Source organism: Schistocerca americana, chromosome 7 (assembly GCF_021461395.2).
Source record: "Schistocerca americana isolate TAMUIC-IGC-003095 chromosome 7, iqSchAmer2.1, whole genome shotgun sequence".
Classification (NCBI taxonomy): Eukaryota; Metazoa; Arthropoda; class Insecta; order Orthoptera; family Acrididae; genus Schistocerca; species Schistocerca americana.
In genome coordinates, this window is record NC_060125.1 from 442871673 (window position 1) to 443160030 (window position 288358).

General features: G+C 40.5%; 2 protein-coding genes across 4 annotated transcripts; both read left to right on the forward strand.

Annotated features, from left to right (window-relative positions):
* The first annotated feature begins 42151 nt into the window (after nt 1-42151).
* Nucleotides 42152-215586, forward strand: LOC124621787 (SURP and G-patch domain-containing protein 1). 3 transcript variants are annotated; one of them, XM_047147222.1, is made up of 14 exons: nt 42152-42266; nt 42372-42522; nt 42609-42882; nt 69824-69963; nt 70040-70135; nt 90063-90725; nt 90801-90933; nt 148492-148733; nt 157147-157254; nt 167465-167598; nt 178069-178317; nt 180812-180972; nt 203918-204047; nt 214701-215586. In XM_047147222.1, exons 3-14 carry the CDS (start codon nt 42614-42616, stop codon nt 214725-214727), a joined length of 2352 nt encoding a protein of 783 aa, XP_047003178.1. In that variant the 5' UTR covers nt 42152-42266; nt 42372-42522; nt 42609-42613; the 3' UTR covers nt 214728-215586. The 3 variants fall into 3 exon arrangements, with proteins under 3 accessions (XP_047003178.1, XP_047003177.1, XP_047003179.1); XM_047147221.1 differs by having other exon boundaries at nt 42154-42266; nt 70037-70135; XM_047147223.1 differs by lacking the exons at nt 42152-42266; nt 42372-42522; nt 42609-42882 and adding an exon at nt 42958-43093 and having other exon boundaries at nt 70037-70135.
* On the forward strand, nt 72794-75302 carry LOC124621788. The gene is made up of 2 exons (XM_047147224.1): nt 72794-72920; nt 74460-75302. The coding sequence occupies exons 1-2, from the start codon at nt 72878-72880 to the stop codon at nt 74942-74944; spliced, it is 528 nt and encodes a 175-aa protein (XP_047003180.1). The 5' UTR covers nt 72794-72877; the 3' UTR covers nt 74945-75302.
* Nucleotides 215587-288358: the final 72772 nt, after the last annotated feature.

A 288358-nucleotide genomic window follows, 5' to 3' on the forward strand; every position in this document is an offset into this window, starting at 1 on the left:
GATGGAGGTGGTCGGCCACGGTGTCGTAAGATGCGGCCAGGACTCAATTTTGGCCGCCTCCATATCCCCGTACCCATACAAGGTTGCTATCGGTGAACCGGCCAAGCGAAGGCACCCGCGGCCGTGAGGTGGAGGGCCGCTGAAGATGAAGTGGCGTGCGGGGCTGTCAGCCATGTAAGAGCTCAGCCGGGCTGTGGTCGCCAATGGGGGTGAAACGGTAAGAAGCCAGAAATTGGAGAAGCGCATCATTAGCAGCAGAAGAAGTCAGGAGTTTCCTCATCTGAGCCTTAAATGTGCGGACCAGTCGTTCAGCCTCACTGTTTGACTATGGATGGAACGGAGGGGCTGTGACATGCATGAGGCCGTGATGGGCACAAAACTCTGCAAAATTGGAAGAGGCAAATTGCGGACCATTATCAGTAACAAGAGTAGAGGGAAGGCCTTCCAAAGAGAAAATACGAGCTAGAGCATTGGTAGTTGCCACGGTGGTAGGCGACATGCAACGGACAATGAAAGGAAAGTTAGAGTAGGCATCAATAACGAGAAGCCAATAAGTACCTAAAAAAGGTCCCGCGAAGTCAGCATGAATATGCTCACAGGGCTCCTCAGGAGGCCACGGTGACAAAGATGACTTCAGGGCGGCGGTCTGTGATGCACAAGGGCCACAGGCAGCGACCATGTGTGCGATTTCAGAGTCGATGCCGGGCCACTACACATTACGGCGCGCCAGAGATTTTGTGCAAGAGACACCCCAGTGCCCTTGGTGAAGGAGGCACAAGACCGAAGCATGCAAAGATGCAGGTACCACAACACACGGCAAAGCATTTTCTGTGGAAAGGAGGATAACACCATCCCTAGCCGTGAGGCGGTAACGCAAAGCATAATAGTTCTGCAACGGATAAGAAGTTTTAGTGGACGGACGATCTGGCCAACCCTTCTGAATACAGCGTAAAACCTGGTAGAGGGTAGGGTCAGAATCCATAGCAGCCGCCAGCCGGTACCCGGTGATAGGGAACCCATCCACAACCCGCTGCTCGGCAACATCCAGGTGGAAACACAAAAGTTCGTCCCTATCGAATGCCAGATCAGGACCCATGGGAAGGCGGGACAGTGCATCGGCATTTGCATGTTGAGCCATCGGCCGGAAATGAATCTTATAATTGAAACGAGACAAGTAAAGAGCCCAATGCTGGAGGCGGCGTGCAGCCTTATCGGGAAGTGACGTTGATGGATGAAACAAGGAAACAAGTGGTTTGTGATCCATAACAAGATGAAATTTGGATCCATAGAGAAAAACACCAAACTTATGAAGAGCATAAATAATGGCCAAAGCTTCTTTTTCAATTTGAGAATACTTTTGTTGAGCATCCGTGAGCGTTTTGGAGGCATAAGCAATGGGTTGTTCAGAACCGTCAGAAAAACGGTGCGCAAGGACTGCACCGACCCCGTATTGAGAGGCATCCGTGGCAAGAACAAGATGTTGGCCAGGTCGATAAGTAGCCAGGCACGGGGCCTGTTTCAGCATAGTCTTCAATTTCTGGAAAGCTGCATCACATGATACGGACCAGTGAAACGGCACGTTTTTATGCAACAGGCGATGCAGCGGCTGAGCCACCGAAGCAGCAGACGGTAAAAACCTGTGATAGTATGCAATTTTCCCCAAGAAGACCTGCAGTTCCTTAACAGATGTAGGGCGAGGAAAGGCATCGATCACAGCGACAGTTTGCTGAAGCGGACGAATACCATCCTGAGAGAGTTGAAACCCCAAGTACATGATAGATGCCTGAAAAAAATTTTGATTTCTTGAGGTTACACTTCCGGCAGTCTGTAAGACATAGAATGTTCTTCAGTGGTGGAGCCAGTGACAACAATGTCATCCATGTAATTTATACACCCAGGGACAGGGAGCAATACTTGTTCCAAGAATCGCTGAAAGAGAGCAGGGGCGCTGGCAACCCTGAATGGCAATCATTGGTATTGATAGATGCCGAAAGGCGTGTTAAGGACCAGAAACTGCCGGGAAGCAGCGTCGAGAGGAAGTTGATGATAAGCTTCTGACAGGTCAAGTTTAGAAAATACTGGCCTCCAGCAAGTTTAGTGAAAAATTCTTCAGCTCAAGGCATAGGGTAAGTGTCGATAAGGCATTGAACATTTACAGTGGCTTTGAAATCGCCACAGAGACGAATATCACCATTTGGCTTAGCAATGACAACGACAGGAGAGGACCACTCACTTGAAGTGACAGGAAGCAAGATCCCTGAAGCAGTGAGATGATCCAGCTCCCATTTGACCTGATCACAAAGGGCCACAGGAATGGGCCGAGCCCGAAAAAAGTTAGGCCGAGCAGTGGGTTTGAGCGTGATATGAGCTTCAAAGTCATTTGCACGGCCTAACCCAGGAGAAAAAAGGGACGAAAATGCCGTCAACAAGGAATCCAATTGAGCATAAGGAATGGCATCAGAGACGATATTGACAGAGTCATCTATGGAGAACCCAAAAACGCGAAAGGCATCGAAACCAAAAAGATTCTCCACGTTACTATGGTCGACCACAAAGATGGGAACAGTGCGAACGATGGATTTGTAAAATATCTCACCATCACATTGACCCAAGAGAGAAATCTTCTGTTTATTGCAAGTCCGTAATTGCCTAGTGACAGGTGATAGGGTTGGAGAACCCAACTGAAGATACGTCTGAGAATTGATGATAGTGGCAGCAGAACCAGTATGCACCTGCATGCGAACATCCTGACCAAGTATTTGGACAGTGAGGAATAACTTCCCTGAAAGGGAAGAGGAACCATTGACAGACAACACAGAAGCAGAATCAGCATCACGGTCATGAACATCAGGTATGTGGTCGGATTTGCAAACGGATGACACATGACCCTTATTTTTGCATTTGTGACACACGGCCAAACATTGGGGACAATCCTTTCGTGAATGTTTCGAAAAACACCGCAGACATGAAGGAAGTTGCCGGGGGTTTTGCTGCAGTTTCTTGGAGGTTTGTTTGCGGTTAGGCCGAGGCTGCGCTTGGGAGAGTACTGCGCGATGGATAGGACTTCATCTAGAGTCGGATTTCCCAACTGAAGGGCACATTGCCTGACTTCTTTGTCCCGTATCATGGAATCGGCGTAGGATTCTTTGTAAACTTCAGTAACAAATTGACAGTTTCTACTGAGGCCATGAAGTTCAGCAGCCCAAGCGCTATAGGATTGATTTGGTTGTTTTTGCCAACGATAAAAGGCAACTTGAGAGGCTACCACATGCGTATGCTTTTGAAAATAGATGGACAGAAGTAAGCACATTTCAGCAAAGGACAAAGGAGCCAATTGTGACAACAACCGATACATTTGAGGTGAAATCCATGAAAGGAACAGAGACTTACATGTTTGGTTGTCCGCGACATGAAATGCCAAGAAGTGCTGTCGAAGACGTTTTTTGTGTTCAGACCAGTCTTCCACCGTCTCATCGTAAGGAGGAAAAGGAGGTACAGACAACGACGAGAGATGTCCCGCATTTGATGCCGCGACGAGATCACGAATCGCATTTGTGAGAAGCGTTTGCTGTTCTATGAGGCCTTGCAATAGTTGCTCTAAAGTAGCCATGGAAACACATGGGTCAATGATGAAAAAGAAAAATTCACTACCTCGTCGCCAATTGTAATAACTTCAAGTTGAACAAATATATTTCAAGGACGACACAATACATGAAAGTCACAGGTCAAGTAAACAGAGTAAGACGTGTGTCACTTTAACAGTCAAATCATAACTGAGTCCGAGTCTAGCGGCCGCTGGCTGGCTGGCCGCTTAGGTGGCGCGGCTGCTGCATGGCTGGCAGACAGCGCCGCATGTAGAGGATGCGGGTAACTGTGCGGTGGCACTTTGAAAGATCGGCTAGTCACAACATTAATAAAATACTGGAGATGGAAGAGAGTTTTTGTACCTAATGTTTTTCTGTAGTACAAAGTAAAAAGGTAAGTGTTAAGAAAAAGTTATTAAAATATATGTTGTGTGCAAAATAATGAGTTTTTGAGCTAAGGGGAGGGATATGTAGTGCCCCCAGAATTTTACGAAAGTCTGGAGACACTTGTGTTCCAGCCGTTTCGGACAAGTGTTATTTTAAAGCAGGGCGTAAGGATGAGCATGGGATACTGCACCCATTTATTGTTTGTGCAGGTGAAACTGGAAGGGAGATAATTCGTTGCCACTGGCAAGTGTTCAGCACGACCTGCCTAGAATAATTAAACACGGCCCGGAAGCTCCGTGGCCGGCTGCAAAGAGTAATGTAGCTTTGTATTGTTGAAAAACAAATGGAGGGACTCGAGATAGTGACTGTTTTATTAGAAGTTGAACTGCTGTTGAGAGTATGTGGGCTGGACGTGGATAGTCAGCCACGATAAAAGCTTATGTATTAATTGTATTCAAAAATGTGCAATTAACTGTTTCTGGGTGCCCAGTAATGTGTGAGCTTACGTCATAAAGTTTAGTTGTTTTTTTGTATAAAGTGGAAATAAATATGTTCTGGTGCATTGACTGATATTCCAAGAGTAGCGTATTTTTTAAATAAGAAGAGAGAGAGCGAGAGAGTGAAAATTTCCCCTTCCTAGCAGTGAAATCTTCGGAGAAGCATCCGGTGCTAGCAGAAGACATTGGCGCTGCAAGAAAGCAGAACCAGCATTCTTCAACTAGTAAGTCCACAAAAACGGTTAAGTTGTATAGAGAGAGCTTAACATTACACCAGGCCACCGTGCTGAATAGAGAGAGCTTAACATTACACCGGACCTCCGCAGTCTGCGTTGCAACTCACAGACTCCTGTCTCTTAATACTTCTTTATCTCATGCTCCAGGATGCTTGTACGTGAAAGACATAGTGTCTTGTCTTTCATTTTTAGTCGACACAGGGGCTGAGGTCAGTGCCATACCTTTGGCTGCAGGTATTAAATTTGAGCTTCAGCCTTGCCCCCCACTTTGAGCTGCCAATAATTCTTTGCTCCAATCTCATGACATAACTAATTTAAATCTTAAACTGCAGGACATTAACACTCCCTTACTGTGGACTTTCATTATCGCCGAAGTGGATGAACCCATGCTCAGGGTAGATTTTCCCTTAGCCAATGCTCTTTCATCTTACCCACAATGAGGTGCACTAATATTTAACTCGCTCTCTCTTAAATCACAAATTGACGAGCTTCAGGACACCAATGAAGCCCTCCACTTATACACCACCACTATGCGAGCATCCCTGTCGGTGTTTGTGATCAACAATGATACCATAGAATCAATACCATGGGAGGACTACCAGTGAGTGCAAAGGCTAGGCGTTTAAACACTAAACATGCCTAAGCAATTATTCAGGAACTTCCAGACAGTAAGACTATTTGCCCTTCCTCTAGTAGTTGGTTGCCACCCATTGATTTAGTGCCTAAGATAGATGACACCTTCCGTCTCTGCAGAGACTATCGAGCACCTAACATCAGAACAATTTTGAATAAGTATCCCATCCCTAATATTCAAGATTTTGCTTCCCAACTGCACAGGGCACAAATTTTCAGTGTAATCAACTGTCACAGGGCATACCACCAACAACAAATGGCATTTGAGGACATTGAAAAAACCACCATCATCACCCCATTTGGACTGTTCAAGTATCTGTTTATGCCATTCGGTCTTAAAAACGTCACACAGACATGGCAATGGTTCATTGATTCATTGGCTGGAAAACTGGACTTTGTATATACATACCTGGATGACTTGTTAATTTTTTCTTCCTCACTCAATGAACATGAACTCCAGTTAAATACAGTGTTACAACTCTTAAAGCAAATGGTGTTGCGGTGAACAAAGCTAAGTCACAGTTCCACCATACTAGTGTCACTTTTCTGGGCCACGTGATTTCTGCTGACAGCATCCACCCCCTACCCAAATGGGGTTGAGGCTATTAGTACGGTACCTTTGCCCAAAGACTTTCAGGGACTCCACCACTTCCTAGGAACTGTAAATTACTACCACAAACACATTCTCCAGCTGACAACATAGATGCCCCACTAACAGACACTCTCGCAGACAAAAACACTTCAGGGTCTTTGGCGGTCACATGGACTCCCGACTTGCAACGTGCATTTGATAACCTCTAGTCAGCCTTACAGATGATCATTACGCTCACTCACCCCATCCCTGATGCTTCAATCTTGCTTACTACAGACACGAGTGATACAGAAGTGTGGGCGGTACTGTTGTACAGCCGCTCAGATTTTTCTCCCACAAACTGTCCGCTTCTCAATGTTCGACCTTCAACTGGGAACTATTTGCTATTTACGCCACTATCAAACATTTCCAAGGTGATATCAAAGGTCACCATCTCGTGGTATTTACCAACTATGAACTTCTCATAAATGTTTTCCACAACCCAGGCAAGGACTCGTCCCCGAGATATTTCCATCATATGGACCTCATATGCCAGTTTATGAATGACATACATTACGTCAGAGGGCAGACAGCATCATTGCCAATTTTTTATCTCATGTGTTGGTATTATCTTACAACTGGACCTCAGCAAACTTCCTAGATTGCAAACAGGTGATACTGAACTTGCTGCATAGCGCTCCAATACTAAAACAGGACTCAAGCTCGAGTTACAGACACTTCCCGGGTTCTTGTCACCCATCTGGTGCAACATTTCAACAGGACGCATATGTCTGGTGATTCTCGCACCCCTCCACTGGGACATTTTTAATAGTACTAATGACTTGGCACACCCTGGCATACACACCACTGCATGTCTGGCATCCAAGTGTTTTGTTTGGCCTGGGGTAATAAAACAACATCACAGTTGGGCGTGAGTGTGTGTGGCTTGTCTGTGTGCAAAAGTAGGATGTCATGCACAGCTCCCCATTGGTACATTCAACATGGCAAGATTTCAACATATACACATTGATATCCTTTGGCCCTTACCCTTCTTGGCTCCCTTTTGTTACATACTGTCTTCCATCAATGGGTTTACCCACTGGGTAGAGGCAATTCCCCTCACTACTATCACAGCTGACACAGTGGCCAGAGCCCTTTTATTAATGTGGGTCTTGCACTTCAGCCGTCCAGCTTCTATCACCACTGACCAGGGCTGCCAGTTTGAGTCGGCCCTCTTCCAGCAGCTTGGTGAATTGTGCAAGGTGAAACAATTTAGGACAACAGCAAACCACCCCCCAGAGCAACAGGCTTGTAGAATGCTGGCACCGAATGCTTAAAGCTTCACTGATGTACCACAGAGACAAGTGGGCTGATGCCCTACCATGTGTTATGTTAGGCATTCGGGTCGTGTATAGAGAGAACCTTGGCGCATCTCTGGCAGAAGTACTGTACGGAGAACCCCTCACACTCCCAGCAGTTAGTCGAGCCTTCCCTCCCTCCAGATCAAATCTGTGAGTTGACTTTCATTGGTCTTGTCAAGCAGATAATCACTAACATTCATGTGTCCCCTCCTCAGCCACACTCACTTGCCCCTGTATTCCTGCACAGGACTTAGCATCATGCACTCATGTCGTTGTGCATGATGACAGGATCTGACAGACGCTCAGCCCTCCATACTCAGGTCCACGCAGAGTCACCCATAACAATGTGTTTGAAGTGCTCATTAATGGCACACCTCAAACCGTATCTGTCTGCCGCCTCAAACAGACATGGTCTCTAGGAGAACTGCTCGATACTCCACCCAGTCAGCCCCCATCTCCGGCTAGACCCACCTTGCATGAGGTATCTATTGATGGTCCACGGGTGAGTGATGACGATTCCTGCATGTTTGATGTTACCTACTCCCAATTTATGACAGTGCTACAGGTTTGTGTGACATCACCTTACAGAGTGATGTGTATGATGACTCCCTCTCCTACAGGAAACCCCCTGCCTCTCCCATGTATTTAGTGATGTATCAGGGGCCAGCCTCAGAATGTGTGACGTTGCCGATGATGATTTGTGTGGAGATTGTGTCACCCCCTCTATGAAAGTGGAAAGTGGTAGTTAATGTCAATACTTTCATTTGTAGCTCTAAAGTGTTTTTTGCTGTGCATCCTGATAATGTGTTTGTATTCTGTGAATGAGCTAGCTCCCACAATGACAACTTTTGACCCAGATTCACCTTCTCCAGTCTGTCCCCTTGCCTGTTTGTTCTAACCTGACAATGGACAAAGTCCTTTGTACTGCAAAAGGCATTCAGGTTCACTACCCAGCTCCTCACAATCCACTGGTGCTCCCCGAATTCCTCCACTGCTGTAGGAGGATTTGCCTGTTTGGGCAGGACCATCCCCTCCGTCCTTTGCCGGCTCAAGGACTTCATTTACTTATGTCATGTATTGTTTCTGTTTAAACACCCCCTCTCCCCCAGGTGCTATCTTTACATGTGTATGTGGTTTGGACCAATAAAATCGTACTTATTACACGGTGTATAGTGTATATCATTGGATCTGGCAATCCTACCCCACTGAACCCATAAGACCATTTTGTATGAAGCTAGATGTGTTTGAGCAACTTCATGTGAATTTTTCCATAATTTTGGAAATTGTCACCATATGTTAATTTTGCCATTTCACGACTCAGGTTTACACTTATTTGGACTGTAGACAAGTTGTAAGCAGGAACTCTGTTTGTTGTGCTGTTTGAGGCTTTCCCGGCGCTGCATCTGCTTGATAGGCTTCCGGGACTTACGCCAGATAATATTGTAGAAACCGCACAATATTTCAGCGAGACCACTGCCCGCCATCTTCAGGTGCTACTGTCGCGTCGCTGAGAAATGCGCCAATTTATATGCTGGCTTTCTAGAACAGCGCAGGTGCCAGCGGGGCATAACGTCATCGAAGACCAATCGTAGACAGCGTCGAATACCAGAGTCCTCTGCTGGAGAAACGGGTCGCGGTCTGCGGAAGCGCGCTGCGGCGCGGGAAAATGCGGCCTGGAGCGACGGACCCCGTTAGCGCGCGAGAGGTGTTGGCGCGCGATTTAAGCATCTACACTAAGGCTTCCCATCTGCGTTGACTCGGTGCGGTTGCTAATCTGTGGCTGACGATTCCTTAGTGCCGCCAAGGCTGGTTCCCAGGCTTTGCTCAGGTGAAACCCCGTGTCTCTGTTTATTAGGTCACTGCTTATACATATTTCGACCGCCTCTTTGATGATGGAGTCCCAGTATGTGGAAGCATGCAAGAGGATCTTGGTTTCTTCATAATTCATGCCGTGTCCCGTGTCAAGGTAATGTTCAGCAACCGCAGATTTCTCTGGCTGACCCAACCTCGTGTGACGTTTATGTTCGTCGCATCTGTCTTTGACCGTACGACACGTCTGGCCAATATAAGATTTCCCACACCGGCACGGGATTTAGTATATTCCTGGTCTCCTCAGGCCGAGGTTGTCTTTAACAGAGCCCAGCATCGATTTCACTTTTGCTGGAGGCCGGAAAACACATATAATCCGGTGTTTCTTGAAAATTCTGCCCACCTTAAAAGACACGCCACCGACATACGGTAGATAAACCAACCCCGTGGTGTTATCTGCTTCTTCAGGTTGTTCTGAGGTTTGGAGCGTGCTGGTCGAAACGCGTTCCGGATCTGCTTCTCGGAGTACCCGTTCTGGGCAAATACAGAGCGGAGATGGTTGAGCTCTGCCGATAAGCTGTCCTGATCTGAGATGGCTCTAACCCTATGCACTAGCGTCCGTAATACACCGCTGCGCTGTGAGGGATGATGACAGCTCGTAGCTTGTAAATACAATTCTGTGTGCGTAGGCTTCCGGAACACACTGTGACCCAAGGAGCCGTCTCCTTTTCTACGCACCAAAACATCCAGAAACGGGAGCTCACCATCTTTTTCTACCTCCATGGTAAAACAGATACTTGGATGGATGGAGTTCAAATGTTCCAGGAAAGAAGGAAGCGTTGCTGTGCCATGCGGCCATACCACAAACGTATCATCTACAAATCTCCAAAAACATTTGGGTTTCAGGACCGCCGTCTGAAGTGCTTTGCCCTCGAAATCTTCGATAAAAAGATTTGCTACTATGGGAGACAAAGGGCTACCCATAGCAACACCATCAGTCTGCTCGAAATACTGGTTGTTAAATAAAAAGTAAGTCGAGGTAAGCACATGTTTGAAAAGGTGTAAGACGTCCACTTCCAGCTTGGCTCCTATAAGTTGTAATGAGTCCATCAGAGGCACCCGTGTGAACAAGGAAACCACATCGAAACTCACTAGTAAGTCTGTAGATTCAAGACGCAGGTTCTTCATTCGCCGTATAAAATCTCTCCTCAAATCCAGCCAACTTCCTGACCATCTGAAGAAGAGTTTAAGAGAATGAGCGCCAGTTCCGCCACGACTTTATGGCCTGCCTAAGATACATAAGGAGAATGTTCCGCTTCGCCCTATCGTTAGTAATATAGATGCCCCAACATACCATCTAGCTAAACATCTGGCTTCTCTTCTGAGTCCCATGGTGGGGAAATGTGAACACCATATTCGAAACTCAGAAGATTTTATACGGCGTCTTGAATCTACAGACTTACTAGTGAGTGGCGTGTCTTTTAAGGTGGGCAGAATTTTCAAGAAACACCGGATTATATGTGTTTTCCGGCCTCCAGCAAAAGTGAAATCGATGCTGGGCTCTGTTAAAGACAACCTCGGCCTGAGGAGACCAGGAATATACTAAATCCCGTGCCGGTGTGGGAAATCTTATATTGGCCAGACGTGTCGTACGGTCAAAGACAGATGCGACGAACATAAACGTCACACGAGGTTGGGTCAGCCAGAGAAATCTGCGGTTGCTGAACATTACCTTGACACGGGACACGGCATGAATTATGAAGAAACCAAGATCCTCTTGCATGCTTCCACATACTGGGACTCCATCATCAAAGAGGCGGTCGAAATATGTATAAGCAGTGACCTAATAAACAGAGACACGGGGTTTCACCTGAGCAAAGCCTGGGAACCAGCCTTGGCGGCACTAAGGAATCGTCAGCCACAGATTAGCAACCGCACCGAGTCAACGCAGATGGGAAGCCTTAGTGTAGATGCTTAAATCGCGCGCCAACACCTCTCGCGCGCTAACGGGGTCCGTCGCTCCAGGCCGCATTTTCCCGCGCCGCAGCGCGCTTCCGCAGACCGCGACCCGTTTCTCCAGCAGAGGACTCTGGTATTCGACGCTGTCTACGATTGGTCTTCGATGACGTTATGCCCCGCTGGCGCCTGCGCTGTTCTAGAAAGCCAGCATATAAATTGGCGCGTTTCTCAGCGACGCGACAGTAGCACCTGAAGATGGCGGGCAGTGGTCTCGCTGAAATATTGTGCGGTTTCTACAATATTATCCGGCGTAAGTCCCGGGAACCTATCAAGCACTCTGTTTGTTGTAATCAGAAATTTGTCAGATGCTATGTATTTCCTTCTATACCTTTTGCAGTTTTCTCTAAGCTAACCTATACTTTTGTTCATAGGGAAGTGATGACCTTGCAACCTAAAATTTTCTTGTAATTTTGGAATTTTACTTTGTCAATCACTATTCTATCTTTTGGTATCTTTTTGTACACTATTTGGCAAACCTTATAGTAGGTCACAGAATATTGTAAGCACATTATTTCCTGTTACGTGAGTGGAATGTTGTAATGGGACTTCCTCCTCTAGCATTACCTTTGCTCAACAGTAGTTGTTGATACCAGTATTATTTTTTGACAGGTCAATATCATCTCAGTTGCTTTTCTGAAAACTGTCACATAATTTTATACGCAGTATGTTATACTTCAAGGTAAAAATTATGAAAAGGAATTACTTTATAACAAATTTTAGTTTCAATGTTATAATCAATAAGTACTAGTTCTGAATATACAGTTAAAATTATTTTTTGTTGTTTTAGAAACATTTGAAACTATAAATTATTTACACACTTAAAGTTTTTATTCTTAATTATGCTATCCTGTACTGTTTGCTATCTGTATTTCTGAATTCATTTATGAAATAATACTCAAAATTAATAATGTAACAAAAACTAGTAGGAATTCATTTTTTAAGAAAAATTGTAAACCCTATGGGATATTGTTATTTTTGCAGAGAGTGAGGGTCAGAAGCTTGCCTCTGATGTGATCGGACATATTTTTGCATAATAGATGTGAAACAATGTAATTTCAGCTTTGTTAATGTGAAAAATCAAAATACTGTATGATATACTAAAATGTGAGAAAGTCGGTGGAAAATATATTTATGTAAAAAATTCTGCAACAACAATCTTCCAATTTATTTAGTTCAAACCAACCATGAGGACCTGATGTTAGATTTTCAGCTTCAAGAATCAGACCGATAAACAAGAAGAACTGGAGTCATCTCAACATGAACAGCTGAGTAAACTTGTAAGTTTATTGTAATCTTCGCTCCACTCAGTTCTTCATAAAAGACTTTGCTTATTATTACTTGGACTGGGCATTGTTTAATGTGGACAATAGATGGATGAAGGAAGGAGAGAGGGGTGAGGGGGGGGGGGGGGGGAGGGGGTGAGGGATTATGCTGGTCATTCATCTCACAAAACTTACCATTATATAAAAAGTAGATGACCTTCACAATATGGCATAATAGTTTGTTAGTTTCAGGAGGAAAGTGGTACCGATAAGCCAATAACTTTAATGTGCCTGCAATAATGTGAATCTTACCATGCCCGTACTGCACTTTGGAATATGTTGCATAACTGTAAAATTATGCTTTGTTACCTTAATGCTATTTGGTGACTGAAAGGAATTGCTGAAAGCTAGATTGTGATTCCTGTCACAAGGTTTAGGAGCATTCTGACACTTTACGAAGTACTTATTTACATAATTGTAGACAAAGATAATTTTTTTGGCATGACACTAACTTTTCACTTACATAACCAAATGACTCGCGACCTATGCTGTGGAACAAATGAATTGAGAATGGAATATTTCTGTCTTATGTCAGTTACTGAACCTTTTGGACTGTGGTGACAGAAGCTGTAAGAAGATGCAAGTTTAACTGCTTTTAACTCTTCAGACTGTCATGCCACCTGACATGGGAGTAAATAAGTAGGGTATTTCCAGAGCCAAGGTCGCTGGTACTGTTGGTGTTGGGGGTATACACAGCAAGTTTTCAGTGCTTGTGGCAACACAGCTTGAAGTCTTGTCCACTCATTATGATTTAGCTGCACATGCAAATACATCTGTTCATCTTGTAGATGCATGCGATAAAGCTTCAGTTTTCTGCTAGCCTAGGTAAAAACTTTTAGTGGTAACTAGCTTCACTCTTGCAAACTATATTTTACTAGTGGCCTGATCCAGCTTCACATTGGTAATATTATGTATCTAATGCCAAAAAAAATTATGTGGTGTAGCGTATTTTGTTTGCTGGCCATCACATAGAGTTATGAATAAATTTCAGAGACAAACATTAAGTAATTGAGTATCATTACTTTCATATAACTTACATGATGTGAGCAGCACACTTCAGACAAGTTGTTTGGAGGTGAGTGTTAGGTGTTCCATATTGAATTAGTATTTGGAGTGACATCTCATGGCAATGTTTGGAGCGCGTCATGATGTAAATAATAAGTCTGCAACAAATGTAAATATTGTTTGCAAATCAGGGGTGTATGTGTGTGTGAGTGAATCAATATGTACTGGAGGCTGGCTGAGATGGTACAAACAAAAGACAAAAAATAAGAAAAGAATATGAATGATGTACATGTTTAACTTGAGTTAAGCAATCCTCTTGTGACTTTTAGTGCAACCTGTGATACATTGTTGAGACTTACTACCACAATTCTTTACCCTGGACTCTTAACCCAGATAACCCTGACGTCCTTCTGGAAGAATGACGTCACTCACTGTTGAAATTATTTATTCTTGCGAATAACGCATTGTAGCAACGGACTGTGATGCATTGTTATATGAAGTAGGCAGAGTCAGTTGCGCGCTGTGACAGTCAGTTTGACACTGTCGTTCATAGTGAGTGAGAAACTGTGTCTTGAAAATAGGGCCAATTTTACCATGGACGAACTGTCTGACCTTGTCGTCGATGGGTTTGTATATTTTCTTTCATAATGCATCAATAATTCTGAAACTCGTCATATAATATCTTAAAGAATTAACCTACATTATTTAGGGGCTCATATTAGGATTGAAAGTTTTCGTCAGTTGTAATTCCATAATGTTTTCAACCATCCTTCCAGAAGGATGTCAGGGTAATATGTTGTCATTTTGTATTCACAGAAAACAATGTACACTGATGGAACTTTTGGACATATTAGAATCAAAAGATGAGGAAATACCTAATACTGGTTTAAATGTAACATTACACCGTCCTCTAAATTCAACTGATGACGTAACAGATCAAGATTCGGCTGTTGAAGAAAATCCAAGTGTAGATAAATTACCAGCAAGTCAGCTGAATGCTACTGCACTTTGTGATTTGGCCATTTCTGCCAATGGTAATGCTGTGAATGCAACAAGGAAACAATCCTTTACCTCTGATGTTGTTCCAGGACCCTCCAGCAGTACAAAAACAGCAACAATAACAACAACAACCACAAACAAACCAGCAAGGCTATCGAAGAATGAAGTTCTAAACCTCAAGAAATAAACTGGAAAAGTGGTGAAATAGTTAATCCAACACCTGTATGGCCTCTAATGTTCAAAGTTGCAATGAAGAAAGAGCGAACACAGCTTGAATATTTCCAACAGTTTTTTGATCACGAAGTGCTTCAAATGATGGTCACTTACACAAATCAGTACGCAGCCTAGAGAAATAGATTAGGTGATTGTTCAGACGATGAGATGTTGGTGTTTACTGCAATACTTCGGCTAAGTGGGTAAGTAACAGTGTCATGCAGAAAGATGTACTGGCAATCAGATAAAGATAGTCACAACTACCTTGTAACAAATGCCATCTCCAGAGATCGATTTGACTTTATCTTTTCCAATTTGCATGTATGCAACAATGACAATTTAGATAAATCAGACCATTTTGGGAAAATCCGCCCATTACTGTGTGTGCTGAATGATAGATTCAAACAATTTGCGCCTCACATGCGGCGTCATTCTATCGATGAATCGATGGCCACATACTTCGAAAGTCACGGGTGCAACCTATTCATAAAAGGGAAACCAATCTGATGCGGATTCAAATTTTGGTGTGGAGGCACAAGTGGCGGATATATTATTTGGTTCGAACCCTACGAAGGAGGTGGCGCGTGTAATAAGGATTATGAAACGAAAGGTATGGGGTACGGTGTGGTAATGACTTATGTTGACAAGTTACTTTCCATGTTCCATACCGAATATACTTTGATAACCTCTTTACCAGTGTTGAACTACTACATGACCTAAAAAAGAGGGGCGTGGATGCAACAGGAACAATAAGAGGTAACAGAGTTAAGAATTGCAGTCTATCATCTGTAGATAAAATGATAAAAGAAAATAAAGGATCATATGAAGTTTGTTCTGACTCAGCATCTGGAATTTCCATTGCATGTTGGAATGACAACATTGTTGTTACTGTAGCCACCAACTTTGACAGAGTGCAACCACTACGCTCTGTAGCAAGATTTTCCAGGGAACAATAGAAAAGGATTAGTGTGCCTCAACCTAACTTATTACGCTCCTACAATACTCATATGGGAGGCATAGATCGAGCTGACCAAATGTATCCCTATATAGATGCTCTATAAGAGGAAAAAAGTGGTATTTCCCTATCATTGCACATTTTATAGACATTGCAGAGCAAAATGTCTGGGATCTTTACAAGCACAACGAAGAACCCATAGATCATCTGACATTTCGTCGTCGAATTGTCACTGCAATTCTAGAAAGAAACAAAAGAGTCATTACCAGCAGAGGACGTTTCTAGTAAGAGGGCAAAACTAGATTCTATATTTGATGGAAGAGAACATTATGTTGCTGAATTACCAATGGATGAGATAACAAAAAAGAAGAAGCCGCTGAAATATTGAAGTTGCCACAAAAAAACTACTACTATGTGCGTAAAATGTGACGAACCACTTCATGTTTGTTGCTTTTGTCTTATCATACTAGTGCATAAAATATATTTATAGCTTATTTTCTTTGTTTTTTGTATTTATTAGCTGTTTTAGCCCATAACTCAAATTTATTTATGTTTATTTGAAAGTATAAAAACCGAAACAAGTTAATTGTGCAATGTCATATACTTTAAGAACATGTTCCCTTATTGTCCTGACGTCCTTCTAGAAGGACGCCCATTTTTGGAAATACTAAATAAAAATAAATACTCAAAATTGTTTTTACTCTCTTCCTTACAACCTTGTGAATGAATGTAGATAAGATATAAATCAATTTTGAAAAAATAAATAATTCAGGACTATCTGGGTTAATGACAAAATTCTTTGCCAAGGCATACAAAGAAGTGTGTCCACATCTAGGTCTGATTGAAGGAAGCCAGAAAGCTGATTGCTATGTCATCTGCTGCACTGCTGAAAGAATGTACTGTATGTAAACAAAGCAAAGTTGCTGAAATTCCTAAAGTAGATTTTCATAAAATGTTTTCCTTGTAGCATAAAAAATAAAACATAACCTATTTGGGATACAAATGTTTTTCACTATGCAATTGTTCTCAAACGATTGCAGGGAAACTATTGGTTAATAATATTTGATTATTTCAAACTGCAAGTCTCACATCGCATTCTGATAATGAGGTGGTTATCTTTTCATTATTAGTCATGTCTGTTACGATAATTCAAAGTTGAGTAATTCACTCCCCATTGTTTGAAAGTTTTTCACTGAATTAAAAATACGAGTTGCGATTGCTAATCTGAGGCAAGCAGAAGTTAACAGTCTGAAACTGTTGTCATATATCTTCTCTTCATTGACAGATGAATGCCAGGTTTGTGGCAGAGCAAAAAAAAAACTTTTTTCCTACTTCAAAGGAACCTTCCTGTTGTCCAAAAGGAGGGGTAGGAGCAAAGGGGGAGGGGTCATAACCCAAGGCCTGGCCACCATGTCCTGTTTGCTCCTCCAGAAACCAAAGAAAACACAGGGTACATGGATTAGAGGCACATAGGACATCAATGTTTTTTTTAAATTTTTGTTTCATTTTATCTTTTTATTTATTTTTGTTGTTGTAATACCACCAAGCATAGCAGGAAAACAACATAGCAAGGAGGAGGGTGTTGCAAATCACCACACTTGATGAGGTTTTCCGATGACCAGAGAATAACTGATATTAAGAGTGGAAAATGCATGGATCAACTCCTAATTGCAATAATTCCCTAACTTTGAGGTGAATTAAGAAAGACACTATAAAGAAAACTGAAGCGAAAACTGTCTGTATTTTGGATTGCGGACAACTGCACAGGGTCAGGACATTTTTCTCGCCATCAACAACAAGTAGTGAACTGCATGTCCACAAACGCATGTCATGGTGTGTGTCTTCATATGTGGGAAGTATCATGAGTCTGGTAAGAGGAGCAGACAAGGAGGTATCTCATGAGGAGTCATACTGGTAATTGAGACCAGCATCTGTTGCACCAAGAACCAGACACCTATCACTGATCCTAACAACAGGCAATGCTCGTCCATGCCCAGAACATAGCAGGCAGGACGATGAAACCTGTAAACTTGCTTCTCATTGACCTTAAGGTTCCACGCAGACTGGACATCAGTGACTAGATAAGGAGTGCACACCAATTCCCAGACAGCATACCAGTCAACATGGAGATGCTTCCCCTCAACCTGCCCTGCTGAAGAAAGCCACAGACTGCCTTTGTCGACATCAAGTGCGCTGGCAAGACCACAGTACAGACATAGCTCAGTTTGAGGAAAAAATGGCGGAAGTAAAAGAAGGACGATGGGACGTCCAAAAGCTAGACAGGGACTGAGAGAAAGCATGGCGCTAGGGGCTCCAGCAACAGCTTGGTAAGGCACATGAGACAACAGTGCAGCAGCACCATTTGGGAGCTGACAAAAAGGGCTATTGCTTTGTCAGAGAGATGATACAGACATAAATCATCCCTACACTGCAAGAGGGTGAGGGTCTCATACCATAACTTGAAAATCAAGCCACGGCAAACATTTGATCCCAATGCCACTAGCATATGGCAGGCCATGGATGGTGGAAAGCGGAGTGTCTGTGTCTACTGATTAATTAATAATTTTAGGAATAATAATTACAATGGTAATTTGCTGGCTCCACACAAGAGGTGCAACAGCAGTGAGCTCTCTTGGGAGTGTGTGTCTCAGCTAATTTACACACAGTGACACTCACTCCAAACAGTCAGGCTTATGATTTTTCATATATGCAAAAAAATCTGTAACATACAATATTCTATTATTTGCTGATAGTTGTTCAAGCCTTGAAATTATTTATCCTTTCAATTTCTTTCCCCTAAGCCTCTGTTTTTGCCCAAGGACTTGTATATGGAGAAAAGCAGAATGTCTCATGTGGGTAAATGTCTATTTTATGCACTTAACCCTTTATTACCGTGGGACACCTTATAAATAGTTGCGCATACCAAAGAATTACTTCTGGTAACTCCTCCTTCCAATCCTCTGATGAACATGCAGATTCACTTACCTTGGTTCGGACAGTCTCCAGGTTCATGTCTTCTTCAGACAGCTGCTCATCCTTTTGTGTATCAAGAAACAGTTTTTCCAATAGCTGGTTTTGTTTAACTATTTTTCGAAATACTTCCTCAGTCCCCCTTGTTTACTATTGAATGGTGACAGGTTGAAAACCTCTCAATGTGGCCTCTCTTGGACTGCTGTGGACCAATATTTGTCCAAGAAAGTCCGTTCAAATTGCTCATAGGTATGGCATCTCTCAGCCATATCTGTTGCCCACAGTGAAACATCGCTCTGTGTGTACCCCACAATGAACTGGATCTTCTGTGCTTCTGTACAGTTGTGGGGTGACTTGTTGTGAAAAGCTCTTATAAGCACTACATGACTCATTCTCTTACCCTCCGTTGAAAAAATCCAAAACTGCCTACGACAAAGCAGACTATCATCCACTAATAATGTAGACAAACATGCAGTATTGGCTGTTGCTGTCATGGCGTTGTTCAGGTGCAGATGATTATACTCTGGATATGTTTGTGCAATTGGTATTGAATTTGGCAGTGCCTGTTGCATTCCTTTCTTCTCCATCTGAAGGGCTGGTAGCAAATGGTTCATAAATATTACCACTATCTGTCCTGCCCAACTGCAATTGATTGCTTGCTACAGGCGTCTCTGTAGTGACATCCGCAACATTGATTAGCTGCTCTGCAACTTTGCTTCCATTGCCTTTAAGCCTAGCTCACTCCTAGCAATCAATTCATTCTTCCTTTCCTTTACTACTTCTTCAGCTGCTTCAACATAAGTCTTCTGCTCTTGTATGACCTTCTGTGCATTCCTGCTTTGGCTCTGTCCTTTTAATTCTTTACCTCCTTTTTGATTTTTTCTTGTGCTTTCTTTATGAGCTTAGTGCCTAAATTTAAATAACTCAGTATTACCGACAGCTCCTATACTACTTCTGGCAAATCTTTACATTGAGATTGCAACTCATTAACAGTACCTGTCATAGTAACTAAATTTTTACAAATTTCCAACTGAGACTCTTGCATCTGAGTTTGCACACCACTCACAATCTTTAGTTTACCCACCATTTCCTCTTGCGCCTTGTCTATGGACACTTTTTGATCTAGGTGGTTTATCTCCTGCGACAAACTGGCCAATAATTCCACCTTTAATTTCTTCCCCATATCTGCCAATTGGCTCTTAAATCATTAGAAAAGTCAATGTGTATATTTTGACTTAAATTATTGGACCTTTGTGATAGGCTATTCTTAAAACCAACAAATTTTTGCTTTTGTTCATTTTTAAAAATCACAAAATTTTTCATCAAGTTTTTTTGGTTTGTTGTGTAAAAAATTGTTAAATAAATTCTTCATTAAGTCAGTAAGGTCTTTGCACTTGTCCTACACTGAATGTATTAATGACAAATTACTGTCTTGTGTAACTACGTCTTTTTTCCATCATATTTGGAACAAATTCTCATGACTTGGAAAATTTGAAATTTACTGATTCCACTCTAGAGCGTCTTTCACTGGCTTCAAGGGACAAAATATTTCTTGATGTGATTTGTGAACTAATTTTGTATACTATGAGCATTGTAGCATCATGAGATAAGACATTATTGCCATTAGTATAAACTGAATTTGTGTAATATTCCCAGCTGCCTCCAATATGATCAATATTTTAGGTGTCACTATCATTTGTCATCACACCCACTGTGGTATCTCTACACTATTTCCACGAGTCAGCACAACCTTTTCACCTTGTTCCATTTTGTAAATCTTTTTTAAAGTTAGAAATATGAAATAAAATTTAATTTTTATCTTAAAATTGATTTTGACAATTTTCCTGGTCAGTACATAATGTACTCTATGCCAGTATTGCAGCATATTGTTGTTATTTACAGTTTTTACATTTGCAACCAAAAAATAAAAATATTGATAACTCAGGTCTCTATTGCTTAAAAAATGCTTCAAATTTATGACTGGATAGGGTAAGGTACTGATAATCCTGTTAACTGAGACATTTCCAAGCACAGTCATACAAGCTGTAAGTTGGAGTTCTTTCCTACTTTACAGATGATCTTCTTAAATGTTGTTGGTACAATTTCTGAGGTTAGCCATTTGTAATTTATGCATACCATGTGGTGTTTTGCCTTGATTTTCTCTTAGCAATACTACAGCCATGAAGCGAAGTAAATAAAAAACCAATTAGTGCAATAGAATGCTACATAACATGTTTTATATTATTTAATAATTGGACCTGTCTGATCTACCTGGCACCATCCTAGGAACAGTGACCAGTTCTCTTGATTAATAATATTTTTAAGAATAATAATTATGATGGAACACCATCCTAGGGACAGTGGCCAGTTCTCTTGATTAATAATATTTTTAAGAATAATAATTATGATGGAAATTTTCTGGCACAGCACACACAGAGACACACTTTCCAGATAGTCAAGTTTATGAGTTTTCATACACCCAAAAAATCTGTAACATATTTATTGTATTATTAATTGATACATGTCCGAGCCTTGAAGTTACACTGAATAGCCACAGAAAGACATGCATATTCAAATACAGAGATATGAAAAAACAGATAGAATATGGTGCTGTGGTTGGCAACGTGCATATAAGACAATAAGTGCCTAGTGCAGTTGTTAGATCAGTTAGTGCTGCTACAATGCGCATTATCAAGATTTAAGTGAGTTTGAACATGGTGTTATAGTCATCACATGAGCAATCTCCAAGGTAGCAATGAAGTGTGGATTTTCCCATACACCCATTTCCCAGGTGTACTGTGAATATCAGGAATTCCGTAAAACATCAAATCTCTGACATCAGTGCGGCCAGAAAAAGATCCTGCACGAATAGGACCAATGACAACTAAAGAGAATCGTTCAATGTGACAGAAGCGCAACCCTTTTGCAAATTGGTGCACATTTCAAAGCTAGGTTGGTTGGTTGGTTTAAAAGAGGGGGGGGGGGGGGGGGGGGGAAGTGTCAACATGTAAATCACTCAATGAAACATCTACATCTACATGGATACTCTGCAAATGACATTTAAGTGCCTGGCAGAGGGTTCATCGAATGACGGTCACATTTCTATATTGTTCCAATCTCATGTAGTGAGGGAAGAACAAACACCTATACCTCTCTGTATGGGCTCTGACTTCCATTATTTTATCATGGTGATCATTTCTCCCAATGTAGGTTGGTGTCAACAAAATATTTATACATTCGGAGGAGAAAGTTGGTGATTGGACTTTCGTAAGAAGATTCTGCCACAACAAAAAATGCCTTTGTTTTAATGATGTATCATTTCAGTGACACTCTTTCCCCTGTTTTATGATAACACCAAACATGCTGCCCTTCTTTGAACTTTTTTGATATACTCCATCAATCCTATCTGGTAATGATTCGACATCGTGCAGCAGTATTCTAAAAGAGGACAGACAAGTATAGTGTAGGCAGTCTCCTTAGTAGATCTGTTAAATTTTCTAAGTGTCCTGCCAATACAATGCAGTCTTTGGTTAGCTTTCCTCACAACATTTTCTACGTGTTCCTTCCAGTTTAAGTTGTTAATAATTGTAATCCCTAGATATTAAGTTGAATTTACAGCCTTTATATTTGACTAATTTATCATGTAACTGATGTTCAATGGATTCCTTTTAGCACTCTTGCGGACGACTTCACGCTTTTAGTTATTTAGGGTCAATTGTCAATTTTCGACCATACAGATATCTGCGAGTTGTTTTGATCTTCTGATGACTTTATTAGTCAATAAACGACAGTGTCATCTGCAAACAACCTAAGACAGCTACTCAGATTGTCTCCCAAATCGTTTATATAGATAAGAAACAGCAAAGGGCCTATAACACTATGTTGGGGAATGGCAGAAATCACTTCTGTTTTACTCGATGACTTTCTGTCACTTACTATGAACTGTGACCTCTCTGACAGGAAATCACAAATCCAGTCAAATAACTGAGATGATATTCCATAAGCATGCAATTTCACTACAAGTCGCCTGTGTGGTACAGTGTCAAAAGCATTGTGGATATGGGCTTTCAAAGCCAAAGGGCCACTCATGTACCCTTGATGACTACACAACACTATGCTTCTTGCCTCCCCTGGGCCCGTCAAGACTGACATTGGGCTGTTGCATGGTCGGACAAGTCTTGTTTCAAATTGGGTATTGAGTGGATTGACATTTACAGTTATGGAGACAAGCTCATGAATCCATGGGCCCTGCATGTCAGCAGGGAACTGTTAAAGCTGTTGGAGGCTCTGTAATGGTATGGGCCTGTGCAGTTGGAGTAATATGGCACCCCTAGATACGTCTCTGACAGGTGACTCATACATAGGCGTCCTGTCTGATCACCTGAATCCATTCATGTCCATTGTGAATTATGATGGACTTGGGCAATTCCAGCAGCACTGCTGCAATGCTAGCACTTGGTGTCTTCTGTGATTTGTCTAAGGCATTTGACTGTGTTGATCACCTGATTCTCTTGCAAAAAAGCAAAATTAGTAGGAATAAGTAGTATTGCAGGCTATTGGCTACTGTCGTATCTCCAAGAGAGAAAACAAAAAGTTGTCTTGAATAGCTCAGGTGGAGTATGTGAGGTTTCCTCACATTCTGAATGGAGTTTCATTACATGTGGAGTGCCTCATGGGTCAATTCTTAGGCCACTATTATTCCTAATTTTTATAAATGATCTACCATCATGCACAAGCCTGCCCTGTAAATTTACATTATTTGCTGATGATACCAATTTTTATGAGCAGTAGAACAGATAGAAATTCTAACGCTTTCTTGGGTTGCATGACTCACATGTCTCTTCCAGTTGACTTACACATTGTGCGTGCAGTCGATCCTCTTCTTTGGGTTATCAGCTACATTGCTCTTGAATATTATTAACCAGCTCTATATTCTTGCAATAAATTATGTACTCATTGGCTCTCATCAGTTAAACAACAATATATTTTCGACTCTCATCCCAAAGTAACAATTATTATGTACAAACTCCAGCAATCCAACTGGTTCCAAGATAAATGTTAGAATCTACTATACATTCATACAGTTACTGCCACATACAGAGCCAAGACATAAAGTAAAAGTCACTACATAACACACACTTCATCTGTCTCTCTAACAATCCTCATGACACCACACACCATGGAACATTATCCAGATACCCTTAACTTTTTGATATAACTTCTAGGGTGCTGCTTGTAACCACTTGTTGGTGCCGCTCGACTGACATGGCTCCTGGTTCCTCGTGACAGCTGTCCTTCCTGCACACACAGACATGTGTGGCACAGTAAAAGGCTCTCTCACCCTTGTCATTAAAATATTGGGTGTTCTAGATGGTGGAGAGCCAATTTACCCTGAAATTTTCGAAGCACTACATACCTCTCCCCTTAGCTCAAACACGTGATATTTTACGCATATTCATCACGTACATCAATATCTATCACAACACTAATTTATATTTCAATCAATATACAATGTACCTCTTTTAGTCCTTGTGTACTTAATACCTAGATTTCCCTTTTTTGTTTTTGTTCGTTTCGCTAATAATTATCTGATATTTTCACCCGATGTTGGAGTGAGTACTTTTACATATAGGGATCACACAGACCACATTTTGGATTCCCAATCACAAACTCCAGGTGTCATAGACCCTTAATTATGTCGCCCTTTACTCTACTCCTTCATACTGTTTTTTCTTTAGTATGTATCAACTTCATTAACCACCATTTCTTGTAGTCTGGAGGAACTCTGGGCAAATGAAAAGGTTCTCTCTGACACTTATGAAGATAAAACTTGACAATGCTAGTGGAATAGACAGTTTAAACTTACCAGAATAATCTCTCCAAAATGTGTGACTTTTGTCATGATACTGCCCTTTTCCTTTTAGGCCCAATACCTATACCTTACATATGGGTTGATGCTCTTCCTTCTTCCATTTTGGTAGGTATGCCCCTTTAAACTTTCAAATCTAGTATGGTACAGGTCAATCCCCTTCTTGGTGCCCCTGCCCGCACAGTATAGGTCAGCCTCTCATGGGTCTGCCTATCTGCCTTTTTCATCCAATAAATGCTTGGTGCGCCCTCCTTCTCCTTACTGAGCATGCTTCATAGTTCCTTGCCCTAATATACCTCTTTATGTATACTATAATTCAAAACTACTTGGAAATATTAAAATCCACCTCACTCTCCACTCGTGCTTCTTAATACATTCTAGAGTCCTCCATTACGTTTCCATTCCTACACTTCCAGTGGACACCACACATATATATGTAGATTTAAATATATAATACTCTTACATATGCTATACTTGTCCCACTATCCTACAATTCATCAGAATAGTTGTTGTACTGACATTCCTTGAGTGATTATCACAATCCATTCTCCTCTGGCTTGCTCTACTTACGTATACAATGTAGCATGTTCATAAAGAACCACAATGTGTACTACCTCCTCCAATATACACATACCCATGTAATCTGTCATAATAAACATTAACCCTCATAGTTCTTACATATATAAGCATATCCCTGTACATGCCTACATGCAATGTGGAACCATCAGTGAAACTAACCATATGACATTAATCCTCATAGTTCTAACATATATAAACATATCCCTGTACATGCCTAACTATGTGCGCATACTTCCTTATGTGCACGTATTTCCCCCTACAACACTTCATGGTTCTCACATCATCTCAAACTGTTCTTTTCTGGTTTGTGTCTTTGTGCATATGCATGTGGGTAGTTATGTAGCCTGATTCTTCGGCCTACTTACGTAAAATAAGTTAAAGGTCATAGAAAACCGTGGAAATTGAGAAGGACTTCAACAATAGAAGTGTATGCATGAGAAAAGAGGGAAAGATACACCGGTACTCAGAAGAGAAGTAAGAAAGGAAAAAATAGAAACGGTTGCTAAGATCAAAGAAGTGAAAGAAAACAGCCACAAAGACAGGAAACCCTCCCCTCCCCCTTCCCCCCCACCCCTTCCCCAGGATCCCTACTTTGCTGGTACTTGAGTGAGAAGCCGGAGGGGGCATGATGTTAAACGTCTCCTGCAGAACAGACATTCTCACTTTCACCTATGAAGCCCCCGAAGAAATATCTTAGCAACTCCTATGGAATGGCAAATGGTGAAGAATCAGTTACACTTGTCTGCAAGGGTTGTCTGAAACGTGGGGTGTGTGATTAGTGTTAGTTATGCATGTACTTACACTTCCCACCCTTTTCAAAATCGATATAAACTAGCCCCGTCTACATCACATCTCATAAAAGGTATAATATTCTATACTAAATAGAAAATTATACACTATAATCAAATAGTTAATTCCTCAGTCTCTTCATATTATATTATTCTTAAATATAGTACTCTATTCTGATCACTCGAAGATCAAGCCTGAGTTTTAAATAGCAAATCCTGACAGTTTCCATCCACATCCAACATTCCTCCACCGCATGCCAACATCTACATTTGGCAGTGACGGCTACACATCTAAAAAGAGTCATCTTTCATAGTTTGCGACTCACATGGAATTCTTGTTGGAAAGTTTATTACCAATATCTGATTATATAAGGTCATCACAATGTAAAAGTCAATTTTATTCTTATTTTCTGTCATGAAGTTTATGTTGAAATCACCTAAAACTGCAATATTGTTTGCTTTTGCATGTAACCCTGCCAGCAGGAGTTCCATTATGTGTAGAAAAGTTTTTATGTCATCTGAAGGCACCCTGTAGACAGCCAGCACTATTATTGTGTACGAATTAGTTATTATTTCAGTTGCATGTGCCTCAAATTGTTGTTCCACACAATATTTCTTAATATCTATAGCTTTGTATGCTACACTATTCTTAACATAAATTGCTACTCCACCTTGTCTTTACTTTCCCGACAGTAGTATGTTACTAAACTATAACTTACTATGGATGGCAAGGCATCAGTTAAGAGCACAAAATCTAAGCATTACTTATACAATCCTTTTCAGTTATGTTAATAAGAAGTTGGTCTGTTTTGCTTAAGATGCCTCTTATATTTTGATGGAAGAAAGAGATGCCTTCCCTTGGTTTTTGTGCTGTCGTCACCTGACTGAGATACCACTGGAGTCTGCCTCGAGACAGGAGGGAGGAGACACTTGGCACTACCTTCTGTTTTTCCTTCTTTTTCTTCAGGCCAACACATTAAAATATCATTGAGATGTGAAGGAGGCTCAGCATTTCTTCTGCCCAACAACTTTTTATTTGGATTGCTTGATGAAGATTTCTTCCCATTTGTTGAATGTGGAATTTCCATTTTTCCTGTAGATGTCACATCTTTTTCTTCTGCAAGTGATGACACAGCTTCTTTTGCTGGTGATGACACTGCTTCTTTCCTGCTGGTGATGACACTGCTTTTCCCCCCTTGCAGGGCAAAGTGATGGTTCCTCTTCTGTTCTTTCATCTTGTGGTTGTTTTGGGTCTGTTAGTGGATACAGTATTGTATCTTCTATTTCTTCCCTCATTGACAGTGGTGTAGGTCTACATACCTGTTCTTGTGTGCTGTTAATTTTTTCTAATATTTCTTTGCACAGAATTTGTTTACCATAGTTGTTCCTGTCATAAGGAAGATATGGATCTGACACGGAAAATTACAATAGCCGTATGGGAGATGAAAGATTTTTTTCACATGGAAAATTGTGTCCAGTCATAAGAATGATACAGATATTTATATTTCCAGAGCTACAGTTGTCAGGAGAGGGTATTTCTAATACTTCGCTCATTGTCAGTTATCAGACTGAGGCTGCAGTTGCAGTATTTAATTGTAAGTACAGTGATAAAATATATGCTGCTGATTTCTTAGGACGATTCTGCCTATGAGGTGTGTACGGCACGTGGCAGCTGTAGCCTGTGGCCAGAATGATTGACATTTCCAGTTTACAGCGGGAGCTGTCTGAACTGGACGGGCTGGAGTACAAGGATGCAGCTGATCTAACCGTGTCACCATCTGGGCAGTTGAGTAGTGAACTGATACTCAGTATGTGTTCCCCCCTGCGGGTCAGGGGATAAGAATAGGCCTGCAGTATTTCTGCCTGTCGTAAAAGGCGACTAAAAGGAGTCTCACACATTTTGACCTTTCTGTGATGGTCCCCTGTAGGGTTTGACCTCCATATTTCCAAATTTTCCTGAGGAGCAGGCCAATTGGGGAAGGGCACTTTACATGGTGCATCGTGTCCATAGTGCACTGAGATCTTCAGCCCCCTTTCTCGTCGTCACATTGCAGTCCTGCTCATTATCCATCTCTTGGGTGAGGATACAATCCTGGGTGCAGTTTCCGCCATGCACTATGCAGCTATGCAGTGTCGCTTTCTGTGCTGATGACGACCATGGACTTCTTTGTGCTTGATATCCAGTACGGTAGCCAGTCCATTGTGGTGGGGCCGCCATGTACCCTGTTAGTTGTAGCCCCCTGACAACACAGGGACCGCTCTGCTGATGCCTGTGCCATTAACTCCCAATCTATGCCAAGGAGTAGATGCTTATCTCCCTGGGGCATCGGGACTCCCGGCAATGGTCATCCTGCCAGGTGGCCCTTGCTACGGCTGGGTGGCACCCGTGGGGAGCACCCATGGTCGGAGTGTGTGGCATCAGGGTAGATGACACGCAGTGAAGTGTGGCATATCTTCTCTTGTTGGTCGCCAACCACCAGCAGTCTCTAAGTGTTCGAGGGATCAGTTCAATGCCCAGAAGTATGACCCCAAATTGTTCCCTTCCCTGGCCACACCATGGGAGGAATGAAAGGCTAAGGTTGGCAGTGAAGCTTACTAGCCCCTGTACATAGTATGTATAAGAGCGGATGGGGAGTCTTTCGTGATGATGAAGCCTCAGTTCTTTGTAGAGCATTTAGAGGACAATTTTGGGGAGGTAGTGGGCTTGTCCCAAACACGCTCTGCGTCAGTTTTGATAAAAACAGCATCACAGGCATTACTTGCTTGTGACAAGTTGGGGAATGTTTCTGTTACCATCACGTCCCCATTATATCCCACAGGGATCTTCTTTTACAGTCTGATGACGAACTGTGTGCCAGTTTGAGCGGAGCAGTGTTCATTTCGTCTGGCACATTCATCAGGGTCTGAGGGATAATCAGGTTGCCACTGGTGCCTTCATCTTAGCCTTCGAGGGTGATACATTGCCTGGGAAGGTCAATGTGATGGTCTATCATTGTGATGTCAAGCTCTATATCCCTCCCCTGATGTGGTGCTTTAAGTGCTGGAAGTTTGGCCATATGTCTTCCCACTGTACTTCCAGCCTCACATTTTGAGATTGCAGACGCCCATCACATCCCAATACTCCATGTGCCCTACCTCCCATCTGTGTCAACTGCAGAGAGCACCATTCATCTTGCTTGCCAGACTGCAGGATTTTACAAAAAGAGAGGAAAATCACGGAATATAAAACCCTGGAATGACTGTCCTACACTGAGGCTAAGCGGAAGTTTGAAATCCACGATCCTGTTCGTATGACCTCTGCCCCCTTGATGATGGGGGGCAATTCCCTCCCTGTTGCTTCTGCACCACCTGCTTTGGGAGGAACACCCTGCCCCCCTCCCCTCCCCCCCCCCAACCGTCGGGGACATCCGTCCCCAGTTCTAAGCCAGAGAAATGTCCACCTTCTTTGGCTCCTCTCGCTCGGAAGGGGTCCCATGGGTCCCTCCCTTCCCAGGTTCCCACCAATGGAAAAGATGACGCCCGCCAGTTTCTGAAGTGCCCAAAAGCAGCTGGTCGTATGGCTTTACCATCCTCCTCTGTTCTGGAGTCTGACTCACTGAAGCCTTCCCAGCCAGGGAAACCCAAGGAGCAGCAAGACAAGTCCAAGAAGAAGGCCGCTGAGACCAAGGACCTTACGGTGGCACCCACGCCACCGTTACATACAAGCTTTGAATCTGAGGATTAGGTGGACATTCTGGCATCTGCTGAGGACCTGGATCTCACCAGACCCTCAGACACAATGGATATCATCTCCTCAGGAAATCAGTCAGTGGCAGCAGGTGACCCTGAGGCATAAACTGTCTCATTGAATGTTCAAAGCCTTCCCAGCCTCACGATCATAGTATCCACCAGTGGCATTGCGGCACTTTTTTCCACCACCTTGCTGAGCTCCAACAACTTATCAGCGTACACCCTTTCTTCTGCACTGCTCTCCAGGAAACTTGGTTTTTGGCGATGCAAACCCCCACCCCCCGTGGCTATTGGGGTTATTATAAGAATTGGGAAGCTTATCTGAGGATATCTGGTGGAGTCTGCATCTACATTCTTAACTCTCTTTACAATGAGTGTGTACCTCTCCAAACACCTTTAGAGGCTGTCGCTGTTTGGGTGTGGATGCCTCAGGCTGTTATTGTCTGCAGTATCTATCTTCCACCAGATGGTGATGTCCCACAGCATGTATTGGCTCTGCTGATAGCCCAACTGCTGCCACCTTTTTTGTTACTGTGCGACTTTAATGCCCATAACCCTTTGTGGGGTGGATTGGTTGCAACAGGCCTAGGCACTATTGTTGAGCAAGTGGTGGCACAGTTAGACCTTTCTATCTTAAATAATTGTGCCTCAACACATTTCAGTGTGGCGCATGGCATGTACTCAGCCATCGACCTTTCGGTCTGCAGCCCTAGCCTTCTACCATCTGTCCAAATGAGTGTACATGACGATTTGTGTGGTAGTGGCCACTTTCTGATGTTTCTGTCACTGCCACACCATCACTCTTCTTGGCACCTCCCAAAATGGAATTTGAATAAGGCTGACTAGGACTCGTTTGCCTCCATTGCCACTATTGAGCCTCTTTCTCATGATTCCATTGATGTGGTGGTTCACACAATAACCAATGGCATCGTTTCCGTAGCAGAATGTGCAATTCACTGTTCTTCTGGGTCCCCTTGGCTGAGGACCATGCCGTGGTGGTTACCGGAGATCGCTGAGGTGATTAGAGATTGCAGGCGGGCCCTCCAACGTCATAAGCGGCATCCATCACTGTAACACCTCATTATCTTTAAGTGACTCTGTGCCCGAGCCTGATGCCTTATTGTCGGACGGAAGCAGGAGTTTTGGGAATGGTATGTCTCCACCATTGTCATCCATACCTCTCCATCGCAGGTTTGGACCAAGATTAGGCGACTCTATGGGTATCAGACCCCCATCAGCGTACCTGGGCTTTCCCTGAATGGAGCAGTCTGTACTGAATCAGACACGATTGCAGAACTCTTAGCAGAGCATTATGCTCAGAGTTCCGCTTCTACAAATTGCCCACTGGCCTTCCGCTCCCTGGAAGAGCGATTGTAATGTTGGAGCCTTTCATTCCATATTCGCCAGCCCGAATCGTACAATGCTCCATTCAGTGAGTGGGAATTCCGAAGTGCCCTAGCTGCTTGCCCTGATACAGCTCCCAGGCCGGATCGCACCACTATCAGATGCTCAATCACCTCTCGGTGGACTGCCAGCGACACCTCCTAGACCTTTTCAACCATATCTGGGTTGAGGGTGAGTTCCCGTCTCAGTGGCAGGAAAGCATTATCATACCAGTGTTGAAGCCTGGCTAGAACCCTCACCAACATTCTGTGCAAGTTGCTCAAACGCATGGTGAGCCAGAAGTTGAGTTGACTACTTGAGTCTCAGGGCCTTCTGGCTCCATCTCAGTGTGGGTTCCATAAGGGCCGCTCTGCCACTGATAATCTGGTCTGCCTGGAGTCTGCCATCCGTACAGCCTTTGCCCGCTGTCAGCATCTGGTTGCCATCTTTTTTGACATGCGGAAGGCATACAATATGGCATGCCAACATCACATCCTCACCTTGCTTCATTGGGGTCTTAGGGGCCCGCTCCCAACTTTTATTCAAAATTTTCTACCGCTTCGTTCCTTCCGCGTGCAAGTTGGTCCCTCCCATTGTTCCTCCCGAGTCCAGGAGAATGGGGTCCCGCAAGGCTCTGTCTTGAGTGTCTGCCTCTTTTTAGTTGCTATCATGGGCTCACTACAGCTGTAGGAATGTCCGTATCAGCTATCTTGTATGCTGATGACTTTTGCCTGTACTACGGCTCCACTGGCATTGCAGTTGCAAGGTGCAGTCTTGGGCCGTACCACGCGGCTTCCAGTTTTCGGCCCTCAAGACTTGCGTCATGCATTTCTGCTGACGCCGCACTGTTCACCCTGAGCCATGGCTTTATCTAGCTGGCGAACCTCTTGCTGTGGTGGAGACGCATCGGTTTTTGGGATTGCTTTTTGATACCCAGTTGACTTGGCTCCCTCATATTCAGCAGCGTAAATAAACATGCTAGCGCATCTTAATGCTCTTCATTCCTTGAGTCACACCAGCTGGGGTGCCGATCGGTGTACGCTCCTCCGACGGTATCAGGTGTTGAATCAGTCTCATCTTGATTATGGGAGCCTGGCTTATGGTTCGGCATCACCCTCCACATTGTGGTTGCTTGACCCCATACTTCACTGCAGGATCCAACTCGCAACTGGAGCTTTCCGCACAAGCCCTGTAAACAGCATACTTGTGGAGGCTGGTGTCCCTCCATTGCAGATCCAGCTCCAATGACTACTGGCCGCTTATGCTGCAGATGTTTGTAGCTTACCCAGGCATCCAAATTACCGTGTTCTGTTCCCCAACTCGGTCGTCCATCTCCTCGAACTGCGGCCCCGGCCAGGGTGTCTGATTGCGGTTCGCGTGCAGTCTCTTCTCTCTGGGCTTGAGTTTTTCCCTCTCCTACCTCTTTTCCGGGCCCATATTCATATACCCCATGGTGTGTGCTCCACCCATGCCTTCAACTGGATATGCCACAAGGCTCAAAAGACTCAGTCCCTCTTGAGGCCCTCTGCTGACACTTTCTTTCCATCCTTGCCTCGTTTCCCGGCTCTGCCGTAGTCTATACCGACAGTTTGACGGTTGCTGGTCGAGTTGGGTATGCTTTTACTCTTGGGGATCAATCTGAACAACGCTCATTGTCGGATGGGTGCAGTGTTTTTACTGCAGAGCTTGTAGCCATCTCTCGTGCCCTAGAGTAGTCCGCTCCTGCTCAGGTGAGTCATTTGTTATCTGTAGTGACTCCCTGAGCGATTTACAAGCTATCGACCAGTGTTTTCCTCACTCTCGTCTGGTGATGGCTATCCAGGAGTCCATCCACACTCTTGCACGTTGCGGCCAGTCCATGGTTTTTGAGTGAGCCTCGGGTCATGTCAGCATCCTGGGTAATGAACATATTGACAGGTTGGTCAAACAGGGTATCAGTTAACTGGCCCTGGAGTCTGGCCTTCCAGAATGTGATCTCCAGTCGGTATTGTGGTAGAAAGTCCTTCGTACCTGGGATGCTGAATCGCGCACCCTATCTTCTCCCAACAAACTTCGGGTCATCAAGGAGACTACAGATGTTTGGCGCTCTACCATGCGAGCTCCTCACAGGGACCCATTTGTTCTCTGCCAGCTATACACTGACCTTACCTGGCTGAGGTACGGTCATATATTGCGCTGCGAGGACCCGCCTTATGTCGCTGTGGATCAGCGTTGACAGTGGTCCACATCTTGTTGGACTGTCCACTTTTAACTGCGCTCAGACAGATGTTTGCGCTGCCTGATACGCTCCCTGCTCTTTTAACGGATGACACTGCCATGGCAGGCTTAGTTTAGAGTTTTATTCGAGCAGGGGGCTTTTATCGCTCAATCTGAGGGTCTGTCTCTTTTGTGTGTTGCGTCTGGCCTTTGGTCTATGGTCTTAGATTGGGGTTCTTAGTGTGTCTCTTGGTGGTTGGCTTTTCCTTTTTTTGTTTCCATGGTCGGCCAACCACTGTGACACTCTGTGTGCTTTTAATTCCTTTTTTCTGGTCTTTGTCTGTGTCTTTCTTGTTCTGTGTCGTCCCTTGTCATCACTGTTGCATGTTTTCATTCCCTGTGGGTGTTTCATGGTTATGGAAAAAGAGACCGATGGCCTTTGTAGTCTGGTCCCTTCAACCCCCACAAACCAACCAATTATCAGTATGTGTTGGACAACCTTCATGATCGTGAGTATTGTCCATGGAAATTTGAGAAGATTCAATATGGGCATGTGTTTGCGCTGGACAATTATTCTTTCCCATATGAATTGTCCAGTTGACTGCTTCTATATATTTCCTGTCTTTATTTGGTTGGGGAAACATCACTTTTCGTCAGTGTTGTATGCGTCTAGATGGTAAAAGACAGGCGGAAGAGACGTTTCCTGGTTCACTAGATATGAGAGACACCATAGTGACTTTATAAAGTAGAAGGATGATTTGAAATCTGTTGTATCATTGATATCAGTATTCGTGAAAAAAATACTAGCGGAACTACCAGTTTCCTTTACTTTCTAGCTTTTGAATAAAAATCTTCACAGACGAGATAAGTGTCGAATTACTCAGTGGTTTGCAGCATGTTCCACCTCGCTAACGTTTTGGGTTTCTAGGGAAATAATCTCCACTCTTTATCTTCAGAATTATATTGTGCAAGCTATCGGTAGCATACTGTTATGTGCTTGATATGGAAAACTATCATGTAAATGATATGATAACCTGGTGAACCATGTGAAAATACTGATGTTGCTGTAATCCCAGAGTCAGTAGATGGCTGTAGAAAGCATGGCAGCAAGCAAGCAAGCAGGTTTTGGGCTGAAAACAGTAATGGCTTTGTACGGGGGGGGGGAGGGGGGGGGGAGGGGGGAGCAGCCCAGCCTTTGTACACCAGTTCGTTGAGCGACTGTGGTCCACTGAGGGCACTCACATCGCGTGTCAGGGCAGCATATGTGGGGGCAGTTGACTTGTGACCACTGGCCGTGGTGGATAACCAACTGATAACACAGGAAATATATAGTGCTGTGAGGACTGTATACAGTGCATCTGCTTAAGTTATTTTGGGATTTGTCTGTCTTCATGGTATATGTACAAGTGTCTGGTGGCTGATAGCTACGAGGGTTGAACTGAAATAGTGTCTACTATTTATTCAGACCCGATACAAAAGAGTTACGTGTTTGCACCTGTTACTGTCACCAGCGTTGTGTAGAACCCATTGAAGTGAGTTGAAGTCGCAGTATACCGTTAGCAGAGCCTGTTCTGTTGATGGTCTGAATGGAACGGTCTACTGCCTGTCGAATCTCTGGAACAGTTCTGAAGCGAACGCCACGAAGTAATTCCTTCATTTTTGGAATCAAATCAAAGTCACAAGGACTGAAGTCTTGGCAGAATAGTGGATGGTACAGTACTTGCCAGGCCCTTCGATCACAGCCACAGCTTGCGCTGTATACGCCAGCGCATTGTTGTGCAAAATGATGGGTGGGTTACGCAGAGCGTCGTCACTTCTTTCACAAAGCTGGTCGCAGGTGATGCTCCAAAAATGAACAGTATTCTTCTGTGTTTGCTTGAATTTCATTTGATTTCGTTTCAAGTGGAGCATAAGCCAAGCTGTGACCAGTATAGTCAAGTACGGTCATAAGGATACATTTTATGCTGTGTTACACGCACATAGACTGAGAGATAATGCGGGACAACAGCATCAGTGGCGCATTAAACTTGGACAGCACTGGCCAGTCAGCAGTCCAACTACGGTACCCTGCAACGATGTGATCAATTGCAAATATGGTTCAAATGGCTCTGAGCACTATGGGACTTAACATCTGAGGTCATCAGTCCCCTAGACTTAGAACTACTTAACCCTCCGTTACACACACCGCGGACTGTGAGTCCGCAGTTTTATCTTTCCATCAACAATCACTTATAAATTCACGATTTCCATTAGCGGCTTTTTCTACCTTCCCCTCCTTCCGTAACGAATTATTGGCAACAATTGAAGTTAGTCATTATTGCCACCTTTCGTGAGGTGCGGAATGTCAGTCCGCGTGTATGCATTCGTGTGGCGCGGTTCTATCATCAGTTCTTTTACGATGTATTGCAGGTAAGGAGGTTTCTTCCTTTATGATATTACAAAACATAGACAGTTACGTTTAGAAACTTTATTTATTTATTATCCAAACTGTCATACAATTATGAGCCTTTTCATTGACCAACAACGATTAGTGAAATAAGTTATACACTTTTTTTTCAGAAGAACGGTGGATGACGATCATGTTTTGCAGTGGTTGGACGCAGAGCTTGGTAATGAAGAATGTAGTGATCTGGAGTCAATATTCGAAAGTGATCACTATTCAGATAGTGAACAGTCGCTGGACTAAAGTGATTCTATCGAAAAATTTGACTTGTATTTTGGGAAAGATGGTATACAATGGAGCCATCGACCTCTAATCCAAAACAGAAGAGTATGAAGACCTCAACATAATATTGTCAAGCGTTTACCGGGAGTCATAGGCGAAGCAAAAAATGCCAAGCCTCCAATTGATTGTTTACAACTTTTCTTCACAGATGACATTTTAGAAGAAATTGTTCGCTGCACTAATATTTACATTGCTACCATCCGTTCTAAATATTCCAGAGAAAGAGATGCTGCAGACAGTAACATTACAGAAATCAAAGCTTGATTAGGACTCCTTTTCTAGACGGGTATGCTACGAACATCACACATAAATTTACTAGATCTCTGGGCTGCAGATGGTACTGGAGTGGAGTACTTCAGACTTTCAATGGGCATAAACTGTTTTGTTTCTTGCTGACATGTCTGAGATTTGATGACGTCAGAAGCAGAGCTCATCGGAAGGAAACAGACAAATTAGCTGCTGTCCGATTCTTGATAGATCAGTTCAATGAAAACTACAAGAAACATTATAGTTTATCAGAAATAGCTACAGTAGATGAAATGCTGGACGCATTCAGGAGAAGATGTGGATTTATACCATACATTCCATCAAAACCAGCAAAATATGGTATAAAAATGTTTGCACTTATAGATGCCAGGATGTTCTATACTAGCAATTTAGAAATATACTGTGGAAAGCAAGTGGATGGCCTTATCTCTGTGACAACACCTCATGCTATTGTCAAAAGAATGGTGAAATGCATATCCAAATCTGGCAGAAATGTAACATGTGATAATTCGAGCACATCAATTCCACTTGCGGCTGACTTGTTGGAAAATGACAAGCTGACAATGGTTGGAACAATTCGAAAAAATAAACGTGAAATTCCTCCATTTATGACAGTAACAAAAGATCGTCCTGTGGAATCCAGCATTTTTGCATGTAGGAAGAATATGACACTGGTTTCATATAAACCTAAGAAAGACAAGGTTGTTCTGGTACTGTCTACTTTCCATGATGACAGTATTGCCAGTGATCCTGACAAGTGCAAGCCGGAAATAATAACATTTTACAACGAGACTAAAACTGGTGTGGATAAAGTTGATGAGATGAAATGTACATGCTCTGTGACAAGAATTACCAGAAGATGGCCATTTATAATTTTTTCCTCTCTTCTAAATATTGCTGGAATCAATGGATACATAATTTACAAGAGCAATTCGGATTCAATAATTCCCAGAGAAGACAATCTAAAAGTTCTTGCTAAAGAGCTGCATGATTATATGACAATGAAGGTCAATCGTCTAAGTACACCGGTGAACATCAAGAATCGTATCAAGGAAATTTTGGGATTACCAACAGCTGAAGCTATTCCTAGACCTCCACAAACAACAGCTTGAGGAAGATGCAACGTCTGTGATAGGAAAAAAAACAGACCGACGAGATTTTCCTGCAATGTATGCAATAAATTTGTATGTCTGGAACATGTCGGTGCATATCTGTGCAGTGAGTGCAGTGAAAATGACAACCACCACGAGTGATTTATTCGAATTGACAGTGAGGCTGTAAACTATAGTTTTCTGAAAAAGTTTCTGAGCTAATTTACTTAAGATAAGTATTGGTTAATATTCATTTGGAAAAACAATGAAAAAAACAGAATGAACGTAAATTTCAGCGAGTACAATAAATGTTCTTATTGGTTTACGGGTAAATTATGAGTTAAAATATTTTATGTACACTACTGACGCTGAAATACATTGTGTTTACGATTTCATTGTTTTAGTTATGTTATCCAGACTCGAATACATTATATTTGCCAACTGTAATGTCAGAATTGTTCATGAAAATGGTATAAAACGCAATGCGGACTCTCAGTCCGCGCGCGTGTAGCGGAGGTAAAAAACCTGCGACCGTAGCAGCAGCACGGTTCGAGACTGAAGCGCCTAGATCCGCTCGGTCACAACGGCCGGCGATCAATTGCAGTTCAGACGTAAAAAGAGACAAGCAAAGAAACAATACAGCTTCGAATGTCATTTAATTTTTAAAGAGAATGAAATTATATTCGGAAAAACTCCAGTACTATCGCATGCTTCTTAGGTGACCAGACGGAAAGCATAAAACGCACTCTTTCTCACCTGACATAGTGTTCTAATTACAAACAAGAGTGATGAAAATTTCAAAACTTAAACCTAGGGTAATTTTTCTTAGCAAGCTGTGTTTAATGCAAAAGCATACCGGTACTGCAAGGATTTCACCGCACCGTTGAACACTGAAGCCACTGTAGGCATTAACAGCCAGCCGTCTCATAATCCCTTAGCTCCTTCCTTATCCGAATCCGAGAAATACATTTCAGTTCTGGAAGTGTCAGCTGCTACGTTGATAACGAGCCTATCAACAGCAGAATCCATGAAGCCAACAAGGCGCCATATTTTCTCTTCTTCTTTTCTGACGAGCGCTCTATATAACGCCAGCGTTCGGCAGTGACATGTGAAAAAGCTGCATGCGTTGGTTCCAGTATGTGTGTCAGGTTAACAGTCTTGTTACTTATCGGGCCAAATCCCGCAACTTGGCTCCAGATCAGTTCTGTTGGGTTCATATTGTAATGGTACAGTAGCAAATGTAAAAATGCAGCATTTGTATGATGTGTTCGATGATGTGAAAATGATTGTTTTTCATATTTCTAGGAGTGGTGGTGGTGGTTAGTGTTTAACGTCCCGTCGACAACGAGGTCATTAGAGACGGAGCTCATGCTCGGGTTAGGGAAGGACTGGGAAGGAAATCGGCCGTGCCCTTTCAAAGGAACCATCCCGGCATTTGCCTGAAGCGATTTAGGGAAATCACGGAAAACCTAAATCAGGATGGCTGGAGACGGGATTGAACCGTCGTCCTCCCGAATGCGTCATATTTCTAGGATATTTGTCTACCTCTGTGGTATAAAACGACGGACATAGTCCAAATAAAGAGAATTTGGTTTTTCATTTTTGCCTTAAAAATTAAATTGTTATGTTAGCTCAATTTAAAGCAACTTTTATGAACAGTCTTTCATAAAACGTCGATAACTAAGAATTTGTATTTGAAATGGAAAAAGGAATTTCGAGTCCAATACGTAATTAGAAACAAGAAGACGTGTATTACTCATAAAAATGAAGATGAGTTTGATAATTACGAGATGTAGGTATTCCAAATTGAGTGAGGAAAAAAAAATGATACTGGGAAGATCTGAACTCATGAACCATTAGCTATGACTTAGAATTATGTTGTAAGTGTAATATATTCAGAGAATGGGGAAACTTCAAAGCTGATTATCTCTGTAAATTTATGAAAAACATTAAGAACAGCGTATTTCTCGGCACTTTTTAACCGTATTCCACACGCCTGTTTCACTACGGAACAGAAAGCAGCTTCGGCCATTTTCATACTGCGCAATAACAGGGCGACAGTCAGAGCACAAAGCTGCATAGGCTGTGACTGTACACGATTTTTTAAAGTAAAAACTGCGTAGCTAAAGGGTATTAAGAAAAACGTTGATGGCTGTTAATACATTTGAATATCTTAAAGTTTCATTTAATGTAACTTAGTAATAACATATCTAATACGTAAGTAGGACCTACTCCCCAGAGCGTAACGAGACCAGTGTGCATGTGCTACGGCTTCTGACCAGTCACTGCGTTTGCGTTTGTCAGGTTTATTCTTATTATGAATGGATTATAGATATTTTTATTGTGTGATGAATGGATAAACTTGTGTGTGAGTAAGCAAGAGTTATTTAATTAACAGAAAGTATATTTGCAGTTTTACAGCAACTCACTTTATCCTAGAAATGATATGTATTAATGTGATATTGGCAGTAGTTACCGGTATATTCAGATAATCAGCTTTCAGTACTAAAAGCTTCATGGCTCTTTGATCATTTGCCCAAGGGATTTGAGAAAGGATGTATTAACAAAAAAAAATTAAGTGTATTACAACGTCTTTTGCGGCACATGCACGAAGCATAGCTCAAAAATTCGATATGGAATAAATTAAAAAATTCGTAGTATTTGTGTTGCAAGAGTGAAAATATTAGCTTTGAAATTAGTGTTTAGGGCGTGGTAAATAACATCCAACACATTACACAAAAATTTCGAAACTTTGCTTTTCAGAGCGCGGTATAGGCCTAATCATTGGAAAGATGTAATTGCCAGACATCAAATTGTCACTTCTACTTTTACTACGGCCAGAATATCATCTTTAACTGAGAATCGGATTTTTTAATAGAGCTCAAATCACACCTCCCGGCAAGCATTAGAAATCTGTTTTGCTGATTTATGTGAAGTTTTGCAGATGTATATCTGTTAACCTTCAGTGACTGTCACTCAGCATATGTGTAAAGACAAACACGAAATCTGGAATAAGATATTCTGAAACGTAAAGCATTGTGAAGTGGAAAAATATACGTGTACCACATTTGCAAACCACTTCATGGTTCAGAATAACCAGCCTACCGCCATAAAATCGCCAGTTAGCAGTAACAGTAATTTGAAGACAGCTTATGACTACCTACCACAACCCAAAAAGACCCACTACAGGAACTTTAATCGTAAAATACCCCATACTTGTCACTTGAACAAATTATTTTTCGAAGTTATAATCTACTCTTAAAATTTCTGATAAAGATTTTGCCTGCTTGTGATTTCCAATAAACCTGCGATTACAAATCCTAGATTCGGAGCTGTATCCTGACTATGATGTTTTTCATCCTGGTCCTCAGGATGCACGAACTACTCCTGTGACTAAACTTATTAGTTTCGTGCCGTGTCGTCCATTATTACCGGAAAAAGCAAACTGATTTGAATTTCACCGATTATCGTCCGAAATCCGTACGTTTGGTCGATGAGGTCAGTTACACTGAGATCGCATATGTGGTGGCGTTCTGATTTGAAAAATCGACTGTCTTGGGACGATGTCGGTCATCAGCGTAAATCACTGATATCGGTGCTACTCAGTGATCTCTATTAGTATGGAGATCACTGGTGCTACTGTGACGGCAGCCTAATTCGCGGACGGACACGACGGGACGGAGCGAACAATCGACATCTCTTCAGATTCACGAAAGGTTACGTGGGAAACGCGTATTGTACTCGACCGACTGGCGCGCCGCCGCCTATGCAATTCTGTGGTACAGCTACCACAAACAAAGTACGTCAGTCTGTTCGAACTGGCGCCGGAGACAGCCAAATACATAAACTAAGCTTGTGGTATTTTGATCTCATGTACTTTCCGATCGACTAGGAAATACCAAGCCCCAGAAGAACACTACTGAGACAGAAATTGGGGAAGCAATGCTCTAGAAAATGGAATACAAGAGTTATAAGCTTTGGTATATATCTGAAAGTCTCCATGTCCATTCACAAATAATTTCGCCGGTCATTGTGTTCGCCCGGTAACTAACCCGAGAGGTAAATTAATATGCGAAAACTATCGTCCCCGTTTTGACCGTTCTTTCTGCCGCTCACATTTTACTAACATTTCATTTATTTTGCAATACTTGTTGTGAGTACAGACGACAGATGAATTTCTATCGAATATATTAGCAGTCGCATTCACCGTAGCGTAATACAGAATAACAAAGGCACTGCAACATCGTATTTATCCGCCGACAACGGTCAAGCGACTTTCAAGTAAAATGTCTCCCCTATTTAGGAATATACATAATGTATGTGCGAATACAAATTGTAGACACGTGGTTGACGACGTATGGAGGCTTGGGTATGAACCTCAGTCGTGCTCGGATAGCCAAATTGAAAGGCGACCACTCGCGATAAGCAGATAATTTGGGTTCGAATCCCAGTGCAGCACAAATTTTCAATGTCGTTGTTCCCTTATACAGCTGATGGTTGTCCACATTCGCAACCGCGAATCTATTTCAGGTATTTCATATCGGCTGTAGTCGCCGCAGTGCGTTTTCCTTCAGACATGCATACATCTTAATTCGGAGTAACACAGGAACTGCAGTATCACACCATGAATTTCCTACATTACGAGTCAACTTGTCGAACTGAAATATCACTTATTACTAAACCCGCGTCGTTTTACCAGTCTTGACAGGACATATTGTGTCAAAGTTAGATCATTTACCATATTGCATATAAGTTATTTACGATTATTCGTGTAACATGTAAGAAAAGTTGTTCACAACCGGGACACACGCATAACAGATGAAAACAATATTATTTTGTCCAAACACTTCAACTACTTTGCGAGGACGTAGCCGCTTGTCGCTGAAATTTTATTCGTAGACCGATAGATAGCGCACCAGAAGTAGGTTGAAACTGTGTTGTTTGTACACTACAGATTTTCGCAGATATCTGCATTAATAAATTGTTGCATGTGGACCGGCCTTAACGAGAATCGTTGACCAGAAAAGCCGGATTTGAGGTGTTTTTCGATCCAAATGCTGCTATTTTTCTGGCCAGATGTAAGCTGTGCACTCACATTTGACTAATTTTCTTCGGAGTTCTCTGCTCAAATTTCCTGTCCATGCGCTATGATTTGTCAGCGCAGATGTTTTTTTTTTTTGCAGAGAAAATTCGTATCATGTTGCCTTGCCTTGGACAGAGTGTCAAACGGTAATGAAAACTTGCGCAAACATTCCCTCACACCAGTGTTCCCAACAAGTGTTGAGGTGGAAACACAATTTGGCTCAATGTCATTCTACCTGTCGTAACAATCAGGTAAGTATTGAATCATAGACAGTATTTTTAATGGCGCTTCAACTCGTTGTCGGTATCATCTCTGATATGTTTGATTTGTGTCGTAGCCGTAATGGCGTATCGTGGGATCAAAGTTCCTGATCCTTTCACCTCTAAAACGACGCGAAATGAAAGGTTTGCCCAAATGTCAAAACAAGAGCAACTCATTGAACAGAAGAAACGTGAAATACAAGCTAAACTGGAAGAGCAAAAGAAGAAGGAAGCAGATGAAGCACTGAAAAAATTGCATGGCGTCTCAGGCAGTGGGAAAGCAGGAGCAAACAATAAAGTGTCTGCTGCCGCATCACTAAACAAAAGCAGTCAGAAGCAGAGTGCAAAGAGGTACGGTGTTTATGCCTTTTTTGTCGTGCTTATGTAAATAACCCGTAGTCTCTGTTTGGTGTGGAGCCAAACATTTTGAGTTCTTATGTTTATTTGTAACTTATATCCAGTTTTAGTCTTCAGATACAGGCGTAGGAACATTAACCTTTGTAATTCAGCATGGATTGGTCATAATGTGTGAAGAATTCATGCGATTCCTCCACATAACGCGGTACACATGTCACATTCTTGTGTTTCTTTGAATGTTACCTATCAACAGAGCTTGTTCTCGTCGTGTTTATGCCACCGGCACCTTTAGCAAGAAATGAGGGTATTTTAAATTATGCTCTACTGTGCTCAAATCATTCTTTATATACACATTTGCCTATAGTCACCACAACCTCAGTGTGAATACAATGTTAATTTTTTCTCCCTATTTTGACTATTAGACATCCTTTATTGGAAATGTTCTAAATCCCATTGAAGGATTTGACTTAGTGACTGGATTTAATTCTGTTAAAGATTTTTGACACCATCTCTTGTAAATATTTCACAAACCATTGCTACTTTGTCAGCCTATGATGTATGGTAGTTATGTAGGGCTATCAGAGTAATGTAAATCAACACATTGGAAGTAAAGTTCAATATATCATGCATAGTTTGTAAATAATGCGCATTGCATATGTATCTCTATTATGTTAGGATATTATGTTACACACTTTCTTATTTTATTCATTTATGTGTCTTTATTCATTGAAGAATCACCTCACAATGGTGTAAGATTTGGCAAGGTAATACAGTGCAAATCAGTAAGCCAAAATATACAATACACTGCATACATAATATGCTTAATGAGGAAAGGGCAGGTAGCCTATGGGAATAAGACTGGTGGTCAATGTGGCATTAATTAAGAAACCTTACTGCGATTTGCCTTAGGGAACCAGAAGAACCAGAATCAGGATGGCCGGATAGAAACTCCATCCTGCAAAATGTGATGTCAGTATCGTAACAGCTGCATTGCTTCATTCAATAATCCTCGTTGTATAATTTTCCTTGACTTATACACAGTTTGCTTCAGATAATTTGCTTCATGGATAACTTTTACTTGATTTTTTTAGATAACATTGACTTGTTTTGTAATCAGTTAATGCAATACATCAACTATCCGAAATTTAACTTGTAATAAATCTCATTATTGTCTTCATTGATGTGCATAACTACATAATAGAATGGGTTGATAATTAGCTAAACAGTAAATCCGCTGTGTCATATAATCAACTGCTCTGTGAGTAGCCTACTTACATTTTACCTCACCTATTCCAAGTCTCCAAAATTATTCCATTACGCATTTCCTTGTCTGCCAGTGTTCAGTGAAGGAGTCTGTGGCAGTGCATTCTAATAGCTTGTGTTTGTGAATTTAGGAAATTTGGTAGTGCAAATTCTTGTGTAAAAGACGACAAATGTCATATTTGCTGTTTTCATTCTTTATAGGATCTAGTTTTTGTAGTGTAGCTTCGCACCAGGAGCACCTCAGTTGTGTAATTTTGAAGAAGGGTCAATGGAAGTGTCAGATTCCAACTGTCTGCTTTGACCCGCGATGCTAGGACATTGTGGTGTGTGACGTCATTATGGCGTCAAGTTTATGAGTTGGTTGTGTTTGTAGATGTCGCCTGTTGTATTTGATGGTGCCCTCTGGAGGTGTGTTTGTATTAGGTTCATTCAAATGGAACCTGGACATTGCGTCTACCTTTGCCTTACACATAAGGTGAGAGACTGATCCATGCACACCGTGTGATGTTGCGTAGTGCCCCATTGTGGTTTCATGTCAGAGAAGGTGGTCACACAAGTTACCATCCACTACTGAACCACAAGGTCTCACTGCTTGTCAAGTTCCTGAAACGGGGAACTACCATTAGTACCCAGCATTATCAAGCCACTTTACAGAACCTTAGACGAGCTATCAAGTCGAAACACTGAGGAGGTTGTCCAGTGGCATTATCCTCCTGCATGATAATGCCCGCCCACACACAGCCAATGTGGTGAAGACGGCATTGCATCAGTTTCGGTGGAAAACACTGGAACATCTGCCATACAGTCCCGACCTTTCACCGTGTGACTTTCATGTGTTTGGACCTCTAAAACAAGCTATTCGCAGACATCGATTCACAATGGCCGACGAAGTGTGTTACTGAGTTCAGGCCTGGATTCAACTGCAGCCTGCTAGCTTCCTCAAGGATGGAATCGAGCAACTACTGTCACAATAGGATAAATGTGCCAACAATTGCTGTGTTGTATGGGGTTCATTTGAGCCTTGGTGTTGGATGTGAATTCTTTGGCAGTGTTAGTAGTTCGACATGTGAGATTTGGAAGTTTATTCAGTGGGTTATGTATTAATATTTTTTATGTATGTGTTTGATGTTTTCGTTAGGTATTACTGGTTTGCTGTTTGTGGTGTGGTAAGACTTAATTTATTGTGTGGCTATACATATGACAATGAAATATAATAGTGCTATGTTGCATTCAGAGATGGGGAGCACATGTCCGTTATTTAATTCTTCCAGTTATTTGGACTGATCGCTGAGATTGTGAAGGGTAGTATTTGTCGTGAGAACATGAGGTTCACCAGAGTTCTGTCGTGGGAGACCAGGGACGTGTACATGTGGCTTAGAGTGAGTGAGTGTGTGTTTGGGTGTGGGGGGGGGGGGGGTTGGTTGGGGTGGCCAACGTAGTTTGCAGCACTCAAATTTGTTGGTGGTAAGATATTGTGGGTTTTTTTTTGTGGTGTATATTTGTAGGGATGTTTGATTATTAGATTTTTCAGGTGGTGGTGTTTTGGTTTCGTTTTTCGTAGTTGTAGGTGTTAGTTTTTTGGCATCAGTAGTTGTGGTTGACCAGTATAGGTTACGGGAAATTACTGATTTCAGTTTTCATAGTTTTAGTTGTAGGTATTCGTGTTTTGGGTCAACAGAAAGATCCGATCTCACGCGTCGGCTTTGACCCGTGAAGTAAGGGTGTTGTGGTGTGTGACGTCACTACGGCGCGGAGTTTGGTTTGTGAGTGTGGCGTGTTTGTAGATGTCGTGTTGTTGTTTGTTGTGCCCTCTGGTGGTATGTTCATGGTTTTCGTTTGTTTGGTGTGTTGGGCTCAGTTTGCTGTTGCTCAGTGGTGAGTGCTGCGTGCGTCATTTTGAAGAGGAATTTGTATCAGTGAGTTAACGGTTTTGTGTGATGGTTAATGTAATGATGATTGCTGTACGTCGGGTGAGTCTGTTATTAAGTGTATTCGGTTGTGGTTTTTTGTTCAGGAATGGATATGAAAGACCGGATTAATAGTGCTCCGTTGCGGGCTATGATGGGGGAGACAGCTATAGAGCTGATTAAATTTCTTCAGCTATTTGGCTTAATTGCCGAAGTCATGAAGTGCGGTGTGTGCCGCAAACCAATGAAATTGGTTAAAGTTCCGCCCTCTCGGACCAGGGACGGTTACACGTGGCGCTGTCGTAAAGATGACATATGGCGTTCCATACGGCGCGGTACCTGGTTCGAGAAGTCTAGATTGGGCATGCGTGAGATTGTGCTTGTTACATATTATTTTTGCTATAGATCCCCACAGAGTTTTTGCGCGCATGAGACTGGTGTGAGTGAGAGGACTGTTTTAGATTGGTATTCCTTTTGTCGTGAAGTGTGTTCGGAATTTATTAAGTACAGGGGTAAGTTGGGGGGGCATGGGGTGGTTGTGGAGGTGGACGAGTCACAGTTTGGGAAAAGGAAGTATGGGAGGGGGAAGTCTGTGGCTGGTCTTTGGGTGTGGGGGGCTGTTGTTCCGGGGGGTCGGGGTTCTGAATGTGTTTTTAGGGTTGTGGAAGGGAGGTCGAAGGCTGAATCAGTGGGGTTAATTGAGGAATATATAGAGCCGGGGTCCACAATAGTTTCTGATGCTTTTTCTTCTTATAGGGGGTTGGGTGAGAGGGGATTTAATCATTTAGTAGTGAACCATAGTTTAGAGTTTAAGAATTATGATACAGGGGCTTGTACTAATACAATAGAGGGGATGTGGGGGGTGGTTAAGTCAGTTCTTGGGAGGGGGAAGAGGCGCTCTTCCAACCTTCAGTCTCATTTAGATGAGTACTGTTGGCGGAAGAGTGTCCCAGAGGGCTATTGTATTGTTCGGGTTTTTTTAAGGGCTGTGGGTAAAATGTATAGGCCGAAAGTGGTTAGTTAGGGGGGGCTGGGTGGGTGGCTGTGGTTCAGGGTGGGGTGGGTGGTTTATTTTGTTGTATAGTGTTTGTTAAGGTGGGGAGGGGGAGTGTGTTTGTTTTTTGTTTTAGTTGTGGATGATCTATTTTGTTGAAGTTTTTGTTGAGTTGTAGTGTGTGATTGAGATGTTTTTTATGTTGTATTTGGTTTTTGTTTGTGGGTTTTTTATTTTGGGGTTGTGGGGGGGAGAGGGGGTTGAGGTGTGGGTGGGTTGGGGTTTTCTTTTGGTTCAGTATTTTTTCGTTGGTTTGTGTGTGTGTGTGTGTGTGTATGTTTGCGTTTGCGCGCGCGCGTGTGTGTGTGTGTGTGTGTGTGTGTGTGTGTGTGTGTGTGTGTGTGTGTGTGTGTGTGAGATTGTGGTGGCCAATGTAGTTTGTGGGGCTGGAACTTTCTTGTGGTAAGATCCCTTTTTTTTTGTTTTTGGGGTATGTGTTGTGTATTGGGGTATAGGGAAGTGTTTCAATGAAATTTGTGGCTGTGAAGGTTGGTATTGGTATTCGTATTGGGAGATGTTTTTGAGTTACATAGGTCAAGGGTAGTGGTCGATCCTAAGTCATGGGATTGGTAGCTGCTGTTGAGCTATATAGTTGGAGGGAAGTGTTCAATCTCAATGTTTGGTGGAGTATGTTGATTTTTGTAATGGGAGATGGGATCGGGGGTTGCTGTTTAGCTATATAGGTCAAGGGAAGTGTTCGATCCCAATTTATGGGATCGGGAGCTGCTGTAGATATATGTAGGTCAAGGGAAGTGTTTGTTCGCAATGTTTTGCGGTGTATTTTGATTTTTGTATTGGGGGATGGGATCGGGAGATGCTGTTGAGCTATATAGGTCAAGGGAAGTGTTCGATCCCAATTTATGGAATCGGGAGCTGATGTAGATATATGTAGGTTAAGGGAAGTGTTTGTTCGCTATGTTTTGTGGTGTATTTTGATTTTTGTATTGGAGGATGGGATCGGGAGATGCTGTTGAGCTATATAGGTCAAGGGAAGTGTTCGATCCCAATTTATGGGATCGGGAGCTGCTGTAGATATTTGTAGGTCAAGGGAAGTGTTTGTTCGCAATGTTTTGCGGTGTATTTTGATTTTTGTATTGGGGGATAGGATCGGGAGATGCTGTTGAGCTATATAGGTCAAGGGAAGTGTTCGATCCCAATTTATGGGATCGGGAGCTACTGTAGATCTATATAGGTCAAGGGAAGTGTCCGATTCCAGATAAGATTGTGTTTTGTGGTAGTTGTTGAGTTTTGTGATGTCGATTTTTTTCGTCGTCTTGCGTGGTTTTGTATGGCGGTGGGTGGCTAAATTTGTTTATATTTTGTTTCTCCTCACCCAAAAACCCCCAATTTCCCACGCTTGTCCCGTTAGAGTCATTAGGCTTTTTGTGAAACCTGTGTGTGTGTTGTTTATCTGTGTATTTTCGTCTTTATGATACGTATGCAATGGTTTTATATCCGCCATATTGGAATTGTCGTTTCCGCCATATTTGTGACGTCATGGGTCAAAGCCGACGGGTAGGATCGGACGTTTCTGTACTTCCGGTGTTTTGGTATCGTCAGCTGTGATTGACCTGTATAAGTCAAGGGAAGTGCCAGACTCCTGTGGATTTTGTTGGTGTAGTGGAATGTTGTAATTTCGTTTTTTCTTCATTTTGTGTGATTTGGGATCGTGGTATTTTTTACTGTTATATTTAGCTTTTCCCCCACCCTAAAACCCCAAATTTCCCATAGTTGTCCCTTTAGTTTGAGTGTATTTTGTCTTATCTATATGTATTTTCATGTTTGCTCCTGTGTGTATGTAATGATGTCATAGGCGCCATATTGGAGATGCTTAGAATAGCCATTTCCGCCGTATTGATGATGTCATGGCTCAAAGCAGACAGGTGGAATTGGACACTTCTGTAATCCTGTTTTGAACATAGTAACGTAACCACCCACACTCAGATTTCCTTGAGAGGTGCCAGTGTCCATCTGTGAACTGCCAGGAGAGTAGATTCTTTCCCTCTGCCAGTGTGCAGTAAACTAGTGTCAGTGACACTCATTTTTTTCTAATGGCACGTGTTTCTTTTTAAAAAGTTTGATAGTGTAAATCCTTGTCTAAAAGACAGCAGAGTTCAGTTCTATCTTTTTTATATCTATTGTTTTCATTTGAATTTTAACAGTAGGTTGTATAGGGAGTGTGCATGCTGTCTGTGGATGCAGGAGGAGCTGGCCTAGTTCATACAAACAGCCAGCAGACTATTGGCTGCAATCAGCAGGCTGAAGTTTCTGGGTGTAGTGGTGATACAGAAACTGCTGTGTCACAAGCGACACTTCAGTTGTTGCTTATTTCACCCATGGGCTGTGCTCCCAATGCACCTTCCACCATAACTGATGCAGGCCAATCGTGCTCATTGCAGAGTGAGTGGCTTATTGTAGCATGTTTGCTTTGTATTGGGTGGAGAGTCAGTGTGGTGTCTGGCCTTGCCCACTTACTCTGTGAATGACAGGGGATCTCTGCTTCAGCAGGGTCTGAGCATACTCATGGGGAGGAGTTTGGTAGTTGTTATGAGCTCCATTGTCAGGTGCTCTACAGATTCCCATCGGAAAATAGCATCCAGGTTTGGAAAGAAGTCAGTTGTGCACTCGGTATGTCTGCATCGGGGCCTTTTGTCTGAGAGATAGAGGATGCTTGCCTGTGGCTATCCAGGTGCAGTCGTATCCAAGTTGTGAACTATCTTGGCACCAATGATGATTGTTGGTCTGGTTCTGAGGAGGAGGAGATTAGTGTTTAACGTTACAATGACAACGAGATTATTAGAGATGAAGCACAAGCTCGGATTAGGGAGGGATGTAGAAGGAAATCAGCCATGCCCTTTTGAAGGAACCATCCTGGCATTTGCCTTATGTGATTTAGGGAAATCGTGGAAAACTTAAATTGGGATGGTCGTTCATGGGTTTCAACTGTCGTCATCCTGAATGTGTGTCTGATGTGCTAAACACTGCGCTGTACCTCTCAGTGATTGGGATCTGAGGCCCACCATAATTTGTACAGGCAGCTGGTAGAAGTGGTAAAGTCTGCTGGACATCAGTCATGGGATGCAAGCAGAGCTTACAGTTTGCAATGTAGTACCTAAAGTTGATTGAGGTTTTTTTGGAACTAACTGGAGGGCCTCGACCAAAGACTCAGTTGATTCTGTTAAAGTCTTGGTTACATATTTCTGGATTTGTGTTGTGGGGTGTTGGATTGTAGAACTACTCTTGATAGTAGGTCACACATACAGTACACAGAGGAAGCAGCTACTCTGGTAGCAGAGTACTTCAGACCATTCACAGAAAACCAGTCAGTGATGCTTTTAAGAACATTGTTTACCATTTCTTCTGTTTCTGTATGCATGATTAGGTAATGCTAGTGTTATCTGCTGAAAGAACTAATTCTGCACCTGAGCACAAGTTGTCAGGTCTTCGAAGTAAACACTCCAAAAAAGATTTATAGAATACAGGTATTGATGGCTCCAGTTATGCAAGTATCAATATATTTGGTTGTCTTTTCATGGAGTGCATAGGGGCCTGAAGATGGCAGTAATGAGATGCTGAAACTGGTTGTCTAAATAAAATAACTTCTTGAAACATACGGCTGTTTGGCAATTTTCCTTGGTAGCTATTTGACCGGCCGCTGTCCCTTATCCACAATGAATGAACAGAGTTTGAATTTGTTTGGTGTGATGAATGGTAGCTTGCTGTAGATGCAGAAAAATGTAGTTTAATATAAATGAGTAGAAAAAAACAAGCCTGTGGTACAGTGCCAGACTACAGGTCCAAAGGGCTTGAGTTTGATTTCCAGTCAGTCCTGGGATTTTTCTTGCTTATCAGTTATTTCACCTTGGCAGTGTTTGTTGTGAGAAATGCTCACATTAACTGTGGATTGGAATCCATGTTAAGCTGTAGGTCCCCATATAACTGGCTGGGTAAGTCGGTTCAAAGGTGAGTGGAAGGCAGTGGCAATATCGTCTAATAGCTCGTATTCATTTTTAACAAGTTTGAAAGTGCAAATCCTTTTCTAAAAGACAACAGGGTTCAGTTTTATCTTTTTTGTACCTATTGTTTTCATTCAAATTTCAACAGTAGGCTGGATAGGCAGTGTGCATGCTATGTGTGAACGCAGGAGGAGTTCGCCTAGTTTACACAAACAGCTGTAGACTGTTGACCGCAATCAGCTGGCTGAAGTCATTGGGTGTAGTGGTGGCATAGAAACTGGCATGTCACATGAGGCACTTCAATTGTCACTTATTTCACCCATGAGCTCCGTTACCAAGGCACCTGTTTGTGGTCCAGCAGGTCCACGCCTAGTACAGCACTGTGGTGTTCAAAACTATCTCCAGATTGCTGACTGCTTTACTAACAGTGTTTGATGCTGTACTGGTGATGTGCTTACAGTCAAGGTAATTAAATACATAGGTGAAACATTGCCATACTATATGTAATGGAACGAACATGTAATGTTGGTAGTAGGCAATGCGAATGGTAAACTTTGGTTTATTAGCAGAGTTTTAGTTTAGTGTAGCTCGTCTATAAAGGAGATTCTGTATAGAAAACTAGTGTGATCTGTTCTTGAGTACTGCACGAGTGTAAAGTGTATCCACCAGATCGGATTAAAGGAAGACACTGAAGCAGTTCAGTGGCATGCTGCTAGATTTATTACTGAGAGGTTTGATTAACATCCGAGTATCACAGAGATGCTTTTTGAGCTCAAATAGAGATTTTTGGAGGGAAGACAACATTCATTTTTCGAAGCAGGATGTTGAGAAGTTTTAGAGAACCAGCATTCCCAGCCAACTGAAAATTATTGTACTGCTGCCAGTTTACATTTAGTGTAAGGACCATGCAGATAACACAAATTAAGGCTCTTACAGAGGCATATAGATAGATGTTTCTCCCTCACTATTTGTGAATGAAACAGGAAGGGGACTGGCGAGTAGTGATACGAGGTACCCTCTGCCATGCACCGTATGGTTGTAGGGTGTAGAAGATGACAAACAGGAGGTATATGATCATTAACCAATGTACACTTCCATCAAAATGTATCCAAAGCAATTGGAAAAAAATTGTGTATGCACGATCTTTTTAAAAGTAACTTCTTACTGACATAACAGCAGTTCTGCTTTCAAAGAAATAAATCCCTCCCTGAAATGCTTTTTATTTGCTGGCCAGATAATAAATACATGTAATGAAAATTAGGTAGAAGTTATGTGTGGACCCCTTTCATTTTTCATAGTTTACCTATGGTATTTGTACATCAAATGCATCAAAATACTTGTCAGTGGACCCCAGGGGCTCATAACTCATTTGTGTGTGTGTGTGTGTGTGTGTGTGTGTGTGTGCGTGCGTGCGTGCGTGCGTGCACGCGCGCATTTGGCACACATGGGTCCCCTCCCCTCGTCGTACTCATCCCTTTTCCATGCTGCATGTCTTATCCTCCTATTCTTTCACCCCCTCCCTGGGCCTGGTATTGGAAATCTTGGTGGCTTTCATTTTTGTCTCTACCCCTCTCCCGGGCTGTCCTGATTTCTCCTGTCCTCCTCCTGCTTCGGTGTTTGACGTCTACCTTTTTGTCTTTCTTCCTCCCTGTACATGCCTGAACACTGGCTCACACATTTGATGCGTAAGGGTGACTGGGTCATGCATAACTCCCAGCATACGGGTCAACAGGTAGGGCTCGCACATACCCCCTGATAAAGGCCAGGCCCAGGGGGAGGGGTGATTGCCTGAGGTGTTACCTTGCCAACTGCCAACTGGTCCCTCTGTCTGGAGTTGGGGAGGTGTGGCCTGAGGTGTGAACAATCACCTAAGGCGTGTTTCCTCTCCTCTTTGGGGACCCCCAGTAGGAAGGAGTGCACCACTGGAGAGACGCTGCCAGTCATGGGGGATTCATCTGCCATGAGTACATCAACTCCATCGATGCAACCTCCACCTAATAAGCAGAAATGGAATGAGGATAAAGACATGATTAATCTTCCAGTTGCACCGTGCTGCCTCATGATGTTGCACACAGATGGAAGTAAAATTTTTTCTACAGTGAACTTGTTTGTAATTCAAAAAGATGAGGACATAGTTGCAGGCCCCCTAAAGTCCTGCACTCGCTTATGCAGTGGAACTTTGCTTCTAGAGACAGACAGCACCTTTGAAGCCCAAAAACTGTTTAAAGCTTCACTCCTCCAAAGGTACCATGTTCGTGCAGAGGCTCATTGAACACTGAATTCTTCATGTGGTGTCATATACATTTTGCTGCATGTTGGTATGACTGAGGTAGATGGACAACATTATCTGTCCGATCAGGGTATAACTGCAACCCATCGGGTCATGAAGATGGTTTATCCAGAATTCGTGCCTACTCGCACACTTTTCTTAGCTCTGAAGTCATCAATGCCGGACCGTACATACCAATCCCAATGCATTGCTACCATCGTAAGTGTTATAACCATACTTGTATGTCCTGTAAAAACACTTCCAAATGTGTAACTTATTGCAAGGATGTTCATGAGGGAGATTGCCTATCTCCTTCTCCCCACTGCATTAACTGCACTGGCAACCATGCCGCAATGCCCTGTGTACCTAGATGAGCGAGCCATTTAGGAGATAAAGGTAAAGGTACCCCTCAATGTTTCTTGCAAAATGTTAGCTAGCCAAAGCCTTGCATACCACTATCTGACAGACACAGTACCTTTGTTGTTATGTCATGGCCCGCGAAAGATATGGCCACACAGACCTGTCTTCCGGTTCAGTGCTACAATTATGAAATCGCCTAGCTCTGAGGTGACATCCTTACCTCCGTCCACTACTGTTGCTCAACCCACCAAAAAACAACTTTGCCCACACGAGTGAAGTCACTTGTGATACAATCAGAAAAACAGAAATGTAAAAAGAAATACTTCTGAGCTGACTTTTTTTGCACTCCTCAAGTCAGAAAACATCTGGCTCCACGTCTGAAAAATGAAAAGGTGCTAAGAAGTCGAACAAAAACATACTCTCTTCCACTTCTCCAACTTGGAGATTCTCTACAACAGTGACACTGTGCGACACCTCTATCCGATTGACCTTCATTTCACCAGTGCGAATCACCAGTGGATTCTCCAGCCTCAGAACCTTGTAGTAGTCTGCTGTTAATATCTTGCACTTGAAAGCCACCGAATTAATTGTCTTGTATAAGGGAAACATCTCCTATTTTCTACTACAGCTGTTCTCGAATGGAACATTTGTGGCATCAGACCATAGAGGACACACTTAACAGCTGCAATTGTAGTCACAGTGCCCAGTTGTTTTATACCTCCAAGAAATGAAATTATGGCCTCAAGACCACTTTGGCTTCTTACACTTCACTCCAATATGTTTCAGCCAACCCTCCAAGGATAGAACTCCAGCTCATAGCGGAGTCGCAATGCTCATTTGGGATGTCATCCATAGCCAAATCATTTCATTGAACACCCAGCTACAAGCTGTTGCTGTCTGTCTTCCTCACCCCAGTTACACCTTTTCTCTTTGTAGTATATCTATATACCCCCATCACCTGATCTGACCAGGGCAGACATACTGCAGCTTACCACTCAGCTCCCTCAACCCTTTTTGCTTCAGTGCCCACCATCCCATTTGGGACTGTCTGAGAACCTGCATGAGAGGCTCTCTCTTCACAGATATCCTCAGCTTGCTTACTCTCATTTCTCTCAACACTGGTGAACCCACATTTCTTTCAGCTTCCACACACACTTTCTCGCACCTGGATCTCTTATTCCGTAATGCACAGCTTGCCCACCATCTAGAGTGGTCCATCCTCTGAGACCCACACTTGAGTGACCATTTCCTGTGTGTAATTCATCTGCCAACTCCTGTCCTATCTGTGTGCAAGACCAATTGGCACCTATCTAAAGCTGACTAGTGGCTCTGCTTCGATGAACAACATATCCACAGCAGTGATGATAAGAAAGAATACCTTATGAATGATATCCTTAGTGCCACAGAATGTACCATCCTCCAAATGTCTTGCTTGCTGCGAAGTATCCCAGTTCCCGAGTGGTCGGAGGAATGCCACAATGCGATTCGTGCATGAAGACATGTTCTCCATTTCTTTGAACACAATCTCACAAAGCAGGGCTATATTCATTATAAACAGTTGCATTCAAAGTGTCATCGCATTATCAGGGATAGCAAAAAAGCTAGTTGGTTCTCTCTTACTAATTCTGTTAACTGTTTCACTCACTCTTCTGTTGTTTGGGGTAACCTGTGTCAGATTTCTGGAAACAAGGTGTATCTCCCAGTTCATGGCCTGACTGTGGCGAACAATGTCAGTGTGAACCCTAGTGATATTTCCAACACCTTGTGTTGGTACTTTGATGAGATCTCGAGCTCTGCCTGTTACCATCCCTCCATCCTATCTCCGAAACAAGCAGAGGAGACTTTGTAGATATCTGTCCCCCCTCAGAATCTTGATTGCTACAATACTGTTTTTACTATGTAGGAGTTTGAACATGCTCTCAGCTCATGATGATCCTCTGTTCCAGGACTGGGCAATTGGTGCCTTGAATCTCAGTATTTGCTAACAAATGCACAATGTGGATTTTGTAAGCACCACTCGCCAGTTGATTATCTCGTCACTCTCTCAACCCACATTATGAACAATTTTCTGCAGAAACGCCAGGTTGTAGCTGTGTTTTTAGATTTGGAGAAGGTTTAGGATATCTGTTGGAGGACAGGCATCCTCCATACAATGCACATATGGGGCTTCCGAGGTCATCTGCATCATACCATTCAGGAGTTTTTAAAAGACTGGGTTTTTAAGGTATTTGTGGGTTCGACTTTGACGAACACTTTTATTCAGGAGAATGTGGTGCCTCAGGGCTCTGTGCTGGGTGTAGCTCTACTCCCCTTAGCAATTAGCCCTATAATAGACAGTCTCACCAGAGGCATCTCAGGGTCTCTCTTCGTCAATGACTTCGCAGTCTGTTGCAGCTCTCAGCTGAACTGTTTACTTGAGCAACAATTTCAGTGATGACTCGGCTGTCTTTACTCATGGAGCATCAACAACAGCTTCCCTTTTGGCACAGTCCACCATCTAGGCATACATTTGGCCACTGGAGTTTTGTACACTATCTCAGTTGTGAGTGTCTGTGAAGATTCTACCAAGCTGTTGTCATACTGACATGGTGTTCTCCTCAGCAGGCAAGCAAGCTGTCTGTCCTCTATGCCTAATCATCCATCCTATGCATACTCTTTTGATGACTCCGTTGACTGCCAATACAAGATAAGCCCAACTTTTTTGTTGCATCCTAGAGTTTGCTTTCATATTCTGCTTTGGAAACTTAACCTTACATTACCTGCCACTTTCCCAAAGGGTGAGAGTCCTTCACAACCTTGGCTTTGTGCAGAGATCTGCATTCACCTTGGACTTAGTTGGCTTCGCAAGTACACTACTATAGATTTGATCAATCACTGTAAGTTTCTCGAAGTTTGCATGCAACTTGGAAACAGCGCATTTGTATACAGTGATGGCTCAAAGACCGATCGTGGTGTCAGTTGTGCTATTGTTGTTAGCAACAAACACTTGATACTGGCTTTGAGACCAGTGCTTGATTTTCACTGCAGGGCTTTCCTCCCTCTATTAGGCCACCCAGTACATCTGACAGCACAGGCTTCTGAAGTGTGTATTATGTTCAGATTCACTTACTGCTCTCCACAGCGTCTGTGTACTGTACACATACTATCCCTTAATACAATGAATCAATGAATGCCTCCACTCACTCGCTGATGTTGGAGCCAGTGCGATGTTTATGTGGGTCCCTGGTCACATCATAGTGTCAGGGAATGAACCTGCCGATGCTGCTGTCAAGGCTGCAGTACGACTACCTAGACCTTCTAGCTATTCTGTCCCTTCATATGATATCTGTGTTGCTGCACTTGAGAACATTGTTCCTTTCTGGCATGAACACTGATCTTTGCTAAATGGGAGCAACCCTCCAGGGTGCTCACTGTTATTTTGTGAGTGTGTTCATGGCGTACATGTGGCCCAAGCTATTGCAGACTGTTCTTCCTTACCGGGTTGAATTTCCTTCCCTGCGCCCCTCCCTCCCGGTCCTTGCTTCTCCCCCTCTGCCCCCTCCTTCCCCTCAATCGGTGTTCTTACTTACATTAACCTGGCTATCTACCTGGTTTCAGTTTTGTACTCATTTCAGTTTTGTTCCCCTTGCATTTTCTCTGTCCCCATTTGGGCTTTGACCTCCACTTCTAAATTTTCTCTTCATAGTGTGAGCCATTTAGGAAGAACTCACTCCTTAGCATCTACAGTGTGGATTCTTCTCCCTCTCTTCCTTCCTTCCCCTGTTCCTTCTCTGATGTAGCCCACTCACGCCTCACTATGTCACCAGCATTTGTAGCAGTCCATTGATGGGACTGTTATCAGCCACCATGCCAGACACCCCTTGTTGTAGCGGGAAGGCACCCGTGGGGAGAGCCCCTGATTGGAGTGGGTGGTATTCGGGTGGATGCTTTGCACATGAAGGATATCAAGCTCCAAAAATCTGGCCATTCTCCTATGGCTGTCACTTTGAGTAATAACAGATCATTGAATGCTGCTTTTTTTTTTTTTTTAACCCTGTGATGTTCTCTTCCCTGGCTACACCCTTGGAGGAGGGCCAGGCTCTTCGGCTTTGGGTTAAACACTTACCACTACCTGGTCTGTACTAGGACAGACAGGGACACATTCACTGCCACAAAACCGTTATTTTTTGTGTAAAATAGCAAAGACAAGTTTGGGGAAGTGGAGTCTCACAGTAAGGTGCAGTGGGTTCCCTGTTGATCAAAATGTATTCTGCCACACAATCTGGAGCTCCTCATGCTTATTATCATCTTGGTGATGTCCCCATGTCCATTACACCTCACCAGTGTTTGAATATGGTCCATGGAGTCATTTATCATAAGGATCTCATCCTTCAAACTAATGAAGGGGAACCCTTTGCCAATCTGGAATAATGGGGTCTTCATTTTGTGCGGCGTATGCGGAAAGGTCGTAAGTACAACCACACCAACACCGGCGCCTGTATTCTCGCTTTCGAAGGAGATACCCTCCTAGAGAAGCCCAAGGTTATGTGTTATCAGTATGATGTGAAGCCGTATGTCCCGTCACCCATTAGATGCTTTAGGTGCTTGTGTTTCTAGCACGTCTTCGCAGTGTATGGGGGACACGCTTTGTGGTGACTGTGGACAACCATTCCATGAAGGGAGTGCCTGTGTTCCACCACCCATGTGTAAATTGTCACAACCCTCACTTTCCAACGCTCATCAGTTTGCTCGGCTTATAAGAAGATGCAAGAGTATAAGTCACTGGATTGTTTATCTTACACTGAGGCTTGTCAGAAATTTGAGCAACTTCATCCGTATCAATGACTTTTACTTTTGCCTCTGTAGCATTGTTTCCCCCCCCTTTCCTCTTCCTTACCCAGGTCTCGTCCCCCTCTTCTCTCCCTCTCCCCTGTGGTTCCCTGCCCTTCCCTGTGCATGCCTCTCCCTTCTCCATCCAAAGAAGTTGCCCCATTCTTTGGCGCCTGCCAGTGGTGGGGCTCCCTTCCAGGACCCCTCCCCTCAGCGTTTCTCAGACTGGAGGCCTGCTACCACAACCCGGCCATGAGACGCATAGTCTTCGCACCCAAAGGTCGTCAGCTTTCTTTTGCTTCATGATCTTGCAGAAGTCTGCTCTCCCTCTGTGCCCTGCCCTCCTCTACCTATGAAAGAGAAGAAAAAGAAACATAAGTCACAGGACAAGGCCCCTGCTGGTGCCCCCCCACCCCCAAACTGCATCTCCGCCCTAGAAATCTGAGTCCGACATCTTATTTATGGGTGTCACTGTGTCATTGGGGATGGATGGTGACCTGGCAGTGTAGTTAGCTCGAGCTCATTCGCCTCCCATTTGGATACCCGCTCCACGCTTATTCAGTGGAACTGTAATGGATACTACTGTCACCTCCCAGAGTTGCAATCCCTTACTGCCTTTTATTCGGCAGCTTTCATTCTCCAGGAATCTCATTTTACTCATGATCACTCACTGACACTTCGTGGGTTCCGTGCTTTCTGTTGGAAACGGGTCGGCCCTTTGAGTGCTTCTGGTGGCATCTGCATGTTGGTCTGTAAGGATATTGTTAGTACATGTGTCCCACCTCGTATCCCATTGGAAGCAGTTGGACTCTGCCATCACGGTTTGCAATCTCTATCTCCCTCCTGACAGACCAACTACATCTGTTGCCCCAACTGCCGTCCTTCAGCAGCTTCCCCCTTCCTCCCTTCCTCCTCCTTGGAGATTTTGGTATGCATCATCCTTTGTGGGGCAATGCTTCGTCATCTAGTCGTGGGCTTGTCATTGATCAATTACTTGCGGACCACGATGGGTGCCTTCTTAATGATGGTTCCCCTACTCATTTTAGTGCTGTATATGGCTCTTTTTCTGCCGTTGATCTTTCACTCTCTTCCCCTCTCCTTGTTCCTTCCTTACACTGGTTGCCACACAATGACATCTGTGATAGTGACCACATCCCATTGATTCTCTTGTTCCCTTCCAGCCTGTGCTGACCAGGTTACCCCACTGGGTTTTCCATCATGCTGATTGGTCTCTATATAGATACCAGGTCGTGTTTCCACCCTCTTTGTCAGATTGTATTGATGAAGTTGTCCGTGATCTGTCCAATAAGATAATCTGTGCTGCCAGTATTGCTGTTCCCCACTTGACAGGCCTCTTTCTCTGTCAGCCAGCTCCGTGGTGGAACATGGCCATTGCGACTGCTACCCATTATCGTCATCGTGCCTTGCAATATCTTAAGTGGCACCAATCCTCCACCGGTCTTATTACCTTTAAATGTCTGTGTGCCACATCAAACAGAGCAAACAGGTGTTATGGGAATGCTTTGTTTCCTCTCTAGTTACTCCTCTTCATTCGTCATGGGTGTGGGTTACACCCCCTACCTTCCAAGGTTCTAAGCAGTAGTCTTCCATTCTAGGCCTTGCCCTTCCAGGTGGCCTTTGTTCAGATCCATCCTTTCTCATGGAACACCTCATGACCCATTTTGCAATGACATTGGCATCAGCCTCCTATCCAGCTGCCTTCCTCCTCTGGAAACAGTAGGCTGAAGCTTCCCACTTATGTTTTACCTCTTGTCAGATGGAATCGTACAATGAACCTTTTACTGAATAGGAGTTTCTTCTGACCCTCTCTTCTTCCCAGAATTCAGCTCCTGCTCCTGACTCCAGTCATAATGAATTGCTTCAACACCTCAATCCTCCACAATGCCAATATCTCCTCCAGGTGTTTAACTGTATGTGGTGCCAAGATATTTTCCCCTCTCGGTGGAGGGGATAGTATTGTGGTTCCTGCCCTTAAGCTTGTCAAGGATCCGTTGTCCCTTGATAGTTACCAGCCCATTAGCATGACCAGTGTTCCCTGCAAGTTACTAGAATGGATGATGGCTCATTGGCTCAGGTCTTTTTATCTCGGGACCTTTTATCTCCTTACGAGTGCGACTTTTGGGAGGGACGGTCTCTGATTGATCATCTGCTTCGATTGGAAACCACAATTTGGTAGGCATATTCTTATTGCCATCTTGTTGCAGTTTTCTTCCATCTTCGTAAGGCCTACGACACGCTTGGTGCCATCACATCCTACTTACACGTTCCATGAGTGGGGTCTTCAGGACCCCATCCTTATTTTTATTTGTCCCTTCCTGTCCCACCAGTTCTTTGGAACTGTTCTCAGCTGTCTGAAGATCCAGGAAAATGGCTTTTCATAGGTCTCCATATTACATGTCCTTTTCTAATCGCTATTAGTAGACTTGCGGTTTCTGCTGGACTGTTGCTCACCCCTGCTCTGTATGTGGATGACTTCTGCATTTGGGCTAGCTCCCACGCAGTGCCCTCTGCAGAATGACAGCTCCAGGGTGCCATCCACTGTGCTTCCATGTGGACACACTCGCACAGTTTTCATTTCTCTCTCCTTCTCTCGAGGGTGGCACATTTCTGTTGCTGTACTATGCTCTGTCCTGATCGAGAGCTCTACCTTGATGCACAACACCGACCGTGATTCCCCAGTTTCATTTCTTGGGTCTTCTTTTTGGCAACAAGCTTACTTGGTTGCCTCATATACATCATTTGAAGCCCTTCCATGCTGCTCCTCTTGGTATTGGTTCACCAATGTGGTATCCGTTTAGCCACCAATGCCTTTCTCACTAGTCCTGTTGATAGTCTTCTGGTTGAACTTGGGATCCCTCCCCTTTAGATTTGGTGGTGCCAGCTCCTGGTTTCCGATGCCATTACTATTCACTCCTCACCTGATTACCCTCCTATTCTATTCTTTTTGCAGCTTTGGGCCATCACACTCCTGCTGCCCACCCTCGGATGGGTTTATCAGTTGGGCTTCACCTCGTTTCTCTCCACTGTGACTTCCATCTCCCCTTCTTGTCCTCTTCCTCGTGCTCTCCCCAACCCCGCCCCCTCACTCACCCCCCTCCCTTTGATTAGTTTCTCAGCCACAGATTCATATGGACCTCTTCTGGGGTCTGAAAGCCTCCATCACTCCAGTGGTGTTCCGTTGTTTGTTCTGAATGCTGTTACAGCGTTTTACTATGGAGTTGTTTTTTACACTGATGGCTCTAAATTCGCTATCAGTTGGGATGTGCCTTCACGTCTTCTGTTGGCACGGAACACTAGCTGTTGCCTGCCACACATGGGGTATTTACTGCAGAATTCATGGCTATCTATAGGGCCCTCTGTTTTATTAAATGGTCCTCCCTGACCCGCACTTTGTTATGTACAGACTCAATGAGCGGCCTTCAGGCTATTGCTTATTGTTTTTTGTGCCGACACTTGATGTGTGCCATCAATGACCTTCTCGCTGATCTTGGTGATGCTGCAAATTTGGTCGACTTCCTTTGGGTTCCTGGCCATGTGAGTGTACCGGGAGTGGGAACCTACCATCCTTTGCCATCTTTCTATTGGACATTGAGCCCCCCCCCCCCCCCCCCCCCCTCTCCCGTGTTGTAGTTGTGGGCCTCAGTTCATGGTGATCCATATTTTGATGGACTGCCCCACCCTTTGGCCCTTCACACTAAGTATGCCATCCCACCTTTCTTGTTTAGGGTGTTAGCTGACAACCCTCACCTGGTTACATCTGTTCTTAATTTTTTTCTTCTTTTTACGTGATTTACAATCACCGATGCAAGTCCTTGAATTTTTTCCTAGAATTTGAGTCTCAGTTAGTATAGGCATTGTTTATGGAGGCCTTGACCTTGCCTCCCCATCGGCCAGGTTCTCGTCTCCTTTTAAATACTTTTCCCAGTCTGTTGTGCTGTTTTGTTTCCTCTTTTATTTTGTCTTCTTCTCCTGGTGTTGTCTCCGTTGTATCATGATAATGGTATGGCACAGTGTGGGTGTCGTGCCACACGTGTGTAGCTTTTATGGGGCATCCCTGCTCTCCCCATTTCCACCCACCCCCTCCTGTTCTTTTCTCTTCTTGCTGCCCTGACATCCCTCTTCCCCCTTTGTTTGCATGTTATCCCTTCCCCATAACTGGACTGTGCTGTTTTCCCTTGATTTCTGCCATCCTAGATCATGGGATTGCCGACCTTGCTATTTGGTCCCCTCCCCTATATGGGAAAAGTCTCCGGGAAATTAAACCCCTTCCAGTGGCTTGGATGACTTCCTCTTGCCCCTCTAGTTGTGAGGAGAAACTTTTAGTTCAGCTGCATATTGGGCACTGTCATTTCAGTCACTGTTATTTGTTAAGTGAGACCCCCACCACTCTGTGCCTACTGCAAACAACCGTTGACAGTGCACCTTTTTCTGAACCAATGCCTATTTTATAACAATTTACGTTTTAATATATATTTGCCATCTGAATTATCAGATATTCTAACAGATACAGCTTGAGCTGTACATTATGTTTTTCTATTTATTCTTCGTGGTAGGATGGCGAAGGAAGTTTAATTTTCTATCATGATTGTCCTGGCACCCTTGAAGAGCCTTGTCTGACAGGGACCACACACATTTTGCCTGTGATTACATAGTCAAAACTTGTACTTTTTACTTTCTTAGCCTGAACATAAATGTCGTAAGATGCCTACACGGTTGTAGAGCCATATTCTGTATATCTTCATCTTTGCATTCATCAAATGATTTGGGTGTAATTATGCATTATAACTTTCAACAACTGACGTAAACATGACAAAGAATTTGATGTGGCAAAGTGTCATGTTTCATATCTTGTCATTCCTGGCACTTGCATCAAACTCTTTTACACAAATTGTTAAACCCAGCATACACAAGTTCTGCTTTCCATACTAGAGGGCACTTAATAGATTTAAAGTAGCTTACTTTAAACTTCAAGAATTAGAGAACACTAAGTAACAAAATAACACCACAATCCTTAATTTATGTGCATATAACAGCATAATCTGTAAATATATTCCAACTATTTTCATCAGCACCAGTATCCCAATGATTGTCAGCACATGGGATTTTAGATGGTGTAACTGTCGGGAGGTTCATTGTTTCTGTTGTAGTGAGATCTCATCTGTCATCCAAAGTGACTTTTTACCTTTAGGTCATTTGACATAGGGGCCCCAGTTCAGTGACCTTCACTTCGTTGGAAGTTGTGTGGAATGTACCTAAGGAGATTTGTTTGAACGTCTACCAAGATTGAGAGATTTATACCAAATAAATTAACAAACGACGGAGCTGATCCTCATTGGTACACAAAACGGGTTAGAACACTGTTGCAGAAACAACGAAACAAACATGCCAAATTTAAACAGACGCAAAATCCCCAAGAGTGGCGATCTTTTACAGAAGCTCGAAATTTAGCACGGACTTCAATGCGAGATGCTTATAACAGTTTCTACAATGAAACTTTGTCTCGAAACCTGGCAGCAAATCCAAAGAGATTCTGGTCATATGTGATGTATGTTAGCGGCAAGAAACAATCAATGCTTTCTCTGCACAATAGCAATGGAGGTACTATCGAAGACAGTGCTTCCAAAGCAGAGTTACTGAACACAGCCTTCCGAAATGCCTTCACAAAAAAAGATGAAGTAAATATTCCAGAATGCAAATTCAGAACAGCTGCCAACATGAGTAATGTAGGAGTAAATATCCTCAGAGTAGTGAAGCAACTTAAATCACTTAATAAAAGCAAGTCAATTGTGCCAGACTGTATACCAGTTAGGTTCCTTTTGGAGTATGCTGATGCATTAGCTCCCTACTTAACAATCATATACAACTGTTTGCTCGACGAAAGATCCGTACTCAATGACTGGAAAGTTGCATAGGTTACACCAATATTCAAGAAAGGTAGTAGGAGTAATCCACTAAATTACAGGCCCATATTGTTAATGTCGATGTGCAGCAGGATTTTGGAACATATGAACATTATGAATTACCTCGAAGAAAACTGTCTATTGACACACAGTCAGCATAGGCTTAGAAAACATCGTTCCTGTGAAACACAACTAGCTCTTTACTCACATGAAGTTTTGAGTACTATTGGCAAGGGATTTCAGATTAATTCCATATTTCTGGATTTCCGGAAGGCTTTTGACACTGTACCACACAAGTGGCTTGTAGTGAAATTGTGCACTTATGGAATATCATCTCGGTTATGTATGAGACTGGATTTGTGATTTTCTGTCAGAGAGGTGACAGTTTTTAATAATTGACAGAAAGTCATCAAGTAAAACAGAAGTGATTTCTGGCGTTCCTCAAGTAAGTGTTGTAGGCCCTTTGCTGTTCCTTATCTATATAAACGATTTGGGAGACAATCTGAGCAGCTGTCTTCGGTTGTTTGCAGATGACGCTGTCGTTTACCGACTGATAAAGTCATCAGAAGATCAAAACAAATTGCAAAATGATTTAGAAAAGATATCTGAATGGTGCAAAAATTGGCAGTTGACCCAACACGCAGAAAATGTTGTGGAGAAGGCTAACCAAAGACTGTATTTTATTGGCAGGGCACTTAGAAAATGTAGAAATGTAACACCTTTCAGTTCCATGTACAAGTTTTTGTAGTTATGAGAGCTATTTTCACAACAACCACATTCTTTGCGACTGGAAAGTGTGAGAAATATTAAAGTTTGGCAAGGCATTATTCCCGATGTATTGGAACTATGATTCTGGTATATGACAGCTTTCTGCACAGAATACAGAAATAACATGAATGAGATTCATCTCCAGGCTTGATGAAAATCTTGTCATAGATTTTTTCCCCATCTTTTAACAAGGAATATATAGTTAAGTAGAGGGCACTGGAAAAAGTCATTTGTCAGTGCATTGTCCATCTACCTGTCAGTAAGTTATCATCTATTCCTCCATATTACCGAAGTTGACAAATTGTGCATTATGTTACACTGCATGTTGTAAAATTGATGTCTTTGATTTTGCAATATTTTACTCCACTTAAAAGAGCACATTTAAATTTATCAGAAATACTTATTTTCATTTTGGTGCCATTTAAGTTAAGATGCAAAAATTTGACTTAAATTTTTTATTGTTTCAGCAGTGCATTTAAATTCTGTTTCCCATTTTACAAAATATGTTTGAACCATTGTAATTCTACAGATCCTATGTTTTATTGAATATATGAAACAAGGAGTTTATGATTCCAAGACAGACTACTGCCCTTCATTGTAGTGACGGAAACTGTCAGCATTGAATTTGTTGTATGAAATTGAAAGAATATTGAATCATTGCAGGTTTGAAAACACTAATTAATCTATGCTTTTTAACTGTGTGTTAGGTTTACAGAGGCCTAAAAGCCGAGAGACTTTTCTTCAGAACATGTACTACATAATACTGGGATGAAGATATACTTTCACCATGAAGCACTAATCTTAACATTGCGTCAGGAACAGTGACTTTTCAAAATTGATATTTTTGTATGTTTCTAGTTCTGAAGAAAGTGGCCTATGTGAAAATGAATCTAGTACCTATATCAAGTTTCAGATGGAACTAAAACTTGGTAAAGTTCTTACTGGTCCATTAGGTACATTCTATATAAATTTCAACAGAATTGGAGGTGGATGACCTGGAAGAATCTTTCACTGTGTGCATGTGTATGGAAAGGGGAGTGCAATACTGAGTAATGTTATGGCTGCTCCGTCAGTGGACTCTGTATTCATTGTGGCCTTTTCTAATAGAATTACCCCCATAGCTTGGTACAAGTTGCTTAAAGAGAATGCTTCTTGTATATGAGGGCTAAATTGTTGGACACACCAGTAACTTCTACCATCAAAGAAAAATGCAGTTTAATTTGACAACTCCACAGCCAAAGGCACTTGATAATATTCCCCAATAAGAGCCACGGTGCTCTTGTACTTCTCCCCAGAAAATTGTTGTAATAATTATTACCATTTTGTTGTGGAGCTCTGTGCCTCGTTAATTAGCTTAATGTATTATCCTTTGATACAATTCACAGTATTTTGTCAGCTTTTCTAACTGCCTAAACTTAACCTGCCTTCAACCAAAAGCTTAATTTGAACACCAGAAAGCTATACTCTGCCTGATCCTGTTGTAGTTGATATGCACATGCCTTTTTCTGACCTTTTGAACTAACACCCATCAAGTTTTAGAGGGACCTGTAGTTTAATGTGGGCTCCAAACCATTTGAGCAACTTGGGTAACTTGAGTCATTTCACATGTACATTTAATTGGTAGAGATGAAATACATCTTGGGACTAACAGGGAAATTTCAGATTTGTTGTGTGACACTGAACCAATCCATTTCTCACTACTGTCAAGGTGGTATTATAATTTTGGGAGCTTGGAGAAGTGGAGGGAAAGGAGGCTGAAGGCTGCGAGGGAGTCCAGCAAGTGAGTGGGATATGAATGTGGCATCAATGAACATGCCTTGGTACAGACAGGGGGAGGGGGGGGGAGAGGAGCTTGTATCATATAATTGCTTATTCAACTGCAATTCAAACTGTTCAAAAATTGCAGCATAGTGCTCATTATTGATAGTTTCTTGCATGGAAAAATGCCAGTAATGCCTTTGCTCTATACCTCAACCCAAACTGTAGCTTTGGGAGAACACATCGGTTTTGCTTCACACAAATGGTGGTATCGAGAACCCCAAAATAGCCAGATTTGTTGCTCACGACTGTATTCAGGTGGAAGTGTGCTTTGTCTGTGAACCAGATGCAGCCAGCATTGTGTACAAATTCAGTCCTTTGTTGCACAGTTCATATAGGTATGGCCTGGTGGCTTTGTAATTTGAATAGAACCAAGTAGGTTCTGTCTTAGTATTTTCTTCATGTTGGAATGCTTCAAACCAGTCTGTGCTACACTTCATCAGATGGATTCCTTTGGGTTTTGTTGAATAATTCCAGAAACCGTGGCGACATTCTCAGGAGTAACTAATGTTGGCCTTGGGCCAAAATTCTCCGCTAGGTCAATAGCAACGCTGCCAGTCCATTGGAATATGGCGAAGAGCTTGTAGATCCTTTTGGAAATTAAATAATGTTTGAAAACTACACCTTGTTGTAGTAGCACAGTGTTTTAACTTGTGGCATTCCAGTACCAGAAAAACACGTTCAGTGGAATACATGATTTCAACCTTTTCCTTCGGTATGCTAGCCTCCTTTCAAGTTTAAACAGTGGAACTGATTGCTCCGAGATGCACCACACTATTTTAAAGGCAGTGTGTATTCCGACTTCAGTACCATCTGTTAAAAGCTTTCTGTATGAAATTTTTAAAGCCTTCACAATAAATGTACCATTTGTTGCACCTGTCTGTTGGTCTAGTTTTCGAGATATTTAACTTTGACTGGACATTGTGTATGTAATTCAGAAAAGCTGCTATTTTGTGTAGGATTTAGTTGATAAAGGTTGTGAAGCGGGATTGCATTCTCCAGTCAGGTTGTATTCTTTTAATGCGTATAAAAATGATGATGTGCACGTCTAAGGTTACTGTTTAAAGAATGTAAGACATTAGTTCTGACAACACCAGTCTCTGTAATATTCTCATAATTTGGTGGATATTATAACTGTTGTTCTGTGAGATCACAGATGTCGCATTGTGCAATTCACATGTATTTCCAACTTAACATGGAAGCATGGAATTGTTAATTGCACCAGTGGTTCTATTCCATTTTTGCTTTATGAGGTCTTGTTTGCTTTTGACCGCAGTATTCCAACCAAACTGTAAACTTACTTTTTCTGTTCGAACAAGAATTATGGTACCTCTTTGACTGATTTACTAATTACACAGCAATGCCATCGTATCATACTTAGAAATTTCCCTGTTTAAAACACCATATTACTGAAAAATGGTGTATTTCAGTATAACTCTTAAAAATCTTGTATACTGAAGTATGTCAACTTTTAAAATATTTTGGATGTGTAGGTATTAAAGTAATTTCACTCATGAAAGGGAATAATTGAAATTTACATTATTGAGAACAGGGAAAAATTCCAGCTTCACAGAAAGTTTAAATAAACAATGTTCTAATATTGTGAGATTCTAAATAGTATCCTGTTGGTAATTTTTAAAGGTGAACTACAATTAATGTACACAGTTTTGTAGTGAACTAGTTACAGCCACTGTACTTCTGTCAAAACAGTTATTTGCTTGCTAATTCAAGCCATGCTGCTCAGAATGGTAGGCATACAACTATATAATACTGAGGAAAATTTGGTAAATTTTTATTTTATCCCTCTGAGTTGCATGACTATACAATTTATTGCTGCAGTGGTTACCAGTTTCGGGCTGACTTGCCCATTCTCAAACCACGCACTTTGTTAGTAATTGTAACCAGCTGCACAACATGGTGCCAAAAGGTCTGAACTGCTGCATACAAGAAAGTGAAACTGTGAGCAACAAATACGCTCATTGATATGACAAACTGAAGTTTGGTTGCGTCATTTAGGTGAAAAAGCAGACACACAGGCCATCACATATCAGTGAGCATATTTGTTGCTCACAGTGTGACTTTCTTGTATGAAGCAGTGCATGCCTTTTGGCCTCATGTTGTGTAACTAGTTATGGCTAATAACAAGATGTGTGTTTTGAGAATGGGCAAGTCAATCCAAAGCCAGTAACCATTGCAGCAATAAATTGTATATTTGTGCAACTGAGATGGATGAAATAAAAATTTATCATATTTTCCTCATAACAACAACACACCACTACTTCTCTGCCAGTGGTAGGGTCTGCTTGGAACACAATCATTTTCACATTCTTCAGTCTTCCTCCACCTCTCTGTTGTCACTCTGATCCAGTCTTCTCCTCACTTCCAAATGCTTTCTTCCCTTTCTTTTAGCCACTTGGCATGAAGCAAGGGGCTGCCTGTATGGGTAAAGTACAACAAAGGCCTGTGTGCTTTGACTGCTTTACTAACTGTGCAGGCCCTACAGGAACCCTGAAAAATGCCAATAAATGGGACCACTGGTGAAGCTGTGTTAGGCCCATCAGGCCCACAGTGGATAAAAATGAAAATTCAACATTTCCCAAATTCTAAAATTGCTTCATATTTTGCCCATAATAATGATCCAGTGGAATTTATCTTCCATTATTGTGTAACAGCATCTATTTTATTTATTTAACACATTGCGCATGGCAAATGTAAATATCATAAACATTCATTACTGAGACTGTTTTATACACTCTGTAAATGTATTTCTTTTGTAAATAAAAATAAATTATTGCAAGATCTATTTACAGCAACCTTGATAGCAGATGGAAGAAAGAACAATCACATACAGATCGTAACTCTTCTCAGCAGAAAACCTCTGGTGCTTTGAACATTTTCTCAAATGATGGAAGCTTCTTGGATCAGTTCAAGAAGATGTCTGGTGTCAAAGGTAAAATAATAGTACTAAGAAATGTTTTGAAGCATATTTCTTTTGGTTTTTGAAATGACTGTTTTTCTTTCAGAAGGTAAACAGAGAAGAGAGGATGCCGTCAGCAGTATCATTGACATAAAGAATACTCCTCAAGCCACTGATACTCATGCATCTGACAAAAGGGATAGAGGTGAGAATGTGCATACTTATGGTCTTCCGTGCCAAGTGTCTTCACAAAGAATTTGGGGCTGTGCTGTGCAGCTGACACACAAAGTTTGCTGAATTATGTAGATGGTCTAAAAATTTGGAATGTCACAACTACAGGCTAGAACATGTCAGAGTGAAGATATGCAAGAAAGGAAAAAAAAGAAAAAAATTTTAAGTAATGTAAACAAATGATTATTATTAATAATGTACACAAATTATTATTAATAATAATAATTTGTTTACATCACTTACATCGTCATGAGACACAATTACAATTAAAAAGACGTTGTCTCACATCTTGTTTTGGTTGTAGGGCATCACCACCCCAAGGAAGTTTTGTCACGTGGGGAAACAAAACACGAAATCTAATGTAAAATGTGAACTAGCCACCTGAAGATGAACCTATCAATTTGAAACCGGTAATGGCACTGTTTAATATTAATAGATAGCTATGTAAAAAGTGCCAGGTTGCTGTAATCTTTTGTGTAAGATTCAACCTATATTAAATAAATCAAATTCAGTAGAGGGTGAGATGTTATGGTTTATTTTGTCAGATTTGAAATAAAAGTTCACTTTAATCAGCGTTGCATTTACTCCCAGGCCCTCAGTCTGTAGTATGTAAGGCAAGTCCAAGCTTTTGCAGCCTTGTACTAGTCAGCACTACAACTCCTCTCTAACTAGAAGTTCTATAAGATCTTTAGCAACCAATGTTAGGTGCTGTGCATTGCACATATGAGTGTGGAGGACTTCACTTAATTACTGGATTTTGAATAAGTTTGAAACTTCTACGAACAAGTGAATCTCTAGGTGTGCATCTAGTTTATGGGGTAGATATGAGGGTTGGGACTTCAATAGTGGTAACTATTTATTCACAACCGATACAAAAGGGTTACATGTTTGCACTGTTACTGTCCTTCAAAGTAGTCACCAGCATTGTGTAGAACCTGTTGCCAGTGATGTGAAAGGCATTGTATACCATTAGCAGTGCCTGTTCTGTTGATGGTCCGAATGGAGCTGTCTACTGCCTGTCGAATCTCTGGAACAGATCTGAAGCGAATGCCACGAAGCCAAAACTGAAATGCCAATCCAGCGAATGGCTTCATTATGGGTCGCCGCGAAAGTCAGTGCGTCAGAGCCCCAGTATGGAGAAAGTTATGATGATTCTCGTGTACGACTGTGATGGCGTTATCGTAACGCATTACATTCCTCCACGGCAGACCGTCGATGCACAGTATTACTGTTTGTTTTTGGGGCATCACCTGTGACCAGCTTTGCGCAAGAAGCAGTGACGCTTTCTGTGCAACCCACCCATCATTTTGCATGACAATGCGTGGGTGCATACAGCGCAAGCTGTGGCTGCTCTGTTCACTCGATGGGACTGTGAAGTGCTGTACCGTCCACCATACTCCCTGGACTAAAGTCCTTGTGACTTTGATTTGATTCCGAAGATGAAGGAACCACTTCGTGGCATTCGCTTCAGAGCTGTGGTGTCAGTTCAGTTCCCTCCAGTAACCTACCAAGGCCTCATTGCTTCCATGCCACAACGTGTCGCTGTTGTTATCCATGCCAAATGTGGACATACTACATATTAGACAGATGGTCATAATGTTCTGGCTGATCAGTGTGTGCTGTAGGTATCTAGAAGCATGACAGTATGCACTACTTTTGAATGACGTCAGTTCTAGCTGTTTTATGAAAGGATGTATTTTATTACGGGTAAGTAGAATAATGAGGATCATGTGTGAATACGTGGTACTTGAGCACATTGTGATTTGTAGAGTTATACTTTCAATATTGTGCACTGTAGTTTTCTGCTGCCACAACCAAACTTTGATCATCTCAAGAAATTCATGTCATAATGTATAAGGGTACCTTTTGTTTGACACATCATATTATTGCTTTTCATAGTTTTTACTGTATTGAGTTTATGTATGGTTTATTTTATTTGTTTTGAGGATATGTTTAGTGTATGTAGATTTTCAATGGTCATTGCAGAATGATTTTAGATTTTTCCATTTACATGTTATCGATGGAAAGGACTGCTGACCACATGGATGTTCCATTGCCTTTAGAAAACCAGTGCTAGTATGTAATTGACTACCTCCTTAGGCAATGCACCTGGTTCACTCCCAACTCATTTCTTACCTGAGGTTAACCCCCTGCCCCCTCTCCCTCCTCCTTTCAGTTTCTGTGCTAAACGACAACTACTCTTACCCACACTGTTAACTGTCTGTGTCTGGTGAATAGTATTTGCCTACCTGAAAATGCTGTCACCTAAAGGAAGCTTCCAGGTGAAAATCAGCAGGGTGATATGGATAGTGTGCAGCTGACTGGCTACATTTAAGGCTGGTAACGCACGAGGCAGCCAGGCTGTGGCAGCCGATAAAACAATGACAGTTGATTGCAGGCCGCACACTAGGCAGCCAGGATTTTGTGGCCGCGGCAGCCGACAGAACATGGGCGACTGCACAGCAGCCAGGCAGCTGTGCACAGCCAGTGGTGGGCTGTGGGGCCCACAAAGAGCGTGTGTGGCTGCCTCAGTCTCCGTGCACTTGTCCGAGCAGCCACACCTTTTCTGCACCTCGAGCCAAAAGTTGCAATGGCTTTCGACACCAAGAAAATTATTCAAGAAATTGAAAGACAAAGAGCAATCTGGGACTTATCTTGTGAGGAGTACAATGACCGTGACGTGAAGAGGAGGAGATGGGAGGAAATCACAAATATAATGTTTGAGGAGAATATGACGAAAAATGAAAAGCATGAATTCGGTAAGTCATTTATTATTTGTTACATAATAAAAATGGTTATACATACAGTAATCAAGAAGAGGCTATCATTGTCCACTTAACAATAACTCACGTGAAAGCACTAATAGTCACGTCCACAATTCAACTAACAGATATAATTATTACCCCAATGCAATTCTGTTTTGCCATTCCAGCAGATTTCCATCTGTAAAATAATCCACAAATAAATCTCTGTATGCTGATGCTGATGAACGGCACCCTGCTTTTGTAGGACCTGGGGAAATTTCCAGTTCTGGAGGGATGTACAGTGTGTCTTCAAATTTGTAGCCATCTCTTTCTCACACATAATTATGTAAAACACAGCATGCTTTTATTATGGCAATTGAAAATTCTTCCTGAACATCAATAGGGTGATGAAAAATTCTCCATTTATTTGCCAGAATGCCAAACGTGCAGGGTATCATTGTAAACTTAACAATAATTCACGTGAAAGCAGTAATAGTCATGTCCATAATTCAGTTAACACATATAATTATTACCCCAATGCAATTCTGTTTTGCCATTCCAGCAGATTTCCATGTGTAAAATAATCCACAAATAAATCTCTGTATGCTGATGCTGATGCTGATGAACGGCATCCTGCTTTAGTTGGACCTGGGGAAATTTCCAGTTCTAGAGGGATGTACAGTGTGTCTTCAAATTTGTAGCCATCTCTTTCTCACACAATTATGTAAAACACAGCATGCTTTTATTATGGCAATTGCAAATTCTTCCCGAACATCCATAGGGTGATGAAAAATGTCTCCATTTATTTGCCAGAATGCCAAACGTGCATTCTATAAATCGCCTAGCCCGAGACAGTCGGTAGTTAAAGATACTTTTTTTGTCTGTTAAACTCCTTTCTCCATAAGGACGCATTAAATTTTCAGACATACCAAACGCCTCATCTCCGACAATGACATATGGCATCGGTATTCCATTGTTTAATATTGAGCTTTTCTCTGGTATTTGTAAATTTTTATGTAGGAGTTTTTCATACAGAACTGATTTCTTAATAATAGACGAGTCTCTACATTTTCCATATTCTCAAACATAAATGTAAGTGAATTTCTAATCTGCAGCACATAAAGCAAGTAAAACGATCAAAAAATAATTTTTGTAATTATAGTAAAGTGAACCTGAATGACAGGGTTTCATTACTCTGATATGTTGCACGTCGATGGCACCGATGCAATTGGGAAAGTTTGCATATCTATTAAATCCATTTGCTATTTCAATCCATCTTGCCTCATTTAAGTCTGGAAACACAGTCTGTCTCATTTTGTCCCAAATCGCCAAGCAAGTTTCATATATGACTTCTCGGACAGTAGTACGTCCGACCCAAAAATTGTGACTCAGTGCTGCTGTAGCCAGATATCTGAAATGAAATATATGTTCATATGAAAAAATGAAACCCACGTACTTCTGTCCGGAATACTATTAAATTATTATAATAGATTAGTCATATTAACATCCGTAATTTCATCCCATCGGCGCCACTAACAGAGACTTTTTTTGCAGGCAAACCTCTACAGCAGAAGTGGAAGACTATTAGGACAAGTTTCAGCAGGGAATTGAAACGCAGAGCAGGTGCCGAAAGTGGATCAGCAGCTTTGCATAAAAGCCCTAATGTGTATTTCGGGCAATTACAGTTTCTTAAGGAAACTGTTGTAGACAATATAACTCAAGGTAGCCTGGATGAAACTGACGTTGCTGAAAATAACTATGGGAGCTGTGGCATACAAAGTCCTTCACTTCTTCCCAGAAAGAAGCAGAAAAGTAATGACGTCAGATTGATTGATGTACTACAACAGAGTATCGCACTGGAGGAGGAGTGTGAAAGGCATCAAGAATATGATTCAGATAGACTATTTCTGTTTTCATTACCAGAAGACATGAAAAAGATTCTGGTACATTGCAAGCTTACTACCAAAATGGAGATTATTGACGTCATAAAAAGAGTACAAATGCTTCCACTGCGGACTTATCACCCAAGGCTATTCTGATCATGCGTCAGAAACAACAGTGGCTGGAGCATATAGCCGTAGGTATGAACCAGAAGCCTCGAGAAGACAGCCGTTTCAGCATGGATGCATACTACAGCCAAATGATGGTCGAGCAGACTTCAGCAGAGATCAGAAGGAAAGTCGCCGTGATTATTCTACGCCTATTACATACAGACAGGACACTGCCGCCAAATACAATGAGCTGTCATCGCCCACTAACTCAACTGTGTCAACCCAGAATTCTGAAATACTTGATCTATTCCAGTCATCAGTACAACTACTACTATAATATTAATATTCTTTCCAAATGTTGTTATAATTTAGCATATAAAATTAAAATAATAATGTCAAATCATCATACATGTTGTATTATTTATTATTTTCAAACTATCACTTCTGTTTTCTGATTTCGTCCGTTTTCATTTAATCCATTTTCAGTTCCTTCAAATTCGTAACTTTAGAATCGAAGGGCCAGGGGAGAAACCGATGATAATTCAATAATTTTTCACCCAAATTTGGCGTTTTACTGCTTTGAAGTTTTTTAATTGTACATTTTCTAATACGAGCGACCACTGTTAGTCAGCAACATAAATCTTTGGTGTTGATGGTTGCTGCAGAATTTGGAAAGGGTAATTTTTTTCCTCTCTAAAAAGAAATAAATAAATTGTGACTTATCATTTTAACTGCTGGCCAATTATTTTCAAATATTATTAAAATGAACTATCATATTTGTTTTTGAACTCACCTCAAAGTAATCAACAATTTTTCTTCCGAAGTTACACAAGCTCACATAGGAGTATCAGTACCCATTATGGAATTTCTTATATTTTCCACAAGGTTATCAAAAGATTCCACTGATATTCTTGCATAGCTAAAAAAACGATATGGGTAGTTTCGAAGATCCTTGAAGTAATTTTTAAATAAACCCTTTGTGTGTCGCTCCAACAGTAGAGGATGAATCCAGTATCTCTGTTTGGTTCTGCGTTTCTTCTGAGACAAAAGGTGGACAATTATCGTGTCTTCCACGTTCATCTCGCTCAGCCCATTCGTCACGACTAGCCGTCGGCTGGCTGCTCAAAATTGCGGCTGCCGCAGCTTGGCTGCTTAGTGCGTTACCGGCCTAACACCGTGACCTGACCGGTGCTAACATGATCAGCTACATTACTAGTGTGATTCACCAAGTCATTGAAACAGTCAACCCTAAAGTTGTCTAGTCAGCTTAGAAGACAGACAGACACTGTGGAGTGAGGAATGTGACTCTGCAGCTTTGGATAGGCAGGCAACTCTGTAAAGATTTGGACACCATGATGGCAGGCTTTAATGGATTCAGTCAATTGTACATCTTCAACAATCATAATATGGTTATCAGTCAACAGTAGGTCTAGTAAAGATTGATCATTGCTACTTCGTGATACACTGAAAGAGGAGAATACTTTAATTTCTTCAAATGAAGCGACCAAGGAATGGTAGGCTGTTTTTCCCCACATAGCATCTAGTGATGCATAGGACCACACTTCCTGGAGTGAGAATTTGTTACAGGGAGCAGTCTGACTTCAATTCCGCAAACTTTAACTTAATCAAAGGAGACAGTCATGACCACTACAGTTGAACATAAAAAGAAATAGTTGTCAGTTATGTAGGGAATCGCAATTGTCAGACATGGAAGACTCGGTAGGTATGAAAAAGTTTCAAGTATTAACTGCATAGCAAAATAATCAGCCTTTAGTGTATTATCATTTGCCAAACAACTTATTTTGATGTTTGAAACTGATTAGAAAATATTTAGGATGTTGTGACTTCTATGACTTATAATGTAGATAAATATGCCACTTGAATTGTAATTGACTCTTAATCAGAGTGCAGAATGAAAGCAATTATTACTGCAAAGTAAACTTACATCTCTTGGTTGATCAGCCAACTGATAGCCAGAGTGACTTGATGGACCATATACAACAGAGAAATACTGAACACACAGATGGATTCAGAGATTTGTACAAGGGTTTCAAACATGATGCAACACTATTTTGCTACTATATTAAAAATATTTTCAACATGTGTGTGAGATGTTTCTGTTTTTGCAGCTCTGTGCACAAGCTGCGATGTGTGTTTATGATGTGAAAGATTCAAATTTTTGACTGAATTGTTTGACTTGTTTGAAAAAGACTATGTAGTGAAAAAATGTGACTAAAAATACTATTTTCTATAGAAAGAAAAATTTGTAGCAACAAAGACTTAAATTGGAAGTGGGTGTAGTTTTGCTTCATTTACTTTAAAATTTATCTGTAGGGGCAAAAGAGGGCACTCAGATTCCATTAGTATTTTGCTTTTTGTCCTCCAACCAAGCAGCTTTCTGAGTTTTGTAAGATGCTGCATGGACAAGTGAAATGAGCATATGGCATATGAGAAAGAATTATGCTTCGGTGATGTTTGTAAACCACCACACATTTCACAGAAACATCAAAATGACAAAGTTACTTTAATCTAAATACAAGGTGGGCGGAATGGACTCCCTAGTTTCAATCAATCACTGAAGAGCATGCAGGTGCGGTAGCGGAGTGAAAGTAGCGGTGCTAGGTGGAGGAAATGGTGCCATTTTCAATAGTCGCCTTGCTGTGGTTAGTGAGCATCGGGGCTTTGTTGTAGAAACATTTGTTAAAAACAATGGCAGCGCAGAGGGCTCTTCACAGTTGGTTTGGTTTGAATTGTCATGACAGGGTTTCTGATGCTAAAACCGTTAGGAAATGGATTACTAGTGTTGAGGTGACAGGATGTGCACTTCCTAGAAAACCAGTGAGGACACCTGAAAACACGGCAGTTGGAGTGTCCATTGATTAGCCTGCATCACGCTCTATGTGGAGACATGCTGCTGCTCTTGGAAGGCAAATTTTACACTCTGACCTTCACTCACATCACTACAAGTTGATGGTTGTTCAAGTTCTTAGTCCAGAAGACTAGGTGAAACATGCAGATGCTTGCAGTGCAATCTTAGCGTCTGTGGAACTCTACACTATTCTGTGGTCTAGCGATGAAGCACATTTTCACCTTTCCAGATCAGTAAAAAAAAATTCGTCACTGGCCAACTGAAACCCATGTGAACTTCACCAAAGACCTCTACACAGTCTCAAAATGATAGGTTGGTGCACTGTATCCTCCATAGGCATTATTGGACCTTACTTTTTTGAATCTCGAGGTGCAACTGTTACTGTGAAATCTGGGCACTATTATAAGATGCTGGAGAAATTTTTACTCCCCAAAATGGAAGAGTATGGTGAGGAATATGACATAGAAACCTTTTGGTTTCAACATGATGGTGCCACAGCTCATACTGCCAATCGTTCATGCCAAATTTTGCAAGAACAGTTTCCAGGCAGCCTGATCTCCTTATGATGGGAGGGGGGGGGGGGGGGATACCTCAAAGCAGAGGTTTACAAAGTTCAACCAAGGATCTTGGAAGCTCTTAAGTGGGCAATTACAGATGTCATCACTGGAACAACAGAAGATATGCTGAGAAGAGTTTTCAGAAACTTTTTTGAGTGGCTCAATATGTGTGTCGTTCACTAAGGTCGTCACCTGGCTGGTATAAGTTTCGAAACCTAATGAAAATAAAATGGCATTGAATGTAGTTTTCAAAAATAAAAACCTTTTTTAATTATCTTTGTTGGGTTTTTTACAGTTGATCTGTCAAATCAGGAAGTCCATTCTACCTCACCTTGTATAACGATTAATTCCTAAGGCTGTAAATGCCCAGTTGCCTTGAAATGTTTCCACTCCTTGTGTGGGTTAATTTGTGAATAACTTACCAGTCACCATTGTAATTAATAGTTTTGAACCTGCTGTACTTCCAATGCAGATCCAAAATAACCATGTAACTCAGCATAGATAGGAATTTCTTTCCATCTGCACAGTCTTCTGTGCGGTAAACTGTAAATTCAAATAGTGTTGCAACTTTCTACAGAGTGATGTAAAATACATCTTCGGTAATCAGAGTATACTGAACTTCGCTTGTGACACAGTGGAAACACTTCACACAAAGATGAACTGAAACATTGTATTTGCTCAATACATAAAGCTTAAACAGTTTGTGACAGATGATGTATGTCAAAATGACCAAAAGTTGGAGAATGACGCCCAAGACTCTACAGATATTGATGACATCATTATGATTGTCACCTATGTCCTTCTTCTATGAAGCGCACCTTATCTCCAAGGCAGAACCTGACGACAAAGAATGAACCACTGACCAGCAGGTGCCCCAAAACTTTTCAGTACAACTCTTGTTGTTTCCGCTTGCAGATACGTGCATCTCTTCCACAGCAGATCACATATACAAACAGGAAAAAAAAAAAACACACACACAGCATACCCTTCTAAATTCATCTCAAAAATAAAATTTTCCAAATGATATGCTATACTACATATCCCTCTCCTTAGACGAATGAGGCTGTCACTATTACAAAATTCAAATAAACAATGGACATTTGAAGTTTAGAACCAACATCTACATTTTTAAAGTAGTTTATTGACAACTTGTGGATTTTGTTCTCCCTTTTTAGGCTTCATGACAAAAACTATTTCATTTCAGTGCCATCTGGGTCCTTCCTGACAACACCAGCCTTTCTAAACTGCGAAGGTGGGAACTCACCCATCAATATATCCTACATTCATGTAACCCTCGTGGCCTCAACCTTCATTAGTCACTGTCCTTCACCCACCTATCCCTATCCTTATTCCACCAATGCGCCTGTAGTCTTTTTACTTCTCTTCTCCCCCCCCCCCCCCCCCCCCTCTCCACTCTCTGTCTAACCTCCGGCCTGCACCTAGCTTCCCTACCTTCTCTCCACCTCATCCTCTGTATGCTCCCAAAAGCAGCACTATACCACCTCCCACTCATACCCTGCTATCCCTCCCATTCCCCACCCCAGCCTTCTCCGTACCCCACCACCCAGATTGCTTCTCCTGTGCTGTTGCTTGAAGTCTGGCCACAGCAGCCAGGGAAAGTGGTCATGTGAATGTGTGTTGCATTTGTGTGAATGCGTGCGTGCATGTTGTGTAATTCAGAAGAAAGCCTTTTGACCAATAGCTTACATGTTTAACAGTCTCTTTTGTTGGGCCTGTCTGTGACTGAACTTCGCTATATGGTGAGTAGCAATCCATCCTTTTCATAATATTCATCATTCCATTCTGGATTTTCCATTGTTTGATTTTAAAACTATTGACGTATGTCCTTCGCCGAAGTGCTATGTTGCGCAACAGTGTCAGAGATTTTAGTGTCTACACCACATAGTACTGTAATATTTGAGTATTTGAGCAGTTATGGAAATCGTGATAGGTATCAGTGTACATTCAAGATTTTTTTTAACCAATAAATTCTTTTTTCAATAAATGTGTTTCTGAGATTGTTTTACATCTACACCTGTGCGCTGCAAACCACTTTGTGGTGGAGGGTAGTTTAGCGTACTATGGTTTCCTCCCCCCTTTCTCCTGTTCTGTTTGTGAATGGTGCATGGGAAGACCTGTTGGCAAGCTTCTGTGCTTCTGTATGAGCTATAATTTTCTAATTACAGTAATTTTGTGAGACATATGTGGGAAGAATGTATCATCAAATGATTTTAGCAGTAAGTCTGTCTGATATTCAATGCTTCTTGTTGCATCTACCATGGGTGTAGAATGAGCATTCCTATGATTGTATGACACTTATTAAATGAACCTCTGATGAAACACATTGCTCTTTTTTGTTTTTTGACCTTTCCTTGGGCTCAGGCTGATAAGCAGTACTCAAGAATCAATTGAATGAATATTTTACAAACTTTATTGTGCATGTTTTGCATCTTCTCTGGATGCTACCAGTGAATCTCAACCTGCATCTCCTCTTGGTAGTCCAGTGTTAGTTTTATGTGGTTGTTCCACTTTGTTCTCTGGATGGATACTCTTAGGTATTGCATAACTGTTACTGTTACTAGTGATTTATGGCCAATAATGTAAACAAAGAATAATAGACCTTTCTACCTAATTGCATGCAGTATGTTCCATGTATTTATGTTGAGGGTCAAGTGCCAGTTCCTAAGTGTTGATTTTCTGGAGGTCTTCCTGCAGTTTATGATAATTTTTTGCCATTGAAACCCTCCTATATAAAACCACCTCAAAGAACATCTTACATTATCCACGTATCTTTTATGTATGTCCTGAACAATAGTGGCACTTTCAACTCTTTCATGTGATACACCAGAAGTTACTTTTAGAGCTTACAATTTTGCCTTGCCAAGGATGACATCTTCAGTTCCATCTGTTAGGAAATCTCAAATTCCATTACAAAACCAGCTTAACATTCCATGAGCAGCTATTTATTCTTTCTCTGGGGACACTGAAGATTTATCTGATCTCTCCAGAAGTTAGTGAACATGGCATTAACCTGGGAGCCATTATCACCTGCCTTCTGAATCTCATGGAGAGGCAGAGCAAACTGAGCTTCTCAAGACTGCCATTTATGGGAGCCATATTGATTGTTACAAAGGAGATATCCATTCTCATAAGTCATGTTTCTGAATGACTTCAAACACTATTCGATGACCTATGATGATGGTCTGCTAGAAGGGGTGCAATGTGTTTTACGGATTCATACTTCACCAGTTTTATGTTGGAATGATTTTCTGTTCATAAATCAGAGATTTCTCAGTATGTCATTTCAGTGTTTGTGTGGCAAGAGTTGTTTTCTACACGGTACCATGAGGTAGGCAGTTGACAGCCACATAAGTATTCTCCCCCTTGAATATCATTCTTAATTATGCAACAGTTTGTGTACTGAACTGCTTTAAACTTAGCTATTTGTTAATATCACTTCAAGGAAAGTAGGTATGATTCTGTAGTATTTTGGTTGCTTCCTTCTTTGTTCATGTAAGCCTTGAAGTGCCTGTGACTTTTAATTATGAGCTCACTTCATTTTGTTTTCTGTAAATATTTATCTGTAACTAGGTTCTATTTAGTAGGTTTCTTAGCTCCAGGAATTGAAGATATCATGACTGCTGTTCATTTTGTGCTCCAGCAAATTAAATATCTTTTGTTTGAAGATCTTTTGTTTACTTGAACTATTGTCATGTCAACTAGTTGAAATTAGAACTTTGATGTGTGTGATTCAAGTATTTAGGATAAGGTGCTCTGAAACTGATGTAGCCAAAATTTTCCAAAAAATGATGTACCCAGTGTATTTATAAGAAAACCATGGATGTTACAACTATTCCTACCGTTATTTATGCTGCCATTGTTTAGGAACAGTTAAGTTATAATTTGTTTTTCCATTACAAATTTCATTTTTAAATAAGTAAACCATTTTGACAAACAACGTTTTTGGATTGAACATAAATGTGTACATAGTTCTAGAATTGTTGCCATATTCTTGAAATTAATGACTTTGTTTCTACCAAATATCCGAATGCAGAAAATGGTGCCCTGTCTGCTGAGTTATTCATTATCATCATATTTATTATATGGAGATAATTATCAAGCAGTCAATATAATCCTTAAATACCTTTCACTCTGTCCCAAAATGTGAAACAGATGGTTTCCAAAAGTGATGGCCAAAAGTTTTTTTATCGTGTGGTCCTATACACTGAAATATGTATTTCTTGCTGCTTTTGGCAATAATGCACCAGGTAGTATAGACTGTGCTCTATGCCTTGTTGCTGTTGGCATTAATGTGCCAGAAAAAATAGACTGCTAGGTTTCAAAGCTTCAGCTACATAGCACATTTTATTCCAATGCAGTTTACAGTGCCATGACGTTGTCCATCTTTTCAATCTACTTTAGTCATTCCTGTGATACTGTAGAAGTATGACTTTACCTTTATCACTGTATGGTTGCCTTACTTATTTCGATCCCAAATTCACTGAAAAAATAAGGAATGGGAAAGTTACAATTGCAAAACTGCCACTACTCGCAGCTAACCAGCTGCAATTTTTATTTAAGTGTTGCTGCAAGCCATTCAAGGTCACTTGGAATACTGTGTTGATCCAGTGGCAAAGGAGCAATCATAGAACACCATCTAAATCAGAGTTTGATGATATGGTCTGCAGAGCACAACTACATGCTTTGAAGTCTAAAAAACATAATTTCATAATTAAAGAAAACAATAATCTGACCCTTTTATAGGTCACAGAATCATCCTATTCTACTGGATAACAATCTGTCCGTACAACGGATCATAGTAGCCTCTTCTACTGGATCCTGAAAAAGTTCAGAGATAAATTATGTAAGACGAAACAGAATGAACTCATAAACGTCACTTGTGGTAGAAATGAGTCATTTCACAACATTTCTGAAGATGCCTTGTTGTGATGGAGATAAAGTTGAAACTAATGATTTTGAAAGAAAAACGTAACCTCTGTTTGCAGCAGTGAAATTTCAGCAAGTTTTGAGAATTTACTCCTTGAGGGGAGGGGGAGGACTGATAAACATGTGACCAAATATAGGATATATCCTTTGTCATAGATCAGATAAGAACAGAAGAATACGGCAAACTCCTTGCTGAAAAAGAAAAGCCTCCAAACAAGAGAAGGGGTGGGGGGGGGGGGGGGGGGGGGGGGGCAGAAGTAGCAGAGCCTGTGCCTGTGACCAAAGCTGTGGCAAGATAAGGGAAACTGAGGAGTCCGATTCCAGTGTTTCGCTGAAGAGTGATAGCAGAATGTATGGTGTCAATCCCTTTGAAGAATTCACACCAGGTTCTATTTCAATGACTGATCCAGCAGCTGTAGGTGGAGGAGCTTATATCTTGGCTAAATTTCAAAGGGGAAAAGAGGAATTCATACAGCCACAGATGTCTGCACCATGCAAAAAGTACTTTGTCAGTCTGTCTTTGTCTAGAGTCTGCAGGCAAGGACAAAATATATTTTGGATCTGCTATATCATATTTAAAATTTTCAGTCCAAAAATTTTTCCTAGTCTGCATTTGTAACTTTAAAGACATAGATGCAGTGTCATTTTAGAGGATCTATACTCCCTTACATACCCAATTTTATCTCAAAAAGTACTCTTTTTCTTTAAAAAACTTCAAACAATTTGGTGACTTTTTTTTTAATCGTATTTAATTCTCCTCACCCTATTTTTAATTATAGTATCATTTTTAAAATTATTTTTAACAGTTTGTAAATAGGGACACTATGATTATGATCTGGCAAAATGAACTGGTTATCTGGCCATGGTGGCAGCACCATCATGTTTGCATCTGAGAAGTATGGAGGAGAGGTAGTAATAGCATATAGCTGTATGAAGACCTACCTGCAAACCTTTATTCTGCCCTCAGCCTCTCATCGAAGAACGTTCGTAGTGTAGCTGTGAAATTAGTGATATGAAAAGTATTCCAATAATGTGTCCCACACATCTTTTAGTGTGACTTATCCACCATTTATTGCCACTATAAGCATACATGACCAAACTTTGTGGCAGATTAAAACTGTGTGGCAGACCAATACTCGAACTTGTGACCATTGCTTTTCACAGGCAAGTGCTCTACCAACTGAGTTGCCATGTATGACTCACGACTCTTCCTCACAGCTTTACTTCCCCCGTACTTTATATCCTATTCCGGACTTCACAAAAAATTGTGGGGCTAGCACTCCTGGAAGAAAGGATATTGCAGAGACATGGACTAGCCATAACTTGGGGATGTTTCCAGAGTATCCTTTCTTCCAAAAATCCTAGTCCCACAAGTTTCAGGTGAGAACTTCTGTGAAGTTTGGAAGGTAGGAAATGAGCTACTGGTGGAAGCAAAGCTGTGGGGATGGGCTGGGAGTCATGCTAGTGTAGCACAGTTGTAGAGCACTTGTCTGCGAAAGGCAGAGGTCCCAAGTTTGAGTCTTGGTCTAGCATACAGTTTGAATCCGCCAGGAAGTTTTATATCAGCGCACACTCCACTGCAGAGTGAAAATTTCATTCTAGTACAATGACCTGTTCTAGTTTTCACGTGAAAAGGTTGTTTACAGGCAGACATTTTCACATAGGAAACAGTTTGACAATGGCAAATACAGTGCACTTTCATGCTTGAAGTCTGAAACATGGACATTCTGAAGTTGGTATCAGAATAAACAGTTGTGGGCATTAAGTTTGATGATGGCTGGTAATAATGTACAGAAATGGATATTGTTGAAACTGAGATGTTAGTTGTGTGATTACCATGATTACCAGCTGCAAACTTTAACATAACATTGACTAACTGTAGTTTTCAAACTTCTGCATAGATGTTGTCTCTAAGATTTACAACACACTACTTTATAAAGACTGGTAAATGAACATATTCTGATTTCAGAAACTGAGAGGGTCATTTCAAAAGTCCTGCATACTGCACATGCGCAACTGTTTTGGCGATGTGATCAAGTTGAAATTCATGTCAGTTGTGAACGAGACTTGAGGTGTGACAGTCGTATATATGTTTGCTGGTTTGCGTGTCTATCATGAGTAATTCAGTGTAAAATGGAAGCTGAAACAGTCAGGTTGGATTACATGTAGCGAGCAGCAGTCCTACATCAAAATCTAATCCATACAAGAACGCAACAGAAATCCACAATGCTTTGGGAGAGGTATGTGGGAATAATGTACTGGATCATAGCACAGTATCACAGTGGTCTGCTCATTTCTGTGAAGGTCAGATAAGCACTGAGGACAGTCCAAGAAGTGGAAAGCCATTAACTGCAACAGACTACATCTCTCAGGTTATTGTTAATGACATTTTGAGAGAGGATCAGTGAAAAATGTGGGGAAATTGCATATGAGGCCAGAATGTCTTGTCACTTTAGTTTACAGAATCATAAATTAAAAAGTTGAAAGATGAAAAAATTTGCTGCCAGATTAATTCCTCGTGATCTGAGTGAAGAGCAGAAGGCAGGTCGCAGAATAGTCGCAGGAGTATTGCCTCATCATTATCAAACAGAACAGTTTCTGAAAAGGATTATTGCATTTGATGAAGTCTGCATATGAGATCTTGAGCCAGAACTGAAGTCTGTTCTCACAGTGGAGAAATTCAGGTTCGCAGTGCCTGAAAAAATTTTGCTCCCAAAAATCAAAGGTGAAACTACTGATGATCTTTGCGTGTGACATGAATGTAGTTGTAGCTTCAAGTATTGCCCCAGGGGACATCTGTAACAGGCACGTACTACAAGCTGTTCTGCAAAATGTTTTACTGCCGATAATTTGTGAAAGAAGCCCTGACATGCTTACAACTGGTGTCCTCATTTTGCACAACAATCCAAGACCTTGTAGGCCCTACCAATGAGAGAAAAGCTCAACAAATATGGATGCCAAATACTTCCCCACCCACTGAATGGTCGTAATATGAGCCCAGCAGACTTCGATCTTTCTCTCCATGGAAAATGTTTTGATACAATTGATGAAGCTTTCAGGGAGGTAAACAGAGTAATCAGACAGCTCAACAATGAAGGTGCCCTATAAGGAATATGGAAGATGCCAGAATGTTGGGAAGGTGTCATAAGCAAGAATGGACATTATACTGAAGGCTTGTAAAGGTATTTTGTAAAATAAATTATTTTCTTCAGTTTTGTCTTACAGTGTGTAGGACTTTGAAATGATCCTCGTACATAGAAGTTTGAAAAATGGCTAGGTTAGATTTTAATTTGTATGAGTTATGTGTTATAGCAGTAACTTGGTTTACGAAACATGTAGTCATTTAGGAAAACACAAAAGATCATGTAACCATTTGATACATTTGCATTGCGAATGACATGTTTTCGAGTGTAGGAACCACTTTAGATGTGTTATCATTGATGCAAATTTATAAGAAACCTTACTCACTGCCTACTTAATTTGTGAAAAGTGTTACTACCTTAATAAAAAGTGGAGCAACGAAAGTATAGCGATAAAGTCTGAAATCTAACAAATACAATGACTAAACCTGAGCTGAAAAATATAGGTACTTCCCCCACTTTAACATTAATTACAGTATCTGATAAGTTAATTAGTTTCAGGATAATCAAACTATTAGGTTGGCGCATAAGTTCATAGCATTTCTCTATTAGCTTAAAAAAACAACAGAGGCACATAAAAGAGACTTCAGTCATCAAAAATATATTCCCCTTCACTATTTACCACAGTCTGCCTACGCTGGTGCAACTGTTCGATTCCACAACTTTAAAAACCATGGTTTTGAAGTGAAGAATGCAACAAGCCTTGTTTGGAGCATATTTTCATCAGGAAAGGAAGTTTCTTGACGGTTGTGTAATAGAGCGTAGAGAAGGTGAAAATCTGAGTGTGCAATATCAGCTGAGTAAGTTGGGTGCAGAATGACTTTCCAACCTGACTTCTGAATATTGTTTCTTGTTAGTGTAGCAGAACGCGGATGGGCATTATCATGGAGTAGCACAACTTCACACAGTCTTCCTGGTGGTGGATGGTGTCTGCAAGATGTCTCAGTTTTTGACAGTTAATGTCAGCTGTGATGGTTACACCTGAGGGAAGCACTTCAATATGCACCACCCTGTTGGTGTCCCATCAGGCGCAAACAGTTATATATTATGGATGTGTGCAGATCTTTGTATGGCGAGTTGCTGCTTTCTTTTCCATATTTTAGAATAACACCACCATTTCTCGTCACCAATAATGATACAGAATACGGATGGTCGGTTTTGTTTATGAGCCAATTGTTGATCAGCAAGCAGAGATGCACATATAGCCACTCACAGATTTTTGTGAGTTTGGCTTAGTGCACGAAGTACCTATATACCTGATTTTTGAACCTTCCCCATTGCATGCAAGATACTCCTTAAAACAAGAAAACTATTTGCTGCCATTCTCTACTCAGTGGCATTATTCTCATACATGACACAATTTTTCTAGCTGCCGTTGCTGCTGTCACACCTCTGAACTCAAGCAGAAGAATATGTCAAAAATGTTCAGATTTCTCAACTTTGGTTTCCATTTTTTAGTGTCTACAGCTCCGCTGTCTCCAAATGACAGTACATAAACAAATAGCAACAGTGAACTACGAATAAAAAATATCAGTCGATAAATAAACCCATGGCTGCCAGAATACCAATATGCGAAACAAAATGCTATGAGCTTATCACTAACCTAATACAATACTATAACATCTGGATGCCACTCTTTCTAGTGAATGACGTCAGTTTCCACCTTGTATTATTGTGAAATTTTCCGTTGTTAATCATTTTTAATTAATGTGGTTTCCAGCAAAACTAATTACACTAATGGAATCAGCACATTGAAAAGGAAAGCCCGATAATAAATCTAAATGAGGTACAAACTGATCAAAGTTTGGATAGATCCAGGCGTATGTTACACATGCACTTAGGACATACGTAAGTGAAAAGATCAGATGGAAGACCCAGCTTGCTCTGTATACACTCTGGTACATTCACAAGTGGAGTGATGTCATAAGTGCCACTGAATGAAGTGCCCATTGAAAACCAGAACAGAAAGAGGAGATGCACATTTTGGCTGCTTACGATCCTTTGTTGGCCATAGGAGCTTATCTATGAAATTTTTTTCGCTGGTGATGTTGCTCTTTCCCACAGGTGTGCCTATTGATTTGTCATCTTCCATCCGTTATGGACGAATCTAAATTGAGCAAACTTATCACATTTTCAGTTCCATTGTCTCTTCCAGTAATCGTGTACTTCTTTGGCATGATACACAGCACTTCTAGTATCACAGCATAAAAATTAAACTGACAATGTAATCTAGTGGTTAGTGTTACTACCCAGTAATGATGGGGGTCCAGGTTTAAACTCCTGATGACTACCTTAAATTTTTTCTCTTGTGGAAAGATCTGTCTGCAGTGACGTTCACTCAGCCCTGTGAGGCCAACTGAAAAGTTGCTTGGGGAGGGGGGGGGGGGGGGGGGGGGGGGGGAAAGCAAAATTACTCGCAAATCACTGAAGTAGCATTATGTCAAAAAGGCTTGCACCATGCTAGGCATCTCACAGAGGTTATTTACTATCAATAAAAGCATTCACTATTATTTTTTCTGTTTAGAGAATGTGATGATTGATTTGTCATGATTATGGATGATGTTATTTGTGAGACTCTCAATCAGTTCTATAAGTTGAAGGACTAGATGGCATGGATACAGTAGAAAAGTAAACATTTTCTTCAAAAATGTTGTGGATAGATTAAAGAGGAGAAGGTTGGCAGTCCTTAATTAATGCCAAATTGTGGCTTGCCTTGTCTCTACAAATTTTTAACTTTATTCTGTCCATTTCTACATGATTCTCTGAAGTTTTCCTATTATAGAGGAGAAGTGAACATGAAAGAGAACTTTGCATTTACAACAATGAAAAATTGCCTGGCATTGTTCTTTTTTTTTGCATTAAAAACCCAATGTAGATGCTCTTTTCTCAATGATGTCCTCTTGTCCACACGTAACTCATTTCATTTTGGCACTTTTAAAATCAAATACTGTAGGTGGAGCAGAATTTCTCAAAGTTTCTTTGCTAGCATGGAAATCTACTCCTTTGTGATGAGAACTGTGAAGTTTATGCAAATATGATATTTCCTTGTAATGTTCATAATGTTGCATAAATGTTGTCTAATAACACATTTATCTAAATTGTCAGTTAAATATTTGTTGTGTGTATTTTACTCTTTTGCTTCGAGGCAAATAATTCAATTCTATTCTACACTGATGTACTTAACCATTGCTTGTTTACGTTTTTTTGCACCTACTGTCACCTTTTCTGTTGGCTCTGTCACACCATTCTCTTCCTCATTGTCAGTAAAATTAGTGACTTAATGGAAAGTTGTTGTTGCTTTCTGTGAAGATATTTTCCATAGTTACTTTTGTGATCACTTTTTGCACTCACACTGTGAGGTAACAATACTCTCTACTTTGAATTGGAAAGCTACTTTTTCTAGTCATGTAACCAAGGTAGTGACTATTATGGCTGAGTAACCAATTTGCCGTGCTAAGTAATGCGTCTTTCTGAATTAACAATAGTATATTGCTAACTGAGATTGTAGAGAATGCAGATATATTCTACGGTCTCTAAATATTGCCTAAATTATCTCTTTATCTTTTAGTTTTTATTTATTAGTCAGAAATATTTGTGGAGAGTTTCAAAGCAAACTGTTAAATCTGAGAATGTTACTTTTTTTTTTTTAACAGAAACAATAGATCGACACGAGAGGAGTGAACGCAGCAGGAATAACAGCGGTTGGGAAAGCTGGCAGTCTCATCAAGTTCGACCATCATCCCCTTGTTCTCCCACCAGAGGCACTTCACCTGTCAGTGATTTTTCACAGCCACCTCCACCACCAGTTCAACAGGCACAGCCTCTGCAGCAAATGCAGATTCCAACACTTCCTCTAACAATGGCTCACTGCCTGACTGCTGTGGAACACCCTCCTCAATTAGTACAAACTCCAGCACCACCTCTGGTTTCACCTGAAGCCGCTCCAGCATTGGTGCTGGCTCCACAGTCACATTCAGTAACCTCAGTGGCCGCCCCAGTCAGTGGAGCCCCTAATATTGCTCCTCTAGGCATCACACCTTCTGTTCCTCCTCCGACTGTGGTTCTGTCACATCCTCCTCCAATGGCACCACAGTACATGCAGTACCCTCCACCACCGCCAGCACCGGTCCAACTCCAGACACTGCCACCGACAGTACAGACTCCGGCAGCTGCGTCCTTGCCAGTGCAGGGCCCTCCCCCTCCTCAGACTTTGCTTGTACCACCACCTCAGCTGGTCTCCCTCCAGCAGCAGCCTCCGCCGACCTCAGCCCCGATGCCGCATCTCGTGGCCGCCGCTCAGCCGCCCCCGACTGGAGGTAACTACTCCACACAGCTGCAGTTGCTACTGCTACAGGTGTAATCAAAACACGGTGCTCATAAGAGTTTCCTAGTCTCCTCAGCTGCAGAGCCCCATGTACCGTCGACAGAAGAGTCTATGAGGGAAGTAGCACGGATGGTGGCGCAGTGTGGGGATGATATTGAAGAAATCATAAAGATACGAAATCCTGATGACCAGTCTGTATGGTAAGTTTCTGTTGAGATGTCGTCAATTTGATTTAGGTAATAATGCATGAGAGTAGCTAGTATGTTTGACATTCAGTTGTAAAACTGCCAAACAGATATGTTAGCATATACGTGTTACTTTTGGAATGTTGGCTAGCTGTTGCTTTATTGATTTACTAAACAAATCAGGGTAAGCAGAATGCAAATCACAAGTCCAGAGGAGCTGGAAAAGGTGACTTTTTGTTTTGTTTTGACTTGATCAATATTTTGGAGAACATAACTTTAAAGGACTCATTTAAATAGCATAGCAGTCAAAGTATGCAAAATTGTTGCTATGCCTGTATGCAGCTGTTCTGATAGTGTAGAACACAGGGCATCTGGACAGTTGAAATTTCATGTTGCATTAATTGAACTATAGTGGTGTATCTACAGTGGACTGAAACTGAATTTATCATCTTGTGAGATCATGTACTGGATTTGTATGAATTCTTCATTTATGGTGCAGGTGTGCAGGAATCCATTGAGATCTTTCTCAGTTAGCAGAATTTGTTTACTTTTGTCTTGATATCTTTGAGACCGTGGCAGTTTCTCACACTTTCTTTACATTTTAATGGAGAAAGCAATCCTTACACCATAGCTGCTACAGTTATATTATTGAAATCAGAAAATCACAGTTATTGGAATTTGGTTATATTTTTCATACTACCAGAGTAACTCGTGGCACTTTATTGTACTCAGTGAGCTGTAAGCTGTATTTGAAACTTATGAAAACTTCAATTATATGAGGTCTTTTGACAGCTCAGATTTTTAAAGCTGGTCTCTCTCTCTCTCTCTCTCTCTCTCTCTCTCTCTCTCTCTCTCTCTCTCTCTCTGTGTGTGTGTGTGTGTGTGTGTGTGTGTGTGTGTGTGTAAGTAATATTCTTTGCATAAAGATTTTTGTGTTATCCTGCCCATTTGACCTAAGGCTGTAGAAAATTTTATATTGTTGAATTGTTGAGGATTAACAATTTGCTTTGATGCCAATCTCAGTTTTATGTAATACTTTTTCCCCTTCGCTTTTTGGTGAAACTTAATGCCATGGAATGACTTCTTGTTTTTATTATTGCAAATGGGATAGTAACAAGTAGCAGTGTATCAGACATATTGTTATATCACCCCTTATTAACTAAATATCCATATGCAATTTACGTTGGGAAACATACAACATAGTGTGGTAAACACATAACATAGTGTGATACAATAATACAGTTGAAAAATTGGTGAACTGGGAACCTGACTGACAAGCAGGTTTGAAGTATAGTGATTGGTGCAGACATAACATCAGGAATGAAAATTTGATTCGCAGGACAGGAATCAACTCATAGCAAACAGGCTGATTTAGGAAGAAGCCTACATGCAGTTTGTTCAGAAAATACAAGGGGTGATAACTTACTGGATGTTTTTCTGATAAAACCTGATGACATATGGTAGAAAATACATGTCATTACTGAGTAAATGGCCACAAGGCAGTAGTGTTGAAGTACACTTAGAGAGTAAAAAGCAGACAAAAACAGTAGTTGCTGAATATCACATAATTAATGTGGGTGCAAATAGAAAAGTATCTGGCTGAAACATTCAGTCAGTGGTTGACTACAGTAGATGATGCTAACAATATGTTATCAGACTAGCAGATTATATCAGAGTAGGAAGCAAAACATATTCCACTAAAAGTAATAAAGCACATCACCAGATCTGTTTTATTACTATAGAGCAGTGATGACAGAAAAAAGGATTATGCTTCCTGAAACAGCCAACATTACCAAGAGAAAAGGAGAAACGTGTATGGGTATATAAGAAGTCATACAAGAGCATTAAGGATTATTCCAATGTTCAAGCAGGTAACAAAATAATACCAAGAGATCCAGAAAAAGCAAGCTACTTAATTAGAAATACAGCAGCGTAGTGGATACAGCTGAGAAGTGTGTTGGGGAGAAGTCGAGGGATAAGAGGGATGTAGTCAACAGATTCACATATAACAACAGGGAAATATATCCTACCATAAAGGGGATAGGTGAAAAGAATTGTTGTGATGTTTGTTGCTACCTCCGGTGCATGATAATTTGTCATGCAGCTATGAATTTATCATTCACACAAAAGCAAAAGTGCTGTTTTCACTTTCATAAAAAATGTAAACATAGATCTATATTTGAATGTGCAGGTTTTATGTGTTAGCAATGAATATTCATGCTTCAGTTCTTTATTCATCATGTCCAGTGGGAAGTAATATTTTCCCAACTAACTCACAGTGTCAAGTTTCCTCAGTAACTGCGAAAAGTGGCAGGTTTGAAACAACATGCTGTTGCAATCAAACTTTCAATATCACAGCCCATTAGCAATGTTTCAAAGTGTATTCATTCCTTGTTTACTTGAAGTTATCACAGAATCACATGCCATGGCATGGCACGGCACAAAATGGTGGTGATGGACAACAGTAAAGAATGAATTTCCAGGTGTGGCCAACTTATAAAACACGGAATTGTTGACAAAACTGTAAGTCCTAGCCAAATTTGGGATAAGTGTAGTGGCCACCAAAAAAAAAGTGGCCATAAAAATTGCTAAAATAGTACCTGCTCTTACATAAAAACAAAGAAAATCTTTTGATGATAGAAAGTCACCAAAGTGTATAGGGTATTGGCTTGTCCTGATGAGGTATATAAGGCAAGAAATGACAATCAACACCAAATAAGTGTGAAATCATGGAACAGTGAAGTTGAATATTCTTGTTTTGGTAGAGGGCTAAAAGGGTGGAACAGTTAACAAAATATCTTCACTCAGTTTCCAGAAAGTATCACTAAATTTAAATATCTGGTACAATAGTGGCAAAACACACAAGATTATGGAAAATAGGATAAGTGTAAATTAAGTATCATCTATTGCATGGTATATTATTGTTTAATAACGTTAGGGATTTAATGTAATTGTGTGATGTAAAATGTGAAGTTCACCACCTTGATTACATTAAGTTACTAGCTGTTCAAGAAACGAGAAAATTTTAATTGTGGATATTTATTGAGTACTGAAGGGAGAACGTACCATCAAAGTAAACAAGTCAGGGAATATGCACCAGCCTTCTGTGTCTGAATAAACTCTTCTAGGTGTACAAGTTGTTGCATAATTTCAAATAAAACACTGGAGCTTTTGACAGCTGTCACTGCCATCGTCGTCAGGAGCAAAAAACCACTGACTGCCAGTGCTAGCACGGTATTCCACTTACAAGAGGACGATTACAAAATCTGGGAGGTGATGTGTGTGTGGACGGCAAGTTGTGAATTCGCAGCCACTTGATCTATGACAGAACCAATTATGTAAGGTGCCCCAAGGTACCAGTGCCACATTTGAAACTGCCACTCCCATCTTTCTTAAAGTGTTGAGCATCAGTTCAGTTACAGAATCTATAGTAGATTTCAGATCTCCATCTCTGACTCTTTGTACTGACCCTAAAATATAGAAGCAAAAGGGTACATAATTTTCAGTTCCCATGTCTCAGTTAATGAGAACAATAGAAAGAATTTAGAGGGAATACACAATTTCGATTGTAACATGTAGAATTGTTCAGGACTCTTGCTAAGTATGTAAGACTTCTAAGAAGAGATTTCAGAGATCAGTTTTGAAATGAAAAGAAGTTAAGGAAAGTGATATGAAACTTTTCAGCTCACAAAATACAGAAATGATGATAGATTTGCAGATGTCCAATTTGTAAATTATGTCCACACAGTACAAGATGACCTAAAGTATATGAAGATATGACGGTTGCCAAACTCTGTGTTAGGTATGTTTCATGTTAATTATTTAGCAACCATCAGCCCAAGAGACATAATGTATGTCTGAAGGGTATCCAACTTAACTCGGAGCATCATCCAACAAGAATTGAAATGAAATCAGACTCGTATCAAATCTTTTCTGTTAAAACTTTGAGGCTATCCGCCGATGAACATCTCTTATGAAATTGGTTGTGGTAAATTACTTTTGAACAACAAACAGAAATGTAACTATATGGCAAAATGTTTTAAATATTTCATCAGCTGTGAGACCGCACAGAATTGTGACATTTTAAGATCTGCTGATTAAACATCGTGACTTGACCCTGCCAGATAAAAAGGAAAGAAAAAGGATCATAAAAACATCAACATTAACAAAACATCAGCCAAAGAATGTATCCAGTAAAAAGAAAGGTCTTTGGGAAAAGACACTATTTGTCAGGCATGTTCACATGATTCACAGCTGTGTTTAAAGTGATGCGATATAGTGTCTAGCTTACTATACACTGTGTTTTGTATCATACTTTACAGAGAGTGAACAGTGCTCACTGTATTTGAATTTTTAATCAGCTTTGTCAGTTTGAATTGCACAATCATCTGATACGGTCTTACAGAACTTCACACCTTATTCTATACAGAGCAACACATTAGTTCTCATCCAAATGCTACCTTTAAGTGGAAAGTACATTTCACATTTGAAGATACAAAAGTGAAGAACAGTCCACAGATCTATGTAAGATGAAAATCACTATGGTTGGACTGCAGTAAAATCTGGCAGTGTTTTACGTTATTGCTTTAAATTGGAAGTGAAAAGCTGCTGATGCAAGATATACAATTAAGTTTATAGTTGTTTCTACATCTAAAGGACTAATAATTTGGTTGTTCCTTCTTTCAATTTTTGATTTCATACTTCTGGTAGAATGCACTACCACAAGATGAAAAAAGTTCGTGTTTTATGTCACCACCATCTCTAGCTCCACAGAATTGTGCATACCTATTAAGAATCAAATTTTTGTTAGTTGATTCATATATAGTGAAACCAGTAGCTGTGTTTTGAAGGATCTTTCCCTGGACCACTCGATCTCTCTCAGTCAAGCTTTTAAAGTTCTTCTATATAACAGTGTGTAATATTTCTACTTTCATTTTGCTATTTAAACTGAAAGAACACTAAAAGGATACAAGAAAATATGGATTTTTAGTTCCCTGTTACTACAGACCAACGAAAAGAGGTGGACTAAGGGAAAACACACTCACGAAAATGCAACTCACACACACGAGTTGTGTGTGCGTGCGTGCGCATGTGTGTGCGTGCGTGCGCGTGTGTGTGCGTGCGCGCGCGCGCTTATGTGTGTCTATTGTTGACAAAGGCCATTGGCCAAAAGCTTTAATTGTGAAGATCTTTATGTTGTGCCTATCTGCGACTCAGCATCTCTGCTGTATGGTGAGTAGCAACTTCCCTTCTGATAATACTGTTACATTCCATCCTGGATTTTCCATTGTTGGACTACGGGAATGTATTTATCTTGCATCAGTTTGCTTACCAATGGTGACGTTTTTCTTGATTTAAATACGTCATTAGTGAAAAATATGTGAAAGGGGTTCCTAAAACTAAGTAGTTTGTCTAGCTGAAAGGACGTGTATACAGTGTTCTAAAAATTCTCTTGGGATGCTCTAATAAAATCACAAACAATATTAATCTGTCATACTCCAAGCAGTTGCTGACGTCTACTATTAGTTCTCGGTGCTGGTTCCTGTGGCAAAAAACATGGTAGGGGTGTGTTCACACAACATACGTTGTATAGAAAACTGAAAAATACTGAATTTGCTACGAGCGCATACTATATTTCTAAGAATGCAAAATAATATGCCATATGTCACTTCGGGAGTTACTTACCTCCTTGTTATAGAACTTAATAGACAGCCTTCTGTTCAGAAAAGTTTGGACTGTGGGAAAAGTTAATACAGTTGTATGCCCTTGAGAAAAAGATTTGTTAAATAAACATTTGGGATAATGACAAATAAATGGAGACTATACTCCTCAGAGTGCCTCATTTCCTAATCTAATTCTCTCAGCATCACCTGATTTTATTCGACTACATTCCATTACCCTTATTTTACTTCTGTTGATATTCAACTTACAATCATTTTTAAAGACACTGTCCATCCCATTCGGTTGCTCTTCAATGGCCTGTGTCATCTCTGACTTAATTACAGTGTCATTGGCAAACCTCAAAAGTTCATATTTCTTGTTTTAGAACATTATTTCCTACACCAAATTTCTCCTTGCTGAGTGTAAAAAAACAAATAACATTGGGAGTAGGCTACAGTCCTTTCTCACTTTCTTCTCAACCACTGCTTTCCTTTCAGGCCTTTCAACTGTTAGAACTGCAGACTGGTTTCTGTACAAGTAATAAATAACCTTTTGCTCCTGTGTTTTATCCCTGTTACCTTCAAAATTTCAAAGACTGTGGTCCAGACAACATTGTCAAACCCGTTTCTCTAAATATACAAAAGCTATAAATATAGAGTGTAGTTTCAGCTCTCTGAGACTGCAGATGTGTGTGTAACTTGCACTTACGTGTGTGTGTGTGTGTGTGTGTGTGTGTGTCTACTGCTGACAAAGGCCTTAACTATGACGTATTAAACTGATGGTTTAGTGGTATCATTTAAACCTTTCAGTACCTGTCTTCTTTTGATCTGGAATTATTCCTTAAACCTTTCAACACCCGCCTTCTTTTGGTCTGGAATTATTCCATTCTTTTTGAAGTCTAGGAGTATTTAACACGTTTTTTACATCTTGCACACCAAGCGTAGCAGCTGTTCCAGTGGCGTTGTTTCCACCTAGGTCTTTCAGTGCTCTGTCAGATTCTTAAACAAAGTGTTAGCAATGATTAAATTACACTGTGCAGAAAATTCTACCAGGTTGCTTCCTCTTTCAATCCTTTCTCTCAGTCCATGTTCTACTATGGTTCCTTCTCTACCTTTTCCGACTACCAAATTCCAGTCACCTAACACAAATAAATTTCCATCTCCATTGACAATGTGAATAATTTCCTCTGTCTCATAAATTCTTTCAATCTCTTCATCTGTGGAGCTAGAGGGCATGCAAACTGGTAATAGTCCAGTGAATACTGGATTTGTGCTTATCAATCCATTCACGTTTTTGTTCATAGTAGCTTTCCGGCATTTTTATTTTCTTATTTGTTATTAGGCCTACTCCTGCATTATCCCTATTTAATTTTGTGTTGATAACTGTAAAAAAATTGAGGATGTGTTAAACGTTGATCAATTTGGCTTTAGGAAAGCTAAAGGTACCAGAGAGGCAATTCTGACATTTCGGTTGACAATGGAAGTAAGACTAAACAAAAATCAAGACACGTTCATAGGATTTGTTGACTTAGAAAAAGCATTCAACAGTGTAAAAAGGTGCAAGATGTTCAACATTCTGAGAAAAATAGGAATAAGCTGTAGGGAAAGACAGGTGATATACAATTTGTACAAGGACCAAGAGGGAACAATGAGAGTATGAGGCAAAGACTAAATTGCTTGGATTAAAAAGGGCATAAGACAAGGATGTAGTCTTTTGCCCACGCTGTTCAATGACTACATAGAAGAAGCAATTATGGAAATAAAAGAAAGGTCGAATTAAAATTCAAGATGAAAGGATTTTAATAAAAATAATCACTGATTACATTGCTATCCTTAGTGAAAGTGAAGAAGAATTGCAGAATCTGGTGAATGGAATAAGCAGTCTAATGATTATAGAATAATAATTGAAAGTAAACTGAAGAAAAATGAAAGTAATGAGAAGTGGCAGAGATGAGAACAGCAAGAAACTTAGCATCTGGATTAATGAAAGCGAAGTAGGTCAAACTAAGGAATTCTGCTACCTAGGCAGCAAAATAACCCATGACAAATGGAGAAAATAGGACGTAAGAAGCAGACGAGCAATGGTGAAAAGGGTGTTCTTGGCCAAGAAAAGTCTACTAGTATCAAACATAGACCTTAATTTGAGGAAAAAATATCTGAGCGTGTGTGTTTATATGACAGCATTGTGTAATAGTGAAACATGGAAGTGAGAAAACCAGAAAAGATGAGAATCAAAGCATTTGAGATATGGTATTACAGAAGAAAAGGTGGTATGATGTGATAAGGAATGAGGAGGTTCTCCAAAGAATCAGTGAGGAATGGAATGTATGGAAAACACTGACAAAAGGAGGGAACAATATGGTAGGACATCTGTTAAAAAAACCTATACTGACGTGTTCTTCTTGCCACCATAATGCCCTGACTCCCATTATATCTAGGGCTACCTTAAATCTATCTATTTCCCCATTTTAAATTGTCTAATCGACCTATCCACTTAAAGAATCTAACGCTTCACTTTTGGTCCCTTGGAGTGATAGTTTTTTCCCCCTAATGACAAGATTCTGCTGATTAGTACCCTCCTAGAGATATGAATGGGGACTATTTTATCCCCAGAATATTTTATCCAACTTTTGGTCAGGTGAATACAGGGTTATAAATACAAAATCAAATATGGGTAATGCAGGAGCAGGTTTAATAATGAATAAAAAAAATAGGAGTGCAGGTAAGCTACTACAAACGGAATAGTGACGCATTATTGTGGCCAAGATGGACATGACCCACGGCTACTACAGTAGTACAAGTTTATATGCCAACTAGCTCTGCAGATGATGAAGGAATTGATGAAATGTATGATGAGATAAAAGAAATTATTCAGGTAGTGAAGGGAGACGAAAATTTAATAGTCATGGGTGACTGGAATTCGAGAGTAGGAAAAGGGAGAGAAGGAAACATAGTAGGTGAATATGGATAAGCGGTAAGAAATGAAAGAGGAAGCCGCCTAGTAGAATTTTGCACAGAGCACAACCTAATCATAGCTAACACTTGGTTCAAGAATCATAAAAGAAGGTTGTATACATGGAAGAATCTTGGAAATACTATAAGGTATCAGATAGATTATATAATGCAGAGATTTAGGAACCAGGTTTTAAATTGTAAGACATTTCCAGGCAGATGTGGACTCTGAACACAATCTATTGGTTATGAACTGTAGATTAAAACTGAATAAACTGCAAAAAGGTGGGAATTTAAGGAGATAGGACCTGGATAAACTGACTAAACCAGAGGTTGTACAGAGTTTCAGGGAGAGCATAAGGGAACAATTGACAGGAATGGGGGAAAGAAGTACAGTAGAAGAAGAATGGGTAGCTCTGAGGGATGAAGCAGTGAAGGCAGCAGAGGATCAAGTAGGTAAAAAGATGAGGGCTAGTAGAAGTCCTTGGGTAACAGAAGAAATATTGAATTTAATTGATGTAAGGAGTAAATATAAAAATGCAGTAAATGAAGCAGGCAAAAAGGAATACAAACGTCTCAAAAATGAGATCGACAGGAAGTGCAAAATGGCTAAGCAGGGATGGCTAGCGGACAAATGTAAGGATGTAGAGGCTTATCTCACTAGGGGTAAGATAGATACTGCCTACAGGAAAATTAGAGAGACCTTTGGAGATAAGAGAACCACTTGTATGAATATCAAGAGCTCAGATGGAAAGCCAGTTCTAAGCAAAAAAGGGAAAGCAGAAAGGTGGAGGGAGTATATAGAGGGTCCATACAAGGGCAATGTACTTAAGGACAATATTGTGGAAATGGAAGAGGATGTAGATGAAGATGAAATGGGAGATACGATACTACGTGAAGAGTTTGACGGAGCACTGAAAGACCTGAGTCAAAACAAGGCCCCGGGAGTAGACAACATTCCATTAGAACTACTGATGGCCTTGGGACAGCCAGTCCTGACAAAACTCTACCATCTGGTGAGCAAGATGTATGAGACAGCCGAAATACCCTCAGACTTCAAGAAGAATATAATAATTCCAATCCCAAAGAAAGCAGGTGTTGACAGATGTGAAAATTACCGAACAATCAGTTTAATAAGTCACAGCTGCAAAATACTAACACGAATTCTTTACAGACGAATGGAAAAACTGGTAGAAGCTGACCTCGGGGAAGATCAGTTTGGATTCCGTAGAAATGTTGGAACACGTGAGGCAATACTGACCTTACGACTTATCTTAGAAGATAAGATTAAGGAAAGGCAAACCTACATTTCTAGCATTTGTAGACTTAGAGAAAGCTTTTGACAATGTTGACTGGAATACTCTCTTTCAAATTCTAAAGGTGGCAGGGGTAAAATACAGGGAGCGAAAGGCTATTTACAATTTGTACAGAAATCAGATGGCAGTTATTAGAGTTGAGGGGCATGAAAGGGAAGCAGTGGTTGGGAAGGGAGTGAGACAGGGTTGTAGCCTCTCCCCAATGTTATTAAATGTGTATATTGAGCAAGCAGTAAAGGAAACAAAAGAAAAATTTGGAGTAGGTATTAAAATCCATGTAGAAGAAATAAAAACTTTGAGATTTGCCAATGACATTGTAATTCTGTCCGAGACAGCAAAGGACTTGGAAGAGCAGTTGAACGGAATGGACAGTGTCTTGAAAGGAGGATATAAGATGAACATCAACAAAAGCAAAACGAGGATCATGGAATGTAGTCGAATTAAGTCGGGTGATGCTGAGGGAATTAGATTAGGAAATGAGACACTTAAAGTAGTAAAGGAGTTTTGCTATTTGGGGAGCAAAATAACTGATGATGGTCGAAGTAGAGAGGATATAAAATGTAGACTGGCAATGACAAGGAAAGCGTTTCTGAAGAAGCGAAATTTGTTAACATCGAGTATTGATTTAAGTGTCAGGAAGTCGTTTCTGAAAGTATTCGTATGGAGTGTAGCCATGTATGGAAGTGAAACATGGACGATAAATAGTTTGGACAAGAAGATAATAGAAGCTTTCGAAATGTGGTGCTACAGAAGAATGCTGAAGATTAGATGGGTAGATCACATAACTAATGACGAGGTGTTGAATAGAATTAGGGAGAAGAGGAGTTTGTGGCACAACTTGACAAGAAGAAGGGACCGGTTGGTATGACATGTTCTGAGGCATCAAGGGATCATAAATTTAGCATTGGAGGACAGCGTGGAGGGTAAAAATTGTAGAGGGAGACCAAGAGATGAATACATTAACCAGATTCAGAAGAATGTAGGTTGCAGTATGTACTGGGAGATGAAGAAGCTTGCACAGGATAGAGTAGCATGGAGAGCTGCATCAAACCAGTCTCTGGACTGAAGATCACAAAAACAACAACATTTTATCCAAGAGGAGGCTCTCACCATTAAGCCATACAGTAGATCTACATTGGAAATGTTAGTGTCACTCTCTTGGCCATGGGATTCCTGTACAAGATAAGTCAGGTAAAATGTTTTTGCATGTTATGTGCCTACTTTGAGAAAAGAAAACATAATGGTGGGCCAATTCTCTCCATTGATCAAAATAACTGCTGCATATCTGAACATAAACGAAAACACTGCTATGAAGATTGCCGAGAAAATGGATTGGGAAGAAGATAAGCTAGAACATCTATGGAAAAAGATTGTATGGCCAGGTGGATTACTATCATAGATTTGTTTGTGAAGTATACAGTAAGTTGTCGTGTTTACTATTAATATTACAGAAAGGAACAGCAACACACAAAATTATTGAGCTCCTAATGTAGCTGTTCCTTTTCCAGGGAGGCATGAATTGCTCTTTTACTGTTCTACAGAACATTGCATTCACTGTGGACACTTTTGTAGCTGAAAGCCATTTGTCAAGAAGTTCCAACCTGTATTTGGGTGACTATGGTAACATACTTGATTTATGCTCAAATTGTTACATTGACAGGAATAATAATAAAACCCACTCTTTCTGCAGTTGAAGTGCTCACCCACGAAGCTGTTGGTAGTGCCACCTCTTCAGACAGGAAGAAAGCCATCAGTCATATATAATGCATAATGAAAAATGGCAGAATTAAGCTCTTTTGAAAAATTTGGTGAATGAAATAATCACATCATTAAGTAAAGACACTTGACAGTGTCACTTCAAGGATCTGAGTTAGTGATGATTTTAATATCAGTGCTTTCCCCATTTTCACCACAAAAAAGACGCATGCACAGATTGAGCTTAATTTTTTTTTTTTAGTGCATGGGTTAAGGAACTGCATTGAAGAAGTATATTTTTGTCAGCTGTAATACAAAAGTTATTATGAGAAATTGAGTCAGAGTGATGTTAATCACAGGAATTCAGTCATTACCATGCAAAAGTACTCACTCTTATTATTTACATTATAATTGCTACAGTACACAAGATGTGTCATTTGTAATGCTATTCATTGTTCTTCCAAACCAATAAGATAAGTATTATCATGCCAGTTAATATGTATAAATTTTGTTGTTTAAGGAATAAGTACAGAGGCTGATCAGAAAAGTAATAAGTTTATATAAACTTAGCCTTATGTTTATTGTAATGAAACCATACTGGTGACTGTTTAGCATTTGATGTGCATGCAGAGTGTTATGCGTAACACTTGACTGAAATTGCCTCTGGATCATGGGATCCTAGGTTAGATTCCATGCCAGGTTGGGGACCGGGTGGTTGTGTTGTCTTCATCATCATCATCATCATCATCATCATTCATGACTGTCGAGATTGGGCCGTGTCGAGACTGGGCCGTGTCGAGACTGGGCCGTGTCGAGACTGGGCCGTGTCGAGACTGGGCCGTGTCGAGAAGTCATCGGAAGATCATTCATATAGGTTAAGAAGAACAGACCTACTAATGGTCATTGTGGGACACCATGTGTTACATAGCTTATCTTGAGGGTAGTTTAAAGTCTAACACGATTTCAGTGACTTTACTAGTCTCATACAGATATGATGTTATGTATATAGATTTTGTATATATAAACTATATGAAACCAGAAAAGTCTCTGAAATTGTGTCATTTCATTTGTATGGGTACCCTTCCCTGGGTTTCAGGCTGGATCACCCATTTACGTTCAACGCTGAGGTGCTATTCCAGAACGTGGAGCGCAACAGCAATTTTGTTCCTGTGTAAGGGGGTTAAAGTAGACTGGGATGGCAGTGAGAATTTAAATCGAGCAGAGAGGCATGCTAGGGTAATCTGTGCAGTTGTGTGAACGACTGTACCAAGGTGGCTTAGTGGCTAATGCACCTGCCTAGTAAGCAGGAGACCCGGGTTTGGATTTTTGCAGATCTTATAACCTGATATCTTTGCTTCATAGATGACTGAATTTCTTTTGATTATATGATATAGTCATTGTGTTGCATCAAGTTAAGTAAAACGATGCGCAAAATTTTAAAATATCTCGCAGGGTTAAAACGCACGGCAGGTAGATTGGTTTTTGCTCATACATTGCAGTGAATGAAATATAGATACGGTATTGAAACTTAATTTACAATTGAGAGCACCCATTGGGTTCCATATCCAAAGACACACCCTTTAACATCCTTGTGCATTGCTAATCACGTGGTCATGACAATCATCATGTCATGAATGATTCAACATAGGGTCATTCCATGTCAAATCAAAACACTTTAAATAAAAATTTTACCTCACCCTCTTAGATTTTGCTGAAAGTTGGTACACTTATAGTGGGTACTGAAACTAAGAAAAGTACCAAATTTCAATTTTTTACCTCAAACCATTCCTGAAAATAGCTATGTAAACTTTTCAAAAACTGGCCAAAAATGCGTGAACGGACTTTTTTTAAAATTGCCCTAGGAGCTGCCCTAATTGAGCTATAGAGCTGTGAAAGGTGTCATTTTTCAGCATTTTTCATGCTCTTTCCAGTGATATACAAAAAAATGTAGCTTCTAAGTAATAAACTTTTTGAAAATACTAATTAATATTTTGATTTAATTTTTTTACAAAAAGTACATAATTGAAAATTTTCAAAATATTTCCATAACTACTTCATACATGGCAAAATATAAATGTGGGATGATGATGGGTTCATTGTTAAAAAAAGTTATCCCGGACTATTTTTACTAACAGCTGTAGTTTGACCAAACTGATCTTTAACAAACAGGAATTTCATTAAAATATACCAAAAGTAAGTAAAAAAGTACTAGAAATATCAAAATATCACCTTCTTGAAACAAAACTAAACAACATTTTCTATAATTGATTGCTTATTTTTTTAGTTTCTTACAAAACTAATAGTCTATTAACTGGCAAAATGAAATGTTGAGTGTGGGACCTATGGCTAAGATTTAAATAAGGTGTGATGTAATACTTCTGGTCAAAAAATTCACATTTCATTTGCACAGATTTTAGCCACTGTATGAAGGCTGAGCATGCTTGTGTTCCTGTCTATGTAGGCAGCAGGCTGTGAACAAGTTGAAACAAGCACAGCTCTTGATGTCTGTGCATTCATTCAGAGACTGGACCCATTGTTGAGAGGATACGAGACTGTTACCTTCTAAGGCTTAGTGTGCCTGTAGCATTATTGTGCACTGTGGTTTTAGTGCAAATCAATTGTTACCTCTGCGTTGACCAGTTTGTATCTAGTATATTTAATAGTTCATTTACAAGTAAATCCATAAATTGAAGGAGAGTTTATAAGTGGTTTTTGTAACAATATGGAACCAAGTAAAAAGTGCTGTTCTCTAAGAGTGCAGTGTTGTAATCCATTGAAGAATTCATTTTACTAGAGACAGGGAAAAAAAAAAGAAACGTCACAGCATGGATTCCCAAATTATTACCACAAATACCTAGTGGTGGCAGGATTTGTGATAAATGTAGTAAAGATGTAACCACATCGAAAAATACACCAGAACCCATCAGTGATAAAAGTGTTGAAGATTCTTCTGGATCAGAGATAATCATCCCCCAACTGATAAGAAAAAAGTAACACCTAGGCGTTCCCAAATCAAAAGTGAACAAAATCTCCTCATCAGTGACACGTAAACTTTTTGTTGCTGTTGAAACTTCATCAGATACTGATGCTGATGAATCCGTTCTTCAAAATCTCAAAACAAACTTTAATAATTCTATAAATAGAGCAAAAAAACTAACGATTCTTACAAGTTTACCTGAAAAGTGGAGTGTCAGGAAAATAATGAGGGAATTTAATGCTCCTAATTACATTGTTCGGCAGTCCAAAAAACTTTTGAAAGAGAAAGGATTCATGGAAGGTCCAAACCTAAAACCAGGGACGTATTTACGAACAGAAACTGTCAAAACTTTACATTCATTTTATGAAAATGATGAAGTTAGCTGGGCAATGCCAGGTATTAAAGATTTTGTGGCTATTACAGAAACAAGTGGAAGTAAAACAAAAATATCAAAAAGATTTATTTTCTGTAACCTTAAAGAAGCTTACAAACATTTTAAAGACAAGTTTCCTAACATAAAAATAGGTTTCTCTAAATTTACTAAGTCGAGACCGAAACATTGTGTATTTGCTGGCTGGAGTGGCACACACACTGTCTGTGTGTGCACAACTCACCAAAACATAAAATTAATGATAGAAAATGCCAAACTAAATATAGTAACACACAGCAGTTTAAACAATTATAAGCAGTGCATTGCAAAAATGCTTTGCAACCCATCATCAGTTGATTACAACATGGGAAACTGTGAATATTGCCCTGGAGAAATTGTCATATGTAAAATTTTACAAGACTTTTGATGAAAACTTAATTGAAAGAGGTCAGTTCTGACATGGGATGTAAGTTGACCGCTGTGTTCTAAAAATTGTTCAGAAAACTTCTGAAGAATTCATAGATTTATTTTGTAATAAGATGTCTACTTTGATTCGGCATGACTTCATTGCCAAGCAACTGTAATAAGATGTCTACTTTGATTCAGCATGACTTCATTGCCAAGCAACTGTAATAAGATGTCTACTTTGATTCGGCATGACTTCATTGCCAAGCAACAATGAACATTCCTTAACTCCACAAGAGTAAATCTTATGGAATCTGAATTTGTTGTCATATGTGATTTTCCAGAAAATTATAGTATAGTTCTACAGGATGAAGCTCAGAGTTACCACTGGACAAGACAACAGATTACCATTCATCCTTTTGTTATCTATTACAAACAGGAAGACAAAATTGAGCATATGAGCTTTGTCATTGTTTCCGATTGTCTGGAGCACAATACAGTTGTGGTTTACTCCTTTCAAAAGCAGTTTATTTTTTATCTAACAAATAAATTTCAAAAGCTTCCAAAAAAGATATACTATTATTCGGACACTTCTGCTGCTCAGTAGAAAAATAAGAAAAACTTCCTGAACCTTTGCCTTCATGAGGAAAACTTCAACATAAAAGCTGAGTGGTAGTTTTCAGTCACAGCACATGGGAAAGGGCCGTGGGGTGGAGTAGAGGGTTCAGTTAAGAGACTGGCAGCTCGTGCAAGTTTGCAAAGGCCATACCAAAATCATATCCAAACTCCATGAGATCTATTTGAGTGGGCAGTAGATAATATCAAAATGTTGATTTTGCTTAGTCCACTCAAGAAGACTATGGTGCTTCAGAAATATTTTTAAAAAGCCGACTTGAAGAGGCATTGACAATCATAGGAACACAGCAATTTCATGTGTTCATTCCCAACACTACATCAAAATTAATAGTCAAATACTTTTCAGGTGATATGCAGATTTGGGAGATGGAAGTAACTATATCACCAGACAAACTAAAGTTACAAGATGTATCACGCTATGTCACCACTGTATATGGCAGAAACTGGTGGCTTGGGTACATTTTAGAAAAAAACAAAGAACTTGATGAACTGAAAATAACTTTTCTTCATCCAATTGGACCAGCTAAGTCATTCTCCTCCTCCCCCCATGAACCATGGACCTTGCCGTTGGTGGGGAGGCTTGCGTGCCTCAGTGATACAGATAGCCGTACCGTAGGTACAACCACAACGGAGGGGTATCTGTTGAGAGGCCAGACAAACGTGTCTGCAGCAGCCTTTTCAGTAGTTGCAAGGGCAACAGTCTGGATGATTGACTGATCTGGCCTTGTAACAATAACCAGGCAGGATTTGTGATAAATGTAGTAAAGATGTAACCACATCGAAAAATACACCAGAACCCATCAGTGATAAAAGTGTTGAAGATTCTTCTGGATCAGAGATAATCATCCCCCAACTGATAAGAAAAAAGTAACACCTAGGCGTTCCCAAATCAAAAGTGAACAAAATCTCCTCATCAGTGACACGTAAACTTTTTGTTGCTGTTGAAACTTCATCAGATACTGATGCTGATGAATCCGTTCTTCAAAATCTCAAAACAAACTTTAATAATTCTATAAATAGAGCAAAAAAACTAACGATTCTTACAAGTTTACCTGAAAAGTGGAGTGTCAGGAAAATAATGAGGGAATTTAATGCTCCTAATTACATTGTTCGGCAGTCCAAAAAACTTTTGAAAGAGAAAGGATTCATGGAAGGTCCAAACCTAAAACCAGGGACGTATTTACGAACAGAAACTGTCAAAACTTTACATTCATTTTATGAAAATGATGAAGTTAGCTGGGCAATGCCAGGTATTAAAGATTTTGTGGCTATTACAGAAACAAGTGGAAGTAAAACAAAAATATCAAAAAGATTTATTTTCTGTAACCTTAAAGAAGCTTACAAACATTTTAAAGACAAGTTTCCTAACATAAAAATAGGTTTCTCTAAATTTACTAAGTCGAGACCGAAACATTGTGTATTTGCTGGCTGGAGTGGCACACACACTGTCTGTGTGTGCACAACTCACCAAAACATAAAATTAATGATAGAAAATGCCAAACTAAATATAGTAACACACAGCAGTTTAAACAATTATAAGCAGTGCATTGCAAAAATGCTTTGCAACCCATCATCAGTTGATTACAACATGGGAAACTGTGAATATTGCCCTGGAGAAATTGTCATATGTAAAATTTTACAAGACTTTTGATGAAAACTTAATTGAAAGAGGTCAGTTCTGACATGGGATGTAAGTTGACCGCTGTGTTCTAAAAATTGTTCAGAAAACTTCTGAAGAATTCATAGATTTATTTTGTAATAAGATGTCTACTTTGATTCGGCATGACTTCATTGCCAAGCAACTGTAATAAGATGTCTACTTTGATTCAGCATGACTTCATTGCCAAGCAACTGTAATAAGATGTCTACTTTGATTCGGCATGACTTCATTGCCAAGCAACAATGAACATTCCTTAACTCCACAAGAGTAAATCTTATGGAATCTGAATTTGTTGTCATATGTGATTTTCCAGAAAATTATAGTATAGTTCTACAGGATGAAGCTCAGAGTTACCACTGGACAAGACAACAGATTACCATTCATCCTTTTGTTATCTATTACAAACAGGAAGACAAAATTGAGCATATGAGCTTTGTCATTGTTTCCGATTGTCTGGAGCACAATACAGTTGTGGTTTACTCCTTTCAAAAGCAGTTTATTTTTTATCTAACAAATAAATTTCAAAAGCTTCCAAAAAAGATATACTATTATTCGGACACTTCTGCTGCTCAGTAGAAAAATAAGAAAAACTTCCTGAACCTTTGCCTTCATGAGGAAAACTTCAACATAAAAGCTGAGTGGTAGTTTTCAGTCACAGCACATGGGAAAGGGCCGTGGGGTGGAGTAGAGGGTTCAGTTAAGAGACTGGCAGCTCGTGCAAGTTTGCAAAGGCCATACCAAAATCATATCCAAACTCCATGAGATCTATTTGAGTGGGCAGTAGATAATATCAAAATGTTGATTTTGCTTAGTCCACTCAAGAAGACTATGGTGCTTCAGAAATATTTTTAAAAAGCCGACTTGAAGAGGCATTGACAATCATAGGAACACAGCAATTTCATGTGTTCATTCCCAACACTACATCAAAATTAATAGTCAAATACTTTTCAGGTGATATGCAGATTTGGGAGATGGAAGTAACTATATCACCAGACAAACTAAAGTTACAAGATGTATCACGCTATGTCACCACTGTATATGGCAGAAACTGGTGGCTTGGGTACATTTTAGAAAAAAACAAAGAACTTGATGAACTGAAAATAACTTTTCTTCATCCAATTGGACCAGCTAAGTCATTCTCCTCCTCCCCCCATGAACCATGGACCTTGCCGTTGGTGGGGAGGCTTGCGTGCCTCAGTGATACAGATAGCCGTACCGTAGGTACAACCACAACGGAGGGGTATCTGTTGAGAGGCCAGACAAACGTGTCTGCAGCAGCCTTTTCAGTAGTTGCAAGGGCAACAGTCTGGATGATTGACTGATCTGGCCTTGTAACAATAACCAGGCAGGATTTGTGATAAATGTAGTAAAGATGTAACCACATCGAAAAATACACCAGAACCCATCAGTGATAAAAGTGTTGAAGATTCTTCTGGATCAGAGATAATCATCCCCCAACTGATAAGAAAAAAGTAACACCTAGGCGTTCCCAAATCAAAAGTGAACAAAATCTCCTCATCAGTGACACGTAAACTTTTTGTTGCTGTTGAAACTTCATCAGATACTGATGCTGATGAATCCGTTCTTCAAAATCTCAAAACAAACTTTAATAATTCTATAAATAGAGCAAAAAAACTAACGATTCTTACAAGTTTACCTGAAAAGTGGAGTGTCAGGAAAATAATGAGGGAATTTAATGCTCCTAATTACATTGTTCGGCAGTCCAAAAAACTTTTGAAAGAGAAAGGATTCATGGAAGGTCCAAACCTAAAACCAGGGACGTATTTACGAACAGAAACTGTCAAAACTTTACATTCATTTTATGAAAATGATGAAGTTAGCTGGGCAATGCCAGGTATTAAAGATTTTGTGGCTATTACAGAAACAAGTGGAAGTAAAACAAAAATATCAAAAAGATTTATTTTCTGTAACCTTAAAGAAGCTTACAAACATTTTAAAGACAAGTTTCCTAACATAAAAATAGGTTTCTCTAAATTTACTAAGTCGAGACCGAAACATTGTGTATTTGCTGGCTGGAGTGGCACACACACTGTCTGTGTGTGCACAACTCACCAAAACATAAAATTAATGATAGAAAATGCCAAACTAAATATAGTAACACACAGCAGTTTAAACAATTATAAGCAGTGCATTGCAAAAATGCTTTGCAACCCATCATCAGTTGATTACAACATGGGAAACTGTGAATATTGCCCTGGAGAAATTGTCATATGTAAAATTTTACAAGACTTTTGATGAAAACTTAATTGAAAGAGGTCAGTTCTGACATGGGATGTAAGTTGACCGCTGTGTTCTAAAAATTGTTCAGAAAACTTCTGAAGAATTCATAGATTTATTTTGTAATAAGATGTCTACTTTGATTCGGCATGACTTCATTGCCAAGCAACTGTAATAAGATGTCTACTTTGATTCAGCATGACTTCATTGCCAAGCAACTGTAATAAGATGTCTACTTTGATTCGGCATGACTTCATTGCCAAGCAACAATGAACATTCCTTAACTCCACAAGAGTAAATCTTATGGAATCTGAATTTGTTGTCATATGTGATTTTCCAGAAAATTATAGTATAGTTCTACAGGATGAAGCTCAGAGTTACCACTGGACAAGACAACAGATTACCATTCATCCTTTTGTTATCTATTACAAACAGGAAGACAAAATTGAGCATATGAGCTTTGTCATTGTTTCCGATTGTCTGGAGCACAATACAGTTGTGGTTTACTCCTTTCAAAAGCAGTTTATTTTTTATCTAACAAATAAATTTCAAAAGCTTCCAAAAAAGATATACTATTATTCGGACACTTCTGCTGCTCAGTAGAAAAATAAGAAAAACTTCCTGAACCTTTGCCTTCATGAGGAAAACTTCAACATAAAAGCTGAGTGGTAGTTTTCAGTCACAGCACATGGGAAAGGGCCGTGGGGTGGAGTAGAGGGTTCAGTTAAGAGACTGGCAGCTCGTGCAAGTTTGCAAAGGCCATACCAAAATCATATCCAAACTCCATGAGATCTATTTGAGTGGGCAGTAGATAATATCAAAATGTTGATTTTGCTTAGTCCACTCAAGAAGACTATGGTGCTTCAGAAATATTTTTAAAAAGCCGACTTGAAGAGGCATTGACAATCATAGGAACACAGCAATTTCATGTGTTCATTCCCAACACTACATCAAAATTAATAGTCAAATACTTTTCAGGTGATATGCAGATTTGGGAGATGGAAGTAACTATATCACCAGACAAACTAAAGTTACAAGATGTATCACGCTATGTCACCACTGTATATGGCAGAAACTGGTGGCTTGGGTACATTTTAGAAAAAAACAAAGAACTTGATGAACTGAAAATAACTTTTCTTCATCCAATTGGACCAGCTAAGTCATTCTCCTCCTCCCCCCATGAACCATGGACCTTGCCGTTGGTGGGGAGGCTTGCGTGCCTCAGTGATACAGATAGCCGTACCGTAGGTACAACCACAACGGAGGGGTATCTGTTGAGAGGCCAGACAAACGTGTCTGCAGCAGCCTTTTCAGTAGTTGCAAGGGCAACAGTCTGGATGATTGACTGATCTGGCCTTGTAACAATAACCAGGCAGGATTTGTGATAAATGTAGTAAAGATGTAACCACATCGAAAAATACACCAGAACCCATCAGTGATAAAAGTGTTGAAGATTCTTCTGGATCAGAGATAATCATCCCCCAACTGATAAGAAAAAAGTAACACCTAGGCGTTCCCAAATCAAAAGTGAACAAAATCTCCTCATCAGTGACACGTAAACTTTTTGTTGCTGTTGAAACTTCATCAGATACTGATGCTGATGAATCCGTTCTTCAAAATCTCAAAACAAACTTTAATAATTCTATAAATAGAGCAAAAAAACTAACGATTCTTACAAGTTTACCTGAAAAGTGGAGTGTCAGGAAAATAATGAGGGAATTTAATGCTCCTAATTACATTGTTCGGCAGTCCAAAAAACTTTTGAAAGAGAAAGGATTCATGGAAGGTCCAAACCTAAAACCAGGGACGTATTTACGAACAGAAACTGTCAAAACTTTACATTCATTTTATGAAAATGATGAAGTTAGCTGGGCAATGCCAGGTATTAAAGATTTTGTGGCTATTACAGAAACAAGTGGAAGTAAAACAAAAATATCAAAAAGATTTATTTTCTGTAACCTTAAAGAAGCTTACAAACATTTTAAAGACAAGTTTCCTAACATAAAAATAGGTTTCTCTAAATTTACTAAGTCGAGACCGAAACATTGTGTATTTGCTGGCTGGAGTGGCACACACACTGTCTGTGTGTGCACAACTCACCAAAACATAAAATTAATGATAGAAAATGCCAAACTAAATATAGTAACACACAGCAGTTTAAACAATTATAAGCAGTGCATTGCAAAAATGCTTTGCAACCCATCATCAGTTGATTACAACATGGGAAACTGTGAATATTGCCCTGGAGAAATTGTCATATGTAAAATTTTACAAGACTTTTGATGAAAACTTAATTGAAAGAGGTCAGTTCTGACATGGGATGTAAGTTGACCGCTGTGTTCTAAAAATTGTTCAGAAAACTTCTGAAGAATTCATAGATTTATTTTGTAATAAGATGTCTACTTTGATTCGGCATGACTTCATTGCCAAGCAACTGTAATAAGATGTCTACTTTGATTCAGCATGACTTCATTGCCAAGCAACTGTAATAAGATGTCTACTTTGATTCGGCATGACTTCATTGCCAAGCAACAATGAACATTCCTTAACTCCACAAGAGTAAATCTTATGGAATCTGAATTTGTTGTCATATGTGATTTTCCAGAAAATTATAGTATAGTTCTACAGGATGAAGCTCAGAGTTACCACTGGACAAGACAACAGATTACCATTCATCCTTTTGTTATCTATTACAAACAGGAAGACAAAATTGAGCATATGAGCTTTGTCATTGTTTCCGATTGTCTGGAGCACAATACAGTTGTGGTTTACTCCTTTCAAAAGCAGTTTATTTTTTATCTAACAAATAAATTTCAAAAGCTTCCAAAAAAGATATACTATTATTCGGACACTTCTGCTGCTCAGTAGAAAAATAAGAAAAACTTCCTGAACCTTTGCCTTCATGAGGAAAACTTCAACATAAAAGCTGAGTGATAGTTTTCAGTCACAGCACATGGGAAAGGGCCGTGGGGTGGAGTAGAGGGTTCAGTTAAGAGACTGGCAGCTCGTGCAAGTTTGCAAAGGCCATACCAAAATCATATCCAAACTCCATGAGATCTATTTGAGTGGGCAGTAGATAATATCAAAATGTTGATTTTGCTTAGTCCACTCAAGAAGACTATGGTGCTTCAGAAATATTTTTAAAAAGCCGACTTGAAGAGGCATTGACAATCATAGGAACACAGCAATTTCATGTGTTCATTCCCAACACTACATCAAAATTAATAGTCAAATACTTTTCAGGTGATATGCAGATTTGGGAGATGGAAGTAACTATATCACCAGACAAACTAAAGTTACAAGATGTATCACGCTATGTCACCACTGTATATGGCAGAAACTGGTGGCTTGGGTACATTTTAGAAAAAAACAAAGAACTTGATGAACTGAAAATAACTTTTCTTCATCCAATTGGACCAGCTAAGTCATTCTCCTCCTCCCCCCATGAACCATGGACCTTGCCGTTGGTGGGGAGGCTTGCGTGCCTCAGTGATACAGATAGCCGTACCGTAGGTACAACCACAACGGAGGGGTATCTGTTGAGAGGCCAGACAAACGTGTCTGCAGCAGCCTTTTCAGTAGTTGCAAGGGCAACAGTCTGGATGATTGACTGATCTGGCCTTGTAACAATAACCAGGCAGGATTTGTGATAAATGTAGTAAAGATGTAACCACATCGAAAAATACACCAGAACCCATCAGTGATAAAAGTGTTGAAGATTCTTCTGGATCAGAGATAATCATCCCCCAACTGATAAGAAAAAAGTAACACCTAGGCGTTCCCAAATCAAAAGTGAACAAAATCTCCTCATCAGTGACACGTAAACTTTTTGTTGCTGTTGAAACTTCATCAGATACTGATGCTGATGAATCCGTTCTTCAAAATCTCAAAACAAACTTTAATAATTCTATAAATAGAGCAAAAAAACTAACGATTCTTACAAGTTTACCTGAAAAGTGGAGTGTCAGGAAAATAATGAGGGAATTTAATGCTCCTAATTACATTGTTCGGCAGTCCAAAAAACTTTTGAAAGAGAAAGGATTCATGGAAGGTCCAAACCTAAAACCAGGGACGTATTTACGAACAGAAACTGTCAAAACTTTACATTCATTTTATGAAAATGATGAAGTTAGCTGGGCAATGCCAGGTATTAAAGATTTTGTGGCTATTACAGAAACAAGTGGAAGTAAAACAAAAATATCAAAAAGATTTATTTTCTGTAACCTTAAAGAAGCTTACAAACATTTTAAAGACAAGTTTCCTAACATAAAAATAGGTTTCTCTAAATTTACTAAGTCGAGACCGAAACATTGTGTATTTGCTGGCTGGAGTGGCACACACACTGTCTGTGTGTGCACAACTCACCAAAACATAAAATTAATGATAGAAAATGCCAAACTAAATATAGTAACACACAGCAGTTTAAACAATTATAAGCAGTGCATTGCAAAAATGCTTTGCAACCCATCATCAGTTGATTACAACATGGGAAACTGTGAATATTGCCCTGGAGAAATTGTCATATGTAAAATTTTACAAGACTTTTGATGAAAACTTAATTGAAAGAGGTCAGTTCTGACATGGGATGTAAGTTGACCGCTGTGTTCTAAAAATTGTTCAGAAAACTTCTGAAGAATTCATAGATTTATTTTGTAATAAGATGTCTACTTTGATTCGGCATGACTTCATTGCCAAGCAACTGTAATAAGATGTCTACTTTGATTCAGCATGACTTCATTGCCAAGCAACTGTAATAAGATGTCTACTTTGATTCGGCATGACTTCATTGCCAAGCAACAATGAACATTCCTTAACTCCACAAGAGTAAATCTTATGGAATCTGAATTTGTTGTCATATGTGATTTTCCAGAAAATTATAGTATAGTTCTACAGGATGAAGCTCAGAGTTACCACTGGACAAGACAACAGATTACCATTCATCCTTTTGTTATCTATTACAAACAGGAAGACAAAATTGAGCATATGAGCTTTGTCATTGTTTCCGATTGTCTGGAGCACAATACAGTTGTGGTTTACTCCTTTCAAAAGCAGTTTATTTTTTATCTAACAAATAAATTTCAAAAGCTTCCAAAAAAGATATACTATTATTCGGACACTTCTGCTGCTCAGTAGAAAAATAAGAAAAACTTCCTGAACCTTTGCCTTCATGAGGAAAACTTCAACATAAAAGCTGAGTGGTAGTTTTCAGTCACAGCACATGGGAAAGGGCCGTGGGGTGGAGTAGAGGGTTCAGTTAAGAGACTGGCAGCTCGTGCAAGTTTGCAAAGGCCATACCAAAATCATATCCAAACTCCATGAGATCTATTTGAGTGGGCAGTAGATAATATCAAAATGTTGATTTTGCTTAGTCCACTCAAGAAGACTATGGTGCTTCAGAAATATTTTTAAAAAGCCGACTTGAAGAGGCATTGACAATCATAGGAACACAGCAATTTCATGTGTTCATTCCCAACACTACATCAAAATTAATAGTCAAATACTTTTCAGGTGATATGCAGATTTGGGAGATGGAAGTAACTATATCACCAGACAAACTAAAGTTACAAGATGTATCACGCTATGTCACCACTGTATATGGCAGAAACTGGTGGCTTGGGTACATTTTAGAAAAAAACAAAGAACTTGATGAACTGAAAATAACTTTTCTTCATCCAATTGGACCAGCTAAGTCATTCTCCTCCTCCCCCCATGAACCATGGACCTTGCCGTTGGTGGGGAGGCTTGCGTGCCTCAGTGATACAGATAGCCGTACCGTAGGTACAACCACAACGGAGGGGTATCTGTTGAGAGGCCAGACAAACGTGTCTGCAGCAGCCTTTTCAGTAGTTGCAAGGGCAACAGTCTGGATGATTGACTGATCTGGCCTTGTAACAATAACCAAAACGGCCTTGCTGTGCTGTGCTGGTACTGCGAACGGCTGAAAGCAAGGGGAAACTACGGCCGTAATTTTTCCCGAGGGCATGCAGCTTTACTGTATGATTAAATGATGATGGCGTCCTCTTGGGTAAAATATTCCGGAGGTAAAATAGTCCCCCATTCGGATCTCCGGGCGGGGACTACTCAAGAGGATGTCGTTATCAGGAGAAAGAACACTGGCGTTCTACGGATCGGAGCGTGGAATGTCAGATCCCTTAATCGGGCAGGTAGGTTAGAAAATTTAAAAAGGGAAATGGATAGGTTGAAGTTAGATATAGTGGGAATTAGTGAAGTTCGGTGGCGGGAGGAACAAGACTTCTGGTCAGGTGACTACAGGGTTATAAACACAAAATCAAATAGGGGTAATGCAGGAGTAGGTTTAATAATGAATAGGAAAATAGGAATGCGGGTAAGCTACTACAAACAGCATAGTGAACGCATTATTGTGGCCAAGATAGATACGAAGCCCACACCTACTACAGTAGTACAAGTTTATATGCCAACTAGCTCTGCAGATGACGAAGAAATTGAAGAAATGTATGATGAAATAAAAGAAATTATTCAGATAGTGAAGGGAGACGAAAATTTAATAGTCATGGGTGACTGGAATTCGAGTGTAGGAAAAGGGAGAGAAGGAAACGTAGTAGGTGAATATGGATTGGGGCTAAGAAATGAAAGAGGAAGCCGCCTGATAGAATTTTGCACAGAGCACAACTTAATCATAGCTAACACTTGGTTTAAGAATCATGAAAGAAGGTTGTATACATGGAAGAACCCTGGAGATACTAAAAGGTATCAGATAGATTATATAATGGTAAGACAGAGATTTAGGAACCAGGTTTTAAATTGTAAGACATTTCCAGGGGCAGATGTGGACTCTGACCACAATCTATTGGTTATGACCTGTAGATTAAAATTGAAGAAACTGAAAAAAGGTGGGAATTTAAGGAGATGGGACCTGGATAAACTGAAAGAACCAGAGGTTGTACAGAGTTTCAGGGAGAGCATAAGGGAACAATTGAAAGGAATGGGGGAAAGAAATACAGTAGAAGAAGAATGGGTAGCTCTGAGGGATGAAGTAGTGAAGGCAGCAGACGATCAAGTAGGTAAAAAGAAGAGGGTTAGTAGAAATCCTTGGGTAACAGAAGAAATATTGAATTTAATTGATGAAAGGAGAAAATATAAAAATGCAGTAAATGAAGCAGGCAAAAAGGAATACAAACGTCTCAAAAATGAGATCGACAGGAAGTGCAAAATGGCTAAGCAGGGATGGCTAGAGAACAGATGTAAGGATGTAGAGGCTTATCTCACTAGGGGTAAGATAGATACTGCCTACAGGAAAATTAGAGAGACCTTTGGAGATAAGAGAACCACATGTATGAACATCAAGAGCTTTGATGGAAACCCAGTTCTAAGCAAAGAAGGGAAAGCAGAAAGGTGGAAGGAGTATATAGAGGGTCTATACAAGGGCGATGCACTTGAGGACAATATTATGGAAATGGAAGAGGATGTAGATGAAGATGAAATGGGAGATACGATACTGCGTGAAGAGTTTGACAGAGCACTGAAGGACCTGAGTCGAAACAAGGCCCCCGGAGTAGACAACATTCCATTGGAACTACTGACGGCCTTGGGAGAGCCAGTCCTGACAAAACTCTACCATCTGGTGAGCAAGATGTATGAAACAGGCGAAATACCCTCAGACTTCAAGAAGAATATAATAATTCCAATCCCAAAGAAAGCAGGTGTTGACAGATGTGAAAATTACCGAACAATCAGTTTAATAAGCCACAGCTGCAAAGTACTAACACGAATTCTTTACAGACGAATGGAAAAACTAGTAGAAGCTGACCTCGGGGAAGATCAGTTTGGATTCCGTAGAAATACTGGAACACGTGAGGCAATACTGACCTTACGACGTATCTTAGAAGAAAGATTAAGGAAAGGCAAACCTACGTTTCTAGCGTTTGTAGACTTAGAGAAAGCTTTCGACAATGTTGACTGGAATACTCTCTTTCAAATTCTAAAGGTGGCAGGGGTAAAATACAGGGAGCGAATGGCTATTTACAACTTAAACAGAAACCAGATGGCAGTTATAAGAGTTGAGGGACATGAAAGGGAAGCAGTGGTTGGGAAGGGAGTAAGACAGGGTTGTAGCCTCTCCCCGATGTTATTCAATCTCTATATTGAGCAAGCAGTAAAGGAAACAAAAGAAAAATTTGGAGTAGGTATTAAAATCCATGGAGAAGAAAAAAAAAACTTTGAGGTTCGCCGATGACATTGTAATTCTGTCAGAGACAGCAAAGGACTTGGAAGAGCAGTTGAACGGAATGGATGATGTCTTGAAGGGAGGATATAAGATGAACATCAACAAAAGCAAAACGAGGATAATGGAATGTAGTCGAGTTAAGTCGGGTGATGCTGAGGGTATTAGATTAGGAAATGAGACACTTAAAGTAGTAAAGGAGTTTTGCTATTTGGGGAGCAAAATAACTGATGGTGGACGAAGTAGAGAGGATATAAAATGTAGACTGGCAATGGCAAGGAAAGCGTTTCTGAAGAAGAGAAATTTGTTAACATCGAGTATAGATTTAAGTGTCAGGAAGTTATTTCTGAAAGTATTCGTATGGAGTGTAGCCATGTATGGAAGTGAAACATGGTCGGTAAATAGTTTGGACAAGAAGAGAATAGAAGCTTTCGAAATGTGGTGCTACAGAAGAATGCTGAAGATTAGATGGGTAGATCACATAACTAATGAGGAAGTATTGAATAGGATTGGGGAGAAGAGAAGTTTGTGCCACAACTTGACCAGAAGAAGGGATCGGTTGGTAGGACATGTTCTGAGGCATCAAGGGATCACCAATTTAGTATTGGAGGGCTACGTGGAGGGTAAAAATCATAGGGGGAGACCAAGAGATGAATACACTAAGCAGATTGAGAGGGATGTAGGTTGCAGTAGGTACTGGGAGATGAAGAAGCTTGCACAGGATAGAGTAGCATGGAGAGCTGCATCAAACCAGTCTCAGGACTGAAGACCACAACAACAACAACAAGTCATTCTCCTATCCTGCACATGCAGATGTCGTGTGGGTGTCATTTGTGGATGTTCTCACAAAAGTAAATCCATTTACTCCGACAGGGAGAACATACATTCGTAATGAAAATGATGTAAACCAAACCCAGTCGGCTTTATTAAGATGTAATCTGTGAAGTTCCAAGACAATTTATTGGGAAACTGTTTTTAACCCAAAACTTAATTTTTGTCTCAGGTTAGTGCTAATGTACATTTTATAGAAAGTTGTTTCAAAATTACTGCTAGTACCTATTGTGTTAAATTTGACTACGTATAGATACGTGTTATGCAAAAACAAGTGTTATGTATTTAATTTTTTTAAGAGTTTCATTCCAAACATCATGGACCAGAACTATTATGTGAATACTTGTACTTTTTCATACTTTATTTCATTTTGTAGTTAAATGCTCAAACTTTTTTGTTTTATCAGTTAATATACGGTTAGTTAAGTTGTGTGAAATTAAAATAAGCAATCAATTATAAAATATGCTGATTAGTTTTGTGTTAATAAGGTGATGTTTTGATATTTCTAATACCTTTTTTTTTTACTTACCTTTCAGTATATTTTCATGAAATTCCTGTTTTTTAAAGGTCACTTTGGTCAAACTATGGCTGTTAGTGAAAAACAAGAGCCTGGTATAATTTTTTTTATCAATGAACCCATCATCATCCCACATTTATATTCTGCCATGTGATTTACAACAGTGTGAAGTAGTTGTGCAAATGTTTTGAAAATTTTCAATTATGTACTTTTTGTAAAAAAATTAAATCAAAATATTAATTAGTATTTTGAAAAAGGTTATTAATTAAAAGCTATGTTTTGTTGTATATCCCTGGGAAGAGCATGCAAAAGGCTGTAAAGTGACACCTTTCTCAGCTCTCTAGCTCAATTAGAGCAGCTCCTAGGGCAGTTTAAAAAAAAGTCCGTTCACACGTTTTTGGCTGGTTTTTGAAAAGTTTACATAGCCATATTTCAGGATTGGTTTGAGATTAAAAAAATTGATATTTGGAATTTTTTGTAATCTCAGCACTCACTATAAGTATACTAAATTTTAGCAAAATCTTAAATGGTGAGGTGAAATAGGTGTGCTGATTTGAGATGGAATGAGCTCATATCAAAATAAGGTTTTTTCGCAAATTTTTTTTATTCATCATGATATGCAAGCACTCATCTGCAGCAGTGAGGTCTGTGGCTCAGAGCACTGTCTGACATCCATAGCACTGTAGGAAAACCCAAACAGTGCATATATACATGCCCACAACACCTAGGAAATGGTGTATCAGGACCTGTATACATGCCCACAGCACCAAAAGGATTAATCTTTGTAAGAGTTGTATTATCAAAACTAGTGCCAGTTCATGGTGAAAACAGTGCCTGCATGACTAAAACTAATGCAGCTGTATTTGGTTGTTTAATAACGGGTGCAGTGAACTGGCAGGTGTTAAACAGACCTTTAAAATCAGAAAATGTTTCATGTTATACAAGTATTCCTGCACAGTTGCCCTCTGAACTGCAGAAAAGTAAAGATGTTGCCTGTTGTTATTTAGTAATTTGCAGAACTCTTTAAATTACCAATGAGGACAAATATTAGTCCTAAAAGGTGAAACTTTAAAGCCGCCCCAAATGTGCCTTCCCTAGTCACCTAAAGCAGTGGCATTCAACCTGTATGGTGAATCATGAATGACGATCTGACATCATGGATTTGTTTTGTCGTTGGTGGCAAGGAAGACAGCTGTTATTTCCGGTGTCAAACTGAGTGGTCTCTCACCATTTTAGATGATGGTTAGCATCAGCACTGAGTGTTGTGTTTTCAACCAGTCTTTTTTTATATTGTGACTTTGTTATAAATTTGATAAAGGTGATGAACTATGGGAAAGTTTTTAAATTTGTCAAGTGGAAGTAAAAAGTGAGAACTTGCTGAGAACAGCAAGAAAAATGGCAATGAAGAGAGGAAATGCAAGTGTAGAAAATATGCCGATACCTACTTGGATTCTGGTTTCGTGTGCACTGTTGTGAAAAAATGAAAACTGTGGAAAGTGTGTTTTGTGTTGGAAAGTACTTTCTGTTGAATATATGCTACCTAGAAAATTAAAATGTCTTTCAGAAAGTGTCCATAAGAATGACACAGTGAAACCAGTGGCATATGTTTATATAAAAGTTTATCAAATGAAAGAACAAAAATCATCATTTTCTAAGCATGCAGAATTCTCAAGTGAAGCATTTCTAGCTTCTTGCAGTGTAGCTTACTGTGTAGCAAAATGTAAGAAAGCCCATACGATCGCAGAAGAATTAATTTTATTGTGTGCTGTTGCCAAAGCAGAGGTCAGAATTAACAAAAATTTAAAAACAGAATCTGTGCAAATACTGAAAGAAGTGTGCCAGGGCTATATACTATCCCCATTCCTGTTCAATTTGTATCTGGACAAGATTTTTCAATCCAGTCAAGACTCAGAATTATTTGGTATAAAAGTAAATGGCGTGAAGATCTGGAACTTGTGGTAGGCCGACGACACGGCTTTGTTTGCGCCATCTGTAGCCGAGCTACAGAAAATACTTACAGAAATAGATAAAGCTGGTCAGCATTTTGCTGTCAGAATAAATGCCAAGAAAACTAAGTGGATATCAATTGAAAGAACCCCTGGTCAAATCGAGTGCCTAGTCATTAATGGTAGTAAAATTGAGAAAGTAACCAAATTTAAATACCTAGCATCTGTGATAAACTCGAAACTTGATTGTTATGAGAAAATTAAGATTCGCAGTGTGATTGCCAAAGAAACATTCTGAAAGATACGAAATGTGCTGATATACACAGACATGTCGCTCCATCTGAGAATAGGGGTGGTACAATGCTACATTATCCCCATCCTACTCTGTGGAGTGGAAACTTGGTCAATTAAGCAGCTCCTGTAAAGAGATTAGAAGCAACAGAAATGTGGTTCTTGCACCGATTACTAAAAATACCATGGATTGAGAAATTGAGCAATGCTGAAGTGCTGCTCTGTAAAGAGATTAGAAGCAACAGAAATGTGGTTCTTGCACCGATTACTAAAAATACTATGGATTGAGAAATTGAGCAATGCTGAAGTGCTGCATAGAGCCGGGGTGAATAGATAGCCGTCTGTGAGCGGCCAACACACTACATGTGTTTGTGACACCAAGAAGAAGAAGAAGAAGTGTGCTCTTGCCATGGTGCCCATAGCAAAACAGCTTTTGCTCATTCCGTTGTCATCAAATTCAAGATTTATGAGAGCATCTTCCTGAAGTAATTATAGAACAATTAGAGGGATGAATATTGTTATGCAGCTTGATGAAGCCTTTGATAGCAATAGGGATGCTCATTTAATTTGCTCTGTGCAATTTGTTGATGAAAAAAGTAACAAAACAATGGAAGATCTTACTTTTTGTAAGGAAATAAATGCATAAATGACAGTCAAGGATCTGTTTGAGATGTGGACAATGTCATAACAGAAAATCAAATTAACTGGTCTCATTGTGTTGGTGTGTGTACTGATGGTGCGCAATCCATGTTGGGGTATTACTGTGGTCTGTTAGCACTTACCCTTGACAAAGCTCCTAATATTATTTGGTCCCTTTGCATTATCCGTAGAGAAGTGCTTGCTGTGGAACATTTGAGTGTTGATTTGAATCAAGTACTGGAAACTGTCTTAATGTGGAGAACTTTATAATAACTCATTCTCAGAAAGCTAGATTTTTTTTAGACAGACATGTTACAATATAGGAGCCGAACATAAATCTCTCTTATTTTATAGCAGTGCTCATTCGTTTTCCAGGGGAAATGTTTTATCATGCATTTTTTAACTTGGACGAAAAGTCTGCTCTTACCTGGAAGAAGATAATGCTCAGTGCTATGTGCTTTCTCAATGCTGAACTTCTACTAGAGGTTGATACTTATGTGATATATTTGAGAAGTTAAAGCTCACTGAATAAGCTCTTCAAGAAAATGAAACTGAATTCAATCACCTTATTGTCAACAATTCAATCTTCAAAATGAAGCTGCTTCTTTGGAAGAGAAAAGTAAATAATGGAGGAAAATAGACTAGCTTCCAGGTTTGCAGCCTTTTATAAATGGCACTGAGATTTTTTATTTTACTGTAGGACATTTACTTTCACCTCCCTCAGCTCCTGCAGTACCCAAATGTGTGTTTGATAGGGAACTGTCTGTGTGTGTGTGTGTGTGTGTGTGTGTGTGTGTGTAAGGCTAAATTATAGCCTCAGGCCAAAGCCTTCTTCAGCAAAGAAAAGAAACACAGATTCACAGAAGCAAGCACACATCATGCACACATGACCGCTGTCTCTGGCAGCTCCAACTGGGGGGATCTACCGGCGATAGCAGTCATATGTGCAATCTATCCTTTTCCTAATATTGTTTATATTCCAACCTAGAGTTTCTATTGTTTAACTGAAAATTGAGCATTTTTTGTTTTTTTTCTCTGTTTATTGACATTTGAGTGGTGCCTGTTCAATCGGCATAACTGTGGACTGTCACTTATGAGGATACAAACATAAGGACAACATAGCACCCAGTCCCCAAGAAGAGAAAATCCCCAACTTGTCCAGGAGTGAAGACCCAGGCCTCTTCACTTGGCAATCCACTGCACTGACTGTGCAGCTTCCGAGCAGACATTGAACATTTTTCATCATTATAGATTGTGTCCCAAAAACTCATATTTTTTTAGTAATTGAGGAAAGAAAGTTTTGTAATTGCCACTTACGTACCCATAAAGTAAACGCTGTTCGAGAATGCTGCCGACATAGTGACCACGGCATCTGGCTTGGGAACAGAGAACCTTTGTTGAGTTCCTAGATGCAGCCTGCAGTTTTTTTTTTTTATATTTGTATTTTTTTTTCTGCGTTGAAATAGGTTGGAGTAGCGGGGCTACTAAGGTAAGTAAAACAATGACGAATAACAAGAAGGTGTGCAAATAAATTTCTCAGACAACTTGAATTAGTAAAGAATTAAAAATTTAATCCTGCTCACTTTACAATGGCTCTTTCACTCACTCTGTTACATGTCCTCAATTTCCGTCAAACAACTAGATGTATGGCGAGTGTCAAATGAACATTCAAAGGAAATATACGCACAGCACCAGGAACCTCATGAATTTATAGGGAAGGTTTTCTGAAAAAAATAGTGGATGGGGGGGGGGGGGGGGGGAGTGTTGAGCCAAAAGGAACCTTAGGGATGGTTTTCTGAAAAAAATAGTGGTGGTGGGGGAGGGGGGGGGGGGGTGTTGAGCCAAAATATCTTAATCTGTCAATTTAGTTCTACACAAGCGAGTTGCCAAATATGACACCTCAAATTCGTTTAATATATCAGAGACTTAACCCTCAGCAGAAGAACTTAACAACCTTTTTGAAGAGTGCAAATTATGTTCTTTCCATTGCAATGTCCAAACGCGACACGAGTCGTGTGGATAGCTAAGTCAGAGCATTCCCTACAAAAGACAAGATTCTAACAGAGAGTTTCAATCTGCTTGTAAGTTTGTTAATGGCACACACTCCACTGTAAATTAATTCAATTTGGAATACAAACTGTTTGTATGACTTTGGTGAAGGCACATTCATAAGCATGATAAGGGAAGGAAGTCCCCCACCCACACCTCTATTTTCCCCTTCAAGCCAGTGAGAGAATCCTGGTAACATACTTAATTTTAAAGGTTTGTGTCTTCACAATAAAACATGTGAGCCATAACTTATTTTTCTTACACTTGAATGTAATTGATTTAAGGAACTAGCTTACTCTATATTCATTGAAAATGTTTTACATCAGTGCTTTGTCTTCAGAATGACTGGTTAGTTCTGGATTCTTCTGGTGTAATGCCCTAACAGAATCTTGTGGTATGATGTGAAAGTTACTCATTACTGACTATTTGCACTATTCCATTCTACCATGAGCCAATTTGAACATCAAGCTACTTTTAAAAATAAAAAACGTCAGAATGGATACAGTAGTGAAAGTAATCAATCAAGTATCCATGGTATGGTTATTACAGATAATGTCCCTCATCAGCAAATGCTAAATTCAAGACTGCTGATGTTTGTGCTCTAGGAACTACAGCAAGCACTGTCTTACATTGGAACTACACCTCAATGCCTGGAGTCATTTGAAATAATTGATGACTCACTGTTGCGTTAAGAAGTATGAATTTTGATTATATGTTCATGAATAACGAAGGCTGAAACACTCAGTTCAGTATTCTGAAATTGTTTCACTGCAGAGGGCAGGAAACATGGTTCCTTCTTTCATCTACATCTACATTTATACTCCGCAAGCCACCCAACGGTGTGTGGCGGAGGACACTTTACGTGCCACTGTCATTACCTCCCTTTTCTGTTCCAGTCGCGTACGGTTCGCGGGAAGAACTACTGTCTGAAAGCCTCCGTGCGCGCTCGAATCTCTCTAATTTTACATTTGTGATCTCCTTGGGAGGTATAAGTAGGGGGAAGCAATATATTTGATACCTCATCCAGAAACGCTCCCTCTCGAAACCTGGCGAGCAAGCTACACCGCGATGCAGAGCACCTCTCTTGCGGAGTCTGCCACTTGAGTTTGCTAAACATCTCTGTAACGCTATCACGGGTACCAAATAACCCTGTGACGAAACACGCCGCTCTTCTTTGGATCTTCTCTATCTCCTCCGTCAACCCGATCTGGTACGGATCCCACACTGATGAGCAATACTCAAGTATAGGTCAAACGAGTGCTTTGTAAGCCACCTCCTTTGTTGATGGACTACATTTTCTAAGGACTCTCCCAATGAATCTCAACCTGGTACCCGCCTTACCAACAATTAATTTTATGTGATCATTCCACTTCAAATCGTTCCGCACGCATACTCCCAGATATTTTACAGAAGTAACTGCTACCAGTGTTTGTTCCGCTATCATATAATCATACAATAAAGGATCCTTCTTTCTATGTATTCGCAATACATTACATTTGTCTATGTTAAGGGTCAGTTGCCACTCCCTGCACCAAGTGCCTATCCCCTGCAGATCTTCCTGCATTTTGCTACAATTTTCTAATGCTGCAACTTCTCTGTGTACTACAGCATCATCCACAAAAAGCCGCATGGAACTTCCGACACTATCTACTAGGTCATTTATATATATTGTGAAAAGCAATGGTCCCATAACACTCCCCTGTGGCACGCCAGAGGCTACTTTAACGTCTCTAGACGTCTCTCCATTGATAACAACATGCTGTGTTCTGTTTGCTAAAAACTCTTCAATCCAGCCACACAGCTGGTCTGATATTCCGTAGGCTCTTACTTTGCTTATCAGGCAACAGTGCGGAACTGTATCGAACGCCTCCTGGAAGTCAAGGAAAATAGCATCTACCTGGGAGCCTGTATCTAATATTTTCTGGGTCTCATGAACAAATAAAGCGAGTTGGGTCTCACACGATCGCTGTTTCCGGAATCCGTGTTGATTCCTACAGAGTAGATTCTGGGTTTCCAAAAACAACATGATACGCGAGCAAGAAACATGTTCTAAAATTCTACAACAGGTCGACGTCAGAGATATAGGTCTATAGTTTTGCGCATCTGCTTGATGACCCTGGGACTACCTGTGCTCTTTTCCAATCATTTGGAACCTTCCGTTCCTCTAGAGACTTGCGGTACACGGCTGTTAGAAGGGGGGCAAGTTCTTTCGCGTACTCTGTGTAGAATCGAATTGGTATCCCATCAGGTCCAGTGGACTTTCCTCTGTTGAGTGATTCCAGTTGCTTTTCTATTCCTTGGACACTTATTTTGATGTCAGCCATTTTTTCGTTTGTGCGAGGATTTAGAGAAGGAACTGCAGTGCGGTTCTCCTCTGTGAAACAGCTTTGGAAAAAGGTGTTTAGTATTTCAGCTTTACGCGTGTCATCCTCTGTTTCAATGCCATCATCATCCCGGAGTGTCTGGATATGCTGTTTCGAGCCACTTACTGATTTAACGTAAGACCAGAACTTCCTAGGATTTTCTGTCAAGTCAGTACATAGAATTTTACTTTCGAATTCACTGAACGCTTCACACATAGCCCTCCTTACACTAACTTTGACATCGTTTAGCTTCTGTTTGTCTGAGAGGTTTTGGCTGCATTTACACTTGGAGTGAAGCTCTCTTTGCTTTCGCAGTAGTTTTCTAACTTTGTTGTTGAACCACGGTGGGTTATTCCCGTCCCTCACAGTTTTACTCGGCACGTGCCTGTCTAAAACGCATTTTACGATTGCCTTAAACTTTTTCCATAAACACTCAACATTGTCAGCGTCTGAACAGAAATTTTCGTTTTGATGTGTGAGGTAGTCTGAGATCTGCCTTCTATTACTCTTGCTAAACAGATAAACCTTCCTCCCTTTTTTTATATTCCTATTAACTTCCATATTCAGGGATGCTGCAATGGCCTTATGATCACTGATTCCCTGTTCTGCACTTACAGAGTTGAAAAGTTCGGGTCTGTTTGTTATCAGTAGGTCCAAGATGTTATTTCCACGAGTCGGTTGTCTGTTTAATTGCTAGAGGTAATTTTCGGATAGTGCACTCAGTATAATGTCACTCGATGCTCTGTCCCTACCACCAGTCCTAAACATCTGAGTGTCCCAGTCTATATCTGGTAAATTGAAATCTCCACCTAAGACTATAACAGGCTGAGAAAATTTATGTGAAATGTATTCCAAATTTTCTCTCAGTTGTTCTGCCGCTAATGCTGCTGAGTCGGGAAGTTGGTAAAAGGAGCCAACTATTAACTTAGCTCGGTTGTTGAGTGTAACCTCCACCCATAATAATTCACAGGAACTATCCACTTCTACTTCACTACAAGATAAACCACTACTAACAGCGACAAACACGCCACCACTGGTTGCATGCAATCTATCCTTTATAAACACCATCTGTGCCTTTGTAAAAATTTCGGCAGAATTTATCTCTGCCTTCAGCCAGCTTTCTGTACCTATAACGATTTCAGCTTCGGTGCTTTCTATCAGTGCTTGAAGTTCCGGTACTTTACCAGTGCAGCTTCGACAGTTTACAATTACAATACCGTTGCTGCTTGGCCCCTGCTTGAAGTTCCGGTACTTTACCAGTGCAGCTTCGACAGTTTACAATTACAATACCGTTGCTGCTTGGCCCCTGCATGTCCTGACTTTGCCGCCGGAAGCCAGAGAGGATTTCCTCCGATCCATAGCGACACACATCATTGGTGCCGACATGAGCGACCACCCGCAGATGGGTGCACCCTGTACCCTTCATGGCATCCGGAAGGACCCTTTCCACATCTGGAAGGAGTCATTCCAATCCCGGGAGCGGAAAGACTTACCTTAAGGGGAATAAAAGGACTGGTATACACTCGCACACACACACATATCCATCCACACATATACAGACACAAGCAGACATATTTGGTCTTTAAATATGTCTGCTTGTGTCTGTATATGTGTGGATGGACATGTGTGTGTGTGCGCGAGTGTATACCCGTCCTTTTTTCCCCCTAAGGTAAGTCTTTCCGCTCCCGGGATTGGAATGACTCCTTACCCTCTCCCTTAAAACCCACATCCTTTTGTCTTTCCCTCTCCTTCCCTCTTTCCTGATGAGGCAACAGTTTGTTGCGAAAGCTTGAATTCTGTGTGTATGTTTGTGTGTCTGTCGACCTGCCAGCACTTTCATTTGGTAAGTCACATCATCTTTGTTTTTAGATATATTTTTCCTACGTGGAATGTTTCCCTCTATTATAACCATATCATTAATTTGAACCCAACAATTACGTTTGTTAAATATTTACAAATTATTTTAAAGAAATTATGTAGTCATATTTACATCAATGATGAGTGATAATTAAATATGATTGAGAACAAAAGCATATGCAGGTTAATTAACAAATTTCTGTAAAATAATTATAATCTTCCTAGTTCATACATGGGTCTTATATATGAGAGCTTTCCAACAACTGCTCGCAAGTAACATGCTCCTATAATAGCGGAAAACATCTCTGATTTATTTTATGAGCATAACATGAAGTCATTGGAACAACGGCATACATGGCATAAAAAATAATTCATAAAGTAATTCCTACATCAAAATTCAATCTGTATATTGAGCAAGCAGTAAAGGAAACAAAAGAAAAATTCGGAGTAGGTATTAAAATTCATGGAGAAGAAGTAAAAACTTTGAGGTTCGCCGATGACATTGTAATTCTGTCAGAGACAGCAAAGGACTTGGAAGAGCAGTTGAACGGAATGGACAGTGTCTTGAAAGGAGGATATAAGATGAGCATCAACAAAAGCAAAACGAGGATAATGGAATGTAGTCTAATTAAGTCTGGTGATGCTGAGGGAATTAGATTAGGAAATGAGACACTTAATGCAGTAGATGATTTTTGCTATTTGGGGAGCAAAATAACTGATGATGGTCAAAGTAGAGAGGATATAAAATGTAGACTGGCAATGGAAAGGAGAGCGTTTCTGAAGAAGATAAATTATTTAACATCGAGTATAGATTTGAGTGTCAGGAAGTCGTTTCTGAAAGTATTTGTATGGAGTGTAGCCATGTATGGAAGTGAAACATGGATGATAACTAGTTTGGACAAGAAGAGAATAGAAGCTTTCGAAATGTGGTGCTACAGAAGAATGCTGAAGATAAGGTGGGTAGATCACGTAACTAATGAGGAGGTATTGAATAGAATTGGGGAGAAGAGAAGTTTGTGGCACAACTTGACTAGAAGAAGGGATCGGTTGGTAGGACATGTTTTGAGGCATCAAGGGATCACAAATTTAGCATTGGAGGGCACCGTGGAGGGTAAAAATCGCAGAGGGTGACCAAGAGATGAATACACTAAGCAGATTCAGAAGGATGTAGGTTGCAGTAGGTACTGGGAGATGAAGAAGCTTGCACAGGATAGAGTAGCATGGAGAGCTGCATCAAACCAGTCTCAGGACTGAAGACCACAACAACAACAACATCAAAATCACAAGTGTCACTAATGTATCCAATGTATAATACTGTCTTTTAGATACTTGAAGATGGCCTAGGGCCAAAATTGTACAATTGTACTTGAATAAAAAGAACAGCAGCTGAAGGCATCATGAACTCTTTCAAAAAGTTCGTTGCAGCTGCAGACCCTATCGTATTGAAAGTTACGAAAAGATTTGGACCGACATTTGTGAATGAATTATCTGAGGACAACACGGAGCAATAAATACCTGTTTGTCTTGCATTGTTGTCACTATTTCCAAATGCTGTCTCTCGCTCAAGCATGTTATTTACTGGTGAATGTGTGATGTATTTCAATTCACATGGGGGAATGCTCACTTCGTCCATGAGATCCAGAGGCTGTACATAGTGATGTCTGGATTGGTACTGTAAATTCTAGGAGGTACTCACTAGTTTTCCATTGTTGCCTAATGAAGAAAATATGAGTTTATGGAAAATCAAATGAGTTGTGTGACTGGATTTGGAACTTCCTAACAGATGGAATTCAGTGTATCACTCTTTAACAGGAACAACCATCAGAAGTAGTAGAGGGTAATGCATGCTGCATCCATGGTATTTTTCATAAAGCCATATGTGGCTCCTGGGTGTTCTAAATGGGAGACACCTCAAGGAGTTGAGCCGTTGTTTGCTGGGTATGGGCTAGGTGAAAACCTGGGTTTCCTGAGCTGCGGGGGCCTGGGGCTGGGAAGTGCCACCAGTCCTCTTTAACCGTAAGCTGTGTAGGTGCTCCAGCAAGTACTGTGTGGTGTGGTGGTGGAACATTGTGTGCTACAGGGAATAGGGATTTTGGCTTAATATATAATAATAATAATAATAATAAACCTCAGTCTCAAGGAGTTTTGTGTCTCGATGAGATTCGTGGCTGTTGAGGCAGGACAGCTGTTAGCAGGAAACCTCTAGGGAACTGGCCCACCTCAGTTGTATGATGCTTAGGCAGGCATTCAAGGTTCTGCCTGGATGGCATTATTTTCCTAGGTGCTCCTGGAACCAAGACAGAACTATCAAATGTATCCCTATCTCATAACAGCAGAATGAGTGTACCATACATCATGGGTATTCTCAAAGAGGAACTGGAAGACAAGTGGGCTCAACTATCTGTGCAAAATATGAAAAAATGAGTAGCATACAAACTGGTAAAATCAGAAGCCTTGCTTCTTGCATTTATTAGCACAACACTTCTACATCAAATTAGGCACTTCGAAAGCCACCACATGGTTAGTGGAGGGTACCTTATACCAGGATGCAAAATTCCAATTATTTTGTTACTAGCCACTCTAAAACCTTTGGTCACCACAACCTCTTTATCCCCTTCCTCCCTCCTCCCCTTCCCCCCTCTCTCCTCCCCTTCCCCCCTCTCTCCTCCCCTTCCCCCCTCTCTCCTCCCCTTCCCCCCTCTCTCCTCCCCTTCCCCCCTCTCTCCTCCCCTTCCCCCCTCTCTCCTCCCCTTCCCCCCTCTCTCCTCCCCTTCCCCCCTCTCTCCTCCCCTTCCCCCCTCTCTCCTCCCCTTCCCCCCTCTCTCCTCCCCTTCCCCCCTCTCTCCCCTCCCTCTCCCTCCCCCTCTCTCCACAGAGACTGTTTGACAGACAAACTGTTTGAATGGTATCTTTGCACATAACACCAAATCAAATTGTTTAACAGAGTACTATGGTTCAACATAATAATTGCAAACATGTATAAATACCGGTACCATAGTCTAGTGGTTTAGCACTTCACGTTTGTGTAGTTTTGTCTTTCTGCAAAGAAGTTCTGCTTATCAATGGCAGCTCTTGGGTCAGACTCAGACAGAGAAGGTCCATTTACAGATGTTGTTGTGGTCTTCAGTCCTGAGACTGGTTTGATGCAGCTTTCCATGCTTCTCTATCCTGTGCAAGCTTCTTCATCTCCCAGTACTTACTGCAACCTACATCCTTCTGAATCTGTTTAGTGTATTCATCTCTTGGTCTCCCTCTACGATTTTTACCCTCCACGCTGCCCTCCAATGCTAAATTTGTGATCCCTTGATGCCTCAGAACATGCCATACCAACCGGTCCCTTCTTCTTGTCAAGTTGTGCCACAAACTCCTCTTCTCCCTAATTCTATCCAATACCTCATCATCTATAATCTTCAGCATTCTTCTGTAGCACCACATTTCGAAAGCTTCTATTATCTCCTTGTCCAAACTATTTATCGTCCATGTTTCACTTCTATACATGGCTACACTCCATACAAATACTTTCAGAAACGACATCCTGACACTAAGATCTATACTCGATGTTAACAAATTCCTCTTCTTCAGAAGTGCTTTTCTTGCCATTGCCAGTCTACATTTTATATCCTCTCTACTTCGACCATCATCAGTAATTTTGCTCCCCAAATAGCAAAACTCTTTTACTACTTTAAGTGTCTCATTTCCTAATCTAATTTCCTCAGCATCACCCGACTTAATTCGACTACATTCCAGGATCCTCGTTTTGCTTTTGTTGATGTTCATCTTATATCCTCCTTTCAAGACACAATCCATTCCGTTCAACTGCTCTTCAAAGTCCTTTGCTGTCTCTGACAGAATTACAATGTCATTGGCAAATCTCAAAGTTTTTATTTCTTCTCCATGGATTTTAATACCTACTGCGAATTTTTCTTTTGTTTCCTTCACTGCTTGCTCAATATACAGATTGAATAGCATCGGGGATAGGCTACAACCCTGTCTCACTCCCTTCCCAACATTGTCAGATATCAACAACAAATCCTCCTGTATGCCTGTCTTCAGCCAAGTTCTGTACAGGGTACACAGTTTTTAGTCTGTTGTGACAACTGAAACGTCTCTGACATGAAGCTCTGCTTATTGACAAAACAGCACAGAATGTGAGAACCTGAAGCAGGTTTGACAGTCTTGTAGAAAAATTTTCATTGTAAATTTTCTAAAGCATCTGATTCAGTGTTTGTGAGGGAAAAATAGTTTGTATTCTACCACACTGCCAACAGAACATCCACTTTCTCATCAAAGAGAGTAGGATTCAAATACACGAAGAGAATTTTTATTTTGTTATTTCTAAACTAAAGAATTTGTCTTTGTGAGGCCAGCCTAAAGAGTCCAAAGTGTGAAAAACATGCCTAGAGGTAATAACATTTGATGAGACAGACTGCAAAATTTTTGTGATGTTCACCTTTGCATTTTTATCGAGTTTCTTTCACAGTCTGGTACTCTTACTCCCCGGTTTGAATGTTTGTCAGCTGAACATGATTCATTTTTTCTGAAATGGATACTTGTTCCCAGAAACCCTTGTTCACTTGGTCCAACAGTAGAATGCAGGTCCTCCAAACCTGAGATGCAGTGTTCAGTTTTCATTTTCAGGGATGAAAAAAGGAGTTCCTTTGTTTGTAGTGCCACACTCAGTGGTTTCAATTTCTGATAGACGTCGAAGAGTAAGTTGAGAGGCCTGACAAATTTAAATTGCTTTAGACTTTTCAGCAAACACTTCGCTTTAGCAGCATTTTCGTTATAGCCATGGGCTACCGGTTCAAGGTAGGTCACAACAACTTTCCATGATTGCAGGGGAGCTCAAATGCCAATTTATTTGCTGGCTAACCACATGATGGTGTGAATATTGCTCAATTTATGAATTTCTTCACCTACAGCTTGTGTTGTTGATACATTGTAGAATTTGAAAATATTTCTAACCACAGAGTCAAATGTTTTGGGATGTTCAAATTCCCAATAGGCATGTAACACAGCTAACTGCAAGTCGTGTGCAAGGCAATGAATGCGTATCAGTTTTGGCCAATGAGCTTTCATTTGCACATGTAATTCTGATTTGTGCCCAACCGTATTTGCAACACTATTAGTACCTAAGCCTATAATAAACATTTTTCTCTTTATTCACTTGGGCCTACGGTCTTATCTAAATAATCAGTCAAAGCTGTGAAGTAACCAGAGAAAGTGGAGTTTGGTAGTTTTATTACACTTTAACTGTCCTTCTTTATGTGACTGTCATTTGTATCCATGTGTCTAACATACACATTTGCATGATCGATTGCAGATTGATCAGTGGAACCATCAGTTCAAATTGTGTGCGAGATCCTGCTTCACAGTACTCACTATAAAATAAATGAATTCTCTGCACTGTTGTTCATTGCCCTACTGTGCTAATGTAGTCACATTTAATTTTCCTGCCAAACACAGAAGGTGCACAAAGTCTTGAAATGGAAGACACAAAGAGGTAACCATAAAAGTTGAATACCAGAGGGTGCCACATTATCAAGAAAGTACTAATGGATCATATGGTACCAGCTTTTTTTAATGGGTGGTGGTGCTTTCTTGTTTCACAAACTAGGACATTTTTTTGTTGTTGCCGACACTTGGCATGGCTTACATACAAGTACAGTACTATAGTACACTAACTTTGCACAGGTTTGTGTTGTCTGTATTATTCTGAGCCTAGCCCTAGTGTTTTTAGAAAACAAAATAAAATTTACATGTAAGCCTGAGTTGTGAGCTGCCAATCTTCAGTTGCCAGTGGTGAGCTGGCGACCATAAATTACGCACCCTGCATTATACTTCTACTAGTCGTTTCCTATCCTTTTCCATTTTCAAATAGAGCAAGGGAAAAACTGCTGTCCGTATGCTTCCGTACAAGCCCTAATTTCACTTATCTTACCTTTGTGAGCTTCCAGAACATAACTATGCAGATTTCATTTGCTTAAATGTGAGGCCTTATATCGCTGACTCAGTGCCAGCACTTTGGGCACACCACTGTAGCGTGTAAGGGAGAAGCCACTTGGGGCAAATGTGGTAGCCATCCATGGTGTTTGTTTCCTCCAAAATGTGTGAATTAGCTGGGTTCACCCCATCTGGAATAGAGACTGTGTTGTGAAAGTAAGACGCAGGAGCTAAAAACGACCAAGCGTACCCCATAGGTGAGGCCAAAAAGATCTGGAAGGCCTTGCAACATCCCACTTTCGCTACATTGTTTGCTTCAGCTGTCACAAAGCCTGTTCAATGTATTTGCAAAGGTACTGTTATTATGACGCCTGTAGCTCCCTCTGTTGTTGTTGTTGTTGTTGTTGTTGTGGTCTTCAGTCCAGAGACTGGTTTGATGCAGCTCTCCATGCTACTCTATCCTGTGCAAGCTTCTTCATCTCCCAGTACCTACTGCAACCTACATCCTTCTGAATCTGCTTAGTGTATTCATCTCTTGGTCTCCCTCTACGATTTTTACCCTCCACGCTGCCCTCCAATACTAAATTGGTGATCCATTGATGCCTCAGAACGTGTCCTACCAACCGATCCCTTCTTCTGGTCAAGTTGTGCCACAAACTTCTCTTCTCCCCAATCCTATTCAATACTTCCTCATTAGTTATGTAATCTACCCATCTAATCTTCAGCATTCTTCTGTAGCACCACATTTCGAAAGCTTCTATTCTCTTCTTGTCCAAACTATTTATCGTCCATGTTTCACTTCCATACATGGCTACACTCCTTACAAATACTCTCAGAAACGACTTCCTGACACTTCAATCTATACTCGATGCTAACAAATTTCCCTTATTCAGAAACGCTTTCCTTGCCATTGCCAGTCTACATTTTATATCCTCTCTACTTCGACCATCATCAGTTATTTTGCTCCCCAAATAGCAAGCTCCCTCTAGCAAATCAAAAAAGGCCATGATTGCCCACATTTTTGAGTTTCTGGCACCTCATCAGGCAGACTTCAGTAAACAGGCCAGCACTGATGCTGCGGCTGCTACAAAGTCTTCTCTGACAAACAAGTCAATTGTAAAATCTTAGACAACGTAGATGTTATTCTCTCTGACAGTTCTAATGTTCTCACTTTGTGAGACAGTGGAATACAAACTATGCCTGAAGCAAACATCTAGCCCATCGGCTAAACCTCCCACCATCATGGGATCCACGCAACAACAGAGGAACAAGGCAAGAGAATAACCTTACCAATCAAATGGCTCCCACACTACGGCAGAACATCGGTGAATTTAGGGCAGTTATGGAGGAACTGAAACTCCTATCACAAGAATGTTCCTTTGCTTGTGTTTGCAAGAGACACATTTTAAACTTACTGATTCCCCTGTATTATAGGGCTATACCTGACTAAAGAATGGGCTGTGGTTGTCAGTAATACACACTACTCATTTACTCTATTCCTAATTACTGACTTGCTAGCAGTTTCAATTGAAGTTCATATGGGTTAAAGGATCACTATATGCTCTGTGCATGTACCATTCTGAGGTTCTTATAGAACAACTCCTGACCCATGACCTTTTCTCGTACTGGAAGACTTCAATGTTCGTTATGTACCATGGGACTCAAGCCCTACTTGCTCAGTAACAGGGTTTTAGAGAGCCTTGTGATGTCTCAAGAGCTGTACACCCTCAGCAAGGGCAGTCTCACTCATTTCAACATTCCTACTGGAAAATCTCCAGCAGGAGACCTCTCTTTCTGCTCTCTAGTCTTCACAGATTCTGCTGAGTGTGAAGTACCTATTGACCTACATTCTGGTGACCATTTCCAATTCTGGATTCACCTGCCAGGCAGAGAAGTCCTTGAATGGAAGCCACCAAGATGGCTGATTAGGAGTGCTAACTGGACACTCTTCAGTCAGCTGCATGTGTTTGTTTTGATCTTTCATTTGCTTATTTGAGCTGTTTTCAATCAAAGAGATGTCTCAGAGTGCCTCTCCTCACTTTGCTACTTTTTCTCAGGAATGTGATAACATAACTGAATCATTTGTAGTCGTTTGCAATCTTCTCATGAAGGTCAGTGCACACGTTTCGTTAATTGTCAGTGCACACGTTTCTTTAATTGTCATTCTGTCCAGTTGTGAAGATTTCCAGCACCATTTTGGCACAGACTTTTTGCATGTGCAAATCTTCAGTCAAAATTTGATGCACGGTGAAAGTATTCAAGTTTAACAGGGCACCCATCATCCTTATTGTTAGACATCGGCCTGATCTCACAAGAGTACCCACACATTCAACATTTTCACTAGTTTTTGAAGTTGGAGAGTGGTGTTCATCTTCAACATGTTCTTGGTATTCCAAAAATGATTTGTGCCAGTGAAAAACTTGAGCTCTTAATAAGAAATGTTCTCCATAGACCTGTTTTCAACTTTTCAGAGGTCACACACACAGATTTCCCAAGTTTAAGGGATGAATAGATCGCTATACACAGCATTGCCAGATCATTTGCAGTGTTGTCAGTCGCATCACTTTTATCACATGCATTGTACATTCTGAGAAGTTTCTTTCTCAGGTTAAGACCTATATTTTGTACTGAGACACTTCTTTTAGTGAGCAATGGTCTCCTGTGCTAGATTACTTCTTATAGGCTTCTTGCTTTGCCCGTATGTTATTTTGCTTCAGATGTAACAGAATTCCTTCACTTTATCTGCTGCATGGTCCCTATATTTGGTGTTTAAGTTTATTACAAATATTCCTGCTGCTCCTCACTACTTCAGTCTTTCTTCAGTTTACTCACAATCTGTATTTTGTACTCAGTAGATGGTTGTGATCCCTTTCAGCAGTTGCTATATTCTTCCCCTTTTTCACAGAGGACAGCAATGTCATTAACTAATATCACTGGGGACCTTTCATGCTGAAGTTTAATCTCACTTCAGGAGCTTTCTTTGAATTCCTTCGTTGCTTCTTTGGTGTTCATGTTGAACAGTCGAGAGCAAAGACTGTATCCTTGCCGTATGCCTTCTTAATCTGAATGTTTCTGTACCTTCGTCTTTCATCCTTATTGCCTTCATCCCCCTCCTTTGGAACACCTTGGTTTTTGTAGATATTATATATTATGCATCTTTCTCTATAGTGTATACATTTTTTTCTGAAGATTTCAAACATTTTGCACCTCTTTCTGTTGCCAAACACATTTTCCATATTGACAAATCCTGGGTTATTCTCTGACATTTCAAACAGGAAAAAAAATTCCTCACTTACTATCTCAGATTTAGATGAAGTGCGGTTTATTTGTTCTCTTTATGAAGACAAGTAACTATAGCAAATTTTAGCAATTTATCTCTATCTGTTTCCATTTTATGGTACTTCAAAGTCCATAAGTTTTTTCATTTTTTTAAAATTACGATAGCAGAAGATGACACTTGCCAACATTTTGAAAATAAATTACCATTGCTTGTATTTATCACATAATCAATGTGAAATTTAGAGGTTTTACACCATCCATCCAAAAACGTAAGAGACTGATTTTGTTCCTGGCACATATGGAACATCAGTGCAATAACCATTGTGGCAGTTCGAACTGAAATATGTAAACAACAGATGTGAGTTTGACTAGTCAGCTGTGTGCAGGCAGTGTTAAGTAGTGTATATTCGAGTGTTGTTGTGTCTCAAACCACAGTGGAGCAACATATCTACATCAGAAGTTTTGAAGAAGAAAGTAGTTTGTGGAAAGGGTGACCACCCCCCTCCCTGACTCCTGAAGAAAAATGACGATGTGTGGATACCTGCCATGACTTGATTGAAATGCAAAATGCAGACAATTCTTTTCTGCAAAAAATTGTCATGAGTGACAAGACTTGGCCTTATCAATATGAACCTACCATGAAATGACAAAATGCAGAAATTCAAATGAAGCTTCAGCATGCTGACATAAGACATTCAAGCTAATGTGATGCGTGAGGTGAGATAACAACATCCCAAAAAAAAGGACCAGTAACACATAGTTGTATGAATGTTCCATTTGTTGTACTCAAGTGGGAGGAGACTGTAAAACACCTGATGGACCAAGAAGCCCCATCGTAACTTTTCTCATTATGTTTGCCAAGCACCAATGAAAAATTCAGTTAATGTTTTCTCTTTCTCTTAGTAATCCAGTCCCAAATTTTTTTGCCTGACAGGGAATACTCTGTAATATAAGGAGAGTAGAAAAAATATCTTATATATTTAAGTGTAATTGCCTGGACAGGAAAAAATTGTATACTTACATTTTTGTATTTCATTCTGTAAAAGACACGGTTCTAATGGAGTGTTTGCTCCTTTTTTTATAACAAAAAATAGTATTTTCATTCCTTGAAAAATTACAGCAAACTATTGAAATTTGAACAGTCTTGAATAACATACTTTCGACTAAATTGAAAAGTTGAGTGATGAAATAAAACAGCCTCAGCTAACAGTATTTTTAAAAAAGCTCAAGCTGATTCAATTTTTTTTAACATCAGTACATGTGTTAGATATTATAAATAATAGTCATTTTTTCTGAATAGAGTATGCACACGTGCGTGCACGGCGATGCCCATGCCCCATATGTGGCTGCGTGTGTATGCCGCCCCCCCCCCCCTCCCGCCCACACCCACCCACCCACACACACACACACACACACACACACACACACACACACACACACACACACCTCCGAAAATTTGTAAGTTCTTGTTGTACAAAGTTTCCTGTTTTAGGACATTCAAAAACAGGAAGCACACGAGGTAGGGGAACTGGGTGAATATTATTTCATGTGGCCAATGGAATGACAGTGAAGGTCCTGAATAATGTATAAACTATACGCAAACACCATGTTCTGTCAGCTTTATTTCAAAGATTGTCCCAAAGTACCACATATTGGAATATTTACAAGCAAAATATCTTGAGAGTCAATTTTTTTTCTCACAAAGAATGCCAAATTATTCCTTAAATGTTATTCAAGGTGGTCTCTATATCACTACTGATCCTCCTTTCTTCCAGTTTCCCTTAACAATATAATGACTTAAACTTATTAAAACTTTTAAGTTCTGCAAATCATTGTTAGGTCAGAATGTGTATGATCTATAGACTCTTCAGAAATAAAATAAAACTGGACTTCACTGATGTTAACATTTCAAGACTGAAACAAATCTGATGCAGTTAGTATTTGATTTATTAGGAGTCTTTGTAAAATTTCCTTTTGTGCTAACCCTTTAACTGATATTCCTGTGCCATCACACTCAGATTTCCCATGGATTGTTGCAAAGAATGATCACTCAGCACTGATTTTAAAGTAGTTTTGATAAAGACAGGTTAATAAAAGTTTGTGTTTATTGGTCTGTACGCCTCCACAAAAATGACGGATTCATTTGACATTTGAACATGTTTCTTTGATGAATTCAGTGAGAGTTTCTTGCATTTTTACACCATACAGACACGTTTCATGTTGTCAGATATGGAACAGATATTTAACTAATCTTTCAGCTTCAGCATTTTTTAAATTAACCATAATAGCATGCACAGAGTCAAATATCCAAGGGCATCATTAGGCTTCATTGTGGATAATAAAAGAGTAATTTCACGTACATCCATTGATACTTTGGCAATATTTACATCAGATGTAAGTCTATAAATCAGATGAAAGTCTATAAATGTTATCCAGTGGGCAACCACACAAAAGGGGGTCATTGCATGAATATTTGAACTTATGTACACCCACTGCTAGAACTCCAGGTAGGGGATGCTTGCATCTTATCGGCAGTGCTTGCATCTTATTAGGAGTGGCATAATTGTTCATGGCAGTGCCCTCGTGCCACGGTGGCAGCTGTAGGAAACGCAGTGGCACAACTGGCAGCATGCTTATTTGAAAGTGCGGCAGAACAGATAGCAGCTGATACCGCAGTACCAACCAGACAAACAAACCTGTCAGAAACTTCACACCACCATTCTGAACATTTTAGTTTCTTTAGTCAGTCCAACATGTTGTGGATCTTAGGTAGACAAATGATGATGAAGAGTGGATAGCTTGGGCATTTAGTAAGCAATTTTGTTTGTGAGGAAGCAACGCTTCTCAAGAATTCTCCCAATGAAACACACACTGGTGCTGATAATTTTGTTCTGAATGACCACCATATTGAGGTATTTGTATAAGGTTACTCATTTCAGGTTTATTGTTATGCTGTATTCCATAAGAAGAGATGACTTTCATCTACTTATATACATTATTTTCAATTTACTCATGTTTAAAGATCTTTTTTTCCTTTATCTTCAGTTTAGAGTACTGCTCTCCAAATTCTCATCCTCATATAAGAGTTTACTGCTTTATAAGTAACAGGATTGTCCACAATCAATGTTAGAGGCTGTTGATTTCAACTAAACCTATTGTGGCTGTATCTCTAAGGCACACTGTGTTAACTTTCATGTTTTATGATGTATCTATCCAGAACTTATTATTAAACAGTGAAAAGTCCAGGATGGAATATAACAACTACTTTATGAAAGGGATGGATTGCTACGCACCGTATAGAGGAACTGTTGAGTCGCAGACAGGCACAACAAAAAGACTGCTGTACATTTAAGCCTTGCGCCGTGGTCTCTCTCTCTCTCTCTCTCTCTTTCTCTCTCTCTCTCTCTCTCTCTGTGTGTGTGTGTGTGTGTGTGTGTGTGTGTGTGTGTGTGTGTGTGAGAGAGAGAGAGAGAGAGGGAGAGAGAGAGAGCTTTCTACTTCAGAAGGAGGTCTTTTAACAGAAAGCTTAAATGTATAGCAATCTTTCCACTACGGCTGTCTGTGACTCTATGTCTCCTCTACATGGTGAGTAGCAATCTATCCTTTTAATAATATTGTCATTAGAGCTCATTATTGAGTTCTGCCTCGTGAGTTACATATGTTAATGGATATTCTACAAGTGCACATGGTATGGGTTAATGAATGGGAGTATTGGCTAATGAATAGTGCAGCACAGATTCAAAGAACATTGATAGTGTACTATAGCAATCAACCATAATTTCATTGCAAACTGGTGATGAAATACAGCTAATGTGCTGGAACATTTGTTTTCATTATCATTACCCAACAATATTTTCACATTGACTCAGTGTTCTTCATTATTATTATTAAAGTTTGCTCAGAAACAACACAGTATCAAAATGCACGAGTCTCTGTTCTAACTTCCACAATGGTATAAATCATCTGGTACTAGGTCAGTTTGATCCATAAGCAAGTGGACCAACAATTTCAGTTCACTCACCAGTTGTACAGCTTAATGTTATTTGATGGGCTTATGGATAGTTTGGTCTTCAACTTTCTCAAAGACACCTGAGCTTAACTGCGGTTCTTATGCTGCAATTTTAAGGGTTCTATTGAACCTATAATACAAGATTTTAAACATGGCTGCAGCAGCAACTGTTAAAATTCTTCACAATAAAGGATGGCAGCCAAAAACAGTTGCAGGATAGAATTTTTTTTTATTAAAATTCTTAATATAAAAAAAAATTCGATCCTGCAACTGTTTTTGGCTGCCATCCTTTATTGTGAAGAACCTATAATAACCTCTTTAATAGTTTCATGAAGTAATTTGCAGTCTTGAGGGCCTTTTATTGTATCTCCATGCTGTGACTGTTATATATTCATTAGTTACCTGTTGAATGACACACTTTGACATAACAACAAGATTCCTGTAGCCTTTTCTTTCTGAAATTGGGTGTCTGGATTAGCTACTTTGATATGAAATTGTAAACAAGAAAACATTTCTTATCATTAATAGTTTCATTAATCATTTGTATTGTCTCTTGTTGCTGATAACTGCACCTATGCTAATTGTATTGAGAATGTCAAGTGGCTAATTACTGCAATGTCAGAAATCTTACCTCCATAGTAGTTTGTGAAACATGCTGTTACAGATAATGTTCTTTTTTCCTCCTGAGTGCAATATTCCATTAGCCTCTGTTTCCCTGTTGTGAACACATTAATCTATATAAATAAAAATATAAATGTTCATTTGTTCAAAATCATGTATCTCTGAATGTTCTTAACTGATTGCTTTGAAATTTTGACACAATGCACATGTTTTTATTTACCTGAGTTTTAAACATATTTAATACGTGAGCTTAATAACAGGAAAACATTATGAAATATTATAGTGAATTGTCATTAGCAAACAGGAAAGTTGTATTTATGGCTTATTGTTTTTTTGGTTAGAGTACTACTACTACAGAATCTGAATTTAAAATAAAAATAAACAAGGCTCAAGGTTGTGGCGGGAAGGGGGGGGGGGGGGAGGATATGGGCAGAGGGTGTGAAGAATTGGATGTGGAGAACAGGCAGGAGAAGATAGACCGAGGGGGGGGAGCAGGAGGAGATGGGGGGGGGGAGAGAGAGAGAGAGAGAGAGAGAGAGAGAGAGAGAGAGAGAGAGAGAGGGGGGGGGGGGAAGGTGATGGACAGAGAGAGTGGGAGAGAGGGGAGGGAGGAGAAGATGGAGAGAGAGGGGGGGGGGAGGTTGGCGCACAGAGAGGGGGGAGGAGGAGGAGAAGGAGATCGACAAAAAAATGGTGGAGGGGGGGAGATGGACAGATACAGGGGAGAGAAGGAAATTAGGACAGATATCCAATTCCCGTACATATTATAAATGTGTGCTTTCTCTTGCCTTTCTTTTCCATTTAAGCAGACTGAACCACAGCAAAGTGTGGCTGGGTACAGCTAGTTGATAAAATTTTCTCAGTTTTCTTGCTCCATTGGGTTTGAGTGATACAACAATCTTTCAGTTACCTTCTTCATAATTATCAGGAGCTGATCTTTGTGGTGAAATTTTGGATTTAACATTCAGCTTAATTATGTGATAGTAGCAGTCTTTAAGAAATGGAACTGCTCATATACCATAACCTGCGGCTGGCTGTCTTGCAAGGCAGGGATGTGAGCCAAACTTGGATCAAGTTCGCAAGGTGGATTAGTCACCGTGGGCTGGTACAGTGGCTGGTGTTCAGGCAGTTTCCTGTACTAGTTTTGGCAAATGCTGGGCTGGTCCCTAAATTGGAAATCAGAGAATACAGCAGACTAACAGTTAAAATACAGGGTGAGTCAGTGTAGTGGAGGGTCATACTTGGGCTCATTGTTTTCCACTACTGCAGCAGTTTTGTTGCAATGGACAGGTGGACTGCACCATACCGAGCCTGCATCGTAGATACATTGTTTAAAAATGCAGAATCTGTGACCACCACTCAGAGGAAGTTCCATCTCCAACTCAATGTTCCATGTGATGGTGCAGTTCTGATCCACAGTACCATTCTGCTGTGGGTTAAGAACTGTCGTGAGGCAGGTTTTGAATTGAAGAAAAAGCGGGGAGGCAGTGCAAAGATGGCCATGTCATCTGAAAACATTGAAGTTGTGCATCATGTAGTTCAACGGAGCCCCAGCCAATCAGCAGGATGGCATCATAGTCTCTCAGATTATCAGAGTCATCCATTTGACACATTTTACACCATCTAAATTTTCATCACTACAAAACTGCGACTGTTCAGGAGTTGAAGTCTCAAGATTTTGTGAGGAGACATTTTGCTAAAATAATGAAAGAGCTGCTGGAGGAAAAACTTGGAATTGTGATTTTAATGTCAGATGAGGCTCATTTTTACGTAAACAGCACTGTTAATAAACAAAACTGTCGTTAATGGTCTCCAAACAGCCCTCAGCAACTGCACGAATGCCCACTGCATTGTAACAGGGTAACAGTGTGGGCTGGATTATGGAAATTTGGTGTCTAGGGCCTTTTTTTCTTTGAAGGAAGTCGGAACATTATTTGACCATGTTACGTGAATTTCTCATCCCAGACCTTCGTTGCCATGGCACACATGGTTTAAATATTTGGTTTCAGAAAGGTGGCGTGATGGCTCTCACTTCCAATACGTGAATGTCTGAAGTAAGTCGGCTGTTTCCAGGGAAAGTGGTATCCAACAGAGATGTTGTCTGGCTGCACTGCTCTCCAGACATTACTCCATGTGACTTTCTTGTGGAGCTTCCTCAAGAACAAATTGTACATCAGTAAGCCTTGTACTGTACTTGATGTAAAGGATACCATTGAGCGAGAGATTCATGCTATACTCCATAACATGTTGGAGAGTGTGGTGACAAACTTCATGCAGAGGGTCAATGAGTGTGCCAAAAAAGAGGGCCAGTAGTTGAAGGACATTATCTTTCACAAATAATTAATTTCTGTAAAAATTAACATATAAGACATTAATTATTAGTCATTGTGTATCTTTTGAAATAAAATACGTTGCTATATCTTTAAACAACAGTTTGTACTAGAAAGTCAAAACCCATCAGACAACACTGACTTACCCTATATGATGACACACAGAACAAAGTTTACACAAGTCACATACAGAAGGCAAACAACATCCCTCCCTTAGGTTACCTTGATTATTGTGTCATCAGGACGGGTGTCTATCCACAAAATTTAATAATAAAATAAAGTGTTCCAAGTCCTGAAAAATTGGACCCACTAGTGAAAAGAAGAGGAAACACTCTTTAAGAAGAAAAAAAGTTGTAGGTATAAACTCCCTGCAAAATAATTCACCACATTATTTTCTTTCTGAGAGGAACTGCACATACCAAAATAGACCTAGTTTTCTTCCCCCTCACAATTCATTTAAAATATTTTTTAACCACACAAGGGGGAAAAAATGGTCTCTCTCTCTCTCTCTCTCTCTCTCTCTCTCTCTCTCTCTCTCTCTCTCCCTCCCTCCCTCCCTCTCCCTCTCTCTCCCTCTCCCTCTCTCTCCCTCTCCCTCCCTCCCTCCCTCCCTCCCTCCCTCCCTCCCCCCCCCCCTTCCGTCTGGTGTGTGTGTGTGTGTGTGTGTGTGTGTGTGTGTGTGTGTGTGTGTGTGTGTGTGTGTGTGTGTGTGTGCGCGCGTGTGTGCGCGCGCGCGCACTCTCAAAATAGGTATTGAATTATATTTGATGAAACAGAAGTAGTTTGCCGTGCACAGACCATCAGAAATTCTGTCGTCAAGGAAGCCATTGAGATCGGAAATTGCAACGAGTTTAATATGGGTAGCAGCTATACCCGTAAGTGGTACTTGGAAGTGTGAACTCGGTACTTAGAGACCATAGAGAAAAGTGTCAATTTCTTTACTTCATGGATCATGTGATGGATCAGTGGCACCACTACTAACTTGTCATCACAGACCTCATCATAATCTCTGTAGCATATGTAAACTCCTTGACAGTTGCATGACATCACAACAAAATAAGCTAGCTGGCTGATAAATGCATGTGTCTCAAACCTTTTGGATCAAATTGAAACAGGTGGTAGTGGGTCCACAACCAATTATACTGAGGTAAGGAACCAGCTGTTGGAAATGCATATTTATTTTGTTAAGGACATGCATAGCTTACACTTCATAACAGTAATGTAGTTCATAGTAATTGTTCAGAGTGACAACCGCCAGTCTCAATGCATGCATGGCCATGGTGTTTGAAGTTCTGTCACACTCTCTGAGATCCTTGGTACCTAATTTTACCAGGAGATAAGCAGCTTTTACCCAAGCGAGCAGGTCTTCATCCAGTTCTACTGTGGTTTCATACACCAGCATCTTGTTGTAGGACTGAGGTGTGAGATCCGGCAGTGATGCTGGCCACGGGACAGGACTTCCCCTTCCAATCTGTTGATGAGGGTGTGTGTTCAGGTGCTCAAACATATTAACAGAGAAGTGTGCTGGTGTACTGTCATGTTGAAACCACATACTTTTGTGGACAACGAAGGATGCAGTCTCCAGAAATTGTGGTAACACATCTTGGAGGAACACCAGGTAACATAGTCAAATGGGGAGTTAGCAAAAAGGTTCTGTTATGTGATCTTGGACAACGCATGCCCGTACGCTATTTATTACCTGCTGCCTGTTCCATTGTTCAACAGACAACCGGGATCTTTGTGAGAGTGTGGCAGAACTGCATACATCATTGCAGTATATGCATTGAGACTGCCGGTTGTTGTTTTGACACTTGTTATGAGCTAATTTGTTATTACGTAGTTCTCACTGTGTATATCCATAACACAATAAATATACATTTCTGGCCATTTGTTACTTGTCTCAGTATAATTGGCTGTGGACCTGCTATCAACTGTTTCAGTTTGACCCAAAAGTTTTGACACACACTGTATAAGATATTGCCACAGTTCCATTCAAATCTTGAATTATCACTGAAACCGGATGCTGAAAGAAACTGAAGAAAATTTTGTTCATCTACTACTCTTAGTGGGTAATCACAAAATTTGTGTGCTAGGTTTTCCAAGATCTTACAGAAACAATTCACAACTTTTGATGATAAATCATTTGGGAAACCATTTTCTGTTGATAAGTCTTGAGCAGTCTTTAAGTTGTTACTGTGAAGGCTGGATTATTGTTTCCTTTTTTACTTAATAAACTTGTTTATTTGTCAAACATAGGTTAATTCATGAGCGCTCCATGCTTTAAATTTTATGTGGCTGTTGTATCCCAATTGCTAGCTACCTTAACTTTGGATTACATTTTGTTAATATGTCAAATAAGTATACTTGTAAAACTTGGAACTTCATCCCTTGAATCGTGGTTGTTTACAATCATTTACTGAAATAATGTGGTGCAGTTTGGTCTTTTATAAAATTCATCACAAACTGTTCGAAATTACTGAAATCAGATTACTATTTACAGTTCAGACATGTCGCTGCCATGGTGTCATTATTTGGCTTGCTGGTCATTCGTAGAGAAATAACTTGCACTGTTCTTGTAATTTAGACTATACATAATTGTATATTGAAAGTGTGAAGCAGGGTGTGTAGTTAGTTTGTAGCTGTATTATAATTGGAATTTGATCACATAATGTATAAAAAGTGCAGGCTTTAGGTAAGTTACCTTATTTCATATCAAGTGTAACATTACAAAATATAATGCTGCCATCTGATTTTTTAAACTTAAAGTAACTTATTTTGTTTGCAAGGTTCTTACGAGATAAGACAGACACTGCATATATGCAGTATCGTTGCTTGGTGGAGAAGTTCAAATCTGAAATGGAAGAAGAGAGAAAACGTGAAAACAATGAACCTAAAGTAAAGACAGAAGTAGATACTGACAATAGTAGGGATAGTGTGAAAACAGAACCTTCAGAGGCTGATAACAGGGTGGCGGAGAGTACAGTAAAGCAGGAGCAACTTGATGACGAGAACTCTTGTGCAAGTGAAGGTAAGAAATTTGTGCCAGATGTTTCAGTATACTTGTCTGTTGTGATGTCTTGTATGTGTGAAGTAGATTAGCAGAGTATTGTTGAATAGAGAGTTGACTTCACTATGTTTAAGTGTGTGCAAGAGGGACCGGGGGGGGGGGGGGAAGTCGTCATAATATTAAGAGTCAAGAATTCGTTACTGCGTACTTAAAATATTTAGAGGGAAAACACCACTGAATGCTGCAGACAGAGTATAAGGTAACACAATTGGACTATTTGATGTTTTTGTATCAAAATTTTGAAGTGAAATAAGAAACAATTACAGCATACAAAATTTTTATGAAAAAAATTGGTCACCAAAATGATAGCAGAATTAAATATAAATAGAAAAAGCTTTCTGCTTACAAAGTGACAGCAGTGACAAGCATGAATAGGAGTCTTCTGAACATTAGACTAAAAACCAGTTTCCTTCATCCTTGAAAAAGAAAGTAGGAAATGATTGGAACAAACAGTACCAATAAAAGATTAATATAAACATCATCAAGAAACTTCAGTCCATTGATCAAGAGAAGTGATTCAGTAATGAAGACACTCAACAAGTATAGCTCAAATAACCATTCATCTAATCTGAAAAATTTCGTTACCAATTATCTTCTTCATTTTTACCAAACTGATCCACTGGTCCCAACTCTGATGCCATTGATGCTAATGAGATATTAAAATCTAACCCTCCCCCCATGTTACTCTGGTTCAGCAGAGTACAGCAGCACAAAAGTAGAGTGAATCTATGATGAAATGCTGCCAGTGTATGAGGGTTGAAAACTTGGGAAATTGAAGTAATTGGAGAGTGAAAATGGATAAGAACCCAAAAGGATAAAGTTAGGCAAGAAAAAAATTGGCAATAACAGAGTAAATGAGACCAATAGGCAATAATTGACCAAGGAAGGACAAAGGTGAGGAGCCAGACGTACAAGAGATATATGAAAGGAATATGTGACTGCAAAATAATGGTAGAAATGGTGAGGGTGACATAAATTGAAAAAAGACCATGACAGGAATAATAAATCTGCTTCTTGTGCCATTTGTCTGTGCAGCTGCTGTGATGTTTACTTAGATTTGGAGTCGTGAGTGATTTGCTTGAATAACCTATGATTTCCAGAATGAATGCTTCATTCTCCAGTGGAATGTTTGCAATTTGTAGCTTCTGGCAAAATTAAATAAGTCCCCCAGACTGGATGTTCACGTGGAGCCTTGCCATCTCTGGGCAGTTCTTTACCAACTGAGCTGTCCAGACATAATTCATGACATGTCCTCACAGCTCCAACTCTGCCAGCACCTTGATCTTGCTTTCTAAATTTCACTCCTGGAAGAAAGGATATTGTGAAAATATCTCAGTAAGACCATTATACATGAAAGACATCTGAATTTGCTCCTAGTCAGCACAGTTTTAGCCAGAAAGTTCGAAAATGGTGCACAATCTGCTGCAGGGTGAAAGATTTGTTCTGGAAATTGTGAACTATGTAGGTTGGTCACTCAGGAGACCAAATAAAGGTAGACATCACAGCAGTTGCTGAAGATAGGAAAGATAAGAGAAACCAGAACTATAAACATTTGCGTCATTGTCTTTTCTGGATGCATTCCCATAGGCTGTGATTAAGCCATTTCTCTGAATCACTATTTTTCCATGAGTGATAGTTTTGCAAGCAGAGCTTCTGTGAAGTTTGAGAAGTATGAGGGATTGTCTGGTGAAGCCATACATTTTAAATAACCTTTGTGTGTGTTCCTATTTATTCATTTCTTCTGATTTTTATAAATAGAATGTATTTGAATTCAGTGTTAAACACTTAACCAGATAATAAAATTTAGAGATTTCTTTGGTACTGATTTGAAACTGTAAAATATGTAAAGTACCTGTCTGACTGTTGTAACTTCTGTCATGGAAGTAATCAGGGTTGGGAGTGATTTACATTATACTTTAAATTCAGAATTGTATTTCTGTTGTATTCGTGTTTGTCAAAGTTTTTGTAAGTAATTGCAGCATCCAGTATATTTCACAAGAAAGTAAGTTTGAACTGTGTGTGGTCAGTTGTACATAGAATGTCATCGTTCCTGCAACTTTTCCATATTTGCATATAACAATAGGTATTTTAAATATGAGGGACTACCTTGTGCCATTCTGTGGCATCAGCAGTGAGTGTTTGTAGTGTTTATTTAGAGATTGTCAATGCTCATAGAATATTTTGTTTATCTTTTTTAGACAAGTGGTTTTCCTATTTGTTTGTCTTACCTGTTACATTACAGTCTGGTGTGAAGATACTGGCTAGTAATAATTAAAGTGCAGCTACTAACAGGAAGTCAGTGTGGGCTGTACTTTGTAAGACAACTTAACTTGTTAGCTATTCCAATATATTAATGCAGAACCAATTTATGCTGTGAAAAAAAACTTTAGTGTCAATTTTGCCTACCAGTTGCAAGAACATAAGAGGCCTATACTGCAAGCTGGATCAGTTCACAGCAAATATAGAAGACACAAAAGGTATAAACGGTGCCCACATTCTGTGTCTAACAGAACACCACATCACTGCTGGTATTGAAGTGGTCCCTATTCCCAACTATATTTTGGCAACGTCTTATTGCAGGAACTATATGGACAAAGGAGGAGTAGCTGTATATGTAAAAAACAATGTCTTGCTCACGGCAATAGATGTACAAAGATTCTGCTTTGAGCTACATTTTGAAGTATGTGCTGTAGAGGTGCCAGACACTGTCTCCAGATTAACAGTTGTGGCAGTTTACAGGGCACCATCTGGTAATTTTAAAGTGTTTGTTAAACAATTAGATACTCTTTTGTTGTACTTAAGTAGAAAAAATAGGGGCATGGTAGTTGTTGGGGATTTTAACATAGATTTCTTGGTTAATTCTCCCTGCAAGGTGGAGTTTGAAAATCTCATGTGCACGTACAACCTTGTTCCCGTGGTTAGCTCGCCCACCAGAACCACAACCTCTTCCAGTACTCTCATTGATAACGTTTTTGTTGATCAGAGTAAAGTCAACCATATTAATATTGAAATGGTTATAAATGGTCTGTCTGACCATGATGGACAACGAGTTACTTTCAACAGCTTGGGAATTCCTCTGAGTGACACCTCACTTAGATGGAAAACAGTAAGGAAACTAAGTGAGGAAGCTATTCAAACGTTCAGATCATGTCTTCAGCATACTGACTGGACACCTGTTTATCTAGCAGAAACTGCTAATTTAAAATACAATTTATTCACAAATGAGATAACAGGTACCTTTGAAAGTGTATTTCCAAAAAAGCCATACAGAGTCCAACCTGCTAGGTCTGCACAAAAACCATGGCTCACTAAGGGCATCATAGCTTCCTGTCAGAGAAAAGGACAACTCTACATAGCATCAAAGACTTCTAACAACACTGCTCAGCTAAAACATTATAAACTCTACTGTAAAATACTTGCCAAAGTAATTAAAAACTCTAAACGTATGTGTATAGCATCTGAAATTACTGATTCTGAAAATAAAATTAAATCAATCTGGAATGTGATAAAGAGAGAAACAGGGACTGTAAACTACACCAAAGACAAAAATATTGTTTTAACTGTTGACAACTCAGAGATAACTAATAGTGAGGAAATTGCTGAAATCTTTAACCAACATTTTTTAACTGTCCCAACACAGATAGGTTGCCATGGTTCTGTAGATAAAGCTGCCTGTATAATGAAAAATAATTTTCTAGAACCTTTCAGTCAAATAAGTGTGCTTCCCATTACTGCCAATGAAATCAAAAAAATCATAGTCTTTGAAAAATAAACATTCTGCTGGTATCGACGATGTTTCAAGCAAGCTATTGAAGGCTTGCTGTAGTGAAGTGGCCGAAGTTTTGTCTCACATCTGCAACACATCCATGCAAGAAGGAGTGTTTCCAGACAGAATGAAATACTCTGTTGTCAGGCCCCTGTACAAAGCAGGGGATGCTACAAATGTGTCAAACTATCACCCTATCTCTCTATTAACAACATTTTCAAAAGTCCTAGTTAAATCTCTGTACAACAGGGTTGTGGCACACCTTGGTGACCTGAACATCATTAACAGTCAGCAGTTTGGTTTTCAAAAGGGAGTTTCAATAGATAACACAATTTTCTCATTCACAAATGATGATCTAGAGTCTATAAACAGCAAGAGGCTGCCAATTGGTGTCTTATGCGACCTATCAAAGGCGTTCGACTGTGTAGATCACCAGATACTCTTCAAGAAGGCCTGTCATTATGGAATTACAGGACCTGTAGGGAACTGGTTAAAATCGTACCTCGAAAATAAGAAGCAGAAGATTATTCTAGATGTTTCAGATAGTGTATCACAATATATAGTGGACTCTGAGTGGGGAATTGTGCAGCATGGAGTGCCACAGGGATCAGTGCTTGGGCCCTTCCTGTTCCTCATATATGTTAATGACCTGCCTTTATCCATCAATAAGCAGTGTAAATTTACAATGTTCGCTGATGATACGAGCATTGTAGTGGATAATGTGTCAACTACTGACTTAGAATCCGAGGTCAGTGATATCCTTAAAGAAGTTCTGGGTTGGTTTAGTATTAACTCCCTTTCAATAAACCTGAAAAAAAAAACAATTTTATCCAGTTCCAGACAACCCACAAAAACCCAGAAGAAATAGTTATCACACAGAATGATCAGATGATAAAGCAAGTTCTACAAACACGAAAACAGCTGACGTCGGCAACATTTGCTTTACGAATTTTGTCACGCTTCAATGACATTACCATCTCAAAGTCAGCTTACTTTGGCTATTTTCATTCAGTCACGTGTTATGGCATCATCTTCTGGGGCAATACACCTGCCGCAAAGAAAATCCTCACAGCACAAAAAAGAGCAATAAGAATCATTTGTGGTGTACCCCCACAAACCTCATGTCGAAATCTTTTTAAACGACGAAATACTGACAGCAACATCTCAGTACATATATTCACTGATGTGCTTCATAATAAATAACCCCACTCTGTATGAAACGAATTGCCTACATCATGAACATAACACCAGAAGAAAAGAGGATTTCCACTGTGAGTTAAAGAACTTGACACTTATTCAGAAAGGGGTAAAGTACGCTGGAACGAAAATTTTCAATTCCCTACCCAACAGCATCAAAAGTATAAGGAGTAGTACATCAGTATTTAAATGTAGCCTGAAAAATTATTTACTTGAGACCTCACTTTCTAGAGGAATTCTTTCAGAGAAATAAGTAAAACCCAGATTGGAAAGATGTTTTTAAATTTTTTGACACTGTTTACTGTTAAACTAATGTAATAATGCCCTAATGTAAAAATTCCTGTTTTTCTCATTTCCATTTTTGGGTCACTTTTAAACCCAAAGTGGGAAGTTTTGATTACTGTTCAAGGTTAAAATAAATGCAATAATGCCCTAAATATGAAACTGCTATCTTCACATTTATGTTGACTAGTTTTTAAGCTAATAAGTATGACTTTTGTGCACTGTTATTAATACTATAACAATGTCTTTATTCTATGTATTTTATTATGTATATTGACACGTTCCACATCTGAGTGACTTGCTCACATGTACAGATCTATGGAACAAGTATATAAATAAATAAATAAATAAATAAAAAGTCTGGTATTGTGAATGCAAGAAAAAGTATATAAATGTTTCCGTGTGTAATGGACTAGGAACAGGACATGAGCAGGAAAGTTTATAGAATTGAAAAAGGTATAATGTTGATTTTATTATTAATGACCATGCAGCAAGTGCCACGGATAGTGCTAGTGCTCACACAGTGTCATGGGAATTGTCCATCCCATGGTCAATAATATGAAAAGTTTTGTGGTCTATTTTACACTGGTACCCATACAAGATCCAGATCGTGCAGCAACTGAAACCTCTTGATCCACAACAACATTCGGATTTTACTCTTCCGTAACTGGCAAGACCAAAGTTGATGACATGTGACCAGGCAATATTCCATGGAGTGACAAGGTACATTTTACAATAAAGGTGCAGTGAATACAAAGAATTGCTGAATCTGGGGTATTGTTAAACTGCACGTTGTGCATGAAGAGCCACTGCACTTGCTGTATGTGACTGTGTGGTGTGGATTTACAAGCACCTTTATTCTCAGTCCGTTCTTCTTTGAAGAGAATACACCCAAAGGGCATGCCAGGTGCACCGTAACGCTTGCACGTTATTGAAACAGGTGCACCGTAACGCTTGCACGTTATTGAAACAATCTTGTACAGCATTTGATTCCTGGTTCGGAAGAGTACAACTGTGTGGAAACCACTGCTTTCATGCAAGATGGGACAACACTTTACGTTGCTCACCCAATGAAATATCTGATTAATGCAACCTTCCACAAACACGTTTTCTCCAGAGGGTTTCCAGATGCATGCCCTGCAGGACCACTTGATCTGAATCCATGTGACTTTTGGCTCTCAGGATATCTAATAGAATGTGTTTACCAAGGGCATATCGATCTCTATGTGATCTCAAGAGCAGTTTACAGGAACACGTTGCTTGGATTCCACCAAAACTGCTCCGAGCAGCTGTTGATCATGTTGTTTTAAAGATGTAGCACCTCATCGATGTCTCTGGTGCTCATATTGAACAAATTGTGTAAGCAGTCATTAATAATAAAATCAACATTATACCTCTTCAATAACTTTCACTGGGATAGGACTCCTTCCTCTACCAGATGCCACACCAAGCTCACCCCTGTTATCAAATTTCAGTATGATCTTCTTTAAACCATTAAATGATGTTGGGTCTCTCCTCAGACCTCTCAGTTGGCGACAGCCTCTAAGTGCGGTACTGTAATTGGTGCAGTTCCCATAAAACAGTTTCACTAACAGCGCGTTGTTTCTCTTTTCTATAGCTGTACTATCCACTTGCATTATGACTTGTCAAATGAAAGCATGAATGTCATACCATCATACAAACAATTTATAGAACCAGATTTGCAGCTGATGTCCACAATTGGAACTAATTCCCCCTTCCCGTGTAAATTGGTTCTGCATTAATGTACTAGCATGTCTACAAAGTTTCACTGCCATATGATAATTGCAGCCCACACTGGACCTCCCTGAGTAGCTGCACTGCGATTAAAACCACCTGGTATTTTCCCGATTCATAATTTTCGTGTGTATAGCAACAATGTGGAAAACTGAAGATACAAGTAGGGAAAACTCTTAATCTCGTACTAAACTCAAACATCATACAGTGATTCAAAAAATTACTAGAGTTAATGCAAAAATATGCAAATGGAAAAGAAGTTGATAATGTGAGAATAAATAATGAAAATTCAGTGATAATGCTACAGTGTTAAAAGAAAAGATTTGGATGAACATAAACAGAACAGTATTTGCATAATGCAGAACCAGTATCCAAAATACAGGGTGTACATAAATTATCTTTATAACTTACAACTTTAATACCTTTAAAATATATTGGATATTAACAAATGGTGTTCAGTATGTGATAACTCAAAAGTTTTGTTTCCTCATTTATACGCATCAATGTGCGCGTCCTTAGTGGCACAGATAAGTCCAGTTGGAATTAAATTTCCCTCCACATATGATTCAGAAACTCCACGGTGACATGTTCAAATGCATTACCAGTGCGTGCGTGCTTTAAAGTCCTGTAGGTTTCTAACTTCGTTTGACTCATCAGGTCCTTTAGGAAACCTCACAGGAAGAAGTCCAGTGGTGTGAGGTCAGGGGTCCGTGGTCTCCTCATACATGCCTGCTGTACCTTGCCCAAGTTAGCATCTGAAACAGATGGGTGGCCCACCCCCCTTTTATGGAGAACAGTACCTGTTTCCATAAATGACGTACACCCAGTCTGAGTAGTTGGTCAAGACAGTGGTTGCCTTCCATACCGTGTTCATTGCATTTGAGTATCAGGTATTGTCTGTATGAACCAGGCCACACTCTGAGCTTCCTCCTGTGCCATCCACATTTTATCAGGTTTTCAAATTCAATTTTGCATTAAAATTGCGTTGACTGAAAGGTAAAAAAACTCTTTGAGTTATTTTTTTCACATGTTGAAAACCATTTGTTAATATCTAGCCTAGTTTTAAAGTTATTAAAGTCTTAATTTGTGAAGATAATTTATGGACACTCTGTATTATGTTCTTCAGTTTCCAAAAATTTAGATGTTGTACACAGCTTGCTAGAAACTTCAAGCTAGGATGAAAAACTGAAGTAATTATTTTAATTGACTGTTAATTGATTTGCTGTTGGGTTTCTTTTTACCAGTTTAAAAAATATTGAAGTTTTTCTACCTTTATAAACAGCAATGGTGGCACTTCTAATTTTACGGAATACCAATAGCTTTAATTACTACAGAGACAAAAACAATGACTTTTACTTTGTTATTTTATAACAGGAAGAAAGTCTGGAGATGAAAGTGATAGTAGTCGTCGTAAAAGGAAGAGACGTAGTCGCTGGGCCCCAGAAACTGAAAAAGTGGAAATTGCTCCTCCTGTTACTCAAGGTATTCTGGAAACATTTCCGATGAAGTTCATTTTTGTTTTATCGCACAGAACTCCAGGTGAAGTTATTTGAAAACTATACGAGCAGCAACAGAAAAATATTATTTTTGTGGCTTCAGTAGTTAATACTAATTTAGATAGTGCTGTAAAAGTAATGTCAAAAAGTACGTATTTCCAGAAACAGCTGTAGGCATTTAGAGACACGGACTTGACTTACATGGAGGAGAGAGACTAGGTAAGTGCGAGAAGTTGGGAAACAGAAAGGGGAGGGGGATAAAATAGTATTGCAAGAAATGTAATACAATCAGAGAAATTTGTGAAAGAAAAAAGTAACTTGGATTAACACATCAAATCCTGAGTTGTAGTTGTCAAGCTGAAACAGAAAATTGAGTAGTGTGTTTTTATATTTTGCAATTTGCAAATAAATGTGCTGATGCTTTTATCATATAAGAAATATGTCAGCTTGAGCTTATTTTTGTAAGTAAAGGATGTTTTAGAAAATGTGCTGTACTTCATAGCATTTCAATCATTTTAATTTAAATAGAAAAGAAACCTGTCATCATTTAATGTTTGTCATTTACTATGCTCAAACGTGGAAAACAATATCTGGTATGCACTGTAATACATCTAGAAACTCTCACTACATCTGTGAAATTCACACTCTTATACATTGATTTGTTTTATCCTGCTTCTTCTGCTAAAGCCAAGTCATAGTTTGATCTTTGTTACCGTAAACTAGTGATTTAATATACCACTTAGAAAAATCACAAATAATTAAATCGCAGTGCTGAGCGAACTTTTGTTAACTATGAAGAGAACTTTGCCATGCAGCAGAGCAAGTGTCTGGACAGCTTGTGATGAGTGCCTTTGTACTGCTAGTATATACAGGGAGGGCAAAATGAAACTAACCGCCAGTATATTTATAAGACATGATACTGACCCTTGCTAATAAACACAACATCTGCCAATCAGAGAAAATGCTGGAAGGCATGATTTCAATGCAACAATCAGTTGCTGTAATATGCGTATCTTGTGCATGCTCTCACCATATCACTTCTCATTGTCATTACATTTGAGTAAGAAGTGCAGATGTGTTTGGACCCCAGTTGAATACAATACAAAATGATATGTTAGTGATAAAATGGTATTTGTGATTCTTCATAGTCTCTCGGTACAATTCATGACAAAATACACTCCTGGAAATTGAAATAAGAACACCATGAATTCATTGTCCCAGGAAGGGGAAACTTTATTGACACATTCCTGGGGTCAGATACATCACATGATCACACTGACAGAACCACAGGCACATAGACACAGGCAACAGAGCATGCACAATGTCGGCACTAGTACAGTGTATATCCACCTTTCGCAGCAATGCAGGCTGCTATTCTCCCATGGAGACGATCGTAGGGATGCTGGATGTAGTCCTGTGGAACGGCTTGCCATGCCATTTCCACCTGGCGCCTCAGTTGGACCGGCGTTCATGCTGGACGTGCAGACCGCGTGAGACGACGCTTCATCCAGTCCCAAACATGCTCAATGGGGGACAGATCCGGAGATCTTGCTGGCCAGGGTAGTTGACTTACACCTTCTAGAGCACGTTGGGTGGCACGGGATACATGCGGACGTGCATTGTCCTGTTGGAACAGTAAGTTCCCTTGCCGGTCTAGGAATGGTAGAACGATGGGTTCGATGACGGTTTGGATGTACCGTGCACTATTCAGTGTCCCCTCGACGATCACCAGTGGTGTACGGCCAGTGTAGGAGATCGCTCCCCACACCATGATGCCGGGTGTTGGCCGTGTGTGCCTCGGTCGTATGCAGTCCTGATTGTGGCGCTCACCTGCACGGCGCCAAACACGCATACGACCATCATTGGCACCAAGGCAGAAGCGACTCTCATCGCTGAAGACGACACGTCTCCATTCGTCCCTCCATTCACGCCTGTCGCGACACCACTGGAGGCGGGCTGCACGATGTTGGGGCGTGAGCGGAAGACGGCCTAACGGTGTGCGGGACCGCAGCCCAGCTTCATGGAGACGGTTGCGAATGGTCCTCGCCGATACCCCAGGAGCAACAGTGTCCCTAATTTGCTGGGAAGTGGCGGTGCGGTCCCCTACGGCACTGCGTAGGATCCTACGGTCTTGGCGTGCATCCGTGCGTCGCTGCGGTCCGGTCCCAGGTCGACGGGCACGTGCACCTTCCGCCGACCACTGGCGACAACATCGATGTACTGTGGAGACCTCACGCCCCATGTGTTGAGCAATTCGGCGGTACGTCCACCCGACCTCCCGCATGCCCACTATACGCCCTCGCTCAAAGTCCGTCAACTGCACATACGGTTCACGCCCACGCTGTCGCGGCATGCTACCAGTGTTAAAGACTGCGATGGAGCTCCGTATGCCACGGCAAACTGGCTGACACTGACGGCGGCGGTGCACAAATGCTGCGCAGCTAGCGCCATTCGACGGCCAACAGCGCGGTTCCTGGTGGGTCCGCTGTGCCGTGCGTGTGATCATTGCTTGTACAGCCCTCTCGCAGTGTCCGGAGCAAGTATGGTGGGTCTGACACACCGGTGTCAATGTGTTCTTTTTTCCATTTCCAGGAGTGTAGTTCATAGTTAAATAGCCAGATATCAGTGTCCAATGGGCATGATATTTCGGTAAGCAAAGACATTGGCATCAGGTAAGCTGATGAACTGAGTGCTTAGGGACCGGTGCAATGCTTTCACCTCTTCCCCCGTCCTTCCCTCCAATAACCCACTCACTCCGTGGTCCATACCCAGCACCTTCTTCCACTCCTCTCGTTGACTCATTGCTCTGTACTCATTTTGCACCCAGAGATGCCTGCTTGCAGCATCTCTGCTCTTGCTCAGTCTGCCCCCAAAGTGAGTTCAGTGTGTGATATCTCTTTCTCTTTTAATCAGACTAAGTGTTGTGCTAAGGGTGTAGCCAATATCATGATTGGTCAGTGGTTCCCTTACTCGAGTTCGTTTAGATTCTTTAATTACACAGTCCCACATGTTAGACATTTGTAGTTAACCCATAATCAATTCTATGTAATTCTGAAAGGCAATATTCCATGACTGCCAACTTGTTAAACTGTTGCAATCTAATGTGCCATCAATGTTCTCAGCAAAGGTCTTAGACAGTATGCACTATCTGACCTATATATGTCTTGCACATTGGCTTTGTATCTGGTAGATGCCAGATTTCCGTGGTCCAAGGTCATCTTGGACACTACCAAGCAAATGCCTGTGTTTTAATTGGTTGGTGAAAGACTGCCTTCAATTGATATTTCCAGACCATTCATCCTATCTTCCCAGATAATGCACCACAAAATGGAATAAACACATTAGCCACATCCTCCTGAAGTTCTCCTGCTTCTTCTGGTTGTACAATGGGTGCAGGACTGAGGGCTCTCCAAATTTGTCACCCGAAGAAGCTGTCACTGCAGAACACTGTCTTCAAATGTTGAAGTTCTTATTTGAGACTTACATTGTCTGAGAGGGTGCAAGCACTGTGTACCAATGTTTTTAGCACCCCATTCCTCTATGTCAGATGTTGCCAGCTGTCAGCTTGTAGGTATATGTCAGTGTGCACCTTCATCCTGTACAGGCCGTGGCCCAATGTGCTGTCTGCCCTTTTTACCAGGAAAGGGAATCAATTGATCCACATTGACTCCCATGGTAAAACTGATGTTCTGTTGCATGAAATTATTCAGCTTGTCTCTTCCATGTGGCCAGACAACGAAGGTGTTGCCTATGTACTGGAAAAAAACAGGTAGGTTTCCATTGGGCTCATTAGAAAGCTTCCTTCTCAAAATGTCCGTATACACATCGGCGACAACAGTTGAAAGTTGAATCCCCACAGCTATTCTTTCCGTCAGCTCATAGTAACCATCATTGAAGTAAAAGTGTGTAGTTGTCAAAACATGCCTGTAAAGGTTTCTCATCTCTGTCAAATTTCTGGCAAATAAGTTCTAAGGATTCTTATAAAGGCACGCTAGTGAAAAGAGAGGTAACATTGAAGCTCACAAGGATATCGCTATCCTTAAGCTTAAAGTTATTAAGGTGTCCAAAAAAATTCAGAGGGTTATACTTATAATCACCTTCCGACATTAGGGCTAAGCAAATCGTGGAGGTACTTAGCAGGTGAGTACGTTGGGTCACCAATGTTGGCAACAATTGGGTGTAAAGGCACCCCATCTTTGTGAACTTTTGGAAGTCCATGTAGGTTTGGGGAACTGGTGCTCTCTGTCATAGATTCTTAACAACTTTGTCTGGCGAGCTGGATTCTTTGAGAAGCACATAGTCTTCCTCTCCACCCTCTTCGTGGGACCAGTGTGGATCTTCCATTATGCACAGTCTTCTAGCGTGCCATGCATCTTCTCAGTCTAATCCTGGTGAGACAGGACCACAGGTGCATTGCCTTTATCAGCTAATAAGACAACAAAGTCTATATCTCCTCTTAGTTTTTGTATGGCTGCCCTCTCTCTGCTGGAGATGTTTGGTTTCATAGGTTTTGTTCATATGAAAACACGACAGGTTTCACAATGTATTCTACGACTGCTTCAGGTGGTAGTCGTGCAGCTGCCTGTTTCGTGGTTTCATGGCTCTGATGATGTCTGTGATATGTGCAGATTTAGGAGTGGCTGCAAAATGTAGTCCTTTCTAAAAACTGAAACTACATCCTCATACAACTGCTTGACTGAGGGCCTGAAGATAGTCTTGCAGGCAGCATCTTTGATATACTCTTGAATTTTGCTGTTTGCTGTCCGATGGCCTGCCTTTGTGTGGAACCCATGCACCATGTGACAGCATCAGTCCATTCTCACATCAAGAAATTTAACTGGTTGGCCAGTCATAGATGTAATTTCAATAGTTTTTTGTTAGTCGAGTCGAGGCACCAGTGCATGAAATGTACTCTTTCCCCTACCAGGGATGGGCTGGCAAATTTCTTGATTCTTCAGGCTGCTACTGACTCTGTAATGCATTACATGGCAAAGTTTGATGCCACATGTTCTTCACACCATCTCATAAGGAATGCAGAGGCACTCAGCAAACAGCTTCTCTGTGGTGCAGCTTGTCAAGTCTTTCCATGCTGCTGAAGGAATAACTTCATTTTCTTCACAATTGTTGTCATTATTATTAGTATTATAATTAATTATTATTATTACTACTATTATTAGTGACTAGCACTATGGAAATCAGATGTGCAACCTACCAGTGTAAGCACACTTTTAAGTGAACAAAAATTTAAACAAATAACATATAATAATACAATACACTGAGAGTAACACATAAGCCATTTTGTGTGATCTCATGGGCATAGAGGTGAAACTTACAGTTGCTTTTGATGAAAGTAATCTCAGCTTTATTCTAAAGAACTAGTTTCCACCACACAACTGGAAGGTTAGGAGAAAATAAATTTAATTTGCGGAATTAAATAAGAATCTTGGCTCGTAACCTGTAGTTCAGAAACGGGTAGATTTTAGCTACAGATTACAGTGTTTGATGAGACAGTGCCTCACACTTTAAGTCTCTCTCTAAGGCAATGTACATCAATAGATGCTGATTAAAACCATCAAGAAGATATCATTGGAGAAGTGTTCATGTTCCAAAATCAAACGCTAAGGAACATTAAAGAAATCACTGTACAGGAAACCTATTATGTTAGCACAGACAGGAGATTTTTCGGGTAGCATCCGTTCCTTGCGTCCAACAGTAGGGTATAAACGACGGATAATGAAAAGAGGAGATATTCAAGTTATCAAGTGAAATTGACTCGTCTGACAGTGAAGGGAGCCAGCACAGTCAGAAAGGGATTTCTCTCTGGGCACAGTTAGGCAGTAAAGGTGTGCAGTAAAGGTGTGGACAAATGGCCAGACGTGAAATGGGTAAAAGAGTCATTTGTTACTTCTGGTACTTGCTTGTAATTAAATTGAACAAGTGCTCACTGAACTCACTTATTAACCCAGTGCAGATAAAGGGGCATTAGACTGTACTGCAGAACTGTGAAGCCTACTGAGAAAGTGTAGTTCAAAACTGGGGTAAGGAAGATGGGACTGAATGTCTGTGAGAATCTATGGTAAACTGGTTCCAAATACGAAATTTCACTGATAAAAAAAATCTGTGGTGAAGTGTGTTAGCGAAGCTCCCAAGCCGCATTACGTTGTGCAATTTGAGCTGCCAAGAATGCAATCAGGAGCTGTTTACTGAAGCAGGAGCAAAGACTAGGTCTCATGGTGGTTAAGAGTGCATGCGCCTTCCTGAAGGCATGGGGTTCAAAGTCTACACACAGTGGAAGTTACCAGCATGGATGCACTGGAGTAAGATGATGGTACACTTGCTGACGGGAGCTTTGCTGGCCACCGATGTATGGTGAGTGCAGCACGTCGTCTGCAGCGGTCTGTGGAGACAAATGAAGGGAGTTGCCACACTGAGAGACAACTTCTCCTTGTAGAGGCATGAGATGCGATTCTACAGCTTCTACCACCGTAATTCGTAACAGAATAGTTCACAGGTGAATGCTGATTTCAGTGTCTAAATAGCACAGTATTACAGCGAGCATTCATGTTGCCATTATCAGGTATGCTGTTGAACTGACTGCTCAAGGGCCGGTGTGACGTTTTTCTCTCTCCTCCCTCCAACCACCTGTTCTCTACTCAGTCTGTGCCCACTATCTTCTCCCCCATCATGTGATTTGCTGGACGTCCCTTTGATCCCCACATCCGCTCCCCCTTTGGCAACAGTGTCAAGCTGCATGACCGAAGTCAACACCACCTCAAGGTGTGGTGGAGGATAACCAAATCAGCTCACATCCAAACACATCAATCAGTGTCCCTATACATACTAAAGCTGGCTGAATTATATACTAGGTAATTATTAAAAATGGGACTGTGCTTATAAGCACACAAGAAATTTAAGAATTTAAACTAAAAACCACACAGAAAAATCAAAATAAGTTGCTTCTGGTTAAAAGCTCATAACAGTTTACAAGCAAAATGGTGTGCTCTGTTATGGTGCTACATGGACGGAAGTAGCTGCCTAATGCTGTGCAAAACAAATTTGATCCACAGGAAGTAGGTAACTGCAAGAAAAATAATACTGAACAAAAATTGCATAAAGTGTTAATGAATGTGTTTATCTGGAGCATATAATGGATATAAAGGACATTTGGAAAGACTATGGGAAGGTTGTTCCTAGATCTCACTAAGAATGATTGGGAAAGAAATGAAGAATAGGAGTCATAAAGGAGTTCAGGATGTTGTGGAAAGGGCAGAGGCTCTAAAACAGAAATGAGCAGAATATACACTCCTGGAAATTGAAATAAGAACACCGTGAATTCATTGTCCCAGGAAGGGGAAAATTTATTGACACATTCCTGGGGTCAGATACATCACATGATCACAATGACAGAACCACAGGCACATAGACACAGGCAACAGAGTATGCACAATGTCGGCACTAGTACAGTGTATATCCACCTTTCGCAGCAATGCAGGCTGCTATTCTCCCATGGAGACGATCGTAGAGATGCTGGATGTAGTCCTGTGGAACGGCTTGCCATGCCATTTCCACCTGGCGCCTCAGTTGGACCAGCGTTCGTGCTGAACGTGCAGACCGCGTGAGACGACGCTTCATCCAGTCCCAAACATGCTCAATGGGGGACAGATCCGGAGATCTTGCTGGCCAGGGTAGTTGACTTACACCTTCTAGAGCACGTTGGGTGGCACGGGATACATGCGGACGTGCATTGTCCTGTTGGAACAGCAAGTTCCCTTGCCGGTCTATGAATGGTAGAACGATGGGTTCGATGACGGTTTGGATGTACCGTGCACTATTCAGTGTCCCCTCGACGATCACCAGTGGTGTACGGCCAGTGTAGGAGATCGCTCCCCACACCATGATGCCGGGTGTTGGCCTGTGTGCCTCGGTCGTATGCAGTCCTGATTGTGGCGCTCACCTGCACGGCGCCAAACACGCATACGACCATCATTGGCACCAAGGCAGAAGCGACTCTCATCGCTGAAGACGACACGTCTCCATTCGTCCCTCCATTCACGCCTGTCGCGACACCACTGGAGGCGGGCTGCAAGATGTTGGGGCGTGAGCGGAAGACGGCCTAACGGTGTGCGGGACCGTAGCCCAGCTTCATGGAGACGGTTGCGAATGGTTCTCGCCGATACCCCAGGAGCAACAGTGTCCCTAATTTGCTGGGAAGTGGCGGTGCGGTCCCCTACGGCACTGCGTAGGATCCTACGGTCTTGGCGTGCATCCGTGCGTCGCTGCGGTCCGGTCCCAGGTCGACGGGCACGTGCACCTTCCGCCGACCACTGGCGACAACATCGATGTACTGTGGAGACCTCACGCCCCACGTGTTGAGCAATTCGCCGGTACGTCCACCCGGCCTCCAGCATGCTCACTATACGCCCTCGCTCAAAGTCCGTCAACTGCACATACGGTTCACGTCCACGCTGTCGCAGCATGCTACCAGTGTTAAAGACTGCGATGGAGCTCCGTATGCCACGGCAAACTGGCTGACACTGACGGCGGCGGTGCACAAATGCTGCGCAGCTAGCGCCATTCGACGGTCAACACCGCGGTTCCTGGTGTGTCCGCTGTGCCGTGCGTGTGATCATTGCTTGTACAGCCCTCTCGCAGTGTCCGGAGCAAGTATGGTGGGTCTGACACACCGGTGTCAATGTGTTCTTTTTTCCACTTCCAGGAGTGTATTACACAAAAAATGACAGCAGAGGGACAAGACTGTACTAAAATGGATTCAGAGAGAGAGAGAGAGAGAGAGAGAGAGAGAGAGAGACCACAAGGGAGACCACCTGACCACTGGGATAGAGCACTGAAGAAAATCTTAGGCTTCCGCTGGCAGAGGACAGCAGGAGACAGAGAGGCATGGAAACAGCGATCAAAATTATATTTGTTAGTGTCCACAATTTGTGATCAAAAATAAGAAGTGTATTAGCATTCCCTCAGTACCTTGTGCTGGATATGCTTCTGCTTATTCACCATAATCCTGAGACTGTATATCTCAAATAAACACTTTTCCCACAAATAATGTTTGAATATTTGCAACAAGAGAAATAGTAGTAAGAAAATCCTGTGAAACCACAGACAATGATTGTCCCACTACAATCATGCTCAATAATGTTGCATACCAATCGTAACAAACATATGCAAATTGGGTGCATCCCATTGAATGGAAATAAAGTTTAATCTCACCTATCCCAAAGAGTAATAATCACAACAATCTTATGATTACCAGCCAATCACAATACACCTTTCACCCACTGTATCCAAAGGGTTGGAATATGATGGCTACAAAGAACTGACTGATTGCAAAGGCACGTTCATCATCTTTCATCATGTATGACAGTGTGTCTCATTTGTGTAAATGTTAATGGACTGAATACTGCACTATCTAAGGTAAGTGATAGCCTGAAATACACAATAGACTATCGACATCTGTAAGCTACACTTTAGAAAAGTTTTGGAAACGCCAACTTTGACTTCTTGCTTGCAGAATTGTTACTCCTAGAATTTTCAGACAGAGAGATGAAATGGTTTTAAATCTGCTTGAGGAACAAAAAGTAGTTTGCTGTCTGAACTGCCATAGGACACACTCTTAGGTCTGCTGTAGTTCCCCCACGTATGTCAATGACATCTTAGTACTGTTTTCCTGTAAAAAATTTATTACTGTACTGACGACTTCCAGCTCTACTGTAATGGCAGATCTGAGAATACCAGTACTGGCATCACATGTGTTAATGATATATTCATTGTTCTGATGAGCACAGAATCTGAGTCCAAATAGTGCACAGATATTCACAGCCATTTAAGTTTACCCCTGTACACTTATTGGTACTTTCCACTCAGATGGACAATCCAATTTTCTCTTGGCCACAATTGAATGGTGAATGTGCATTTGGTTAGTTGATCTATGCTGTTGCTCTATTTACAACTCAGAGTTGTGGTCACAGTGAAGTGTTTGGATGGGGGACAAAACCTTAGTTACAGTGGTGTAGTAGGAGACGGAAGGCGGATGTGTGGAAAATGTCTTTCAGCTGTTTAATCATAATTTTCTAAATACTTATCTCTTGCAACATTTTCTTCCTATTCTATGATCGGCTTAACATGAATCATTTCATTGAGCTGCAAACTTGATTGTAAAGTTTTATATTTTTTGCCAACAGCAATCACAGGTACCAGCCCATTACTTACAAAAATATCACGCAATCATCCTGCTCTTATTCAGTATGCAGTTCAAGCGTTTGGAACTAGCAGTCTATCAGAAGAGGACTGGAAGAAGGCAGAGGACCATTACAAGGTAGTATATGTTATCATATAATTATGAAAGTGAGGTGATCATGTATTTATTTTTGCTTCTAATTGTTGATTACTGCACTGCCACATTGATTCATTGCCCATTTATGCAGCATACTGATATTCACCTTGTTTTATAATCTGCTTGAGCAACAACATTTCTACTTTTTTCCTCCCCCCCCCCCCCCCCCCCCTCCCCTAAATAGTTTTGCACAATGATCGGTAAGTAAAAAGTGTTGTCAGGAATTAATGCAAGAAATGCAGTAGAAGGTGTACAATTTTGCTTTTGCCGATAGGCGGTGACAATGGTAAGTAGCGGTCAAAGGAAACAGATCCCAGACGTTGGGCAGTTAGCTTGGACCTCGTTCAACATAACCTCATTCAAACACAGTTGATTTTTGTCTGCATCATAAAGTTGTTCGTGATTGAAAATTACAGTTTACGAGCCTAATTCTTGTCATTTGCTGGAGGTGTTACTGTTTTGTTTCAGTATGAAGAAAACAGCGGCTGAGTCTCATCGAATGCTCTCAAGTACGTATGGTAAGGACACTAATAGTGAAAGAATGTGTTGTGAGTGGTTTCAATGCTTCAAGAACAGTGATTTTAATGCCGTAGACCAGCATAGTGGTGGAAGAGATAATATGCAGAATTGGAGACATTGCACAGTGAAGATTCGCGTCACTCGAGAAGAATTGACAAGATTAGTGGGAGTGACACAGCAAGGCATTTCAAAGCGTCTCAAGGCTATGGGCATGATTTGGGAAGGAGCAGCTTGGGTCGTGTATGAGCTGAAACCAAGAGACGTTGAACAGCGTTTGCGTGTTTGTGAACAGTTGCTTCAGAGGCAGAAACGGAAGGGATTTGTGCATCGCATTGTGACCGGGGACAAAAAATGGGTTTATTACGATAACCATAAATGCAAAAAATCATGGGGATATCCCGGCCATGCTTCCACGTCAACAGCCAAACCGAATATTCACAGCTTCAAGATCATGCTCTGCATTTGGTGGGACCAGCTCATTCTCGTGTACTGTGAGGTGTTAAAACCAAGTGAAACAATCACAGGTGCTCATCGAATGCAATTAATGCGTTTGAGCAGAGCATTAAAAGACAAATGGCCGCAATACAGCGAGAGGCACAATAAAGTGATGTGTAATAATTACGAAACATGGGACATGCAGGCAAGAAAATGTGTACTGTTTGAATGGGTGCCGCCTAGAGTTTCAGAAAATCGCCATTAGAAGTCAGTCAATGTGTCTTCTCATCTGCAACATAACTCAGCCCCACGTTGCGAAAAGAGGTCAAAACGTACTTGGAAACGTTAAAATGGGAAGTCCTACCCCACCTGCCGTTTTCTCCAGACATTGCTCCCTCTATCACCTATTGAGATCAATGGTGCGTGGCCTGGCTGACCAACACTTCTGATCTCATGAAGAAGTCACAAACTGGATCGATTCGTGGATCTCTTCAAAAGATGAACAATTTTTTTGACACGGGATTCGTACACTGCCCAAAAGATGGGAGAAAGTAGTGGCCAGTGATTGAAAATATGTTGAATGATACATGTGTAACCAATTTGTTTCATTAAAGCCTCAAATGTAGGGGGGGAAATGGTGGAGGCAAAGTTGTACACCTTGTAGAATTTATGGTAATTAAGTGATGATAATTGTGGAAGACTCACTTTCAGTGAAATATTTCGGTTTAATAGTGTGTAGCTTATACCTGCAGGCAAAGAAGGAACACTGTTAATCTTGTATAGCAGAAGAAGCAAGAAAAATAAAACAGACCTCAAACTGTAGTAGAATGTTTTGTCAAATAAATATAATTCACTTTATATGTACGGGGTGTTTCAAAAAGAATGGCCTTATTTTGGACAGTAATAATTACAAAACATGGGACATGCAGGCAAGAAAATGTGTGCTGTTTGAATGGATGTGGCCTAGAGTTTCAGAAAATCACCATTAGATGTCAGTCAATGCGTCATCTCACTCTGCAATCAGTCAGAAGTAAGATGGCGTCAGCTCAACAGAAAGCATTTTGTGTGTGGCAGTTGGGAAAGAGTGAGTCAATGGTTTTGGTCCAGTGTGCTTATCATTGGCATCTTGGCATTTATTCATCTGCACCCAAAAACATTCATCATCGGTATCAATTTGAAGAGACAGGATGCTTGTGCAGAGGTAAGAGCCCAGATCAACCTCACACTTCTGATGACACAGTGGAGAGACTCTGCAGGCTTTTGAGCAGAGTCCATGAAAGTCTGCTTGCCACGCACACAGAGAACTGGGAATACTTCATGCCTTATATGACTGACTGGTGAATGTTAAGGCATTGTTTTTATCTATAAACCATACAGACTATGATTGGTGCAAGCTCATTTGTTTGGTGATAAATGGGAACAGATTGACTTCAGCAATGCTCTGGTAGAGGACACAGAAGATGATACATTTTTACCGTGGTTAGTTTTCAGTGATGAAGCAACATTTCATGTTAGCAGTAAAGTAACCCGATGTAACATGAGCGTATGGGGACTTTAGAACCCTTGTTACGTTATTGGGCATGAAAGAGGCTCAGCTGAAGTGAACATTTTTTATGCCATTTCTTGTGAAAAAGTGTACAGCCCCTTCGTTTTTGAGGAAAACAGTGACTGGAAAGAGCTATATTCAAATGCTGCAGAATTGACTTTTTCCACAACTTGAGGAGTACTCTGATGACTCCATTTTCCAACAGGATGGAGCTCCACCACACTGGCACAACAACGTATGTCAGTATCTCAATGACATTCTGCCTCAACACTGGATTGGGCGCATGAGACCCAGAGATTCTGCACTGCATTCTTGGTCTTCGAGAATGCCAGACATGACTTTGTGTGATTTTTACTTATGGGGATGTATGAAGGAAATTGTGTTCATCTCCTGTTTACCTCACGATATAGCAGAAATGAAGAACGGGATAACAGCCGCCATAACTTTTGTAAAAGCAGATATATTGTGTAGAGTTTATAATCATTTAGACATTGTTCATGCTGCTTATGGTGGACACAGGGAGCATTTGCAGTAGCATACCTAAAACTTTAAGATTTTGTGTGTATTTTGCAATTTATTCCGTGTTTGCATTCTGTTTTTGTCAGTAAGTAGGGAATTTGGAAGTCAGGTCACTCTTTTTGAAACACCGTGTGAACAAAAATTCCAAATAATTGGATATTAATAAAATGAACAAGAGCATTGCCGGCCGGTGTGGCCGAGTGGTTCTAGGCGCTTCAGTGTGGAACAGTGCGACCGCTATGGTCCCAGGTTCGAATCCTGCCTCGGGCATGGATGTGTGTGATGTCCTTAGGTTAGTTAGGTTTAAGTAGTTCCAAGTTCTAGAGGTCTGATGACCTCAGATGTTAAGTCCCATAGTGCTCAGAGCCATTTGAACAAGAGCATTGAAGAGGGAGAGAGGCTAATAGAGACACGTTTTGATAAATTTAATGAACTCTTTTTAGAAGTCAGGATAATCAGCAGACATGGAAAATATTATTATCTGTACCAAAAGGAAAAGTCACTTGAGAAAACTATAAAATTGTGAGATAGAACAGCAGACAGTACTTCCTTTCAGAAGATGAAATTCTTAGTACTGCCTATAGACAAACACAAAAGACAAAAATGATCATAGCTTTCAGAACTATTAGTTCTTTCCTTAATGAGGTAAGAGTGGTAGGTTAGGAAAGTTAAGATGGGAAGGGCAGGTCACTCAGACCCCACAATGAGAAGGACCCATCTGGTATCAGAATGGTAGGAGACAAGAGAGGGATGTTTGAAATAATACATTGGTAAACAACGTGCCAGCTTCATTTCAGATGACAGTGACAAAGTGAAAAGTAAACATGGGTTAAGAGGAAGGGAAATGAAATTAATATTACAGTACCATGTTCTTGGAAAAAAGCACAGATCATATCCATGTACAAGGAGGGTAGTAGAAGCGATCCACAAAACTGCCATCCAATCCTTGACATCGATTTGTTTTAGAATCTTAGAACATGCTCTGAGCTGAAACATAATGAGATATCTCAAACAGAATGACCTCCTCTGTGCCAACCAGCATGGATTCGAAGAAACATCGATCATGGGAAATCCAACTCGCAGTTTTCACACTGAAAGCTTTTTATCAACACAGTCAGGTAGATGCAGTATTTCTTGATTTCCAAAAAGCATTTGACTCAGTACAACACCTATGCTTATTGTCAAAAGCACAATCATATAGGGTGTCAAGTGAAATTTGTGACTGCTTTGAGGACTTTTTGGCAGGGAGAACCCAACATGTTATCTGGGCTGGAGAATCATCGTCAGATTTAGAAGTAACTTCAGGTGTAACCCAGGGAAATGTGTTGGGACCCTTACTCTTCATGTTGTATATTAATGACCTTGCGGACAATTTTAATAACAACCTCCAGCTTCTTGCAGGTGATGCAGTTATCTATAATGAAGTACTATGTGAAAGAAGCTGCATAAATATTTTGTCAGATCTTGATAAGATTCCAAAGTGTTGCACAGATTGGCAAGTTGCTTTAAATTTTCAAAAATGTAAAATTGTTCACAGAACAAAAAACAAAAACATGGTACCCTAAAAGAATAATATCAATGAGTTCACACTTGGAATCATTTAGCGTATTTGACTGTATTCTGCAGATTAATTTTAATAACCAACAGCCTCAGTTACAACGTTTACCTAAAATTTACCTAGGTTTCAGTCGGGATAACCCCACGTTCTTCAGAGTAAAAGTAACTACCGTTTGTCCATCGTGGACATTGTCAAGCTAAAACTACAAATCCATAAATTATCGTCAGACTGTAAAAACTTATCCGAAACTGCCTCAGTCCCACTTCGCGACCGCGATGCGGCAGCCATGAGTGCTGTACTGGAACTGACCATAGCATCATGAGCCCCGCCTAGGCGGACACAATACCTTGCGCCTACGCATAAACTGTGTGATAGTTACTTGTTGTGACAAGAAGCAAACCTAACTCCTGACCTTGAATTTACTAGTACAGTGAAATAAAAGGTATAGCTGAGGAAAAGGGCATATATGTTATCCTGTGCAGAACGTACTTAGATCGATTATCTTAACATTTGTGAAGTATTCATTGGTCATGATATGAGGAAGATATCATGTGCTTACAAGGTATGGCCTGTCGAGGAAAATTTTGTGCTTAAGCGCGAAGTTTAATCACCTAAAAAAAACATTAGAAGTGGGAAGGATAATATAAAGCCAACATTGTCATTATTATGACTAGGTCTAGAAATTTTTGAGACGTAAATGTTAAGCACTTGCTTAGCTATGGTTACAACGCATGAACATGCTATTGACTTAGCACACAAATGGTCATGATTGAACTTATGAACAGGTCTAAATCTAATGTGTAACACCCGGCAATACGGGCCATATAAAATAGATGGTCATTATTCAAGATTAGTGTATTTTACCTGAAATGGTCTAGAATCAAGTCAAAACTAATGCACGTGCCTGATTGAGCTTCTTGACGAAGTTATGGTTATGAGTTACAGAAAACACTAAAGTAGGGGATAATGTGGCGGCAATGGAGTACTCAGTTTGCCTTCATGGAGGTGATCCACACACAAACTGTAAAATCTGTGTGTGGAACACTGCCATCGTAATTCAAGCCTGGTGACCACTGCCACTATTTTATATGGCCCTCAAAAGATTGATTCTGAGAGTTTCAAAGAATAAGAAGATAAACAGAATGTGGTTATAACTCACTCCTAGAGATCGAAATGATTAAGTAGCCCACTTCCCTATATGATACATCAACGACTTGGGTCTTAAAAACAAAATTGAAAAAAAGCGTTTTTGAGAGCTCCTGCAGTTCATCGAAGTTCATAACGGGCATCTTACGAATGAAAATGTTTCTTATATAGTGCTACAGTCTAAAATATTACGGCGGAGATCTTTCTTCTCTGTCTACTGTTGTTGAGGATTTGATTACAGATAAATACTTGTGACAAGCAAGAATATGGAGATGACTGCTGCTAGTTACATTCCCAGTAATTTAAGTTGTGTTCTTAGATTCATGAGTAACTGCATACTTGGAAATCGCTACATATTCGGAAAAAATGATGAATTATTTCTGACAAGAAAAAAATAAAGGTCGCTGTCAGTTGTTTCACTCACAATAATTTGATCTCCAGCAATTTCATATTTCGCTTTTTAAACACACACAAATCACGAAATCATTATTGAGGAAGTGTGCTCTTACGTGTAAGTAATAACGAATATTGCAGAAAAATCTTAACTTACATGAATAACAATGTCTCAGAACATGTTGCATATATGAAGATGAAAAAAAAATTTTTTCACCCATCCATGCGCAAACCCGTGTCCTTTCGCTTTGCATTCCGGCGTGCTAACCTCTTGGCCGTGCCAAACAACAGAAGCACAGTGCTCAATTCTCATACTATTTTGTAGAGGAACATAGGCTAACTTCATTGACAAAGGGGCTGTGTTAAGTCATAAATGCATTATAGTTTGGAAGGTTTCCAATATCAGGCTTCACATAACTGCTTTCCATTGTTACTTGAATGTTGTAAACACATTTAGATAATTACTAACTAAACCATTTGTGAGGAAAAGTACATAAAGTCACTAGTAACGTCAGTTCACACTCATGCAATATACATAAGCAGAGCTGATATCTTGATATTTAATGATCTTTAAACTCTTATTTGCATTAAAAAACATGTATTTTGAAAGAATATTGACCGAGAACGTTTTTTTATGTAATCATTCACAGTAACAACCTAACCATATTTGTAACAGAGGAAAATAGTCTATTATGAACTCACTTTCCAACCGGATATGTCCTCTGGTGATTCTTTAGTAACACAATCACTAAATCCAAAGCAAAGACTACTAAATATGTTTAAAATAACAAATTATAGGTGTACATAAACCACAGCTCACCGATCGACAAGGCCACACCGAAATCCAAAACCACTCGGTACAATTGTCGTAAAATCGGTGGGAGGACCATTCGGTAGTAGGTCTCAGAAGCTTACTGAATAGGAGACTTCGATAAAGAACCAAAAATGACATCACTACCGAGAGTAACCTACTACACCGCTCGGTATGAACGATACAGAATAGGGCCCCAGGTAGGGCTAACGGAAGTTATTGAATGTATTCAAAGAAGGGCAGCAAGGTTTTTTTTATCCATGGGAAAGTGTCACAGTGATTCTGAAGGATCTGAACCCACAGACTCTTGAAGACAGATGTAAGCTATGCTGAAAAAGTCTAGTAACGAAGTTTCAAGAGCTGACTTTGAATTATGACTCTAGGAGTATACAACAACATGAGATTAGAATAACTGCAATATGCATCAAGGCACTCAGACAATCATTCTTCCTGCACTCTATACATGAGTGGAATGGCAAGAAACCCTAATAACTGATATAACGGACATAACTTCTGCCGTGCACTTCACAGTGGTATGCATAGTGTGGATGTAGAAGTAGATATAATAGTTCAGATGATCATGGAAAAGTAAAACTCAGTAAAGAAAATGAAATAGTTGACTAAAATAAAAATGATTGAACTTAATTAAAGAATATGAAATTGAAGGCCATTTAAAGAGAAAGATTCATTAATTTATTTAAAAATTGCTTGTACATTAAGAGGTTTTCTTATTTTTATACTGGGTGGCTATAATTAAAGTGCAGCTACTCACAGAAGTCCAGTGCAAGCTGTAACTATCTTATTGCAGTGACCCTTGGGAGAGATTCTAATGCATTAATGCAGAACTTCTTTATGCTGGAAAAAAAAATTAGTTCCAATTTTTGCCACCAGGTGCAAATTTGGCTCTGTGAATGCAAGAGATGTATAGAAATATTTCCGTATTTGATAGATTACGAATGGGATGCGGGCAGAAAAGGCCAAACAAATGAGAAAGGCATAAAGTTAATTGGATTATTAACCACTGCTTACACAGTTTGTTTGATATGAGTGTTGGAGATGGTGGTGAAATGCTGTATGGTGCCAGATGTACACCTGGTGACCAAAATTGGAGCATTTTTTGTGTGCATAAATCAGTTCTGCATTAATGGATTAGCATATCTATCAAGTTTCTCAGTCATGTGATAATTACAGGCTACACTTAACCTCTGTGAGTAGCTGAACTTTAATTGTAACCATCCAGTACAATTACACAGTTCAGAAAAGGTGGGTGGATCTTTCCGCCCTGGGGAAAGATCCAGGGCGCTCGGGTAGTGAAGCAACCATTGAAATCAAGTGTGTTATTTTCAGATGCCTTTTGTGCCACAGGGTAGTCTACTTTGCTCTTGGTCACAGAGTGTACTGCGTTTGACTGTTGTTATCCCATTCACACCAAAAAGTCACTCCTGCAGAGCCTGGCCACCCGGTTAGTGTGTAACTGCAATGACAAAATGCCCTTGCTCAGTATGTTGAGGATCTCACTAAAACCTACACAGATGGGCTTTATCCCCCAGACTTAGTCCACTGTTTCCCCTCAAACCCCCAATCCTCCCACTGGCCCCAAGAATGAGCCACAAAGGAGTGTCCCATTGATCACCCAGTACCACCCTGGACTGGAACAACTGAACCACATCCTTCACTAGGGCTTTGATTGCCTATCATCATGCCATGAAATGAGGGACATTCCGCCCGAGATACCTCCCACCCCTCCTAAAATGGGGTTCTGTCACCCACCCAACCTGAACAGCATTGCTATGGTAGCAGCCCTGTAAACAGCTAGAGGTACCATGGGATACAAAATGAGATATTACCTCCTAGTCTGTGCACAATATGTCCACTGACATACACACATCAGCAGTACCATTTGCAATGGTGCTATGACTGTAAGGAGTGGACCAATGAGAAATGGGGTCACATGCTCTTCTTGGATGAGAACAAATTCAGGCTGAGTAGCGATTCTGAATGTACCCTCATATGGTGGAGGTGGGAATGTGTAATGCACTCAGGAACATTGTCGAACATGGTTGTTTTGGTGGTCCAGCTGTTAAGGAGTGGCGAGGTATAATGTCACTTGGGGATACTGACTTCCCAATCTTTGAAAATGATACACTGATCGGACAACATTATTGTGACACTGTATCTCTTCCCCACATACCTCCTTTTGGTGTTGCATTCGGCCCTGACTTCTTTTTAATGCATGACAGTGTCCAACCACATCAGACAGTGGAGATGGAGCAGCTCTTGGAATGAGAGGATATTCGACCAGTGGACTGGCCTGACCATTTCCCCAACTTAAAGCACGTCGAGCACATGTGGGATGCATTGGGGAGATGTATTGCAACATGTCCACATTCACAGCAACCATCCAACAGTTGTCAGCTGCATTGGTGGAGGAATGCAATGCCCTACCACAAGAACTCCTTCCCAACATTGTGGCCAGCGTGGAAGCACATTTGCAGTGACATGCATTTCTGTCTGTGGTGATCATACAACCTATTAAGATCCATGTCCCACCTTTTGTAATGTCCAAGGGACCATCGTAAAGTACGGTGACTTAGTGTAGTTATTGTTTTCGAATAAAAATTTTCGGTTTGTCTCACCAGATATTTTGTTCAGTTACCTTCTGTAATGTATTTTAGCATTTCTTTCCCTGTATGTTCCAAGTTTCGTTGAGCTATGATATTTGCCCGTGACACAATGTGCAAGTTACTTCCGCCGAGTTTCGTACACCAGTGTACAAGTATGTAGGAGTAATACTGAGGAGCTGTATGAAATAGGACAGTCACATCAAATCATTAGCATGGAGGGGGAATGGAAGACAGATTTGTCGCACCTCGAAATGAAAGTCTATAAGATACGCAACTGGTGACTTCTTCTAGAATTTTGTTTTAGTGTTGGGAGTCAAGGAGGCATGACAATAGAAACTGAACAAATTAGAAGAGAGCCTACTGGGATCATAATAGGTCAGTATAGATCATACAAAAGTGTAACAGAATTGTTCAGGGAAATTGAATAGTGATGATGTATTCTTGCAAAATTGTGTCGGGAAAATTTAGAGAATCTGTATTTGGAGAAGACTATGCGACCAGTATGCTTGCCATTACCGTATATCCCACATAGGGATCATGAGAATAAGATATGTGAGATTAGAGCAGGTAGAGAGACAGTCATTTTTCCCTCTCTTGATATGCAAATGGAATATGACAGAAAATCAGTAACATTTGTATGAAATACTTTCTGCCACACACTGTACAGTGACCCGTGGAGAATATATGTAGATGCAGATATCTCGCACTGAAAATTTGTTAATTTGTGGAACCTTGTGTATTAAAACTTTTTTTAATTAAAATTTGTTTGATTGTCTGTGTGAAGGCTCATTTTAAAGAAACTACTATTATTGTATTGATGTTTTTGTTTGATACTTCTCATGATCACTGTGGATTCTTTTGTGTAAATCTTATGTATTAATGACGTGTTCTTTTGAAACAGATAAATTTGCTTTATCAAGATATGCTGCGTAAGCGACAAGAAATTGAACGCCTTGCACGCGCTGGGAAGTTTAAGTATGAATATGACAGTGATGAGGAGACTGATGGAGGCACATGGGAGCATAGATTACGGATGGCTGAAATGGAAGCCACGCAGTTGTGGGCTGAAGAACTGACTAAAAAGGCTGAAGGAAAGCATCATATTGGTGATTTCTTGCCACCAGATGAACTGGAACGCTTTATGGAAAAGGTTTGTAATTGATTTAGCTCCTAAAACATATGATGAGCAATTGTTAAGAGTTCTCACCTTTCAGAGTTAATGCTATGAGGATGTTGAGCTGCTACTCCTGCTGTTTTGGCGTGTGCTGTTCTAAAACTGTAAAGAAACACACATTGTAATTTTGGTACACATTCATAATTTGTATCACTAACAAATAGCGACAAGATGGTATTTAAATGATACAAATTTTGCAGTACAAATTATACAAAATATATCTCTGTGACTTTTCATAACTGAAGACTAATATGTATTACAACATAAGATTGGGTTATTCACCTTCATATGATTCTTTTGTGACTTAAGTTTAACAATGTGGCATGTTTTATGTTCAGTGGGTTCACAGCATGACATGTACAAAGTAATGAGAAACAATCCTTTAAAAAAACAATACTTTTAGAGATAATTTCCAGGAGTACCAATTATTATTTGTTCAATAACTTGTTCACTTCCTCAACCCCCCCCCCCCCCCCCCCCCCCCAATCTTGAAGACCCCATCCTCCTTTGCTCCCTTGGGCGTCCGTACATTCCCTGACTGCTCCCTGATGAGCACACTGCTGCCCCCCCCCCCCCTCCCCTCCCCAACTTAATGTGCCTGGACGCCCCCTCATTGCTCTTGTGCCCCCAACCCCTCCCAGTTGCTTGCATACCCCTTCCCTGCCTCCCGTAGCTTGCACACACCCTCCGTGCCTTTCATAGCTCACACACCCCTCCCTCCCTGTAGTTACCCGCACACCCCCTCCACGCCCCTTATTGCTCGCACACCTCCTCCCTGCTCTTCGTTGCTCATGCGTCCCTTCCCCCCCCTCTCATTACTCGCACGTCCCTTCCCCCCCTCGGTGCTCACATTCCCCCTCCCCACCCCAATGGCATGTTGTTCCAAAGGAAAATTGGCTGCATATTTTAGGTGGAGGTTGTAAGGGGTCCGTAGGCCCTTACTATAAGTTTTGCGACAGCACAGGTCGACAGGACAAACAATCGATTGTGTGCGTCGGGTGGCGAGAGCGAGAGCGAGTGTTGAGATAGTAGGGTGGTACGCGCTGTGGGCCGAGCCGGGTGGAGGTCTGTTGCTGGAATGCAAGACCGTACCGACAAAGGGAGTGGCCATCGCCGTGGTTTAACCCCTTTGTGTTAGGAATATTCGGGAAAGTGAAAAGGTATCATTAATAGTGTGATTCAGTGATATTTTTGTGCCAATATTTGTAATTACGCGTCTACCGCGCCGGCATCATTTGGATTGCAGTGTTGGATTGCAGTGTTGGATTGTAATGTTGGATTACAATGATTGAAATTGCGTGTGACGATAATGAATAACTAAAGGGCCTGTGCTGAGATTAGCCGTTATTAATTCTGTACGACGAAGGCAGTGGCTGTCTCCTTACTTTGTGTTTTTGTGATGAATATAGGTTATTGATTAATGAAGCTGTGTTGTCGTTCTTCTTGCCACCAGACATTTTATTATTACAGCATTCGAGAAGGACAAAATGGAATGTAACAACTCCGTAGCAGTCCAATCCGATTGCCAGCCCCATTAGGTACACGGTCACATTAATTAATATCTGTTTTGGGCTGCTATCAGATCTCGATCAAGCGGGATAAGTCAGTAAGATCAAACCGGAGTGTTACAAGGTACAGCTACAGAACAGTTTAATATTGAATATGTTACAGTGTGACGCATACTATAAATACGTGTACATGTACGTTTTTAAAAATTTTTGTAAGACGTTTTCTGTACTATTATATAAGGCTGCAGCGTAGTAACATTTAATGGCTTTTTTTTTTTTTTTTTTTTTTTGAGAGACAAACATAAATCAATAATAGAGGAAGCATTGAACCACAGACAGGCTCAATGAAAAGACTGCTAAACATTTAAGCCTTCAGCCAGAGGGCCTTCAGAAATAGAAAACACAAGCACATCTCACACACACATTGGATACAGTCTGTGGCCACTGTGAACACTATGAAAAGCTGTGATCACAATTACTTAATTTTGACAATATTCTGCTGTTCTGTTAGCGATGAATAGCCTGTATCCTGAGGATGGAAAAAATATCGGCAGTATATGGTTGAGAATCACCCGAAAATTTACTGTGCATTTCATGTTGAGGGCAGGATGAGAAATATGTTGAGGCTGTTAAGCTTCATTCTAACATAAATGTATGGCAGGACAAACTTAACTGCCACTCATTGAATCACTGTACGTAAAAAACACACACACACACAGAGAGGGAGGGGAGGGGGTTCCTCATCATTGTCTCCACTATTAGATTCTGAGCATGTGGCTTCCTTATACTTGTATACAGATTATTCTTACGTTTATTGGAAATTTTCTGTAAACCAAGTAATGGATGAAATCAACACATTCATTTATAAACTGCTTCAGTTTAAATGGAAAGCTGACCAGCATAGCAGAGTGCCATAAAAGGGCTTTTCATGGGTCAAATATAATGCTAGGTTTCTTTTTTAGTTTCAGGCCTTGAAGGAAGGTCGAGAACCAGATTTATCTGATTACAAAGAATACAAACTTAAGGAAGACAACATAGGTTTCCAGATGTTGCAGAAACTTGGTTGGACGGAAGGCCAAGGTCTTGGCTCTGATGGAACTGGAATAGTTGATCCCGTTAACAAGTACGTTGAAATATATATTGAGGTACTGTAGTGTATGCATTTTGAAATACAAGTACACCTAAATGGATTATTTACAATCTACTAGTGGTTTACTTATATTCTAACATAAACAAACCTTGTGTATTTACATGGTACAGTGTACACCCCGACACTTTTATGGAAAGAGACCCTGACCACAAAACCTTATGCTCATACATGATTCAGTGACTATTTTATTGATTTATTTACTCTACATTATAATCAATTATATAATTTTCTGTACAAGGTCATATTTGGTGCCTAATTTGTGTTTCTAGATTTAGTTTAAATAAAATAATAACTCTGTAGCTACAATACAGCAAAAATTATTATTATTATTGTTGCTATCCCTATTTAATCTTGCTACTATATCTACCTCCGCCATTATTATCTGTTATATGTAACTATAGAAAATGTTCTTGCTGTTTAACAGCTTTTGCATTGTAGATTCTTCCGTCATTCAGTGGCCCCCTAGTCTGTTCACTGTTGGCTCAGTGGGCACTGCAGAGGACACTGGGAAGGAATCTGAAATCTTCATCCATTTCAATTAAGGATGCAGTCTTTCTTTGCCTGCCCATTTTCCTCCTGGATGCAGTCTTTCTTTGACTGCCCATTTTCCTCCTGAGTTACCTGGTCACTTTTGAAAATCCTTTCGATGGTAGACAGTGCAAACTTCGTTAATCCATTCTGTTAAATTTTAGATGAGCAACAAAACAGTTTCTTAAAAGAATAGTAGAAAGTCATACAGGTAAAGGTGCTAAATGAGTAACTACGTTGTAGAAGACATGTTATTGACAGATTAGGGAAATACTTGCACTTCCAAATCTCTCTTTGATAAGTGAGTTATTTGTTATTGGAATTAAGGGGTTTCCACAAACAGACGGAGTTTGATGTTTTCATTGCCTACCATCACCTTGTTCCTAGGGCACATTCTCATATTCAGTGTCGATCTTTGCTGTGTGACAACCCATGTCATCCTATCTAGGATTCTTTCTGCATGGAGACCTGTACTTCAATATTTCTGCTGTTCCAGTAGTGCAGCGGGAATATATTGGTTCAGATGATGATGTGCCTCCCAACCCATTTTGGACACAGCGTCATCAATATTGTTGAGGATCTGCTAGGTTAACTTGTGGTTAGGGTTCCCAAATTATTTTTAACCAAATTCAGTACCTTTTCCGAATGCCACTCAAAAATTAAGGATCAATGAGTCAAACTCAGGACACATTGAATTACTGTTAATATAGGCATAATAATAATAATTTGTTTTCACATAAACTACCACACCGCTGATGAGAAATTAAAAGCAGAATTGCTTATTCAATTTAGATGTAAATAAACACAGACGTCACACATTGTGCATTGAAGATGATGATACATGCTCCTGGTCCTTCAGTTCTTTGTAATGGTGTGTATTTGCTCTAAGAATTTATTTTTGCTAAGTATCAAATTGTAGAAGCCCATATAAATGAGGCTAACAAACACAGTTTTTATCTTTGTCAAAGAGTTGTTATTTCTAATTTGAGTCTGTTTTCGTCTGATCACAAGCTTTAATTGCATTAAAATATTGCATTAGAACCTAGAATAGCTAGTGAAAATTTGATTGAGCTTGTAAAACATTCGTTTTGCTTTTTGTGAAAATCAGTGAAAATTCCGTGCTATTTTTCATTGAACCTAACATTTGATTTAATATTAGATCCAGCAGTTAACTTCCTCCCCTGCGGATCCGGGGATAAGAATAGGCACGCGGTATTCCTGCCTGTCATAAGAGGCCTTTATGTAATGGTCCCCTGTAGGAATTGACCTCCATACTTCCAAATTTTTCTGAAGAGCGAGCCAGTTGGGGAAGGGAGCCTTCATGGTGCATCGTGCATTGAGATGTTTCACCCCCCTTGTTCATTGTCGTATTGCAGTCCTGCTCATTCTCCATCTCTTGGGCGAGGATATATTCCTGGGTGCGGTTTCTGCCATGCACTATGCAGTGTCGCTTTCTGCACCGATGATGACCATGGACTTCTTTGCGCCTGATATCCAGCACGGCAGCCAGTCCAAGGACTCACTTCCATGCACAGAAGTATGACCCCCAGTCATTCCCCTCCCTGTCCACACCATGGAAGCGGTAGGGGGGTGAAAGGTTAAGGATGGCAGAGAGACGTATTCACCCCAGTTCCTAGTTTGTACAAGAGCTGATGGGGAGTCTTTCATGACGATGAAGCCTCAGTTATTTGTTGAGCATTTAGAGGACAAGTTTGGAGAGGTGGAGGGTTGGTCCAAAATGCGCTCTTGGGCAGTTTTGTTAAAAACGGCATCCTCCACCCAGTCACGGGCATTACTCGCTTGTGACAGGTTGGGGGATATTTCTGTTACCATCACGCCCCATAAGAGCTTAAATTTGGTCCAGGGCATTATATTCCGCAAGGATCTTATTTGGCAGTCTGATGACGAGAAAGATTTTGACAATGTTGACTGGAATACTCTCTTTCAAATTCTGAAAGTGGCAGGGGTAAAATACAGGGAGCGAAAGCCTATTTACAGTTTGTACAGAAACCAGATGGCAGTTATAGGAGTCGAGGGGCATGAAAGAGAAGCAGTGGTTGGGAAGGGAGTGAGACAGGGTTGTAGCCTCTCCCCGATGTTATTCAATCTGTATATTGAGCAAGCAGTAAAGGAAACAAAAGAAAAATTCGGAGTAGGTATTAAAATCCATGGAGAAGAAATAAAAACTTTGAGGTTGGCCGATGACATTGTAATTCTGTCAGAGACAGCAAAGGACTTGGAAGAGCAGTTGAACAGAATGGACAGTGTCTTGAAAGGAGGATATAAGATGAACATCAACAAAAGCAAAACGAGGATAATGGAATGTAGTCAAATTAAGTCTGGTGATGCTGAGGGAATTAGATTAGGAAATGAGACACTTAAAGCAGTAAAGGAGTTTTGCTATTTGGGGAGCAAAATAACTGACGATGGTCGAAGTAGAGAGGATATAAAATGTAGACTGGCAATGGCAAGTAAAGCGTTTCTGAAGAAGAGAAATTTGTTAACATCGAGTATAGATTTGAGTGTCAGGAAGTCGTTTCTGAAAGTATTTGTATGGAGTGTAGCTATGTATGGAAGTGAAACATGGACAATAAATAGTTTGGACAAGAAGAGAATAGAAGCTTTCGAAATGTGGTGCTACAGAAGAATGCTGAAGATTAGATGGGTAGATCACATAACTAATGAGGAGGTATTGAATAGAATTGGGGAGAACAGGAGTTTGTGGCACAACTTGACTAGAAGAAGGGATCGGTTGGTAGGACGTATTCTGAGGCATCAAGGGATCACCAATTTAGTATTGGAGGGCACCGTGGAGGGTAAAAATCGTAGAGGGAGACCAAGAGATGAATACACTAAGCAGATTCAGAAGGATGTAGGTAGCAGTAGGTACTGGGAGATGAAGAAGCTTGCACAGGATAGAGTAGCATGGAGAGCTGCATCGAACCAGTCTCAGTACTGAAGACCACAACAACAACAACATGACGAACTGCGCCCCAGTTTGAATGGAGAGTTGTTCATTTCGTCCGGCACGTTCATTGGGGTCCGAGGGATAATCAGGTTGCCACCGGTGCCTTCATCTTGGCATTCGAGGGTGATATATTGCCTGAGAAGGCAAGGTGATGGTCTACCGCTGTGACATCAAGCCTATATCCCTGCCCCAATGTGGTGCTTTAAGTGCTGGAGGTTCGGCCATGTCTTCCCACTGTAATTCCACTGTTACATGTCGAGATTGCGGACGCCCATCACATCCGAATAATCCATGTGCCCCGCCTCCCATCTGTGTCAACTGCAGAAAGCATCATTCACCTTGCTCGCCAGACTGGAGGATTTTACAGAAAGAGAGGAAAATCATGGAATATAAGACCCTGGACCAACTGACCTACACTGAGGCAAAAAGAAAATCTGGAAGGCTCCATCCGATGTGCATGACAATGTCTTATGCCGCCGCCATAACTGCAGTTCCAGCCCCATCCGTTGCACCAATTCTGGTCACTCTCAGTGCTGTAAGACTACACCTGCCCCCTTGATGGTGGGGTGTGCTTCCCTCCCTAATGCTCCTCCACTACTACTTCAAGAGCAATTCCCCCCCAACCATCCTGGACGTCCATCCCCACTTACAAGCCGGAGAAGATTTGGCTCCTCTTGCTCGGAATGGGTCGCTTGGGTCCCTTCCTTCCCAGGGTTCGCCTAGTGGGAAGTATGACGCCCGCCAGTGGCTGAAGTGTCCAGAAGCAGCTCGTTGTAGGGCTTCACAATCCTCCTCAGTTCCGGAGACTGAATCCGTGAAGCCCTCCCAGCCAGAGAAACCAAAGGAGCAACGAGAAAAGTAAGAAAAGAATACCCCTAAGACCAAGGAGATTGCGGTCGCATCCTCACCACCACTGTTACCTACCAGCTCTGCGTCTGAGGATGAGATGAAGATTCTGGCGCCCACCGACGACCTCAGTCTCACCTCTACCTCAGACGTGATGGTTCTAGATTCAGGCTCTCCTTCGGTGGCAGTAGATGACCCGGTGGCATAATCTGCCTACTCGATCCCTACACGCCTTTTTTGGCGGCGGATGATGTCGTTCTTCAGTGGAATTGCAGCTGTTTTTTTCCACCACCTTGCTGACCTCCGACAAGTTATCAGCCTTCACCATTTCTTCTGCATTGCTCTCCAGGAAACTTGGTTTCCAGTGATGCGAACCCCCACCCTCTGTAGCTCTTGGGGTTGTTATAAGAATCGGGCAGCTTATGAGAGGGTTTCTGGTGGAGTCTGCTTCTATGTCCTTAACTCTATTTACAGCGAGTGTGTCCCTCTTCAAACACCTTTAGAGGCTGTCATTGTTAGGGGGTGGACACCTCGGGCTGTTACTGTCTGCAGTCTCTATCTTCCACCAGATGGTGATGTCCCACAGCATGTATTGGCTGTGCTGATAGCCCAACTGCCGCCACTTTTTCTGTTAATGAGGAAACTTTAACGCCCAGAACCCTTTGTGGGGTGAATTGGTGGCAACAGGCCGAGGCACTGTCCTTGAGCAAGTGTTGGCACAGCTCGACATTTCTCTCTTAAATAATGGTGCCACCACACATTTTTGTGTGGTGCATGGCACGTACTCAGCCATCGACCTTTCTGTCTGCAGCGCTGGCGTTCTACCATCCGTCCACTGGCATTTGTATGACAACTTGTCTGGTAGTGACTACTTTCCGATCATTCTGTCGGCTTCACTCTTCTAGGTGCCTTCCCAGATGGGCTTTGAATAAGGCTGATTAGGACTCGTTCGCCTCCATTGCCACTGTAGAGCCTCTTTCTCATGTCGCCCTTAATGTAGTGGTTTACAGGTCACCACTGGTATTGTTTCTGCAGCAGAATCTGCAATTCCCTGTTCTCCTGGGTTTCCTCGGCGGAGGACTGTGCATTGGTGGTCACCAGAGATCGCTGAAGTGATTCGTGATCGCAGGTGGGCATTCCAACATCATAAGCGACACCCATCACTGGACCACCTCATTGAATTTAAACGGCTCCATGCCCGATCCCAATGCCTTATTTGCCGATGGAAGCAGGAGTGCTGAGGAAGGTATGTCTCCATAATTGGCATCCGTACCTCTCCATCACAGGTATGGGCCAAGATTAGGCGACTCTATGGCTATCGGAATCCCGTAAGTGTACATGGGCTTTTCCTAAATGGAACTGTCTGTACTGACTCCAACATTATTGCAGAACGCTTAGCAGAGCATTATGCTCAGAGTTCCGCTTCTACAAATTACCCGCTGGCCTTCCGCTCCGTGAAAAAGCGGTTGGAACGTCCGAGCCTTTCATTCCGTACGTGCCACCCTGAATTATACAATCCTCCATTCAGTGAGTGGGAATTCCAAAGTGCCCTAGCCACTTGCCCTGATACGGCTCCCGGGCCAGATCGCATCCATTATCAGATGCTCAAACACCTCTCGGTGGACTGCCAGTGACATCTCCTAGACCTTTTCAACCCTATCTGGGTCGAGGGTGAGTTCCATTCTCAGTGGTGGGAAAGCATTATCACACCAGTGTTGAAGCCTGGCAAAAACCCACTGGAGGTGGACAGCTACCACCCCATTTCCCTCACCAACAATCTGTGCAAGTTGCTGGAGCGTATGGTGAGCGGAAGTTGAGTTGGCTACTTGAGTCTCAGAGCCTTCTGGCTCTGTCTTAGGGTGGGCTCGTTAAGGGCCACTGTGCCACCGATAATCTGGTCTGCCTGGAGTCTGCCATCCTGTCATCATCATCTGGTTGCCGTCTTTTTTGACATGCGGAAGGCATACGATACAACATGGCGACATGACATCCTCACCACGCTTCATGGGTGGGGTCTTAGGGGCCTACTCCCGATTTTTATTCAGAATTTTCTGTAGCTCCGTTCCTTCCTTGTGCAAGTTGGTCCCTCCCAAAAGTTCCTCCTGAGTCGAGGAGCAAGGGGTCCTGCGAGGCTCTGTCTTGAATGTCTTTTTGGTTGCTATCAATGGGCTAGCTGCAGCTGCTGGAACGTCCATATCGGCTTCTTTATATGCTGACTTTTGCCTGTACTATAGCTCCACTGGGATTGCGGTTGCTGAATGGCAGCTGCAGGGTGCTGTCTGCAAGGTGCAGTCGTGGGCCGTCACGCATGGCTTCCAGTTTTCGGCTGCCAAGACTTGCGTCATGCATTTCTGCCGGCGTCGCACTGTTCACCCTGAACCGTGGCTTTATCTTGACGGCAAATCTCTTGCTGTTTTGGAAACGCATCGGTTTTTGGGAATGCTTTTTGATGCCCGGTTGACTTATATTCAGCAGCTTAAACAAACGTGCTGGCCGTATCTTAACACTCTACGTTGCTTGAGTCACACCAGCTGGGGTGCTGATCAGTCTACCCGTCTTCGACTGTATCAGGTGTTGATTCTGTCCTGTCTCGATTATGGGAGCCTGGCCTACGGTTCAGCATCATCTTCCGCATTGCAGTTGCTTGACCCCATACTTCACTGCGGGATCCAGCTCGCAGCTGGTGCTTTCCACACAAGCCCTGTAAACAGCCTACTTGTGGAAGCTGGTGTCCCTTCATTGTGGATCCGGCGCCAACAACTACTGGCCGCTTAACATGCACATGTTTGTAGCTTGCCCGGGGATCCAAATTACAGATTCGTATTCCCCAACTCGGTTGCCCATCTTCCAGAACGGCGGCCCCAGTCAAAGTGTACGATCGTGGTTCGCGTCCAGGCTCTTCTCTCTGGGCTTGAGTTTTTCCGTCTCCCACCTCTTTTCCGGGCCCATATACGTATACCCCCGTGGTGTGTGCCCTGCCCCTCCCCATGCCTTTGGCTGGATTTGGCACAGGGCTCAAAGGACTGAGTCCCTCCTGCAGCCCTCCGCCACTGCTTTCTTTATGTCCTTGACACGCTTCATGGCTCTGATGTAGTCTATACCAATGGTTCGATGGTTGTTGGTTTAGTTGGTTATGCTATTACTCTTGGGGATCATTCTGAACAATGCTCATTGCCGGCTGGTTGCAGTGTTGTCACTGCAGAGCTGGTTGCCATCCCTCACGCTCTAGAGTGTATCCAGTATATCCGCTCCTACTCAGGTGAGTCCTTCGTCATCTGTAGTGGCTCTCTGAGCGGTTTACGAGCTATCGACCAGTGTTTTCCTTGCTCTCGTCTGTTGATGGCTATCCAGGTGTCCATCCATACTCTTGCCCGTTGCGGCCGCTCCGTGGTTTTTGTGTGGACCCCGGGTCTTGTCGGCATCCTGGGTAATGAATGTGTTGACACTCTGGCCAAGCAGGCTATCGGTGCACTGGCCCTGGAGATTGGCCTTTCGGAATGTGATCTCCAGTCTGTATTGCAGCAGGAAGTTCTTGGTACCTGGGGTGATGAATGGCGCACCCTGCCTTCACCCAACAAACTTTGGGTTATCAAGGTGTGTGACGCTCCTCCATGCAAGCCTCTAGCAAGAACTCAGTTGTTCTCTCCCTCTTACGCATTGGCCATACCTGGCTGACGCACGGTCATAAACTGCACCCCAAGGACCCGCCTCTATGTCACTGTGGATCAGCGTTGACAGTGGTCCACATCTTGTTGGACTGTCCGCTCGTAACTGCGCTCAGGCAGACATTTGTGCTGCCTGATACGCTCCCAGCACTTTTAACAGATGATGCTGCAGTGGCAGCTTAGCTTTGAGTTTTATTCATGCAAGGGGCTTTTATCGCTCAGTCTGAGGGTTTGTCTCTTTTGTGTGTTGAGCCTGGCGTTGGCCTACGGTTTTAGATTGGGGTTTTTAGTGTGTCTCTTGATGATTGGCTTTTCCTTTTTTTGTTTCCATCATTGGCCAACCACCGTAACGCTCTGTGTGTTTTTAATTCCTCTTTTCTGGTCTTTGTCTATGTCTTTCTTGTTCTGTGTCGTCCATTGTCATCTCCGTTGCTTGTTTTTCTTCCTTGTGGGTGTTTAATGATCGTGGAAAAAGGGACCGATGGCCTTTGTAGTCTGGTCCCTTCAACCCCCATAAACCAACCAACCAACGAGCAGTTAACCTTCACGGTATTTACTTATGCAACAGTAGTCATAAAAACATTCTCCCTCATCTACAGTTAATTTCATGACATTATATTTTACACAACACTGGTAGTTGGAGCTAAATGCATGGGACATTCCATTTCAGAAATTGTTAAAGAATTTAATATTTCGAGACCCACATTATCAAGAGTGTGCTGAGAATACCACATTTCAGGCATTTCCTCATACCACAGACAATGCATTGGCCAACGGCCTTCACTTAACAACCGAGAACATCGGTGTTTGCGCAGAGTTATCAGTGCTAACAGACAAGTGACACTGCATGAAATAACTGCAGAAATCAATGTGGGATGTATGAGGTATGTATCCGTTAGGATAAGAGGCAAAATTTTGCATTAATGGGCTATAGCAGCAGACAATTGAGTGCCATAGCTAACAGCATGAGATCACCTGTAGTGCTTCTCCTGGGTGCACAACCAGAGGCATGCACAGAGCCTGAGCGTCGCGCTCTGGTACTGTAGTGTTGGCTGTCGGGCGAGCCTCAACGTAAGCTGCCCAGTCAAGCCGCACAAAGCCCAGCTGGGCTGTGTGGTACCCCACCAGAACCCGAGTCCACCTGCGTGCACCCGTGTAACTCGGCTGCTCGGCGAGTCGCACGCCAGCCAGGCATAACAGTATTGCAAGTGCGAAACGAAATCTTTGTGGCCTGTTTGCAAGAGTTTTTTACTTCGCACAGTACTTCACCTCTTGTCTTATATTAAAACAAAATAAGGGGTGGCAACACTAGCAACAAGATAGTTATTTAAATATCCACTGTTGCTTGTAATTCTTAATTCAACTTACCATTATATGCTTATGAGAAACCTCTGTACCTTACAGTGAAGTGAAAATAGTTACTTTTATTTATGGTCATCCTACTAATTCGCGAATTTTTGTAATACTGACCTAAGTTTTTGTTGACTAATACGGATGTAAGATGGTTATATCACAGCAGAAATGTTCTCATATTGTATAACATTTATCTTTTTCTCACCTGGTACACCTTTTCCTAGACAAAATCTGACTTCCGGCTGTAGCTTATTTGACATAAATTTTGTTAAAAATGATCAGTCAAAATTCATTACCTCACAGACCAAACAGAAACCTGTGTGACCTGCAAGACCGCCCTGGAGTTTGGGAAATCTGTCTAAATTTCTATCAGATTGAGCACTTTGATACCCGTCACTATTTTCTAGTAGAAATTTGTCTTACTTCAAACATAAATGTCAAGAATAAAGTCAAGGAACATTTGAAGGGATTTGGAAAAGTTTCAAACTCTATTTCTGTGCTCTGTCTAGTAATGACAACTGGTTTTTCAGTCACTGGGAAGAGACAATAATTTTGGGATCCACATAAAGTGCAAATGTAAATGAACAGATATACGACACTTCCAGTGACTAAGTTTTAGAAAATAAATCTTTCTCACCCATAAATTTCTGGTTGAGCTTAAAGACGGAGTTTCCAGTGCCATCAAATAAAGCAGTAACAAGTTTATTATGTGTCTCGTCCACATATCTGTACAAAAAGGCCTTTCCTTCTTACATGTGTATAAAAAATAAAACCAGAAACAAACTTAAAAGCGCATAATCTGAAACTGTCTTTACCTTCTGTGGATCCTGATTTCAAAGTTACATCACATGCAAAGCAGACGGATCTTCCTTAACAAATTCCGAGGAAATGTTGAGCCAGTTAATTTCATACTTGAAACTTTCAAATTAACAGAAACGTGTAAAATACTTTAATATTGCATATTATACCTATCCATTCCGCAAACGCTTCACCAGACCTTTTGATGTGGTACAGGTGAAATATAAAGCATTATAAAAGCATTAGGGCTGTTAAACTCTTTGCTTTGTATTCAGTTACTTCCATGTTACAGTAAGTTCTTTTTTGTGTTATGTCCATGATTTCACATTACACATTATTTTTCTTTGTAAAGGATCAAGAGCACCTTGTTCCTAGCGTATCAAACATTCATGATTATTAAAGGAGTGCCAATGATTCAGAAAGCAATTCCATGCTTGTGTGGCCAGTCTTCCCGGCGCTGCCTGTTTCCCTGTTCTGCAAAGTCCTGTTGACATCCCGGCTTGACCATGTACCCAAACGAACCATGTGTCTCGATGGCACATCGCTGCCTGTGCACTCTGTTGCTTATACACTTGAACTTGACTACCCAAGGTGTGGACAACAGGACAGAGCAGTCGGCCACAGCTGGGCTCGAGCAGAGAAATGTGGCGCGATTCACGACTCTGTTAACAGTCATATCGTTTGGACCTTAGGTGATTGGAAAACAATGACCTGATCAGATGAGTCCTTGTTTCAGTTGGTAAGAGCTGATGGTAGGGTTTATGTGTGGTGCAGACCCCACAAGCCACAGATCCAGGCTGTCAACAAGGCACTGTGTAAGCTGGTGGTAGTCCATAATGGTGTGGGCTGTATTTACCTATAATGGACTGGGTCTTCTGGTCCAACTGAACCAATCATTGACTGGAAATGGTAATGTTTGGCTACTTGGAGACCATTTGCATCCATTCATGGACTTCATGTTTCCATGACAGTGCACCATGTTACTAGACCGCATTTGTTCACGATTAGTTTGAAGAACATTCAGGACAATTCAAATGAATGATCGGCCACCCACATTGCGCGACATGAATCTCTTCAAACATTTATGGGACGTGATCAAGAAGTCAGTTCATGCACAAAATCCTGCACTGGCAATACTTTCACAATTATGGATAGCTATAGATGCAGTGTGGCTCATTATTTTTGCAGGAGACTCCCAATGACATTTTGAGTCCATGCAATGTCAAGTTGCTGCACTATGCCAGGCAGGAGGAAGTCTGTCATGATATTAGGTGGTGTCCCATGACTTTCGTCACCTCAATGTAAAAAGCTGTGGTGATAGCGTTAAATTGAGTAAGATCCATTCACTTTCCACCTCACTTAAACAGTGAACACTGTTGGATGAAGTATTTAACTGGCTTGAAAGGCATTGAAGGATGATAAAGGAGAGTAGATTTTTTTGAAAAAACCTTCAGGTTGATAGGACACTTATCAAGGGATAGGAGGTAGGATTTTAATGCTTGGGAAAAATCAGTGACTCTTTCAACAGCTGGTTTTATCACAACTTAAAAGTCTCTTGCATTTTACTTCAGTGAACTCACAGAAAGCTGTTAAGTTTTAAACACCTGCAGCATAAATATGTAAATGTTGGTAGATTTAACCAATTATGGTTGGTACATCAATGGGTAAAATCACTGTTGACAGTTTAAGTTGCATTGAGCACAGTATGAACATGACATCCTACACCTATTAATCATCATCACTTTTTATGCACCTTAAAATAAAGACGGTTTTTATCTTTCCTTCTCTTCCCTCCATAATTGGTATTTGTGGTGTCAGTCAACATTATCAATTGAGATGGCCAAGTAGTTTGCACACTGGACTCGTATTCAGAAGGACGGTAATTCAAATCCCTGTCCATCCATCCAGATTTAGGTTTTTTCTGGTCTCCCTACAGCACTTAAAGCAAAAGCCAGTTTTTGACTTATTTTCCCCATGTTGCCCTATTCTGAGTTTGTTGTTCCATCTCTGATGACCTTGTTGTCAACTTCATGATAATCACTAATCTTTCTTCTTTTCTTTGTCCTTTCAGCTAGAATATCTACAACCTCTTTCTTAAGATAGAACTTTTCCAACACCTCTAAGATATATGAAGTCAGATGCTTTGCACCTCCAACACCATGGTTCACCAACTCCAACATTCACAGTATGATGCCTTCCACGAACTTGAAACACAAGTTATGCGCCACTTTGTAATATGCAAATCTGGTTTCTTACACCAACAGTTTCTTATCCATATCTGAATCTATCACTGACAAGTGATTAACTTTTGATCTTGAAGAGCTAACTTCAAATCAGGTCTATGCTTGTTGGACTTACTTTTATTGAAGATATCAATCACAGCCGTTGTCTCTGTGTGGTAACCTGAGCAGCCTCAGATTAAGACCCTTGCATCACCACATTTTCCTATATTGGAGGCACCTCTGGAGCTCACTTTTCACTATGGTGTTCGGCTCCTTCGGGGATCATGTTTTTATCTCGTCAGTGGCGACAGAACGACGCCATTTAATGAGTGTCTTCAGCCTCAAGAGTAGAAAGAAATCACAGGGGATTGTCAGGTGAATATAGTGCTGATGCAACATAACAGTTTCATTTTTTCCGAAAAATCATGAACAGTCATTGAGGTGTGAGTGAGAGCACTAACAAATGGAATTTCCACAAGTGGTTTTTCCAGAATTCTAGTAGTTTTCTTCAGGTTGCTTCGTGTGAACAGTGCACAACTTTCAGGTAGTATTCCTTATTGACCATAGGACCATATGGTAGAAACTCATTGTACACTGTCCCGTTGTAATCAAAGAAAAAAGTCAGAAGAACCTTAACATGCAATCAAACTTGTCATTTTTCTTTCCCCCCCGGACCGTTTCCATTGGGATAATTGGGCCTTGGTTTCAAAGTCATACCAGTATACCCATGTTTTGCCATCTATTGTAACATTCTTGAGAAGTTCTCTATTAGTGTTGACTTCCTTCAGCAATTTCTGAGCAATATCTTGTGATGTCATTTTTGGTCAAAATTCAGTGATTTCAGAACAAATTGTGCTGCTACCTATTTCATACCCAAACTATCCACAAAAAAAAAAAAAATTGCTTGTCACGAGCTAAAGGACATACTGACATCATCAGCAAATTCTCTGATGATGATTCAGAAATTTTCCTGAATCATTTTCTTAATTTCTTTCACATCGTCATCAGTAATTGCTGTGCTAGGGCATCCAGGGCAGTCTTGGTCTTTGACATCTTCTCAACCTTCTTTGAAAAGCTTATACCACTCATAAACTCTTACTCTTACTCACAGTAGATCTGCCAAAAGCCACAGTCAGCATTCCGAATGCTGTGCTGCACTTCATTTCATTTTTCAAGCAAAATTTAATGCACATTCTAGCATCCATTTTTTTCGAAAGTAAAAATTTATGGAGAGCTTGAAAACATTCAAAACTTTCCGACTGTCAACAATAAACTAAATATTCAGAACAGCTGAAAATGCAAATGTACATCAGCAACTTGTGTTCCGACAAGATAAAAAAAAATTGGATGTCAGATGTATAAAGCTTGCAAAATCAATTCCCTTGTGATTTTCAGTTGTCAACTATTCTGATTGCTCTACAATCAGATTGTACTGGGGGGCTCCTGTGGCATCAGTCAGCAATTATCAAAGGGTGGTGCACTTTGATAGGGTGATACAGCAGCATTGGGCTCTTTCTCCTATGAAGAGATTTCTGTTCTGATATGTCTTATCTCATAAGTTGTTTGTGGATGTAAGGTGTTTAGTGCCATAGATGGACACATCACATTGTTCACCAACTGCAGCTGACGTTTACCAAGCTGTGCCTTGTTATGTTGCATATTTGCATATCTGTTTGACAAATCTTTCTCGTTGTTGTTGTTGTTGTTGTTGTTGTTGTTGTGGTCTTCAGTCATGAGACTGGTTTGATACAGCTCTCCATGCTACTCTATCCTGTGCAAGCTTCTTCATCTCCCAGTACCTACTGCAATCTACATCCTTCTGAATCTGCTTAGTGTATTCATCTCTTGGTCTCCCTCTATGATTTTTACCCTCCACGGTGCCCTCCAATGCTAAATTTGTGTCCCTTGATGCCTCAAAACATGTCCTACCAACCGATCCCTTCTTCTAGTCAAGTTGTGCCACAAACTTCTCTTCTCCCCAATCCTGTTCAATACCTCCTCATTAGTTACGTGATATACCCACCTTATCTTCAGCATTCTTCTGTAGCACCACATTTCGAAAGCTTCTATTCTCTTCTTGTCCATGTTTCACTTCCATGCATGGCTACACTCCATACAAATACTTTCAGAAATTACTTCCTGACACTTAAGTCTATACTCGATGTTAACAAATTTCTCTTCTTCAGAAACGCTTTCCTTGCCATTGCCAGTCTACATTTTATATCCTCTCTACTTCGACCATCATCAGTTATTTTACTCCCTAAATAGCAAAACTCCTTTACTACTTTAAGTGTCTCATTTCCTAATCTAATTCCCTCAGCATCACCCGACTTAATTTGACTACATTCCATTATCCTCGTTTTGCTTTTGTTGATGTTCATCTTATATCCTCCTTTCAAGACACTGTCCATTCCGTTCAACTGCTCTTCCAAGTCCTTTGCTGTCTCTGACAGAATTACAATGTCATCGCCGAACCTCAACATTTTTATTTCTTCTCCATGGATTTTAATACCTACTCCGAATTTTTCTTTTGTTTCCTTCACTGCTTGCTCAATATACAGATTGAATAACATCGGGGAGAGGCTACAACCCTGTCTCACTCCTTTCCCAACCACTGCTTCCCTTTCATGCCCCTCGACTCTTATAACTGCCATCTGGTTTCTGTACAAATTGTAAATAGCCTTTCGCTCCCTGTATATTACCCCTGCCACCTTCAGAATTTGAAAGAGAGTATTCCGGTTAACTTTGTCAAAAGCTTTCTCTAAGTCTACAAATGCTAGAAATGTAGGTTTGCCTTTCCACAATCTATTTTCTAAGATAAGGCGTAGTGTCAGTATTGCCTCACGTGTTCCAACATTTCCACGGAATCCAAACTGATCTTCCCCGAGGTCCGCTTCTACCAGTTTTTCCATTCGTCTGAAAAAATTCGCGTTAGTATTTTGCAGCTGTGAATTATTAAACTGATAGTTCGGTAATTTTCACATCTGTCAACACCTGCTTTCTTTGGGATTGGAATTATTATATTCTTCTTGAAGTGTGAGGGTATTTCGCCTGTCTCATACATCTTGCTCACCAGATGGTAGAGTTTTGTCGTGACTGGCTCTCCCAAGGCCATCAGTAGTTCTATCGGAATGTTGTCTACTCACGGGGCCTTGTTTCGACTCAGGTCTTTTAGTGCTCTGTCAAACTCTTCACACAGTATAATATCTCCCATTTCATCTTCATCTACATCCTCTTCCATTTCCATAATATTGTCCTCAAGTACATCGCCCTTGTATAAACCCTCTATACACTCCTTCCACCTTTCTGCCTTCCCTTCTTTGCATAGAACTGGGTTTCCATCTGAGCTCTTGATATTCATACAAGTGGTTCTCTTCTCTCCAAAGGTCTCTTTAATTTTCCTGTAGGCAGTATCTATCGTACCCCTAGTGAGACCAGCCTCTACATCCTTACATTTGTCTTCTAGCCATCCCTGCTTAGCCATTTTGCACTTCCTGTCGATCTCATTTTTGAGACGTTTGTATTCCTTTTTGCCTGCTTCATTTACTGCATTTTTATATTTTCTCCTTTCATCAATTAAATTCAATATTTCTTCTGTTACCCAAGGATTTCTAGTAGCCCTCGTCTTTTTACCTACTTGATCCTCTGCTGCCTTCGCTACTTCATCCCTCAGAGCTATCCACTCTTCTTCTACTGTATTTCTTTCCCCCATTCCTATCAATTGTTCCCTTATGCTCTCCCTGAAACTCTGTACAACCTGTGGTTCTTTCAGTCTATCCAGGTCCCATCTCCTTAAATTCCCACCTTTTTGCAGTTTCTTCAGTTTCAATCTGCAGTTCATAACCAATAGATTGTGGTCAGAATCCACATCTGCCCCTGGAAATGTCTTACAGTTTAAAACCTGGTTCCTAAATCTCTGTCTTACCATTATATAATCTATCTGATACCTTTTAGTATCTCCAGGAATCTTCCAGGTATACAACCTTCTTTTATTATTCTTGAACCAAGTGTTAGCTATGATTAAGTTATGCTCTGTGCAAAATTCTACAAGGCGGCTTCCTCTTTCATTTCTTCCCCCCAATCCATATTCACCTACTATGTTTCCTTCTCTCCCTTTTCCTACTGACGAATTCCAGTCACCCATGACTATTAAATTTTCTTCTCCCTTCACTACCTGAATAATTTCTTTTATCTCGTCATACATTTCATCTACTTCTTCATCATCTGCAGAGCTAGTTGGCATATAAACTTGTACTACTGTAGTAGGCATGGGCTTTGTGTCTGTCTTGGCCACAATAATGCGTTCACTATGCTGTTTGTAGTAGCTAATCCGCACTCCTATTTTTTTTATTCATTATTAAACCTACTCCTGCATTACCCCTATTTGATTTTGTATTTATAACCCTGTAATCACCTGACCAAAAGTCTTGTTCCTCCTGCCACCGAACTTCACTAATTCCCACTATATCTAACTTTAACCTATCCATTTCCCTTTTTAAATTTTCTAACCTACCTGCCTGATTAAGGGATCTGACATTCCACGCTCCGATCCGTAGAACGCCAGTTTTCTTTCTCCTGATAACGACGTCCTCTTGAGTATTCCCCGCCTGGAGATCCGAATGGGGGACTATTTTACCTCCGGAATATTTTACCCAAGAGGACGCCATCATCATTTAATCACACAGTAAAGCTGCATGTCCTCGGGAAAAATTACGGCTGTAGTTTCCCCTTGCTTTCAGCCGTTCGCAGTACCAGCACAGCAAGGCCGTTTTGGTTAATGTTACAAGGCCAGATCAGTCAATCATCCAGACTGTTGCCCCTGCAACTACTGAAAAGGCTGCTGCCCCTCTTCAGGAACCACATGTTTGTCTGGCCTCTCAACAGATACCCCTCCGTTGTGGTTGCACCTACGGTACGGCCATCTGTATCCTTGAGGCACGTAAGCCTCCCCACCAACTGCAAGGTCCATGGTTCATGGGGGGATCTTTCTCATTACTGCCTAGAATTGCACTCTGGATGCTTGTGTGGGTAAAGTGGGTTTGTAGCTGTCCACAGCTAGACTTCTTGTAAATTGCTACAGGCAAAGACTCTCATAGTACCTTCAAAAAGACTACAGCTGATTTCCTGCCCATCTGTCTCCACTTATACGTTATATACAATGGTCTTTGTTAACTGTACATTAAACAGTGAACTCTTATCTTCTTTGAGAGCTGCACAGTCAGTAATGGTATATTGGCCAAATGCTTATTATGTGCTTTGAGGCATCATCAGGCACAATCAGCTGTCCTACTAGGTCTCCTGTGACTAAACTTTCACTTTAAAAAAATATATTGAGCATAACACTGTTCTGACAAGAAGTAATTTGAGAGTCTCTTGGTTTGTCCCAAGTCAAGCAAACTACAAAGGTACCTGCCATTGACATATTTTTCAGTCCTGACATACACTTGATATGTGACTCATTGAGCAAGGATACCACCAATTGTATTACACACGTAATCAGTCCTAAATCATGTGTCACTTTAGGAGAGTGTCTGATGTTCACAATTGAGATAGTTTGTGTATTGCCAACTTTCTTTGTCGTGTAACATCATGATTGAAGTTTGCATCATAACACCATTTTTCATGGAAAAGGCTGCGAGTTAAATAGATACATAATAAAGAACTTTAGATTGTTTACCTTTGTTTCAAGCCTGAAGGAGTGAGTGAGACATGCTTGAGAAAAATTTAATTTTGTGTTTTTCCCCAAAAACAAGTGAAATTTAAATTTCCTTACAGAATTTGATCAGCATATTACCATAATAAGACAATTACAAGTTCAAAGTCAGAATAATTTTGAGTGATAACTGTGTATTTATTCAAAATAGATCCTACTCAATGCAATATGTTAATCGGCATGAGTTTTCACTTTTTCTCCTTTCAAAATTTCATTCGAATTTTTATGGTGCTGCCTTCAGGATCTCCTTAAAAGAAGTTGAATCTTCAGTTGGGCATCCGATTCTGGGAAGAGTAAATAACCCAGAGAGGTAAAAAAGCATTGTGAATAAGATGTATGGTGCCACAATGAGACGTTTTTTTCACCAAGGATCTGGCAATTCATTGCTGCCAAATGAGCCAGGGATTATAAAAAATAAACCACACAATTTAAGAGACTTTACTAGTCTCACACAGATATGATTTTATATATATAGATATTGGATGTTGAGATGTGATTCCTGAACATGGAGAACCTTGGTAATCCTGCTCGTGTGTAAGGGGGAATTTAAAGTAGACTGAGGCAGCAGTGAGAATTTGGATTGAGGAGGGAGGCATGGGTTCAATTCCCAGGCTTGGTACAAATTTTCACTCGCCACTTCAGTCTATATACGTAAAAAATATTATTGGAGAAGTAGGAAAAAATCGAGAGGTGAAGAGGTTGAAGTGAACTCATTGAATTCAACCTAACATGTCTACCATTTTGGTTCTGAGGATGTTTTAGTTACCCATATGGAGTTCTGACATTTTCCAAAGGTTATAAGTAGGGACCTGAAAAAATTTGCACTTTGCAATAAATGCAAATATAGATGTGAATTCCATGTGAAAATGCGAAATTACGTGTTGGATGTCGTTTCATGGTTGAATGTATCCAGGCGAACTATTTTATCAGAGATAATTTGAAGTAGCTTTATTTTATGCAAATTAATATAGAGAATGTAACCAATTTTAGATTACTGGTGTTGCAGATCATCTGGTGAAGTCCATTTTGGAAAAATAATGTGCATATGAAATTTTTTGCAAAATAGAAAGTACACAAATACTACATCTGCGTATCAGTGCACTCAATTCTACGGAGCCATGCCAATTCTGTGCGGCAGAATTGTCTGTAAAATACATGCCATGTAGTGGAGTGTAGTGCTTATCCATGGGACGTAGCTTCTTAGAACAAAGAAATACTTCAGCTTGTCTGCTAGCTTGAGTTCAAAAGTTGATATAATGCGAAAACTTTTAACTGACAGTTTCAGGTGGCAGGTGTTTCGAACAGCGATTGCATCAGGTACAGTGCGAGATCAGGCCTGAACTGCCTCATTTACAGCACACTACCAAACTCAGTATGCAAATGCACAGTAGCTGTTCCCTTGCTCATTGTTTTCTTTTCTTATTTTTAAATGAGTGAAAGAGTAATCCGGTCGCTCAGAATGATCACACTATAGCAGGATGTATATGCCCTGAGACAACTGGGATATTTGGGAAAAAACCAGGAATTTTTCATTGTTTTAGTTTTCAGTTAAATTTTTGTAATTTTTAATGGTAAGAACTGATATTGTAACAAATAAATTTATGTTAGCCCACTACTGCAGAATAAAATTGAATCCATAAAATATAACGAGTGAGTAATACCGAAATAAAACTTCAATAAAACGAAAATGCACCATATACAACAACAAAACACAGTGCACACACAAGCATCTGCTGACAGCAAAATACGTCAAAAACTATGCAAAAACTTCAGAACAACAAACTTCTTTTGATATGTCTTTTTTGTGGGACTCGTTTCGATGAGCATGATGTCACAACTGTATACATTTCTAACAGGTCACGGGAAAATATTTTGAATGGTGGTTTGAGAAGCATTACATTTCACAAGATGAATTATGTTATATGTGAGAATGTGCAATGAATTTCTTAAATCATGGAGCGGTAGACCCTCATTCAAAACTTAACATTGAGGACCAGGCACTTGAAAAATTTTAGGCCCAAAAGACCTGCCATTTATATCATTACTTAAAATGTTACTGGCACATTTGTGTTTGACGTATCTTAAAGGGTAACACACTTCATGGTTAATTTGTCATATTCATTTTAGTTCTTTCATAGATTACAAATTGTGCAATAACAATGGCAAGAAGTATAATTATCCTTCAAAAAAAGTGGAGAGTGAGGTCTTAAGGAATTTCACATGTAATTGGCTTTTCTATGGAAAAGTAAATACTTGACGGAACATGTATTCAGCCAGGTAACCTACAAAAAGTTCGGTGCACAGTAGTGAAATTTATAATCGTGCTTGTCAGAAATATTCAGCTGCTGCAGTTTAAGCTGTGCTCTTAGGATCCTGCCTAAATGTACCCTTGGAAAAAAAAAACATTTTTGACAATCAATACTATATGTGAAAGCTTATCTTTTCTTGTAGCTATATGATTGGATATTTATTTAAACCATCAGTTTTCCTTATTTATGTTAGCACTACTAACAATGATGCTGCTGTTGGCTAACTACATCACATGCCCTGTGCTCAGAATATGTGCTGTCATTGGCTGGCGAGATCACATGACATGAATTGTAATTGGCCAACAAAAGTGTGTAGCAAATTAGATTTCAGTGCTTCGGAAACTTCCTAGCTATATTTGGTGGAATTTGTGTTTATTATTCATAATATGAAAATATGCAGTGTAAATGTTGCCACGCATTAAATATCTTTACAAAACATGTTATTTTCTGTTGGGTTTCATTTCCTAAAGTGTCAGGAAGTACTATGCCAATGTAGAAAACCATCACTATTCAAAGGACTGATAAGCTTTACAGCTCAGAGGGAAAGTATATTGTCACTTAACATGGAAAAAGTGAATTTTCACCAGGGAAAAAGCGAATTTTCACCTGAGAACAAGTGTGTTTTTAACTGGGAAATCTGGGAAAAATTAGGGAGAATGCTCATGAGAAACCAGTCTATTTGTCTCCCTTATCCTCATAACACATATGTCCTTCTCATTACAGGTCCTAGTGATCTGTCCCCCCTTTCCAAACTTCAAAAACCTATCACTGTTGCCTCCCTGAGGAAGGAGCTAATAGTTCTGCAAGCTAGGGTAGATCTTATTGTTTTTATATCTCTCAGTGATACAGGAATTTTGCCTCCTGAAGGTAAGTCCAATCAGCCACTGTCTCTCAGTATAATTTTAAATGACATAATTCAAAAATTGTCTGGTGTACAGGGTTATTAGGAGCACTGCACATCAGCTCCATGGCATACTGAAAAACTTCCACCTGTTCACCACATCAAATCAAAGCAGAGAGAGAGAGAGCATAGGAAAGGCCAACCAGCGTTGTGTAAACTGTGTAATGTAGTTATTTTTATTATTAGTGTCAGTTTCTTGAATAATGTGAAACAGATTGTGTAATGTGGTAGTGAGCATAGTTTGTAGTCTTTAATGTGTGGATTATGTAGTTTGGTTACTAGAGTTTTGCTCTAGTCTAAAAAAAAAGAGAGGAAAAAAATGGTAGAATTTTGCTCGTCTGTAGAGGGAATTACTGTGGATATGACAGTTCATTTTGTGGCCTTAAACCTCTTTGCAACTCTTCAGATATAACAGGTTCAGTTCATTGGATTCCATTGTCATTCTGCAATGCTATTTTCAAAAATTAAAGCTGTCAGGTGGTTCAATATTTTTTATTGCATGGAGTCATCTATAAAACAACATTATGGATGAATCTGGCAGGACACTCAGACCACACAGTATAGGTATAATGTTCCTAAAATACAACTTAGTTATGGTATCAGTGTTGTGATATCCTTCACAGATCTTCAGAAAAAGCTTTTAGGAATAATTCCTTAAAGCCTGGAAAGCAGAGATAATCAGTTAAAAACAATTTGTAATGATTCCTTAAAGGGACTTCTTCCCTCTGCGGTTCTTCACATGCGTCACAGCCAATTGAAACTGAAATTGTTAGCTTCTTATGGTCTCTCCCTTATGGTCTTTTCTCCCAATATCTTGGCACGGTATTTTCTTTCTGCTCGTACTGCTAGTTGATCCCTTTCTGCCTGGTTCCCCCTTTCTCTGCCTTACTTTTTATTTCCTTTATACATCTTTTTACTATTATTATTATTATTATTATTATTATTATTATTATTATTAAGTATCTTCCTCTCTGTTTCACAATTCATCTTCAATCAATTAATTTGCCAGTTGTGGAGTTAATTAGTTCTTACCTTTGGCCTGCGCTAGTATATTATTGATAATGTGAAATGTAAATCTACTGGTCTATTTAATGTGACAACTTAGATTTCATCATCATACTGCTAATAAGTAGATAGTATTTTGGAAGAGCTACATAAGTCACATCTTTCTGGTTTTCTTAGTGAAGCTATTGATTTACAAGTTTTTGGATTTGTTGCCAAGTTCATATTTTTACACAATAATTCAACAGTTTTTCTAGTTGCCTTCTTCATGGATCGGGCACATATTTTGCTGCTCACTATAGGACTCCAACCAAATGATGTACTCATTATACTACATGCCACCTTAGAAATTGTTTCCTGGTGGTATCAAAAGAATAAAACAGTTTCATAGAGATATAAGACCAACCAAAAGGACATGGAAAATATATATAAAAAATGTGATAAGTAAGGAATAGTCAATATCTATACCCTTCGCCTAAAAATGTGTTAATAGACATTTATCTAGGACCAGAGAGAGGGCATTGATATGTTTGCCTACATGTTTTTAGCAAATTAAGCTCCAGATCCCACTTTACTCTGATGAAATACGTTATTTTTTAATTATATTTTACAGGGCAACAACACGACCAGAAAACCATGGTTTGGGCTTGGAACGGCCAGAAGATGTGTCTAAGGGAGATGACGAGTATGACGCTTACAGGAAAAGAATGATGTTAGCATACAGGTTCCGACCTAATCCATTGGTAGGTATATAAACTTTTGGCATAAAAAGTATTTCACTGTGCTATTACAGGCAATGTTTTGTGTATACAAAGTTTTTAAGTCGTAAATAGATTTGATATGTCTTGTTGCTGAGAATCCCCAAACACACTTGTAAAAACAATAAACCATCTCATCCAAAAATGCTTAGACAAAATTGTGAATTAAGTTTTACACACAAAAAATGTTATTATAATGTAGCAGTCATGATTTGCAGAACTGAGACAGTGATTTATGTGAATACATGTGTGTGTACGCGAGCGCGCGCGTGTGTGCGTGTGTGCGTGTGTGTGTGTATGTGTGTGTGTGTGTGTGTGTCTTCTGCTTCAGAAGAAGACCTTTTGGCTGAAGACTCAAAGGTATAGCAACCATTTTTGTGGGAGATTCCATGAAAGATGTAATAAGGCTCCACCACGAAAGGCAGCACTTTTGGATTGGGAAAGACATGCTTTTGCTTTTAGGGTTGTTGAAGAGGGCTGCAGAGTGGAAGAAAGAAGACATGAGAAGAAACATATACTGGAGTATCTGCTTTAGTCGAACGATCTCCTATGAAGTCAACACACAAGTGTGCTTCAGAAATTGGTATATTGAGAATGACTGTGTGATATCACATGGAAAAAAGACTGTAAGCCATAAGGTCAGACCTGCTCAACTGATATTTGTAAACAAGTTACTAGTTACAGAGAGGACTGAGCACGTTTTAACATGCTGTGCTGTGTTGACTCAATTTACAAATGCAGTGAACCATGCCAAGGTTATGTTTAAAGATAAATGTGACTTTTGTTGCAGCTCATGTGCTAGAAATATTGTCATTTGGGCCAAAGAGAATCCTCATTACACAGTATAGTTGGAAAGGAATTTGCTTTGCATGATGTTATGGGCAGTGATGACATCACTTTTTTAAAGGGACTGTTAATGGCATAACTTATTTATTCGTGTTTCAAACATGGCTAATACTACAGCTTGAGGAAAGGGACCTCACAGAACACATATGGTTGCAGCAAGACGGTGTCTCCTCACTACACACTTTCAATGCATGAATTCATAAATAAACACTTTCCAGGGCGGTGGTTACGCCATGGTTCATCAGGAAAAGTGGCTCCCTTGAAATGGCCACCAAGAAGGCCTGCCTCACCACGCTTGAAAACTCATTATGGGAGTAATTAAGGCACATGTATCTGCACATCATTAAGCTAGAAACAAAGAACTGTGCCATGCTGTTGAGGATGTATTTCGCACTGTAACACTGGATATGCTCAAAATATGTCAGGAACATCGTGGAGGTGTATGGAAATGTGTGTTCAGCATGATGGGGAACATATCAATATATTGGACGTTTAATGCATAAGTATGTACTTGTGCTAAAATAGATCAAACCCATTATAGCATTTATATTAGGAGGTATGAGGACTTTTGCCCACTATGTAGATGGAGACTTTTTTTTTTATTTTTTAGGACCAGCAGCGTAATATGCGTCTGATAACAACATGATTGTTACAGTAGGTACACCAAATAGCTGCTTATAATAAGTAATATTTATTTTCATTTATGACTGTTTCTAATCGCCATTTTCAAGTACATCTACATTGATGTGACGTCCATATTGCGTCATAAGTAGGCTGTTGTGTAACTGTCGCTGCCTTAACGAGAATGTAAATGTTGTTAAGATGTTGAAATTAAATGTTAATTACTACGTGACAGCAGTTTGACAGTTCCATTATTACAACACTATATGTTTACAGCGTCATGTAATAGTGGAACTGTCAAAACAGTTGTCATGTAGTAATTAATATTTAATTTCAATATCTTAACAACATCTACGATCTTGTTAAAGCAGTGATAGTTACACAACAGTCCACTAACAACGCAATATGGGCGTCACATCAATGTAGACGTACTTGAAAAGCCGAAACAGATTGATTTAAATGAACATAAAGATTACTAATTATAAGCAGCTATTTGGTGTATCTACTGTAACAATTGTGTCATTATTAGATGCAGACTGATTAGCGATGCCTCATAGGCACCCAAATAAGACTATTTGTGTGTGAAACTTGCAAATTTCACTCTCAAGCAGTTTCTTTTTTTCCTCCTCTCTGTTGACATCCACATCTTTTGTGGTCTTGGTGAAATTGAAGCTTCCTATTACAAGTTTTCTTAAGCAGGGTGATTCAAAAAGAATACCACAACTTTAGGAATTTAAAACTCTGCAACGACAAAAGGCAGAGCTAAACACTATCTGTCGGCGAATTAAGGGAGCTATAAAGTTTCATTTAGTTGTACATTTGTTCGCTTGAGGCGCTGTTGACTAGGCGTCAGCATCAGTTGATGCTAAGATGGCAACCGCTCAACAGAAAGCTTTTTGTGTTATTGAGTACGGCAGAAGTGAATCGACGACAGTTGTTCAGCGTGCATTTCGAACGAAGTATGGTGTTAAACCTCCTGATAGGTGGTGTATTAGACGGTATAAACAGCTTACAGAGAATGGGTGTTTGTGCAAAGGGAAAAGTTCTGGACGGCCGAGAACGAGTGATGAAAATGTAGCACGCATCCAGCAAGCATTTGTTCGCAGCCCAGGAAAATCGACTCGCAGAGCTAGCAGAGAGCTGCAAATTCCACAATCAACTGTATGGAGAGTCCTACGAAAAAGGTTAGTTATGAAACCTTATCGTCTGAAATTGGTTCAAGCACTGTCTGCAGCTGATAAGATTAAAAGAATCGATTTCTGTGATTTTATCCTTGCTCAAATGGAAACAGATGAATCTTTCGTTTCAAAGATTGTGTTTAGTGATGAAGCAACTTTCCACACTAACGGGAAAGTCAACTGTCACAATGTCTGTATATGGAGCACTGAGAATCCGCGGGAAACAACTCAGTATGAACGTGACTCGCCTAAGGTGAACGTTTTCTGTGCCATTTCAGCCAATAAAGTTTTTGGTCCCTTTTTCTTCGAAGGTGCTACTGTAACTGGACTACAGTATCTGGAGATGTTAGAGAATTGGCTGTTCCCTCAGCTCGAACAAGAAGCACAACAATTCATATTTCAGCAGGATGGAGCGCCACCACATTGGCACTTATCTGTCCGTAACTACCTGAATGTCAACTACCCGAGGCGATGGATCGGCCGCCAGGCAGCCCGTGACAGAGCACTTCATCACTGGCCTCCAAGAAGCCCTGATCTTACCCCCTGCGATTTTTTCTTATGGGGGTATGTTAAGGATATGGTGTTTCGGCCACCTCTCCCAGCCACCATTGATGATTTGAAACGAGAAATAACAGCAGCTATCCAAACTGTTACGCCTGATATGCTACAGAGAGTGTGGAACGAGTTGGAGTATCGGGTTGATATTGCTCAAGTGTCTGGAGGGGGCCATATTGAAAATCTCTGAACTTGTTTTTGAGTGAAAAAAAAAACCTTTTTAAATACTCTTTGTAATGATATATAACAGAAGGTTATATTATGTTTCTTTCATTAAATGCACATTTTTAAAGTTGTGGTATTCTTTTTGAATCACCCTGTATATATATATATATAGAGGGAAACATTCCACATGGGAAAAATATACCTAAAAACAAAGATGATGTAACTTACTGGCACGTCGATAGACACACAAACAAACACAAACACACACACAAAATTCAAGCTTTCGCAACAAACTGTTGCCTCATCAGGAAAGAGGGAAGGAGACGGAAAGACGAAAGGATGTGGGTTTTAAGGGAGAGGTTAAGGAGTCATTCCAATCCCGGGAGCGGAAAGACTTACCTTAGGGGGGAAAAAAGGACGGGTATACACTCGCGCACACACACACACATATCCATCCACACACACACACACACACACAGCTTAAATAACAGTTGTTATTGTGCGTATTGTGTGTATCAGCACCTGGTGTTGTTTTTCACCCAGTATAAAATTTGTTCTTGTTTTGCATTTCCTGTTCTTTTGTCAGAGATAAACAGAGATAATTGAATTTCTGCTATGTCGTGTATTGTGTAGCATTAGTTATTTATAAAGTATGTTTTTTTGTTCATTGAAATGTCGTGTATTTTATCTGTTTGTGTTGGATTGTGTGTGGTGTAGTTTCATAAAGTTATAGCAGAATCTTAACATCACAAATTCAGGTTTGTTGTTTTCTTGTTGTTCTCTTCAATATTTCATTCTGCATACTTAGTGTGAGTTTTATTGGTCACTAAGATTGCTTACTTCTGTTAAAGGCATTATTAGCTTTTGTGGTAACAGTAAATCACCAATTGTTTGGAAATTGTCTTCAGACTATAGTGAACAGGAGAAATATAGCAAATACCATGCACCCAGGACTGAAAGGGCAAGAATATACAAAATATCTTTTGTCTCCAATGTAATACACTTTGGAACTTCATTACATGAAATGGGAAAACAGCACATATTGTTCCAGTCAGTGCGACACTACATGAATTTGATGGTAAACTTTGGGAGATCACATTAAAAAACCATTCATTCAGTAAGGGGGTTTACAGGAGGAAATCTAGGTGTTAAGAAATGGATGAAAATACTGCCTCTTGTTGTGTGCTGCTGAGGCTAAGAGGCATTGTTTAAGAAGGCGACACTAAAATTTCACAATATTTCAAAGGAGCACCTACTCCTCATGCAAGCTACATATTCTGCTGTGACAGTTAGCACCTGATTTGGGGTCTTTGCCAACCATTAACATCACCTGAAAATGATTGTAGGTGCTCTGTTGAAATAATGTAAGCAGTCCTCTTGAGGCAGTGTGGGTTCTGATCCATATACTTCCATTTCATAAAAATCTAAGAAATCCCAGAAATTGAACCTGAATCTGTAGTCAGAGATGTCCATGTCCATAACTTGGCACAAGTAATTTCTACCATTATGAGTGTAATCTGGAAACTGAATTTCGCTTAAATCATTTGTGCACTGAACAGTATCATTTGTAAGTCTCTGTTCCACCTTCTTCTCTCTTCCAACCACTTTGTTTATCCAACTTGGTGGTAGTAAGAAATGAATATTGCATCTAATTAGCCCAAATGGGAAATACCACGAAAATATGTTGCATGTATTAGTGCACACTTACTCTATTGAAATATTAGGGTGGGGTTCAGTAAATAGGGTAACAAGGGCTCTCACAGGTATATAAATTTCCCGAACAAATTAAGTTATATGGTCTGATAGAAGAGACTATCAAAGCTTCCCAAACTACATCAATACATGGAGATAGATACACTATTGCACTTTAAAGTATAGTTTCAGGAAGGAGATGTTGGTGGATAGATGGTCGCCAAATTAAGTGCTAGTTAGTTGGTTGCATATACCATTGATCAATTGCACAGTACGGAAGCCATTATGATGTGGAATGTGTCAGTGCACAAGAAATACACATATGATACAGGATGTGTGTGTGTGTGTGTGTGACAAACAAACACAAACATACACACAAAATTCAAGCTTTCGCAACAAACTGTTGCCTCATCAGGAAAGAGGGAAGGAGAGGGAAAGACGAAAGGATGTGGGTTTTAAGGGAGAGGGTAAGGAGTCATTCCAATCCCGGGAGCGGAAAGACTTACCTTAGGGGGGAAAAAAGGAAAAAAGGACGGGTATACACTCGCACACACACACACACACACACACACACACACACACATATCCATCCACACATATACAGACACAAGCAGACGTATTTAAAGACCTCCACACATATACAGACACAAGCAGAAAATATATATATATATATATATATATATATATATATATATATATATATATATATATATATATATATATGGTTATAATAGAGGGAAACATTCCACGTAGGAAATATATATCTAAAAACAAAGATGATGTGACTTACCAAATGAAAGTGCTGGCAGGTCGACAGACACACAAACAAACACAAACATACACACAAAATTCAAGCTTTCGCAACAAACTGTTGCCTCATCAGGAAAGAGGGAAGGAGAGGGAAAGACGAAAGGAAGTGGGTTTTAAGGGAGAGGGTAAGGAGTCATTCCAATCCCGGGAGCGGAAAGACTTACCTTAGGGGGAAAAAAGGACGGGTATACACTCGCACACACACACATATCCATCCACACATATACAGACACAAGCAGACATATTTAAATATGTGTCTGTATATGTGTGGATGGATATGTGTGTGTGTGCGAGTGTATACCCGTCCTTTTTTCCCCCTAAGGTAAGTCTTTCCGCTCCCGGGATTGGAATGACTCCTTACCCTCTCCCTTAAAACCCACTTCCTTTCGTCTTTCCCTCTCCTTCCCTCTTTCCTGATGAGGCAACAGTTTGTTGCGAAAGCTTGAATTTTGTGTGTATGTTTGTGTTTGTTTGTGTGTCTGTCGACCTGCCAGCACTTTCATTTGGTAAGTCACATCATCTTTGTTTTTATATATATATATATATATATATATATATATATATATATATATATATATATAAAAACAAAGATGATGTGACTTACAATACGAAAGTGCTGGCAGGTCGATAGAAACACAAACAGACACATACATACACACAAAATTCTAGCTTTCGCAACCAATGGTTGCTTCGTCAGGAAAGAGGGAAGCCTTTACAAATGTCTGCTTGTGTCTGTGTATGTACGGATGGATATGTGTGTGTGTGTGTGTGTGTGTGTGTGTGTGTGTGTGTGCGAGTGTGTGTGTGTGCGAGTGTATACCCGTCCTCTTTTCCCCCTAAAGTAAGTCTTTCCGCACCCGGGATTGGAATGACTCCTTACCCTCTCCCTTAAAACTCACCTCCTTTTGTCTTTCCTTCTCCTTCCCTCTTTCCTGATGAGGCAACCGTTTGTTGCGAAAGCTTGAATTTTGTGTGTATGTTTGTGTTTGTTTGTGTGTCTATCGACCTGCCAGCACTTTTGTTTGGTAAGTCACATCATCTTTGTTTTTAGATATATTTTTCCCACGTGGAATGTTTCCCTGTATTATATTCATATATATATTACAGTACAGTGTTAAAGATGAATATTTCTATTATTTACCCCATTTCCTTAAGTGGCACAACATGCATATATTATATTAATAGATTTATTTATTCCTATTCAAGAATTCATCTATGGTATAGGAGGAGTTGTCAAGGAGATATGATTTCAGTTTATTTGTGAAGCTATTACTGCTGTCTGTCAGGCATTTTATTTCATTTGGTAATTTGTCAAAAAAATTTATAGCAGCATATTTTACCCCTTTCTGTGCCAAAGATAGGTTGAGTAAAGGATAGTGTAATTCTTTTTTTTTTCTGGTATTATAATCATGAATGTCACTGTTGCTTTTAAACTGGTCCATGCTATTGAGAACAAATTTCATTAGTGAATAAATGTACTGTGAGGCTGTTGTAAGAATTCCCAATCTTTTAAAAAGATGCCTACAAGACGTGCAGCTATGAACCTCAAACATTATTCTAACCACTTTTTTTGAGCAGTGAATATTTTTTGTGTAAGTGTTGAGTTACCCCCAAAATATTATTTCATATGACATCAGAGAGTGAAAGTATGCAAAGTTATGTTAACTTACTAATTTCTGTAGCCTTAAAATTATCAATTATTCTGATTAAAAAAGTTGCCGAACCTAGTCGCTTTAGAAGATCCAGTAAGTGTAATCAGGTTTTTGCATTTAAAGGAAACTTCCCCAGCTGCAGTGATCAACTAATGAAAGTTAATGGAGTGAGAGAACGGCCACGAAAATAGGTGTGGTTTTGATCCCAAGAATTTGATAATGCAGAACTGTTGAGCAAGAAGAGCAAAGATCAGGGTGAGAAGCACATTCACCTCAGTTGAAAGTGTGCCATATTGAAGGGTTAATTCAAGCCAGTATTCACATTCATGAGAGGCAGACTGCACATACACGCTCAAGATCTTCGTTGATTTTGTAATGGATATTGTGCATTACATATTAGACTACTGAGATATTTGTTCTTTTTGGGTACCACAGCAACTCTGACAAGAATTAAATCAAGTGATTGGTGTTGTCTTGACAGCACTTATACAGTAACAGTTGGAATGTGTTCCATTCCTGGACCATATCATTGAGGGAACAAGGTGCGTCATGCAACACATGAGATGATGGAAGCACCAGTGTCATTCCACTCCCACATCCACACTCCACCCCCATTCCCAAATGTGCTGTAAGCCCAATAAAAAGTTCTAGACAACAGTATTTGTGAAGAAAGTTACAGACACACTGGTTTGGGGCACACAGGGTATATGCTGGTTGATTTCCTCATCCCTCAATGCTGTCAGTTATTGCTCCATGCTGGAACAGTTGAAGTAAGCTATTAGGAGGAAATGACAAAGATTGCTTTTGGGGGTATCATATTGTTGCACAACAACACTCAGCCACATATGACCTATCTCAATGTATGTTTTGGTCCACCATTTTCAATGGACTGTTTTGTAACGGAGTTTCCTCGTCCTGGGCCCTATGTTCTTTTATGCCAGTTTCAACTGACCAGTTTACCAGTGAAACAAATGCTTTGACAAACATGGTGATTATATGGGAAAGAATACGTACCTCTACATTAGTAACTTTATGGACTACTTGGATATCCTGAGTGAAGGACTTGTGACCTTACCTTGTACCGAGTTAGGTGGCACAGTGGTTATCTATCACACTGGACGCACATTTGGGAGTATGTCAGTTCAAACCCATCCTGATTTAGATTTTCCTTAAATCACTTCAAGCAGATGCCGGGATGTTTCCTTTGAAAGAGCACAGCCGACTTCCTTCCCCATCCTTTCCTAATTCACTGGGACCAATGACCTCAGGGTTTGGTCCCCTCACCCAAACCAACCAACCAACGTACTTTTTGAATCACTCTCTTGGGTTGTGATGATGCTGGCAGTATTACACTCATACATTAAATAGAACAATCTTTATCTCCATTGGAATTAGTGTGTAATTCACCTCCATAGTTTAGTGACCAGTATATTTGACTGCCATGTGGAGCCTCAGGAGACCAGTTGCAGAAAAACTTGAATGGGAAACTGTGGCTGCAAGTTGTAGAAAGCTGAAAAGTCAGGAGATCAGTGTGGTGACCCTCCCTCCATACTGCATCTGAATGATGATATGTGGCAGAGGATGACATGGCAGCCATTTCGCATTGTGTGATCCGATGAGTGAAGGAAAAACAAATATGCCACTGAAAGTCTACATACTTTCTTGGACACAAATTTCTTGCAGTTCAGTATAATTGCTCCAAAGTTAGAGGATTTTTAAAAGAGCTCCTTCGTCCAACTCTGTTGAATCAGTGTGTAAGAATAGAGTAATTTCAAATTCCACCCCTGTTTGCTACTGTGCTGTTCCCCCCCAAAGATGTCAATAGGGCATTTAACCCTAAACATACATACCTCCTATTCTATCTAGGCCTTGACAAATACCAAAGAAGATCAGTAAGCAAGATCTTGACTGTGAAAAGGATGCCTGATTATTTCCCTTTCACATTTATTTGGTTTGTTTGTAAAATGTAAACTTTCCTAGCCAAAAATGTTACAATTAATATCATGTTCTGAGCTATTATGCTGTGGTTGAATAGATTTCGCTTAAAAATCCAGTGTTTTGTCCTCACTTGCGGAGGACATTTTCAAGGGGGAGCGTAGCTTTGTTGAACATCCGGTTCACACCCTGGCTCGCTACTTGACTAGCCCTCTGCAGATGGGGACAACATATCGGATTTTAAAGTGAAATCCATTCAATCACGGCATAATAGTCCAGAAAGGTTTATTAATTGTGACTTACTTCGTTTGTTCCTTCATGAATAGGCTACATAAGGACATCGGTTTGTATTGATAACTATACACATTTTACAGTAGGCAGTGGATATCTCCTATGAAAACATCTTTTCTGAAATGAATTCAGTCACTAAACATTTTGAAGTTGTATGTCACAGTGACCCATTGTCTCATAATGCATGTTATTCTTCTGTTTAAAAAACGAATTGTCATTCTGAGTTCAACATGTTATCAGTAGATGGTTAACATGAAATAACATTGAGAAATAAATTTCATTGGCATCTTTTATTATACGCCTCAGGTAATATTGTAGTAAATATACGGAAAGGGTAGACTGTTACTCACCACATAGAGGAGACGGTGAGTCACAGGGTGACACAATGTAAATGACTGGTAAAATATTAAGATTTTGGACAAAGTCCTTCTTCTGGAGTTGTGTTGGTCTCCAGTGCCAGAGACAGTGACCATGTGTGAGTGAATTGTGCCTTTTTGTGTGTGTGTGTGTGTGGGGGTGGGGGTGGGTGGGTGTGGGCGGGGGGGGGGGGGGGGGGTGCACCACCGCCCCTTCCCCACCCACATTAAAAAACTGTGTTCCGGACCAAGACTCGAATTTGGGACCTTTGCCTATCGCAGGCAAGTGCTTTACCACGAAGCTTCATATCAAGTTCTTTGTTTGTTAAGGAATGGTACCATGCCATTTTCAGCACTGAAATGGAACTTAGAATTTCGGCCCATTGATTACAATAAGTAATTTGTGGGTATAAAGTGTGTACCGAAAAGTCTCTAAATTTTGAATTTTTTACATAATTTTTGATGTAAAATGTGATAGGTAATAGTCGTAAGATGCTGTGGTAGTGTTTCCTGAATTGTACAATTACTATTTTTCAGAACAATCCAAGGCGGCCATACTACTGAAGACCTGCAACAAAAGTTTTCAAGATGTGTGCCACTGCTTGTACAGTAGGCTGTCAAGATAATTTGTACTTCAGGCTGGGAAATATGTATGAATTAAGATGCTTTGACCTGCCACTGAAGCATCCATGCATCAAGTGGTTAGATTTTTGTATGAACTGTTGAGAAAGCTGTGTTGCTTTGCCTTGTGCTGCAGATATACTTTTTATAACATAAACTCTTTACTGTATTTGAGAGATTTACTTTGTGTACCAATAAATGTCTATTTGTATGCTAGTCATCATAATTGGAAGTTCATGGGAGACTGGAGGAAGCTTGCACATTACATTTCATTATAAGTATGTGTCATGTGTAACTATTTTCCCCACTTGGTTGTATTCTTGTGAAATGCAAGGTTTGTCACAAAATCTGAAAACTTTTTTTTCGTGAAGGGGGAAGAAAATCAGTTACATTAATGCATCTGACAATTAATTTTTTTACTGTTGTAAATCTATTTTGGAAATTCTTACTGGTCCTACGATGGGTGAAACTTCTTATCTTCATAAAGTAGTAGCAACCTATTGAGCTATCATTTCTTTGTTTTTGTTTAAACAGTTTATAGATTGTCCAACCATTGGTATAACATGTATGAATTTGCTGGCTGTTCACTAAATTGTCATTTTCATATCCAAGTCTATTTTTCATATAAATATTATGAGTGTGGTGATAACAGTAAGAGTGGGCATGAAAAGGTGTTGTGGCTGAAGATCTTTTTTGTGTAAATACTGAAAGGATGATATTTGTGGAAATTGTTTTTGTGGTACTTCTTATTTGCATCAAATTGTGAAGTTATAACCACCAATAAATACATATTGCATTAGCATTTCCATTTTTTTGTTTAATCTCTCTCTCTCTCTCTCTCTCTCCCTCCCTCTCTCTCTCTCTCTCTCTCTCTCTCTCTCTCTCTCTCTCTCTCCCTCCCTCTCTCTCTCTCTGTGTGTGTGTGTGTGTGTGTGTGTGTGTGTGTGTGTGTGTGTGTGTGTGTGTGTGTGTGTGTTTTGCAGTTAAATGTAAAGTTGAAAGTAAAATATGAGATATGCAGATAATGTTGTTGGTATTAGCTGAATGTGCAGATGATTGAGATTTGACCAATAGAAGTACTTTAAAAATATTTTTTCTCTGCAGATTGCACATTGGGCAGGAAAATGGCTTATAATCAGTTCAGAAATACAAAAGATTTGTCGAGAAAACAAAGAATGAATTAAATTGCATTTATCTGCATCATCATCTGCTTGTTAGGCTCAGGTCTTCCCCCCCCCCCCCCCCCCACACACACACACACACACACACACACACACACACACACAAATAGTTTTGTTTGTTTGTTACATTGAGTTAACTTTCTTCGAAATAAGACCTTGATACTTTAATATACTGCTGCTGCTAACATTTTTTTCCCCAGTCTCCTCCTGCTCTCTGGAATCTGGCAACTGCAGATCCACTCAGACATTCCATTGAAGTTTCTTGGAACATCTCACTCATTCAAAAATTATATCCTTTGCAGATCTGTGTAAGTGTTACAGATCATATAAAAGTAATTCAAAATTTCTAAAATGGCTGTTTCCAAAATTACATGTCTGATGATTTACTGATAATTACAAAGAGATGATATTCATTGAAATCATTCGTAACGCTGCTGAGGCAGGTCATTTATTCCTCTTAGGCTTTATGTTGGAAATCAACTAGTGTAACATTTGTATAAAGGAATATTTTACAACAAAGAGTCAATATCTTTATGAGACCTGCCAACTTTTATGGTTTATCTATAAAGTTTACGAAAATTGCAACATTTTATGGTTTCGTGAACAAAAATATGAAACATTAACATTCGATAGTCATCACAATTTGTACAACTGTTTGTTTGGGTGGCTCAAAGGCAAATCTACGACAGTCGATAACTCACTCTTTGATATGATTGGTACTTATAACCATGTGATGTTTGTGTCATCATTGGAATTGAATTTAAAGCAGGGATAACAGTTCGTCCATGTGAATCTTATGTGTCAACAGGCTATGCTCTGCAAATTCTTTGTTCCGCTCCATAAGCTTGTTGTGATTTAACCCACATTCTTTGACCATGTATGGGCTAATTACAGTCGTTCCGCGCGCGCGCGCGTGTGTGTGCGTGTGTGTGTGTGTGTGTGTTATTTTTCATTGTTGTTGTAATAATAATAATTATTATTATTACTACTACTACTACTACTACCACCATGTGCATGTTCTTTGTTCACGAGTTTGGCGTTGTATTTATTTAGTGGCTTACGACTTTGTGTGCTTTGACCTGTTTCAATGAACTGTTTCACTGCCTTGAGACTTTGTTATACATTTATGCAAAATTCAATGATCCAGATTCCTTTCGCTATTTCAGTACATATTGAGACATTTGTTCTCAGGCACAGAGCCCTAATTATGTCACTGTCAACATTTCCAGACTTGGCAAAAAAGGTGTTGATTTTCTTGTCATCTTCCTTCTATCTAACATAACTTATGTGCTTATCGCACTTCACATGATTACTTAAATCGTTTCTTCCACCATGTGGAATATTAACAACACACCTACGTACCATGCAAAAGGCAATTTTTTCTCCCTTTCTAGCTCAACTGCAGCTGTCGGTGCTGAATATCCAACATCTGCAATTCCAAAAAGTACAATCAGACATTTCCCTTGACCTTTATATAGGAGATAGGTAAAATATTGTGAACACCTGTACTTTCTTCGGAATGGTTTATTAATAAGGGATTGGACGTCCATTTACCCGCAATACAGCTAAATTTCTTCTTGGAATACTGGCATGTAATGATTGTATAGTCATCAATGGAGTGTTATGCCACTCTTTGATCAAAATTTCTTCTAACTCTCATATTGGCGAGGGAGGCAGAAATCTGCTTCAGAGTCTGTGCTTCAATACAACCCACAGGGGTTTGACAATGTTCAAATCCGGGGACAGTGGTGGCCATGGGAGACGCTGCATTTCAGTTGCATGCTCCTCATACCACGGTTGTACTTTCCTGTCTGTGTGAATGGTGCATTATCATCCTGAAATATAGCATCATTGTTGGGCATCATCATTTGAATCATGGGAAGCATCTGATCACCTAAAATGTTCACATAATCGTTGGCTGTAACAAGGCCTTTGAGATTAATGGTGGGACCAGCAGAATACCATCATATGGCTGCCAGGACCATCACACTTCCACCTTCATGTTTAACCATTGGAATCAAGGAATCAGAATTGCAGGCTTCTGTTGGCATTCTCCAGACATAAACCGAGCCCAGTGTTGGATATAACATATGACGTGTTTCCACTGATCAGCCGTCCAGGGTTTATGCTCCTGACACCATGTTTTACGTTTCTTTGCATTGGTTGTCATCACTAATGGTTTCAGTATAGCAACTCGTCCACGAATATTCGCTTTATGGCGTTCTTGGCAGACAGTATCAATAGATACAGGGTTTCATAGATGGCTACTGAACTCTGCAGTCACTTTAGCTGCTGTAGTTTTGTTTGTTTTGACACAGTTCGCATTAGCGTATTATGGTCTTTGTCATTTAGTTTTGATTTGTGCCCACTATTACGTTTACATGAAGATGTCTTTCCATGTTTTGTGTAGGCTGTCAGGACTGTTGAAACAGTTGCTCTTAAAACATTCAATAAGTTGGCTGTCTTGGTTACTGATGCTCCAGCTAATCAGGCCCCCACAATCTACCTTCTTTGGAACTCAGCCTCTGAATACAAGTACGAAGTGTGCACTACTTGTAAACAACCTGCACTAGTGCCTAGTCCGCACTGAACACACACAGTACAGTGCGACATGTGCCTTACCTGTGTTGTTGACCATCAAACACAACCATCCCGTTACTACCACTGTTCACATTATTTTGTCTATCCTCTGTAGCTCAATCGCAGCTATCGATTCCAAATAACCAACACCGACACTTCCAAACAATGGAACGAAAACCACAGCACTTAAAAAACTCCTTGTTCAGTACATCAGTTAAAACACAACTGACCTGCCATGAGTATACAACACACAAAACAACACAGTTACTACAGAATAAAACCAAACCAAAAATTACTTGCCAACAGAAGCCTCCAACAGTGCCATCTTGGCCACCACTTGCACACACCAAAACAAAAAAATTTGCTAAAACAGCCACAGCCTGCCATCTGTCCATCAACCAACCTTAAATCACTTGATCCCCCCCCCCCCCCACACACACACACACACACACAAACACAAATAAACCAAAATCAATCACACCTTAAAAAAAATCACAACCATACGGGTCCTCTGCAACATAATCTCAAAACAACCCCCCCTCCTCCAACCCATAACCTGCCCCAGTAATCTCACAACAAATACCCACAATCCCCCTCCCCAAACATCCAACCCCCTTAACTCATCACCCGCCTGTACATCCTTCCCACAGCCCTAAAAAATCGTGCGAAAAATACAGTAATTCTCAGGGTGCTCTTCCACCAGCACTACTCATCTAAATGAGATTGCAGGTTGGAAGAGCACCTCTACCCCTATCTGTAACTGATTTAATTGTCCCCCCCAAAACCCTCTATCATGTTAGTACAAGCCCCAGTTTCATAATCCTTAAAATCAATACAGTGATTAACTACTAAATGATTACAACACCTTGTCCCCAAACACCTAGAAGATGAAAATGCTTCAGAAACTATAATGGTACCCTCCTCAGTATATTCTTCAATCAAATCCACCAATTCCCCCTGACTATGATCCTACAAAATCCTAAAAACACAATCGGTGTTCCCACACCCACAGACCAACCTGAGAACTGCCCCTCCAATACTTTCTCTTACCAAACTGTGATACAATCAATTTAACAACCACCCCCGACCCAACCAACTTCCCCCTATACTTGACATACTCTGAACAACCCTCTCGACAAAACAAAAATGAATCCTAAAGAGTTCTCTCACTGTCACTAGTCTTGTGCGCACAAAAACTTAAGAGGACCTATAACAAGAAGTAATAGGTGGGCAAGAAAATCTCTCTCATGGCCAACCTAGATTTCTCAAACGAGGTACCACATCTAATCATACACCAGATATTATTGCGCCGACGGTGCCACATATGTGCGTCCCAGGTTTGTGCCGCAGGAACTCTTGTCAGCCTCGTGTTGTTGCCAAAAATGTGACACCTTACATATTCTGCAATAAGACCTAACATCTGCAGAAATTTCGTGACAGGCACCATATCACCCCTGATTGTATGATACGCTCGTGAACTTTACTGTCATATCCATACCTAACAAAAACGTAATAAAACGTCTTTCCGCTCAACAAACACCAAACTAATAAGATCTAACAAAACCAGAAAACACAGAAACAAAAAGAACCTTGGTAACTCACTGAAAACACTTTCACAACCTGTGTCACTGCACCAGTTCTGTAAACTCAGAGCCACGTTAGCATGATCAAAACCAAACCTCAAAGAAAACCAATATGATACGTTAAACTTGGCATGTACACATACACAACTAGAGGGCTACACCAAACACAACAACATGACATTTACAAACACAACCAACTCAAAAAACTCTGCGCCTATTATGTCACAGGTCAAAGCAGACGGGTGAATCAGACACTTCCATTGCCCCAGTCGGTGAGATCCTTGTCGATATATTTTATTTTTTAGAGAAGAGTGTCAAAAGAAAAGAATGCCTTCAGAACTTGCACAATAAAGGGGCAAAGAAAATTCTGAAGAATGTATGTACTAGGTGGTTATCTTTAGGCAGATTTTTGGATATACTACTGGACCAGTGGGACATGCTTCTTTCTTTGTTCAAGGAGGAAGTAATATGTACCCAAAACAATTCCACAAGCTTGACATCTTTCAGAATACATAGAGTTGAACAAAAAAGAGTACACATGTTCCTAAAAGAATAGCATTTCCTTTCAGATTTGACAAACCCATCATAAAAAGTAAGACTTATGGTTCAACACATGAGGAAAAATTGTTTATGTTCCGCACTGTCCTTCATGTGAATGTTCCTTTATTTGACAAGTTGCCCTTTAGACTTCTTCTCCACAAGTTCACATTTCATTAGAACTTCTAATGGGTTTGCTAAAGCAGTTACTCACCAAGTTTGTTAAGCCCAAAATTGTCAAAAGCTCATCACTGCTTGAAGTTGAGTACAACTTGATTCAAAATCAAAGAGGTGATGAAGAGTTAGATATTTCAGACTACAAACATAGTGAATGATCTCCAGGATAAAGATAAATCCCTTTTCTTTTCATCAGTGAGAAACTACTTTTGTACTGCTTGTGACCACATCATCAAGTTTGCTCTCAAGGATGATGTGATAAAACATGCCCAAGTTTCTAGGTTATACAAAACTGAAGATGCACAGTTTTCTTCGATCTGTTTTTTCTTGGAAAAGTTTCCTTTCGTGTTGGATAAGGAAGAGAATGAAACTACAGATGAGGTTGTGAATGAGCTTCAGAGGCATTTCACAACTCTTCAGGCAGATGACATTTTGGCTGCAAATCAAGATGCTGCAAGTGATTCCAGTTGGGCACAAATATCAAGAATTTGTGGAACCAATGCACTTCTTAAGTATAACCAAATTTCTAATGCTCTTTATTCTCACCATTCCTCACAGCAATGCAGAATGTGAACATGTTTTCAGCCTTGTGAAGAAAAATAGAACAGAGTTCAGATCATCCATGTCCAAGGAATCTCTGAAATGCATTTCTATTTTTAAGACGAGGAGTTCTGGCCCCTGTTACGACAAAACGTTTTCTCAAGACTTTTTGCAGGAAGCTAAAAAGGCCACAACCCTCCTGGCCTTAACCTTCATTAGTCACTGTTCTCGCCCATCCAGCCCCCTCCCTGTTCCCATTCCAGCACTACACAGCTGTCATTTCACCGCCACATCCAGTCTTTTAATTTCTTTTTATTTCTCTCCTTTCTGCTACTTATCCCCTCCCCCCTCTGCACCTTCTCTCCTGTCCTCTGTCTAAACTGCAACATTTCATTGTCCACCACTCCCACCATACTATCCCTCCCCCTCCCCGCCCCAGCCTCCTCCTTATCCCCATCCAGTTGTCACTCCCATCATGCACTGGTGCCGCTGCCCGCAGTGTAGTTTCAGCTCTTTGAGACTGCAGACGTGTGTGCAAGTTGTGTTTACATGTGTGTGTGTGTGTGTGTGTGTGTGTGTGTGTGTGTGTGTGTGTGTGTGTACTGCTGACAAAGGCCTTAATGGCCGAAAGCTATAATTGTGTGAATCTTTCTGTTGTGCCTATTGCGACTCAGCATCTCCGCTATATGGTGAGTAGCAACTTTCCTTCTCTGGTATTGTTACATTCCATCCTGGATTTTCCATTGTTTGATGTAATCATCGGCCTACGATTTAAGTAGAAGTGATTTCATTGAAGTATTTTGATTAAAGCATGAATTATTGTATTTTGTAACCCAGTAATATTATTACTTTCTTCAAGCCGAGGTATGTCGAAAATGAATAGATTTTTTGTTGCACTTGAGTTTTACTGATAGCCCTTTTGAGAAGTTGGCAGGTATGCTTTATTGTTAACATATACCAGGTGTTCCAAGAGGAATGGTAAATATTTTAGGAGGTGGTATTACAGGTATTTCTGCTGTTCCATCTTCTGGGGTATGTTTGGTTTAGATGATGTGTCACCTGTCTACCGGGATGTGTGAGCATCCAACTGTGAAAGAAAAACTCATCCCAGTAGCTTAAATAGATTCTTCCAGTAATGCTGGGCGCTCATTTTCAAGAATGTCGCAGTAATGGGACCCTGTAAGATGATGCAGTAACACAACAGGATCAGCTGACTGTTTATCACACCACAGCTGTAAAGAGAAGTATTCTTGAAAATGTGGCTCCACAATGGGATATGACATACGAGTGTCATTGATACCATCATGAGTGAAAGTGGATTCATCAGCAAATAGTATTAATAGGATTACTGAATGATTTGTAATTAGTCAATGACAAAATTCCAGGTGATAAGGGTAGGGGCATGCATACTTAATGCCCAACACAGTCTTGTAGGCGGAACACTGATACGTGTAGAAATTCTTTAGGTGCTTGTTAAAGGAAGATTTTTCACCAACTGAATGTCTTATATTTCATCTATACGCATTTCATTTGCATGCTCAGATGGAATATGACTGGTCAATGCACCACTAATCTCAGACACTCTAGCGAAAACACACGTACACCTTGAATCTGGTACTCTGCAGTTTGTAAGTTGTTTACAGTATTCTCTACAAGAAGTAACAGCAGCACCAGCATTTCCATTAGAGAACCTGTATACAAATACCATCTCAGCTTTTGTAATCCATACAACATGATTAAACGATACAGTAGAATTGATTCATAAATCACAGTATCAGTTGAAAAATTCATTAATTTAAATTTGAGCACAACTTCAAAATAATAATCTTAGTCAATAAATAAACCCTTAGCAACTGGAGTGACAAAAGGCGAAATGAAAACTTACATCTGTGATCAGCTTAGGTCTGTAACCAAGAAAAGTAGAACAAACTTTATGTGTAATCTTCTGTTTGAATTAGTATATAGTGCCACCTCCTAAAACATTTAGTATTCCTCCTGAAATACCTTGTATAATAAGGAAAAGTTTCTCTAGTGTGGAATCTTAAGGCACACTGCACTTAACATCAGTGGTTTCAGTTTTAAGCATTACAAACTGTTTCCCAATAAGTAGATAAGATATAATAAAATCATGCGTAATACCTCTTACACCAATATTCAACAATTAATTTACAATGTGCTAACTCCTGGTAGGAACATCACCAATGTAGGAAAAGACAGATTGCAACTTACCGGAAAGGTGACACGTTAAGATGCAGACAGGCACAATGAAAAGACATTTGCACAAAGCTTTTGGCCACAGCCTTCATTCACACAAGCAAGCACACCTCGCGCACACTTGTTCGCCAACTCCAGCAGCTCAGACCAGAATAATGTCGGCATTGTGGCCCAAACTGCTGGAGTTGGCGGTCATGTGTGCCTGGGGTGTGCTTGCTTGTGTGAATGAGTGTGTGTGATTCTCTTTTGTGGAAGGAGGCTGGGGCCGAAAACTTTGTATAAGTGTCTTTTAATAGTGCTTGTCTGCAACTTGATGTGTCATCTTTATGGTAAGTAGCAATCAATCTTTTTATTACATTATTAATATTAACACAGCTAAAAGCTTTTCCAAGATCTATCATGTGTTACTTGCTTCCCATAACATTCGTCAAGGAACTGATTAGTTGCTCCTCTGGTGGATTTATTTTTTAAGAAGCTGTTAAAATTTCTTAGTATTCCATTTACTAAAGAGTTACAAAGTCTTCTCACAGTTTATAAGACAAAGCAAATCCTAATAGAAGATCATAGGTTGAGGGAACTTATTAAGGTGGAGCGAAGCTAGTTTGTGTTCTGGTCCTCTGGGTTTGGTGTTAAGATGTTGGAACCACAATCCACTCTGTCGAAGAGAGAAATCGTGAAACATTCAAAACAAACCTCAAAAATGAAATCATATGTTGACAGACATTCCAGTGGAGAAGGATTATTATACAAAAATTAATGGCTTGGCAGAGGGAAAGTTCAAATGTTGAATGTACGAGGTGTCTGAAACAAATTTTGGGAATACAGTTTTTATGTGGTCACCTTGCAAAAGGTCAGATAGAAGAGGAGATGCACAAAAGGGAAAGAACTACCCCATCTTCCAAAGAGGAACTGGAAAAAAGAAAGAACAATGAGGGACGGTTATGGCAACCGACAGTACAACAGTGCATGCTGTACTTAAATTTGAAGTAGTCATTGAAAAACTCTGGTACATTAAAATCAAAGGCCAGTTGAAGAAAGTATCCATCCTCATTGTAAATGTCCTTACAGAAGAACAGGATTATTTTTATGAAATGGTGGAACAAGTATGTGGCAGGACGCCACAATTCAACATGAAGATGGTAACAGAAGATGCAAATGAGAAAGTCAATGGAGAACTTGCGAACAGATCGGTTAGTAGACTTATATACCTTACACAAAGGGTATGTGAGGTAAGACTGATTATGTTTGCTACAGCAAAGAATTTTGGAGATAACCAGTACAATATTCCCATCCAAAAATGTATATTTAGTATCATAGATTGTTTTCGAGAGAGGAATACAAATTAGATTGACCCTCTATTGGTGCAGTCAAGGCTTGAAACTGGAATCAAGGAGCAGACATTGGAAGTGATCACAACTTGGTTGTAACTAAAGCAAACAAAAGAAAAGATTACAAGAGCTAGCACAGCAAAAGAAACATAGATGTAATACACAGGGAAATAGAGGAGAGGAAGTAAATACCAGTTAATGTTAAAGATCCAATTTTAAATCCTGGAGGAACTAGAAGAAAATGTATAAGAAAATATGAAGGGAAGAAAAACTGTTAGGAAAACCTAAAATCAGTAGTAAACTAGACTAAAGTAGCATGTAAGGTGGAAAGCCAAGGGAGGGAAATAGCTTCAGTGAAATACATCAAAGCAGCAAGGGAAACCAGACAGGTAATATGAAGAGAAAAGAAGCATTTCACCAACAAGCAATGAAAAAAGGCTGTGGGAGACAGAAGTAAAAATAATATTATTCTACAGGTGTAAAAGCTTGTTTAAAACAAAGTATAGACCACAAATCACAATGATGGAAACTATTATAAAGTGGCTTGGAGACCATCCAAGAAGAAAATACAAAATTGTGGAAGGGTTACTGAATGTTTCCTAGAAAACAAGATGATGGAAAATATTTAACGAGTCCTGGAACATCTATGAGAAAGACATATTACTAATCATTGCAGGGGGAATGTTCGTTTCAGTTGACGAAAGTGCTGTCTCTAATAAGGTCGCTTTTTGAGTGCAACTGTGAAGTTACCTGTATGTGTAAAACAGGTCTAGATGAAATCAAGTTAATCACTAGATGTTTCTACAAACCATTTCATTCCACCATTGACAGTTTTCAAATCATTCACAAAGAAAGACTATATTTAGTAGTGTAGAAATACCCAGGTCATGCAATATTAGTTGGACATGACTTTAAACTACCAAATATAGAATGGGACATCCATATATTCATTGCATACTTTTGAATACATTTTCTGAAAAATGGGTCTTGAGCAGCTAGATGAATCTGGAGTGGCAATAGATGATAGGAAAAGGAAAGCTGAAGTTTTAAATTTAAAGTTTAAGAAATCGTTCACACGGGGATCTTACAAACATATCATCATTTGATCAGCGCACAGACTCCGATATGGAAGACGTAGTAATAGGCATCCCTGGCATAGAGAAACAGTGCTGAAAACAAACAAATCACCACGCCCAGATGAAATCCCAATTCTGCTTTACAAAGAGTACTCTACAGCATTGGCCCCTTACTTAGCTTTCATTCATCATTAATCTCTCATCCAGCGTAAAGTACCAAGTGATTGGAGAAAAGCACAGGTGACTCCTGTATATAAGGAGGATAAAAGAACTGAACTGCAAAATTACAGACCAATGTCCTTAACTTTGGTTTGCTGGAGACTTCTTGAACATATTCTCAGTTTAAATATAATAAAGTTCCTTGAGAAGGAAAAGCTTGTGTAAAAACCATCAGTTTTAGAAAGCTTTGCGCATGCAAAACTCTACTATCCCTTTTCTCACATGATACCTTGTGAACTGTGGATGAAGTGCAACAGGAATATTACATATTCCTAGATTACCAAAGAGCATGCCCCACTGCAAGCTGTTAATGAAGGTACGAGCATTCAGAATAGCTTCCCAGATAAGTGAGTGGCTCGAAGGCTTCTTAAGTGATAGGAGTCAGTATGTCATCCTCGATGGCGAGTGTTCATCGGAGTGCCCCAGGGGAGTGTGATAGGACCACTTTCATTCTCTATATACATGATGGACAAAGTGAACAGCAATCTGTGGCTGTTTGCTGATAATGTTGTAGTGCATGGAAAGGTGTCAATGAGTGACTGTAGGAGGATACAAGATCACTTGGACAAAATTTCTAGTTGGTATGATAAATGGCAGCTAGCCCTAAATATACAAAAATGTAAGCTAATGCAGTTGAGTTGGAAAAAATTCCTCAATGTTCGAATACAGCATTAGTAGTGTGCTACTTTAAGGAAGTTTTGGAAAGCGTAGTTCACCTGAGACTGCATATAGAACACTAGTACGACCCATTCTTAAGTAGTGCTTGAATGTTTGGGATCTACACGAGGTCAGATTAAAGGAAGACATCAAAGAAATTCAGGAGTAGGCTGCCAGATTTTGTACCATTAGGTTCAATTGGCACACAAGTATTACAGAGACCCTTCTGGAACTCGAATGGGGATCCCTGAAGGGAAGGCAATGTTCTTTTCGAAGAACGATATTGAGAAAATTAGAGAACCATTTGAAGCTGACTTTGAAGCTGACTGTGGAGCAGTCTTACTGCTGTCAACGTACATTTTGCATAATGTCTACGAACATAAGAGTAATTAGGATTGTTACGGAGGCATATAGACAGTCATTTTTCCCTCACTATTGATGAGTGGAACTAAAAGGAAAATAACTGGTAGTGGTAAAACGTACCCTTCACCATGCACCATACGGTGGCTTGCGGAGTGTGTATGTAGACATACATGTGGGACCTATAAACGACATGAACCAAAATTGTAAGAGCATATAGTAAGAGAAGTGGACAATGTTGTGGCCAATGAAGAACAATAAAACATCAGGAACTGACAGCATTGCAGTAGTACTAGAACAAGTTGGTGTGTGCAGAAAAGCACTGTATGGTTTGATTCTCCAGGTTTGAAAGACTGAAAAAAATGCTGGATGAATGTGAAGAAGAAATAGTATATCAAATATATACGAAAGGGAAAAGACCCAAATATGAGAGAATTACAGGGAAAGAGGGGGGTTGGGGTGGGGAAGTGGGATGGAGATCATCACCCTAAGATATTGGTGCACACTCTCCTACAAAAACCATTTCTTTATACAGGGGGTAAACTTTGAATAACACCAGACCACCTTTCTGAAGTCATGTTAGTGACAGACCATATATTTATAGAATGAGATTTTTACTCTGCAGCGGAGTGTGCACTGATATGAAACTTCCTGGCAGATTAAAACTGTGTTTCGGGCCGAGACTCGAACTCGGGACCTCTGTCTTTCGCGGGCAAGTGCTCTACCAACTGAGCTACCCAAGCACGACTCATGCCCCGTCCTCACAGCCCGCGAAAGGCAACGGTCGCGAGTTCGAGTCTCGGCCTGGCACACAGTTTTAATCTGCCAGGAAGTTTCATATCAGCGCACACTCCGCTGCAGAGTGAAAATCTCATTCTGGAAACATCCCCCAGGCTGTGGCTAAGCCATGTCTCCGCAATATCCTTTCTTTCAGGAGTGCTAGTTCTGCAAGGTTCGCAGAAGAGCTTCTGTTAAGTTTGGAAGGTAGTAGACGAGGTACTGGCAGAAGTAAAGCTGTGAGGACAGGGTGTGAGTCGTGCTTGGGTAGCTCAGTTGGTAGAGAACTTGCCCGCGAAAGGCAAAGGTCCCGAATTCAAGTCTCGGCCCGGCACACAGTTTTAATCTGCCAGGAAGTTTCATATATTAATACTCCAACAAATGACATAATATTTAGGGAATTTGGTAAGAAGGTATACAGTCTATTTATAGATTTCAAGAAATCATCTAACAGTGTAAAATGAGAAAGCTTGTGGAAGACAACTAAATAACCAGGACTTTATTTGATGTTTCACTATGGAGAGAGCTGTGAAATAAGGAAATTGCATCTCCTCCAACCTGATTAGCCTCGTGTTGGGAAAAGGCTTGAAAAATAGCAGCTTCAGTTGGTACATGTGAGCAATGGGTTATGAGGTGAAATTCTCAGTCTCTGCCAATATTCTTGTTCTTGTAGCATAAGGGTAAGACAAACTAAAAAGGACAGCTAGTCAAGAAGTGGGTTTAAAGAGCAACAAACAGAAAAGAACTGACTATGATAGCAATAATGGAAGATAAAAAAAGTGGAGGGTACATTGGTGATGTGAAGCCTGCCATTTAAGACGACTTGGTCCTTCATATATCTAGGGAAGCATGTTAATTGGCATAATAACAGAGAGATGCAAGTTTGTAATGAGTGAACTAGTCACTGCTAAGAAGAATATTAAAACTCCAAATTTACACACTATGACTATGATTGGTCTTAACATATGGGGCCGAGATGTGGACACTTAGCAAGGAAGAGAGCACATTTATTATTTTTCAAAATGAGGTGGTAAAAAAATAGACATATGTTTGAATGTGGAAGTTACAGAAGGAAAACACAGAAACCCATGCACTATTTAATGTGACAGCACTAATACAGGGCAGAAGAGTGGAACACCTCAGCCAGGCAAGGAGCACCAGTCCTGAACGGAGTAGATAACACCAAAGCCAGGACTGCTGAAAGACAGAATGAGGGGGTAATCAGCATATGTGAAGTGAAGGTAGTCAGTCACCCTGATGCTTCAGGACAGTGGAGAGCACCTGATGATAATGAGAAGATATAACAGTTCAGCAGCATACGTAACGTTATACATCAACATCAGAAAAATATATCACATTATGAATGGTCAGAGTTCCTCTCCCTGTTGACATACATTTTTGATTTCAAAGGGTCTAGAGAAACATCCTTGAAATTTTAATTTTTGTTTCATGGTAGGACTGTTATTTATAATCCTTGACAGTTTTTCACCAACTCCAATTTCTGCCAGTATGGTAGCCCATTATGGTCAATGGTCATATGCCTTTTTAAGATCTGCTGGGGTATATATACACATTCTCTCTCTCTCTCGCTCTCTCAGCTTCAGCAATAATATCATATTAATTTTTTCAGATTCAGTTTCTTTTTCCTACTGTCAGCTGACCTTTCCAGAATCATCCTTTACATTATCCCAATTTATGTTTAACTTGTTGTTCTAGTTGTTTTTCAGATGAGTAGTGGCAGTAATCTTGTTCGCTACTGGCAATAATGAGTTGCTGTGGTAATTATTCACCTCTACTTTTTCTTTTCATATACAAACATTGAATCAAGGGTAATTTCCCGTCATCATGTAGTTCTTTCTCCCATGTTTTCTGTGAGATGTGAAACATCTATTCCTTATTCAGATGCAAGCTTCCATAATTCTGCAGCCTCGTTTTTTAGTCTGGGTATTGCATTTGATCTCATGGCTACATGGGCAAGGAGACAGCTGATTTTGATTTCCTGGTTATTAGTTCTGAGTGGATCAACTGATTTTCACAACTTAGAAATTTTTTTAATTCAGCAAGAATTTCAATGTTTCCTTCACTGGCTGTTGCTAATGTTCCATCTTTCCTCTAAAAATAGAGGAAGGTGGGTGGGTTGTGTCCCTTTTAAAAATTTCTATTTCTGGGACTCATTTCATTGAACTATTGGACAAGATAGATTCAAGCTATCATTTCCAAATTTCCACTTCTCACTACACATTTTCCCCCCCATGAACCATGGACCTTGCCGTTGGTGGGGAGGCTTGCGTGCCTCAGCGATACAGATAGCCGTACCGTAGGTGCAACCACAACGGAGGGGTATCTGTTGAGAGGCCAGACAAACGTGTGGTTCCTGAAGAGGGGCAGCAGCCTTTTCAGTAGTTGCAAGGGCAACAGTCTGGATGATTGACTGATCTGGCCTTGTAACAATAACCAAAACGGCCTTGCTGTGCTGGTACTGCGAACGGCTGAAAGCAAGGGGAAACTACAGCCGTAATTTTTCCCGAGGGCATGCAGCTTTACTGTATGATTACATGATGATGGCGTCCTCTTGCGTAAAATATTCCGGAGGTAAAATAGTCCCCCATTCGGATCTCCGGGCGGGGACTACTCAAGAGGATGTCGTTATCAGGAGAAAGAAAACTGGTGTTCTACGGATCGGAGCGTGGAATGTCAGATCCCTTAATCGGGCAGGTAGGTTAGAAAATTTAAAAAGGGAAATGGGTAGGTTAAAGTTAGATATAGTGGGAATTAGTGAAGTTCGGTGGCAGCAGGAACAAGACTTCTGGTCAGGTGACTACAGGGTTATAAACACAAAATCAAATAGGGGGAATGCAGGAGTAGGTTTAATAATGAATAGGAAAATAGGAATGCGGGTAAGCTACTACAAACAGCATAGTGAACGCATTATTGTGGCCAAGGTAGATACGAAGCCCACACCTACTACAGTAGTACAAGTTTATATGCCAACTAGCTCTGCAGATGACGAAGAAATTGAAGAAATGTATGATGAAATAAAAGAAATTATTCAGATTGTGAAGGGAGATGAAAATTTAATAGTCATGGGTGACTGGAATTCGAGTGTAGGAAAAGGGAGAGAAGGAAACATAGTAGGTGAATATGGATTGGGGGACAGAAATGAAAGAGGAAGCCGCCTGGTAGAATTTTGCACAGAGCACAACATAATCATAACTAACACTTGGTTTAAGAATCATGAAAGAAGGTTGTATACATGGAAGAACCCTGGAGATACTAAAAGGTATCAGATAGATTATATAATGGTAAGACAGAGATTTAGGAACCAGGTTTTAAATTGTAAGACATTTCCAGGGGCAGATGTGGACTCTGACCACAATCTATTGGTTATGACCTGTAGATTAAAACTGAAGAAACTGCAAAAAGGTGGGAATTTAAGGAGATGGGACCTGGATAAACTAAAAGAACCAGAGGTTGTACAGAGATTCAGGGAGAGCATAAGGGAGCAATTGACAGGAATGGGGGAAATAAATACAGTAGAAGAAGAATGGGTAGCTTTGAGGGATGAAGTAGTGAAGGCAGCAGAGGATCAAGTAGGTAAAAAGACGAGGGCTAGTAGAAATCCTTGGGTAACAGAAGAAATATTGAATTTAATTGATGAAAGGAGAAAATATAAAAATGCAGTAAATGAAGCAGGCAAAAAGGAATACAAACGTCTCAAAAATGAGATCGACAGGAAGTGCAAAATGGCTAAGCAGGGATGGCTAGAGGACAAATGTAAGGATGTAGCGGCCTATCTCACTAGGGGTAAGATAGATACCGCCTACAGGAAAATTAAAGAGACCTTTGGAGATAAGAGAACGACTTGTATGAATATCAAGAGCTCAGATGGAAACCCAGTGCTAAGCAAAGAAGGGAAAGCAGAAAGGTGGAAGGAGTATATAGAGGGTCTATACAAGGGCGATGTACTTGAGGACAATATTATGGAAATGGAAGAGGATGTAGATGAAGATGAAATGGGAGATACGATACTGCGTGAAGAGTTTGACAGAGCACTGAAAGACCTGAGTCGAAACAAGGCCCCCGGAGTAGACAATATTCCATTGGAACTACTGACGGCCGTGGGAGAGCCAGTCCTGACAAAACTCTACCATCTGGTGAGCAAGATGTATGAAACAGGCGAAATACCCTCAGACTTCAAGAAGAATATAATAATTCCAATCCCAAAGAAAGCAGGTGTTGACAGATGTGAGAATTACCGAACTATCAGCTTAATAAGTCACAGCTGCAAAATACTAACACGAATTCTTTACAGACGAATGGAAAAACTAGTAGAAGCCAACCTCGGGGAAGATCAGTTTGGATTCCGTAGAAACACTGGAACACGTGAGGCAATACTGACCTTACGACTTATCTTAGAAGAAAGATTAAGGAAAGGCAAACCTACGTTTCTAGCATTTGTAGACTTAGAGAAAGCTTTTGACAATGTTGACTGGAATACTCTCTTTCAAATTCTAAAGGTGGCAGGGGTAAAATACAGGGAGCGAAAGGCTATTTACAATTTGTACAGAAACCAGATGGCAGTTATAAGAGTCGAGGGACATGAAAGGGAAGCAGTGGTTGGGAAGGGAGTAAGACAGGGTTGTAGCCTCTCCCCGATGTTGTTCAATCTGTATATTGAGCAAGCAGTAAAGGAAACAAAAGAAAAATTCGGAGTAGGTATTAAAATTCATGGAGAAGAAATAAAAACTTTGAGGTTCGCCGATGACATTGTAATTCTGTCAGAGACAGCAAAGGACTTGGAAGAGCAGTTGAATGGAATGGACAGTGTCTTGAAAGGAGGATATAAGATGAACATCAACAAAAGCAAAACAAGGATAATGGAATGTAGTCTAATTAAGTCGGGTGATGCTGAGGGAATTAGATTAGGAAATGAGGCACTTAAAGTAGTAAAGGAGTTTTGCTATTTGGGGAGCAAAATAACTGATGATGGTCGAAGTAGAGAGGATATAAAATGTAGGCTGGCAATGGCAAGGAAAGCGTTTCTGAAGAAGAGAAGTTTGTTAACATCCAGTATTGATTTAAGTGTCAGGAAGTCATTTCTGAAAGTATTCGTATGGAGTGTAGCCATGTATGGAAGTGAAACATGGACAATAAATAGTTTAGACAAGAAGAGAATAGAAGCTTTTGAAATGTGGTGCTACAGAAGAATGCTGAAGATTAGATGGGTAGATCATGTAACTAATGAGGAAGTATTGAATAGGATTGGGGAGAAGAGAAGTTTGTGGCACAACTTGACCAGAAGAAGGGATCGGTTGGTAGGGCATGTTCTGAGGCATCAAGGGATCACCAATTTAGTATTGGAGGGCAGCGTGGAGGGTAAAAATCGTAGAGGGAGACCACGAGATGAATACACTAAGCAGATCCAGAAGGATGTAGGTTGCAGTAGGTACTGGGAGATGAAAAAGCTTGCACAGGATAGAGTAGCATGGAGAGCTGCATCAAACCAGTCTCAGGACTGAAGACCACAACAACAACAACAACAACTACACATTTGATTTGCTGTTTTGCTCCTTGGGTTATATACATCTCAGACTTTTTTCTTGTTGGACATATGGTATTTTCTCCAAGCAGTTAAATGATCCTTCAATGCCACTTCACAGTATCTGCACGTTCTTTCTCTTTTTGATTCCTGGCATTTCTTTTGTAGCCTTTTCGTATTTTTGAAGTCTTTCCTATTGGGTTATTTATCTAGACTAAGGGTTTCAATTCAGTTTATTTTGCTTTTAGTTTCTAGGTGTTGCCTCAGGACATAGCTGTTATGCTGCTCTCTCTGTTCAGAGTAGGTCTGAACTTTATTACTGAAACTTAATGGTCAAATCTTTTAGACTCTGACATTCATTGTTTCTGGGCTGTGTCTTTGACAATGTCAACATGCTCTATTTGGAACTCTCCTATTGCTGGGTTGCGTAATTATGATGTTGTCTGCTTTCTGAATGGGTGCTGATTGTGGATGAGATTAGTTGATAATTATAGTTTTCATATAATTCAATACATTAGATTACATAATTCAATACATTACATAATTGAATAAATTACATTACATTGCAGTCAGCTCAAGACAGATAACCTATAATGACAGATGTTAACAGCTGCTGCAGAAGATGGCCCTCACAAACGTCTTAATTCCATAAGGCATTTTCCATTTTTGTTGACCTTCAAAAACTTATTAATTCTAGAAAAGGATGGATATCTGATTGGTGAAGGTACCAAAATACCAACAAGCTTCTTACTGGTGATATAATGATCAAATTGGAGGGGAAATTAGGTATATGAAGAACTGGGTAGCTTCCGACAATATTCCTATACTTAATCCCCGCACCCAGTTTGAGGATTATATTCACTTAGTAAGATGTTCATGGTCGTTTTGGGATCTTTGCGATTCTGATATCCACTGTATTCTTGAATTAATCAGTTTTCAAAGACCTTATGACTTTTCATCTTCCATTGAGGCATGGAAATTAATAAAAATGTATGAAAATGGTAATGAAAAGTCCTGGTGTGTAATGTAAATTATTTAAGGACTAAAGGTAACAACTCACCAAACAGTAGGAGTGCTGAGTCATTGAAAAGCATGTAAACAAGACAGAATTTCGCTAATTTTTGGATCAATCCTATTACAGAGTTACAAGACTGATAGTCCACTGGAAGCGAAGTGTTAGGCAACTATACGTGATTATGAATCGGGCAACTATACGTGGTTGGTGTTGTCAATTGCAAGTGACTTCTTATTACTATCAGTCCACGCTTTTGCTACACAGATCAGTGAGCTGTGTAGTCTACCGGTTTTTGCAGTTCTTCAGTGATTTTTTTGAAATGTACTTTTTGGAGAGCCCCTACCTCATGAGCTGTCAGATACGAATCTGTAACAGAACAAAGTCAATGGGAGATTTCCGTCATCTGCATGATTTGCAGATTTATACTTACAATCCTCTGATTATTACAGGATGCATCCAGAAGTTTACTACATTTCGAATATTATAGAGCCATCATTCACCAAAATGTGGAATTCAGGGGACAGTGTCACCATGGAGCAGCTAACTGTCACTCTGAAGTAAGTGAAATTAACAATAAAAAGAAAGAATAGATTGCTATTCACCACAAAGAGGAGATATCAAACAATGGAAACTCCAGGATGGAATGTAACAATATTAGAGAAGGAAAGTTGCTACTCACCATGTAGCGGAGATGCTGAGTCGCGATAGGCGTAACAAAGAGATTCACACAATTACAGCTTTCGGCCATTAAGGCCTTTATCAGCAATAGACACACACACAAATGTGCGCACACACACACACACACACACACACACACACACACACACACACACACACACACACACACTCACGCAAACGCAACTTGCACACACATCTGCAGTCTCAGACAACTGAAACCACACTGAGCAGCAGCACCATTGCATGATGGGAGTGGTGACTGGGGGGGGGGGGGGGGGGGGGGGGGTAAGGAGGAGGCTAGGGTGGGGAGGGGGAGGGTTAATATGGTGGGCAGTGAAGTGCTGTAGTTTAGACAGAGGGCAGGGGTGGGGGGGTGTAAGTAGCGGAAAGGAGAGAAATCAAAAGACTGGGTGTGGTGGTGAAATGATGGCAAAGTACTGTTGTTACATTAGGCATATTTCATCAGGTTATCTGTAAGTAAATGGTACATAATTTTGGGGAAAAGACTATTGATTAAAAAAGATTATTATAAAATTTGTTATATATGTCAGATGGGTTCAACATCCATACATAATCATGGTTCTGTACTTGACTAGAAGAAGGGATGGTTGGTAGGACATGTTCTGAGGCATCAAGGGATCACCAGTTTAGTATTGGAGGGCAGCATGGAGGGTAAAAATCATAGAAGGAGACCAAGAGATGAATAAACTAAACAGATACAGAAGGATGTAGATTGCAGTAGGTACTGGGAGATGAAGAAGCTTGCACAGGATAGAGTAGCATGGAGAGCTGCATCAAACCAGTCTCAGGACTGAAGACTGCAACAGCAACAAGAACAACAACAACATGGTTCTTGAAGCAATAATGGTTGGTTATAGTAGATATGACTTGTTATCTGATATAATTTTCAGACTGTCTTCCTTTTCTTTAGAGCGATAATTATGCGACTGCTTATTTGACAGATGTACCAAAATTACAGCATGTTAAACAAAACTTGATTGTAACCATACACTGTCACTAGTAAATCTGTCAAATAAGCTGTCACATAATTATTGCTCTCAAGGAAAAGGAAGACAATCTGAATATTATAACAGATAACAAGTCATATCTAACAATGGAAAATCCAGGATGGAATAATGATAATATTATGAAAAAGGTAGTTGCTACTCACCATACAGCAGAGATGCTAAGTCGCAGATAAGCACAACAGAAAGACTGTCAAACAAGTAAACTTTCAGCCAAACAAGCCTTCATTGGAATTAGAAAACACGCACGCACACACACACACACACACACACACACACACACACACACACACACACACACACGAGGCCAGGTCTTGGCAGCCAGAGACTATGGTCATGTGTATGTGAGTTGCAGTTGTGCGCGCACTCCTGTGTGTGTGTGTGTGTGTGTGTGTGTGTGTGTGTGTGTGTGTGTGTAATTCTGATGAAGGCCTTTTTGGTCAAAAGCTTACTTGTTTCGACAGTCATTCTGTTGTGCCCATCTGCAACTCATCATCTCTGCTATACAGTGACTGGCAGCTATTCTTTTCATAATATTGTCAACAAGTCATAGCTAGTATAACCAACCATTGTTACTCCAAGAACATTAATGGAGTGTAATTAAAACATAGAGACAGAGACAGAAGCACAATAATGTATGGATCTCAAATTCATCTGAAGTATGTAACCAATTTTATAGTAATATATTTAAAAACAAAGATGATGTGACTTACCATACGAAAGTGCTGGCAGGTTGATAGAAACACAGACAGACGCATACATACACACAAAATTCAAGCTTTCGCAACAAACTGTTGCCTCATCAGGAAAGAGGGAAAGACGAAAGGAAGTGGGTTTTAAGGGAGAGGGTAAGGAGTCATTCCAATCCCGGGAGCGGAAAGACTTACCTTAGGGGGAAAAAAGGACGGGTATACACTCGCACACACACATATCCATCCACACATATACAGACACAAGCAGACATATTATATTATATTGATATCATCAATTTTATAGTAATGTTTACTAATTAATGTTTACCTATAATATTAGAAATGCTGTACCAAAACTGTGTACAGATAATCTGATGGTGAAAATTTGCCGAAATAGTCTATTGTTATGAATAAAATGATCCAACTTAGCAGCATTTTTGAAATTGTAATTACACAATGTCCCTAAAGACATGTACCATGCAGTGGGCCCAAAAAACTGCAAACAGACAGGATGTTAGTTCAAGGCAATAGAAGCTCAGATATAGCTGTTGTAAGAGTAGTTTAAGGTACATAAAACGCAAATTGGGAGCAACTGCATATTATATGTAGTTCCTCCCAAAGATGAGCAGCTGTAGTCCATAGTTAACCAGTTATGGAGTCAGTGGAAATTCCTTAATTGTGTTGACTGGATCAATGGGAAACATGTGCATACAAAATCTGTGTCATGCTGGTAGCATGTGCAGAAATTGTAAACAGTTTTACTATATCATGTTACAAGGTGGCATGAGATCTGGTAAAAAGCACAGGATTAATTATAACTCAATTTATAAATGCTGTTCTAGAAGTATTAGACAAAGGATATCAAGTTACAGAGATTTTTCTTGACTTCGCCAAAGCTTTTGATATAGTGGACCACAAAATACTGATAAATATCTGGATGCACTAGAAATAAGGAACATAATAAATAAGTGGTTTCATTTCTACCTAAAAAACAGAGTTCAGTGGATGGAAGTCTCACGAACGATCTTTAGTCATACCATGAAACGTCTTTCGAACCCAGAATAAGTTAAAGATTTGAGTCCCCCAAGAGAGTCTGCTGGGCCCAGTTCTCTTACATCATATTTGAAAAATGGATTAAAAACTCCCTTGACTCCAATAAAATATTGGTTACCGTTTACAGTCAGAACATGACCATCTTCAGACCATTTACACCATGTTGGCAGGCAGTGAACAAAACAGCATATGTGACTCCACAAATGTCAACTGCCCAAGCAGTTGACATTCATGGGGTCACAATGCTGCATTTCCTCCCATGTATGTGTATGTGGTGTCTTGGCTGTAACACCATGAGTAGGGAACACTGCATGGTGGGTCTGTCAGTGTGACATGGTCTAAGTTACATTTGATTGTTCTTTTTCCAATACAGCCCCATTTTAGTTTTCTTCTCATGGTCGGGCTTCTCTGAACCACAGCAATGCACAAACTTATTCTTCTTGACTTCGTATCCACGCAGGGTGATGCTGTAAGTGTTTCACACTACTTCCAACCACTGAATGATGAAGTTGTTTTCAACGAAAATCTTCTGTATTGTTCCAACTACTTACATCAATTGTGAAGATAGATCCAAATATCAGTAACTAATAAATGCAAAAACATTGATTAATACATTCAACCACATCAAACTCGACTTTAGATCTAAGATTTACAATCTTCATTTGTCTTGGGTGTTTACATTGTAGCATGTCTATTTTCTCTGAGGTGACCATGACACCTTCAAGGGGTGTCACCAAGGCATAAACACCCACATCCAACAAGTACTGCTGCACTCGCCACATCACTCCTTGTCCCTGTTATGTTACGTCACAGCATACGCACCATTTGCAAAGATCACAGAACACCCAGTAATTTGTTCCCACTAGATGAAATGTTTGTAAGAGACATGGCCATCTTTTGCCAGCTTGAGTGTCCTCACTGGAGCATACGTCATCCTCATGAATAACGCACATTACACTACACCACCTACTCCATTCATCACCATGGTGCAAATGATCTGAAGATGGTCACATTCTGATCAACACTGATAACCCTTGCAAATAAACATTTTATTGCAGTCAAGATTGTTTTTAATCTATTTTTAAGGTATTTTAGCCAGACCCTTGTTTCCTCCATGAGAAGCTTACATCTTCTTGATATACGAGATGTGATCAAAAAGTAACAGGAATTTTTCTTTTTCTTACAGAATCTTTATTTATTCATCAACATCAACATTCTTCCCTTCAAAGTAATCTGTCTCAGATACAATACACTTGTGCCTGCTCATTTTCCGATGTTGGAAGCACAGCTGGAATTTACTCTTCATTATGGTGTTCAGCTCCTTCAGCAATTCTGTTTTGTACCTCATCAGCGATACCAAATTAATGTCCTTTTGTGGCCTTCTTCAGCGTTGGGAATGGAAAGAAGTTGCAGAAGACCATGTCTGGCAGATACAGTGGCTGAGGCAACGTAATAGTTCTGTTTCTTACCGAAAAATCACGAATAAGCATTGAGTTGTGATGGGAGCACTTGGCTTTACAGGAAGTTTCCACAGAGATGATTGGGCCTTGTTTCATCACCATATCCATGTACCATTGTTTCATCATCTGTTACAATCTTCTTTAGAAGTTCTGGATCATTGTTGACTTCATTCAGAAGCTCCTGAGTGATATCTGTGCAATGCAGTTTTTGGATGAAATTCAAAAATTTTGTAACAAACTTTGCTCCTACACATCTCATGCCCAAAACATCCAAAAAATTGCTTGGCCTGAGCCAATGGATACGTTAACATCATCAGCAACCTCTCTGCTGGTGATTCAGTGATTTGCCACAACCATTTTCTTTCCTGCTTCCACATTGTCATCAGCAAATGATGTAGGATGTCCAGAGCAGTCATCATCTTCAGTGTCTCCTTTACCCTCTGAAACATTTGTACCACTCAGAAACTTTTGTCTTACTCATAGTAGATTCTCCAAAAGCCACAGTCAACATTTCGAATGTGGTGCTGCACTTTACTCCATTTTTCAAGCAAAAGTTGATGCAAATTCTTTGATCCATCTTTTTGGATAAAGCCCACAAAATTAAAAAAATTTCTGTTACTTTTTGATCACACCTTGTATATCAACAAATTTCTTCAGAGGGCAGCATGGTGATGACAGTAAAATCCCAATAAATTTTAAGTTATCAAGAGTACTAAAGAACAATGCTGAAGAAAAACTCATGATTCTAATCATCTTAGGGTTGAAGCTCTTTTTTCCCCCTGTTTGCTTTAACAGTACATATGTTTTGGATAGGGTCCACCTTTAGCAAAACACAATTTTGTTTTTTAACCCAAAAATGTTTCACTGCTGTTGCAGCATCTTCAGGTTTGAGCATATGTGAAAGTTCTTCTCACTGTTTTCTTTGTTTACAATGGGATAGTGCATCATGAGTTCCTGCCAGTCATACAGTCAATAAGGAATACTACCAGGAAGTTATACTCCATTTGTGTGATGCAATGCAAAGAAAATGACCAGAACTGCGGCAAAATCTCATGGAAAGTGTATCACAATAATGCTCCCAATCACAACTCAATGCTTATTCATGATTTTTCGGCAAGAAACAGAACTGTTACGTTGCCTCAGCCACTCTCTCTGCCAGACATGGTCTTCTGCAACTTCTTTCTATTCCCGAGACTGAAGAAGGTCACAAAAGGACATTAATTAATTGTGTGTGTGTGTGTGTGTGTGTGTGTGTGTGTGTGTGTGTGTGTGTGTGTTTGTGTTTGTGTTTGTTTATATTATGTTTCACCTACAAATGTAAGTGAACACACTGTCAAACACTATATATTGAGCTGTCACTGTCCCAGTTTCACTGTTTACTGCTGTAAACAGTGAAACAGTGACAGTGACAGCTCAATACACATTGTTTGACAGTGATGAAGATAAGAAAAAGAAAATGTAAGTGAAACATAATGCAAATACACACACACACCATTCAACCCTTCTGCCTGAAGAAGAAGCCACCGGCTCCAAAAGCTTCCTTTGCAACCGTTTTTATGTGTGTGTTCTGTTGTCACTTGGTGAGTACATCTATACTCTGCAAGCCACCTTACAGTGTGTGGCACAGGGTATTTTGTGTATCAGTGTTACTTCCCCCTTTCCCTGTTCCAGCCATATATGGTTTGTGGGAAGAACGATTGCTGGTAAGCCTCCATGTAGGCTCAAATCTCTCTAATTTTATGTTGATGGCCTTTTTGCAAGATACATGTAGGAGGAAGCAACATATTGTTTGACTCTTCTAGGAATGCACACTCTCCAAATTTTAACAGTAGACTGTACCTCTTTTGCAGCATCTGTCACTGGAACAGCTTGAGTGCCTCCATAACACTTTGGTGCTTACTAAATTAACCTTTAATAAAATGTGCTGTTCTTTGGACCTTCTCTATTTTCTCTATCGCTCCTGTCAGGTACATAAGCCATATTGAAGAGAAATTTTAAGCTACCTCCTTTGTTATTGGACTACATTTCCTGAGGATTCTTCCAATGAATCTCAGTCTGGCATCTGCCGTATCACAATTAATTTTATGTGGTCGTTCCACTTCAGATCACTCTATATGCATACTCCTAGTTATTTTATGGAAGTAACTGCTTCCAGTGATTGTTCTACAATTTTGTAACCATACAATAAAGGGTCTCTCTGTATATGTATTAACAATATGTTACCTTTTTTATGTTGAGGGTCAATTGCCATTCACTCCACCAAATACTGATTGTCTTCTGGTTTCCTGCATTTTGCTACAATTTTCTAGCATTGTGACTTCCTTGTATACAACAGAATCTCAGCAAAAAGCCTCATGGAATGTCTGAGATCATCTACTAGGTCATTTATTTTTATTTTGTGCTAAGTAATGGTCCTATAACACACTCTTGGGGCATGTCCAAAGTTACTTTTATGTTTGAAGATTTCTCTCTGTTCACAATAACATGCTGTGTTCTGTTTGCTAGGAAAACGCAATTACTGGAGTTGAAAGTAGGCAATTTGTGCCACAGATGTCTAGGAAATATTTGTGAAATTCTGTATACAGACAATGATAACTCTACATTCCTTGGTCGGCATTAGGATGGCAATTGTAAAGAAGAAAACTATGTTAACTATGTGTGCAGGAAAATAAGCATGCATTGTGCTTGCTTAGCGAACTATTCAAAGTTGTATGTAATAAAATGCTAAAAACAGGGTACTACGGGATGATTTTCCCATTTATAAGTTATGGGGTAGAGTTGCAGGGATGTGCCACTAATGAGCACTTGAACAGAATATTGCTGGTACAAAAGAGAGCTAATAAGTTGATATACTGTTTGGGATACAAGGAAACCTGTCACGATATCTTTATCAAAAATAAATATCTCACTGTGTACTCATTATACGTATATAGACTTATCACACTTTTGTAACCCATTAGAGTCACACGCAAATAACATGATGTACATAGTAATAACAAAAGAATAAGAACAGTTATTATAGACAAAGTACAAAATTAAAAGTAACAGAGTGCATTCTGTCAGTAGCTCACTGTGGTACTATAGCATCCCTTTTTTCATATACAACATATATATTTCATAATACAGATATCATACAACAGTAATCAGGGTAATACACCCAAAGAGAGAATAAAAAATTAAAGTACATGTAATTACACCACAATAATTAATCTTTGTTTTTGGTTTACAAAAATGGTAATAATGTCAAAGTTGGGCTCACTCTGACTGTGAAGCTGATTAAACTCTTGTACTGTCTTGGAGGTCATCCCTTGTGTAAGTGTTTAATATTATTGAGATAATAATCAAGTTGGTTTAAATGTGTTACTGATTTAAAGTTACCTTTCCCTTCAGTCCCACAGTTTTTGAATAAATGTAAATGAGGCCACCTGTCATAAATGGAATTGATCTGTGTTTTTTAACAAAGTCGGTGTTGATCACCATTTCGTCAATTTTGATTTTCTCACTATTAGCGAAATATAATCTGCCGAATTTTGTAAAGAAGTCCAATTGATTTTCAGATTAACTTCATTTCCAGATTATCATTTAGAAATCCTGTGCACGCAATTTCAAAATGAATCAATAAAATACAGTGACGAGCCTACCTATGAATGTGAATATTCACTAAAAGAGACTTTTGAGTAAATAAAGACTTTATTAAAATGATTAAAAACATTTACATGCCACTGCACATCAGCAAAGAGAGGGGAGCATTATGTTTTATCTATTTTTGGCTGAACTCCTCAACATGAATTTCAGTTAGAAAAGGATGGACACTACAGATCTTGTAGCATATGGGTGAAACAGAGTACAAAATATTGCCAGAGTCAATAAGAAAATATATTGGGGATCCATTTAAAATAAAATTAAAAACTTTTCTTGTAAATAAATGTCCCTATTCACTGAAAGAATTCAAAGCTGTATATATTATGTATTAATCTTTGCAGTTAGGTACATTATGTATTAAACCTTTATGTGCAAATGTGACATGTACTATGCCTTTATAACAACATGGAATTTCCAAAAGCCATCATTTGATGACTATATGCAAAATCAAATATTAATAAATAATTGGTGGCACATGCAACAGACTTCTCTGTGTTCAAAATTTCTGAAAAACTTCAATACACATTGTTAAATTAAAACTGCCCTCAAACATTGCAATCAATCATTTTATCCTGTTGATTTGATTGGTACCATAACAAAGTCTCCTTCTCAATAGAACGTTCATACAAAAACGCCACCAGTTGCTTATATTTTGCCCTTATAGACTTCAGGGATTTTATTCATTCTGCTCATCTGTAAAATAAAAATATGTGTGGGCCTTGCCCTCCAAATGAGAAATTATTTTATATGAACTCAGTGTCAGACACTATTTCAGTTTAGCAATATACTGGAAGTATTGCATGAGATATCAGTTTGTTCTTAGCTGTTTGATAGTGCTAGTGTCTTGTAAATTTGCTCCACAATTCTGTGAATAAATATTGTTAATGCTTTCCATGCAACCAACATCGTTCCTGGCAACTAGCTACCTGGAATCCACATTGGTTACCTGAGGCAAGTAAGCAAATTATTTTCGGCAAAATTTGAGATATGCAATGGAGTGCTTTTCAATGACAAAGGCCTGTTGTAATGAACAACATTTACCTGGACAATTTTACGAGCTTGATGACTTTAATTGTGGCTCTCCAAATGCTTTCAACAAATCTGCACAGAAAATAAATGTTATGAAACTGGAAAATGACAAACTTGGTCAGCCTCCTCCTAGTGTCAACAATACAAAACATTTGCACAGACAATGTTCAGCATAGTTTGATCTTCTCAGTGTCTTTAGAAATAACACATTCCAAAACTACAGGGCACTATTCACATAGAAAATTCTGCGTGCCCTGGTAATTCACACCAGTGCAATAATGCTCCATTTACTTTTATTAGTGCATCTGCACTGCAATTAATGCAGCTAAACCCATTAATACAAAAATGTAAGCCCAGCCAGCTAGGCTATGTGAAAAAATTTCCTGTGATGCTTGCACATTGTGTACAATTGATGAGGCTTTATTTGCCAAAACTCCCCAATGGACAGAATAAATGCCAAACAGAAAGTATTTTTGCAAAGTACATGTGAGGCAGTCCTTTCAGCCTAAACACTGTCTGGCAACCATGGCATAGTGAAAGATGATTCTGTTTTACTGCACTCCTCAGCAAAGTCAGAGAATATGCTTACATTATTAGTGACGTGATACAGTCACTGCCTGCCACCAGCAAATTTGATACGGCAAAAGCAATGTTGTTCAATCAGTTAGCTGGATCACCAGAACACCATACACAGCAAGTGGTATATACAGGAAAATTGGACAGCAGAATGCTTTCAGAGTTTTCGAGGCAATTACGTAAACCAATAGATCCAAATAACATGTCAGACACCACACTTTGGGCACTTTTGGTAAATAAGTTATCACCACATATTCAAACAGTGATGATTTTGCATAAAAATCACTTGTGAGAAATTAGATTACAAGTAGCATATAGAAATTTTGCAATTCAACAACAGCAATACTATTGTGGATGGGGCAACAAATAAAGGCAGCAGCAGTTCCCAGTCCACCTGCCACAACAACTAAGAACTCATGTAAATTTATAACAATGACATCACAGGTAAACACTAGGTTGCATCAACCAGTGAGAGTACCATCAAACATGCCCTCAGCTGACGGGGTGAGGAGTACTAACTAGGAGAAAGAATAGACATCATTGTCTTGGTTTCATACACTCTTTGGGAATCAAGTACATGAATTTTCTGCGCCATCCATTCACCCAAACACGAGGCGTTGCTTACAACAAGTACTAAGGGTCATGACACATCAAAAATACACCACCAATACAGATGGGTTGGCCAAACAACCTACGCAGTACAGTTGCAGATCATACATCCTGGACAATATAGCAAAACCAGTATTTTCTTATTGACACCAGCTCAGAGGTGAGCACCCTTCCCAAAGAAGCATCTCAAGTACAGATTCTGGATACCGTACTCCGTTTGCTTGCCCAATGACATGCACATCAAATTATATGAAACAGTCACACATGCACAATTGACCTCAGATTGCGAGAAACTTTCACCTGCCACTTCATAACTGCTCGCATAAATGAACCAATAATGGGAGCAGACATTTTAAGAAGTTCCACCTCTCTTCTGGTCTACCAGATGGCACACTTTGACACACCAGCAGTGAAGATTTGGTGAGAGGAGTCATCAGCAGACCACCTACACATACAAGCATGCAGTCTACAACTGTGGAACAGTGAGTAAGAGCAACAAGAAAATGAAAAAAGCAAGGATAAGGTTCCTCCTGCTTGTGCAAAACAATGGTCAGAGCAAATACACAACAGTACAAGCAACGGAAAATTTGACAGATAGCATGAAGATATACCAGATTTGAGTAAGAACACAGAAAACAATGTCACATCATCTGAGATTTTCCATACAAATACAGTGAAGCTACACGCAGTCAAGATGAAACCTGAACTCCCAGAATTTAATCTGAGGACCTTTCATAATTAAAAAATATGTATAGTGCTTTGAAATCTAATCCCAGTGTCATGAAAAAGAAGTAGGAAACTAAAAGAAAAGGAAAAGAAGAATTATATGAAGAAAACAAATATTTAAAACCCAAGTTGTCTACCATAGAAAGGGAACAGAAAGCTACTAAAATGGAGTTAAAAATTTGAAGAGGGGAAAGTATTCTCCACAAAAAATAAATTGAAGGTCACAAGATGACGCCATTACGAATTGAAAGAACTGTGGATGACTAGTGTGAGAACCCAATGCAAATGCATCAGATGAAATCAAATGTTAGGAAATGAAGCAAAATTTTGTTCAGAACAATGCACAAGGAACTAATGAGGAACCATGCTTGCAGATTGATACAGGGAACATACATAACAGTGCACATGCCCATCTCCCAATGTTATCAGTGTTACAAATGTTTCTAGAACAAAGAGAGGCATTAGACATGATATGGTATATAGGGTAAATTTTATGTAAGGCCCACCAGTTTTTCACAGGTCTCACTGGCTAGTCACAGACAGGTTACAGGTTTGCCTTCAGGCAAATTGTGGGTAACCCCCATACATTTTGTACCATAAAAAGATGATTTGTACCACCCATGTGGGTATTACCAGTCTTTTAAATTCTGAATAGTATCTGGTAAGTAACCAATACCTAATACGCAAGATTTTGCACGCACGTCAGCAAGTGATAATTGGACTGCCAGACAGTATATTTGTAAATCCCAATGGCCCCCACAGAAATACCAAAAACCATGATAATTATGCTGTTTAGGGGCTAGATGAGTTTCTGTTTACGCCCTAAGGATTAAAAAAAGCCATTCAGACATGGCAATGTCATAGAGATAAAATCCTCCATAAATTTCCATTTTGATTTTCTTACCTGGATGACATTGTTATGTCCTCCAAGAAAATGAAGAGCACATTCATCTAATTAAGACACAAAGGAATTACAAACATTGGTTGTGAGTGGGTATTGATTTAAATCTATGGGGAAAGTCGAAATTTTTGCTGTACTGGGACTCAAACCCAGGTCACCTGCTTACTAAACAGATGCCCTAACCATTGAGCCATCTAGACACAGTGCTCATTACAAGCACATGATGTGCAACTGCACTGAAGAGAGAATTGGCTGGAACCTTGGAGCAATTTGTAGCAGTCGTAAATGAGGAAAAATGTCAATTCCCTTAAACAAGAAGTCATCTTTCTTGGACACTCTGTGGCAAAGAAGGGGATTAGACACACACAACATCATACAGATCATGTCCATCAGATGCCTCGGCCAACAAAATTCCATGAATTGAGACACTTCCTCAGCATGATCAGCTTCTACCATCAACACAACCTCACGGTGTGGAAATACAAGCAATGTTAACTGACGCATTGGCAGGAAAATATGCTCTTGGCAAACAAACATTGTCATGGACCAGTGAAATGTAACTTGCATTTGAGCAAATAAAAGACAGAGTATGCCAAGCCATTACATTTATGCATGTGATATCTTCAGCACCATTTGGTTGCAACAACTGCTACAGTTTTTTTTCCCAAAGCTCAGGTCATCGCAGCCTAAGTGGCCAGCTTACAACTGGGAACTGTTAACACTTTACAAGGCAGTCAAGCATTTCCAGGAAGACATCTATGACAGACCAGTCACAATTTTTACAGACCACTGGTCACTAGTGGACACTTAAACATACATACCAATTTCAAAAACATATTGAACAGATCAAAAGTGCTGGCAGGTCGATAGACACACAAACAAACATACACACAAAATTCAAGCTTTCACAACAAACGGTTGCTTCATCAGGAAAGAGGGAAGGAGAGGATCTCTGCCCAAATTCTTTGCCTTTACAAATGTCTGCTTGTGTCTGTGTATGTACGGATGGATATGTGTGTGTTTGCGAGTGTATACCTGTCCTTTTTTCCCCCTAAGGTAAGTCTTTCCTCCCGAGACTGGAATGACTCCTTACCCTCTCCCTTAAAACCCACATCCTTTTGTCTTTCCCTCTCCTTCCCTCTTTCCTGATGAGCCAACAATTTGTTGCGAAAGCTTGAATTTTGTGTGTATGTTTGTGTTTGTTTGTGTGTCTATCGACCTGCCAGCACTTTCGTTCGGTAAGTCACATCATCTGTGTTTTTAGATATATTTTTCCCACGTGGAATGTTTCCCTCTATTATATTCATATTGTACAGATCAGTAACATAACTCTCAGTTCATCGAGGGCAAGTCAGTTAACAAGTTAATTATAATGTCAGAACCAGTAATATCTACCTCCTGAATGATGTGATATGTAAATGATTAGGGAATACCAATATAATAAACCTGTGGAACTCAGTCAACTGGTAGGAACATCTGAAATTGTCATATTATGTTTTGATTAACACATAATGAAATCGTGTTATATCATATCAGCCAAAATACTTTATGTAATGTTTGAAATAACATGAGAACCGCTGTTATCCATCTTTGTACCTAATGAAATAATGGTGAGACTTTGTGAAATAATGGAACCCACTGCATGTAAACAAATTGTCAAAAGATACTTTCAATATAAAAGACAGAATTACTGTTAATATCGGGAAAAAGCTCTAATCAAAGATATACCAAAAACAAGGTAGGAATACAGCTTAATGTTTTTTGTGTAATTCATGAAATTGTTAAGTTAATTGTTTGTTCTGAATATCTGATGCAAATTCAAATGATAACATTGTTTTCTGGCCGATTTGTATTTACCAAGTGAATATTAGCAATTGCAACATTTCTGCACATATGTCTAATTAACTTGAAGAGATACTTTTTAACTGTAATAACTAAAAAAACTGAATACTGACAATGAAGTAATTGTTTGAAAATGTATATAAGAGTGGAGTTTGGGGCTCACTGTTGATCCAATATTCGCAACAGACTGCCTATGTCATTCTGAGTAATAAAATGTCATGTTTATTTACATCACCTAGCATGCTGAATGGATATGCATCCATATCCTGTTCCTGGGAAGAACTCCAGGATGTCATATAAGAAGGGGGCAAGTACTTGAGTTGCACTGCCCATCTGAACTGTTCATGTTTCATGGATTCGAAACTGCTATCAGGTTATATCATTTCAGTGTCAAGAAATAAAATACATTGGTTGAAGAAGTTTACATCTTAGCATCATTATTAACCCAGGCAAGGACTGTATCCTGTACTGATTCCATCACCTAGATTTTACTGACCAGTTTACTAGAGATGTTCAGCATCTTAAGGGCACAGACAATGTTGTGGCTAATTTTCTCTGGGGCATAAATGCAGTAACAGTCAGCATCCATAATGAAGAGCCCTCTGCAGCACAACAGCAGTTCCCACAAATCAAGGAATTACTACAAGATTCTGCTACAGAACTTGACTTAGAGCAAGTGACAATCCCCAGAACTGCTAATCAATTATGGTGTGATGTCTCCCATGTTACACCTGGTAGTTCCACAAACATATCAGAAGACTGATTTTGAGAATCTGTACATAGTGACTCACCCAGGCATACAACCAATTCCATTATTAATAAGAGAAAGTTTCATCTGTCCAAAAGTGAAGATGGACTGCAAGCTGTGGATCCAAGCTTGCATCAAGAATCATGAAGTAAAGTAGGGTGCACATCAAATATCACATACCAAAAGGCTGGCTGCAACATGTCCAGCTTGATCTCGTAGGACCTATGCCTGAGTAAGTCGGTTATCACTACATATGTTCAGCAATAGATTGCATTACTCACTGGGTAGGAGCAGTGCCACTACCTGATATTACAGCCAAAACAGAAACAGCATTCCTGCAAACCTGGATTTTTGGCTGTCATGTATCTGTTGCAATAAGCAAGGGCTGTCAGTTCCAGTCAGTCCTGTTTTGAGAGATTTTGTAATCTTTGTGGTGTCCAACATTTGAGAATGACAGTTTATCACCCAGAGAACAATGGGCTCCAGAGAGTTGGCACCATATCCTCAAGGCAGCAATTATATGCCACAAAGAGCAATTTACAGAAACCTTGCCATGGGTGCTCTTAAGACAACTTACAGGTATCATTATATTTACATCTACAGCTATACTATGCAAAAACTACCATGAGATGCATCACAGAGGGTACATCACATTGTACCAGTTATTAGGGTTTGTTGCTGTTCCATTCACGTATGGAATGCTGTAAGAATGATTGTTTGAATATCTGCTGTTAGTCCTATATGTTACAGGTCCCAATACTTGAGCAATATTCTAGAACCAGTCGTACGAGTGATCTGTAAGCAATCTGTTTTGTAGACTGATTGCACTTCCACAGTATTCTACCAATAAACCATAGTCTACCACGTGCTTTACTGTATGGCAAAGCCTCAACTGTGTAGTAGAATTTATCATCCCTGCATCTTTACCAACTGTACTAATGTACATGTTTTGGTTCATTGACTATTGTCTGTGCAAGCCGCCAGCTTCACAACTGGTCAGAACAGGGTGTCAACTAAATAGTTCAGTCATGTTCTGATTTTCTGACTGCTGCAATATGGCCAGTCATGATCAGGCAGCTGAGTGAAGAGAAAAGGAGGTTCCAACAGTATCACCAGTCTTTCCTAATGGTGCCCCACAATGGAGGGAGGGGGGGGGGGGCATCAATGGGGACTTCTCCCTTCAAGTGACACATTATTGTGTACAAACGCAGTGTATAATTATCTTTGGAGTGTTTCATGAAAGGTCAGTTTGTTCTTAGCTGTTTGGTAGTGTGAATGTCTTGTGTACGTTCTCCGCAATTCTATGAATAAATATTATTAATACTTTATTTGCAATGAACAAAAGTATCATCCCTGCTACCTGCCTACCTGGAATCCACAAGCAAACATAAACATAAAACATCAACCACAATTCAGTAACATTTTTAATAACAATATATACGTTGTTGGAGAACAGGGGACTGATAAAAAAGACGGTAACATTTTTCATTTTCTTTCTCAGCTTCAGTCTGTTGCTCTTTGTATTGAGCACAGCACTTCAGTGAGTCCTGTGCAAAGCTTATTAAATGTTTCACTATTCCAAAACTGATCTTGCTGGCAAAACTTTTTCAATTCCCTCCTGTGTGACGAGATTAAAATGATGAACGTTTCAGTGAACAAACAAGGCTCGAGGCTTTTCTTTGCATATTTGCAACTACAATTTTGATATTTTATTTGACTAAAAATGGAATTGTCGTTGTCTGCTTCTAGTTCAAATATCCCTAATTTTTTTCAAATGAAATGACAATGTTGACTGAACAACATTGGCAGTTTCATCATTTTTTTTAATGCTTCAGTGCAATTAACACGAAAATAATTTCTTGCATGAGTCCTTATCCAATCTTCTCTGTCTTTCTCATTTGAAAATGCACTGTCAAACTCAGCTTTCTTTGATTTATTGGCTTGTGTACTGAAACTATTAACTTTTGTTCATGCACTTCAGTACAGATTCGAAAGATATCTTCATTATCTTTGTTGAGCCAAATTATGGTTCATCCAGTTTTTAAAAACAGAAGGCACTGAAGAGTTCTTTGCAGCTGGTGCTAAAAATTAAAATGTGCACTTATGTTATAAAAAAGCATGTGAAAATATCAACATAAAAATATAAAAACTACAGGAATGATATGGATGTTCTGTATTACTACGTATTTTTCATTTATACATTGCCTGACAAGAAAAGTGAAGTACCAAGAAGATACAGTCACACTGTCGGTGCGTATGTAAATTATTAGAGTTGCAAGTCTCTGTGACTGGTAGAATGATCACCAGAGTGCCTTAGCATTGTTCATTTGTACTGTTGCTATCAGGTCTGGTGGGTGTGCAAGGGGTATGAACAGTGTCGGATGTTGAGTGATCACTGTGAAGGACATGGATATGGCAAGTATTCATGCGAGACAGTATTATCAGCATCTGACAGAGTTTGAAATACACCTCATTGTGAGTCTCCATTCAGCAAGCTGGTCGAGTCATGTAATATCCAGATTTGGGTAGCATTCTGGTGTGACAGTGCCCTGAGACAGTGCCCTGATGTCGGATTGCATGGGGGTGTGAGGGTAGGAACACTCATTGTCAAGGTTCAGGTAGACACTTCTGATGACTACAAGGGAGGAATGCCATATTGTGCACCAAGCACTTCACAATCCTTTCACATCTGCGGGTGCCATTTGAGAACAGGTAATGACTTCCTGCAACATTCTGTGTCATCATACACTATTGGTCAGAAATCAGCAGCAGCTGGGCTAGGGAATTACTATCCTTTACGAAGGCTGTCAAAACCAGCCCAACACAAACTTTTCTGTCTGGAGTGGTGCTACAAATGGGAAGCATAACCTGCTGTCTAATGGTATTGCATTGTGTTCGGTGATGAATCACAATTTTGCACTACCTTGGATGACCATTGTTAGCTAATACAACAGTGACATGAGGAGAGAACCCTTTCTTCCAATGATCAGGAGATGTACAGCAGTCTTACAGCCGGCATTATGGTGTGGGTAACCCACCAGGTATGATTTCAGATCATGGCTGATAGTGACTGATGGAACTATGACTGCTTAACAGTATGTCACATACCTCTTGCATCCTCATGTGTTACCTTGTATGTGACAGTATCATGGTGCTATTTTACAGTAGGCCAATACTTGTACACATATACTGTTTCTGTGAACTGTCTGTGTGATGTTGAGGTACTTCCACTTCCACTGTCTACAGCTGCCATAGTTATAGCCAGGAGCTGTCAATGAATGATACTGATTATTGGATAATCAGACTTGAGTGGCACTATTTATCATTACTTGAGCCTGAACTACAAACCATCAAACAGAAGTCCAAACTGAACAACTATTAGATTGGTTGGCCCATGTTCACTGAGTATGGTTGGACCAGGTACAAAACTTTTACCACAGTGTCATTTCCTCAGTCAGCACCCACGTGATTCCGAACCTATGACATCCTTCCTGCTCACCTTAATCAACTTTATTCTTATCAACAACTATTTCATCTTTGGGGAGTAGACATACAAACAGATCAGGGGTGTGGCTGTGGGAACCAGGATAACTCCTTCCTATGCCAACCTTTTCATGGGTCACTTGGAGGGGGTTTTGCTGGGATCTGTAGGCCTTCAGCTCCTGGTTTGATTTAGATACATTGATGACATCTTTGTGATACAGACTCATGGTGAGGCTGAACTTTGAAATTCCTGGCATCCCTAAATACCTTCACCCAATTAAATTTCACATGGTCCTATTCTGAAACCCGTGTCACTTTCCTTGATGTTAATCTCATTCTCACCAAAGGACAGTTAAACAATTCTGTCCATATTAAACCTACTAAAAAATAACAGCACTTACATTTTGACAGTTGCCATCCTTTCCACATCAAACGTTCCCTCACATACAGCCTTGGCATATGAGGCAAACATATTTGTTCGGATGCAGAGTCTTTACACCATTCTCACCTCAGCCTTTATTAGACATAATTATCCCACTGATAATGATACTGTTGATCCCTCCAAAAAACAACTTTGGAGCAGTCCATTTGTCACTCAGTATTATCCTGCTCTGAATGTATTAATCAGCTACTTTGACAAGGCCATGACTTCTTAAAATAATGCCCTGAAATGAGATCCATTCGATCTGAGATTTTGCCCACCACACCTAGAATAGCTTTTCCTCACCCTCCCAATCTCCGCAATATCCTTGTCAGATCCTATGCTCCTGCTGCAACCATCTCCCACTCTATGGCTCTGACCTGAGTGACCATCCCCACTGCAAGACTTGTCCTATGCACCTTCCTGCCACCATCTACACCAGCCCTGTAACTGGCAAAACATATACTATCAAAAGGAGAGCCACCTGTGAAATGACACAGCTGTTATGTAAACACTGTTCGGCCTTTAACATCAGCATGACTACCACAAAGTTATCAGTTAGGATGAATGGGCATAGGTAGATGATGTATACCAGTAACACTCCATATCCTGTTGCAGAGCATGCTCTACAACATGACAGTTGTGACCTCGGTGCCTGTTTCAGTACATGCACCATTTGGGTTCTTCCCTCAGACATCAGTTTCTCAGATCTCCGCAAGTGGGAACTAGTGCTACAACATGCCCTTGCTTCTCACCACCCACTCTCTTGCTGCCAATGTACATTTTGCATAACAACTGTGACAATGAGAGCAAAGAAATTATAGAGGCATATACACTGAAAAGCCAAGGAAAGTGGTATAGGCACGCATATTCAAATACAGAGATAAGTAAGCAGGTAGAATACAATGCTGTGGTTGTCAATGCCTATATAAGACAACAAGTGTCTGGCACAATTGTTAGATTGGTTACTGCCGCTACAGCAGCGGGTTGTCAGGATTTAAGTGTGTTTGAATGTGGTGTTATAGTCGGTACTCAAGCAATGGGACACAGCGTCTCTGAGGTAGCAATGATTTGGGGATTTTCCCATACAGTCTTTTCACAAGTGTTCCTTGAGTATCAGGAACCCAATAAAACATCAAATCTCTGACATCAATGTGGCTGGAACAAGATCTTGGAAGGATGGGACCAACGACAACTGAAGAGAATCATTCAACGTGACAGAAGTGCAACCCTTCCACAAATTGCTGCAGATTTCAATGCTGAGCCATCAACAAGTGTCAGCATGTGAACCATTCAACAAAACATCATCGATATGGGCTTTCAGAGCCGAAGGCCCACTCATGTACCCTTGATGACTCCATGACACAAAACTTTACGCCCTGTCTGGGCTCATCACCACTGACATTGGACTATCGATGATTGGAAACATATTGTGTGGTCAGATAAGTCTTGTTTCAAATTGTATCGAGTGCATGGACATGTACGGGTATGGAGACAACCTCATGAATCCATGGACCCTGCATGTCAGTAGGAGACTGTTCAAGCTGGTGGAGAGTCTGTAATGGTGTGGGTTGTGTGCAGCTGGAGTGATATGGGACCCCTGATATGCCTAGATACCACTCTGATAGGTGACATGTACGTACGCATCCTGTTTGATCACCTGCATCCATTCATATTCATTGTGCTTTCTGACAGACTTGGACAATTGCAGCAGGACAATGTGACACCCCACACGTCCAGAATTGCTACAGAGTGGCTCAAAGAACACTATTCTGAGTTTAAACACTTCTGCTGTATACCAAATTCCCCCACACATGAACATTATTGAGCATATCTGGGATGCCTTGCAACGTGCCGTTCAGAACAGATCTCCACCTCCTCATATTCTTACAGATTTATGGACAGGCCTGCAGGATTCATAGTGTCAGTTCCATCCAACACTACTTCAGACATAAGTTGAGTCCATGGCATGTCATGTTGTGGCACTTCTGCATGCTTGTGGGGGGGCCTACACAAAATTAGGCAGGTGTACCAGTTTCTTTGGCTCTTCAGTGTAGATAGTCATTTTTCCCTCACTGTGTTTGCATGTGGAATAGACAAGGGAATTACTGGTAGTAGTACACGGTACTCTCTACCACATGCCATATGGTGACTAGGGGAGTATGTATGTAGCTGTACATGTAGAAGAAAATTCAGAGTGGGTAAAATATGCAATTGTGATAAGTGCAGTTACAATGATGTAATTATGTCTTAAGGCATATTCTCTCCTGCTTTTGGGAAAGCTACTTTCCTAAATAGTGACCTGTCTGCTCCAAAACACCAGACAACAGCTGTATCTTGTTTGGTAGAGCTGCTCTCTCAAACGGTAGCGGAGCCATTCCAAACTGGGACAGCAGCATCACAAATGTGTGGTCATGTTACTGACTGAACATACTGGTGTAGCTGCTGCTGCATTCTTGGGAATGCTGCAGTCCCAAATGGGAGAGCAGCGTACACAAGCAATGAGATTGCTGTTAAGCATTGTGAAGCCTAGCAACTGTTCTGTGTGGGAAAGCAGCTCCACCAGTTTTCTGTTGTATTCACCACATAAGTTTGGTGGCAGACATAAATTGTATAGCAGGAAGCAAATACCCTACCAAAGAAAAGTAGCTGCTGTATTTATGTGGCATGCCTGCACACTTGTAATTAAACTCATGACAAGACTAATTCAACCAGAATGTAAATATACTATAATTGGAAAGATAAAAATCTACTTGAGAAGCGATGGCAGGAGAAGACACATATAAAAAATGGTTTTACATATGCAAGCTTTTGGAGCCAGAGGCTCCTTATTCAATCATAAGGGTTGAAGGAGAAGGAAGATGGGTGAAGGAAAACCCACTGGAGAGGTTTAGGAAAAAGGTTAGATTTAGGAAAAGTCACCCAGAACTCTGGGTCAGGGAAGACTTACAGGATGGAACGAGAAGGAAACACTAATCGTTGGGAACTGCACCAGACAATATTTGAAAACCTAAGGGTGGAAGACAGGGTAATATGCAAGACAGAACTACTGCCAAAACATCACACACAAGTTAATAAGAGAGCATTATACATAACAGATGTGGGAGGAGCACGGCAAAAGACAAATAGGTCAGAAAATGAAAGATGTGGAAAACTAAAACAGAATGAAGAAAGGAGTAGTTACTGTGTAGAAATGGTGAGATGGAAGTAACAATATGAAATGGAATGAACCTGCAACTGGTCAAGCAATATATCACTAAACTGTATTTTAACATTTAACGAATTGTTTTCGCTATTCATCTGCATTACCTTACATTTTTCTAATTTAGAGCAAGTTCCCATTCATCACACCAAACAGAAGTTCTGTCTAAGTCAGCCTTCTAAAGTCATTCTACAATGATACTTTCCAGTACATTACAGCATCATCAGCAGACAGCTGCAGATTTCTGCTCACCATATCTATAAGTCCATATATGTATACAAAGAACAAGAGCAGTTCCTATCACACTTCTGTGGGGCACTCCTAATGATACCCTTGTCTCTAATGAACATTTGCTATCAAGAAAAACATATTGGATTCTATTAATTAAGAAATCTTCAAGCCACTCATATATGTGGAACCTGTCGTATTGTACAGATATCACATTGCCACATTAAAGTTGGCAATGTGAATCAATACCGCAGACGTTAGTAAGGGCTTGCTGCAATCCATAACTATGTACAGGAGGAGCTCTGACGACCACGTTTCCACTCTCAGTGAAGCAGTGCCCTCACACTGTGGTTAATATAGTGTTGAGCTAGAGCTCAACATCATCAAGTAGGACAGTGACAGTAAAGTTTCTGATGAAATGTACTGCATAATGTTCGACATTGTACCTCAAGAGAGCAGTTGTTTATTAGAGCATCAAGTGATTCTTTGCCACTCCAGGTGTCCTGGAGCAGTCATCCAGTAGTCCAGTGGCAAATAAGTGTATCAAAGTTAAGTAAATCTTTTATTCATTTATGTAATAAAGTGAACCAAAATTACATGTTCTAATCTAATGTATCATTTCAACGACCAATTGAAAAACCCACAGTTGTGGCCAGATGGAAGTAGTTTCACCTGAGCAGCATTTAAGTGGCTCATAATTCATGCCAGCTGTCTGCTCTTGCATAGCTTTTTCTCTCAATATGTTGCTCTGCTTCTAGCCTGTTGTATTAGTGTGTGTGTCCTACACTTCAACATGTCTGAACCACCACAGGAAATGTCTCTAACTGATATTGCACTGTTTCAGGTGCAGCAGACAGAATACCTGCTGTTCACTACCAGCCAACTGACAGCCTTGCTATAGAAACAAGCTGCTTCAAAATTTCACCCATACCACAACCAAGATGGAGAATGGTCAGACTACAGGGCACTATTAGAGCCACACTTCACCGCCTACAAAATAGTAGGTATGGAACAATGCTTATTTTTTTGCTCCCCCTGTATTAAACTCTGTGGAGCAACTGTTCCCGGGACAGTCAAGCATGATGACCCTGTGAAATATTACGTTAGTCAAAACTATATAGCAGCTGCACAGTATAAATTTCTTCATTGGAAGCAGCAGCCTGCTCAATAGACAATCAGTGGATAGTGGAACTCAGATGTCTCACCAGGCATTGTTAGTTTAAATATTTGTGTGGAATCTGCTATACTGACAGGTTGCGAGATACCATTACTCAGAATTGTCAGACACATGCATTCATGCTGCAAGTCTAAAACTGCCTGACCATAATTTGAAAACAGTTCTGTCTATAGTGGAATCTCAAATAATTGTTGAATCAACAGAGTTGATTTGTATTTCTTTTGTTCACAGTGCATTAGACACTCAGTCTCTTGTACAGCACACAGCGTTCAAGTAGTTCAGAAAAGAGCTCAGACAAAGAGTAAGAACAGTAAGAACAGTGAAAGTAACAACTTAAACTTATAGAACATGAAGTGTGTTACCATACTCTGAGAAAAAATTCTGAAAATGATAGTTGAAACTCACCATATAGCAGAGATGCTAGTTGCAGATAGGAACAACAAAAAGACAGTCACAAAATGAGCCTTGGCCACCATTCCTTTGTTAAAAATAGACAACGATCACATATACACACTCATGAAAACACGAATCTCTCACACACATGATCACAGACTCCGGTACCTGAAACCAGACTGTTGTTGTTGTGGTCTTCAGTCCAGAGACTGGTTTGATGCAGCTCTCCACGCTACTCTATCCTGTGCAAGCTTCTTCATCTCCCAGTACCTACTGCAACCTACATCCTTCTGAATCTGTTTAGTGTATTCATCTCTTGGTCTCCCTCTATAATTTTTACCCTCCACACTGCCCTCCAATACTAAACTGGTGATCCCTTGATGCCTCAGAATATGTCCTACCAACCGATCCCTTCTTCTAGTCAAGTTGTGCCACAAATTTCTCTTCTCCCTAATTCTATTCAATACCTCCTCATTAGTTACGTGATCTACCCATCTAATCTTCAGCATCCTTCTGTAGCACCACATTTTGAAAGCTTCTATTCTCTTTTTGTCTAAACTATTTATTGTCAACGTTTCACTTCCATACGTGGCTACACTCCATACAAATACATTCAGAAAAGACTTCCTGACACCTAAATCTATACTTGATGTTAACAAATTTCTCTTATTCAGAAACGCCTTCCTTGCCATTGCCAGTCTGCATTTTATATCCTCTCTACTTCGACCATCATCAGTTATTTTACTCCCCAAATAGCAAAACTCATTTACTACTTTAAGCGTCTCATTTCCTAATCTAATACCCTCAGCATCACCCGATTTAATTTGACTACATTCCACTATCCTCATTTTGCTTTTGTTTATGTTCATCTTATATCTTCCTTTCAAGACACTGCCCATTCCATTCAGCTGCTCTTCCAGGTTCTTTGCTGTCTCTGACAGAATTACAATGTCATCAGCGAACATCAAAATTTAATTTCTTCTCCATGGATTTTAATTCCTACTCCAAATTTTTCTTTTCTATCCTTTACTGCTTGCTCATTATACAGATTGAATAACATCGGGGATGGGCTACAATCCTGTCTCACTCCCTTCCCAACCATTGATTCCCTTTCATGCCCCTCATCTTTTATAACTGCCATCTTGTTTCTGTACAAATTGTAAATAGCCTTTCACTCCCTGTATTTTACCCCAGCCACCTTCAGAATTTGAAAGAGAGTATTCCAGTCAACATTGTCAAAAGCTTTCTCTAAGTCTACAAATGCTAGAAATGTAGGTTTGCCTTTCCACAATCTATTTTCTAAGATAAGGCGTAGTGTCAGTATTGCCTCACGTGTTCCAACATTTCTATGGAATCCAAACTGACCTTCCCCGAGGTCGGCTTCTACCAGTTTTTCCATTCGTCTGTAAAGAATTTGTGTTAGTATTTTGCTGCTGTGGCTTATTAAAATGATAGTTAAGTAATTTTCACATCTGTTAACCCCTGCTTTCTTTGGGATTGTATTTATCATATTCTTCTTGAAGTCTGAGGGTATTTTGCCTGTCTCATACATCTTGCTCACCAGATTGTAGAGTTTTGTCAGGGCTGGCTCTCCCAAGGCTATCAGTAGTTCTAATGGAATTTTGTCTACTCCCGGGCGCTTGTTTTGACTTGGGTCTTTCAGTACTCTGTCAAACTCTGCACGCAGTATCATATCTCCCATTTCATCTTCATCTACATCCTCTTCCATTTCCATAATATTGTACTCAAGAACATCGCCCTTGTATAGACCCTCTATATACTCCTTCCACCTTTCTGCTTTCCCTTCTTTACTTAGAACTGGGTTTCCATCTGAGCTCTTGATATTCATGCAAGTGGTTCTCTTTTCTCCAAAGGTCTCTTTAATTTTCCTGTTGTTGTTGGTGTGGTCTTCAGTCCTGAGACTGGTCTCATGCAGCTCTCCATGCTACCCTATCCTGTGCAAGCTTCTTCATCTCCCAGTATTTACTGCAACCTACATCCTTCTGAATCTGCTTAGTGTATTCATCTCTTGGTCTCCCTCTACGATTTTTAACCTCCACATTGCCCTCCAATGTAAAAATTTGTGATCCCTTGATGCCTCAGAACATGTCCTACCAACCGGTGCATTCTTCTAGTCAAGTTGTGCCACAAACTGCTCTTCTCCCCAATTCTATTCAATACCTCCTCATTAGTTTTGTGATCTACCCATCTAATCTTCTTTCCAGTAGGCAGTATCTATCTTACCCCTAGTTATATACTCCTCTACGTCCTTACATTTGTCCTCTAGCCATCCCTGCTTAGGCATTTTGCACTTCCTGTTGATCTCATTTTTGAGACATTTGTATTCCTTTCTGCCTGCTTCATTTACTGCATTTTTGTATTTTCTCTTTTCATCAGTTAAATGCAGTATCTCTTATGTTACCCAAGGATTCCTATTAGCCCTCATCTTTTTACCTACTTGATCCTCTGCTGCCTTCACTATTTCATCTCTCAAAGCTACCCATTCTTCTTCTACTGTATTTCTTTTCCAAATTCTTGTCAATCGTTCCTAATGCTCTCCCTGAAACTCTCTACCACCCATGGTTCTGTCAGTTTATCCAGGTCCCATCTCTTTGAATTCCCACCTTTTTGCAGTTTCTTCAGTTTTAATCTACATTTCATAACCAATAGATTGTGGTCAGAGTCCACATCTGCCCCTGGAAATGTCTTACAATTTAAAACCTGGTTCCTAAATCTCTGTCTTACCATTATATAACCTATCTGGAATGGGTCAGTATCTCCAGGCTTCTCCCATGTATACAACCTTCTTTTATGATTCTTGAACCAAGTGCTAGCTATGATTAAGTTATGCTCTGTGCAAAATTCTACCAGGCGGCTTCCTCTTTCATTCCTTACCCCCATTCCATATTCACCTACTACATTTCCTTCTCCTCCTTTTCCTATTTTCGAATTCCGGTCACCTGTGACTATTAAATTTTCGTCTCCCTTCACTATATGAATAATTTCTCTTATCTCATCATACATTTCATCAATCTCTTCATTGTCTGCGGAGCTGGTTGGCATATAAACTTGTACTACGGTGGTAGGTGTGGGCTTCATATCTATCTTGGCCACAATAATGCATTCACTATGCTGTTTGTAGTAGCTTACCTGCATTCCTATTTTTTTATTCATTATTAAACCTACTCCTGCATTATCCCTATTTGATTTTGTATTTATGATCCTGTATTCACCTGACCAGAAGTCTTGTTCCTCCTGCCACCAAACTTCACTAATTCCCACTATATCTAACTTTAACCTATCCATTTCCATTTTTAAATTTTCTAACCTACCTGCCTGATTAAGGGATCTGACATTCCACGCTCCGACCCGTAGAACGCCAGTTTTCTTTCTCCTGATAACAACGTCCTCCTGAGTAGTACCCGCCCAGAGATCCGAATGAGGGAGGGGGACTATTTTACCTCCGGAATATTTTACCCAAGAGGACGCCATCATCATTTAACCATACAGTAAAGCTGCATGCCCTCGAGAAAAATTACAGCTGTAGTTTCCCCTTGCTTTCAGCTGTTTGCAGTACCAGCCCAGCAAGGCCATTTGCGTTAGTGTTACAAGGCCAGATCAGTCAATCTGCTCCTGCAACTACTGAAAAGGCTGCTGCCCCTCTTCAGTAACCATATGTTTGTCTGGCCTCTCAACAGGATACCCTCCGTTGTGGTTGCACCTACGGTATGGCTATCTGTATCATTGAGGCACACAAGCCTCCCCACCAACGACAAGGTCCATGGTTCATGGTGGGGGCGGGGGGAGGGGGGGGAGGGGGACAGACTGTGAGCAGCAATACATGATGGGAGAGACAACCGGCCAGGGGTAGGATGTGGCTGGGGTGGGATGGGGAGGGAGAGGGATAGCAGGATAAGGGTGGAAGATGGTAAGCTTTTGCTAGTGCAAGGGTGCAGGAATGATGTGGAAAGAGGAGAGGGCAGCTAGGTACAGTCAGTGGGTTAGATGGAGGGTGGAGGAGAGGGAGGCGGGGGGGATAGCGGGAGAGGAGAGAAGTAAAAAGACTGGGTGTGTGTTGGTGGAATAGAAGGCTGTCTAGTCCTGGAATGGGAACTGCCTTGTTCAGGTGTGTGGGTCAGGTGTGAAGTTGAGGGAAATAGTGCAGAGATGGTGCCAATTCAGTGATGGACGTCAGCAAGCGCAGGACATAGTGAGACCTGGACGGACATGCACAGATGCAGATGCAAATATCAGGAAGGTGGATGACATGATTAAAGCGAACTGACATATCATTATCAATGGAGTAGCGGCAGAACTTGGAAACATACATGAGCGAACTCACAAGATCATCCACGACATTCTCCAATACAGGACGGTGTCAGCACGATGGGTGCCCAGCCAACTGACCCTGACACACATGGAACAATCAATGGCATTCAGCCTGGAACAGCTTATGTGTTACCATGAATCTGGAAATAAGCTTCTGTTTCGGATTGTGACGGCGGATGAAACGTGGGTCCACCATTACACTCCCAAATCGAAGGCCACATCCATGGAGTAGAAACGTCCGTCATCACCTGTCTGAAAGAAGTTCAAAAGCACTCCATTTGCAGGACAAGTGCTACTCACCATTTTCTGGGACGCCAAAGGAGTTTTGCTGTTGGACTTTCTGGAGGATGCAACCATCAATGCTGCGCGGTACTGTGCCACTCTGTCGAAATTGAAAGAGGTGAGGGACAGTGGGCATGGATTACAACTGGATGGAGGAATGAACTGAGTCAGGCAGGTTTTAGCATTGGTCTTTCGTTGAGTCTAACTGATATTGTTGGCGTAAAAAAGTGTTTCCCTGTTGGGACCAGGAGAAGGAGAGAAGGTCCTTAACAAGTCCCACATGATTGAATTTAAGAGTGGGAAAGGACTGATATACCTGTGGGGCTAAGGCTTTTGGAGGAAAGGTTCATAACTGTGCTTTGGGTCTGCTTCGGTTCTGGATTCTTTGTGGCAAGAGGAATGAGTTTTAGAGGATAGTGTAAATGTAGTATGTCTGTGAGACAAGGTTTGTCAGCTATGATGGGACATGGGGAAGGTTTGGAGGCTGTTGTGAAGGTAGTGGACAGTGGTCATCCAAGGCAGTAGTAGGAAGTGAGCAGGGTGGAGAGTTTTTTTGAGGTTGCATTGTACATGTTGCTCGAGTTCCTGGAGGGCAAGAGTTTCAATGTGTGTTATGGGATCCAGGATTTTGGATTCACACAGCAGAATTTTACGGATGGAGAGAAGATATTGCAAGGAGATTTTGGCTTGATTGATGTGGTATTGCAGGATTGTATTGGTGAAGGCTAAAGACTGGTGGAATTTGAACAAATGAAGGTCATTGTGGAAGGAAGGGTGGCAGCCAGAGATGGGTAATTTGATTGTAAGGCCATTTGTGGGGGTCCCATGAGCCAAGCAACAACACAGGGATAGTGTCTGGGAGTGGGTTCTGGCTATGGATGAGGGAACTTTTCTGATGGAAGGAGCAAGGAACCATGGTGGTAGAAAAACTGTAAAAATACGTAAATAATGTAGAATTACATCCCAAAAAATTCGCAAAAATACACCCAAATACGTGGGGATAGTGACAAAAAAGAAGACACATGAAATAAGGGGAAACAAGATGAAATCTGAGGGAGTACGTCAATGGTGAAACATGAAAACCAACTGAAACTGGCGTGAAGTCACAATGAGACCCAAGAAGATTAATATATATGTATATACATGTGTGTGTGTGTGTGTGTGTGTGTGTGTGTGTGTATTGCAGGTCAGTGGGTGGATACGTTTGTATATGGGTGACAGCAGATGTGACTGGATTAGGAGAAATTAGTTGGTGTGAACTGGAACAGAGAGGAGAAGGAGTAGGGTTTGGGGAGGGATCGGTACGATGAGATACAAGATTGTGTGGCACAGGAAAGGTGCGAGAAATAAGCTGCAAAAATGTGGGAGAGTGGCGCACAAAGAGTGATCAATTTGAAGGTATAGGATTACTGATAGCAGCAGGAGTAATGTGGGACATAACATGCTGCATCAACAATCAGCATGGTCTTGTAGCCATCTGTTGTGGGCAGCTGGGATGGTTGATACAGTGTGGCTCATAAGTAGAGCATGCAGTGTGGTTTGTATGGCAACAAGAGAAACACAAGAAAGAAGAGAAAGGAGGACAGACATAGAGTATAGTAATGCATTAGAAAATAATAACAAAGGAAAACAGCACTGGGTTAGGGATGGAAGAAATGTGGCCATGCAAAATCAAACAACAGAAAATCAAGGATAATATGTAACACACCCATCAACCCCTTCCCTCTTCCCATTCCAGCTCTACACAGCCTGCTATTCCACCAACATACCCAGTCTCTTTACTTCTCTCCTTTTCCACTGATGAATGATTGAAATACACATTTTTTAACAATGCTGGTATGATGGATTCAAACATACATCTGTACACTACCACTTCTTGAAACAAAACTGTGAAGATACATGAATTAATAAATTGAAGAGTGTATTTCTTACTTTGTTTCAGAGAGATATATTTCAAGATGTATCACAACATTATCCTTGCTACAAAACAACATGTTAATTTTCCTTTGGTGATGTCTGTAACTCATTCAGTTTACATTTCGCTTATACGTAAGAAAAACAGAGAACAACAAAATAATATGAGTCAATAAAATTGACCCTGATTGTGTACTGACATCATATGGAAGTGCACTGTGTCTGAGGTTATTTCCCTTTTTGACATTTGAAAATCCTGGCCAGTATGGGCACAGCCTTTATTTTTGGCCATTCGAGTTATCCTGAATGGTTATCAAGTTATATAGGCATGTCACCTTCTTTCAAACATATGAGGTGGAATCCAAAATATTCGGGACTGGTGCTGCCATCTGGAAAGTAGTAGTAGCAGATCTTTGCCCCGCTAGGTGGCGAGAGCGGCATATCTGATGAGCCAGTGTGCGGAGTGGCATTCAGCTGGGAGGACGTGTTGTGTGTCCACAGTGATTTCCGTAATACTCTGTGTCTGGTGTGTGGCAATTTTACGATGGATCCACGAACTGAACAGCACATGTGTATCAAATTTGTCAGACCTCATCTGATGATACAACCTTCTTGTCACGGGTTATTACTGGCGACGAGAGCTGGATGTACGGATATGAGTCAGAGACAACTCAACAATCATCCCATTGGAAGAGCTCGGGCTCTCCAAAACCCAAAAAAGAGAGACAGGTGAAGAGCAAAATGAAGAGCATGATCATTGTTTTCTTTGATACCAAGGGAACTGTGCACAAAGAATTTGTCCCACCCAAGCAAACAGTGAATTCCGCATACTACTGTGACATTTTGTGATGGCTCCATGAAAACAGGCAGCGACGATGGCCTGAACTTTGGCGTCAAGGGAACTGGCTGCTGCATCACGACAATGCACCCTGTCACAAATCCTTGCTCATCAGGACATTTTTGGCAAAAAACAACATGGCGGTTGTACCCCACCCACTGTACTCACTGGATTTGGCACCTTGCAACTTCGAGCTATTCCCAAGACTGAAACTCAAGTTGAAAGGCCGTCGGTTCGACACTCTAGAGAGGATTCAAGAAGCATCGCTGGTGGTGATAAACACCCTCAAAGAACACGACTTCCAGAAAACATCTGGTCAGTGGCAGAAATGCTGGGACCAGTGTGTACTTGCGGATGGGAACTACTTCGAGGATGATGGTGACCATTAGTCCAAAGGTAAGGTTTCAACAGATGGTAGCATCAGTCCTGAAAATTTTGGATAGCGTCTCATACATATATAAGTTTTCCCTCCTAATAAAGTTATTGCTGTAACTGCATAGCCCCATTGTTGTCAGTCAGCATCTGCACAGTGTTCAGCTTTTAAAGTATGCGCACGCAGCCCAATGTCTGTTACCATCACAGTTTGTGCTCATATGTTCAGTACAAGGCCAGAGTGTCCATGTCGTGTGTTTGCAGTGGCTTTCACAGCACAAATTCATGAACCTCGTGTTTAGCGGCGTGATACTTTGTGAAATATTCTATGCGGTGACAACTAGTTTCCATATCAGCAGGCCGAGGAATTTATTTCACCTCTTCCCTCTCTCTTATTCCGTGGGGAGCCCAGCTGAATATTCGACTTCTGTCGACAACTGCTTTCTCGACACTGTTGAGCACAGAAAATTGATGTTATACGAAGTATTGCCAACTTTAGTTTGCCACAGGCACACCCATGTATTGTTTTAACACATGTACACTTAACACTTTGTACCCATGTTTCATATGTTTTTGCACTTGGTTTTTGAGTGTCTTTCATACAGTTGCATTACATACAGTATCTGTAGTGTCCTTTCCACATACTGTACACATAACATAATAAAATACAAATACAATTACAAAATACACTTATCCTATTCATTTGCTGACATGCCATTAACATTGCTCATATACATTACAGTCTGTAACATATTATCTCCACTTTTTATATCCAGAGCCATTATTTGTCAGTTTGGTTTAGCACAGTTTGTTAGATTTCATTTTCATTACATTATTCGATTCCAATTATATGAGTACACATTTTAATCTCGTTTGGTTATACTTGCTTCATATAGAATTCATACAATAATAGATCCTGTTTTCATTTATAGCATAAATAGACATACATTTCATTTCAATTTACAATGACTTCTTGTTGGAACACATTTACTAATTCAAAAGAATCCAAGAAATACACAGTAGTCACTACAATAGATACTATGCGCCGTTCATATAACTACACATGGCCTCGCCTCTCTAGCATTCTCCACGAAGGATCTACACACTACAGGGTTGCAGAAATTCCATGGAAAGCATTTATGTGTTCAGATACGTCTCATTAATAGACTTAATTGTGATCCCAAGAACAAAATACTTTGTTGTTTCTATGCACAGCTCATATCTGACCATACCAACTGTATCAAATACTTATTCAGTGTTTAAAAGTGCAGCTCAGTATTTACTTGTTACATTCATTTGTATAAAGGATAACCATTTAATGTGCTGAGGTTTACAGAGTTGTATCATCAATATGATATGTTACGTATAATGAGCATAAAACAATGTTCACATAAGTTACAAAGGTGCATAAAAATTTCAATGTGATTCAGCTGTTTGATGCTTTCATGGGTAGTTGATGCTCCCAGTAGTTAGGTTTTGACCCCTTGATTATGTACTGCAGCTGTTTTCATCTTCACATACTTTTGCACTATCACTTTCACACTTATCATAAACTTACAACCATATTTACTTGTGGTGTGGTCCTTTCTTATGTTTATATGGTACCCAATACGCTACAAGCATTTATCTTCCTTCACTTTAGGGCTTGCCAATGCTTCGTTCCCTGGAAGAAAAAACTTAATACTGACTTAAAAGTAGATATTTGTAGATAAGTGTATAGTGGTTCGATGGGCTACTAATACCTTTTTCATATAATCAACCATGTATTCATTCACTTCAGTGTGCAGTCATGCTATCACAAAACTTATTTAATGTCATGTATGCATCTCTACTTACTTTATAAATCTGGAATCTTATTCTGTTTACCACTTATACTCTACTTGCTTGTTTACCTGGATCAAGTATAATTAGTGCTTGAACTTTCAATACTTAAATTTGTAAATATTGTGCATGTATAGATATAATGTATATCATAGTGTAGCATAAGTAAACATCTCCTAGTTTAAACAATGGAAAATCCAGGATGGAATGTAACAATATCCTTCTCTGCTATGTCCCTGTTTATTCAATAGGCTTTACAAATGCTAGTGCGGGCTGTAGCTCATCAGGTTTGTTTGTTTTGGGCACTCCAACACTTCCAGCTGTGCCTGTCTGGTGCACATGCGCTTGCGGTTTGTTGACCAGCTTGCTCCCCAGTGCGCATGCGCTGCATCATGCGTCATTCCGATATCACTTGCGTTGCAGTGAGTTATTGCATAGCATGCTACCCTGCATTTCACAAGTTCATTTATCTGCTTACAACTGGGTACATGCAAGGTGAAGCGTTGTATTTAGAGTATCGTCATCTCTAGACAAACATAAAAGCAAAATTCTTCCTTGTTACAATAACTTGCCTTACTGCTTACACATTTGACATATAAGAAAAACAATAAATCAAAAAATTTTCTTAACAACTAACTATTTTGGCTTTAATAGTAGCTTGTATCTTGTCCTCTGTCAAGTTTTCCTGTGTATCCTCATTACTTTGATACAGATCATCTTTCACATCACTACCTTGATTGTATCTGATGAAGCAAGTGTTGCTCAAGCTTGTGCCCCCACTCTCCTCCCAGGTTATAGAACGGGGGCGTACCGTGACTGGTTCAAGATTTCTGGCATCGCTGTGGCATCAGTCTCTGGGTTAGGCATAACTTCTGCTATATGGACTGTTGGTGTTTGATTACACCAGTTAGTATCCTCTGAGGCTCTCAATTGAAATTCTCTCTGCCTTTGCATGTTATTCAGCACATGTGCATTACTTTGCTGGCTGAATTCCACTGTCTGTGGATTATTTGACTGTCTGATATTGATTCATGTTCGCCAAGTGATCGGCTGATTATTGCCAGTAACTTGTATCTGTACATATTGTACAGACTGACCATGCTCTACTTGTCCGTTAGAGTTGTTTTTGTTAAATTTTTGCCCATTTATTTTATATCTGCCCTTGAATTTATGGCTTTTGCCATAGCCATTGTAATTATCACCACCATTACTATTGGTCTGTGTGGGCTAAGGTTGCAATCCATGTTGTACTATGAATCCGTTGTTCACTTATTGTCTATAAATCTCTGTGGCACTATCTGTATATTAACAGGCTTGGGCTGTACTGGTCTCTCTTCATATATCAAATCTGTTGAGTCCAGTACAGACAGAAAGTATTTGGTGTCATGTTCCAGAATGTTAATGAGGTTTTCCCCTAATGTGGGCGGGAAGACGACTCTTTAAAATTTTCAGCATGTCTACACTGGGTTCGTCCAGCATTAGGTTTTATTTAAATATTTGTCAAAATAGCCCCTTAAGCTTCCATATTTGCTATCGAATGGAACTGGGTTGAATACTTCACGTCTGAGCCTCTCTTGTACAGCCTCAGACCAATATTTATACAGAAAAGCTCTCTGAAACTGTTCATAGTAGTTGCAATGTTTCGCCATGTCCGTAGCCCGTAATAGAATGTCACCCTGTGTGTATCCAACAACAAATCTAATTTTCTGGGCTTTGGTCCAGGTACGAGGTAAAACATTCCAAAATGCTCTGATAAAGACCATGGGGTTTGTTCTTTCACCCTCAGAGAAAAATACCAGAAATTGTCGATGCCTAAGTAATCCCTCATCTGCAAGTAATGTTGACAAACATGCCACACTGCCAGTGACAGATGTGTTTATGTTCGCTTGTGGTGTAGTGCATGGCAATTGTGCTTGCTTGACAGGTAGAGCTGCTGGCAAGTATTGCTGCATTCTGCAACCTTTGCTATTTTCCTTCAATGGGCTAGCCGTGTGCTGTGCATCACCAGTCAAAGTATCTAACTTCCCTAAAAGCATGGGTTTGTTTTCTGTCAAGTTTTGTTTTAGCAATACTGCCTCATAACCTTTCTTCTGCTTCCCTTAAATCTGAATCTATTTTAGCTAGAAACTTTCTTTTTTTTTTAGAGCTTCTTCTACTGTATTTACATAATTTTTGCACTCTGACACTAACTTATCAGCAAGGGTGCTGCCCTTGTCCAGCACCCCGCCTTCAGCTTTTTCAGTTATTTCCTTTACTTGTGTACATATCTTATCTCTCTCTGTTTTTTGGTAAATTTTGACTGTAAGCTTAAGTGGTCTACTGTTAGACGTAACTTTTGTACTTCTGTATGTGAGTTTTTGCATGTCTTGTGGCTTGCTGACTGCATCTGTCACATTTTTTACCAATGTATCTTACTGGGATTGTGTCTCCTGAATTTGAGAATATGTTTCACTAAGGTTCTGTAACTCACCTGCAAGTTGTTCCTGTTAATCATCTACAGATGATACTCTTTCCGTTACTGTATTTATATTGTGGGATATGTCGGTAATTATTTCTTGTTTTAGTTGTTTATCTAGCTTTGTCAACTTCTTGGATAGTTCATCAGATAATTCAGTGCGTATAGTTTTGCTCACATCACTGAACTGTTGACTAATACTATTCTTGAAATTGTTAAATGCCTGATTTGGCTGTGTAGACTGTTGTCCTATATTTTCCTGATGTTTTGTGAACTGCTGTGTCATACCCTTAAGTTGTTGTGTTACACTTTCCTGAAATTCCTGTTGCTTTGTAAACTGTTGTATCATTTGTTGCATGAGCTGTGTCAAAGTGTGTGTCCCACTAGCATTTACATTGTTTTTATGAAATGTTTCCTGTTCTTGCATTCGTGACATCTTGAGCAGGTAATCAAAGGAATTTTCGCTGTCGCACCCTTCAGTTTCACTATTTGAAAAAAATTTTCCTGATGAGAACTGAGAAACTGTCTCATCAACTGTCATAAAAGTGACATCATGATCAATTAAATTATCAGTGTCATCATTTATTGATAGTGGGACGCCAACCTTTTTGTTTAAGTTGCCATTGGCCAGTTCACAAGTTGGCGTGTTACCTTCAACTGTTGCCAAGCTCTGATTTCTGACATCTTGGCAGATTGCATTTTGTAATGAAATGGCCATTTCCTTTGACTCCATGGCAAATAGTTTTTAACAAAATTATGAATAAATTTTTTTCAAAAATGATATTCTTTCTGTATTGGTACTTTCCAATTAAAGTAGGTTTAGCTGTGAATTTACTAATGAATCTGATTATTATCTGACACAGTTTTATAAAATTTAAATGACTTATTTTGCACTTTAATGATGACTTTGTACAAATTGTTGTCTTTTCAGTTGAAATGCACTTTCAGTAAAGGATATTAATTGGAAGGAAAAGAGATTATCTACCACCAGAGAGATGGCACCAAGAATAGCCATATAAGCATACAGCGTAGCAGCTTCCCTTTACCACTGAAATCAGCATTCTCAGCTCATCTCATTTGCAGGCAGAATTTAATTTTAATCTGCTCCTCCAATGTTTTTTTTTTTTAGTCCCAATCTCGTGGACACATAACAATAATATGAAGCTGTTCCTTGTAAAAATAACATGAATCATTTATCTCAAGTCCGCCCCCCGTAGCTGAGTGGTCAGCGTGACAGACTGTCAATCCTAAGGGCCTGGGTTCGATTCCCGGCTGGGTCAGAGATTTTCTCCACTCAGGGACTGGGTGATGTGTTGTCCTGATCATCATCATTTCATCCCCATCGACGAGCAAGTCGCCGCAGTGGCGTCCAATCGAAAGACTTGCACCAGGCGAGTGGTCTACCCGACGGGAGGCCCTTGTCACACGACATTTTATTATTATTATTATTATTATTAATCTCAAAAAATTTATCTCAGAAATTGAAAGACCAGTTCACATTTTGCTTGGTGCCATCCCTTAAACAGTTACCACTGAACAGGGATATGGAAATGGATTATAATTGCTTGAATAATTGGAAAAATTGATTGGAAAGAATAGTTGAGAAAATTTTGAAGGTAATTTATGAATTGAACTTTAACTGTACCAAAATCAACAGACTTTTAATATCAATACATTCAACGTCAATAAACATAATTTGCATAATGTACTGCTTCACATTAATTCCATTGTGTTTAGTCTTGATTGTGACAATGTTGATGCAGAAACGCTCCTCCGGATACCACGTAAATTCTTCTTGTCTGCACCAAACCTCTTGATGCAGGAAGCCAGCAGTAAGTGAAATGATGAACAAATAGGAATTGACCTCTTAACTGTATGAATAAATATTGCTTTTCTAATAACTTTTATACACTTTTAATGAACTTTGAAATACACATTTTTTAACAATGCTGGTATGACGGATCCAAATATACATCCGTACGCTACCACTTTTTGAAACAAAACTATGAAGACACATGAATTAATAAATTGAAGAACGTATTTCCTACTTTGTTTAGCGATATTTAATGATGTATCAAAACATTATCCTGGCCACAAAACATCTTGTTAATTTATCTTTGGCAATGTCTATAAATCATTCAGTTTACATATAGCTTTTATATAAGAAAAGAAAAGAATGAAAAAATAATATGGTTCAATAAACCCTCCCCACCCCAGACTCCTCCTTACCCCCACCCAGCTGTCCCTCCCATCATCATGCGCTACTTCTCACAGTCTGGCTTCAGCTGCCAGAGACTTTGGTGATGTGTGTGAGAGTTGCTTTTGCATGAGTGTGTGAACGTGCCTGTTGTCTATTTCTGACAAAGGCCTTGTTGGCCGGAAGCTCATTTTGTGACAGCTTTTTGTTGTGCCTATCTGCAACTCAGCATCTCCACTACACGATGAGTAGCAACTATCCTTTTCATAACATTGTTACATTCCATCCTGCATTCCATTGTTTGAGAGAAAATTCTTAAGTATTTTTTGAAGCATGATAGGAAAAATTGTCAATGCTTTCAGTGTCGATGTGAATGTCACATTAAAACTGTATATTTATGTGGCAGCATGCAATGCTGTTAACATGTATACACAGTCCAGGTCAGCCATTCAATTGGGCATGAGTCGAACCAAGTAGTTCCGCATTGCGGAAAGCTTCCGTTGCAAAATGCCAGCAGGTGGACAAACTTTTTGTACATTTAAAAATGAAACATATGAGAATTAAGTGACAGTTGCGCAGAGGTGCTTCAGTTTCCCTGATAAATAAAGACACTTATGCCACAATCGGTAGCCCAATGCTACACCAACCTACCTCTATATGCTCTGCCTACAACGGATAAGTAATTCAGTCCTTGGCTTACGTAGCTGTGCCTCACACTAACATTTCCAGCTTTTGTAGTAAGTACAAGGAACAATTTCAACCAGATATAGGAAGGGCAAAAGTCTTTGAAACACAGATGTATGACCTGTTCCCTGGGCAATATGTGTGCAAGTTGCTCAGGAATTGGAAAGATGGCAAGACAATGGGATTATGCAACCCATTTCTGCAAGCTGATAGGCATCATGCTTAATCATTCTGAAGAAGCCTTTAAGTGGTTTACACCTGTTTGCTGACTTTAAGGCAACAGTAAATACACAAATTGCATTGGATTCTTTTCCTTCTCTTCGAGTATTAGTTGCAATAAATAATTACAAAAAGCATTGTTATTAAGCTGTTTTTAAACATTTACAGTTGTTATAAATATAATCTAAGTGTTGTTACATTAGTGGAAGAGTTAGTGAAGTGTTAAAGAAGATTAAACGGGGTAAGAAGTTTATTTTCCTTCTCGCGCCTGTAGCACGGATTTTAGGCTTAATTTCACGCGCACGTATCATAAGTAAACAGTGACTTAAACTTATACGTAATCACCAGTTTTTTTATTCAGTACTCTTTCAATTTATTTATATCTGCCTGAATATTTTCTAGGGTCCCTTGTTTACGTATTAATCAGTACTTAAATCAGTTTGTATGATTTCTGTTTTTGCCATGAGTGAGAAGTGTGTGACATGCCGTAGGATTGTTAGTTCTGGGGTGTGGTGTGATGGGTGCTGTAGTTTCTTTCATTGGGGCGAATGTAATGGCGTGGGAAATTGGGACATTGTTATAACTTCAAGTTGAACAAATATATTTCAAGGAAGACGCAATACATGAAAGTCACAGATCAAGTAAACAGAGTAAGACGTGTGTACACTTTAACAGTCAAATCATAACTGAGTCCAAGTCTAGTGGCCGCGGGCTAGCTGGCCGCTTAGGTGGCGCTGCTGCTGCATGGCTGGCAGACAGCGCCGCATGTAGAGGACGTGCGTAACTGCGCGGCAGCACTTTGAAAGATCGGCGAGTCACAACAGTTGTCCCCCCTTTGAATTTTTTGCACAGGTCTTGATGGAGGTGGCCTGTAGATTGCTAATGTCCATGGGTGTTGTTTTACTGGCCATAAAGTCTCAAGGAGGAGCCTTCCAATATGGACGGAGGTGTCCCCGATGATAATGGGTTGAGATGACAGGAGACATGGAGGTCGAATCTGCTGGGGCCCCGTGCACCAATCTGCCCATTGCGGCAAGTCCGGTTGTTGTAACAGGAGACATGGGCGATGTGTCCGCGTCCGTAGGAGAAGGAGGCGAGTAGAGTTGCTCCGACAGATGATGGTCATCTGGTTCCTGCATGGGCACGTCTCCTTGTGGCGTCAGTTCTTGTGCTGGCACCGATAAGATGGTGAGAGGACTGTGTTATGAGTAATGAGAGATTCCAGTATCCCGAGCATCAGGTAGAGCCGAAGGTGGTGTAGTGGCATCCGGAACAGGCATTGCTGCCACACGAGGCCGAAGCTGGTGCGAATGACGCACTGCAGCACCCGTGTCTGTCTGGATTTCATACAGGCGTCGGCCACCTGTCATAAGATGCGGCCAGGACTCCATTTTGGCTGCCTGCCATATCCCCGTACCCATACAAGGTCGTCGGCGGTGAACCGGTCAAGTGAAGGCACCTGCGGCCGTGAGGTGGGAGGCCACAGAAGATGAAGTAGCGTGCGGGGCTGTTGGACATGTAAGAGCTCAGCCGGGCTGTGGTCACTCTGGGGGTGAAACAGTAAGAAGCCAGAAATTGGAGAAGTACATCATCAGCAGCAGAAGAAGTCAGGAGTTTCCTCATCTGAGCCTTAAATGTGCGGACCAGTCACTCAGCCTCACCGTTTGACTGTGGATGGAATGGGGGGGGGCCGTGACATGCAAGACGCCGTGATGGGCACAAAAATCCACAAAATCGGAAGAGGCAAATTGCGGACCATTATCAGTAACAAGAGTAGAGGGAAGGCCTCCCAAAGAGAAAATGCGAGCTAGGGCATTGGTAGTTGCCGCGGTGGTAGGCAACGTGCAACGGACAATGAAAGGAAAGTTAGAGTAGGCATCAATAACGAGAAGCCAATAAGTACCTAAAAATGGTCCCGCAAAGTCAGCATGAATATGCTCACAGGGATTCTTAGGCAAAGGCCATGGTGACAAAGATGACTTCGGGGCGGCGGCCTGTGACGCATAAGGGCCGCAGGCAGCGACCATGTGTGTGATTTCAGAGTCGATGCCGGGCCAGTACACATGACAGCGCGCCAGAGATTTTGTGCAAGACACACCCCAGTGCCCTTAGTGAAGGAGGCGCAAGACTGAAGCACGCAAAGATGCAAGTACCACAACACGTGGCAAAGCATTTTCGGTGGAAAGGATTATTACACAATCCCTAGCTGTGAGGCGGTAACGCAAAGCGTAGTAGTTCCGTAATGGATCAGAAGTCTTAGCGGATGGACGATCTGGCCAACCCTTCTGAATACAGCGTAAAACCCAGGAAAGGGTAGGGTCAGAACCCGTAGCAGCCCCCAGCCGGTCCCCGGTGATGGGGAACCCGTCCACAACCCGCTGCTCAGCAACATCCAGGCGGAAATACAAAAGTTCGTCCCTATTGAATGCTAGATCAGGACCCATGGGAAGGCAAGACAGTGCATCAGCAATCACATGTTAAGCCGTCAGCCAGAAATGAATCTCATAATTGAAACGAGACAAGTAAAGAGCCCAACACTGGAGGCGGTGTGCATCCTTGTCGGGAAGTGACATTGATGGATGAAACAAGGAAACAAGTGTTTTGTGATCCATAACAAGATGAAATTTGGATCCATAGAGAAAAACATCAAACTTATGAAGAGCATAAATAATGGCCAAAGCTTCTTTTTCAATTTGAGAATACTTTTGTTGGGCATCCGTGAGCGTTTTGGAGGCATAAGCAATGGGTTGTTCAGAACCGTCAGAAAAACGGTGCGCAAGGACTGCACTGACCTGGTATTGAGAGGCGTCCATGGCAAGAACAAGATGTTAGCCAGGTCGATAAGTAGCCAGGCATGGGGCCTGTTTCAGCATAGTCTTCAATTTCTGGAAAGCCGCATCGCTTGACGCGGACCAGTGAAAAGGCACGTTTTCACGCAAAAGGCGGTGCAGCAGCTGAGCCACCGAAGCAGCAGACAGTAAAAACTAGTGATAGTATGCTATTTTTCCCAAGAATGCCTGCAGTTCCTTAACAGATGTAGGGTGAGGAAGGGCTTCGATCGCAGCGACAGTTTGCTGAAGCAGATGAATACCTTCCCGAGAGAGTTGAAACCCGAAGTACGTGATAGATGCCTCAAAAAAATTTTGATTTCTGAAGATTACACTTAAGACTGGCAGTCTGTAAGACATGAAAAAGTGTGCAGAGATTCTGAACATGTTCTTCAGTGGTGGAGCCAGTGACAACAATGTCATCCATGTAATTTATACACCCAGGGACAGTGAGCAATAATTGTTCCAAGAATTGCTGAAAGAGAGCAGGGGCGCTGGCAACCCCGAATGGCAATCGTTGGTATTGATAGAGGCCGAAAGGCATGTTAAGGGCCAGAAACTTCCGGGAAGCAGTGTCAAGAGGAAGTTGATGATAAGCTTCTGACAGGTCAAGTTTAGAAAAATACTGGCCACCAGCAAGTTTAGTGAACAACTCTTCAGGTCGAGTTTAGTGAACAATTCTTCAGGTCGAGGCATAGGGTAAGTGTCGATAAGGCATTGAGCATTTACAGTGGCTTTGAAATCGCCACAGAGACGAATATCACCATTTGGCTTATCAACGACAATGACAGGAGAGGACCACTCACTGGAAGTGACAGGAAGCAAGACCCCTGAAGCAGTGAGATTATCCAGCTCCCGTTCGACCTGATCACAAAGGGCCACAGGAATGGGCAGAGCCCGAAAAAACTTAGGCCGAGCAGTGGGTTTGAGTGTGATATGAGCTTCAAAGTCGTTTGCACAGCCTAACCCAGGAGAAAAAAGGGACGAAAATGTCATCGACAAGGAATCCAATTGAGCATCAGGAATAGCATCAGAGACAATACTGACAGTCATCTATGGAGAACCCAGAAACGCGAAAGGCATCGAAACCAAAAAGATTCTCCACATTACTATGGTTGACCACAAATATGGGAACAGTGCGAAAGACAGATTTGTAAGATACCTCAGCATCAAATTGTCCCAAGAGAGAAATCTTCTGTTTATTGTATGTCCATAAGTGCCTAGTGACAGGTGACAGGATTGGAGAACCTAACTGAAGGGCACGTTGCCTAACTTCTTTGTCGGGCGCCGATTGGATAATAGCATCCCGTACCATGGAATCGGCATAGGATTCTTTGTGAACTTCAGAAACAAATTGACACTTTCTACTGAGGCCTTGAAGTTCAGCAGCCCAATCGTGATAGGATTGATTCGGTTGTTTTTTACAACGATAAAAGGCAACACGAGAGGCTACCACATGCGTTTGCTTTTGAAAATAGACAGACAGAAGAGAGCACATTTCAGCAAAGGACAAAGACGCAGGATCTTTCAAAAGAGCCAATTGCGACAACAACCGATACATTTGAGATGAAATCCATGAAAGGAACAGAGACTTACATGTTTGTTCGTCCGCGACATGAAATGCCAAGAAGTGCTGTCAAAGATGGTTTTTGTAATCAGACCAGTCTTCCGCCGTCTCGTCGTAAGGAGGAAAAGTAGGTAGAGACAACGATGAGAGATGCCCCCCATTTGATGAAGCGATGAAATCACGAATTGCATTTGTGAGAAGCGTTTGCTGTTCTATGAGACCTTACTATAGTTGCTCTAAAGTAGCCATGGAAACATGTGGGTCAACGATGGAAAAGAAAAATCCCATCCTCGTCGCCAATTGTTATAACTTCAAGTTGAACAAATATATTTCAAGGAAGACGCAATACATGAAAGTCACAGATCAAGTAAACAGAGTAAGACGTGTGTACACTTTAACAGTCAAATCATAACTGAGTCCAAGTCTACTTGCTGCTGGCTGGCTGGCCGCTTAGGTGGCCCTGCTGCTGCATGGCTGGCAGACAGCGCCGCATGTAGAGGACGCGTGTAACTGCGCGGAAGCACTTTGAAAGATCGGCGAGTCACAACAGACATAAATGAGGCTCACCAGTGGTATTGTAGGATCTGCAGTAGAGATAGGAAAATACTGGAACAGGAAGGGAAAATTGCAGCTCTTCAAGCTGACTTAGACAAGGTAAGGGAGGATCTGGACAGGTTAAAGAGCGAGAAGGGTGAACAGAGGTGGGAAGTGGCAACAGGTAATAGCGGGGACAGGCAAAGGAGAGCATCAGACAGCTGTGTCATAAATCTTGAAAATAGATTTGACCTGTTGCCTCAGTCAGAATCGGATGAGCCTCATGTAGCTGAAGCTGTAGAAAGGACACAACAAGCTTTCAAGGACTTGGTAAAGGTAGGGAAATTTGTAAAGAGAAAGAAAGTTCTGTTGTTACGTAGCTCCCATGGTAGAGGTGTTGGCCAACTACTGCAGGAAAACCTAGGTCCAGAGTACCAGGTCACAAACTTTTTCAAGCCTAGTGCAGATCTGGGTCAGGTAACAGAGGCTGTAGGTTCTTTATGCAAGGATTTCACAAAGGAGGATGCCGTGGTTATAGTGGGTGGTCCGGGAAATAGCATTGACAGATACTCTGAATATTCCATAGAGTGTGACCTGGTGAAGATAGCATCAGCAATGAAGCTTACGAGTGTGGGATTTGTGTGTGTGTTGAGATGCCATGATCGGCCTCATTTGAACTCTTCCATCGGGAGGGTGAACTTGGAGTTGGAGTGGCTGCTTAGGACAGATATAGGATCCCATATTGGTTTGACTCCTGTGGATGCTATCGATAGGTGGGACTACACTAGGCATGGCCTTCACTTCACCTCAATAGGAAAGGGAAGGGAAAACTGTCTGGATTGATTGCAGAAAACTTAAGGGGGGTCACTGTCACAAGTGGTAAAATACTAGTGGTCACAGGTGTCAGAGGGACGCCTTTTTTAGGATAGGGAAAGGGGAAAGAAAACGAGTTTTAAGAGAGATTGGCAGACACACTCAGTTTGAGAAAACAGATGAACAGGAGTCAGATTTTAACATACAGCCTCCATTTAAACAATGTTTAACAGAAAGTAATCAGAAACTGTCAGTTCATCGTCGCCAAAGCAGTTATAATCCCATCTTTATTACACCAGAACATTCCGGGACTCACAAATAACGATGATGAACTACTCATTTGTATTGATGAAATGAATTCATCTAACCAAATTGACATAACCTGCCTCTCTGAACATCACGTGACCACTGGTATAGGTATGTTAGACATTTCAGGATTTAAGCTAGCTTCCGATTTCTGCAGAGTCGATATGGATGGAGGAGAAGTTGCCACATTTATTAAAAACTGCCATAAATTCAAGAACATTGACATTAATAAATTCCGTTTAGACCAGCATCTAGAAGCATGTGCAACAGAAGTAGAGTTTCATAAACAGATCCTATATAATAGTAACTATTTACCGAGCACCTGCAGGAAATTATAATCTATTCATAAATCATCTACAAGCTCTTTTGGGTCATTTAACAGGAAGAAACAAAGAAATTTTGATTGCTGGTGACTTTAATACAGATTTTCTAATGCAATCTTCCAGTAAACTTTTACTGCAGTCAGTAATGTTGTCTTTCAATCTAACTCACACTGTAAAGTTTCCAACTAGGATCACTAAATCCTCAAGGACAGCCATTGATAACATTTTTATAGACAAATCAAAGGAACAAAATCATATCATAAAACCTGTAATAAATGGACTATCAGATAATGACTTGCAGCTCCTTGTTTTAGATGTAAATTCTAAGCAGATTATCAAGACTGCTAAATCTGAGTACAGGAGAGTAGTCAATCAAGCAAAAATTGAGTGTTTTAGAAAACTGCTCAAAGATATGAACTGGAAAGATGTTTATAGTGCTCATGACATGAATGAAAAATATAACACATTGATGAACAATGTCAGTACCATGTATGAAAACTGTTTTCCTCTAAAAGTTACTCAAATTAAACAGAAGTCTATAATAAAATCATGGATTACACAAGCAATAAAGATTTCCTGTAAGACAAAAAGGAAAATGTATCTGTCGACCAAGAATAGCTCCAATGCTGATGATTTGGCTAAATACAAGGAATACTGTAAAATATTAAAAAAAGTAATCCAGACATCTAAACAAATGCACTACGGGAAGAAGATAGCAATGCCAGGGAACAAAATAACCATGGCCCTTGCCGTCGGTGGGGAGGCTTGCGTGCCTCAGTGATACAGATAGCCGAACCGTAGGTGCAACCACAGCGGAGGGGTATCTGTTGAGAGGCCACACAAACCTGTGGTTCCTGAAGAGGGGCAGCAGCCTTTTCAGTAGTTGCAGGGGCAACAGTCTGGATGATTGACTGATCTTGCCTTGTAACACTAACCAAAACAGCCTTGCTATGCTGGTACTGCGAACGGCTGAAAGCAAGGGGAAACTAAGGCCGTAATTTTTCCCAAGGGCATGCAGCTTTACTGTATGGTTAAATGATGATGGCGTCCTCTTGGGTAAAATATTCCGGAGGTAAAATAGTCCCCCATTCGGATCTCCGGGCGAGAACTACTCAGGAGGACATCGTTATCAGGAGAAAGAAAACTGGCGTTCTATGGATCGGAGCATGGAATGTCAGTTCCCTTAATCGGGCAGGTAGGTTAGAAAATTTAAAAAGGGAAATGGATAGGTTAAAGTTAGATATAGTGGGAATTAGTGAAGTTCGGTGGCAGGAGGAACAAGACTTTTGGTCAGGCGAATACAGGGCTATAAATACAAAATCAAATAGGGGTAATGCAGGAGTAGGTTTAATAATGAATAAAAAAATAGGAGTGCGGGTAAGCTACTACAAGCAGCATAGTGAACGCATTATTGTGGCCAAGATAGACACAAAGCCCATGCCTACCACAGTAATACAAGTTTATATGCCAACTAGCTCTGCAAATGATGAAGAAATTGAAGAAATGTATGATGAAATAAAAGAAATTATTCAGATAGTGAAGGGAGACGAAAATTTAATAGCCATGGGTGACTGGAATTCGGTAGTAGGAAAAGGGAGAGAAGGAAACGTAGTAGGTGAATATGGATTGGGGGGAAGAAATGAAACAGCAAGCCGCCTGGTAGAATTTTGCACAGAGCACAACTTAATCATAGCTAACACTTGGTTCAAGAATAATAAAAGAAGGTTGTATACATGGAAGAACCCTGGAGATACTGACAGGTTTCAGATATATTATATAATGGTAAGACAGAGATTTAGGAACCAGGTTTTAAATTGTAAGACATTTCCAGGGGCAAATGTAGACTGTGACCACAATCTATTGGTTATGAACTGTAGATTAAAACTGAAGAAACTGCAAAAAGATGGGTATTTAAGGAGATGGGCCCTGGATAAACTGAAAGAACCAGAGGTTGTACAGAGTTTCAAGGAGAGCATAAGGGAACAATTGACAGGAATGGGGGAAAGAAATACAGTAGAAGAAGAGTGGGTAGCTTTGAGGGATGAAGTAGGCAGCAGAGAATAAAGTAGGTAAAAAGACGAGGGCTGCTAGAAATCCTTGGGCAACAGAAGAGATAATGAATTTAATTAATGAAAGGAGAAAATACAAAAATGCAATAAATGAAGCAGGCAAAACAGAATACAAATGTCTCAAAAAATGAGATCAACAGGAAGTGCAAAATGGCTAAGCAGGGATGGCTAGAGGACAAATGTAAAGATGTAGAGGCTTATCTCACGAGGGGTAAGATAGATACTGCCTACAGGAAAATTAAAGAGACCTTTGGAGAAAAGAGAACCACTTGTATGAATATCAAGAGCTCAGATGGAAACCCAGTTCTAAGCAAAGAAGGGAAAGCAGAAAGGTGAAGGAGTATATAGAGGATCTATACAAGGGCGACGTACTTGAGGACAATATTATGGAAATGGAAGAGGATGTAGATGAAGATGAAATGGGAGATATGATACTGCGTGAAGAGTTTGACAGAGCACTAAAAGACCTGAGTTGAAACAAGGCCCCAGGAGTAGACAACATTCCATTAGAACTACTAACAGCCTTGGGAGAGCCAGTCCTGACAAAACTCTACCATCTGGTGAGCAAGATATATGAGACAGGCGAAATACCTTCAGACTTCAAGAAGAATATAATAATTCCAATCTCAAAGAAAGCAGGTGTTGACAGATGTGAAAATTACCGAACTATCAGTTTAATAAGTCATGGCTGCAAAATACTAACGCGAATTCTTTACAGACGAATGGAAAAACTAGTAGAAGCCGACCTCGGGGAAGATCAGTTTGGATTCCATAGAAATATTGGAACACGTGAGGCAATACTGACCCTATGACTTATCTTAGAAGCTAGATTAAGGAAAGGCAAACCTACGTTTCTAGCATCTGTAGACTTAAAGACAGCTTTTGACAATGTTGATTGGAATACTCTCTTTCAAATTCTGAAGGTGGCAGGGGTAAAATACAGGGAGCGAAAGGCTATTTACAATTTGTACAGAAATCAGATGGCAGTTATTAGAGTTGAGGGGCATGAAAGGTAAGCAGTGGTTCGGAAGGGAGTGAGACAGGGTTGTAGCCTATCCCCGGTGTAATTCAATCTGTATATTGAGCAAGCAGTGAAGGAAACAAAAGAAAAATTTGGAGTAGGTATTAAAATCCATGGAGAAGAAATAAAAACTTTGAGGTTCACCGATGGCATTGTAATTCTGTCAGAGACAGCAAAGGACTTGGAAGAGCAGTTGAACAGAATGGATTGTGTCTTGAAAGGAGGATATAAGATGAACATCAACAAAAGCAAAACGAGGATCATGGAATGTAGTCGAATTAAGTCGGGTGATGCTGAGGAAATTAGATTAGGAAATGGGACACTTAAAGTAGTAAAAGAGTTTTGCTATTTGGGGAGCAAAATAACTTACGATGGTCGAAGTAGAGAGGATATAAAATGTAGACTGGCAATGGCAAGGAAAGCGTTTCTGAAGAAGAGAAATTTGTTAACATTGAGTATAGATTTAAGTGTCAGGAAGTCGTTTCTGAAAGTATTTGTATGGAATGTAGCCATGTATGGAAGTGAAACATGGACGATAAATAGTTTGGACAAGAAGAGAATAGAAGCTTTTGAAATGTGGTGCTACCGAAGAATGCTGAAGATTAGATGGGTAGATCACGTAACTAATGAGGAGGTATTGAATAGGATTGGGGAGAAGAGAAATTTGTGGCACAACTTGACTAGACGAAGGGATCTGTTGGTAGGACATGTTCTGAGGCATCAAGGGATCACCAATTTAGTATTGGAGGGCAGCGTGAAGGGTAAAAATCGTAGAGGGAGACCAAGAGATGAATACACTAAGCAGATTCAGAAGGATGTAGGTTGCAGTAGTTACTCGGAGATGAAGAAGCTTGCACAGGATAGAGTAGCATGGAGAGCCGCATCAAACCAGTCTCAGGACTGAAGACCACAACAACAACAACATGGGATATAGTGAAAGAGGAGACTGGTAGAACCAGAAAGGAACAGGAGCAAATAGTATTAAGGGTAGATGACACATTAGTAACCGATGGGCATAGTGTGGCAAATCTATTTAACAATTACTTTATATCCGTTACTGATAGAATGGTATTGTCAGGATCAGTAAATAATGCCTTTGAATATCTGAAACTAGCCCTTACAAACTGCTTCAGGTACATGAATATGTCACTCACTTCACCAAAAGAAATGACTTCCATAATAAAATCTTTAAAAACAAAGCATTCTAGTGGTTACGATGAAATATCAACATAGTTAATTAAGGTAAGTTCTTGTGAGTTTAATACAATTCTAAGTTACTTGTGTAACCAGTCAATTATAACTGGGACAATTTCCTGACTGGCTAAAATATGCAGATGTTAAGCCTCTTTTCAAGAAAGGGAATAAAGAGATACCATCAAACTACAGACCAACTTCACTTTTGTCAGCATTCTCAAAAATTTTAGAAAAAGTAATGTACAGGCAGCTTCTCAACCATCTGACCACAAATAACATATTATCAAGAACACAGTTTGGATTTCTGAAAGGTTCTAATATCGTGAAGGCTATTTACACCTACAGTGAAAATGTAAGTAATTCATTAAATTTGTCAAAGGCATTTGACTCTGTGATCCACAACATCATTTTAAATAAATTAGAATTCTATGGTGTCACGGGCAGTGCTGCAAAATAGTTCAAGTCATACCTCGTTAACAGGAAACAAAGGGTGTCAGTGCAAGGAACCAGTGAATTAAGTCAACAGTCATCATCAGAATGGGAAGAAATTACATGTGGTGTCCCACAAGGAACCATCTTAGGGCCATTGCTTTTTATTGTGTACATTAATGATCTCTCATCAGCTACACTGCCAGAAGCAGAGCTCGTTTTGTTTGCAGATGACACAAATGACACAAGTATTGCAATAAATAGTATGTCGAGTGTAGTTCTAGAAAGATCTGCTAATGATATTTTCATGGATATTAATAAATGGTTTGAAGCCAACTCACTGACATTAAACTTTGAAAAGACTCACTATATACAATTCAGAACCTGTAAGAGGTTTCCACCCAGGATATGCATAAAGTATGAAGAAGAGCAGATAGAAGAGGTTGACAGTTTTAAATTCCTGGGATTACAACTTGATAATAAATTCAGTTGGGAGGAGCACACCACAGAACTGCAGAACGCCTTAAATCTGTATTTGCAATTCGAGTGTTAGCTGACATAGGCGACTTAAAAATGCTTGCATACTTTGCCTACTTTCATTCCATAATGTCATATGGTATAATATTTTGGGGTAACTCTTCAAGTCAAACAAAAGTTTTCAGAGTCCGAAAGCGTGTAATATTTGTGTAGTAAATTCACTGGCATCCTGTAGAAACCTCTTCAAAGAACTGGGTATACAAACTACTGCCTCCCATTATATTTACTCTTTAATGAAATTTGTCCTAAATAATATATCTCTTTTTCCAACAAACAGTTCAGTTCATACATACAACACGAGGAACAAAAATGATCTACACAAGGACTTAAAAGCACTTACTTTAGTTCAAAAAGGGGTCCACTACTCAGGAGCACTCATCATCAATAATTTGCCAGCAAACGTAAAAAAATTAGTTACAAATAAAGATCAGTTTAAAAGGAGCCTGAAAGACTTACTAATGGCCAACTTCTTAGAACTCCATAGACGGATTTTTTAATAGAAACAAATGATGTATTGTATATATTCATACTATTAGTATTGTTATTTCAGCTTTAAAAAAAAATATTGACATGTTCCACATCCATGAGGATCTATTCAGCACGGATCTATGGAATTAAAATCTAATCTAATCTAATCTAATCCTCTTCCATGTCCAGAGGAATTGATGGAGAGACTGGGACAGGGTAGATACTTTTCACAGACAGAGTTGCAAGAGACATATGTACAGTTACCACTGGATGCACAGCCAAAGCAATACTTTGTGATAAACACTCACTCAGATTTATTTCAGTTTCAAAGACTAGCATTAGGAAGTGCTTTGGCTCCTGCAATTTTTCAGTGGTTCTTGGAACAGTTAAAAGCAAAAGTGACTTCTTCTACATACTATTTAGACAACATTAGACAGGTCATATATCTGCTGAACATTTAGCAGATTTAGACTGTTTGTTTCAAGTTCTTTCTGTTGCTGGCTTAAAGTGCAACAAGGACAAGTGCTCCTTTTTCCAGAATGAATTGAACTATTTAGGTCTTATAAAAAATGCACCCAGTACGTCTAACTACATTGCACTTGACTGTGCTTAGAAATCTACTGGCATTGTGTAACATTAAGGAAGTCCAATCACTCATGGGGAAGCTCACCTATTATATAAAATTTAGTCCTAATGCTACAAAAATTACTGCTTTGCTTAACTGATTGCACTGTAAAAATGTTTCTTTCATGGTCCCCAGGATGCCAGAATGCATTTCAGTGACTGAAAGAGGCATGTTAAGTTATAGATGTTTGATTCAATTTGACCCAGCTAAGCATATCATGTTAGCTATGGATGCATCTTAAAATGGGATTGGAGTGGTTCTCTCCCGTAAGATTGATTCTTCTGACAGACCTATTGCCTTTGCCTTGAAAACTCTCATCAAAGGGCAGTGTAACTACAGCCAGCCTTTGATGGCCTTGTTCAATCCCGCCAAGCCTGTTCCAACTCAGACAGCACAAAAATTGCAATGTTTGGCTCTGATACTGACTAATTAACAGTATGAGTTGTTGCACAGACCCACTGCCAAATATTCGAACCCTGACATGTTGTCTTGATTACTGGTTGGTACAAACACATTATTTGATTCATCTGAGGAATCCTGTTTTCAAATCGATTCTCAGGACATTGAATATCTTCAAAATTTTGCTCTCAACTTTCAGCATGTTTCTGCAGCAACTGCTTCTGACAAAGCTCTTCAAGGTTTTTTACAAAACATGTGCCATAGGTGGCCACACAGTTTGACAGAAATTCCCCACAGTAATACAATGCTATTTTTTTGCATTGTCACCTGCTTTCTGTGTGATCAGCTGTTCTGATGTGGCATTCAAAGAACAAAGATGCACGGGTTGTGATTCCTCATTCCATAAAGTGGGAAATTCTGTCTATATTGCACCAAGGTCAGTGGGGTGTAGTTCACTTAAAGCAAGTTGCCCACAATCATTTTACCTGGCAAGGCATGGATGCTGAGATTTAGCATCTGACTACTCATTCAAAGGTTTGTGCGGAAAATGAGTTAGCTCCACATCAACACTTTTTTGAGTAGCCTTGTCCATCTACGGCCTGGCACTGCATTCGTATTGACTGTGCAGGTCTATCATGTAACATGTGATGGTTGTTAGTCGTAGATGCTTGCAGTAAGTTTCCTTTTGTTTCACCCCATGAGATCCACCACTACTCCAAGTATGGTACCAATTTCGCTTTCTACTTTATGTCTTGAAGGTTTCCCTGAGGTAATTGTCTCAGATAATTGAGCACAGTTCATGTCAGCTGATTTCCCACAGTTTTGTACCACCAATGGCATACACCATGTGACCACTGTACCTTTTCACCCAGAGTCAAACATTCAAAAGTCACACTGACAAACTCTATTCCTTCCACACATGGCAGCAGACACCGAAAATTTTTCTGTCCTCCTACCACTTCTTGCCATGTGACGAGAAATCACCAACAGGGACCATGCCCGGTTACATCTTTTGCACCCACCACAGAAACAATTTGTTCCACCAGGTCAGACAAATCTGTGGCAAGAAACAGCATTGGGAGCATGGAGTCATTACTAAAGTGGCTGGACACTCATGCCATTTAGCATTATGCTGTAGTACTGTGGTACCGTCACAACCAGCTGTGCCACGTGTACCAGTGATTCTGCTGCAGAATGTTTATCCCAACACATCACTGGGCTCCTCATCACAGTCACAACAATTTCTCCGCCAGTTGCAGTGGGCACCTTTCCCTGTGGTGCCCATGAAGATTTGTCCGAACTGATGTCCGTGGAAGAGCCACCCCCAGAAGGGCATCACACTGCTACAACAGATACCTTGCTGTCCAGCAGCCCATAGCATCTACATATTTGGATATGGACATGCACCCTGTGTTGGTTTTTTGGCTGGTGTTTCCAGACGCCCTCATGATGGATACCGGGGCGTGGGCAGGGAAGTGCCATCAGCTACAGTTCCTCTCCGTGCCTCCTCATCTGTGTCCACATCCAGTCTACATCTACATCTACATCCACATCCATCCTCCGCAAGCCACCTGACGGTGTGTGGCGGAGGGTACCCTGAGTATCTCTATTGGTTCCCCCCTTCTATTCCAGTCTCATATTGTTCATGGAAAGAAGGATTGTCGGTATGCTTCTGTGTGGGC

What these genes read in the sequence shown, in the direction of transcription:
- LOC124621787 (XM_047147221.1), top strand. Translation starts at nt 42,614, where the DNA reads ATGGCGTATCGTGGGATCAAAGTTCCTGATCCTTTCACCTCTAAAACG. An exon ending in TCAGCCGCCCCCGACTGGAG is followed by an intron (nt 90,726 to 90,800) that starts GTAACTACTCCA and finishes AGAGTTTCCTAG; the next exon opens with TCTCCTCAGCTGCAGAGCCC. An exon ending in CCTGATGACCAGTCTGTATG is followed by an intron (nt 90,934 to 148,491) that starts GTAAGTTTCTGT and finishes TTTGTTTGCAAG; the next exon opens with GTTCTTACGAGATAAGACAG.
- LOC124621788 (XM_047147224.1), top strand. Translation starts at nt 72,878, where the DNA reads ATGTTTGAGGAGAATATGACGAAAAATGAAAAGCATGAATTCG. An exon ending in AAATGAAAAGCATGAATTCG is followed by an intron (nt 72,921 to 74,459) that starts GTAAGTCATTTA and finishes CTTTTTTTGCAG; the next exon opens with GCAAACCTCTACAGCAGAAG.